At 40.7% G+C, this 288358-nt stretch overlaps 10 protein-coding genes, 4 long non-coding RNA genes, 2 other non-coding genes and 2 pseudogenes across 69 annotated transcripts in view; 7 read left to right on the forward strand and 11 right to left on the reverse strand.

Moving 5' to 3' along the window:
* Nucleotides 1-9762: 9762 nt before the first annotated feature.
* LOC147365009 (histone H2B type 1-L-like) lies at nt 9763-10216 on the reverse strand (annotated as a pseudogene).
* Nucleotides 10217-15081: 4865 nt separating this feature from the next.
* On the reverse strand, nt 15082-20347 carry LOC147365010 (uncharacterized). 3 transcript variants are annotated; one of them, XR_015135107.1, is made up of 3 exons: nt 20144-20347; nt 17353-17417; nt 15082-16580 (listed from the first exon to the last, which is right to left on the reverse strand). It is a non-coding gene; the product is annotated as an uncharacterized LOC147365010 (long non-coding RNA). The 3 variants fall into 3 exon arrangements; XR_015135108.1 differs by lacking the exon at nt 17353-17417; XR_015135106.1 differs by lacking the exon at nt 15082-16580 and having other exon boundaries at nt 17270-17417.
* A 2539-nt stretch (nt 20348-22886) lies between these two features.
* RPGRIP1 (RPGR interacting protein 1) lies at nt 22887-68452 on the forward strand. 15 transcript variants are annotated; one of them, XM_086322278.1, is made up of 22 exons: nt 22887-23173; nt 24313-24412; nt 24910-25041; nt 26309-26414; nt 29522-29545; nt 30419-30565; nt 31644-31717; nt 33292-33434; nt 34594-34754; nt 35220-35363; nt 35823-35940; nt 38064-38516; nt 38658-38809; nt 39266-39608; nt 40832-41013; nt 41546-41749; nt 42280-42415; nt 53496-53593; nt 62093-62285; nt 64473-64557; nt 67132-67262; nt 68259-68452. In XM_086322278.1, the coding sequence occupies exons 1-22, from the start codon at nt 22900-22902 to the stop codon at nt 68369-68371; spliced, it is 3513 nt and encodes a 1170-aa protein (XP_086178404.1). In that variant the 5' UTR covers nt 22887-22899; the 3' UTR covers nt 68372-68452. The 15 variants fall into 15 exon arrangements, with proteins under 15 accessions (XP_086178404.1, XP_086178408.1, XP_086178407.1 ...); XM_086322277.1 differs by having other exon boundaries at nt 22904-23173; nt 42277-42415; XM_086322282.1 differs by lacking the exon at nt 67132-67262 and having other exon boundaries at nt 42277-42415.
* On the forward strand, nt 36628-37224 carry LOC147365012 (uncharacterized). Its single transcript, XR_015135109.1, has 2 exons — nt 36628-36791; nt 36870-37224. It is a non-coding gene; the product is annotated as an uncharacterized LOC147365012 (long non-coding RNA).
* A 197-nt stretch (nt 68453-68649) lies between the features above and the next one.
* On the reverse strand, nt 68650-103975 carry SUPT16H (SPT16 homolog, facilitates chromatin remodeling subunit). The gene is made up of 26 exons (XM_086322296.1): nt 103818-103975; nt 90961-91053; nt 90471-90641; nt 89371-89523; nt 88687-88833; nt 88140-88291; nt 87356-87528; nt 86173-86263; nt 85384-85457; nt 85138-85250; nt 83352-83417; nt 83143-83238; nt 82943-83058; nt 82699-82852; nt 82059-82186; nt 81405-81540; nt 81174-81300; nt 80796-80914; nt 80163-80288; nt 79517-79629; nt 79155-79230; nt 78565-78734; nt 71444-71573; nt 70832-70961; nt 70625-70702; nt 68650-69970 (listed from the first exon to the last, which is right to left on the reverse strand). Exons 1-26 carry the CDS (start codon nt 103881-103883, stop codon nt 69825-69827), a joined length of 3144 nt encoding a protein of 1047 aa, XP_086178422.1. The 5' UTR covers nt 103884-103975; the 3' UTR covers nt 68650-69824.
* A 33-nt stretch (nt 103976-104008) lies between these two features.
* Nucleotides 104009-112107, forward strand: LOC147365014 (uncharacterized). Of its 7 annotated transcripts, none has more exons than XR_015135101.1 (4): nt 104009-104963; nt 107160-107209; nt 108878-109078; nt 110545-112107. It is a non-coding gene; the product is annotated as an uncharacterized LOC147365014 (long non-coding RNA). The 7 variants fall into 7 exon arrangements; XR_015135099.1 differs by having other exon boundaries at nt 104034-104538; XR_015135103.1 differs by lacking the exon at nt 107160-107209 and having other exon boundaries at nt 104014-104963.
* Nucleotides 105086-163822, reverse strand: CHD8 (chromodomain helicase DNA binding protein 8). 25 transcript variants are annotated; one of them, XM_086322274.1, is made up of 39 exons: nt 163396-163454; nt 149542-149776; nt 144564-144611; nt 142291-142662; nt 141165-141550; nt 139968-140082; nt 134581-134763; nt 134429-134497; nt 134005-134060; nt 133383-133500; nt 130580-130663; nt 125021-125158; nt 124505-124626; nt 124118-124361; nt 123019-123195; nt 121904-122047; nt 121505-121760; nt 120745-120955; nt 120301-120496; nt 119662-119829; nt 119291-119470; nt 119027-119137; nt 118486-118682; nt 118064-118263; nt 117803-117959; nt 117625-117714; nt 117070-117173; nt 115751-115880; nt 114759-114834; nt 114247-114301; nt 113873-114080; nt 113041-113249; nt 112229-112948; nt 111858-112009; nt 110565-110867; nt 109299-109412; nt 108932-109111; nt 108434-108550; nt 105086-106062 (listed from the first exon to the last, which is right to left on the reverse strand). In XM_086322274.1, the coding sequence occupies exons 3-39, from the start codon at nt 144567-144569 to the stop codon at nt 105496-105498; spliced, it is 6915 nt and encodes a 2304-aa protein (XP_086178400.1). In that variant the 5' UTR covers nt 144570-144611; nt 149542-149776; nt 163396-163454; the 3' UTR covers nt 105086-105495. The 25 variants fall into 25 exon arrangements, with proteins under 25 accessions (XP_086178400.1, XP_086178395.1, XP_086178383.1 ...); XM_086322269.1 differs by having other exon boundaries at nt 117803-117983; XM_086322257.1 differs by having other exon boundaries at nt 117803-117983; nt 143554-144611.
* Nucleotides 109613-109721, reverse strand: LOC147365016 (small nucleolar RNA U6-53/MBII-28). Its single transcript, XR_015135643.1, has one exon. It is a non-coding gene; the product is annotated as a small nucleolar RNA U6-53/MBII-28 (small nucleolar RNA).
* Nucleotides 115199-115308, reverse strand: LOC147365017 (small nucleolar RNA U6-53/MBII-28). The gene has a single exon (XR_015135642.1). It is a non-coding gene; the product is annotated as a small nucleolar RNA U6-53/MBII-28 (small nucleolar RNA).
* Nucleotides 163823-165724: 1902 nt separating the features above from the next.
* Nucleotides 165725-182562, reverse strand: RAB2B (RAB2B, member RAS oncogene family). The gene is made up of 8 exons (XM_086322301.1): nt 182502-182562; nt 182211-182282; nt 179718-179785; nt 172991-173073; nt 172687-172779; nt 168678-168789; nt 167996-168064; nt 165725-167354 (listed from the first exon to the last, which is right to left on the reverse strand). Exons 1-8 carry the CDS (start codon nt 182545-182547, stop codon nt 167247-167249), a joined length of 651 nt encoding a protein of 216 aa, XP_086178427.1. The 5' UTR covers nt 182548-182562; the 3' UTR covers nt 165725-167246.
* Nucleotides 182563-182897: 335 nt separating this feature from the next.
* On the forward strand, nt 182898-198421 carry TOX4 (TOX high mobility group box family member 4). Of its 2 annotated transcripts, XM_086322297.1 has the most exons (9): nt 182898-182964; nt 183160-183228; nt 191108-191350; nt 192235-192495; nt 192841-193071; nt 194480-194560; nt 194932-195675; nt 196707-196870; nt 197513-198421. In XM_086322297.1, exons 1-9 carry the CDS (start codon nt 182959-182961, stop codon nt 197571-197573), a joined length of 1860 nt encoding a protein of 619 aa, XP_086178423.1. In that variant the 5' UTR covers nt 182898-182958; the 3' UTR covers nt 197574-198421. The 2 variants fall into 2 exon arrangements, with proteins under 2 accessions (XP_086178423.1, XP_086178424.1); XM_086322298.1 differs by lacking the exon at nt 183160-183228.
* Nucleotides 198422-198741: 320 nt separating this feature from the next.
* On the reverse strand, nt 198742-213583 carry METTL3 (methyltransferase 3, N6-adenosine-methyltransferase complex catalytic subunit). 4 transcript variants are annotated; one of them, XM_086322299.1, is made up of 11 exons: nt 213375-213583; nt 203939-204156; nt 203438-203842; nt 202243-202418; nt 201459-201675; nt 201043-201230; nt 200625-200663; nt 200352-200460; nt 200149-200214; nt 199871-199983; nt 198742-198973 (listed from the first exon to the last, which is right to left on the reverse strand). In XM_086322299.1, the coding sequence occupies exons 1-11, from the start codon at nt 213472-213474 to the stop codon at nt 198862-198864; spliced, it is 1743 nt and encodes a 580-aa protein (XP_086178425.1). In that variant the 5' UTR covers nt 213475-213583; the 3' UTR covers nt 198742-198861. The 4 variants fall into 4 exon arrangements, 2 of the variants coding, with proteins under 2 accessions (XP_086178425.1, XP_086178426.1); XR_015135097.1 differs by lacking the exon at nt 201043-201230; XM_086322300.1 differs by lacking the exon at nt 199871-199983.
* Nucleotides 213584-220521: 6938 nt separating this feature from the next.
* SALL2 (spalt like transcription factor 2) lies at nt 220522-234654 on the reverse strand. Of its 3 annotated transcripts, none has more exons than XM_086322294.1 (3): nt 234281-234654; nt 222320-225129; nt 220522-220698 (listed from the first exon to the last, which is right to left on the reverse strand). In XM_086322294.1, the coding sequence occupies exons 1-3, from the start codon at nt 234351-234353 to the stop codon at nt 220675-220677; spliced, it is 2907 nt and encodes a 968-aa protein (XP_086178420.1). In that variant the 5' UTR covers nt 234354-234654; the 3' UTR covers nt 220522-220674. The 3 variants fall into 3 exon arrangements, with proteins under 3 accessions (XP_086178420.1, XP_086178418.1, XP_086178419.1); XM_086322292.1 differs by having other exon boundaries at nt 220522-221876; XM_086322293.1 differs by lacking the exon at nt 234281-234654 and adding an exon at nt 225508-225835 and having other exon boundaries at nt 220522-221876.
* An 8059-nt stretch (nt 234655-242713) lies between these two features.
* On the forward strand, nt 242714-243195 carry LOC147365022 (large ribosomal subunit protein eL39 pseudogene; annotated as a pseudogene). The gene has a single exon (XR_015135110.1). The product of XR_015135110.1 is annotated as a large ribosomal subunit protein eL39 pseudogene (transcript).
* A 13620-nt stretch (nt 243196-256815) lies between these two features.
* On the forward strand, nt 256816-259881 carry LOC147365023 (uncharacterized). The gene is made up of 2 exons (XR_015135111.1): nt 256816-256928; nt 258524-259881. It is a non-coding gene; the product is annotated as an uncharacterized LOC147365023 (long non-coding RNA).
* A 2530-nt stretch (nt 259882-262411) lies between these two features.
* Nucleotides 262412-262795, forward strand: LOC147365024 (ribonuclease homolog). Its single transcript, XM_086319057.1, has one exon. The coding sequence runs from the start codon at nt 262412-262414 to the stop codon at nt 262793-262795; it is 384 nt and encodes a 127-aa protein (XP_086175183.1).
* Nucleotides 262796-276199: 13404 nt separating this feature from the next.
* Nucleotides 276200-277286, reverse strand: OR10G3 (olfactory receptor family 10 subfamily G member 3). The gene has a single exon (XM_086322303.1). It carries the CDS (start codon nt 277284-277286, stop codon nt 276345-276347), a length of 942 nt encoding a protein of 313 aa, XP_086178429.1. The 3' UTR covers nt 276200-276344.
* Nucleotides 277287-287899: 10613 nt separating this feature from the next.
* LOC147365026 (olfactory receptor 10G2-like) overlaps nt 287900-288358 on the reverse strand; it is a 1104-nt gene continuing 645 nt past the window's right edge. Inside the window, exon 1 of the mRNA XM_086318885.1 lies at nt 287900-288358. This exon is cut by the window's right edge and continues 645 nt beyond it. Within this exon, the coding sequence (XP_086175011.1) occupies nt 287900-288358 (459 nt within the window).

The following is a 288358-nucleotide window of genomic DNA, read 5'->3' on the forward strand; positions in this document are numbered from 1 at the left end:
GCATTATTCTTGCTTGGAAATTTTCATGGACAGAGAAGCCTGGCAGACAACAGTCCATGGGGTTGCAAAGAGTTGGACAAAACTAAGCATGCATGCACACACTTGTTAACTATCACTGTATTTGGTGCAAGGGAGTACTTAAGAGAGAGCATTTATGTTTCTACTGATTTCTCCCTGTTGCTAGATGGGGTGGATATGGAGGAACCAAGAATTAACGTCCAATCCCTCCATCAAGTTGAATTTACTAAGGGTGAGAAAACAAGTGCAAAAATAGCATAATACAAGGCAGAATGCAAAGCACCCTGTTGATCATAATCATTCACAACTATCTAGTTTTAAGACTCTTACAGAGTGGCAGGCGAAATGGAGAGTAGGAAGTTTCCTTTATCTCTTCTACTTAAACACCCTTAAACTTCTTAAGTTGGCTGCTTTTATTAAGTGACTCTGTATACATTGTAGAAAGCCATTAGCCAGACTTCAGTAATGGCGGGGAAGTAGGAGAAGAGATAAGGAACTTTTTCAGTTCAGTCGCTCAGTCATGTCTGACTCTTTGCAACCCCATGGGCTGCAGCACTGCCAGGCTTCCCTGTCCATCACCAACTTTCAGAGCTTACTCAAACTCATGTCCATCATGTCAGTGATGCCATCCAACCATCTCATCCTCTGTCATCCACTTCTCCTCCCACCTTCAATCTTTCCTAGCATCATGGTCTTTTCCAATGAGTCAGTTCTTTGCATCAGGTGGCCAAAGTATTGGAATTTCAGCTTCAGCATCAGTCCTTCCAATGAATATTCAGGACTGATTTCCTGTAGGATGGACTGGTTTGATCTTGCAGTCCAAGGGATGCTCAAGAGCAAAAATAGCATAATACAAGGCAGAATGCAAAGCACCCTGTTGATCATAATCATTCACAACTATCTGGTTTCACCCAGAGTGGTGGGTGAAATGCCTTACCTTGGGCTAGAGAGAAAAATCAAAACTATACTTTTGTCTTTGATTCAAGAAGTAATTTCTGTTTTAAGAAGGCTTTATGTAGCTTAGTGGTATTACCAGAATAATGTGTCCCCTGCAACCTTTCTTCCTCCCAGTTCTAAGCCGCCTGTCAAGAGGAAGAAGAAAGGAAAAGCTGCAACGGCTTTGAAATGCCTGATTTGCTTTTTACCTGACTTATTGGCTGAATATGTTCCTCAATATTTGTCCTCCTACATACCCTCAATGTACCTAGTTATCTACCTTATTCTAGTCAACAAGTCAAATAGGACTTTCCCAATACAATTCTCATTGCCTCTCTTCCTCTATCCTTTATTATCCAAGAGTGATATCAAAAGCATCTTCCAGGGCTTCCCTGGAGGCTCAGTCAGTAAAGAATCCGCCCACAGTGCAGGAGACCTGGGTCCAATCCCTGGGTCAAGAAGATTCCCTGGAGGAGGAAATGGCAACCCAGTCCAGTATTCTTGCCTAGGGAATCCCATGGACAGTGGAGCCTGGCAGGCTACAGTCCAAGAGGCTGTAAAAGTCTGACACAACTTAACAACTGAACAACAGCATCTAGTGTCCAACAAAGAAAATTGAGGGCTAATGCTCTAAAAAGAAAGAAAGAAAAAAAAAAGCATCTTCCACTGGAGAGTGAGGAGGGGGTCTCTGATGGATCCAGACAAAGCACTTAATTAAAATTTCACAGACTTTCCAGTACCCAACACTGCTGCCGCTGCTAAGTCGCTTCAGTCGTGTCCAACTCTGTGTGACCCCATGGACGGCAGCCCACCAGGCTCCCCCGTTCCTGGGATTCTCCAGGCAAGAACACTGGAGTGGGTTGCCATTTCCTTCTCCAGTGCATGAAAGTGAAGTTGCTCAGTTGTGTCCGACTCTTCGTGACCCCATGGATTGCAGCCTGCCAGGCTCCTCTATCCATGGGATTTTCCAGGCAAGAGTACTAGAGTGGGGTGCCATTGCCTTCTCCAACAGGAAACTATATTCTACCAGAAAAACGATATGGTAAAGATATTACACAGCACTTTCAAGACCCTTAAACTTTGAATGCATCCTGTTTTACTATATTGAGTCTGTCCCCCAAGCTGATCCTGCAAACTGCTCTCATGATAATCATTTGAAAGCATTCACTTTTATTGTGACTCCCATACTAAAATCCTATAAGAGTGCTCTGTTCCAGTCCTACATTTTCATTGTTTCATTCACAGCTCTTTCCTGACTCGCCTGTCATTACTTATCAGTTATCCCTTCCACAAGGCCCTGCATCTGGCAGCCCCTGCTGTTCTCCAACAGGGTATGCTGCTGCTGCTGCTGCTGCTGCTGCTAAGTCGCTTCAGTCGTGTCCGACTCTGTGCGACCCCATAGACGGCAGCCCACCAGGCCCCGCCGTCCCTGGGATTCTCCAGGCAAGAACACTGGAGTGGGTTGCCATTTCCTCCTCCAGTGCATGAAAGTGAAAAGTGAAAGTGAAGTCTCTCAGTCGTGTCCGACTCTTAGTGACCCCATGGACGGCAGCCTACCAGGCTCTTCCGTCCATGGGATTTTCCAGGCAAGAGTACTGGAGTGGGGTGCCATTGCCAACAGGGTATAGATTCTCCAAAAAAGATGTTACACACTGCTAATAATATTATTGGTTTATTGGTCACTTTGATTGGATTATGTATCCTTCTCAAGGTTTCTAGTGTTTTAGGGTTTTTTTCTATTTTTATTTTAAAGCTTTCTAAATAGAAATATCCTATTTTTTTTTTCTAATAATTCATGATTATTATAAAAAATTAAAATACAGAAAGAGTGAAAACATCTATGTGCTCTGTCCTCCAAAAACATTCATTCTTAACTATTTGGTATAGATTTTTACAGATTTTTAAAAGATGTATATATGGATTTATTTTTACCTGAATATCTTTTAATCAGAGAACTTTTTAATCTTTTTCTTAATAACTAAACCTTGAGCTCAGAAATTTAAAAATAAGCAAAAAAATCTTTATCCATAAAGCCTGAAAAAATTAGAAATATTAAAGCAACTCAGAATCATGACATCTAGTGGTTTTGAGGTCAAGTAGTATCTGATTTTAAGTATTATTGGTCACCATTATGTTAATAATAGGGGAAAAAACCATAACTTTTCTATAACTGTGTGTGAAGCACTTTTCATGTGGCAATTTTGTTATCCCCAGTTTAAAGGTGAGGTAACTAAAGCACAAAGAAATTAAATCATTTGCCTAAAGTGGCACAGCTAGTTTTTGATGGAGCTAAGATTCTGACTCTAGGAAGTCTGATTCTAGAGTGCATATAACCATTACATAGTTATTAATAATGTAAGATTAGCCACAGTGGAAATTTTACTTATTTATTGAACAAGTATTTATGAACAAATACATGCTATGTAATAAGCAATTGTGCTAAATACTGTAACTGGAGAAGGAAATGGCAACCCACTCCAGTACAGAACAGAGTCAAGTATTAAATGAATAAATAGGCAATTGCTTATAATAAATTGCTACTAAATATAAGTACATGATGCTGTGGAATCTATATAATATAGGCCCCAGTCCTTTCAAGGAAATGTTGTGAAAATAAATGACTTAAGAAGACTTCTTATTTCCTCAGTTTCTTTTTTCCCTTTCCTACTAAATGTTTTTCTTTATTTTTTTCCTTTGTCTTCTTTGCTTCTCTTCTAATTTTCATCCCAGCAATGACCTAAATCTGGTTTCTTGCAGGTTAAGCCTTCTCTAACACTCTTGCCATCTGTTCTCCTTCTGGCTCTGCAACACAAGATTTTATCCTCTGGTAGTTTTTCATTAAGCTAATCTTTGTACAGCTTACAAAGTACTTTACAGTTGACAAATCTCACATTTAACAATTAGTGCTTATTTTACCTATGATGGCAGAAATTGACCTTTTGAGAAAACATCTAAAGGTTATAAAAATACTATGTGAACTGGCCCAAATCCTTTCAAGTCTGAAATTTTATCTCACATAGTAATTGTTTCATATGGTTGACCATTATAAAATTTACTCAGGAACTCTTTAAACATAATTTTGGAGAACTTTCTTCATGTCTGAGGAACATTACCATAGACTGATTCTTTTTTTAAATTTATTTTATTGATGTATAGTTGATTTGTAATGTGTTGATTTCTGCTGTACATCAAAGTGATTCAGTAATACATATATTTATACTCTTTTTCATATTCTTTTCCATTATGGTTTATGACAGGATATTGAATAAAGTTCCTGTGTTATACAGCAGGTCCTTGTTTATCCATTCTGTGTATGATATGTTTGCATTTGCTAGTCCCAAACTCCCAGTTCATCCCTCCCTGATCCCTTCCACTTTGGCAACCACCAGTGTGTTCTCTATATCTATGAATCTGTTTCTGTTTCATAGGTAAGTTCATATGTGTCATATTTTAGATTCCACATATAAGTGATATCATATGATATTTATCTTTCTGTTTCTGACTTACTTCACTTAGTATGATAATTTCTAGATCCATCCATGTTGCTGCAACTGACATTATTTCATTCTTTTTTGTGACCGAGTAATATTCCACTGTATATAGGTGCCACATCTTTATCCACTCTCTGTCAGTGGACATTTATGTTGTTTCCATGTCTTGGCTGTTTTAAATAGTACTGCTATGAACATAGGGGTGCATGTTTCTTTTTGAATTATGGTTTGTCCATATATATGCCCAGGAGTGGTGTTGCTGGATCATATGGCAACTCTTACTACAGAAAGATTCTTACCTTTTATCACTACCTATTCTACATCTCCACTCCCAGAACACTGCCTTCTTGTCATCCCAATTTATATTCAGATACCTAAATCCTAGGGCTTCCCTCGTAACTCAGTCGGTCAACAATCTGCCTGCAATGCAGGAGACCTGGGTTCAATTCCTGGGTTGGGAAGATCCCCTGGAGAAGGAAATGGCAACCCACTCCAGGATTCTTGCCTGGAGAATCCCATGGACAGAGGAGCCTGGCAGGATACAGTCCATGGGGTTGCAGGAGTTGGACACGACTTAGTGACTAAACCACCATCACCACCTAAATCCTAGAACATACTCCTTGCTCACTTTCTCATTGTTTAAAGAACCCTGACTACGGTTTCCTTCTGGGGAGTGATAAAAACAGAATAGTAGGGGTCAAAAAATGATATATTTGGGGAATTTGAAGAAATGCTGAAGTAGGGGTAATATATCAAAAAGAAAGGTGGCATGCATTTGAATTGGTAGATTTGAGCAATAAAGGAAAGGGTATGAATTCATACCCCTTGCTGCTGCTGCTGCTAAGTCGCTTCAGTCGTGTCCAACTCTGTGCGACCCCACAGGTGGCAGCCCACCAAGGCTCCCCCGTCCCTGGGATTCTTCAGGCAAGAGCACTGGAGTGGGTTGCCATTTGGCACAGTGGATAAGGATCTGCCTGCCATTGCAGGGAACACAGTTTCGATCCCTGATCCAGGAAGATTCCACACGCCGTGGAGCAACTAAGCCTGTGTACCATAACTACTGAGCCCGAACTCTAGAGCCTGTGCTCCACAACAAGCGGCTGCAATGAAACGCCCTCGCAGCACAACAAAGAGTAGCCCCCACTTGCCACAACTAGAGAAAGCCCATGCGACGAAGACCCAGTGCAGCCAAAAATAAAGAAATAATTTAAATGATTGTTTAAAAAAAGCATATTAAGCCTAGTGAAAAAAAATATCAAATAATATAAATTCATTCTAAAATGTAGTGAGGATGTCAGGGGAAAAGCAAGAGGTAACTTGTCTGAAAGGAGTAGGAGGAAACGTTTAAAAAATCAGAGATTCAGAAAAAAGAGAGCAAAATCACCAAACACAAACTTGGCCTACTTCAAAATTTTGCCCAGAACTAATTCTGGTTAGATAAGCCAAAAAAGGAGAGAAGATCCATGATCCCTGAGAAATTGCTTGGGCAAGAAGTAATCTTGGGTGCTGAAAAAGCCAGTTTTTATAATTCTGACATTTAGACTTGGGGAAAATATTAAATTAGATTTTCTTGTTTTCACTGGGACACTTACTGTGTTCTGAGTAATCTTTATAAATCCTAATTGTCTCTCTTAGTTTATTCATAGGACATAGGGAAGTCACACTGTGTCCATTAAACATATGCTCACCCTCCTGGGAATCTCTTTTGAATGTATATACTGAGTGTGCATAAGAAAGAGAATTTTGGGACTTTCCTGGTGGTCCAGTGGCTAAGACTCCAAGCTCCTAATGCAGGCAGTCCAGGTTCGATCCCTGGTCAGGGAACTAGATCCCACCTACCACAACAAAACAGTCTGCATGCTGCAGTGAAGATCAGAGATCTCGCATGCAGCAACTAAGACCCTGTGCAGCCAAATAAAATAAATAAATATTTTTTATAAAAGAGAATTTCATGTAACAGTTGAAACTAGATTTCACTTAATATATAGTATGAATGCAGTGACCAGCATGCAGAATTTTAAAGAACATCTGATTTTCAAATATCAAGTTCTATTGTTGCATAATTACATCCCAGTATTTGGTTTGAAAACTACGGTCACAATGATGAAATATATACATTCTTTTACTTCAGAGGGTCCTGGCACACATGGACTGAGTAGGCACATTGATCCCACCAATGTAGCAGAGTTTGTTACCTTCAAAGAGATCTCAGGGCTCCAGAAAATCTCCCACTGTTGTTGCCCTTCAGGGAGTGATTCAAAGATCCTTCTTGCAACACCAACACACTTCTGTTAATCTCAGATCAAATAAATACTTTTTCAGCTTTAGATTTAGTTGAGAAGTTGGTATGTTAAAGAATGTTTTAACTGCTCTTTCTCCAGCCACAGCAGAAACAGAAAAAATGCAGGACCTTCAAGCTCTGATCTGCAAAGAGTTAACATCTTAAGAGCTAAACAGAATTGTATTAACTCCTCTCTTAACAAGCCAGGAAGACGAGAGGATTCTGCAGAACTGGAGGACACCAAAACAGTTACAGAAAAGAATAAGAGAGAGTTCTCTAGAGGAAGCAAGAACTGTAAGTTGTATCGAATACATGTTTATAGTCTTCCATTTCTTTCCCTGGGGTTTTTGAGAGGAGTGAAAAAGGTTCATTCATTTTGTCTTGCACTGGTGTCCCACGCATCCAGACACAATGCCACTGGGCTTCCCTTGTGCTTCAGCTGATAAAGAATCTGCCTGCAGCGCGGGTCAGGAAGGTCCCCTGGAGAAGGGGATGGCTACTCACTCCAGTATTCTTACCTGGAGAATTCTGTATTGTGCCAGTCTCCTAGGCATCCAGACGCAATGTCACTGCTGCTGCTGCTAAGTCACTTCAGTCGTCCCATAGACGGCAGCCCACTAGGCTCCTCTGTCCCTGAGATTCTCCAGGCAAGAATACTGGAGTGGGTTGCCATTTCCTTCTCCAATGCATGAAAGTGAAAGTGAAAATGAAGTCGCTCAGTCGTCCCCGACTCTTAGCGACACCAAGGACTGCAGCCTACCAGGCTCCTCTGTCCATGGGATTTTCCAGGCAAGAATACTGGAGTGGGGTGCCATTGCCTTCTCTGGAAATATCACTAGGTCATCTTTAATCCTGTCAGCTTCTTCACTCCATCCCACATCCAACTAGTTGGCAAGTATTTAGATTCTCCTTCCTCAGTGTCTTTGTAATCTATCCCAGTCTTCCATTTCCCTGCCACCATCCTTCCTAGTTCAAGGTCACTTTCCTGAACCACAACAATATCCTAATGCTCCTCTCTGCCAGTCTTTTTAGCGCACTTATTCCAGATGAATCTTCCTAAAGCCTTTCCACAATCCTAACTCTATCGCTCTTGTGGTCAAAATGTGTAATTCTCACCCATTCTCTGCAGAATGAATATAACTCCTCTAGTTTATATGCAAGGTCTTCCAACATATGCTTCCTTTCACTTGAATTCTCACAACTCTGTTTCTCAAAGTTGTCTGCCTACCTGCTTCTGTCGAAGACCACCCTGCTCTATGCCCATCTCTGCCTCTATTCAAACTCTCCTCTATCTGTATAAACCATTCTATATCTCTACCTGCAAAATCCCTCCAGACCCCAACAATCTTCCCTCTGTAAAGCTTTATCTGATCCTTCAAGTAAATGTAAATTTCAGTCTTCCTCTATGCTCTTATTTTGCTTTGCTCTTCACAGATTGACTTTTTCTTTTATTTTTCAGATTGACTTTTTATATTTCACCTTACAGCTAAGGATGTGCTTTTCTCATTTCTCCTCTCCTCATTAATTATTCACTTCCTCAGAGCAAGGACTTTATTTTTCTTTCTTTTCTGTGGGAAACTACATTATTTTTTATTATTATAATTGACACTGTATAGCATAATGACTTGAATTACATATATTGTGAAATGATTACCACATTTTAGTAAACACCCATCATCTTATATAGACACAAAATTAAAGAAATATAAATTACATTTTTCCTTGTGATGAGAACCCTTAAAATTTACTCTCTTAACAACTTTAATTTATAACGTACAGCAGTGTTAATTATATTTATCAAGTATATTACATCCTTGGCACTTACTTATTTTAGACATGAAACTGGAAGTTTGTACCTTTTGACTACATCCAATTCCCGTTCTGCTCACCCCCACCTCTGGTAACCACAAATCTGAGGGCTGTATTCTTTTCTCCATGTAGCAACTGCACCAAATGGGCATTCAGTAACATTTGCCAAATTAAAGTGAAAGTGAAAGTGAAGTTGCTCAGTCGTGTCCGACTCTTTGAGACCCCAGGGACTGTATGTAGCCTATCAGGCTCCTCCGTCCATGGGATTTTCCAGGCAAGAGTGCTGGAGTGGATTGCCATTTCCTTCTACAGAGGATCTTCCCGACCCAGGAACCGAACCCGGGTCTCCTGGGTTCCTGTCATCTTTTCAGAGAATTCACACAACGGACACTGAAATTACAGAGCCTATACTTTTTTCCAAAGCTTCTCTTTGTCTCTGCTCCAGGTTTCTTTTTCAATGCTTACATCTCCTTTCTGTCCTCTTTAATAAGATCAGCTCCTCCTGAGTTCCCTCACTCACTGTTGAATTATTTTCTCTAAGATCCATTCACAATTCATCCCTTTCTTCCCCCAGGTTTTCAGTTCGAAGGAGCCCAACTTTAGTGCCCCCTTTCAGGGTCTTGTCTGTTTATCAGACCTGTTAAAGTTAACTTCTTATGCAATGGGAAGACCTGAATCCCCAATCTATATTAAATTTAAAATAGTTAAAACACTACTTCTATATTTTAACACATAGGTCCACTTAATCCATGAATTTTTAGAGGATGGAAGTATTTTTACAACATCATTCTCTATGCTCTACTGAAATGCTACTGACAATCCTTTGTGCAGATTTCTCACCTGATTTTTACAGTTTTCTTCTTTTTTCTCTCTTCTGCTCATGTAAGTGACACCATTGTGGCTCTCACTTCACTGTGTTCTTAGAGATGAGAGAGAATTAATGCGAAACTTTGTAAAATTATTAAAAGCAACTCTAAAAAGGAAAACAATTTCTATCACAACCCAATATAATAGTGATACATTAGTTGAAAAATTATGATGTATCTGCAGATACCAGGCACTCTGTTAGGAATAAAAGTGAAAGTGAAGTCACTCAGTCGTGTCTGACTCTTAGCGATCCCATGGACTACAGCCCACCAGACCCTCCGTCCATGGGATTTTCCAGGCAAGAGTACTGGAGTGGGGTGCCATTGCCTTCTCTGTTAACAGCAGCTAGGCATATTATATTTACCTGGAGCTGGTATACTTGGTGACAGCCTTAGTACCCTAGGACACGGCGTGCTTGGCCAGCTCCCCAGGTAGCAGCAAGCGCATGGCGGTCTGGATCTCCCTGGATGTGATAGTCGAGCGCTTGTTTTAATGCGCTCGAAAATGTCATTGACGAAGGAGTTCATGATTCCCATGGCCTTGGACGAGATGCCAGTGTCCGGATGGACTTGCTTCAGCACCTTGTACACGTACACGGAGTAGCTCTCCTTGCGGCTGTGCTTGCGCTTCTTGCCGTCCTTCTTCTGGGCCTTGGTCACAGCTTTTTTAGAGCCCTTTTTAGGGGCAGGAGCAGACTTAGCCAGTTCAGGCATGTCTATAATGACAACACCCAACAACATAGGAACAAAGATATCCTCAAAAGAGCTGATAGGCTAGTAAAGAGACATGTGATGTTCAAATATCATAGACAACTAACTTATACTAACCAACATATAAGAACATAACATATATATATCATAGTGAACTCCGGGAGTTGGTGATGGACAGGGAGGCCTGGCGTGCTGCGATTCACAGGGTCGAGAAGAGTCGGATATGACTGAGTGACTGACCTGATCTGATCTGATCTGATAAATCATTAACTTATACCAATAAATACAACTAGAATTATCAATTGGCCAGAAACTAGTTCAGCAAAAACAACAAAAACAGCTAGCATTTAGCTAATATGGAGCCTATACTAAGTGCCAAGCATTATGCACACTTTTTATAAGCATTATTTCATTTGACCCTAATCATAATCACATGAGATGAGTACTTTATCCCTATTTTATAGGTAAGGAGAATAAACAGAGTGGTTAAGTAATTTGTCCATGGTCACACAGCAAAAGAAAGATGCGAATTGTGTCTTTCTTATTCCTAGGCTTTAGACCACAGTCACTGTTTACAGTTCATTTTCTTCAACTTTAATCAGGGGTGAGTATAAAATCAGATTAAGCAGAGTTGGCTGTATAATTTAGATTTTTATGTCATCACACTGGTTTTATTCAGCAATCACTACTAATGAGTTATTCTTTGCCCTCACTCACCTACCCTTGCCCCAGGACACTGCAATTCTGAATATCACTGCCACAAATTTATTTTTGTCTTTCATTCCATTAAATGCAAAACAAATGATAAAGTCTTCTTCTTTATATCTACTCTCCACTTATTTTCTCCTGAGCCTTTAGATCTGGTCACTTCATTGGATTTGGATGTCCCTTCACAGTCTCTCCTGAGTTTTCTTTTCTGGCCTTCTGATAGCCTCCATTTCATTCTTAGTGCTTCTTTGACCACTTTCAGTGGTGCTTTTCAGTGGCTCCACAGTACTATACAGCTTTGGTGGTGTATTTTGGAGTGGTCATAAACCAGGACACTCTTCTCTGGGTCCAAATAGTATTAAAGAACCACAGAATCTCTTCCTGTACTGCTGCTGCTAAGTCATTTCAGTCGTGTCCGACTCTGTGTGACCCCATAGGCGGCAGCCCACCAGGCTCCCCCGTCCCTGGGATTCTCCAGGCAAGAACACTGGAGTGGGTTGCCATTGCCTTCTCCACTTCCTCTACTACAGCTTCATTTTTGTAAATGGCTTCAGGTGAGAGGACAGGTCTCTGATGTAGTCAACCCTCCTTTCCTTTTATCTTACTTTTCTACAATAGACTGGTTGAGAAAATGGGATAATATAGCAGACATAAAAACAGCTTTCAGTGTGAGGATTGACTTTAAAACAAAATGGTTTCCTTGGTTGCTTCCATTTTGTCCTTATCCTAGGACTATTGTCTAATGTGAAACTTTTGGGTGATTGTCAGCTTCCTTAATATAGAAATCTGTATAGATCCATTTAGAATTATGTCATTTGAAAGCTATTCTCCACTTATTGTGGTTTAAAAAATGAAACATCACAGAACAGAATATGAATGATTCAATTCAAGTTAAATTGTCTGGAAAATAAATCAACAAAATGTTAATGTTTTCTCCCAGTAATAGAACTTCTCCATCATGCTTTCTACCTTCTTCTTTGTATTTCTCTGCTTGTTCAAAATTAGCTTATGAACAAGCTTCTTCAGTTGACAAGTCAAGCTGCTGCTACTGCTGCTGCTAAGTTGCTTTAGTTGTGTCTGGCAGCCCACCAGGCTCCCCTGTCCCTGGGATTCTCCAGGCAAGAATGGTGGAGTGGGTTGCCATTTCCTTCTCCAATGCATGAAAAGGAAAAGTGAAAGTGAAGTCGCTCAGTCGTGTCCGACTCTTCGCAACCCCGTGGGCTGCAGCCTACCAGGCTCCTCTGTCCGTGGGATTTTCCAGGCAAGAGTACTGGAGTGGGGTGCCATCACCTTCTCCGGACAAGTCAAGCTAGTTTCAGCAAAAAGGGGAATTTGTTTTAAGGACATAATACTCTCATGCAGAACCTAAGGGCAGGAACAGAGACAGGCACTGGGGAAGACTAAAATCAGGGACAGGAAACTTTCAGTACCTTTTAACTTGACCACTCAGTGTTGGTCTCTCTCTTGACTTGTTTATTCATTCACCTATTCACTTACTCAATATATATTTATTAGGTGCCTATTACATTCTAAGAACTTCCCAGGTGCTGCTAGTGGTAAAGAACTCACTGCCAATGCAGGAGACAAAAGAGACACAGGTTCAATCCCTGGGCCAGCAAGAGGGCATGGCAACCCACTCCAGTATTCTTGCCTAGACAGAGGAGCCTAGTTTCTAGGAGTTATTTGAGTAAGAGGTTTTCTCTTAAACCAATTTTCTGCTTTCAAAGCCCTTATGTTTTAGTAAGATGAGGCAATAAATAAGTGTAAATAAATGAGGTAGTTTCTGGGTATGGTAAGTGTTACTAGTGAAATAAACAGGGCAACAGGATAGAGGAAGTAATCACTTTAGTTGCAAAGTCAGAGAAAGTCCTCTTGGCAGATGAGAAGATGCTGAGAGAGTGAAGGATAAAAAGGAACTAGCCATGTGAAGAGAAAGGGATAGATCATTCCAGCCAAGTACAAACGTTCTGAGGCAAATACTATATGTATATATAGTATTTAAAGCCAGGAGATTGGATATTACAGTTCAGAAAAAGAGGTTTGAAGTGACTCTGCAGATGGAATTTACATAGTTATTTAGGCTACAAATTAGAATACAGCCATCCCAGAAATCCCAAGTTTACCTAATAGTTCTAGTCATCCACAGAGGCTAAATTTAAGTCTTTTAGTCCCATTTCCAAATGCCTGGAGGAAAGAATTTGATTGGCCCAGTTTAGGTCAGTTGTCTACCCCTGGTCTAATGAGCCATGACTGTAGGAACTGGATCATATACGATAAACCGATTACTGATGTGTCAGTCCCTATCACCAGTACATCCCTATAATGGAGTAGCGAGGGGTTCAGAGGCTCATTTCCTAGAGAAAGGGGATGATCATTGGCTTCCAGGCTGAGCAGACACTTTCAAAATAATCCAAAATGATATGGATCAATTCTATAATTGGAAAAATTGATTTCATTCTTAATAAATAACATCATTATTACCGAATGCTTGGTTTTATCCTTTAGTGTAGAGTGATTCACTTCACTACAGAAAAGACTATGCCATGTCTTATACCATCATGAAAGTGTTGAGAAATTTCTGCTACGGCTTAAGTCTAGCCTGCAGAAGACATCCCCAAATTGCAAGTAATTGACTGAAGGTTTCCTTTATTTTGGAGAAGAAAATGGCAACCCACTTCAGTACCCTTGCCTGGAGAATCCCATGGAGGGAGGAGCCTGGTAGCCTACAGGCCATGGGGTCGCAAAGAATTGGACACGACTAAGCGACTTCACTTTTCACTTTCCTTTATTTTAGTGTCCCATGGTATCTCTCACAGCTTGGGAGATGATATGACATCTTATCTTCTGGAGGACCATACAGCAAAGGACCTGATAGAGACATAGATTCGATAGCTCTGATGATACCAACCTCGAAAGGTAAACTCTGTGTCTGAGGATGGATGCCTTTTGGAATGAAAACAACCCTCAGTCTGTTATTGTGGGGCATCTTGCTAGTCTTCACAGTGACTGCTTTGCTCTCAGCGCTTTTCTTCAGTCTTCTCAACGTTTTCTTCATATGTTCTTATGATAAAAAATTTTATTGTGTGGGTTTATGAGCACCACAAACACAAGCCAAGAACAAATGAGCGAGTCTCATTCATCTATGCATGTAATCAGCCCTTCAGTCTCACTAAGCAGAGGTAGGCAATTTAAAACAAAAGAGAGCACAGCCCCACCACCACTTCTTCCCCACTCACCTGAAGATATTTTTGTAACTTTGTTCACACACTCCCACTCCTCAGTCCTATTCATAGCTACTGTTAATTATCTTTTCACCTGATTTCACTTCTGTAAGTTTTATTTCAAAGATCGGGCATTTTATGCACTGCTCTTGGGTGTATAAATGGTGTGATCATTTTGGAAGGAAAGCTTGGCATTAGCTAGTAAAACTGAATGTGCAGTTTTACTTCTGGGTATAAAATGGCAGAGATTTTTGCATAGACAAGAGACATAGATCAGAATATTTATAGCAGAATTGTTCAAAAGAGTAAAAAATGTAACAACATAAATGTCCATTGATCAGAAAAATGAATATACATTGATATATAGTCCTACACTGAAATAATAAATTTGCTTTCTCTATAATAAATAAATAATTTTAATTTTCCTTACAAAATTGTAAAGAAATGCAAGGCAGTTATTAATACAACATTCAAGATAGTGGTCACTCCTGGAGGAAGAAGGGACTAGTATGGATGAAGACTTTACAGAGAGCACTCGTAATCTTTTGTTTCTTAACCTGGTATGTATTCTATGTGCACTTTACTATTATTATTTAAACTGTCTATATGTGTTTTATTTCACAATTTATATGTGTGAGATAGATATAACATATATAATAATATATGTATATTAATATATGCTGTATATTATACATAATAGTTTTATTGGGATATAAGTTACATATATAAAGTTCACTCTTTTAAAATGTACAGTTCCTTACTTTTTACTACATTCACAGTTTTGCATTCATCTCTACTACCTAATTTTAGAACATATAATTACCCTCTCCCCAAAGAAAACCCTTATAGCAGACATTCCCCATGTGTCCACTCCCTGCTCCTGATAATCACTAATCTGCTTTAAGTCTCTATGGATTTGCCTATTCTCGACATTTGCTATAAATGTTATCATGCAATATATGATTTTTTCTGTCTAGCTTCTTTCACTTAGCAAAATGTTTTCAAAGTTCATTCAAATTGTAACATTTATCAATGCTTCATTCCTTTTTATAACTTTTATCACATTTTGTTTATACATTCATCAGTTGATGGACATTTGAGTTTCCACTTTTTGGCTTTTATAAATAATGCTGGTATGAACATTCATGTACAGGTTTTATATAAACATATACTTTCATTTCTGTTAGGTATATACCCAAGAGTGGGATTGCTGGGTCACATGGTAACTCTTTGTTATTTCAAGGAACTGCCAGATTATCTCTGACAGCAGTTGCACATTTTTACATCCCTACTAACAATGTATGAGAGTTCCAATTTCCTCACATCATCATATATAATACGACATGGTCCAAGATCACAACAGTTTACTTCCATATTTTCTTCTAAGAATTTTGCAGTTTTAGCTCTTACACTTAGGTCTGTGATCCATTTTTAAGTTAATGTTTAATATGTGGTGTATGGTAAGGATGCAACTTCATTCTTTGTGTGTGTACGTAGATTACCTTGGGTAGTTTGGTCACTTTAATAATATTAATTCTTTCACTTCGTGAACACAGTATATGTTTCTGTTTGTGTTGTCTTCAGTTTCTTGCATCAGTGTCTTATACTTTTCCAAGTACTGTCTTTTACCTCCTTAGACATGTTTATTCCTAGATATTTCATTCTTCTGATACAATGGTAAATAGGATTGTTTTCTTAATTTCTCTTTCTGATAGTTTATGGTTATTGTTTAGAAATTTGATAAATATCTGTATATTAATTTCATATCCTACAACTTTACTGAATTCATTGATGAGCTATAGTAGTTTTCTAGTGTTTCTAGGAATTTCTATGTAGAGTGTTAAGTCATCTGCAAAGAGTAACAATTTTACTTCTTTCCCAATTTGGGTTCCCTTTATTTCTTTTTCTTCTCTGATTGCCATGGCTAGAACTTCCAAAACTATGTTGAATGAAAGTGGCAAGAGTGCACATCTTTGTTTTGTTCTTGATCTTAAAGAAAATGTTCTCAGCTTTTTACTGTTGAGTATGATGTTAGCTGTAGGTTTGTCATATTTGACCATTATATACAGGACCCTTGGGCTGGGAATCCTAATGTGGGTCTCAGACCTCTTACTCCTTTGTAAGAACCTCTACAGTGCATCTATCCTCCAATTTGTGGGTTCCCCACCTACAGGTATGAGACTTGACAATACCTTGCCCCTGCCTTGCCGTTCCTGCTTTATCTCTTTGGTTGTAGGAGATCTTCTATTGTTCTGCAGATACTTGTGATTTTGGTGTGACCGTAACAGGAGGTAAACTCAGGCCCTTTCTACTCGGCCATCTTGGCCAATCTCTGGGAGATGTCTTTAAATGTCATCATTTTGAAGAAGAATTGAGACTTCAGAACTGGAACACAAATGCAGCAAAATTTAAAAGTGTGGTAGACTTGATGTTGGCTCCCTGAGGACTGGATTAGTACATACTTCCTGCTTAGCTTTCCATTGGTCCCAAGGATGAAAATATGCAGAACTTCCAAACCATCAGGTTCAGAAGCAGGTGCCTGTAGGTTTGAAGAGAGGAGAAAGCTAGATCATAATATTTCAGTGAGAAATCTACTATGTTCCTGATGTCCTTTAATGGTGCATAGTTGGAGATTTTGTACCTCTTAAAGCTTTAATTGTTGCACGGATAAAGCACATGAAACATAAACTGGCTGAGATGGTTGTCAAAGTTGGAAAAGACATAGAACTACTGACAGAACACCCCTGTGCAGGAAATAATTACCTAGAGAATTCAGTCAGTTTGGAGACCATCCATACAACCAAAAATCTAAAAGAATTCAGTATGTCTTCAACACAGTAAAGGGAGTATGGAAGAAGGTGCCAAAGTAAAGGTTTTACACTTTTGATTTTCTTAGGAAAAGAAACTTTCCTAGGTGTCATTACAAATGGTGTCTAGTTTCCCTTCTGTTCTTTATATAGCTAAATAGCTAAAAGTAAATCAAATAAATTGTTTGCTATAAATGCAAATTTTCATAAAAGTTTCTGGTCATGCTACAGATTTTCCTCCTAGTGATCATACTTTCTTGTTAAGTGTCGCTGACAATCAGCTGCATCATTTTTAACTTCATTGGTTTGGAAGTTGTATTTTTTTTTTTCATTCCAAGCAATTTTGAATTTATCTTAGAAACTTTGCTTTGGAAGAAAAAAAAGTTTGATCACATACAAATAAAACCACATTAATGGAATATTTTTATAACATATATTTTAAAATTAATTTTTAAAAAGTTAATTTTAGGCACTTCCCTGGCAGTCCAGTGATAAAGACTTCACCTTCCAATGCAGGGGGTGCAGGTTTAATCCCTGGTCGAGGAGCTAAGTTTGCACATGACTCACAACTGAAAAACCGAAACATAAAACAGAAATAATTTCAATAAAGACTTAAAAAAATGGTCCACATAAAAAAAATGCAACCTGTTAAAAATTAATTTTAATATTTTTTCTGATATGACCAATTCCAAAAGAAAATAGTAAAAGTATCTATGGTACAGTTAGGCTGTACAACTAAAAATGTTGACATTATAATGTCAACCACTTCCCTGCTGGTACAGTGGATAAGAATCCACCTGCCAGTGCAGGGGACACAGGTTCGATCCCTAACACAGGTCGTGGAAGATTCCACATGCAACTAAGCCCATGTACTACAACCACTGAAGCCCTCGCACCCGCCTGACACTGAGACACTGCAACTACTGAAGCCTGCGTGCCTAGAGTCTGTGCTCCACAACAAGAGAAGCCATGGCAGTGAGAAGCCCATGTACCGCAGTGAAGAGTAGCTCACCGCAACTAGAGAAAGCCTGCACACAGCAATGAAGACCCAGTGCAACCAAAAACAAATACATAAATAAATTCATTATAAAATTTAAAAGAAAAAGTAAAAGAATAGGACACAGTGTAATATAAAAAAATATTATTGGCTTGTACACTACCAGGGCTGGTGGGGTCAGAAGTCTCTGCCATTGCAGACAGGTATGAATCAGTGGGTCACTCAGCTGGCAGAAACCAGTGTGATTCAACAGTGCCGTGGATAAAGACATAGCCCACGTAGTTGAGAGACTTGTTTCATTCAAGGGTACTGAGGACAGTGGGAACTGATTTGTCACTGAGAAGAAAGATGCAAATATGGGAAGATAACAAGACTAGAATAAACCATGTGATTTTGGATTTTATATGACGGTATCAGAGTGCCCTCATGGTTTCTAGCATATAGAAATAGACATAGGTGTGTATGTGTGACTGTGCACATATGTGTGTATATATGCATACACTTCCTGACTCTGTCAGCTGAGAGGACACAGCCATAAGAACACAAAATACCCAAATCTTGGTTTTTAATACCCAAATCTGGTAACAGGTACAAGAGGTTCAGGTAGGGCAAGTACAAGGTGAGTCTATAATATTTTATTGTGCCAGAAAATAAGAAAGTTCTCAAAAAATCATGGAGATATTTTTAAAGGACATCAGAATCAGCTGGAAGGGCTCACACTTGCCAAATCTGGAAAAATTTTAAAGGAATTTAAATTTTTAATCTCATTAAAAGGAATGAGATTCATGGATTATAACCCATTGAATAAAACAAATCTGTAAGATCACACAGATATAAATAAACATGAATTAATACACATACTGAAGGAACATCTTTTATAGTAGAATGCAACTAACAAATGTAGAAGGAATAATGAAATTAAAAACTCAGCATTTGGTGACCACGATAGTGGTAAGTCAGGCAGGAATCATTAAACAATGCTAAAGCTAGTCGGTGAAAACTTTATAATGTCATATAACATTATGTCCTAATATACAGTGTCAAATTATTTCCCCGGAAAATAATTATTAATTAATGGGTTTTAAGAAGACTTCTCAATTAACTTTATGGTGACTCAGTGGTAAAGAATCCCCGTGTCAGTGTAGGAAACATAGGTTTGATCCCTGGGTCAAAAGATGCAACCCACCCTGGTATTATGTGCCTACTGATACGATGCACTGAGAAGAGGATAGCTTCAGTTCTGTGGGGTTTCTGTCCTAAATGAATAATCTGAACCCACTGCGAAGAAACATCAGTCAAACCCTGACTGAGGGGGCAGTCTACAAAGGAAACGGCCTTTACTCTGTGCTCTTAAAATGTCAAAGTCATGAAAGACAAGGAAAAACTAAGGAACTGTTCTAGAGTGAAGGAGACTAAAGATACATGGCAATCAAGTGAAACACATGATCCTGAATTTTTGAAATTTGAATGGTCTATGGGTTAGATGGTAAAATAATATTAGGGCTAATTTCCTGATTTTGATGGATATACTGTATCCATCAAATATACCATGGTTCGTTAGAAGAAAATGGACATCATGTCTGTAATTTACTTTTAAGTGATTTCAAAAAGTAATATGTAGAAAATACACGTAAATATTATGTAATATATATATGTAGAAAGAGAGAGAAAGAATAGGATAAGACAAATGAAGTAAAATTAACAATTACGAGCTTAAATTTTAAGCTCTGTGTTTTTCTTCAAGATCAGAACTGATTCTAAACTAGTGAACATTAACACACTCTATATTATAGTGTACTGCAGTTTCCTCTGCTTAGATCAAGCAGAGGCTCTATTCCAAGGAAGCAGATTTGGGGACAATTTCTCCATACCGCAAAAACAAATGGTAACTCCTGGTACTCAAGAAAGGTTTCTATCCTTTTCCTTATGGGGGCTCTGAAGACAGTTACGGGTACAATCCTCATCTAAGTCTAAATTATCTAATTATTATGAGAAGGAAAAATAAAAGAGTGGATTAAAAATAAAAATTAAGTAGACTAAAAGCTCTACTTGCTACTTTTAGAAAGAGAATGTACTTTCCAGATAGGAGGTTGAATCACATGCTGGAATGAAATGTAATGATTTTCCATATACAAGAGTGACGTAGAATGATTAAGTGGTCCATTAGTGTACATTTCATATACTTGATGAATTTCCTCTTAATCACATGACTCGAAATAGATTCAAGCCCTCTGGACAAGACGCAGCCAGAGATATGATGAGTTAAAGACATTACATATAAGAATAATCTCTATTTACCCTCTTCCTGGACTTTAGGTAAGAATACAAAAACTCAACCACCCTTGAGCAGGATGACTCGGGATGAATTGGAGGACAGTTTGTTTCGTCTTCGTGAAGAGCACATGTTGGTGAAGGAGCTTTTTTGGAAGCAACAAGATGAGATCAAAAGGTACCCAGAGTTCTTCTTACGTCTTTAAAAGCTGCGTCTACATCAGACCTTCACTGCAATAAACAAAAAAGAATGCATCTTCCTGAGATGTCTACACCAGAAAACAGTTCAAATGGCAAAGATGGTTAACGCCAAAAATTATTTTCGAAGCAATATTGCTTTATTTTGTTTTCTTGCCAAATGCATCAATAGTCTGTGGCCATTAGACCATAAAGCATCATCAGAGCTATTCCAACCAGAGAGCAAGAGACTGGGCAGGCTTCTGCCCTGGTCACAAAAGAGAGAATGGAAACAGGGGAATGGACAAAATCTCAAAGGACTAAAGACTGCAGGGGCAAGTAAGAAAAGGGGTTTTTATTTATAAAGCAAAACTCAAAATTGCGTTGATCATTTCTGATATGCAGACATGTAATATGTGCTTTATATATGTTAACTCATTTAATATAATGAAAGAAGCATTATCAAGAAGGAAAGGGAGCACAAAGAGGTTATATAACTTGCCCAAGGTCATAGCTAATGAATGGCAGAGCTGAAAGCTCTTAACTCCAAAATATACCCTACTTAGTGATTTTAGGGTACTGGCTTTCAAAAGTGTATCTTTTGGGTACAGACCTGGAAAGAAATCTGAGATGGAGGGTGGGTAAATAACTAGATGGGGAGAATAAAAGAGTTCTGAAAGTCTAGGGTTAATCTCTAGGACACATTTTAAAGATATTGGTGTCAATGCTTCCCAGCCAAAGACCATTAGGAACACACCTATAGTTGGGCAAGTTTGTTTTTTTACTGTTGTAGCTAGAAAAAGTGCACACCATGGGCATCTCGCTAAGACTGTGTTAGAAAGAGTCTATCATAGGATTTGGGCTTCAGCTGGGTGATTTTGGGGAGGCTCCAAGGTAACAGAAATTTGCTCTAGACTTGGTACTGTCAGAAAGCAGGGACAATTTTGTGTTTTGATATCTCAGTAAATCTTATCTACAGGGAGGCTAGACTAGAGTGAGGCTAAAGCTGTAACTGGGAAAGCAGCAGCAGTCACTCATGTTAGCCAGGAGAGAGTATGTTTGGTATTTTGTGGATGAGACAGTGACCTTGTTTTTGTCTGAGCTGAAACAGAAGTATGCAGCAGACTTCTTTGGTATCACTCTGTCATGGTCTCAGAGTGGTCTTGTGTGATGTTGGCATTCTGTGAGATTACATCCAAAAGCACAATAACAGGGCCTAGCTGTGAATGTGGCTGTGAATGCCAGGCCACCTTCAAACAACACTGAGGACTAGCTATGTCACACCAACTTCCCAAAGTCAGCAACAGCTTTTTGCATTCTTCTTGGTAACCCCCAAGAGTGGTTCAGAGTTTCATTTAGAATTTACGAGATTGCAGGTTTCTGCTGTATGTCATCACACTTCAGAGTTGGGGATTCTTTTATATTGTGGAGAACTTGAGAATCCAGTGAAGTCAGATGGTTACATGGGCCAAAGGATCTTGTTTCTTGGTTGATAACCAAAAAGTACTTGAGGTTATAGATAGTAAGTGACTAAACTGGATACTATCCCCTCTGACTCTGGGCAAGTTACCTAGCTGTTTAATGCCTTGATTTCTTTATTTGGACATAATGATGCATAATAATAATAATTGCTGACTCCTCCAGGACTTCCCTGGTGACTCAATGGTAAAGAATCTGCTGGCCCATGCAGAAGATGTGGGTTTGATCCCTGGATCAGGAAGATCCCCTGGAGAAGGAAATGGCAACCCACTCCAGTATTCTTGCCCCATGGACAGGGGAGCCTGGTGGGCAAAAGAATGGGACACAACTTAACAACTAAACAACAACCTACTGTGCTTACAGTGCACCATCACTAAGTCCTTTATATATATTAACATATTTAATCCTCATAAAAATACAATGCATGCGTGTGTGCTAAGTTGCTTCAGTCATGTCATACTCTTTGCAACCCTATGGACTGTAGCCTGCCAGGCTCCTCTGTCCATGGGATTCTCCAGGCAAGAATACTGGGGTGGGTTGCCATGCCCTTTTCCAAACAATTTAATGAGGTAGGTACCTGTATTTATAGATGAGGAAACTGAACCCAAATGGTTAATGACATGCCCCAGGCAACGTAGTCAGTGTCAGAACTGGCAGGCGGTGGGACCACAGAATCTGATGGTAACATTTAAAAGTATGATTTCAGGTCAAGATAATAAATAGTGATTGACTATCCATTGTAGGTAATGCTCAGTGTACCCAGGGGGACTAATACAGGAATAATTTTTAGAGTGAGCATATATAGAGGAATGTGGGAACAGTTGGGACTGGAGAAGTAAATATTAAAATTTCTACTTATATTTAATTATCTCCTGTTAACTTAGTACTTTTATGGTTTATAATGACCATGATGTATTAATACAGAAGACTGTACATATAATTTAAAAATAAATATACACAATTATATATATAGTCTTCTATATTAATACATCATGGTCACTGGGGGCAGAAAATTAATTTTTATATCCGAGATCAATTCAGATTACTTGCCACCAAATACACTGTAGAGATAATCGCTGTCATAGAAGAAGAAGGCAGGATCGACCAGCTCTCCTTTTGCCCACAGGATGAGAACAGCCTTGCTCCGGTTAACCGCCTCAGGCCGGGGCCTGCGGGCCGAGGCGGCGGCGGAGCCAGAGCTCCGGGAGCCCGCTAAACGGCGGCGGAACGCAGAGTGGCGGCAGCGCCCCCTCAAGCACCAGCGTGCCCCGCTGCCCGGGCTCCAGCTGCAGTTCCAGCGCGTCGGCCCCCCTGCTCCCCGCCGCACCCAGCCTCGCGTCCACGCGGGACACAGACAGCTCCACACCGCCGGGGCACCGGAGGCAGAGAAACCCAAAAGAGGTGAGGCTCGGCGCCAAATCCCCGACAGAGTCAAAACGCTGGAAGGATTGATTTGCCAGCCACATTTTCCTCCTACTGCTGTATTCCGCCCACCACCCCCATTTTGCTCTTTTGTTCTCGTTCCTCTCTATTCTCCAAAATCTTTTTTTTTCCCCCTTGAGTAGGATGTCAGGTTCAAAATTCTCACTTCACCATGCGGTTCTATTGAGAGGAGAATGAGACAATGGAAAAGGGAAAATTGCTGGTCAAGTTTTGTAGGGATCAGAAAACAGATAACTTTGATGACCTGCTCAGGTGTGAGTGGCAGTGATCTTAAGACCTGCCCCTCTCCTGGGACTATGGGACTCTGGGCAGTGATTTATGCCTCTAAAATTGGGGTTCTTCATCTTTTGGGGGGAAAGAGACTCCTTTGAAACCATGAGCAAAAGCTAGGCCTCCTCCCAAGAAAACTGCTCATATACATAGACAAACTTTGCATACAACTGCATGGGTTCAGAGATTCCCAAAGCCCATTCCTGAAGTCCAGGCTGCTAATTGAGGAGCTGCAGTTTCTCCTCTTCCTGTATCCCAAGTGGCTAAGTATCTCTGACTGCTATGGAACCCAATGTTCAATTAAATACAGTGCTGTATGTGCCTCCTTCACCTGGCTTACTCATCCCCTTTTAGGTTAATGGAAATAAGGTGTCTGGGCCCTGGGGACTCAGTGTTAGGTTTTGTTTAGCACAGTTCTATATTTTCAAGGTCCCTTCTTGAGCCAACAAAATCTTTGTGTAAACAGCTAAAAGGAGAAAAATTAAAAAAATTTGTTTGAAGTTCAGCTCAGTTTAACTTCAGCACTATAGAATACCAATTATATACTAGGCACTAGAAACAAAGATACATAAGAGTAGACACACAGTCCCTGCTCTTTCTTCTTCCCATTTATTCTTGCTTACCCAAGAGCCTATAGTCCTGCTAACTTATTAAATCATTAGTGCAAGAGTAAAAACTGAGAACCCCTCCTCTGGATCATTGGTCATATAAGGACTTCCCCCAGGTCTCAAGTCTCCCTACCTTTAGGACTTGGGGTTCCATTTCTAGCCAGAGTTTTGGAGAAATCTTCTTGCCAGAGGCTGCATCTTCTGTCTATATACTTTCAGAGTCAAGGGACAGGCTGAGCTACACAGCCCCTCCCACATTCAAGGAACATGTGACAAATGAAAAAGCCAGAGGTGAAGTAGCCAGTGAACCCAGCGAACTGTGAGTTCTCTTCTTTTATCCTGTGCTGTTACTCTTTCACCTTTAATTGGAAAAACTTCATTTGGGGAACAAGTGAACCCTGCCACTTTTGAGTCGTTCCAGAAAGTCATCCCTAAGTCAAATTCCAACTTCATTGCTTAAAAATGGAAAATAAGCACCTCTCTATCTTCCAAGGAAAGGAAAATAAAGGCCCTTTCCTTAATTGAAGATATTCCTTCTCCCTATACTTCCCCCTTAGGTCATAATTAACTTATATTTCTGTTTGACACTGGAAACCTACACTTTGTAAGATTATCCTCCACACATGCCAAGATTACTAACTCCCCTAATTAAAAAAAATATATATATATATATATGAGAACCTAGTTCTAAACCCCTATAACAGGGGTTTCTATTTATTCTTTTTGTGTTTAATGTTCCTAATTCTAACAGGAAAATCTCTTTTAGCAAAGTCATATAATTATGACTAAGCTCATTAGTCTATGCATGCCCAACAGTGGCCACCTTATGACCAGCGATACCATGCAAGTGGAAGAACCACCCAAGTCTCCTGAGAAAATGTGGTCCAAAGATGAAAATTTTGCACAGAGAAGCTCTTTGGAGAGTACTCAGAAGGCCACAGAGCTTCGGTAAGAGTGTGGAATTCCATGTCCCAAATGAACTGAAAAAGATTCTGCTTGGTACCTTTCACCCATCTCAGGGGAATAGAGAATGTTTGGGATTAAATTCACGCTGAGAAGTAGACCTTGGAGGCACAAGTGGATTACGGAATCGATTAACTTGAAAGGAATATTTATGTATAATAAAAGTTTTGTTGCTTCACTTTATAGAAGGAAAAATATTTCATCCTTATCACCAGATGGGGGTTCTCAGCCCCCATTCTGCTTCAGCCCCTGGAAAGCTTAAAAAAACAGACTTAATTTTTTTAGAGCAGTTTAGGTTCACAACAGAGTTGAGCATAAAGTAGAGAGGTCTCCCCGTCTCATCTTCCCCGCCCTCCCCCACACACCCAAACCTCCCTCATTGTCAACATCCCACAGCAGAGGGATACATTTGTAACAATGGATCAATCTACAGGGACACATCACAAAAATCACCCAAAGTCCATAACTTACCTTACGGTTACTCTTGGTGTTGTGCATTCTCTGGGTTTGGACAATTATTTAATCCCGTGTCCAGTGTTATAGTATCGTACAGAGTAGTTTCACTGCCCTAAAAATCCTTTGTGCTCTGCCTGCTCATCCCTTCCTTCCCCCTTCCCCCTGGCACCACTGCTCTTTTTACTGTCCTCATAGCTTTGCCTTTCCCAGAACTTCATCTAGTTGGAATCATACAGTATGTTGTTTTTTTAGATTGGCTTCTTTCACTTAGCAATGTGCCGTTAAGTTTCCTCCTTTTCATGGCTTGATAGTTCATTTCTTTTTAGCACTGAATCACATTTCATTGTCTGGATGTATCACAGTTTATTTAGCCACTCACCTATTGAAGAACATCTTGGTAGCTTCCAAATTTTGACAGTTATGAGTGAAACTGTTGTAAAATCCACATCCATGTTTCTGTATGGACATAAGTTTTAAACCTGAAGGCTTAGCCACAGATGCCTGTGTCCCACCCCAGAGACTCCCTTTCAATTAATTGGGGAAGGAGTTGAGACAGTGTTAAGATTAAAGATTGCACCAGATGATTCTAATAACCAGCTAGGCCTGGAAATCGCTGACACAGAGTGTAGTGAACCCAAATCCTCCCCTAGTGCCTTTCAAATAATATAGAAAACATGGTCTCTTAGGTTCAGAAATAACGATCTTCCTTTGTGTCCCTGTCCGTACCCACAGAGGGGAAAGGTCCTTAACACTCTCCATTCACAGATGGTATTTTAGTACTGTCTTCTTTCTCCAGAGCGTCCATTAAAGAGAATATACAGCTGATTCGACTTAAGAAGCTCTTGCATGAAAGGAATACCTCTTTGGCAGTGACAAAGGCACAATTAACAGAAGTTCAGGCCGTGAGTTGCCATCTTCAGCTGTGCTTTTTTTGGGGGGGGTGAAATCAATTAGTTAAGAAAATTGTGTTATTTTCTCCATTTACACGTGGGAGACCAGAAAGGAAAGAAGCTGAGTTGCTTGTCAAAAGTCACAAATCCACAGGTGATGTTCAAATCCAAGCCTTACAACTCAAGCCCTGCCCACGAAGGTGGAATTAAGTGGGGGCAACTTGTGTCAGATTAAGTTCCAAGCCAGAGACCACAACCAGAGTTTAACTAAACTTGGGAAGCCAAGAGCAGTCATAGGGGAGAGGAAGGAAACCAGGTTACTGAGCACTTTCTATGTGATGGACTCTGTCCTAGGTACTTAGAGTCATCTAAGCCGGACAACAACCGTCAAGGTAAGTTTAACAGGTAACATTTAACAGGTGAGGGAACTGAGCCACAAAGAAGTTAAATAACTTGCTCAAGTTATGAAAATAGTAAGAAGAAGAGCAGAATTTGGGTCCAGGTTTATCTGGAATCAAGGTTCACACTCTTCTCACTACCATGCAATAGAAACTTATATCTGAATGGTAGAAATAGGGCATCAAGAGTCTAATAATAATAATAAATTGGCACCATTATTTTACTGAATAAACATTTATTGACTACCAGGAACTGTGCAAAGCACTGGATACAAAGGTTAAAAAGATAATACAGCTCCTTCCTTCAAGGAACTTGTAAAAGTGAGAAGACAAGATGTAGACAAGTACAACTATCGCCAAGCAGGGCATGAGAGGAAAACAAAAGGGTCGTTGGATCCACCGGAGGATGGGCTGCAGGATCTGAAGAGGATTCATAAGGGATTCTACTCCTGAGCTGAACACTGACAGTTTAGCACATGTTAATGAGCGTGCAAGAGAAAGAGAAGGGCTTTCCAGAGGTAGAGTGGTGTAGGCCAAGGCACAGAGGTGAGAAACATCAGGGAGCAGGTCATGGAGCTCTTAGCAGGAATTTAGACTTTATCCTATAGACAGTGGAGAGCTGCAGAAAGGTTTTAATCAAGTTGATCATCAGTTTTTTCCCCCAAAGAGATCAGTTTGCCTTTTTTTACATGTCCAAAATATTTTGAAATACATTTTAATAAAGAAATGATACTTTCAAAAAACTATTATAAAGTACTGCTGCTAAGTCACTTCAGTCGTGTCCGACTCTGTGCGACCCCATAGACGGCAGCCCACTAGGCTCCTCTGTCCCTGGGATTCTCCAGGCAAGAACACTGGAGTGGGTTGCCATTTCCTTCTCCAGTGCATGAAAGTGAAAAGTGAAAGTGAAGTCGCTCAGTTGTGTCTGACTCTTCGAGACCCCATGGACTGCAGCCTACCAGGCTCCTCCGTCCATGGGATTTTCCAGGCAAGAGTACTGGAGTGGGTTGCCATTGCCTTCTCTGATTATAAAGTACTAATAATAATTAATTCTGAGTAGTGGGATTATAGATGACTGTTATGATAGTACTTATACTTTTCTGAAATTTTGAACTTCTCAAAAATGACAAAACTACTAGGAAAGATGACCTGGCAGCTGCGTGAATGATAGGTTGGCTGGTGTAAGACTGAAGGCAAAGAAATCAGCAAAAAAGATGAGTGCAGTGATCCAGGGGATTCAGGATGTGGGTCCCAACCAAGGCAGTGAAAGAGGCTCACAGAGAAAAGACTGTGTTAGAGGTCCAGAACTAGAAGAATAGACTTTATCACCAAAGTAGAGTGGTGAGGGAAAAGGAGAAATAAGAGATAACTCCTGCATCTCTAGCTTGGGTGATTAAATGATGGTGGTGCCATTCAATGAAATTAGCTACAGTTGGTTCTGCCCTTGGTATGTCTGTTTTAATGAGGACTAAAGGCATCTTTGGGGCTTCCCTGATGGCTCAGCAGTAAAGAATCTGCCTGTAATGCAGGAGGCCCAGGTTTGATTCCTGGGTCGGAAGATTCCCTGGAGGAGGGCATGGCAACCCACTACAGTACTCTTGCCTAGAGAATCCCATAGACAGAGGAGCCTGGCAGGCTGCAGTCCTTAGGGTCTCAGAGTTGGACACAACTGAAGCAATGTAGCACAAAGGTATCTTTACAAGGTCAACCTCCAAAACTGTATTTTGTAAGAACTGTGCATATGCATGTATTCTTTTGAGTTGAATAATTTTGGTAACACTGAAAGGATGGGAAATCTTGGCAGGAAGATATTTTAAAATCATATGGGTAAATAGCTAATTTGTGGAATTATATATTTAAAAAATCCATCCATTCCTCCATTGCATTGAAGGAAAAAAGGGAGAAAGCCATTCTAAATTGAATATCCTTACTCATATTAGTGGTAAAGATGACCTAAAGTGGTGAATAATTTTTTTAAATGTAGATTTTACAGTTTGTTTTTTCTAGTCATATTTTATTACACATACACTAAGATAAGTTTTCATCCTCTTAATCTCTATCAGTGACATGAGGTCAGTAGTACAGACTCTGGAGTCAGGCTGAGGTATAGCTCTCCCTCAGTCTCTTGAAAGCTGTGTGATTCTGGGCAAGTGACTTAGCTCTCTGAACTTTGAGTTTCTGATTTTTAAAGTTTAGATAATAGTACCTCTCAGATTTGCTGTAAATATTAAATGACATAATATATGTGAAAGAATTACGATGATCATAATATAAGAGATAATGAAACAGACGGTAACATGTAACACATAGTAATTACTCAGCCAATAATAGTAGCTGTTGCTGTGAGTTTGGTTATTGTTGTTATTTCTGTTTCCAAAACTGTAAAGTGACCTTTCTGAAGCATGATGAGTAAAGAGATAGCACCTAGTTTAAAAATAAAAATACTTTTTTCTTGGAAAATCCACCAAGTGCAATGCAAATTTGCATAACTGACCCTTGTAAAGAAACGCCATAATCTATTATATTCACAGACTGCCTGGCAAGCTAGATCAGGGATAGGAGCAGCAGTTAGTAAACAGGCACACAGATTGACTTGATTTATGGGAAATGTTTATTACATCTTTTAAAATAAATATTTAAACATTTGTATTACAGAGATAAACATCAAAATAAATATCAACTTGGTATATCAATAGAATAACATCTATTTCTTTCTTTCAGGCATATGAAACTCTGCTCCATAAGGTACTTAATAAAGATTCCTTAAATCTCTATTTCTTGATAGTCAGAGGAATGAAACCCAAATGAATCTTCAAGTAATGTAACACCAGAATTTAGCCAACTAAATCAAACATGTTATTTTTATTAAGACAAATGATACTGTCACTATTATCAGAAAATACAGATTGCATTGTTTTCACAAAAATTAAAATATAAGGTCTGAGTTAAGAAATATTTGAAACAGTATTTTTGAGCCTATTGCTACAGAGAATTTTTCCCAGGAGTAGTCCTCTAGCATGCCTGAGGTGGTGAGATACAGCAAAATTGTTGCAAACCTTCTCTGGTGTTATTAAATATTTGTACCTCTGTGAGTGGGGTACAGGTGAAGCTAGGTAAATGTCCATGATTAAGGGTCACTAAAGTCGAGTTCCTTGCATGATCAGCCACAGCTGTTCCTTTCAGAAGGATCCATCAGAAAAATGTATTTAACTTCTAGAGTTAACATGTCACTTTGCTAGGTGCACAAAGGGAAACATGTCATCATAAAAAGCATTTAAGTGTCTTAGAAGATAAAGGCAATTGAGAAAGGTGGCACTTTACTTAGAATTAGGGTTGAGTTTGAACTTCAGGAAAATCAAGGCTCCAGTGATGAATTAGTTTCCCAGAGTGGAAAATCCTCACCAACAGGGAAATGATACTTTCTGAGAAATGCTAGGGTGAGAAACAAGGTTGTTTTACAGTGCAAAGGACCATGCTTTAAATCAAAGCCCTTCTTTGAGACATCCATTAGGGAATGCTGATGCTGGGGTTGTTGGTTTCTTTTTTTTTGTTGGTTTCTTGAGACCCTTCCTGCTGAGTGTTATAAACATTCCCAGAGCAACTTTCCTTTTGCCCCAGAATCAGGGAATCCTGGGTGCAGCCCACAATGCCCTCCTCAGCCAGGTGAATGAGCTCAGGGCAGAGCTCAAGGAGGAGAGCAAGAAGGCTGTGAGCTTGAAGAGCCAAATGGAAGATGTGTCCATCCTGCAGATAACCCTCAAGGAGGTAAATAACAATAATTGAAAGATACCATCAATTTTATGTTACATCCCAATTTCAAAGATGTTAAAAAGTGTATCTGAGCAAAAATATGGGTATTTTTCTTTTTTTCAAATGAGAAAAATGAGGTTCTAAGTGATTAAATAATTTGCTCAAGATTACAGTATTGTAATGGTGTAAAACTAGAAAAAAAAAACAAACAAACTGGGATTTATATTTACATCTGGCTTTCCTGGTGGCTTAGTGGTAAAGAATCCACCTGCCAAAGCAGGAGACACAGATTTGATCCCTGGGTTGGAAAGATCCTCTGGAGAAGGAAATGGCAACCCACTCCTGTTTTTCTGCCTGGGAAATCTAATGGACAGAGGAGCCTGGCAGGCTACAGTCCATGGAGTCACAAGAGACGAGCATGACTTTGCAACTAAACAACTATTCTCCAAAGTCTTTTCTCTGTTATAACGTTCTGCTGTTTCCCTAACAGTAGAAACCCAGACATCGTGAAAATTTAATTCAGTAGTACGCCTCCCTCCTCATTCCCTGCCACAAGCAAATATCTATTTATCAGGGTTCTTATCCTGCCCTTCCCCAAGAGCTCGCAGTACAGTGTTTGTTTTAGAAGCCCCATGTGCACAGGTTTCCAATGAATCAGAAGACTCTACTGCCTTTTCTCTTTAAGAAAGGATTAAAAATCACCCCTGCTGTGCCTGCTTCCTCGCTCGCAACATCTGCCTGTATTTACATGGCTCCCTAATCCCCAGAACCACTGTTGAGATGGATAATACTGTTTTGTAAATCCCTGGCTAACTGTCAAGTCATGATGCAGGCTCAGGTTCTGTATAAAATGCAAAAGAAATGTTTTTATTAACAATAAAAAATTTAATTCAGGGAATCCTCATTATTTCCAATAATTTCTATCCCACCTTAAATTGCTTCAGGTCTTTCTAGTTGAATGGATCTTCACAGACATGGAGATGAACATTGAAAATCTCCCACACAAGTCCTCACCCCACAACAGAAAAGGGAGAACTTGTGCAAGGCAATGGATTTTAAAATTTTATCTCAAGCATTCTATTATCATTCTTAGTTTCAGGAGAGAGTTGAAGATTTGGAAAAAGAACGAAAATTGCTGAATGACAATTATGACAAACTCTTAGAAAGGTAAGTACCAAGTTTAGATCTCAGAACATTGTTATAAAAAACAGTTATAGAAAAGAGCAATCTAAATTTAAACAATAAAAATAATTCCTAGTCTTGATAAGACTAGGGATAAGTCTTGATAAGGACACAGGGAAACTGGTACTCAACACAGTGAGAATATAAATTGACAGACTCTTTTAGGAAGAGAATTTGACCTTATCTATCAAAATGTTAAAGGTACATCTCTTTTGTGCCAGATAACCCATTTTTTGGAAACAAAAACTAAAGAAATCCTCTTGTGTATATGCAAAGATACCTTGGTAGTAAGAATGTTAAATATTCCTGCATTGTTATTTTAATCTGTAAAAGTAAAAAAAAAAAAAATGGAAACAGTCAAAATTTCCTCTGAGAGGGACTGACTACATAAATCATGTTGTACCCCCACACTGAAATAATATAAAGTTATTAGACCTATATGCCTAAGATATACTGTTAAAAGAAAATACAAATTGCAAAATAATGTGTTGTGACTTAAATTATGTCATGTGTGTGGATCCACAAACTTTCAATGAGATGAAAGGACTGAAATAGGGCTTTTTTTCTAAATATCTCTGTATCATTTTAATTTTTCACAACAAATATATATTCTTGTATTTTGAAATTAAAAATACTGTAAGTTTTAAAAAATTAAACATTCCTTCTGACTAACTTAAGGAGAGCAGGGTATAAATTGGAGAGGTTGCACGGGAGCATCCTGGGAAGAACTGACACTCTTCAATTCAGTGAAATAAGATAGTGTCAGCCTTACCCACTTTGAAGACTCCCTGTGACAAACATTACTGTTGGCCTCTTCCCTTCATTATTCATAACATTATCTTCTCAGATCATCATGTAATATATGGGCAGAAAGTGCCAAGAAATCTCAGGACTAGCTTAAACAAGTTGTTTTTAGACCACATTTATTAAAATGATAAATAGGAAAAAGACATAAGTAGAAATAATTGCTTGATTACCAGTGTCAACTTCACTTGTGTAAATAATCAGAAACTGTGTGTTTTACACTGAAGATGAGTCTGCCCTGTCATCTAGATAAAGTGGTGTTCAGGATGCAGTCACTGAGAGTTTAGTTCCTGCCCTACAGTAGTAATTTACAATCTAATTCAAAGGTGAGCGTTCTCTAAACTAGCCACTGGTGAAGGTAGACAGAGGAGTAAGGGAAAAAGGAAATATTCTGTTCCTTATTTCTAATCCAACAGGCCTGAGAATGTCTTGGTATACAGTTCCCTGCCTAAAGCAAGCCATCATGTTGGAGACGTTCCCTGGGAAATAGATAAGACTTGGGTTGTTTGCTCAGGGGGTTATTTGAGACTTAAACAGAAGTGATACTAAGCAACTCAGTAGGACCCAAAAGTTCCAAGGCAGTTGGTAAATGACAGTTACAGAGAAAGCAGGAGCAGAAAAAAACATGTAGGGAAATGAATGATGAACTAGGTCCAGGAGATGCTGAAACTGTGTAATAAAGACGTCCTGTCACCCAACTTTGAGTGTCCATCTGACAACTGTCCTCTCCCTCCTTACTTGCTGCCTGTTTTCAGCATGCTGGATAGCAGCAATCAGCCTCAGTGGAGCCATGAGCTTGGAGAACAGCTACAGCAGAAAGTCTCTCAGTTGCAGGATCAACTGGATGTTGAGATGAAGGAGAAGAGAGAAATCTTACTTCAGCTCTCACAAGAGAAAGGTAGGTCTCTCTCAAATGAGGCATCCTCTACATCTAATAGGGGAGAAAGGAGCTTGGCCCAGCATTTCTCCAACCCCATCTCTTGATCTTATTTGTGTGTGGGGCGGGTTACTGGATAATTAGACTAAGAACATTGGCAGTCAGATCAGATTCACAATCAAGGAAGCATGACACCTACCTCACACGTATACTTTTCCCTACATGATGACTTTCCATGTGAGAGAACACCACGTCTTAATTTGTAATGTTTTAAACTATTTATTGAAAGTATTGAAAATGAATTTTTCTGCCTTCTCATCAGTCATTTTAGGATGGTTGGAAGGTATTTTGTTTTCTTTTTTAGCATCTGATACCTGAAATTGAGAAGCAGATTATTGATCTTCATTACCGCTGGCATTTCCCCCTGTCTTAATTCTTGGGTCACAGTAGTTACTCTGAATATTTTTAAGTACTGTCAAAGAGACCTTTGTCTCCTCTCTTTTTGCTGGCCTGGACCTTGATGTTTAGTCTTATCAAATTTATATTTCATCAAATTCTAGTATATTCACATGACAGAGTGGAGGAAAAGAAATATGACATCAAGAAAAATAGAGACAAGAACCATAAAATAATAAAGCTTAGGAGTACGTGCTAAGAATCCTTGTAGTATGTATGAAGTACGAGTGAGGTCTTGTGGGTAATCTAATGTGACCTCCTCTCTAATCCCTGATAGTGAAATGATCAGTTTAAATGGTGATCACCTTCCTTCCCTGAAACACACATAGAAATGTCCAAATGCCCAGAGTGGGTGTGGAGGTGGGTGTCACAGGGAGCCAATAGCATAGAAGTCAGACCGAGTTGGGGAAGCATTGAGGAGATACTGTCAAAAATTTTGGACTACCTAGTCCGTCAAGTGGCTCTGATTTTTGCTGTGGTGGTATTGGTACTCCATTCCGAACTATAGCTCTGCTGATGTTTTTTGTTGTTTTTGGAGTCCAAGTGTCAACTCAGGGTCAATAAGCTAGAATCCCTTTGTAGAAATCAGAGAAAATTACTTCTTTAAGGGCAAGCTTATAAAATGAATTAAACATTAGTGGGAAAGTGTAATTCACACTTGGGCCAACTTTAGCGTGGTTGTTGGTAACAGAGAGTTTCAGCTTTCTGTATTTTTTTTCCTCAGCTCAAAACAAAGATCTGGAGCTTGAGGTCACCAGCTTGCTTCAGAAGCATAAACAGGAAGTAGAGGATCTCCAAAATATAAGCACATTTTCCCAATCTCCTGACAGGCAATCTGCACCAGCCACTCACCCAGCTCTATTTCAAGAGACCATTCAGATACAGGTAAGAACATCTTTAATCAAGCAAGTCTCCTCTACAGAGGGATCCCTGGCAAATATCTGCTGAAAAGATGAAGGGACTAGAAAACTCACCAAATAACATTTTGTCCTGATTGAGGACACTGTTTGGAAGGGTTTGAGAAGGTTAAGAGTAGAGACAGCCTCATGAACTGCACAGATTTTTCCCACACTGTACAGCTCATAAGCTTTAGAATCTTTTCTAGATGAGGATTTGCAATGATCTGCTGAAGAGCAAACATCCATTGGAGGTTGTATAACTTGCTCACTGCTTCTGTTGAATGTGAGTAACTAGCGTAGAGAGCCTTGTGAAGTAACACAGGTTCTCTTCTACATTTTGAAATAGATTCTGCTGCTGGTACTTTATGATTACCAGCAGCTACTTTAGACAATAGTTATTACTATACTACCATATTTATACTCTGTTTTACCAATGCTTTTTCCTCTGTAGCCCTGTGAACCAAAAAACCAGGAAGAAAAAAAACTGTCCCAGATGTTAAGTGAGTTGCAAGTATCGCATGCAGAGACCACATTGGAACTAGAAAAGACCAGAGACATGCTTATTCTGCAGCGCAAAATCAACGTGTGTTATCAGGTGCAAAGAAAGATGGTACAGGAAGGGGATAGATAAATGGGCACACAGGAACCACATATGAAGCAAGACCCAAGTTTCCAGGGCTGTTGCAAGGTGATATGCTGTATTGTGCAAACACAAATAAACACAAATGTGCTGTCTTTTGCACTTGAGGGCTCACACATGTCCATGGCACCTTGGCAATAGAATCAAAGGGGCCAGCTAATGAAAATGGCAAGTGGGAAGCTTCTGGGTTCAAATTTTGCCAGTCCCAGGAAAAATACTACCCCTTGGCACAAACAGCACAATTGGTCCTGGAGGGGTCTGTAAGGAACCCAAGCCTTTTTCTAGTGATGAATCTGCCCTGCTAAGGAGATAGTGGAGTCTCCTTTCCTTTGCCCACCAAGTACCACTTTTTTATCTGGGCCCTTCGGTTCTGGGCCACTGAGATAGCAAAGTTCAGACATTATTTCGTTTCAGGAGGAACTGGAAGCAATGATGACAAAAGCTGATAATGAAAATAAAGATCACGAAGCAAAACTGGAGAGGTTGAATCAACTCCTAGACCTCAAGAACAAGCGTATCAATCAGCTGGAAGGTATTTTAAGAAGCCATGGCCTTCCAGTATCTGGCAAGTCTTAGTAGTTTGTTCATTTCACCTTAGGATCTGTCACACGGCTAAATGCCTCTGCTGCCCCCTGCACCTGTCGAGAGGGCCCCTCTGTGTCTTGGTATATGACTTAGCCCTCCTGTTCTTTATCCTGTCATCTTTGTTATTTTAATACATGGCCAGCAGCTTCTTTTCCTGCATCATATCAGGGTATTTTCTCTGATTTCTCTGGAGATTTTCGACAGGGCCCAGACACTGCAGAATCTACTCTGAAAATCAGAGTGTATCACTGTTGGTCCTAAGGTGAGTGAGGGCCTTCTCTCGAGATTGTTTCTTGAAGCCAGGCCTAGATCACAGTGTTTGTGAGATAATAGAGCTTCACCACTCCTCTTTCATCATCTCTTTCTATGATTTCTCTCTGAAAGTTCCTGAATTCTTTGTTGCAGTTTGTGGATGTCTACAAAGCAGTGTAGGTGGCTGGATACTGATGCAAATTTTATAATGTGATACTTTCTATGTTTAGTCCAGTTTACTGGTGACCAGGATCTGGTCTCCAGCCTTACATGGTGAGAAAATTGGCTTTGTTATTACACTCAGTGGTGAGATACCCGACTCATATTAACCAAATGCACTGAAGACTGAGATTTATACCAGAATGTTAATTTGTCATTCTAGGATAGTGGCTCTTTCACTGCTGCCTTGAGAATATGCTCAGGGAATATGCAACTTTTTTCTGGGAAAGCAGAATCAGTAAGGACACTGAGTGACCATGAAACTAGCGTAAAGGGAGGTGGGTCATTCTGCATGACTTATGCATACCAGGGTAAGTCTGTTAAAAGGTCCCTGCCAAGTAACAAAGGAAATCCTTTGTATTGAAATTCTCCTGTCTTTCAGATTCAGATCCTTTCTGTTAAAAGGTCCCTGCCAAGTAACAAAGGAAATCCTTTGTATTGAAATTCTCCTGTCTTTCAGATTCAGATCCTTTCTCCCAGGATAGTGCAGTATAATACCCTTACCTACTTCTGAAGATTCATTTGCTTTAACTTATAGTTCCTTCATTACTGATAAGGCTAAAGAGTTTTTGATTTGTTTACCAGTTATTTGTATTACTTCTTTTGAGACTTGCCTGTCCCTCCCCTTAACCCTTTTCTTAATAGTGTATTATTAATTTTTAGAAGCTCTTTATATGCTAGAATTATTAACTCTGTATCATGTAATGCAAATTTTTAATGTTGTCTTTAGTTATGTTAATCTTATCAATTAAGAAACTGCTCACTAGTGCCTGTATTCCACTTCTTCTGGGCAGGAAGACATTCTGATGTACCCAAAATATCTTTCTTCTACTAGTTTACCTCTTAAAATAGAACCTTTATCATCAACACACCATGACAACTCAGATACTCCAATTTGAAGCAGACTATATACCATCTCAGGTTGGTTGGATATGGGAGGTAACGCACAGATTTAGTGGACTGTCTCACATATCTTTATTTTATATCCCATTGCCAATATTTTAAACCTCTTTCCAGTAAGTGCCCTCCCTGATTTTTACTCTATTACTCTTTGATTTAAAGTGGATTTTTTGGCCTTCTTACAATGAAATAAAATTCTTAACAGAATGAAGAGTCTTGTGATTGATCTGACTGGAAAAGAGGAATCATATCTTAATGGAGCCCAGAGTAATGTAATAGACACTGACTGTAACTTGCTTGCTATTCTCTCCAGGGCCAATATCCCAAACTTTTGGAAATATCTGCATTTTGTGTTTCTTGTGCTTCTGTAATGAAATTATCAATTAATTCATAGGATGCTGCTGTAAGCCAAAACAATGTCATCTATGGATGAAATTGTGCCTCCAGTGTTAGCAGTGTAACCTCCTGAGGTTAGCATTTACTTTCCAATTTAGTTAAAATAGGCATTGGATTATTTGGCCATCAGAATCCAAAGCACCAGGTTGTCATTCTGTTGCTTTTCTTTTAAAATCACATGGTTTCCTGAAATAGTCACAATCTGGACTTCCACCATGGGTTTTATTCTCTTTCTACCTTCCTTTACCTTAAGGAAGAAACTTCCTACCCTTTAATGGATAGGCAGTTTTCTTTCCCCTCTAGAACAGCTTAAAGACGTGGCTTATGGCACCCGACAGTTGCCATTATGTCTGAAACCACTGCCAGCCCATGAAAATGAGGATAAAGTGGACATTTCTCCATGGCATCAGAGTGAGAACCTTTTTGAACTGCACATCCATCAGGCCTTTCTGACCTCTGCTGCCCTGGCTCAGGCTGGAGACACTCAACCTACCACCTTCTGCACCTATTCCTTCTATGACTTTGAAACCCACTGTACCCCACTAGTTGTGGGGCCACAACCTCTCTATGACTTCACCTCCCAGTATGTGGTGGAGACAGACTCCCTCTTCTTGCATTACCTTCAAGGGGCTTCAGCCCAGCTTGATCTACACCAGGCAATAGCCAGTGAGCACCACACCCTTGCAGCTGGATGGATTTGCTTTGACAGGGTTCTGGAGACTGTAGAGAGAGTCCACGGCTCTGCCACACTTACTGGTAAGTGCTGTCAACCTCCCGCAGTTCCCAGGATTAATGTGGTGTTTCCCACAGTGCTGGTGGTTTCCCATTTTCTTCTCCCTTTATTCTTGATCCTTGCTGTCTGTATCCTCTATGCCTCTCATACTTTCTGCTACCCAGGAACTGGTGGAGAAGTCTTTGGGGTGCTAGAGTACTGGATGAGGCTGCGCTTCCCCATAAGATCCAGTCTACAAGCATACAATAAGCGAAAGAAAGCCCAGGCATACTTGGCAGCCAGTGTGCTTGGAGCCTGGGAGGCCCAGAAGGATGAGGTGAGAAAAAGGATGAACCCATGCATCTCAGAGGACACTCAGTCAAACAGCTGTTGAGAACAGCTCAGTCTTCCACTCTCGATAAGTACTTGTTGAATGTGAATGAAAGACAAAAACTGTCACACCACAACTAGTCTAGATCCTTTCCTTGGTCAAGCTTGAGTTTGAAATGAAATCATGCCCTTGGAGCTAGCTGCATCTCCTTTCTATAAACAACATGGCTTCTCTGTTCCACTGTCTAAGATGAGGCCTGAGAGCCACCATATCCCCAAGAGAGTTATCTGCCAGAGCCAGTTTGAAGGCAGGTGAAAGTCATTGGCTAGGCATCTCTGTTTCCCAATCAGGATTCAGCAGTTCTTTAGGTCATAGCTTTTCCTCATCAAAGGTTCTAGGTTTCACCTGCAATGAGTCTCTCAGCCTGCCCTTTTCCTCAATCCAAGACCAACATCTTTTCAGCCCAGATCGGGGACCTGGAAGAATCAGAATGAGCTGCGGGTGGAAATCATTCGATGCTGTGGCCTCCGGAGCCGATCACTGGGAGCCCAACCCAGTCCTTACGTCATGTATCGCTTCTTTACCTTTTCTGACCATGACACCACCATCATTCCGGCCAGTAGCAATCCCTACTTCAGAGACCTGGCTCGATTCCCAGTGCTTGTGACTTCTGACCTGGATCAGTATCTGAGGCGGGAGGCCCTCTCTGTGTACGTTTTTGATGATGAAGACTCAGAGCCTGGCTCGTACCTTGGCCGAGTCCAGGTGCCCTTGCTTCCTCTTGCACAAAACAAATCCATTCAAGGTAGGAGTTCAAGGTTATTACATCTTTATGCTCTCTGCCCAGTGTTGTCTCCCTGTCCTAATTCTACTTTTCTTGCTTGGAATAGTCTCTCTTAAAACTCACTGAGAAGATTTGAGAATACTGTGAAGAGCAGCAGAGTAGAAGACTTAGAGCCTTGCTAATTATATGGAAACACTGGCTTCTGCTGCTGCTCTTCAGCAACAGAAGGAAATCCCCGAGTGGGTAGACCCACCACTCTTCAGTCCATACCTCTGTGTCTGAACCAACATTTTCTATCTCTGTAGTGCTTTCTAGTATTCGTTTTTACTTAAGGTCTATTATTTCTTGGCACATGGCTAGATATCAGATTTTAAGTTGTGTCTGTAACATTTCATCATAATTCTCTTGCTTCTTTTAAACATTAAATTCAAATGAGTCTTCCATGCCACACCATGACAAATTTCTTGGATTCTCTCCCAACCCAGTATGAAGCTGAACTTCATGCTACCTTATCCTACATTCATACCCAGGGCTGTACAGGTTGTACAAGAATAGTCAACTCTCTGATTGCAGTCTGTGCTCTTATTAGGAAGTGTGGATGGTTACAGCCAGTATTGACCATATTAAAAAAGCTTTGTTCTAGAAAGTATGTGAGGCCTCCCTTCTCCCAATATCACGAGTGCTTAAAAAAAAAAAATAAGAAGCTGACTCTTCTGCTCACAATTCATCCTTTGCCAAAGAGAGGCAATGTGAGCCATCTGTTAAATTAATCAGTGTTACAAAGTAGAAGTCTGACATTCAGAAAAAAGCCATTTTGCTTAAGTCTTCTTGGTTTTTGTTATTTCAGAAATAGGGGCCACAGGTGTAGATAATGGTTTTCTTAGTATGCCTAAGGTGTAGAAACTGTTTGGTAATAGTAGAAGGTGCTCTTGTTTACTGACTGGGTGACTGACAACAAGCAAGCTGTATCTCTCCATGCATCTTTGACTATCCCTTCCTGAACCTGGAGATACCAGTCTTCCCCAATAAATATTTTGAGTAGCAGAAGTAAATATTCTGAGTGATTATGGATATTCACTGATATTTTATTTTGCTTCTGAGTGTATTGGCATCATGGTTATTTGATGTTAATTGCAAACAAAACGTGAAATTTAAACTGGGGAAGTCATAGGTAAGGTTGTGATAAACGCTCACGTGCCTACTTTCATGTGATCAGATTTTATTAATATCTGTGTGTCTCTCAGGTGATTTTAACCTCACTGACCCTGTGGGGGAACCCAATGGATCTGTTCAGGTGCAACTGGATTGGGGGTCTTGCTACCTACCCCCAGAGAACTTCCCAAAGCCAGAAGCTCAGAGTGAGGAGGACACCAGGGATGGTTTAGAGACGTCAATAGAAGAGGAAGAAGCTTCCTTTCCTCCCCAGGTAGCAAATCTCCCCCAATCCTGTGGGGAAGATTTGATTTGAGGAAGACAGTATTACAACTGGGGTAAAAGAAATTCCTTGTGAATGCCATGCATGCGTGCTAAGTCACTTCAGTTGTATCTGACTTTGCAACCCCTGGACTGTAGCCCTCCAGGCTCCTCTGACCATGGGATTCTCCAGGCAAGCATACTGAAGTGGGTTGCTGTGCCCTCCTCCAGGGAATCTTCCTGACCCAGGGATTGAATCGGCAGTTCTTTTGGCTCCTGCATTGGCAGGCGGGTTCTTTACCACAAGCACCACCTGAGAAGCCCGTGAATGTCATGTTCTGCAACTTTAATCTGAAGCATTCATGATGCCATAAGGCTATGGATAGAACAAAATGCTGGGTTTTATTGTAGGGAGGGAAGAGATGGCATATCTCTGCTCCATGGCAAGAGATAAATGAAGTCTAATGCTGGCTCACAAATCTCTTTCTTGATTATCATGGCTGTTAAACTCATCTTGTAAATCTGTCTCTGATCCTTCTATTTAGGACCAGATGGTATCTATTGATACTCCCACCGAAGCTGGCCAGTATCAAGCTAAAAGAAAACCTCCTCAGGTGGGAGAAAGAAAGGAAAGGGAACACCAGGTTGCAGGCTACTCAAGAAGAAAACATGGCAGAAAAACAGGCCTCCAAGGAAAGAACAGAATGGAGTATCTTAGTCATAACCTCTTAAATGGAAATACACTACAGGTAAGGCCTTAGAAGCCCCGAAGAATGAAAGTATGGGTCGTAGTGTCCCCAAGTATATTATTCTCAGAGGTAGAAGCAGAAGCAGGCACACAAGATAAGTGATAATCACGGCTTTTTGTGGTGAGCATGTATTTCCACAAACATAAGTAGTTTAATAAACCTCTGGAGTGTTCAGTTCTTTTCAATGTAATTTAATTTAACAGATTATACACTCTGTAATTTATGCTTAGAGATATAGTACCACAGTCCCAACTAGGTCACTTCAACTGTAATCAAAATAAATTAAAAAGCAAGTATTTATTGAACACCTATGTGTTTGATACTACCTCTTCTTCTTAGGAAACTGAATTAAAGTTACTATGTGGTCTGAAATATATACACACGTACATATATGAAATTATAAATGTATATTATATGACTAAGTATATATATTTATATTGTATTATATTATAATTATGCAATATTAAACATATTAAATTATTATAATTATACAGTATACTTATTTACAATTATAATTATATCTGAAGCAGGTGAAATACATTGAATGGAAATTCTCAGGGCTTAAGATCTCCGCAGATCATGTTTTAAAAAATCAGCAAAAGGAAGAGGAAATGACATCATCCTATTCAGCACAGATACTAAAGGAAACCCCACATCCTGTGAATGGTATTGTCTTTTTAAAATATTATTTTCCTTTGTAATCATTGGATTATTTTATAAAGCTGGTTATTTACTTTCTTCTTTCATCTTCATTGCTAAACTTTTCATGATCAATTGTATTGGAGACTCTAGGCTCAGTTTTATGTTACACGTGTGCTGGTTAGGCCAACCAAGCTGTCATTCTCTAAGAAAGTAGCTGTCTGTGTATTTAAAGCTAGCTAGCCAGCTTAACATGAGAAACGCTGGGCTGGAAGAAGCACAAGCTGGAATCAAGATTGCCGGAAGAAATATCAACAACCTCAGATATGCAGATGACACCACCCTTATGGCAGAAAGTGAAGAGGAACTCAAAAGCCTCTTGATGAAAGTGAAAGTGGAGAGTGAAAAAGTTGGCCTAAAGCTCAACATTCAGAAAACTAAGATCATGGCATCTGGTCCCATCACTTCATGGAAAATAGATGGGGAAACAGTGGAAACAGTGTCAGACTTTATTTTTTTGGGCTCCAAAATCACTGCAGATGGTGACTGCAGCCATGAAATTAAAAGATGCTTACTCCTTGGAAGGAAAGTTATGACCAACCTAGATAGCATATTCAAAAGCAGAGACATGACTTTGCCAACAAAGGTGCATCTAGTCAAGGCTATGGTTTTTCCAGTGGTCATGTATGGATGTGAGAGTTGGACTGTGAAGAAGGCTGAGCACCAAAGAATTGATGCTTCTGAACTGTGGTGTTGGAGAAGACTCTTGAGAGTCCCTTGGACTGCAAGGAGATCCAACCAGTCCATTCTGAAGGAGATCAGCCCTGGGTGTTCTTTGGAAGGACTGATGCTAAAGCTGAAACTCCAGTACTTCGGCCACCTCATGAGAAGAGTTGACTCATTGGAAAAGACCCTGATGCTGGGAGGGATTGGGGGCAGGAGGAGAAGGGGACAACAGAGGATGAGATGTCTGGATGGCATCACTGACTGGATGGACATGAGTTTGAGTGAACTCCGGGAGTTGGTGATGGACAGGGAGGCCTGGAGTGCTGTGATTCATGGGGTCTCAAAGAGTCAGACATGACTGAGCAACTGAACTGAACTGTTACTAAGTAATCCATGAGAAAGTGTTTTGAGTCCATATAAATATTCTTCATCAGATTTCACCTAATAATTTTGGCATTCATTTATGTGGATTTTTTTGCCTGAATCAAATGACAAGATGTTTGCAAAGTATATTGCAAATTTGAAAATGAATCAATAGAAATGATAGAACTGCTAAATACAGAAATTTATGAGGAAAAGAGATGGGTTGAAAGCAGATTAGACAGAACTAAAATGAGAATTGGTGAAAATATCCAGAATAAAATGAGAGACTACAAGATGGAAAATACTACAAAGGAGAAGAGAGAGAAAATGAGGTCTAAGCTGTACTAGGGTCTCCCCGGGAGCTCAGTGGTAAAGAACTCGCCTACAAAGGAGGAGACGTGGATTAAATCCCTGGTTGGGGAAGATCCCCTGGAGGAGGGCACGGCAACCCTCTCCAGTATTCTCGCCTGGCGAATCCCTGAAAGAAGAGCCTGGCAGGCTAAGTCCATAGGGTTACAAAGAGTCAGACATGACTGAAGTGACTGAGCATGCACGCATGCAAGCTGTACTTAAATGGAAAAGAGAAAGAAGGGGGAACAAAGGCAATAAAGTGGTGATGACTTGGAGTTTTCCAGAATTCATAAAAGGTATTAATATTCAATGAAATGAAACTCAAGCAGGATAAGTAAAAATCAAAATCTAGACATATCAGAGTAAGATTGTGGAAAATAAAATCAAAGAGAAAATACCAAAAGTATCCATTTAAAAGAAAAACAGCCATGGGTGCACTGTTGTTAAGAAGGACAATGACATCAAGAACGACAACCATAGTCCCACTTCTTATATTTCTCATAATATTTGCCTTTATATTTAGGTGCTCCTATTTGTATTTAGGTGCATAAAATGACAGTGAGGTCTCTCAGTTATGGCCGACTCTTTTCAACCCTATGAACTGTAGCCTACCAGGCTCCTCTGTCCATGGGATTTTCCAGGCAAGAGTACTGGAGTGAGTTGCCATTTCCTTCTCCAGGGGATCTTCCCGACCCAGGGATTGAACCCGGGTCTACCGCATAGCAGACAGACACTTCACCATCTGAGCCACATAGCATTACAATTGTTATATCTTCTTGGATTGATCACTTAATCATTATGTAGTTAATCTTTGTCTCTTGTAACACTCCTTATTTTAAAATTTATTTTGTCTGATGTGAGTATTGCTACTCCAGCTTCCTTTTCTTTGTTTGTTTTAATATTTATTTATTTGGCTGCAGTGGATCTCAGTTGTAGCATGCAGGATCTTTAGTTGCAGCATGTGAACTCTTAGTTTCAACATGTAGGATCTAGGTCCCTGACTAGATTGAACTCAGGCCTCTTCATTGGGAGCACAGAGTCTTAACCACTGGACCACCAGGGAAGTCCCAACTCCAGCTTTTGATTGATTTCCATTTCCATGGAATACCTTTTTCCATTCTGATGGAAAGATATTGGAATGGAAAGACACACTCCATTCCAATCTGTCTGTGTGTCTCTAGATCTGAAGTGGGTCTCTTGTAGGCAGCATATATATGGGTCTTATTTTTGTATACATTCAGTCTTTTGGTTGGAGCCTGTAATCTATTTACTTTTTAAGCAATTGATTTGTAGTTATTGCTGTTTTGTTCATTATTTGGGGGTTGTTCTATAGCCTTTTTTTTCTTTTTTTTGTTCTCTTCTTCTGTGATTGAATTAATGTATTTACTATTATGTTTGGACTTATTTTTCTTTCTTGTGCTTCTATCTATTATAGATTTTTGATTTGTGGTTACAATGAGGTTTTTGTATAGCAATATGTGTGTGATTGTTTTAAGTTGCTCATCTCTTAATTTCAAATATATTTGTTCTCTCCTCCTCTTACAATTACTGTTTTTGATATCATATTTTATATCTAATTGTTTTATATATCCCTTAACTGCTTTGTTGTTCAGTTGCTAAGTTGTGTCTGACTCTCTGCAACCCATGGATTGCAGCACACCAGGCTTCCCTGTCCTTCACTATCTCCTGGAGTTTGCTCAAACTCATGTCCATTGAGTTGGTGATGCCATCCAACCATCTCATCCTCTGTCACCCTCTTCTGCTCTCAATCTTTCCCAGCATCAGGGTCTTTTCCAATGACTCTTGATTTCCTTTAGGATTGGCTGGTTTGATCTCCTTGCTGTGCAAGGGGCTCTCAGGAATCTTCTCCAGCACCACAGTTCGAAAGCACCAGTTCTTTGGTGCTCAGCCTTCTTTATGGTCCAACTCTCACATCTATACATGACTACTGGAAAAATCATAGCTTTGATTAGACAGACCTTTGTTGGCAAAGTGATGTCTCTGCTTTGTAATATGCTGTCTAGGTTTGTCATAGGTTTTCTTCCAAGGAGCAAGTGTCTTTTAATTTCATGGCTGCAGTCATCATCTGCAATGATTTTGGAGCCCAAGAAAATAAAATCTGCCATTGTTTCTTTTTTTTTTTGCCATCTATTTGCCATGAAGTGATAGGGCCGGATGTCATGATCTTCATTTTTTGAATGTTGAATTTTAAGCCAGCTTTTTCATTCTCCTCTTTACCTTCATCAAGAGAGTCTTTAGTTCCTCTTTACTTTCTGCCATTAGGGTGGTATCATCTGTATATCTGAGGTTGTTGATATTTGTTGTGGCAATGTTGATTCCAGCTTGCGATTCACCCAGCCTGGCATTGCGCATGATGTACTCTGAATATAAGTTAAATAAGCAGGGTGACAATATCAGTCTTGACGTATTCCTTTCCCAATTGTGGGTATATATGATTTTACTACTTTTGTCTTTTAACCTTCCTACTAGTTTTGTGTATGGATGATTTCCTAACTTTACTATGTATGTTTTCCTTTACTGATAGATGAGTTTTTCTTTTCATAATTTTCATGTTTCTAGTTGTGGTCTTTTCTTTTTCACTTAAATAAATTTCTTTAATCTTTCCTGTAAAGCTGGTTTGGTGGCACTGAACTCTTAGCTTTTGATTATCTATAAAGCTTTTGATCTTTCCATCAAATCTGAATGAGAGCCTTGCTGGATAAAACATTCATGGGTATATGTTTTTCTCATTTGTCACTTTAAATATATCATGTCACTCTCTTCTGGCCCGTAGAGTTTCTGTTGAAAAGTCAACTGATAGCCTTATGGAACTTTCTTTGTATGTTATGTGTTGCTTTTCCCTTGCTGTTTTTATATTCTCTCTTTGTCTTAAATTTTTCTCATTTTAATTACTCTCTATCTTGGTGTGTTTCTCTTTGGGTTCATCCTATGTAGAACTCTATGTTTCCTGGTGCTGGGTGACTATTTGCTTTTCCAAACTAGGGAAATTTGCAGCTCTTGTTACTTCAGATATGTTCTCTGCCCCTTTGTCAGGCTCTTCTTCTGAAAGTGAAAGTGAAAGTCCCTCAGTGGTGTCTGACTCTTTGCAATCCCATGGACTATACAGTCCATGGAATTCTCCAGGCCAGAATACTGGAGTGGTTAGCCTTTCCCTTCTCCAGGGGATGGTCCTAACCCAGGGATCAAACCACGGTCTCCCACTCTTCTTCTGGGGCCCTTGTAAGGCAAATATTAGTGTGCTTGGTGTTGTCCCAGAGGTCTCTATAAATGTCCTTATTTCTTTTCAATGTTTTTTCTTCTTTCTGTTCAGTATCAGTGATTTCCACTACTGTAGCTCACTGATCCATTCCTAGGTATCATTTAGTCTACTGTTTATCCTTCTAGTATATTTTTCATTTCAGTCATTGTAGTCTTCATCTCTGAGGGGTGGTTCTTTACATAAATTCTCAGTCTACATTCATTCTCCTCCCAAGTTCTTTGATCATCTTTACAATCACTACCTAGAATTTCTTTTCGTGTAGATTGCTGTTGCCCACTTCACTAACTACTTCTTCTGGGGTTTTATCTTGTTCCTTTGTCTGAAACATGTTCCGCTGTTGCCTCATTTTGCCCATGTTGCTGTATCTTGTAGGTTGGCTATTCCCTATTTCCCGACCTTGGAGAAATGGCCTTTTGCAGTAGACACTGTATGCATCCCAGCAGTACACTCCCCTCTTGTCACTCAAGTTACATACTCTAGGGATTCCCCCTATGAGGGCTGCATGAGTCCTTCTGTTGTGGTGGGCTGGCTATGTGGGCAGTCTGGTGAGCTTGTTTGGCTCCTGGTCCACCTGCTTGCCCGGCCCTGCCTTTTGTGGAGGCTGCTGGCACCAGTTGGCAAGACCAAGTCACAAGGCGGCTGATTGTGGAACCCCAGAGGTCTTCAGGGCTACTGCTTGGCATAATCAGGGTCCATAAGACTCCAGGGCTATAGCTTACTCATTGGTGGGTGAAGTCAGACTCTGGGGTTAGTGCTGGCCTACGGGCAGGCAGAGCCAGATCCTGGAGTCTTGTTGCAAGGCTTGGGCGTCCCAGAGCTGGTGTTAGATCACTGGTGGAGTGGGCCAGTTTCTGACGCAGTTGTATGTGGGGTCCCGGGTGTCCCAAAGCTCGTGGGCATGGCTGGGGCCCAGTCAATCCCATGTCCCAGTTGGGCCTACTGGGTGATTGTGGTTTGCTTGTGTATGATGTCTGCCCCCTGCTGAGTAAGGCTGATCCAGAGGCTAGAGCAGGCTCTCCGGAGGGGTTGGCCATGTCCAGAGTTGACTGTGGGCTCATGGAATCTTGAGTCAGCCTGTCTGCTAATGGGTGGGGCTGTCTCCCCACCCAGTTAGTTGCTTGGCCTGAGGCACCCCAGCACTGGCACCTACAGGCCACTGGGCCAGCACAGGGCTTGGTCCTGAGGCTCCTAAGTAGAGGGAGGATTCCACAGTGGTGCTTGCCAGCAGCGGTGTCTAGGTGGTAGAAGGAGCTCCCCAAAATGGCTGCTGTCGGTGTCCATGTCCCAGGGTAAGCTGCACTTGCCTACTGTCTCTCTAGGAGATTCTTCGAGATCAGGAGGTGGGATTCCTATCAAGCTCCTCTCAATTTATTGCTTCCTCCATGAGTCCTCCAGCATATGAGATTTTGTGTGCACACTTTAAAATGAAGTCTCTATTTCCCAGTCCCCTGGGATTCCTGAAAGTAAACTTGTCTGGCCTTCAAAGTCAGATGCTCTGGGGGGTGAATCTTTCCCGTGCAGGTCCCCCAGGCTGAGGAACCCAATGTGTGGCTGAGATCTCCCTCTCCTCTGGGAGAACCTCTGCCGTTGTAATTATTCCCCAGTTTGTGGGTTGCCCACCAGAGGGTATGGGACTTGACTGTATCACAAGTCCACCCCCTACCCATCTTGTTGTGGTTCCTTCTTTATAGCTTTAATTGAATTTTCTTTCTAGAAGGTTCTGTTTTTTCCCTGATAGTTGTTCTGCCAAAAGTTGTGATTTTGGTGTGTTTGTGAGAGGAGATGAGCTCAGGGTCTTTCTGTTTCACCATCTTGGTTGATCTCCCACAGTGGTTTTTTCAAAGATTCACACAGAAACTTCAGTACGGTAATCCCTATGTAATTCAGCCCCAGATTCAAGTGTTTTAGGCTTGATTTTTATTAGAGAAGCTTTGAGAAATGATTGCAAACATCCCTGGTTATACTGCAGCTCTGTAGCCCCAGGATTTAGGGTTTACACTGGGGTAACTCAAGCCCTCACACACAGAAGGTTCATCCTGTCATCCGTGAGGACTTTCTTACCAAGAGCAATGTGTCGGCCTCTGATTGACGATCAAAGCAGAAGAGAGATCCTTGCAATAGGATTTTTTAAGGTAAAAACTTTCCAATGTCAGCCTCTGGAGGAAGCACTTTAGGTGTCTCAAAGTTACATACAGCAACTTGACACTTTCATCCAGAAGCTCATTTTCTGTGAGGTTCAAAAATGCCAGTGAGTGCTTGGTTTCAAAGGGAGAAGGAAAGATGAACTCAATGATGAATGGTGACAGAACAAGATACCAGCATGAGACAGTACAGATTACATTTTGGGTGTCTCAAGGCCTCACACAATGCGGAAAGAACATCATTTTGGTTGTTTTCCTTTGAAGGCCAGATGTGTTGCCTTCTTATGCATTGCCACTTATAGCCACCAAAAGTGAGGCAGAAGTTTCAATAAGCATCAGCTGAGGAAATAACTTTGAGAATCACTTTCTGCACATGACAGAAGAGCCTAATTTCTCATAAAGAATCCTCACCAATGAAGTACTAAGAAATCTCTGATGTCCAGAAATACTAGATTCTTGTTTGAGCCAAACATGGAACAAAGATCCATCCAGACAGGAAGCAATTATTGATCATTCTTGGACTCTCAATATCTGGTTTTGATACATTTTCATTTTCCAGAAATATCCCCTTTTGTAACTGTAGCAAACCTTTCTGAAAGGTGCTTGAGGCAGAACAATTTGAGTTCATGATACCCATTTCATTTTTCAAATATTGGGATATCTCCATATCATAGACCATTGCAGCCTTCACAAGCTGCTCTTCCTGAGATTTGTAAAGATAGTGCAAAACCACCTTTATGTTCATCATTGAGGAAAAGGGTTTATTCTTTTCAGACTATGTTTTGTATTTCAGTAAGTCCCATTTGACCTCTAATTGACATTTGGCAGTCAAAAATTCTCTCTGGCCTCCTGACTCTCTCTTCATTAGAGAGGCTGAATAAGTATGCTGCTTGGGTCAGTTGGGAGTTCTTTAGTCTTTTTTCCTTGAAAAGTAGCTTCTGCACGTTCTCAGTGTCCTACTTGAGTCTATCCCTGTCTTCCTCCTTCTCACTCTCCAAAACGTTGGATATAATGACAAGAAACTGCCAGCTACTGAGGTGGATGACGAAGTAGTAGCCCTCACAGTCTGTGCCCCACTGAAGGGTATCCCCATCCAGGAAAGGACAAAGATCAGAGTCGTCTGACCAAGACCTCCTGAGGGCTTCTCCTGCAAACACAGATGTGTGCATTCACATGACCTCAGCACTAGGAGAAACAGAGCCTTCATTAGAGCTTGGAGGGTTGCCAGGCACCTGCATGAACTGGTTGCGAATAAAACACAAGAACAGCAATGTGGTAGTTTGGCAAGCCAGGGCTGGCTCTTTCCTCTTCCTCATCTCAGTTTCAGACAAGTGCAGACAATCCAGCACTCCTGTTTAACATTGTAGTGGAGGTTTTAATTATTGCAATAAGAAAAAAAATATTGCAAAAAGGCAAGAAGAAAAGTTGTACAGATGGGAAAGGAAGAAATAGTGTTACCTTTATTTGCAATCAACATGATCCTCTATTTAGAAAATCATAAGAAACCAATAAAAAATTTTAAACAACTGAAACTAGGAGCAAGTGAATAAGGTTGCAATATGTAAATCAATATTTCAAAATTAATTGTATTTCCGTATTTTATAAATGAACGATCTTAAATGAAGAAAACAGTTACATTCACACTATCATCTAAACTTTAAAGAGGTTTAGGAATAAGTTTAATGAAAGAAAGGTAAGTCCTATATACTGAAATCTACAAAAGTTTTTAAGAGAAGTTAAGGGAAATTCAAATAAATGAAATGTACCATGTTTATGGATTGGACCACTCAAAATTATAAAAATGATGCAATTCTACCCAAATTTTATATAGAAAAGCAAAGAATCTACCTGAAACAATTTAGTAAAAGAAAAAAATTGAAATGTTTGTACTATTTGATTTTCAAAGCTTACTATGAAGCTGCAGCAATTCAGACAGTGTTACACTGTCAGTGTTAGCACAAAGATAGATTTATATACAGAGAAGGCAATGGCACCCCACTCCAGTACTCTTACCTGGCAAATCCCATGGACGGAGGAGCCTGGTAGGCTGCAGTCCATGGGGTCGCTAAGAGTCGGACATGACTGAGTGACTTCACTTTCACTTTTCACTTTCATGCATTGGAGAAGGAAATGGCAACCCACTCCAGTGTTCTTGCCTGGAGAATCCCAGGGACGGGGGAGCCTGGTGGGCTGCTGTCTCTGGGGTCGCAGAGAGTCGGACATGACTGAAGCGACTTAGCAGTAGCAGATTTATATATCAGTGGAACAGAATTGCTAATCCAGAAATAGACCCTTACATTTATTGAAAATTGATTTTCCACAAAGGTTTCAACATCATTCAGTAGGGAAATCTAATCTTTCCAATAAATGGCTCTGGGACAATCTTATCCACATACAGAAAAAAGAGAGAACTTAGACAAGACACCGTAAAACTTCTGTGGTTAATTGCTCAGTTGTGTCTGACTCTGTGACCCCATGGACTGCAGTCTGCCAGGCTTCTCTATCCATGGGAGTTCTCCAGGCGAGAATACTGGAGTGGGTTGCCATGCCCTCCTCCAGGAGATCGTCCCAACCCAGGGATCAAACCCAGGTCTCCCACACTGCAGATTACAGACAAAACATTCTCTGACCTGAATTGTACCAATGTTTTCTTAGGTCAGTCTCCCTAAGCAATAGAATCAAAACCAAAAATAAACAAATGGGGCCTAATCAAACTTTACAAGTTTGTGCACAACAAAGGAAACCATAAACAAAATGAAAAGAAAACTAGAGAATGGGAGAAAATATTTGCAAACAATGTGACTGGCAAGGTCTTAATTTCCAAAGATACAAACAGCTCCAACCACTCAACAACAAGAAAAAATAAAACACCCAATAAAAAAATGGGCAGAAGACCTAAATAGACATTGCCCCAAAGAAGACATACAGATGGCCAGTAGACACATGGAAAGATACTCAACATCTAATTATCAGGGAAATGCAAATCAAAACCACAATGAGGTACCACTTCACACAGGTCAGAATGGCTATTATTAAAAAGTGTACCAATAATAAATGTTGGAGGGTATGTGGAGATACTCTTACAGTATTGATGGGAGTGTAAATTGGTATAGCCATTATGGAAAACAGTATGGAGCTGCCTCAAAAAGCTAAAAATAGAGCTACCATTTGATCCTGCAATCCTACTCCTCGGCATATCTGGAAAAATCATACTTTGAAAAGATATGTGCACCCCAATGTTCACTGAAGCAGTATTTACAGTAGCCAAGACATGGAAGCAATCTAAATACCCAATGATAGATACACAGATTAAAAAGATGATGAGGTAATGGAATATTGCTCAGCCATAAAAAGAATGAAATAATGGCATTAGCAACAACATGGATGGATTTAGAGATTATCCTACTAAGTCAAGTAATTCAAACAGAGAAAGACATAGAATATAATATCACTTATATGTGGAATCTAAAAAATTAGACAAAGTTATTTAAGTTATTTATTTACAAAACAGAAATAGACTCACAGATCTAGAAAACAGATTTATGGTTACCAAAGGGGAAAGGTGGAGGGGAGGGATAAATTAGAAGTTTGGGATTAACATGTATACACTACTGTATATAAAATAGATAATCAACAAGGACCTATTGTACAGCATAGGAAACTCTACTCAATACTCTGTAGTAACCTATATGGGAAAAGAATCTGAAAAAGAACAAATACATGAATATGTACAACTAAATCATTTTGCTGTATACCTAAAACTAACACAGCATTGTAAGTCAACTATAATCTAATATAAAAAGAAAATTTTAAAATAAGTAAATAAAAATGCCTACCTTAAAAAAAGTTTTAGGAGTATCAAGATCACATTGTAAGAAAGAGCATGTGGGATGAGAGATACTGTTTGATGCCAGTCTTTGTAAAATACAATCTGCTGCATCCTGATTATATTGTTTTTCCTTGCTTAGTAATTTTCTCCAGTCCCTAAAAGGACAAATTTTCTCTATACCTACTATCTATCTTCCTTCATTTTCTATTTTTCAGAAGTGAACCTTGTGTGTTTGGTAATCTTCTGAAGAAGTGAAACTTTAAAAAAGAGGGTTTGATTCTTAGTAACTACAGCCAAAATCTAGGTACTCAGAATTAGTACCTAGATAGTAAATTGAAGATGTAGGTACTAAGTCTTTTCTGGGATAGACAGCATGCTCCAAAACGGCTCTGTAACTCTAAGTCTCTTCTCTGACAGATAAAGAATTCTGTGAACAAGCTTCTGAAGGCAGTGAAGCGCAAACGACAGACAGCGATGAGATAGTAACACCTGTATCTCAGAAATGCCCTAAGGCAGTAAGTACACTGGGGTGACCACTGTGCAGGAGCCAAGATCGTAAGTAATGCCAGTGTGCTTAATGGCCGTGTGTGCCAAGTTCAAGTCCCGTTGTAATGAACCAGATGGGAAACAAATTATTTAGTTAAATTTACATTGCGATTGAATGGAAGTTTGTTGATACAGGCAGATGAAAGGATCATTTTCTTGATTTGGCACTAATATAAATGAGGACTGACTTCAACACTTGTCTCTCCTCTTTGGATCCCTTACCTACTTCCTTCATTGTAAATTGTGATTTACCCAGCCTGTGACACCCCTTTCTTTAAATCTACCTTAAGAGAGCAGGTTTATTTTGGGAGGTGGAGGCTGGAAGAAAAAAAGCTTTCTGGGAGGGCTCAGAGAGATCATTCAGTTTTTGAAGGTTTTTATTCAACCTTTAAAACCTGTAATTACAATTATATATTAAGCATTTTGGCCTCAAATCTCTTTTGGAACTAATTGAGGCTGTGCACGCGCGCACACACACACACATGAATAAATATTCACAGGTATATTCACAGTCATTTTGGAATATTGTGAAGTTATAGATAAGATAGAAGACAATCACTCTAGCTGCTAGAATGCTCCCTCATACATTTGTAGGCAGCCAATAAGTATTTGTTGAATGAGTGACTGAATGAAAGATTAAAATCTAATTGAGAATTATGAACCTTATTAGAAACAATAAAGGAGAGCATAGGGCTATCTAGAATCCAGTGGGTAGATTATGTGATATAACTCTAAGGTTTATGAGAATTCCAAACAGGAAAATTACTGTTGCTTTTGTAGAGATCAGAAAACTCTTCCTTGAAAGTCAGAAATCGTACTGAGGTTTTATAAAAAAATGATGAAGGATATTGGAGTGGGGAGAAACGATTCAAGTGCAGTAGACTCAGGCCATTAATATGGCAAATAGTTAAGTTTATTTTCTGAACTTTTATCTGTCATATCTTTTTTAGACACTGTGTAACTGGTATCTTGAGAAATGTTTGTAGGACAGATCAGAGCCATAGAATTAGAACTAGACCATAACACCTTATCCATCATAAGGTGAAGAAGACCAGGTGACGTGTCCAGGATTGTAGCGGTAGTTAATGAAAGAGGTGGAACTTGAGTCGTTTTCTAAACTGTGTACCTCTCAGATCAACCCAAAAAGCAGTCAGCTGATCAGCAAATTTGGAGCCACAAGTCAGACAGATGACATTAAAAATATTACCCTAGGACTTCCCTGTTGGTCCAGTGGTTAGGAACCCCCCTGCCAGGGGAGACGGGTTTGATCCCTGGTCCGGGAAGATTCCGCATGCTGCAGAGCAACTAAGCCCGTGTACCACAGCTACTGAAGTCCATGCACCTAGAGCCTGTGCTCCTCAACAAGAGAAACCTCTGCGATGAGAAGCTGCTCACCGCAACGAAGAGTAGCCCGTGCTCTCCACAGCTAGAGAAAACCCACACACAGCAATGAAGACCCAGTGCAGTCAAAAATGAATAATTAAAATAAAAATTACCCTAAATCAAATACTCTTAAATGAGGTCTTTTAGAAAACCTTTATGTACCCAAAAATGTTACTTGGTAAACTAAACATGAAATCTGATCATATTTAGTAAGAATTAGTATTGTTATCAAGTTAAACTTAAAACACAGACACATGTATACTTGATACCAGAAAAGCTTTATCCAAAGTCCAAGTTTGGGAGTTCCCTGGTGGCCTCATGGTTAGGATTCCATGCTTTTACTGCCATGGCTTGGGTTCAATCCCTGGTGGGGAAACTGAGATTCCACAAGCTACATGGTGCAGCCAAAAGAAAAAAAAGTCCAGGCTCTTGTTCAACTCATCCATAAGAATTTGGATGGGTAACACAAACACAAAGGGGAAGAAAAAAACAAAACACACAAAACTACACCAAAGGTGAGGATTAAAGAGAAGGAGCAGGGGGAAAATTTCTTAGTGGCCCAGTGGTTAAGATTAGCATTTTCACTGCTGTGGCCCAGATTCAATCTCTGGTCAGGGAACTAAGACCTTACAAGCTACGCAGCATGGCCTGAATAAATAAATACAATTTGTTTTAAATAAAAAAGAAGCAGTTTATTGAGGCAGAAGTGAAAATTACACACTCAGAGTGCAGGCCTCCTCACAAGTGAGGGGCATGCCACAAGGATTTTTGATCCCCCTTTTATCCTATTTTTAGCCCTTTGAATGGACGGGAGTATTTATGATTAGGGGTGGAATATTCATCGAGGGGAGGGTTGAAGTATGGCCTGGATTGCCCCAGGTTGCATCACCTCTGGGTCTCATGCATTTATTTCCTGAAGACATTATACAAGTGCTCTAAGAACTGTTCTCCCTTACTAGTCAAGCACCACAGGGGAAGGTCAAACAGGGTTATCAGCAGTCTGCACATTTTTACTGTGCATGGGCCATGGTTTCTGTGGTCTGAGTTTCTTGTTCAGATGCTAGAAGTTTCTGTTTTAGATGCCATTTCTTCATGTTCATCGTCTCATTAAGTGCAAAATAAAGAGGTATATAGGCTGTCTTTGGGCCCAGCCTTGTCTTTCCTGCCTCATACTCAATCCTGTTTGTATTTCAAAATAGCTGGGCATGAAAGATGGAAGAGGTTGAAGGTCCAGAGACAGTGGCTGGGCTCTAGCCCCCTTCTGCCTGGAGTCAGCCACCGCAATGGAGGAGGCAAGAGAATGTCATGTTTAGGAACATGGAAATGTGGTTCAGACAAAAGTGGTTTAGATCCAGGCTCTGCTTTTAGTATCTATACCATTTGGGGGGAGTTATTTAACCTCTGTTAGGGTCTATTTCCTCGTCTGTAAAGTGGTAATTTTTTTTTAATTGAAGTATAGTTTATTTACAATGCTCCAGGTGTACAGCAGTGAGATTCAGTTATATATATTCTTTCTCAGATTCTTTTCCATTATAGGTTATTACAGGATATTGAATATAGTTCCCTGTCCTATACAGTAGGTCCTTGTTCTTTATTTTATATATAGTATATAGTAGCTTATATCTGCTCACCACGTACTCCTAATTTATCCCTTCCTCCTTTCCCCTTTGGTAACCCTAGATTTGTTTTCTATGTCCAAGTCTATTTCTGTTTTGTATATAAGTTCATTTGTATCATATTTTAGATTCCACATATAAGTAATATCATATGACATTTGTCTTTCACTTCACTTAGTATGATAATCTCTAGGTCCACCCACGTTGTTGTAAATGACATTATTTCCTTCTTTTTATGGCTGAGTAATATTCCATATTATATAAATGTATGTAGTATGCTGTGCTAAGTTGCTTCCGTTCATGCCCAACTCTTTGTGACCCCATGGACTGTAGCCTGCCAGGCTCCTCTATCCATAGGGTTGTCCAGGCAAGAATACTCGAGTGGGTTGCCATGCCCTCCTCCAGGAGATCTTCCCGACCCAGGGATTGAACCTGTGTCTCTTGGATCTCCTGCATTGGCAAGTGGGTTCTTTACCACTAGCTCTACCTGGGAAGCCCAGTGTGTGTGTACGCACACAGACACACACACACACACACACACAGCATCTTTATTTGTCTGTTGATGGACATTTAGATTGCTTCCATGTGTCTTGGCTATTGTAAACAGTGCTGCTATGCATATTGAGGTTGTAGAGTGGTGATAAATATGCCCATTTTATAGCCATGTGGAAAGATTTAAATAAGGTAATATGTGACAAGGGTTTAATATAGTGCTTGGGACAAATTAAGCACTAAATGATAGTGATGATGATGGTGGCCACGGTCTGTCTCCTCTCTGAAATACTTTAGTTCCCCAATGCAAGCTTCTATGGTGTGGTAGTGGCCCCTACAAGGAAGGACAAAGCCCTAAGGGGACGAGATCCAGACAGAGGGCTGTCATTTCCCTTCTAACTGCCAGGTCAGTTGTATAGGTTACAACTTTAAGAACTTTCGCAAATGTCTTTCCCTTGTACTGATTAAAAAAAAAGCAAAGCAGTCATAGTACATTTGGGTCTTTAACTCCCTCTCTTAAAGTCCAGAATTAGAAGAGTTCCTTTATCATGGGATCTGAGTAGGACTGTTCCAGAGGAGGCTCTATTAATCAACACAAGGTTCCTAAAGGCCTTCTATACTTCCAAGAATCCCCAGGAAGGGATCTCAATCCAGACCTCATGGTTTCCTCCATATGAAGTTCTGTTCCTGATCTCAGGAGTCAGTCTCCTACTAAGTGAACCATATAACTAATCCTCTTATTAACCTCTCCTAATGAGAAGGGAACAATTATTTCCATTTGCTCTGTGGCCTCAGATTACTGTCTCTTAGCCATAGTGTATATAGTGTATTTCAAGAACCAATAAAAGAGAGGTTTATTCTATTTTGTTATACTCTTAAGTTCAGGAATTGAAGATTTCTTGACCCGTTCGTTATGTGTATTAATTAGTTTTAGGAACTCTGCCCTTTTCTCTCCTCAAAATTAGCTAGCACACCTGAATAAGCCAAAGGGAGCTATCTGTCTGTCACTAATGCTGAATAACTAACTGCTCTTAGGGGTTCTGCTAGCAAGTTCAAATGAGGTAATATATATTTCAGTTATTAATATGGCTAATACTACTAGTTACATATATAATATTACTAATTATATAAATGACATCAAACTATAGATCAACTGTACATATTCTTTTATAATGCTTTTGATCTTGAAATAATTATAGATTTGTAAACAGTTACCAAAAAAAAATGTATGGAGAGGTACCATGTACTCTTCATCCAGTTTCCCTCATTTTTCAAAACAGTTTTGGTCTATATTATTCTGAAACATGCATTTTTCTTTTTTGAAAAAGTTTTTCTTTTTTAAAAAATAGCTCAGTTGGTAAAAAATCTGCCTGCAATGCAGGAGACCCGGGTTTGATTACTGGGTCAGGAAGATCCCCTGGAGGAGGACATGGCAACCCACTCCAGTATTCTTGCCTGGAGAATCCCATGGACAGGGGAGCCTAGAAGGCTACAGTTCATGGGGTCGCAAGAGTCAGATATGGCTTAGTGACTAAATCACATCACCACAAGGTATAGCTGTATAATAGTGTATAAGTTTCAGGTGTACAACAGTGATTCACAATTTTTAAAGGTTATTATTCATTCATAATTATTATAAAATATTGGCTATATTCCTTGGCTTGTACAATATATCCTTGCAGCTCATTTATTTTATACATAGTAGTTTTATGGCTTAATCCCCTACTCCTATCTTGCCCCTTCCTGCTTTTCCCTCCCCACTGGTAACCACTAGTTTGTTCTCTGTATTTGTGTGTCTCTTTCTTTTTCATATATTCACTAGTTTGTTTTAACTTTTATTTATTTTTTAATTGAAGTATAGTTGATTTACAATGTTGTGTTATTTTCTGTATAGCAAAGTTACTCAGTTATACATATACTTAGTTCCATTCAGTTCAGTCACTCAGTCGTGTCTGACTCTTTGAGATCCCGTGGACCGCAGCACGCCAGGCCTCCCTGTCCATCACCAGCTCCCAGAGCTTACTCAGGCTCATGTCTGTTGAGTCAGTGATGCCATCCAACCATCTCATCCTCTGTTGTCCCCTTCTCCTCCCACCTTCAGTCATTCTCAGCGTCAGGGTCTTTTCAAATGAATCAGTTCTTCACATCAGGTGGCCGAATATATTCTTTTATATTCTTTTCCATTATGGCTTATCATAGGATAGTAAATATAGTTCTCTGTGCTATAGCTTAGGACCTTTTTGTTTATCCTTTCTGTATGTGACAGCTTACATCTGCTAACCCCAATCTCTTACTCCATGGCTCCCCCAACCCTCTCCCGCTTGGCAACCATGAGTCTGTTCTCTATGTCTGAGTCTGTTTCCGTTTCCTAGATAGATTTCACTTGTGTCATGTTTTAGATTCCACGTATAAGTGATATCATATGGTATTTGTCTTTCTCTTTCTGACTTACTTCACTTAGTATGATAGTCTCTAGTTGCAACCATATAATCCTCACAGGACCCGTGTGAGTCCTTCAACAAGTAATCATGGAGTTACCTGTCTCATTATTTGCCAGGCTCTGTGGCTACAATATAATAAATAAGGTAGACTTAGTCCTTTCCTCTTTGAATCTTACGTTCTACTGAATGAAAACAGATATAAATCACTGAACAGATACTTGCTGATTCTAAATACTACAGAGAAGGCACATTGGGTGATATAATAATAATGGGAAGAGTTGAGTTAAATGAGGTAGTAAGGAAAGAATTCTCTGAGGAGAGGATGTTTCAGGTGAAATCTGAAGAATGAGAAGGGAATCCTTGGGGGGTAATTACTTCAGGTAGAGAAAATGGCAAATGTAAATGCCCTGAGGTAGCAAATAGTTTGATTCATCTTAGGCAGAGGTCTCCACCCTTTTTGGTAGCAGAAACTTGGTTTCGTGGAAAACAATTTTTCCACAGACTGGGGTGGGGGTGGGGGTGGTGTGGGGATGATTCAAGTCATTACATTTATTGTACACTTTAATTCTATTGTTATTACATCAGCTCCACCTCACATCACCAGGCTCTAGATCCAGGAGGTTGGGGACCCTTGATCTAAGGTACTGGAAAGCAAGGGAATGTTATGTCAGTTTTATCTCAGTAAAGGTGGGTGGGGTGGGGGGAGGTTCCACTGTAAAATCTCATAGCCAGCCTTTACAAATGAGCCTTGAAAGGAACAAATGTGTGGTGACTGCACCTAGCTTTTGCAGAGTTTGCCGTGTGCAGACCTTGTTGTTCTGTCTCTGTACAGCCAGGTATCTACAATAAAAGAAGGAAAGAGGGAGGGAATAATGGTGCAGTGACACCTTTGTTCCTGTGTACTATTCTGTTCTTGGTAAATGTCTTTGTGGAATAGATTCCTAGAAGTGGAACTGCTGATTTCAAAAGGCATCTGCTCTTGAAATGTTGATGGATTCTACCACATTATCATCACCCAAATGATACTAATTTGCACTCTCAGCCTGTAATGGCTTTTTTTTTTTCTCATAGTTTTATGAAAACTTCCCCCCCAACATCCTCAATTTAATGGAATGAGAACAACTGTGAGGGAAAGAATCAAAAGTAATTTTTTTAAATTTAGATCTAGTTGACATGGAGAGAGAACAAAACAAATTAGTGGTATGTTAGATGTTAGGTCTAAAGGGGTTAGCAAAACAGAGTTACGGTCCTAGAACCTGTGGAGCTTACCGTCTATGAAGTGCTGTCCAACAGAATTATAATGTGAGCCACCAATGTAATATGAAGTTTTCTAGTGTCCACATTAAAAGTATAAAAAGAAACAAGTGAAATTAATTTTAATAGTGTATTTTATTTAATCTAATAAGGCAATGGCACCCCACTCCAGTACTCTTGCCTGGAAAATCCCACGGATGGAGGAGCCTGGTAGGCTGCAGTTTATGGGGTTGCTAACAGTCGGACACAACTAAGTGACTTCACTTTCACTTTTCATTTTCATGCGTTGGAGAAGGAAATGGCAACCCACTCCAGTGTTCTTCCCTGGAGAATCCCAGAGGCGGGAGAGCCTAGTGGGCTGATGTCTGTGGGGTCACACAGAGTCAGACACGACTGAAGTGACTTAGCAGTAGCAGTAGCAGCTAAAGAATCATCATTTTCACATGAAATCAATATATAAAAATTATTGAGATATCTTATATTCCTTTTTAATGCAAAGTCTTCAAAACTGTGCATGAATTTTACACTTATAGCACATCTCAATTCAGATTAGCCACGTTTCAAGTGCTGAGTAGCCACATGTAGCTAATGGCTATCATGTCATTACTGTGGTGCAGTGTTTTCCAACTGAGTTGACATCCTGTAGTGGAAAATGAAATAAGGGATCCAGCCGGCACTGAAACAAATAAACCAAAAACTGAGATAGACTAGAATACAAAATAATAGTTTGTATTACATGTAGTAAGAGAGGATGTTGGCCAGGGCAGCAAGTCTGAAGCAGAGCTCAAAGGACTGGAGTGCAGGGTGGTCTGCTCTGTGTCTTGTACTTGGCAGGGTGTCGATGGGAGCCCAGGGAGCGCTGGGCATTCCTTTGCTTTAGTGGCTAAAACAGCCACTCAATTGGCAGTTCTCTTAGGATCTAACTGCAGGAAAGAGCTGGATTGGTTTTTGTCAAGAAAGTTTAAGAAAACAATCTGTGTTCTCAGAAAGTTTCTTGATTCTTTCTGTCTGTGGTGATGGCTGAGAAAAGCTGGTCTGGAGAAATGATTTTCTGGACTGGGAGATAGAGGACCTGGATTCTCTTTACCAATTTCCCATGATTAGCAGTGCCAATTCAGCCAAGTGGTCTCTTGGTGCCAGCTTTAGGGGCCTGTAAATTGATTCTCAAGGAGTAGTATGTTAGGTGGAGTGTGCCTGTGATTATAGAGAGTGATGTGTTCATTACATGGAGTATAAACACTGGCACCACTAACCTACCGGAAATGAATATTTTCCTTGTCAGGATTCAGAGAAGATGTGCATTGAAATCGTCTCCCTGGCCTTCTACCCAGAGGCTGAAGTGATGTGTGACGAGAACGTGGAACAGGTGTATGTGGAATACAGGTTCTACGATCTGCCCTTGTCAGAGACGGAGACTCCAGTATCCCTGAGGAAACCCAGAGCAGGAGAAGAGATCTACTTCCACTTCAGCAAGGGTGAGGTGTCCCTCGTGATCAGTGGGAGGGGAAGCTGACAGTTGTTTAGCCTGAGGGCTTCTGATGGGGTGGATCTAACCGTTTTATTTATCAAAGTAATATATGCATATGGTTTTAAAATATCAAATAGGCCTAAACAGATTTTTGATTAAAATAAAGCAGTCCTTTGCTCCACTCATTCTCTACAAATCACTCCCCCTCACCCCTCTCTGACCCCTTCCTCAGTCTACCTCTCCACTTTTCACTTTTTCTGCTATTTCTTCTTTCTTCTGTTATTTAACCCCGTGTTTCTGAGGAAATCATTCTTTTGCAGTTTCCTGATTCAGTAATTTTAGACCTTATCTGCTGACTTCTATCTTGGCACATAAAATTTGTCTCTCTTATATCACATCCACGTTCTCTTTCTCCCATACAGTTGGATCATAATTTTATTTAATTTTTAAGTAATTGTAATTGTTTCTATTGTGACTATGTAAATATTCTTATAGAGCCAAGTTGTACACCATGATATAATTTCTTTCTTGTATTATTGTGGTCTCAATTTTTCATTTTCTTTTTTTTTTTTGTTATACCTGTTGTGATTCTTTCTACATCCTCCAGCAGATTTTTAAATTTTCAAATAAACAACCTATCATATAATTTATCTTTTTTTTTTTTTTTTCCTGAAGATATCTCTTTATCTTCTTGTTCTTCTCCTCTATTATCCCACTGCTGCCCCATTTGGAGAGTTTAATTCTCTTATTACTGCATTTCTTATCTCCTGGGTCCTATGTCACCCTCTATCTGATTTATTATATTCTAATGGATCATGTTTTTGAGTAGCTTTAAAAGAAAGAGTACATTGGAAATAAATATTTTGAGACAGTCTTGCATGAAATCTCTATTCATGCAAATAAATCTATTCTCAAATAAATCCATATATTTATTTGATTGATGATTAGACGAAGTATAAAAATCTATGTTGAAAACATTTTTCATTCAGAATTTCAAAGCTATTGGTCCTTGATCTTCTAGGTCCAGACCTGGAGTCTAGTTCTTATATGAAAACGACCTCCTTCCTCCCCAGAAGACTTTAATATTTTCTCTTTAGTGTTCTTAAATTTCAGAATCATGTGCATATATGTTCTTTAATTGTTCTGGCCATTCGGTGGGCTCTTTAAATCTGGAAGCTCATGGCTTTTAGTTCTAGGAAACTTGTTTTCCTTTCTCTGATAACTTTGTCCCCCTACATTTTCTCATTTTCTTAGTAGAATTTTGGATCTTCCAAATTGATCCTCTAATTTTATCACTTTCCTCCTTTACCGCTGCTTTTTTCTTTATTTCTCTTTTTCTTTTTGGACAGGGGTAGAAAATACTTCCTTAATTTTATCTTCCAGTCATTGACTAGGTTTTTTTTTTTTTAATTTCTAATAGCTGCTTCTCATTCTTTATTCTTCAACCCCTTATCCCACCCCTGACCTTTAAAAAAAGTGTATCCTATCCCTGCATCATAGTTTGGCACGTGACCCGAACTCCCGTCTTGCCTTCCCAGCCCCCGTGTGTCCTTTCAGCCTTCCATTTGCCTCACGGTCCTTAATAGCAGCTGCAGAAAGGAAGAATACCTCCAAGACTTCACACAGCCCAGTGGGCAGAACTCCATCATGTGGCCAAACCTAGCTAAACTAGAGACTAGAAAACATAGGCAAATTTATCTGAGGCTGCAACAGTCCTGTGTAAAAAGGAGGAGGAAGAGGGGAATGCATGTTGAATCAGGCACCTTGAGTTGAACCTACCTCAAAACCCAAATTTCTAGGCAGCCCTAAAAAAAAAAATCAGTCTCCTAGAATTCTTCCAGTTGAGGAGTGGGTCAGAACAGCTTACAAGCTTGGATTGTAAGGCTTCCTTTGTATCAGTACTCGAAGCATATTCTTAAAGGGCCACAGAGTAAATATTTTAGGCTTTGTGCGCCAGTCTCTGTCACAACTCTTCAGCTCTATCGTTATAGTTGGAAAGCCACCACACAGTAAAGAGATGGCTGTGTCCAATAAAACTTTATTTATGAAAACAAGGAGCTGGCTCCTGGGCACCCATGCTTGCCAGGTGTCTGGTTTAAATCACTGTTTTGCACATACCATTTATGAAAATCTTAGTGCCCAAATAGCAACAGTATATGATTCTTTTCTTTTCTCCCACTTACCCTTAATACAGTGATAGATCTGGACCCAGTGGAGCAAAAAGAACGGAGGCAGTTTCTGTTCACCATGCTGATTGGAGAAGATCCTGAGCAAGGACAGTAAGCATGTGCTTCCTATTTCTAAAGACAGGAGACATCACACAAGAATTCAGGAGTTTGAGTCTAGTTTTGTGCTGATGTGGAGTATTTTAATAACTTCTTTCATATTAATATTCTCCTAATGAATTTCCCATCAACTTGGGTAATTTATGCTTGTGACTGACTACCTGATAAATTATGTAGTCTCATAGATTAGTTCATTTCTCACCCATGCCAGCCTCTGATAAGCGCTTTTTTTGAGGCAGCAATTGACGTCAACACTCCATGCCCCTACAGAAAGGACACACTGCCTTGGCGCTCTAGAATAATTTGATTCATTTCTTGCAAACACAATACCATTGTTAGCTTACCAAATATTATGCCTTTATAATAGCAATTTTATATTTTGAGTTAAAAATGATTTCTCTACAGGAATACTTTGAAGTAAAATCTGAGTCTACTCTTAAGTTTTAGGAAAGCCGACTGTCATATTCCTATAATCTGAGGAGCCCTCCTTTTAGAGGTTCCAGATGAAATGCATTGGATATACATAGACTGAAAATTTTCTCGTCTAGCAGAATTTTGAAAATCAAATTTATATGGACAGCTGTGTTTTGTTTGTTTTTGTCAGAGTCTGGCAACCTTACCTCCTTTCCTTGTGTGTGAGTAAGAACTAGTATGGGACTGGTGTTCTAATCCATTACTTTTCTAAAAGCTCAATGAAAGTGCAAGTCACTCAGTCATGTCCAACCCTTTGTGACCCCATGGGCTGTACAGTCCATGGAATCCTCCAGGCTAGAATACTGGAGTGGGTAACCTTTCTCTTCTCCAGGGGACCTTCCAAACCCAGGGATCAAACCCAGTTCTCCTGCGTTGCAGGCTGATTCTTTACCAGCTGAGCCACAAGGGAAGTCCAAGAATACTGCAGTGGGTAGCCTATCCTTCTCCGGGGAATCTTCCTGACCCAGGAATCGAACTGGGGTCTCCTGCATTGCAGGCGGATGCTTTACCAACTGAGCCACCGAGGAAGCCCTGAAAAGCCTATAGTGGGGAGCATGTTGCCTTTGTAGTCACACAGACTTGGTTTTGAATCTTGACTCTTCCAGTTACTAGCTCTATGATGTTTGAGATACTTAACTTGAAGGCTCCAGAGAGGATGCTGCAGAAATAACGTAGTTTCCCTAAGGCAGTCGGTATTGCATGCAGCAAGTGGTGATGCGAGTTATCTGTTTCCTGGGAAAGCTGAGGTGGAGTCAGCATTATCCCTTTGCATTGTTGAAGTTCTCAGTACTGATACAGAAACATAATTACAAATACATATTGCTTGGTGGCCATAAACGCATCACTTTTGGAATTTCTTTTCAGCTTCTCATATTTAACTGTGATTTAAAATGCTTGAATTTTTGGTCCTATTCTTGCTCCTGTAGAACTATGGGCCACCAATATTTGCTTTTTAAAAATGAATAGGAATATAAAATATCCATTAGAGGCAAATCCAGGGAGACAGAAAGGAGATTAGTGGTTACCAGAACTGAGGGAGAGAATGGGGAGTGACTAGTTAAGGGTGTAGGTCTCATGGTGATGAACATGATCTGGAATTAGATAGTGGTGATGTTTGTACATTATGATTATACTAAAAAAAAAAACTGAATTGTACACTTTACAATGGTTAAAATAGTGAATTTGTGTCATGTAAATTTTACCAAAAAATTTTAATAGGTCTCAGTTTCTGGAATTCAGTATCATTCTTTGCTAGACTAATACTGTCAGCCTCCTGTATCTGCAGGTTCCACATCCATGGGGTCAACTAACAATGGATCAAAAATATTTGAAAATACAATTCTAGGTTCTAGGATGTTCCAAAAAGCAAAATTTAACTTCGCCACGTACTGGCAACTATTTACTTAACACTTACGTTGTAATTATTCATAATAGCATTTACACTGTATTAGTTATTATAAGTAATCTTGAGATGATTTAAATTATATTCTATATGCAAATCCAACAGCATTTTATATAAAAGACTTGAGCATCTGTGGATTTTAGTATCTGAGGTGGATTCTATAGTTGTTAATTGCTCACTGCTTGGGAGGAACTGTGATATGTATGATCTTTATACAGTGATATACTGTGATATGTGATATGTATGATATGTATCATCTTCCAAGATTTACAACTCTTACTTTTTTATATTCATTTTGTAATTCTGTATTGTTTCCTTTACTCTGCTCAGGCTTGGTATTAGACTGTTATTTACAAATATAAAAACCTCTTCTAATTTCCATAACCTTGTTTTTTTGTGTAACACCTCCACTGCCCATTTCTAATCTTTCAGCAAAGCTGTAAACCATTTTACAAGGAAATGTATCTCTCAATAGTTTTGAGAAAATGTAATCAATTACTTTACCTCAAGTCTTAGTTCCCTCCAAGCCTGTTGTTACTTTGTAAGTCATACCAATTTCTTAGTCTTTTGCCATTGCATTCTTGTAAGATGGAGGAAGAGTGATTCAGGAAATACAGTGTATAATTTATGATTACTTTTATCCCTTTTTTAAGTCTATCAGTACTGAGTTAAATGGGTATTTTCTCCTTTAGTTTAAAGTTTACAGTAGTAAGTGATCCTATTGAGGAGGAAAAGAAAGAATGTCAAGAAGTAGGCTACGCATATCTGGAGCTGTGGCCAATGCTGGTATCAGGAAGAGACATCCTAGAGCAAGATCTAGACAGTGAGTCATACATTTTGGTGCTCTCAGTTCTACTTATATCTAAGGGAATAATCCTAATAATGAATACTTTTGACTTTTAATACATAATTACTAGTTGATGAGACAATTTGGATTGAAACCCCTACTGCTGTTTTTCTAAATCATTCCTCAGTTGTATATCTTCTCCCATATATCTCCTGGCAACTAGCACCTATTATGAATCTCCAGTATTTGAGACAGGGAGATTTTGAAAAGACAGTTTTACTTTCAAGCAAATTTAAACATCAGCCTTTCTGACCTCCCTTATCCAATCTGTTCTGAAACTGTCTATCTACTGTGCATTTCCCCTAACCCATCCAAAATGGTCCTCTTTGACTAATAATGACTTTGTCCCAACATTAAGTGTTCTGCATCTGTCCCTACCTCCACTGTAGAAACTTCAGAACCCTTTTCTCTCCTGAATTACTGCAATAACCTCATAAACTACCTTCCCTGATTTACTCATGCCCCCTTAGAATATATTCCTCAGAGTGGAGTCACTTTTTTGGAACCCAAATAAGAAACTGTCATTTCTAATACCATCAATTAAAATCACATTTTTTACAAGACAAATGGCCTGTTACGATCTAGATCCTGCTTATCAACATAGCTTCATTTCTGCCAAACTTGTTTTCCAATCTTGGCACATGCTGTACATGCTTAGAGTCTCTTTTACTTTTTGAAGACAAAGGGATTGTCTTCAGAAGGCCTTTTCTGATTCTTCCATTCTGGATGAGGTGCCAGGTCTGTGTTCCCAAAGCACCTTGAGTTTTCATCCCAGCACCAGCTATACTATATTGTAATGATTGTTTTCCATCATCTTCCATCAGAATGAGTCCCGCTAAAATGGGAGGTAGTAACCTTGTATAGTATCCCCAGCACCTAATGTAGAAAATAATTTAATATAAAATATTAAGTATTTAAGTGTTTTTCAGTTGAATGATACAGATGTCTGGTGTTTTTTTCCTTTCCCAACAGTTGTTGGCCCTGAAGATCAGGCTACCCCCATAGGAAAGCTCAAGGTGTCTCTTCAAGCTGCTGCTGCCCTCCAAGCTATTTACAAGGAGATGACTGAAGATTTGTGTTCCTGATGGAACAAGTGCTAGTCCATTCTAAACCCTGAGGGAACCATAGTCAAAAGTCTCTTATAAAGTAACTTGCTCTACTATGAATTTGGTTTACTGTGATATCTCAACCTAATCATGAAAGTTTAGAGTGATAAAAGTTCCTTTTTGTGATACTAGCTGGGTAAAGAGAATTATTCTCTATGCCTTAGCACTTTTTTAGGAGAGAAGCAGGCTTGTTTTTAGGAATTGAACTGCAAAAGAATTGTCACAGAAAGTAAATTTATAAAAACAAAACAACAACAAAAAAAAAACCACAGTTTATTTATCTTTTAGTTTTTCCAAAATTGAAAATATCAAGTCCTACTGCTAAGGAGAAAATAAACAAACAAATGAACAAAAATCCGAGACCCCTCCCCCCTCTTCTCTTAAAGTCACAGAACACAGAAGGAACTGCAGTGGGACAGGTGGGTGCAGAGAACCAGGAGGGAGAGGATGGCAAGATAAACTCCCCAAATACTTAAAAAGCCGTTCAACAGAAACTGTGATAAATACAGGACAATGCAAGACAAGTAAAAACAAGGAGCAGCAGTGACGAGAGGCTGTGTTGCAGATGTGGCCTCCCTTCCTCTTCTCTTTTCTCATCAGGGTATTCTAGGCCCAAGGCATGACTTGCCCCTTCCAGATCTAAATGTTGACTCCTTTGACCTCCTTCTAGATTTCACTAGAAGCAGTACATGAGGCACAGCCATTCTTTCCTCATACATCACAAAAGAAACAATGGTAATTTTGCTTCCACCATTGTACCATGTGTGAATTTGTAAGGAAGATGAAACTGAGCCAGGGAGTATCACTGCTTCTTACGTCTTCCAAGGCAGTAAAAATACCTCAGAATCTGCCTGAGGCAAGAAAGCAGGAAAACTTAGACGGAGATACCAGCCTGATCAGCCTATCTCAAGTTGTATTGCTTACACCATTAGCAAATTCCAAGAACCTTTTCTTGAGTTCTGCAAAGATGTGTCTTAAAGAGACGTGAGGAAGGTCATGGCAGGCGGGTAAGATGGGAGGATCGCATCTGCTGGTCAAGAGCCATGGTACAGGCAGCAAAGGTCACCTTGTACCAATGTCTTGGAAATATAGCTTTAAGACATCAAAGAATAAGATGTCAGAAGCCAACAATGTCCTGGCAGAAGGTGACAGGAAGAGAGAGGAATGAAACGGTATTTATTAACAGCGGAAGCCTCTGCCCTTCTTCAAGAACACCTCCTCCCTTGCCATCTGGATGGGGCCATTGGCACGTGTCCTGGTGGGCCTGAATTCCCCGAGTAGCTTGGTCCACACAAATGGCCCCCTAAACCCATACACAAATGGCAAAACTTCAAAAGAAAAAAAAAAAAGGAAAAAATACAGTTTCTATGTCATGTAAAATTTTCAGGGATTGGCTGTAGGAAGAATGGAGCTGAGGGCCAAAGTTCTGAAGTTACTTCCTCTTTTTCTTGGGAGGCGCAGAGCTGTGTCTGGAACCTCGGTTAGAGCCTCGGCCTGAACTGTGCACAGATGCCTTCCTCTTTCGGCTCATACTTCGACTCTGTTCTTCTTCTTCCTCATAGCGGCTTTCACGGTCGGCTGAACAGAAGAACGAGGCACTAGTTATCTAGATGTTAGCTTTAGGTATCTAACGCTATTGTACACAGCATGAAATAATGCAGAGAACGTACTTTGGAGTCAGACTTAACTTTTAATCTTTTCTCAGTTGCTTATTAGTTGTATGATCTTGGGCAAGTACTTAACCTTTCTGAAGCTTGATTTACTTATAAAATGGAAAACTGTTTTAGGCTTAAAGGTAATCTATGCAAAGGACCTATCACTATGCTTGGGCTATACAGTACAGTAGTATGTAACTTACATTTGGTATTTGGTTTCAGAGTAGTTAAAACTAGTACTACAAAAACATTCTTAACCTGGAAGAGAGCCATAAAGCTAGACTACTATCTGACTTAGATTTGGAAACCAAACAGCCTAATTTTGGAGTCTGACAAGACTATCCTGGCTAAGGACCCACTGAGGGAGCTGAGCAGATGAAAAAATCCTCCAAGTCGGCAGAGTTGTGCCCCCTGCAGAGTACAGGTGCATTCCAGACCTCATTTGCTCTTCTGGTCAATGACGCTGTAGCTGTGACTCCACATCAGCTTTACACTGTTCTTATGTTACTTTTATCAGGCAAATAATATCTCAAGATACTGAAATTTGTGCCTCAAAAAATAAAACAAAAAAATTTACCTTTTCGGGCTTCTTCCTCCAGTTCGTCCCAATCCTTTCCACTCTCTTCTTCACTGCCCAATGATTCCTTGGAATAATCTGGAATAATATTAAGCATGAATTACTAGACTGGAAACGGAATGGAATGATAAAATTATTCCCTTCAAAAGCCTGTAGAAATTGCCTAAGGTTAGGAAGTCATGAACATTTGTCCCTATGAAGACTCACCTGATTCTTCAGCTTCTGATGAATAATCTTCATCACTGTCCTCCTCCTCCTCTTCATAGTCTTCCTCTGAAGGATTAAAAGTCTCATCTTCGATTTCAGACTCGGAATCCCCTTCCTCAGCATCACTCCCCTGGTGAGTTGGAGCATAATACTAAATACTGGGTGTTTTTTTTTTTTAATTTACTTCATTAATAACTTAATTAATTCAATCCACTGAGTGCACCAGCATTATTTCTATTTTATATGAAAAATGAAATAAAAAAGACCTAACCCTCTGAGTAACCAAGAGATAAAAAAACAATTAAAATTACTAGTAAGATATAATAATTAGATAACTTTTGCAAGACGATTTGAAGTATTTTCTCTGAAAACTAAAAAATTCATTCAAACAGTAGTTTTTGTAATTTCAAAGAAACCTTGTGAGTGGCTACCAATGCCCAATTAATTTATCATTTACCTGTAAAACTAACTTGAAGAAACAATACCAAGTTATGCTCAGAACTTCTCCCATTTGATTGGTCCGTTACGTACTGTTCATATGGCATTCTCCTAACTGCCCAAATGATAATGGGCAACACTATGCGTCAGAAAAGAAACCCCACACTCACGCACCTCACCCTCAGGTTCCAGGAAAGACCAGCCACCTTGTTCAAAGAAGCCCTCAGGGTCATCAACAATGGTCTTCATAATTTTAGTCCAGTTGAGGGACTGTACTCCTTCTGTGTATTTTAGGTCACAGGAACTAAAGAAAAATAACATCATACAGTAAAAAAAAATCAATCCTCCATACTCAGCTTTTGGGTGTTTTTTTTTTTGGTTTGGCCATGCCAAAAGAGCAGAGTCTTAACCACTCGACCACCAAGGAAATCCCACCTCTATACTTTGTGAGAACATCCAGTGTCATGTTGGTCATTAGCATCGTGGAAGAGCAGTACCCTTTTCATATGTGAGAGCAGGTACTCTTGGCACTATCCCACCAGAACATACCGCCAAAGAGCTGATATCTGGTCTCCCAGAGCACTAGTGCTCACGACAGAACCCCATTAAAAAAAAAACTACTTAACGTGCCTTGTGTTAAGAAATGTTCAAATGACATTTATCCACTTCTGTTGAGGTGAACAATCAATATGGGTGGGGGAAAAAAAGAAAAGCAGAACACAGTAATGGTAAGGGCCATAAGAAGAAACCATTAGCACAAAACCTGAGCATGTGCTTAGTCACTCAGTCATGTTAGACTCTTTGCAACCCCATGGACTGTAGCCCGCCAGGCTCCCCAGTCTAAGAGGATTCTCCAGGCAGGAATACTGGAGTGGGTTGCCATGCCCTCCTCCAGGGGATTTTCCCAACCCAGGGATCAAACCCAGGTCTCCCATGTAGCAGGCAAATTCTTTACCATCTGCGCCACCAGGGAAGCCATAAAACCAGAGATTCCAGCATAAATCCATTATGGGCACAATCATATACACTGAAGCTTTTGCTTCTAGCTATGATGGAAGTGACAAGGATTAGATTTACCTTTTCACCCAAACAACCAGAAAACTGAACAAAGTATGGAACAACAGTTTTCAAACACTAGATACTAAGCAGCACTAGACTAAAATCCCAATGGAATGAACAGCAACGGGAATGGTTAAATAAGTAAGACTTTCTCCTCCTCATTTTGTAAATTCAGGAATAGCTGTTTTGAAGCCACAATAATGACAACTGTGGAATTCATAGCATATTAAAAGCAAAATGTATGGTGGTAATAACAGAAAGGATAGAAGGAGAGAAATGGAAGCATAAGAACCTTCTAACAGACATGGTCTATTATCTGAATGCAGACTCTGACAAGTTAGAGGTGTAGCTCATCAGCAAACTAGGAAGATGATTGTAAAGAATCATAAAATTAAAAGCAGGCATAAAAAGAAGAAAAGCTTATCTTTGACAAAGGAGGCAGAAACATACAATGGAGAAAGGACAATCTCTAACAAGTGGGGCTAGGAAAACTGGTCAACCACCTGTAAAAGAATGAAACTAGAACACTTTCTAACACCATGCACAAAAGTAAACTCAAAATGGATTAAAGATCTAAATGTAAGACCAGAAACTATAAAACTCCTAGAGGAAAACATAGGCAGAACACTCTCTGACATAAATCACAGTAAGATCCTCTATGAACTTCCTCCCAGAGTAATGGAAATAAAAGCAAAAATAAACAAATGGGACCTAATTAAATGCTTTTGCACATGAAAGAAACTATAAGCAAGGTGAAAAGACAGCCTTCAGAATGGGAGAAAATAACAGCAAATGAAACAACCAACAAAGAATTAATCTCCAAAATATACAAGCAGCTCATGCAGCTTAATACCAGAAAAATAAGTGACCCAATCAAAAAATGGATCAAAGAACTAAACAGACATTTCTCCAAAGAAGACATACAGACGGCTAACAAACACATGAAAAGACACCCAACATGACTCATTATCAGAGAAATGCAAATCAAAACCACAATGAGGTACCATCTCATGCTGGTCAGAATAGCTGCCATCAAAAAGTATACAAACGGTAAAGGCTGGAGAGGGTGTGGAGGAAAGGGAACGCTCTTAGACTGTTGGTAGGAATGCAAACTAGTACAGCCACTATGGAGAACAGTGTGGAGATTCCTTAAAAAACGAAATAGAACTGCCATATGACCCAGCAATCCCACTGCTGGGCATATACACTGAGGAAACCAGAATTGAAAGAGACACGTGTACCCCAATAACTGTTTATCAGCTATTAAAAAGAACGCATCTGAGTCAGTTCTAATGAGGTGAATGAAACTGGAGCCTATTGTACAGAGTGAAGTAAGTCAGAAAGAAAAACACCAATACAGTATATTAACACATATATATGGAATTTAGAAAGATAGTAATGACAACCCTATATGCAAGACAGCAAGAGAGACACAGATTAAAAGGTAGACATTCTCAATGGATTAAAAAAAAGCCAAGGCATGAATGCAACCTCAATGTCCACCGACAGAGGAATAGACAAAGAAAATGTGGTACATATATACAATGGAATATCTCAGCCATTAAAAAGAATGAAATAATGCCATTTGCAGCAACATGGATGCAACCAGATTGTCATACTGAGTGAAGCAAGTCAGAGAAAGAAATATCATATGACATCCCTTTATATGTGGAATCTAAAAAGACATGATACAGATGAACTTACAAAACAGACTCACAGACTTAAGAGAACAAACTTATTATGGCTGCCATAATAAGTTATGGATAGTTAGGGAGTTTGGGATAGACATGTACACATTGCTGTATTTAAAATGGATAACCAACAAGGACCTACCATATAGCACATGGAACTCTGCCCAGTATTATATGGCTGCCTATATGGGAGGGGAGTTCTGCGGTTGAATGGATACATGTGTATATATATATGGCTGAATCCCTTTGCTGTTCACCTGAAACTACTACAACATTGTAAGTTGGCTATACCCTAATACAAAGTAAAAAATTAATAAAGCTACAAGTCTATAGTAATAGCATACTATGTAGATTTCAAAACAAGGACTATTACTAGAAAAAGAAAGGACATTTCATAACGATGGAGAATAAAATTCAATAAAAGTTGATAAACCTCTAGACTGACCAACAAAAAGAGAAACTATTAATGTTAGGAACGAAAGGGGTAAAAGTATTGCACAAATACTAGAGTTGACAGCTTCGACAAAATAAACCAGTTTGTTGAAAGATACAAGTTGAATTTATGTAGAATAGTCAAAATAATAATAGCCAACTTTGAAAAAGAACAAAATGGGAGGACTTACACTACCTGATTTCAAGATTCATTATAAAGCTACAGTATTCACTACAGGATCAGTGTAAGAACACACACAAACCAATGGAGCAGAAAACACCATCCAGAAACAGCCTCTCCTACACATTCTTTTTTTAAACAAACATGCCAAGTAATTCAATGGGTAAGGAATAATCTTTTCAAAAAATGATAACTAGAATAACTAGCTACATATACACAAAGTACAAACCTTCATCCTAACACCACAGTAAAAAAAAAAAATTAACTCAAAATGGATCACAGACATAAATGTAAGACCTAAACCTATGGACCTCTAGAAAAGTTTTATGACTTTGGGTTAGGCAAAATTTACCACGTAAAGCCATAAAAAGCAGAAATTACAAAAGAAAAAGTTGATTAAACATCTTTCATGGAAAATTTACACTTTTGATCTTCAAATGATATTTTAAGAAAATGAAAAGACATAGAAACTACTGGAAGAAAATGTATGCAAAATGTGTTTTAGGAGGGACTTTATTTAGCCTAAAAAATTTTTTAAATTCAGTAGTAAAGCAATCTGATTCTTAACATGGGCAAAAAACATGAATATACTTCATCAAAGTATAGAATGACACACAGCCTATGAAAAAATGCTCAAAATCAACGGTAATCTTGGAAATGCAAACTGAAACCACAGTGAGAAAGCTGTCCACCACAATGGCCAATAATGAAAAGACTGATAACACCAGTGTTGGTGAGGATGTGGAGCAACTACAATTCTCACATACTACACATTTTCCAGCCACTCTGGCAAAGGATTTGGTAGTTTCTTATAAAGCTAAACATATACTTAACCATAAACCATATGACACAGCAATCCCACTCTTAGGTCTTTATCCAAGAGAAATGAAAACGTATGTCCATACAAAGACCTGTACATAGTGTTTATAACAGCTATTCCTAAGAGTCCCCAAAGGGAAACAATCTTAATGTCTATTAACTGGTAGATGGATAAATAAAGCAGGGACTCTCCAGACAATGGGGAACTCCTCTGTAATAAAAGAGTATGCTAATGATGTGCACAACAACTTGAGTAAATTTCAAAAGCAGTATGCCAAGTGAAAGATAAAAAAAGATATAAAACACTACACACTTATATAATTCCATTTATGTGAAATTCTAGATGAAGCAAACTATACAGTGAAAGAAACCAGTGACAAGGTTGAAGGGAGAGGACTGACTCTGAAAGGGTAGGAGGACTTTGGGGAGTAAAGGAAACGTTCCATATTCCCATTATGATGGTAGATACAAGACTATATACATTTGTTACAATTCATCAAATCATATACTTAAATTGATGAATTTTATTACACGTAAATTGTACCTCAATAAAGAGGATTTTAAAAAATCATACAGGGGCTTCCCTGGTGGCTCAGTGGTAAAGAATCTGCCGGCCAATGCAGGAGACACAAGTTCAGTCCCTCATGCAGGAAGAAAGATCCCACATGCTGTGGAGCAAGTAAGCCCACGCACTACGACTACTGGGCCTGCACTCTAGAGCACAGGAGCCCAATTACTGAAGCCTGGGCGGGCTCCGGAGTGAGAGAAGCCACCACGAGAAGGCCGCACACCTCAACTAGAGTAGTCTCCACTCTGTGAAACTAGAGAAAAACCTGTGCAGTAACGAAGACCTAGCACAGCCAAAAAGAGTCACATAAATCTATAAATATTTTTGATACCATGTTACTTACCTGCAAATGTTTTCAAGGAAAACCCTCATGGAAACTATAAAGTTGGATCTTTCTCACAGGCTGTTTTTAAGCTCTCTCAACCGTTTAAGAGAAGTTTTGTATTTGCAGTGCCTTCCCCTACAGATAATTGGAAGGAGGAAGCAGGGCAGAGCAAACTATACTCATGGCCACACATACCTCACACTTTTCCCACGAAGTGACATCTCCCTTTTTATTGGGGTTCTGGCATATCTATGAGGAATTCTTTTAGCTGAAGTGTAAGTGTGTGAAAGGTAAAAGCTAAAATAAATATATATTGTATCTCATATTTTAGTAAAAACAGAGAACTAGTAAGAAATTTGATACATCCATTAAGTAGTCAAAAAAGATCTCAGACTCTGATTTTCAGTGGCGCTAGCGGTAAAGAATCCACCCGCCAATGCAGGAGACCTAAGAGACACGGGTTCAATTCCTGGGTTGGGATGATCCCCTGGAGGAGGGCATGGCAACCCACTCCAGTATTCTTGCCTGGACAATCCCATGAACAGAGGGGCCTGGTGGGCTATAGTCCATAGGGTTGCAGAGTCAGACATGACTGAAGCAACTTAGCATGAACACACAGCCAGTGAAGATAATGCAGGGGCTAAAGCCACCCTTTGGCAGCCAATGACTTAAGCAGAGAGTGGTTGTTCGGTTAATACTAGTTCATTTGAAACTTAGTTGATCAACAACAGAGTTAAGCATATGCAAGGTCACATGCAGCCTCTTCTGTATCATATGAACTTTGAGTACTCTCCATTTAAAGAAGGCAGTCTTAGGCAGAGACTTAGACTCTTGAGCTAGGAGGAGAGCCCAGAGATCTTGCCCTTAATTCAGTTATTCTAACCCAGTGCAGAAACTGAGGAAGAACTAAAGAGCCTCTTGATGAAAGTGAAAGAAGAGAGTGAAAAAGTTGGCTTAAAGAGAGGGTGGGAAGATTCAGGAGAATGGCATTGAAACATGTAGAATATCATGTATGGAACGAGTCACCAGTCCAGGTTTGATGCACAATACTGGATGCTTGAGGCTGGTGCATTGGGACGACCCAGAGGGATGGTATGGGGAGGGAGGAGGGAGGAGGGTTCAGGATGGGGAACACATGTATACCTGTGGTGGATTCATTTCGATATTTGGCAAAACCAATACAATATTGTAAAGTTTAAAAATAAAATAAAATAAATAAATAAAACCCTCAACATTCAGAAAACTAAGATCATGGCCATCTGGTCCCATCACTTCATGGCAAATAGATGGGGAAACAGTGGAAACAGTGACAGACTTTGTTTTCTTGGATGCCAAAATCACTGCAGGTGGTGACTGCACCCATGAAATTAAAAGATCCTTCCTTGCTCCTTGGAAGACAAGCTATGACCAACCTAGACAGCATATTAAAAAGCAGAGATATTACTTTGTCAACAAAGGTCCATCTAGTCAAAGCTATGGTTTTTCCAGTAGTCACATATGGATGTTGAGAGTTCGACTATAAAGCAAGCTGAGTGCCAAAGAATTGATACTTTTGAATTGTGGTGCTGGAAAAGACTGTTCAGAGTCCCTTGGACTGCAAGGAGATCCAACCAGTCCATCCTAAAGGAAATCAACCCTGAATATTCATTGGAACGACTGATCCAGAAGCTGAAACTCCAATACTTTGGCCACCTGATGCAAAGAACTGACTCACTGGAAAAGACTCTGATGCTGGGAAAGATTGAAGGCAGAAAGGGACAACAGGGGATGAGATGGTTGGATGGCATCACCGACTTAATGGACATGAATTTGAGCAAGCTCCGGGAGTTGGTGATGGACAAGGAAGCCTGGTGTGCTGCAGTCCATGGGGTCGCAAAGAGTCGGACACGACTGAGCGACTAAACTGAACTGACTGAACCCTGTGCATTTGCTCTCCTCCCCCTGCCTCTGCTCCAAAGCTTGATATGTGCTGAATACATGGGTTGCAAGGAGTTGGACAGGACTGAAGTGACTTCACTCACATTCATGTATGAACTACTGTTGGGTATTCAGGAAAAAGTGGCTCTATGTCTAACAGATCCCAAATTTTCAAGTCCTGGTTGGTAACAACCCAAAGGCAGTTTCATTAAGTATACCAACAGATTTTACATATAACATACCACATTCATATTCTAGAAAACTGTGTTCGTAGGACAGGAGATTGCTGGCAGGTTTACTTACTTTAACCATTCCTTGATGGGGTCAAGAGAGGCAACAGGAATCGCATTGATCATTGTCACTTTCTTGCTGTAGTCCTTGTAGACGATCACCATGTCAAAGTTCTTTAGGTGAAACTGGACTCGCTCAAAGTGAATCAGCTCCACTTCATCCAACGTTACCACAAAAGGTGGCTGTTAGGGAAGAAAGGAACTATTTTCATAAAAATACTTCCCACAAAACACTAGCATTTTCAAATGCTTTCAGGATCTAAAAACTACCACACAAAGGATAACTAAACTGTTTTTTGTTTTTGTTTTTTGGGGGCAAAGACTAAAAGTGATAAAACATACCAAGAAGCCCGTGTTAAAGGATCTGCAAGATTGAAAGCCTCCCTCAGGGAGAATTCATTTAAGGAAACTATGCAAAGCAACTGTCTCTAAAAACTAAAGAGACTTTTAAAGAATCATTTGTTCAATTTTTATACCCAAGGTAAGTAAATATAAAAAATTAAAATACTAGGATATAATAAGGATTTAGTTTTCAAAACATCTACCCTCTTGCTTTCTTTTCTCTAACAATTTTCTTCCTAAAAAGAGGTCACAAACACTCACCCATTCTGTAGCGTTTACCAGCGCACTGCTAGTAGGCTGAAGGAGGCAGGTGCTCCTATAGGGAGCACCATTAAACCTGAAAGACAATAAGAGACTCACATAAGGTGGGGTTCACTGCAAGAGAAACTGCTGCCGTCCCAACAGGCTTCTCTCCTTTCCCATTCCAAACAAAACTCCAGCACACTTGCTGGAGACGCACTTCCAGAGGGAGGCTCTCAGTCTTAGCTATTCACCCAGCCCTTGAACATTTCCAAGAGATAATGGATGTCCATAGAAAAAAGAACATGATATGTTATGCTAAGTTATTATTAAAGGAAGAATAACTAATTTTTCTGAAGGCCAAAAAGAAGATGACACATTACCCCAAGTCCCTAAAAGGCACTTCAAATTCCAGTTCCTCCTTGGTTAGAGCCTCTACTTTTTCAATGAAATTTTTAAAGGCTGTTTTCAGTTTGTGCCTCATTTCTCTTTCCATCTGTAGAAGAAATACAAATTAACTATAGTTATCACTTTATTTATTAACAGTAATCCCTTCAAAAACCATGAAGTGCTTCTGTAGTCCTGAATTCTGTTAACTATGATACTAACATGGATATTTTATCACAGGCTGCTAAAATTAATTGTAGAGTTATGCCTATGAATTAAGTCTAATTCATAGTCAACATACTACACCATCCCAGCAGATACTTGAGAAGTTCTACATAGTTTCTGGAGTGGTTTATAAAATATATAACAATTATTGAGCTCAGATCTGGGCTGAGTCCTAGCTCATGCTCAGTCGCTTTAGTCGTGTCCAACTCTTTGCTTCTAAGCTCCTCTGTCCATGGGATTCTCCAGGCAGGAATACTGAGTGGGTTGCCATGCCCTTCTCCAGGGGATCTTCCTGACCCAGGGATCGAACTCACATCTCCTGTGTCTCCTGCACTGCAGGAGATTCCTTTACTGCTGAGACACCATGGAAGCCTGAATCCTACCTCCCTACCCTATAAATAAAATACCAGATTTCACCTGCTCAGCATAGAGGTCATCTCGGTCATGCATATGCTGATGTTTCCCCAAGTCTGTGGTGATCTCCCCGACTTCTGTGTAGAACTGCACATCTGTATGCCGCTTCTTCCCAAACATGATGGCATTCTAAAGACCGAAAGTAGAAAGAACAAGAAATTTTAAGACTTATTTCGCAAAGAAGTCTACACAGGCAAAATAACAACAAAACATGAAAATATTAAAATATCTATGCTAGAAATCATAGCATTTATGTAAGAATAGTTAAACCACTCCAGGTGGCATCATAATGACATTTGGGAATATAAAAGAATATAAATTTTTTAAAGTTTTCCTACTTATTAGAATGGACTTTGGAGATTATGTTGATAATTGTCTAAAGCAAAAACTTTCTATTTCAGAAACAGGAATGTGGAACAGACCTATATGTATTGGAGATCATTATGTATCACACCAAGGAACAAACATGATTAGCATCTTTGAGATGTCAGGCACTGGGGGCTTTATAAGCATTATTTTATTCAGTGCCCTTAATGATCTTATGTGACAGGTGATAATTTTCATCACTATTTTAAAAGAAACACTGTGATAGTAAGATCTTGCCCAAGAGCTCACAGCTAGCTGATAAAGATATACCTTGAGGTGAAAGTGCAAGACAATAATCATTTCCCCATCACATGGCTGGAATAAAGCATGCTTGATGTTATTGTACAAAATATCCACTTTGTCTCCTCGGACAGATGTGAAGCGAAAACCTAGGTGGGGGAATGGAGGAAGCAGCTAAGTATGAAGGTACATCATCAGGTTAGCCCAAAAGGTACTGCATCTTTTCTGGCTGATCTGAATAGGGTCAGAGGGAATGCCAGCAAGGTACGGAGCTTTCCTTTCCTTCTTTCCTTTCCTTGCATGTCAAAGTAGACTCCTCCCAGCACTTCCTACTATGTTATCTGGTCTGTCATTACTACAGATGGGCCTCCAAAGACAAAGCCCAGGCACATGAGAGATCATTCATACCATTGACATGGGCCTCCAGTGAGCCTTGCATCCTCTTTTGGGCAATGTTTGGGCGAATGTACAGATCTTTCAGTTTGGGATTACTCCGGTTTAGATTGATCACCAGTGAATCTTGTTTCACAATGCCCTAAGCAGAATGAAAATCAACGTGAATTCTCACAGATCTTTCTATGTCCCCAAACCTTCATGTGTCCTTTGGCACAAAGGCACTTTGCCGTTGTTCCGGCTCACCTCCTTCTCTTTCTCTTCCGCTTCCCGAGTCTTGTAACGCTTCTGCACTTCTTTTATAATTCGGAAAGCGTTCTGAAGGTTCAAGGCTGGAACTGTCTGTTCTCCAGGTGCCTTCATATTTGAAGCTCGGTATGTACTACAGAAAAGGGGGAGCACCTATGTAATTTCTTTTTCATGCAAGGTAACCCACACCCATTACTATGTTTTACAACTGGCTTAATACCTTTTAGGAGAAAAAGGTACCACTGAGTGCTGAAATAATGTCTGGAAAGATGAAAAAATCCTTCCTCTCTCTTAAACAGATGTTATAGCTAATCCACTGAGTGTGGGAGTCATACCTATATTTCAAATTCTGCATAAACTTCCCCAAATGATCCTATTTCACTTCAAGAATAAACAGACTCCAGTGCAGCACACATCTGATATTTTATCAACAAATATATCAAGTGAGAATAAAATATCTTTATGAGGATTTAAATTAGGTTCCAACCTCAAAACAGTACAAGGTTAGTAAGGTGATCCTCCTAATCAAGTACCACTGAGGAAGGTGCCGCCATTCACTAGGATGCGGGAGAACACAGCACTCTCTGGGTCTCTGAGGGTACTGCTCCGACCAGCAGGGATTTGGGGGTGGTTGTTTCCCTGGGAACTCACATTTCCTTGACAAAAGTAGCTTCTGGGTTGGGAAAGATGTTGCCCTCATTTCTGCCCAGAGCACTGCCTGGGCAATAGAAGTTGATTCGCAAGTAAGTATAATCTCCTTCCACAGACATACTTATATTCTGTTCAAAGAAATGAAAAGCATTAGCAAAGAAACCAGACAGATTTCTTTCCTAGATGAAGGTAAGTAGCTATAGACATGCTAAAATTAAGTTAGTAGTTACAAACTGACAGCTAAACCTAACCTGTAATCCTTACTCTAAAACTAATAAGCTACATATTTAGCTTACTTTTTTATATGACCAATGTGTGTTTCTAAAAGAATCACTGAGTTCCTAAAGTTCTTTTCCGGTGCCATGTTTATGACAACAGGTTACAAAGTTCTTCAAGTTCAAAGAGAAACAAGCAAAGTATGATTATACACTAGGTCATTTAATTTTCTCCAAAGCGCAAACGGGAAAGGAAGGAAAATGACAGCAGGAGATTAGGGAGTGGGGCAGGGAGTCAGGAACATGGGAAAGGCAGAGTCAGGAGGAGCACAGAATAGCAGAGACATGCAGTCAGGACAGCCATCTATGGTAAACACAATTATTTTAAGGAATTATTCGAATGAAGCCTGATTCAACGTCAGTACCTTGATTGTGGCAATGTGAAAAGGTGTCGCAATGCCAAACACAGGCATTATTACAGTCTCGTATTTTTTATCAATATAGATCTTCATTTCCCGTATGTGTGGTTCCTTAGGCATCAAAGATGGGTTTTTATAGGACACATTAGATTTACGAGCTCTGGAGTGGGAATAAAAAAATGTTCTTGAGAAATTTCTGCAAATCACATATAACCCTAAGACAATCTCACTACTCCATGCAAACTCTTACTTCTGAATCTGCTGTTCCCCTTTCTGTTCAGTTAATCGCCTCTTTGCTTCCTCGTTGAGTTGAGCTGCCAGTTCTTTTTGATGGGCTCTTCGCTTCTCTTCTGCAGTCATCTCATTCTAAAGAAGGGAAAACTGAAGTTATCAGGACCTGTGAACCGTGACAAATAGGAAATCGAAGTAGTTTTCAAACAGTAAACTTACTCGTGTTCTTTCTGTAAGTAAAGCTGCTCTGGAACCTCTTCCCAACAGGTCCTCAGCTTCATCTTTCTCCTCTTCCTCTTCTTCCTCATCCTCATTCTATGGGGGGGAAAAATCATCATCAGGAATTCAAGTCTTAATTATTTTAGCCACTATTGTTTACTTTTTCATTGTAGCAAACTTTTCACCACTCATTTTTATCTTCTTCTTACCTTTAGAAAAATCCCTACATTCTTCACTTTCTTCTTCACAGAAGTGAGAACGGTAGCTGGGCCATCCTGGAATACAAAGAGCAAGTGAGACATCTCTAAGAGCATTTAAATGATATACTTTCACTTTCGAACCCAGTACCTAGCTGGGCCATGCTTTGAATCTTATGGCACTAAACAAGTCTTTGACAACACATAAAACCAGTTATCTTCCCAAATGCACATCAGGAACTGCAATTTGGGAGGCAACAATGGGATAATGAGTAAGAATACTGGCTTGATTTGAAACCTGGCTCACTCACTCTTAGCTCTGTGACATCTGGCAAGGTACATATACTTTTTTGTGCCTCAGTTGCTTTATCTACATATTTGGACAAGAGTATCTACTTCATAGAATTATTATAAGGATTCAGTGAATTAATGTATAAATGTGTTCATGTAAGAACACTGAAATATTTACTACCATTAAGAATCAACAGGGGCTCTGTGACGATATAGAAGGGTGGGACAGGGAAGCAGATGGGAGGGAGGGGACCGGATGTACCTATGGCTGATTCTTGTTGATGTTTGACAGAAAACAACAAAGTTCTGTAAAGCAATTATCCTTCTATTTAAAAATAAAGTGGCAAAAAAAAAAAAAAAAATCAGTTCCTGCTAAGTTAAAGAAACCAGTCACAAAAAACCCCTAAATACTCAGAAAAGGCAAATCCTTAGAAAAAGAAAAGTCACTGCCTAGGCCTGGGAGGGAAATGAGGAGTGACTGCTAATGGGCACAGGGTTTCTTTCTGAGGTGATAAAAATGTTCTAAAACTAGACTATGGTGACAGTTGCATTAACTGTAAAGATACTAAAAGTCACAATTGTACACTTTAATTGCATGGTATGTAAACTGTTAAAACCATTACAAAAGAAAAAAAATCAGCTCTGTTATAGAATCAGTTCCTGACAGTATCATAATCAAGGTTCAAGCCACAATGTGATAGAGTTTATTTAAACAATCTGTATTCCTGGCTGTACTAGGTCAGACTTTCATAGGCATCTTTAATTCCTCTTAGCTAGCATTTAACAAATGATAAAAAGAAAAAACACCACATAACATAGTTAAGCAATAAACAGTAAATAAGGATTTACTATGTAGCACACAGAACTATACTCAGTATCTTCTAATAACTTAAAATGGAAAATAATATGAAAAAATTTATAAATATAAAAAACTGAATCATTCTGCTATACGCCTGAAACTAACATGATATTGTAAATCAACTATTTGTTGTTGCTCAGTCCCTCAGTCATGTCTGACTCTTTGTGACCCCATGGGCTGCAGCACGCCAGGTTTCCCTGTCCTTCACCATCTCCCGGAGCTTGCTCAAACTCATATTCATTGAGTTGGTGATGCCATCCAACCATCTTGTCCTCTATTGTCTCCTCCTCCTCCTGCCTTCAATCTTTCCCAGCATCAGGGTCTTTTCCAGTAAGTTAGATCTTTGCATCAGGTGGCCAAAGTATTGGAGCTTCAGCATCAGTCCTTCTAATGAATATTCAGGATTGATCTCCTTTAGAATTGACTGGTTTGACCTACTTGCAGTCCAAGGGATTCTCAAGAATCTTGAATATCACAGTTTGAAAGCATCAATTCTTCAGCGCTCAGCCTTTGTTATGGCCCAACTCTCACATCCATACATGACTACTGGAAAAATCAACTACACTTTCATTTAAAAAAAAAGGGAGGGGGAACCATAGGGTTAAAAATGCACTTCAATATTCAATTCATGAAAGAAGCAATATATACCTCATCCACAAGCACTGTGTCTCCAATGAACAGGGCATAGGTTTTCTCTTCTGGTTTCTTCCCTTCCTTGTTAGTCAAATCTGAGAATCCCAAATTGATGCTGAAAACCATCCCTAAACCAGCAAAACAGGAATCAGTGAATGACTGTGAAAGTTTGAAGTGTGATTTTATACAGAACAGAGGGAGATGAAACTAAGGGAAAGTATTTTAAAAGGTATTTTTCTAATGTATGCGTGTAAAACTCACCTTTCTTTAGTTTGTACTGATTTTTACTATTAATTACTAAAGAACCTTCACGGAATTCAATGCCCATTCCAAACCTAAAAAAGAAATGAAGGAAACTTCAACAACAGGCTAAAAGGCCTCTAACCTGAGTCAGGTACACGATATCCTATTTTGATTTTCAAGGTAAGGCAGGCAAACAAGCTGAGTAATTTGCCACTACTCATGAGTTATTAAAGGGCACACTACCAAGAACGTTTAACAACTGGAATAAGAGATAATTTCTAATAGATTGTTGATAACTGGATTTACTAAGTCTCTTAAGGCCAAAACTCGGTATAGGTCAATGTATTTCCTCTTGTCCATCACAGAAGTCCAGAAATAAACAATAAATCCCAACTAGCTTCATCTAAGGAGCCTGCCTAGAGCTTTTGTTTCTCAAATGTCTTCGGTTCTATAATATGTTAGTAATATATCTAGGTGGTTCAATGATCAAATACACTTGAGAAACACTGGAGGAAAAAAAAAAGAATTTAAATAGCTGGATATCTCAGAGTACTTATTTTGCAAATATGAATTGAGTTGTTCTAAGAGAGGAAATATTGTATATAATGTCTCTTCACATTTGTAATTTAAGCCTAAAACATCTACAACATTGGTCTGAAAACATCTCCATGAACTTACATACATTCTCTGATAACATAATGTGTCTGGCACACAGTTATGTTGAATAGTCCACAAACACTGGTTGAATCACCATGACTGCCAGTCATGAAAACTGACACAGTGACAATGTATATCACAGCATCTTACCCTAGGTTTTTGGTAATTTTGTTCAGCAGCTCTGGCTTCTGCTTTTTAACCACATCCATGACAGCATTATATACATCACATATCTTCACGCCTAATGACAAGACAGATGGGACATTAAAGTATCTTTCAGGAAAAAACCACAAATCACATTTTTAAAATCAACACTATTTTTACTTGTTAAGTCACCTAAAGCAGGGTTTCTCAAAACACACAATAAGGAATACAGTTGCAGGGCTGGCAGGGCTTAGAAATGTGCATTTTAAAAAACAATCCACCCAGTCATTCTTTAATTACACTGAGAATCACTCCACGGGGACTGTGGAACCCTAGCTGGTCCCAGTGAAATAATTTAAGAGTTGATAAATGGCATTACATTAAATTTACTATACATTTTGAAGAACAAGACTACTGAACGGGTGAATTACTGTTGGAAGAATGCTGGACTTAATTTTTTAAGGTTTAGGATATGAACATGTATTTCTAAGCCAGAGTAGTTCAAATACTGTAGCCTCACAGAAGTTTTCATTCTCAATGAACAACCTAGGACTATGGATTGCCAGTTGGATTTCTCAAGACTGACCTGAGGTATCAGGAGGGAATGGTGTCTGGAAGCTCTGGGAAACTTTAAGTGGGCTTACAAAGTTGTTTAAAGGCGGCAAACATAAAAGTCCCATTTAAATGAGAGTGAGGAGTCTCAAGGCAAAAGAGGTGCCAAATGCTCTCCTTTTAAGTAGACAGTAGTTTGCTTGTCTATGGGGTCGCACAGAGTTGGACACGACTGAAGCGACTTAGCAGCAGCAGCTTGCTTAGCAGGGTTGCCATTAGCTCTGCTCTCAAACTAAGATTCCTGGTATTCATTCAATATAGGATTAACATTACATAATCTGTTGGGAGAGATACTACTTCTCAGAACTTTCTAAAGAAAAGTAGTAAGAGCATGGTATTTTATGAAGATCTGAACACAGAGTCCTAACCAGTCAGAGAGGTTTCTGTAAACATCAATATAAAACCACAGTAACCATTCCTGCATAAACGAAAAGTACATTGAAGAACTAAATGCTAGGATGATTGGAGGTTAGTAAAATCTAATTCTATTTACAGTACAAGAGCCTCAGGGATAAAGTCCCACGAATGCTACATTTTTGTTACATAATTTCTAAACCTTATCTAAGGCACACATTACCATGTCTTAGTTCCTTTAGCAGCTCCTCTTGCAGCTGAAGCAAAAAGTTGTAATTTTCTTGAACCTCCTGAGAAGGATCAACCATCAAAGTGCGAACAAGGTTGGAGCAGTAAGATTTGAAGCGAATACCCATGGCACAGGTAATGGCCCCAAAATGCATATGATTCTTGTCACTAGAGACCAAAGGGAGAAAGCATCTCATTACACAAACTTGTGAAGTCCTTAGCATACCTACCATACACATCTGTAATCACAATTTTGATCTGCTATATCCCAAAGCTGAAGCAGAAAAAATGACCTAAACTTTTTTTTTTTTTTTTTTTAAACCAAGTCAGTCTATAAAGGCTCTGGAAAGTTGTATCCCAAATATGCAAAAGTTAAACTGAATTTTATGCATTATAATCTAACAGTATGATAGTAAGCCATCACCTTTCCACCAGCCCCGATGAATAGCATTCTTTACGGTATTTTTAAAAATTAGAAGGGGAATAATTATGATATATCTAGCAAGATTTTTATTTTTTAAACATGTTTTTCATTTTTTTCTTGTTATTTTTAATCATCTGGAAAATGCTTACAATCAAATACTCAAGTAAGAAATGAATAACTATGTGAAATAAAATTAAATTATACATAGAATAAGACAAAAAGATAATGCAGGAGGCAGGCGAATGGTTATTTTTTTTCTTCCTATTTTTTTGAATCCCAGAGTTGAGTCTAAGAAAAAACAGGCCAAAGGCTGAAGTGCTCTGGTTGTTTTATGTTTTGAAATTCTCATACTCACCTCACCACACTGAACTTGAGATTATAGTTGCCACCACTCTGAATGATAGGAGGGTAACACATTTCCACAGTAGAAGGGTCTGCCCCAGCTAGGTATTTTTTCTCTTCTATGGCCTTTTCCACAGACTCAGCCAGTTTGCTGTGTCGAACTTTCTATAAAAATACCCAGAAATAAAACAATATTTACTATAGGGTGGCAGAAGGGTGTTGGGTTTTTGGACATGACCATTTGAAGACAACATACGTCCTGATATCATATAGGATGCCAAAGGAGTCTTATGAAGTGGTTTATGCACCAGATAACACACTGGTGTACACACAAAAGCAAATTTAGAGAAATATGTGCAATTTGCAGCTATTCAAAGAATTCTCAAGTGACATACTGGGTAAGCTCCAGAAACTACAGTGGACGTTTATAGTTATTCTCAAAGACAGTTGGCACCACCAACTTAACTACCAAAGGAAGCTGAACACAACCTAAAAAAACACTGCATGGGATAGACTGACTTCATTAAAACAGTAAAAAGACACTCCCACCCCCAATTTACCTCATCTGCATCTACTATTTCCATGACTCTTTCCTTGAAGAATTTGTTGAAGACCTCAGAGGTGATGCTAGCTGCTTTCTTCATTAGATTGAGCTCTCCATCCTCCTTTACAGCAATGGTATAGGCCACAACTGCACTGATGTCTATCTGCAGTCAAAGGGATAAACAGTTCCTAACATGCAGACACAGAACTGCTAAAGAAATCTCTCTCCCCCAGTTCAAATATTATCAGTGACTATGTCTGGTTATTTAGCAAACTATTCATCAGCAGTTTGCAGAATATCTAAATATTCTCTTCTTGGATTGAATAAACATCTGAAAGAACTCTTTACCAGGTCATTGGTGTATTCTAAGAGGCAATGAACTAACACATCGTTTAAAGTGTAAATGTAAATGCCTCTCTTGAGATTTCCATAAAGGCTGAAGGAGGTAGACAGAAAAGAAAACTTTTCTGGACAAGAGATTTTCCTCAATTTCCCTCTGGAGTAGCTGAACTGTCTCCTGAATGCCTCACTCCTAACTGAAAAGTGAACTGGTTTACTACTCAGCCACAGGAACTGAAAATGGAAATGTGAATGAATATACAGCTTTCTCAAAACAAAGTCTCTGCACTATCAGTTGTGAAAGCCCCTCACAATTTTGTCTTCTCAACTCTCAATGTGCTTGTTTCCAGAATATTCTTACTTTGTCAAAGCCCTCTTTGTTGAGGCAGTCATTCCAGCTCTTCATGAACTCTCCTGGAAATTTGTCTTTGCTGAACACTCCAATCTTCTTGCCATTCTTGCTTTCTTTAATGGCTTCAATCATTTTGTCAAAGCTGCTCTTGTTACTTTCATTCTGTCAGTGCCACAGGGAGTAAAAGGGGGTTTAGTTTAAGAATTAGACATCTATGTTCTACTAGTACTAGGCAGAGAATATTCTAAACTATGGAAAGAAACAAATTCTATCTCCCCTTTTCCTACCTATTTCTTTAGGGAAGACTGTAGTATACCAAAAGGTTACACAAAATTTCTTTTGATATATTTATATGCTTAAGTGAAGTGCCACATAAGCTGAGAAGACTATTCTTTACTTCAGGAAAAGCTAAGACACTGAAATACAAAGGTGAACAACATTCTGAAAAGAAATCTTTGTCAGGTGGGCAATATAATAAAAAAAGATTACATTTGATAAAAATCAGAAATGAGGTATACCTTTCCTTAAGGATATTTAAAGATTTTTATTCTAATTAAGATACTAAGAGAAAGCAAAAGAGATACAGATGTATAGAACAGTCTTTTAGACTCTGTGGGAGGGAAGGGGGGATGATTTGGGAGAATGGCACTGAAACATGTATAATATCATATAAGAAACGAATTGCCAGTCCAGGTTAGATGCAGGATACAGGAAGCTTGGGGCTGGTGCACTGGGATGACCCAGAGGGATGGTATGGGGAGGGAGGTGGGAGGGGGGTTCAGGATGGGGAACACGTGTATACCCGTGGCAGATGCATGTTGATGTATGGCAAAACCAATACAATATTGTAAAGTAAAAAAATAATAATAATAAAAAAAAAGATACTAAAAGAAGTATCCTCAAGAATGGATAAAGTTAGTATTCACAGTTATTTCATTACCCATTTGTGTTACTGCAAACTGATAGGATTATTGAACTCTTTTCTTTCTTTCTAACAAATGACAGTTAGCTAAAATCTTCCCCTTGTATTTTTGAATTCCTAGAAGGCTTTTCTGTTTACTGCTTTTAAACACTCTTTCCTATTAATGACGCATTCTGCTCATTCTGACCTTTTCTCGTACGAGCAGTGTGATGGCAGGCGCCCCGTTAGCGTTCTCGTTGCCCTTCGTGTTGGCAATCTGTTTCAGGAACTCCACTTTTTTCTTGCTGGCCATAAAGATGATTTTGTCATCACAGAATACCATGATAGTATCAGTTAGTTCATAACCAAAGAGCCACGTCTATGGGAAAAGACAACAGTGTGAACAGACACAAAAAAATCAATGTATTTATACATATGAAATAAAGTATCTGGAATTAACTTCAAAATAATCTTGTAGTGTGAGAACCTGGATATAGATTCCAATGAAATGAGATTAGTCAGTACTGTTCAATGAACTTTTTGTGAAAGAACTATTCTACACATCCTCTGATAGCCACTACAGAGTACTTGAGACTGAGGACTGAGGAGCTGAAATTTTAATGTGGCTAGTGGCTACTATACTGATTAGCAGCTGATTCAATGACTCTCAGAGCTAAACACTGCTGTAAACTTCTCACCTGTAAGGCAGTTGATTTGGCATAAACAATTTCTTCATCAACACCCACTGATACAACAATGGCATCAACGTTGGCATACTCATCTTCTCCTTTCTGAAAGGCAGAGTAGATAATTTGGTCATTTTCTTTTCATGCAAGTACAACAGGAATATATCCAAGATACATATAATTTTTTCCTAATGGAAATTCAAAGTTTAAAGTATATGTATACTTGGCAACCTTACAGTCATTACTTATTCTATTTTTTAAACAGCTTTCTGAGACAAAATTCATATACAGTTCACCAACTTTAAGTGTAAAATTCAGTGGTTTTCAGTGTATTCAGTTATACAACCATCACAATCTAATTTTAGGACATTTTTATCTCTCCCTGCCAAAACCCATTAGCAATAATTATCCACCTCCACTCAGTCCTAGCAACCACTAATCTCATTTGTCCCTAAGGATTTGTCTATTATGGACACATAACATAAATGGACTCATAATACATGGCATTTGTGTCTGGCTTCTTTCACGGTTCATATGTTTTATCATGTATCAATACCACATTCCATTTTATTGCTAAGTAATATTCCATTATGTGGATATACTACATTGTATCCATTCAACTGTTGGACATTTGAGTTGTTTCCATTTTTTGGCTATTATGAATAATGCTGCTATAAACATTAGTAAGTTTTTGTGTGCGCATATTTCTCTTGAGTATATACCTAGGTAAGGAATTGCTAGTTATACAATAACTCTATATTTAACTTTCTGAGGAAACACAAGACTGTTTTCTAAAGTGCCTGCACTATTTCACAAATTTCTTTCCCAAAAGTAACATGTGAGGGTTCCAGTTTCTCCACATGCTGATCAACACTTAGCTTCATTATAGCCATCCAATGGGTACAAAGTATCTCACTGCAGTTTTGATTTGTATTTCCACAAAGGTCAATGATCTTGACTGAGCTCCCAGTCACGTGATTCTGATGATTTGTATACCTATTTGGGGAAGTGTGTGTTCAGATCCTTTTCCCACTCTGGGTTACTGCTTTATTACTAAGGCATAAGAGTTCTTTTTTACATGTAAAAGTCTCTTTATCAGATATGGTTTGCATTTTTTTCTCCTGTTCAATGGATTTTCCTTTCACTTTTGTATGGATGTCCTTTGAAGCACAAAAGTTTTTTATTCTGAAGAAGTCCAAATCCTTTTCTTGTGCTTTTGATGTCACATGTAAGGTGGCTTTGCCTAACCCAAGGACACGAAGATATAACTATACTTTCTTCTATATAAGTTTTATAGTTTTAGCTCTTATATTTACATTTATGCTTCATTTTGAGTAAAGTTTGTGTATGGTGTAAAGAAGGGCCCTAAACTCATTTCCTACCCCCACACTGTCTTGGCACCACGTCAAAAAAGAAATGATGTAAATGTGAAGGTTCATTTCTGGATTCTCAATTTTATTCCACTGAGTTACATGTCTGCCCTTAAACACTAGTACATTGCTTTGATTACTGCAGCTTTGTATTAAGTCCTGAAATTGAGATCTGTGAGTCCTCCAACGATTAGCTACTCCTGAACTGTTCTGTAAGACCAAAGCACTGATAACTGTGACCTATAAGGTCAAATCTCTGATTTCTCTATAAAGTCAAGAAAAATATCTACAGGGAATGCCCTGGTGGTACAGTGGTTAGGACTCTGAGCTTCCACTGTAGGGGCCTTGGTTCGATCCCTGGTTGGGAAACCAAGATCCTACAAGACATGTGGCATGGTCAAAACAAAACAAAACAAAAAATAAAACCTACATACATAATGCTATAAATCAATAATATCTCAATTTTTAAAAAATGTATTTAAGATTCTTCCACATTTTAAGACTTCTGGATGCCAATTTGGATCCAAATAAAATAGCAATTGAGGGTTCTGCTGCATTTCTCTAGCAAAACAAAATATATAACCCAAAGGAGTTACTATATAGTAACCTTATGCATTCCCTCACTGATTTTCACTGAGAAAATGTTGACCTTCAGGGTGGTAAGATTTTATCATTAGTTCCCACTGATGCTGCAAAAGCAATGGTAATTAAAACTGCTAGTGCCTTAGCATAAGTCAAGGTAGTGGTACCAAGCTACGTTCATCACTACTACACACTCAACAGAAAGAAAAAAAAGCCAGTTTCACTTAGAAAATGTCCTTAATACAGTAAAAATGACGAATATTATAAAATCCTAACCTTTGAGTATATGTCTTTTTAATAGTCTGTGTAAAGAAATGGAAAGCACATCCAAAGCACTTCTGTGTGTACACTAAAGTATGACAGCTGTCTCAAGGAAAAGCATTTGTATCAATTCAATTATTCCAGTAATAAATTAAACTAGTCACAGACTTGGATACCTAGCATACATTTTCTTGAAAATGAATGAAGTGAGTCTATCACTTCAAGGAAAATGAAAGAAATGTGTTGTTAATGATGAAATTTGAGCCTTCAAACAGAAATCAAAATTGGAAAACCTTGTACTCACCATTGTGAACTTGACAACTTCTCTACTTATTCAAGAACTTTGCTGATGATATCAGCAGAATATTAACATACACAATTCTCCAACATCATATAATGAAGCGTGTACATTTACCAGATGTATACAACTGAGGGAACAATATTTTCCAAATAACCAGCAGATGATGTTACAAAATCGTAACTTGAGTATGAAAAGTTCACTGTTGTGGCTTTAAATTCCACATTACAACTAACTTTCAAGAGATAACCACTTCCAGGGAATTCCCTGGCAGTCCAGTGGTTAGGACTCAGTGCTTTTACTGCCAAGGGCCCAGGTTCAAACCCTGGTTGGAGAATTAAGATCCCACAAGCTGAGAGGCCAAAACAAAAAGAGAGAGAGAGAACAATTAACTACTTCCAGAGTTTTAGTGTAGTAACAAAGAATATCCACAGTTATCTGAAGAGTTTATTAAAATTTCTCTTTTCCAACTTTATGTATGTACGAAGCCAAATTTCTTTATATACTTGATTAAACCTATATAAAGAAAGGTGGGGAGCTGAATAATTTAAGACTGTAAAAGGGTCCTGTTATCAGAGCTGGGAACCACTGTCCTGTGATCCCTGACATGGATTAACACTAACTCTGGCATCAGGTTGTCTCTCCTCCCCGCTTTGCCACGTACATTCCAATTCTTCAGTGAACATGGATTCTGTGGCAACAGTATTACTAGTACCTTGATTACCCCCCAAAATTAGCAATAGGTACTCCCCTATGTGTTTTGGCTACCAATACGTAAATTTTTTCCCTAAACACATCTTCAAAAATACCACTGAAACTAACCAAAAAGTCCCTTTTAGTATTTTTTGATACTTAAAATCTTAGTCAAAATTTTTCCACAAAGAAAAGGATATCAACATGCACAAAAATTCAAAATACACTGTAATAAATTTTTTAAAAGTTGTTCAGTCACCAAGTTGTGTCTGATTCTTTACAATCCCATGGACTGCAGCACACCAGGCTCCTCTGTCTTCCACTATCTCCCAGACCTTGCTCAAATTCATGTCCATTGAGTTAGTGATATACAAAGAATATAATTACATATTAATCATTAATAACATAGGAAAACCATACAAAGTTATCTCAGTAAAACTGAAAATAGGAAGAGAGAAAAAAAGACCTACGTACTCAGCTTTTTTATGAGAATACAGGAAACCAATCCATCAAATTTCAAGGATTTCCATTAATATAAAATGTCTGGTTTTCTATTGTCCATCAAAAATGTAAGAGGATTAATCCTAATCTCTCTTGGAACCCAGCTGCTTTGACCATTTCATAGAATATTTTTGACTGATTCTTTATAAACACCAGGAGAAATACAGAATATCTAAAGATAATAAACTTATAGTTTTTTCTTAAAATGTGATTCAATACAAAGGATTACAATAGTCAACAATTTTGACAGCAAAGCCTTGGACACTATTTTGTACTTTCAAATCTTATAAGGCGTATAAATACAGATTAAATCTGAAAATAGTCTTCTGAAACTGTGGGAGATTAATAATCTGCTTGTAAAACTTCCATGATGGGAGTGGGGTAGGAGTGAAGCTCAAGAAGGAGGGGTTATATGTATACCTGTAGTTGATTCATTCGTTGTACAGCTAAAACCAATGCAACATTACAAAGCGATTATCCTCCAATTAAACACAAGTTAAACAAAAATAACATGTTACCAACAGTAACATTTTAATAAATTATGTACAATACTAAAATATTTTCAGATTAACTTATGCCTGGAATTTGTTTTAAAATACTGGAGTGGGGGACTTTCCTGGTGGTCCAGTGGGTAAGACTCCATGCTGCCACTGCAAGGAGCATGGGTTTGATTCCTGGTCAGGGTACTAAGATTCTACATGCTGCACAGTGTGGCCAAAAAAATAAATGAATAAATAAATAAACAAATGAATAACAAAAAAATACTGGGAGGGGGTGGCAAAAAAAAAAAAAAAAAAAAGCCACGAGGCTAAGCTGCTGCTGCCCCAGGACCAGTTGTACAGTCAGTTCCAAGCACTGACTATTTGAGACAGCTGGGGCTCAACTCTATTGCTTAAACAGTCCGAGATTCCCACCTAACCTCTTCTGCTTGGGAGATCTTTAGGACTCAGACTTGGCCCCTTGTCAAATCTAGACAAACTCCTGTGCTCCGTTTTTGAGATGAACCATTTTACAGCAGTGACTCCTGGTGTGCAGACTCTCAACATTCACCCAATCCGCTCTGTCACCAAATTCTCCCACTTTCCAGTCTGTCTGGTCCACTTAACAGTCAAGTGTTGCTGAAACAGGTGTTTCAGATGGGAACAGTATCTACTGAGCAGGCACTTTCTGTATGTAATCTGTAAGCCTCATGATAAAACTTTAGCTGCAGTAGGCATCATCATATTCAAAAGCCCCAATCAAGACCTAGCACACTCAAAACTCCCACACAAACACATAGGCAGTTCTCACACTAATGATGATTTAGCTTTTAAAAAAAGAGGTGCTGAAATTCTAATTAAAATATACATATTAAGATGGATATTTTTCATTAGGATACAATTATTATAACAGTATAAAGATATACTTTTCTACTACCTCTGTCTCTTTCAGTTCAAAGAACAGAGGCAAGGATACTTTCATTAGGGTCCTAAAGATAAAAATGAATTTCTTTGGGAAGTTCCTGATTTTTATCTACAAGGAGACCTAGGATCATTTGACTAACTTTTCTGCCTTTTACATTTAGAGAGACAGTAAGCCTACTGGGTGAGGGCTTACTCTGAAGACAGACTGCCTGGGCTCAAACCCATGACCTCACCCTTTATTGTGATCCAACCTTTCTGTGTTCCAGTCTCCTACATCTTCACATCTGTAAGTGTTGCTGTGAGAGTTAAACTAGCAGATGCACATGAAATACTTAGAGCAGTGCCTAGCTCACAGTAACTACTGTGTGTTTGCCGTCATCATTATTAAAGACCGAAATGTAGGAGAAACACAGGCAAAACACTCTCACATAAATTATAGCAATATATTTTTTTGGATCTCTCTCCTAAAGCAAAGGAAACACAAGGAAAAATAAACAAATGAGACCTAATTAAACTAAAAGCTTTTGCACAGCAAACCACTGACAAAATGAAAAGAAAACCTTTTAAATGGGAGAAAACATTTACAAATGATATGAACTAATATATATATATTCAAAATAGATAAACAGTTCACACAACTCAATATCAAAAAAAACACAAACGACCCAATTAGAAAATGGGCAGAAGACCATTTTTCCAAAATAGACACACACATGGCCGACATGAAGAAGTTTTAACATCATTAATCATTAGAGAATTGCAAATCAAAACCACAATGAGATATTCTCACACCAGCCAGAATGGCTATCACCAAAAAGAACACAAATAACAAATGCTGGCAAGGATGTGGAAAAAAAGGAACCCTTGTATAATCCATTGGTGGGAATGTAAATTTGTGCAGCCACTGTACGGTATGGAGGTTCCCCAAAAAACAAAAATTGGAACTATCATATGATCAACAATTCTATTCCTGGGTATGTATCTGAAGAAAATGAAAGTATTACTTTGAAAAGATATATGTACCCCCATGTTCACTGCAGAATTATTTACAACAGCCAAGATATGGAAGCAACCTAAGTGTCTGTCAATAGATGAACAGATAAAGATGTGGGGTGTACATACACACCCCATATACAATGAAATACTATACTCAGTCATTAAAAATGAATGAAATTTTTCCATCTCCAACAACACAGACAGACTTGGAAAGCATTATGTACTAAGGTTAGAGTTTTTTGGAAGATGAGAGAGTGGTAAATGACTAAGTGCCTCTTAAGCATTCTTAACCAGAAGATACTGATGTTAAGTGTGTGTATCTCGTAAAGCCCTTATGGGCTCAGGATTCAGGAGGCACCAAGTATTAGAGAAGGGAAAAGGGACATATCATACATGGTAAGTTCAGGGCTAAGAACAGAAGTCTGGTCAGCAAGCTTAAGTCCCTAGTTCATGGAAGCCCCGAGAAAACTAATCCTCCCACAAAAACATTTAATGCATTCTCTGAAGAAAGGGGCTCAAAAAGCTCTAGATACTAGGTCCAGCAGAAGGCAATTAATAAATGCTGAGGAATTCAATGAAAGTCTTTTTTTTTTTAAGTCAATGATTTAATTGATTTTAACATATATTCTGTATTATCAAAACATAAATGGAGGTGGCTTCTGGTATTAAAACAGAGATAATAGCGAAATTCAAAATTATTAGGCTAGAATCTAATAATTATGTAGATATTGAGAATCATAGCAGAAATTAAACATTATTTTAGTTCTGAGACTCCTAGGAGACAAGACCAAAATGGAAATAGTAGGTTAAATTGTTCTCTTAGTTTAATAGAAAGAATGCAATTTTATTAGCAGAAATTTTTCTTGCATTGAATCCTAAGTGGACTTTTTAAATGTAGTTACTTTTAGAAATAAGAAGACAGAGCTTAGTTCAAACACTGTTTGGTAGAAAATAGTCAATTGTCTTTCAATTGACCATGTCTTTCCCTCACCTTAATAAATGCCAAGAGCACATTTCCTGTGTATGCATGCACAGTTGCTAAGTCCTGTCTGCTTCTTTGAGATCCCTCCAGGCTCCTCTGTTCATGGGATTTTCCAGGCAAGAAAACTGGAGTGGGTTGCCATTTCCTCCTCCAGAAAGTCTGTTTTTTTGAATGACAACTGCCCCAAAGACAAGAATTAGAGAGATTTTCTTTGGTCACCACCAAATTCACAGAAAATACTTGAGGATACTGCCAGTATCTGAGGGGTTCTCCAGGGAATAAGCTAACCTATTTACTCTACCATAACCTCTCTACTAGTTGAGAGACCCTATTCATGCAGAGCTTCCCACCAGTTTCTTATTACTATGTTTTTAATACAAATGAGTAGCCAAGGCTCAATTTGATTTTTGTGAAGTGTTCAACACGTAAGAGAGAAAGCAAAGAAATCCAGGGGAAACAGACATGGCAGAGGACGGAAGATAAAAATAAAACACCCCCCATATAAGAAATAAATATAGTATATCCATGAAACAAGAAAAAATAGGGGATAAGGAAGAACTTAGGAAAAAAAATGTGATGAAGTTAAGAAACAGCATCTGGAAGTAGACAATAAAGAGAAAATGAAATGAAAAAGACAACAAATTTAAGCAAAAAGTTCTAAACCCCACTAAATAGGAATTTCTGGGGGGGCAGGGGAGGAACAGATCACTGAGGAAATGGAGGGGAGAAAATGATCAAAGAATGCAAAATTCCAGCACTGACAGATATGAGTCTTCAGACTAAAATGGCCCCCCACTTTCCAACTCAATGCAAAGGGTTAAAAAAAAAAAGGATTCATACCAAGGCAGTGAAATATCAAAACATGAGGAATAAAGAGATGTTTTACAGAGAACAATAGGCCATATATATTGGAACAGGAAATAGAATCACATCACCCTTCTCAAAAGAAACACTGAATGCTTGAAGGCTGACAAATAGTTGACAAATTCTGAACAGAATTCTCAGTGATTTTCAACCTTGAATTTTATACTAACTGAACTATTATTATTAACGAAAAGTAGAGACAGAATAAAACTTTTTAAGACACATAATGGCTCAAGAAACATCTATTCTCCGTATCCTTTCCTAAGAACCTCTTAGAGAAATGCTCAAACAAAACAAAAGAAAAAAAAAAATCACAACATGGACTGCTGCATATAGGGGACACTGGAAGTTCCAAGGTTCAACAGACTGGAGGGCAACCTGCACAGACAGAGCAGAATAAGATAAGGTGGAGTGGGTGGTGGTGGTTAAAAACAAAAACATAAGTATCTGTCGAGCATGAAAATTTTAGAATAAAAGACTGATGAGATTATGACAGATCTACAGGAAAAAATTAAGGCTAAGGACATTTAAAAGAGGAGAAAAACTGAAGTAATCATTAATGCCAGGAAAAATTAAAAAACTTAATAGTAACTTAATTATACTTTATTACTTCACCCAGCAGTGAAAATAGTTACATGAGTATAACAATGTAAACTGATTTTACTAAAAACTGTGAAAAAAAAATCACAGAGGGATGGATATGTGATAAAGTAAGTATGATAAAAATATTAATTATATAAACTAGATGAGGAGGCACATGAGTTCTCACTGGAAATTTCTTTTACCTTTCTGTAGGCTGAAATATTTCCTAACTATGTCAAGAAATTTACAGGAAGTATCAGGAGGAAGGGAAATTGAAATGTTATGGTGTAAGTTAAATTTAAATCCTCATTCTACCTAAATAAAAGTTAATATCTAAAACTGATAAACCAAGAAATATTGATAGCAGTATATAGATATTACTTTAAAATATGAAAGGAAGTAAAGAACTGGAAAGTGTGTGCTTCTGTGGCAGGTGACAGTTTCTTATGCTAGGGCTTTTAGAACAATTTGGTATTTTAAAACGTATGTATTACTTGACTAAAATGGATTTTTTTTTAATGCAAGGTAAATATCAATAATACAAGCGGTAAGGAATCAGCAAAAACTGTGACAGTGGTACCTGAATGATAGAAGCTGGGAGAATACCGCAGCAGAGGAACAACTATCTTCCTCTGAAACCAAAAGGGTATTGCATTAAAAGAGAAAACATTTTTTAAGTCTCTAGTTATACCAAGGATACCAATCTAACTCATCACCCAGACTGATACAACTCTGAGAATAAAAAGGTATGCCATTAATTACACTGGGCCAACAGGTAGACAGTTTCAGAAAAGGCAAGACTTACGATCACACTAAGTACAGCCTCCATAAAAACCTCTTCAAACCAAGATGGGGACGAATGAAAGCTCAAAAATCAAATTATCAGCATTTAATGAGTGCCTACTACATGCCAGGCACTGCACTTGTAATAGTGGCAAAAAAAATAAACAAAAATCAGTAAGAAAGAATAAACGAATCTCAACCTGCCCAGGCATTTACTTCTATCTAGCCTTCCTTTTTACTCAAGAAACCAAAGCACCTTTCTCTAGTTCACTCCAGAGATAAGTGAGCAACCGAGATGGGTAGAAGCAAACTGTCATCTTGTTAAAAGTAGTATGAAAATTGCCCATATTTCAAAGAACCTTCCCAAGCCACAGAAGTCACTGCCTAGTCTTAGAGGGCAATCCAGAACAAGAAATTGTCCACAACAAAAATCAGCAAAGAGCCAGAAATCACCACTCAAGAGAAATACCGACACTATAGGTTCTTAGTTTTCTCCATAGGCACAAACTTCCTTTTTGAGGCTGGGGCCACTCACCTCCCCAGTCCTGATGGGTAGTGTAGTGCCACATGAATGAATGCAATGGATCAGCATTCCATTGGAAAACAGCTACCATTCTGATTTTTTAAATGGAATTCTTTTGGGTTAAAAGGCAGATGACTGAAGTCAAGGTTCACACACAGCAGCATGTCCCAACAGTTAGGTCTCAAATGAGTTACAGGTGTGCATGGATACAATCTCCCCTCAGTTCTCAAAGTAGCTGGGATCCCAGGATGGTGGGTAACCCCCCACATGTACCCCCATGAAGCACTAATCCTATCACTTGGTTAAAAACAATCACAGTCATGAAAAGACTGGGAAGCTCTGAATAAGGACCCGGTAAGTATAAGAAGACAGGGGAGAAGCTCATGCTCACCACCCAGGGTCACTACCTAGGGGTCTCTACTGCAGAGACAGAAAGGTGCTGCAAACTCTTCCTGCTGTAGCAGTTCTCATTTAAAAAAAAAAAAAAAAAAAGCCCATTATCTTATCCCTAAAATGACACTACTCACTCAGGTATAAGGTTTAATGTTTGAGAAATTTCTACTCAAAAAAGGAAGTGTGTGATAATCCAACTCTTTTGGGGACATAGTTATGAAAATTGTAATTAAGATATATCTTATTTAGAATAGCCTCACAAAGAGTACCTTAAAGTCAACTTGCAGATAAATGAGGTAAGGAAACACATTAGTTCCTACTCTTATTTAAAAAAAAAAATAGCCTTTTCGTGCTCTACAACTCTATAGATAGTTGTGTGAACAGCACTGGAGTTACAAGAAGCAACCACACCATTCGGTAAGGCTAATGCTTTAAGGGTATTTAAAACCCTTAAAGTGGGTGTGGAGCCTAAACTAGTTTTTTAGTTAATTTTTGTCTTCTTTGAGGATGGGAGTGGACAACACAAGGTTTGGGATTTCTATAGTTAACTACAAGTTATTCTTATTTCAAGGCCAATTTTCTTACTCAAAAAAGGAATAAGTATAGAAAAGCAAATATAGCTTGCACCTGCATATTTCACTATTTTCCTGCTGCACCTAAGAGGATAAGCAACCAGAACTTATTCCGGAAACTACAATCGTTAGTTAAGCAGGTCGGAATGAAAGTTGCTGTAACCTGGAAAAGATAATGCATAAAGCAATTCAACAGGTGGGGTCTAAGCACAGTTATTAAAACTCACAGTTATAACAAAGCAGGAAGTCTATTCAAATAAGATTTTTCATAATGACATGACATAAATTTTGCTAAGTACATTTTTATATTGGCTTGTAACTTTGTAAGATCAGGATCTTATCATTTAACATGCTCCTTTCAAATGATAGAGGGGCCAAGATAAATTTTAGTATTTGAGAAACAAACAAAAAATGGGGCCAATAACTTAACTTTCATGGATTTAAAGACTGTCATTGACATTAAGTTTACCAATGGGTCTTTAGGCCTCAAGTATTTCCCTAGTCTAAGGCTTTGCATTTATCTACCATGTATGGGAACTCCGGGAGTTGGTGATGGACAGGGAGGCCTGGCGTGCTGCGATTCATGGGGTTGCAAAGAGTCGGACACGACTGAGCGACTGATCTGATCTGATGGGAACTTTGAGCTCTAAATTAATTTTAGCTTCAAGGAATGGTCTAGATAGGCTTATTTGATCAACTTTTGAATCACCAGGACTAGAAACAACCACTACAGCAAAGGTGTGTGACTTGGGGGGTCTATGAGCAGAAGAGCAGGCATTTGATTATTACTCATATCATAGTACTTATTAATCTTCAGGAAATATCTGGGCATTTACAAAAGTATTTCTAATATGGATCACGTTCAAACTTTAAAACATGACAGTGAGAGAACTTATAAAAACATCTGGTAGAAATTAACCAATAAATTTTAAAAAAATAAATTATGTTCAGATTTTGTCTAGCATAGTCCTTAGTTGTGCTTATAAAATGCCTAAAACCCATTTTATTTTCAATCATCTAATGCACTTATGCTCAAAAGATAAAACTTGCACAGGAACCTTTAGTATGAATGGTAGGCAAATGATCAATTTTAATAGCTTAGTTTTTAGTAGATCAGTTTCAAAGGCAATTTACAATGCTGAAGTCAGAACTGATCATTTTTGTCAGGACGCTCTTCAGGTTTTAAAAAGCCCTCTTTAGCTTTATCTTTCCTGAATGACAACAGTTCAGAGGTCATACTTCAGCTGGATAGCTCAGAAGACACCACAGGATGCAATCAAATGTTTGAACTGATAAATTACCATCACAAAAATAAAATTTTAATTGTGGACTTTTTCAAGCAATCAAAAATGCCCAATCCTTAGACTAGAAACGGTAACAGCTCTTTTTCTAAACACGTGCCCTGGATCCTCAACCACGGAGAAAATTAGTAAGGTTTTAAGCATCACATCGTTTTTCTGCATTACCAAAACCTGCAGGTTTTCAGCGTTAGATTTCTGTGTTACCCACGGCAGGCCTAGAACAGGAGGCGGTTGCGCGTGAGCAGTATGTCTTTTTTTAACTCCAGCAAGAGCAACGCAAATGGTAAACGCCAAGAGCCCGATTCTCATCCTTCTGGCCCCTCCATCCATCCTTGACGAAATAGTTGTAATTCTGGCGGGACCTGGGGCACAACACTCTGGTTCTGGAAGGACAGAGCGAGTGCGTGGGTGTGTATGAACACTGCAGGAGGGGGCAGCAAGACGTGATCACGGAGTGGGAGGGAAGAATGATGATGCCTCTTCTAGGGCGGGAAGAAACTACGAGAGGTGGCTGTTATGCATGACGGGGGCAGGCACGCGGGGAAGATGGTGGGGGCCGCGGGGTAAGGGGATTACGGGGGGGGGGATTCCCTACTACAGGGTGGCGCTTGGGGTCGCCTACGGTGAATGATCCTGGAGCAACTAAATGGGCACGACCCTGAACCCGGGAATTCCTGACGGAAAGGGGAAAAAAGGCGCCGAGAAACGGGGTTATTATGGGATGGCAAAGGGGGGTCCCTGGGGAAATTACGGGATCTATCTCACCCTCCAATTGCTGTACAGTCTCTTCACTCGTCGATAATAAGCGTCTTTGTCGAGAGTTACAGCCATAGCCACAGACGCCGCTTCTCCTCGGGTTCCGAGAATCACGCGAGGTCCCGGCTCCGCCACCCTCTCTCGGCCCCGGAATCCCGCACTCTCCCAGTGACCCGGAAGTATCGACCTCAAAGATGCCCTTTCCGCTTCCGGGTCCCGGCAGCGATCGGAATTCTTTTTTAAAAAAATCCTTCCTCCGGAGGTTACGGGGAGGAGAGGAAGGAAGAGGGGGGAAAGCAACAAAACGTGCAACGCAAAAAGAGTCCAGAGTTTCGCGGGGTTTTCTTGTCAACTTAGCAACAGCCGCACGCGAGTCGACGTCATCACGTGATGCTCTGCCCCCGCCCTTACTCTCCCCGGGGCCGAGGTCTCCAGGAGCTCCGATTCCTTGTCGAGGCGGCGGCGACTGGACACTGAGGCGGGAGTCCTGACGTGCCGGCCCCGCCCCACACAAACTGCCGCGCGCGGGTGCAATGGCCCCGCCCATAGGCAAAGGAAGGGGAAACGGAGACAGGGATCTGGGGTGGGAGCAGGAAGCCTACAGCATAACTGGATTTCTCTCTCCTAGAAAATATGGGGAAGCAAAAGCCTCTGCCGCTCCAGGCCTGGAAGGATCCTCCGTGCTAGGACGCTGGCCTAGGGGCTCCAGGCAGACAGGGAGCTCAAGCCGGTAAGAGGGAGCCCACCCTGCGGATAAACTGAACTTAGACCGGTGCTACGGGGAAAGGACTTCGCCTTTGAAAGAGAAATTAAATGCCCAGGCTTCATTTGAGCGCTAGGACGGTAGGGGAGGGGTCATAGGAAACAAATGCGAGCTCAAATCATGACAGCATCCTTTCCAGTCAGCCAGTCCTCTTGCCACAGTTCATGAAGTGACACCATTTTTACACCTTCCCCGAAACAATTTCAGTTAATTCAAGACAAAACATACGTGGGTCTTGATGGAAATTCTTCTCATCTCTTCGAGAACTTGGGATTTTGAATCTGGGAACATTTTGCCTACTATTTTAGCTTAGATCATTTGGCAAGGTGGAAAGCCTACGCTTATGTACAAGCTTTTCACGGAGTACGGATGACTTGTCTGCCCTATCCAAGGTAACTTCACACATTAACAGTAAGGAACTTTAAGAAAGTGGTGTTGAAATTACCCATCATGAACATCAACTGGTAATATTTATATTGGGTTTGAGCAAATATAGAACGAGGGAAGAGTGGGAAAGGATTAACTTAAATTTATTAATGCCAAGGGGAAGGAAGGTAACAGTTCCTGACCCTCCAGCTGTATCCACAGTTCGGTCAGGAACAGGCTCTGCCAGAGGCTAGTGCCAGCGCTACATAGTCTGTGGTTAATGGAGGTGTCTAGGGAGGGGTGAGCACATTGGCTGCTCTAGTCTCCTTTCCTTCCCCAGAACCGAGGAAGTAATCGTGTATTATTTTAGGAGTTCCCCTACCCACCCAATCCTCTCAAATTTGGAAGCAATCAGGTACAAGTGTTCTTTTTCCTTTTCACCTCCTGGAGTCCTGGGTCTCCCCACATCTCCCCTGCCCCTCCCACTTTTCCATAGTCCAAGGGCCAGAGTAAATGAAATACAGCAGCCACCCAAGCAATGGGGACCATGCTGGGTCTTCAGTCATCAGCATCTTCGCTGGAGTCTGAGTTGGCTGGCATCATAGGATCATCAATGAGTGAGAAGTCCCTTTCTGAGCTATCATAGCCCTGAGATAAATCATCATCATCATCTTCATCCTCATCGTCCTCATCCTCCTCAGGTTGCAGTGGTGGCAACCTCAAGGCAGTAGCAGAGGTGGTAGTGGCTGGTGAAGAAGGGTAGCCAGTGGCTCTCAGGCCTGGATGGTGATGGTGGTGATGGTGGGGGTGGGGGTGGTGGTGGTGGTGATGAAGCATGGTGCTGGAGTCTACATGAGGGGATGATGCTGCACCACCCATCACAAACGGCATAAAAGGCAAAGATGCAGAAGTGGCACTGCTGTGACCCAGAGATGATACAGATTGCAGGCCACTACTGCTGTGTTGGAAGGTATTATGCAGAGACAGGGAGCCAGTGCCTCCACCCTGCATCAGGGCCATCATCTTAGAAAGGTCTGGTCGCGTCCTACGGGCCCGCTTCTTGCTGCTGTCAGGTGCAATAGGCCCTGGCAAAACCCGGTTCAACACAGTTTCAGCATGATGACCCTGGGAAGAAGGAACAGAAGATAGTAAAAGGAAGAAAAAACAAAATAGAAGTCAACAGAGTCCTAGCTTGCAAATGCTTTTTCACTGAACTATCTTTAGGAGGGGCAAAGTAAGTATAGTCCAACCAGACTTGATGGTAATGGGGACGAGGTAAAGCTGTATGTAGCAGGTTGAAACATTATGAGCTGAAGCTAAAAGCAAAGATTTGACACTGACACTCATCTGAACCAGAGCTTTTTTTCCCACGACTACACTATACCTTTACTCTAGCCAACCATTTCAAAATTGCTTACTTTTGTTAATAAGAAGCCTGAGTAAGACAATGAATGAATCAGTACTTATACAGTATGCTCTCCTGATGGCGGACTGTTCACATGATCTTACCATGTGAAGGACAGTACAACCATACTGACATATACAATATTATCCTTCATTATTGCATCAGAATGGGGTAAACTCAAGACAGACTAGATTAAGAGTCTGGATGTCTAGAACGCCAAAAAGACTAAGGGTTAGCTCTTTAGCAAATTTACTAAAATAATTTTTTTCTGCACTATAATAAACTTACATATCTGCTGAATTTTGAATTGCTTCATGTAAATGGGCTCACTATAAATTCTGGTTAAGTTCACTGAAGCTGGAAATTACTAGACCTAAGTACAATACTGAGTAAACTGGCATTAAACTCAGACAGTTACAAACATCTCAATACTTAATTTTTTAGGCTTTTAAAATGTAACTATAATAACGACCAGAGCTTCTTTGGTAGCTCAGATGGTGAATAATCTGCCTGCAATGCAGGAGACCCAGGTTCGATCCCCTGGGTCAGGAAGAACCCCCAGAGAAGAGAATGGCAACCCACTCCAGTATTTTTGCCTGGAAAAACCCCATGGACAGAGGAGCCTGGTGGGCTAGTCCATGGGGTCAAAGAGAGTTGGACACGAATGAGCAACTAACATACTTTCACATAACAGCACCAAATCACATTAGGATGCAATATAATACAATGCTAGATACATGATCAATTCTGCAGTAAGAATATTATACTAATCATAGTATAATTTTCTGTGATTTGCTATTATCTTTTTCTTTCTTAGAGTTGACAACTGATTATAAAGAAGAGCAGAAGTACTTGAGGCAAAAATAGGTAATCCTGGAGAAAAAGCCTTCTTTACCATCAGCCTCCCATATCAACCACTCTGCTTATCATACCCTTGGGGCCATGGAGGATAAGAGAGAAAAAACATTCTTCCATGGCAACAATATTTGTATGAAACAACTTTCACCCAGTATAAAAACAATAAGCCTTATAAATTCACCTCACAAATATATATATCTTATGGGCAAAATAATGTTCTCAGAATTTGTTAAATGCAAATGATAGATATTTTTCATTTGGAAATTTTGTTAAAAGATAAACCATGTGGTTTTATATATATATATATATATACACACACACACACACCTCATATATATAAAGATGTATATAGAAGATCAAAAGGGGAATGATTAAAGTGAGTATACAAAGTATTAATCCATTTAAATGTTTACCAAACCCTGATTTATATGTTTATATTTACACAACTATTGTCCAAAGTAAGGGAAACACAGCCAAGGGAAACTTTTGCAGTTATATTTTGATGGAAAGGATTATGGGTTCTTAATCCACCAAATCTATAACCATATAAACATATAAGTACACTTGCAAACCATGGAATAACATAATGACCAAAATTGTTGTTGTAAACTATAGAACATGATTTCCTGTCTTTTTCCACTACTGGCATATTATTAATGATTCTCAACATCTTCTATGTTGAGAAGCCTATTAAAACATGGCTATTTTAATAGGTTCCAAATCACTTCTTGAGGGGGGCTGTGCTGTGCAGCTTTGCAGGTTCCCCCATCAGGGATTGAACCCCAGGCCCTCAGCAGTGAAAGCGCAGAGTCCTAACCACTGGACTGCTAGAGAATTTCCCAAATCACTTCTAAAATACAAAACTTTTAAGAGATTATCTGCTCCCAAACCTTCAATTTTTTAGGATATACAAATTGAAAAAGTTAAAAGGATTTGCCAAAAATCCCTTAGTCAGTAGAAAAGCAGGATAAAGCACTGAATTGTCTAACATGTCTTACTAATTCTTACATTTTAATATGCTTGAAGTGCTAAAGTTAGCTTTTAGAATTTCAGGCTCTTCTACAGATGATACTACAGGACTATAAAAATATCAATAAAAATATTATGGTTTCTTTGTGAACTGAGGATAAATTTTCTCAAACATACAGGGTAAAAAAAGATAAACAACATTAAATAATTTCTCTAGTCATATCTAGCCTGGGAACAGAGTGGTAATATCTCAGTTTCACTCACCTTTTTTCCATTCCTAGAGTTAGCCATCTGTACTGGTTCTATTCCCAAACAGTTCAATTCTGCCTTATTATTTTTTTTATATCTCTGCCATTTCTGTTTTCTGCGATCCTCCATATACTATAAGAGAAAAGTTGCAATTATCCTAAAAGAATAAAACTTCTCTGGAGTAATTATTAAGGTACTAGTGTCTATTCTGGCCATAAATGCTTATTGTGTGAATAAAGGATTAATCCTAGTGGAAAACTGCCATTAAGCAGACGTCTCCAAAAAAAATTAGGTGATTATATACTAGTTCAGTGCCTAGCATTTAGTTTAACAAGTACTGGAACATTATTTTGATCCTCACAACAACTCTGTGAAATAGGAAGACTGAGTATAATTACTCTTACTTTGCCGATGCAGAAACAATGACATAATATTGCATGCTTCTTCCCTCTCACACAGCTTAAATTATCAAGGGAATGACTTTAAATCTTGCTGGATGGAACTGCCACTCACCGCTAGAAATCGGGGATCGACAGCGAACTCTGGATGACCCTGTAACCACATCTCCAGTTCAGCCCGGCGAGGGGCATCCTCACCCACGAGCAAAGTACCATCCACCTTATTGATGACAGGGATCCGGGTCTCCAGGTCCACATCAAGGTGATTAGGCTCTTCCATGCACTCCACCTCCAGCTGCAAACCCAGAATCCACCCCCATGAGCACATACTCTTCTTATGAGTAGGGAGGGAGGGGGAGCAGAGCCAATGGTAGCCAGAAAATAGTATCTTCTACTCCCTCAATCCCAACTGCCTTCATCAGTTACTGGGAACAGAAAGATTTTATCTAATCATCATGTTAAAGACTTTCTCTACCACTTACCTCAACTAGCTTCTTTCTGTTCCCTTTCTTCTTATGAAAAAGAGGATGTCCATCTCCCATTACTCCATTAGCCATCAACTTGTGCTTTTGGAATGTTAACTTCAATCCTTCCTCCTAGAAAGACACCCCACCCATCCAAGACGTCACATAGCATGTTTTTAAAATAAAGATTAACTTCAGAGGGAATTAAATAAGGGTCATCCCCTGGTTCAATGATGGGTGAGAAGGAAGGCCATCTGACTAATGGGTACAAACTAGAAATACAATAAGACTTATATATTTTTCCTTAGAAAGACTTCATTTCTTGACTCAGTGCCCCTCAGTCTGATTTAAGAGAAGTAGAATTTATCTCAGTAACACCCAATGCAGGGAAAAATCCCCTACCTGGTGTCTCAGAATTAGCATGGCAACTCATCACAGGGGCAAAATCCTGATATTCCTGTCATGTAACTAAAACAATTTTCTCGTTGAATACTTAATGACCACCTGCTAGGGTTCATTAGGGAAGAGCATCGGGAAAAATAAAAATTTCCATCCATTTTTCACACAATACTGATTTAATTTCAGTAGGAATAATTTCTTTTTAACTTAATAAGGCCCATAACACTTTAGTATCATTTTAATAGCTTTTCCACAATTTGATTTCAATTTTTAAAAACTAGGTTTCTAGGATCTACAAGCAAGCCACTCAAAAGAACCCTTTTAATCTAGCCACTAGGAGATACAAGGGCTTCCCTGGTAGCTCAGCTGGTAAAAAATCTGCCTACAATGCAGGAGACCCTGGTTCGATTCCTGGGTTGGGAACATCCCTTGGAGGAGGGATAGGTTACCCACTCCAGTACTCTTGGGATTTCCCTGGTAGCTCAGATGGTAAAGAATCCACCTGCAATGTGGGAGACCGGGGTTTGATCCCTGGGTTGGGAAGATCCCCTGGAGAAGGGCATGGCAACCCACTACAGTATTCTTGTCTGGAGAATCCCCATGGACAGAGGAGCCTGGCAGGCTACAGTCTATGGGGTCACAAAGAGTCGGAGACAACTGAGTGACTAAAGCACACACACGAGATACAAGTCAACACAAGATCCCTTCCTTTACTTTAGTGACTTTTCCTCAACGGATCTTTGTGAGCTCTAATTTCTTTTTTCTGTTCTCATTTTTAAGGTTAGCTGACCAAATGAGCTTAATATTAATGTTATGTTCATAAAACTAGTTAACAAGAATTACAGCCTCCTTCCTCACTTCCCAGTGCCTAAATGCTCAGCTTACATCTTTGATCTGAACCGTGAACTCCTTCTCATCCATGCCTCGGCGAAGTTTGGTGAACTGAGCTGCTGCTGTTGTGACTGCAGACACTTCCTCCTCTGCCATGGAAGCTGCGCTGCTACTTCGTGGTGTGGGGACTGGAGAGTCACCATATTCTCCTGGCGTCAATGAGGGACTGTCCAGCAAGTGGTTGCCTGGCCCCAAAATTCCTCCTGTTACCATTTCCTGGCTCCGGCGACTAGAAGGCCACTTCCCTGAGAGTACAGCCTGGCAGACGAGGTCAATACGGTTTATCAGGACACGATCCTGAGTGGGGGAAAAAGAAATCAATTAGTCATGTGATCCTGTGACAAGTAATAGTGCCATCATTAATATAAGTAAAAATTATATGTCAAAAATGAGGGAGGTTAAGAGTATCAGATCCCAAAGTCGACTGGTAAGAGCTTCATGAAAAAACATGTACCACTTAACATAATCAAAGAAACCTAGAACCATCTACTTGTTCTCTGTATATGTCACTCTTATAATTTTATTTTTCATTGGAGGATAATTACTTTATAGTATTGTGATGGTTTCTGCCATACATCAATAAGAATCAGCCACAGGCATATGTCCCCTCCGGCTTAAATTGCCCTCCCACCTCCCTCCCTACTCTACCCCTCTAGGTTGTCACAGAGCCCTGGCTTTGGGTTTCCTGAATCATACAGCAAATTCCCACTGGTTTTCTATTTTATAGTAATGTACATTAACTAGTGTTTCAACACTAGTCTCTCAAGTCATCCCACTCTCTCCCTTCCTGACTGTGATCAAAAGTCTGTTCTCTATGTCTTTGTCTCCATTGCTGCACTGCAAATAATTTCATTAGTTCCATCTTTCTAGATTCCATATATATGTGTTAATATATGGTATTTGTCTTTCTGTCTGTGATTTAGTTCACTTTATGAACAGGCTCTAGGTTCAGCCACCTCATTAGAAATGTCTCAACTCTGTTCCTTTTTATGGATGAGTAATACTCCATTGTTTATATGTAGCACAATGTCTTTATCCATTCATCTGTTGGTGGACATCTAGGTTGCTTCCATGTCCTAGCTATTGTAAATAGTGCTGCAATGAACATTGGGATACATGTGTCTTTTTTCAATTATGGTTTCCTCAGGGAATATGCACAGTAGTGGGATTGCTGGGTCATATGGTAGTTTTAATCCTAGTTTTTTAAAGAATCTCCATACTATTCTCCATAGTGGCTGTATCACGCTATATTTTCAGACTCAACATGTCCAGTAATGAGACTGTTACCTTGGGCCACTCAGAAGCTCTCTGTCTTTCTTGTAGCAGCAGAAGCTCAGGGGTCATTTGTTCTCCATCTTCATTTGGGAATCCATCTTGGGACATAGGGAGGGACAGGAGACTCTCCTCATCATAGAGCTTTGAGCGGGACTGGTCAGCAGCTAGGGATCGATCACACAGAACATGTGAGCAAAGGTGGAAGAACAAAGTTACATAGGAATGGTATTATACGGACTTTAAATAAAGGCCCTAACAATAACAGATCTCTTCTGATATTCTATCAAATTAAAATCTGAATCTTAGAAAATGCATTTAGAAAAGAAGGGAAACGCAGAGGGGGGGATGGGGAAGACGGCCAATAGCCTGTCACATGCACTCACTTAGCTTCTCTTCCTTCTCGTCCTCACTCTCATCAGTGCTGGAGCTGGAGCTGGATGAGGATGAGGAAGAAGAGGATGATGGTGACAGCTTGCTCAAGTCCAGCTCAGAGTCTGAATCATCCTCATCCTCCAGTTTGACTGGTGGAACACTTCGGGAGACCAGAGGGGTAGTATCAGAGGGGGCTACTCGCATCTCATAGTCTTGTGGGGTTGGTCGGCTCCTGGCCACCACCTCATGCTCTAGCTTTAAAGTCAGACTCTCCAGACTGGGGACCTGGGCAGCTGTCTCCTCAGGTGGCTTTTCAACAGGAGCATCTGGGCGCAGGGGCAGTGGTGAGGCAGTGCGCGAGGTGTACTGCTGGTGGAGCAGTGGAGTAGAGCAGCGTGACAGGGATGGAGCTGGTGCTCCTGCCTGATGGTTCTGCATATAATTCATACGGGCAGCCAGGAAAGAAAAGTCTGGGTCCTGCATGATGTTGCAGTCTGTTTGGCTCACCCCGTGGCGGGCTGCCCCTCGTAGAAGCTCCCCGTCATGCCGAATGGGCTCCCACCACTTGGGCAATTCAGGACCCGGAGGCTGACATAATGCCAGCCGATCTTCCAAAAGAGGGTGGCATAAAACTTGTTCCCGTAAGCGCCGAAGCAATTCAATACGGTAGAGAGTCCGTGAGGCCCTTTCCTCAGTGATGGGCTCAATAAACAGATTAGGGTCCGGGGGTTCTGCAAGAGATAAGGGTAGAAGAAGAAATGAACCAAGAGCTGGTTCTGTCACAATCCATGCCCACTCACTCAAGATCTTCAGTCTTGCTTACCATCTCCAGCTGCTGGGGGAAGGCGGCACACTTGGCGGCACATGGCCACAAAGCCATGGAAATACTTGGTAAGGCTTTCATTTGTTTTTTTGTCCAGTCGGGCAAAAGTACGGAAGCGATCCCAATGGAACTGCATGGTATCAGGGTCATACTCCACACCAAAGGTAGAAACCACTCGATAGAAATCAGTTTGCTCACGCCTTGTCCATCTACAAAGGGAAGACGAATAAGACAATAGTGATCAGAACCCAAGGACTGGTTACTTCTTAGTATGGCTTAGAATATTTGAACATACAAAAAATGAAAGTTGGCCGGGGTGGGGGGCCAGGGAGCCCCCGAAGAGCAGAAGAGGTAGTTTATAACAAGGAATAATTAAAGAATTAGCAAGCTAAGGGGGAAAATGATGCAAAAAACTCAATGAGGATGACTACATACAAGACCTTCCCAGGAGTTATGGTTAAGTATGGTTTTACAGGGGTTAAGTATGGGTTGCAGGGGTATAACAAAGGCAAAAGAAGTGGTCCCTCTGTGAAAAGTCAAAGTGTTAGTTGCTCAGTCATGTCCAATTCTTTGCGACTCCACAGACTGTAGCCCTCCATGCTCCTCTGTCCATGGCATTCTCCAGACAAGAATACTGGAATGGGTAGCCATTCCCTTCTCCAGGGGATCTTCCCAACCCAGGGATCAAACCCAGGTCTCCTGCATTGTAAGCAGATTCTTTACCGTCTGAGCCACCAGGGATGCCATAATCCTTCCTAAGATGCTTTTCAATATAGGGCCCATAGTTGAAGAGAGGTTTACAGCTTAGTCCAAATTCCCAGCCACATTTTACCGTTGCTGTTTCTCCCGCCGTGCAATTTCTTTTAGCTTGAAGGCTGCCTCACAACGTCGCCTTCTCCGATCCCCACGTTCTGCAGCCTCTATCTTCATCTGTTCTCTCTTGTAGCTGCGCTGATAGGCTGTCACTAGGCGCCGAAGCCTAGCTGTCAAAGCAGAACCTGGAGGCCAGAATAGATGGCCTGGCTGCTGGGTCACCTGGGCTGTGGGAAGCAAAGTAGAATAAACAACAAGTACAGGAAAGACAGTAGAGATAATACTGGTATTTCAACCCACCCAAAGGCAGAGCTCTCAGAAATCCCAGTAACGGAGAGAATTTGGTCAATTTCCCAATTCCACCAACCCATACAAGTTGACTTAGAAGTTTACCTTCATCTCCATCTATCACTGAGATCTCCTCATCCATCATCATCAAGGGATCACCCTAGAGAAGGAGATCCACCCCGCAGGATGGAGAGGGGAGGAAAAGGGGTAAAATTGGCACTCTCAAATCACTCATGTGTGTGTCCTTTTATGGCATCAAGGTATCAAGATATTTTTTAATGAAAGGAACCCTCACAGAAAACTGAAAGCAATCAATTAAAAGAATAAGAAAGTATAACCTGCAAAGTCAGTTCTTATCAATGTCTTGAAGACAGTGAGACTCAGGAATTAAATAGTCCAATAATGTAGTTCATTGTCCAGCTCAGGTCCCACCTCCTCCACAAAATCATCCCTGACCTCCCCTAGCTGCTGTTACAATCTTTCCATTAATACTTTATATTCTCGAATGGTACTTTTCATTTTGTATTATAAATTAATCAGTATACTTCATGATTCAGGGAATTGGAAAATACTGTTTAGTAATACAGAAAAACTAGACTCAAATGAAAATTCCTCACCTCATCATCTTGGTCCTTTGGGGGACCCTGGAGTGGTTTGTATTCAGGATCTTCACAATCTTTATCAAAGTCAACCCTAAAATTATCCAGAGGTATGAGAAAATGACAAAATTGAGTTCTAAACTGCTTGACTTTAAAATGAAACACTCTGACCAGCACATTTCCTTTTTCTTAATAGCTTTTTATTATTTAACCCATTTTCCCTCTCCATCCCAACTAGTATCTACTTTTATTATTTCATTGGAATGAATGATCTATGCCTGCTTATTTTTACTACTTTGCTCTACTGAGCAAAAGGATATTACATGATTTGCAATAAATAAATCTAATTTCTTCTGTGGATCCTACACTAGGCAATTGAGGTTGTGATCATTGAAGAAAAATCTTTCAATCATAAGGGACTGGGAGGGTATTCATGAACTAAGTCAAATATTTCACATGCCCCTCAGGTCTCCACATGAGAAGTTTTGTTAAACTCACTGGCACCCAAACCAGGGCAACACTGCCCTAGCTGGTGGCTCAGTATTAGCATGGCAACTCATCACTGAGGCATGGACTCAGGCAGAGTAAACACCTTTATGGTCAGCTGACACTGGAAGATGACAGACCAAGGCTAAGTTTCCTGAGGCTCTATCACGTAGGTGGCATGGGACTGTTGCACGGCTACTATCTTTCAAGAGAAGCAGTTATCTTCTCCGCTACTGTAGCTGAAAGCACTGCACAGAAAACTGAAGAGAACATCAAATAAGCCATTTGGGAGTAACTTTCCCCCTTAGTTGCACTGTATGACAATGTATGGTTTCAGGCCAATTTATGGAGACCTTTCTGCTGGTTGCACTGTTTGTTAAGAATTTATCATTTGTGAGTATAACCACCATTAGCAATCCCAATGGATTCAGTCAAGGCTAGAGTTATGTCATCTCTTAGCACAAGCAACAAATATCCTTTGTAATGTAGATACAGCTTTACGAGAACTAAACATCAATGCTTACCCTTCCACTATGTCAGAAAAATTATCCAACACACGATGTTCTGCTGCAATGGCTTTGTCATCTGGTCGGCCAGCCTTCTCCAGGAAGCATAAGGCTGGGTCTGCCCTCATAGTATTATATTTTTCATAGCCTTGAAGAAAAAGAACCATAATTTAAAGAAAATCAGAGACTCATTTTGCTTTTACGCTTACTTCATATGCTGCTGGAATAAAAATGTGGGCTACTTTGCTCATAGTGTAAAGTACTCTGAAAATGTTAATTTGGACAGCTGTTGGGTTATATTAAGATATTTAATATTTCCACTCCAATTCAAAGTCATAAAGAGTTTTATCACTAGTTACCAAAAATAGGGATTTAATCAGTGTGTATACAGAATGGTGACAGATTTACATAGCCATTTAACAGGTAATTTTTTATCATCATTCTTACTACACAGGTGAGGAAATTTTAAAAGTCCAATAATTTAGAGCTAGGAAATGCACTTTCAAATAAAGGATAAGAAATTTGTACCTGCAAACAGGTACTGTGAATGGTGGATGAATGATGAATGTACTTCAGGATGTTTGGACTCTTCTAAAGCCTCTGCACCTCACAAGTAAATCTAAGACTACAAATGCTCACAGTTTTTCTCATCCAATTAAACACGTCAAAAATGTGAATTAAGTGCCATTACTTTTATTTTATAGAAGTAAACAGAAAAGTACATCAAAAAAGAAATAATCTTCCAATTCACTAAGTCACTAGGCTAGAAGTTAGCACTTACTGCTTTTTATGTGTGGAATTTGTGATTAGGCAAGACTGAAAAGGGAGTCTTCTCCCTTTTTTTACTCTACTTCAAGCCAGTTTTTTCCACTGGCCTAAAAAAAAAAATTTTTTTTTTTTTAATTTTTCTTTCACTCAAGCATGGCTATTCACACCTACATAAGAGTGAGTGCTGAATATTTAGACAAACAAGACGCTATACAAGCAGAACATTTTCAGCAAGCCACAGGAAAGCTATGCAAAGTAAACATGTTTATTATTAACAAGAGTAGACATGCATCATCTCCCCTGATTGCAAACCTTAACTTAGATACCACTGCATACAGACTCGTAGTAACTGATTAATCACAGAACAGATGGGAGACACCCTATCTTGCGATTTAACTATCCATCTGGTCTTTCCTGACCATCTATTCATAGGAACAGCTCTGCTCTGTATTTCTGAGAACCAGTTTACCATTCAAACATAATTATTGGTCTTAAGTACTTTGAAAAATATTTCATCTGTGGACAAAACTCTATAACAGGAAAAGAACAGACTAAGAGCAGACACCTACCATGCTTAAAGACTCCAATGAGCAGGGACTTATCAGCCTCACTGTCCCACCATGTTGTTGGAACCTCCAGCTGATCCACTACTGGAAACCATATGTCAATCTCACTGAAGGTATAAGAGGCAAAGTCAGCACAGCGATGAAGGAAATAAAAGCAAACAATCTTTGGAAAGATTATTACAGGTATCTTCTTTTCTCTATTAATTTACATAGTCCTACATCTGCCTATTTCCTTCCAATGGTATCAAGAACAGCTGTCCCCTGGTATCCGTAAGGGATTTGTTCCACCCCAGACACCAAAATCCACTGATGTTCAAGCCCCTAATATAAAATGGAATCATACAGTGAATACAGCTGGCCCTCGATATCCATGGATTTGATCAACTGTGGATCAAAAGAATGTAAAACCCAAGGATACAAAAGGCCAACTGCATAGGATTGAAGACCTGATACACAGATTTTAATTATCAGGTATCCCAAAGACAGTTAAGAGTGAAATAAGTAAACCAATATTCTGGAATAAGGCATAGCATAAAGAAAAATAAAGCATAATTTTACCTGGCAATTGCACCCCCTAACACCTTCTCTGCCTGGTCTCCAATAACCTCCTGTCTCAGATAATATAGCATTCGTACCCGCAACAGCACCCTAGAAGGGAGAGAGGAAGAACTGGCTCAGTAATAGTGCAGAAAGCGTGAGGTGGAAAATGCTTTAGTCTGCTAAATTCCATCCTTACTTGTTACACTGATGTTTCAAGTGCTTCTTATAACTCTCATCTTGAAACAGAGTATCAGGATTATATTTCCGGATCCAATCTGCCTTATGGATATCAAAAGTGCTTTGTGACTTTACTTTTTTCCCCTTGCGTCCACGAGGCACAGGGATAGACAGACCTGGGGAAGTGGATACATTGAAGACTTGGATTGAGAAAAACCCTTGGACCTGAAAAGGATTAGGTAACCTAGAGCAAGACAAAAAGCAAAGACTTGATAATCACCTGAATGATTCTGCAATTCTTTTGTCTTGCCATTTTCAGCAGGGCTAATCAAGTCCCAAATGAAGCCTTTGATGTTTTCGTCCCCACGATAGTGTAAGAGACAGTACACGAGGATGGCCCGGCAAATTGTTTCCACATCTCTTTCAGTCATCCGTCGCTTGAAGCGTCCATGAGACAGAATATCTCGCCATCGTCCCCAACTACAAAAAAAAAGCAATCATGTAGATATTTTCCTAGGGACCCCAGTCCCTCAAATTCACACTTTCCAAATCATGGGAGACAAAACCATCTTGGGAAAACATGGTAACAGAATAAATTTTTCCCCATTATCCCCTCTTTGATCATAGCTTTCAATTTAAAAAGCGAACGAGATGTCTATCAGGATGGAGATGCACTACCTCTGAGGCAAGGTGGGGTCTTACCCATATACCAGGAGATGCTTTTCCACCCGAAAACAGTCAGTGCGCCCATAGGTATGATGACGGTCATGTCGGCGAGAGCGTGGTCGCTCATCATCTTCACTTTCCAAATCAGAGAATTCCACTAGGTCATCATCTTTCAGAGTGCTGAAGTGGCGGGTCTGTTTTCGTACTCTAGGTGTGTCAATCACCAAGTTATTCTATGCAGAGAACAGAAGGAGAAGTAACTCTTTTCACAATATAATCATGGGAAAGGAATTAAAGATAATCAAACTGAAACAGCTTTGCATGTAATATCTGTAGATACTCAAAGACAGATTCTTTTTTGGACATGCAAGATAATCTACAGGGACTTAGGAAGCAGACTTAAGTGATAGTTACCTAAGTACTTTTTAGTGACCCTCTATGTAGAAAGCTTTTACAATGGCCTTTGATATACCATCATAAGCCAAGGTCAGCACTCAAGAATCAGAGCAGTTGTAAAGACTCCAGAAAGTAATGTGTTTCCTGCCATATTTCCTCCTTGAAGGAAAAGGAAGCTCACCTTGCTATTGAGTAGATCCATGTCTAGATCAGCTTTTTTGGCCCACTTTTGCCAAAAGTTTGGGTCATCCAGAGAAATATCAGTCCTATTTTCAGAAGCCACAAAGCTTGCCTAATGAGGAACAAAGAAATAGTAAAGTTGACTACACCACTTTTTTGAGTAAAGGGAAATCAGTATATTTTAAAACTATATTTTTAAGAAATAGTAAATTCTAGAGATTCCTGTCTCTCTGTGCTAAAAGCCTCTAGCACCAACAGAACATACCTTGGCAAAGGTAGAACCCTTTCCTTCAGATTCAATGGTGATGGTAGTGGTTCGTCTTAACAAGATCTGGTCAATGTCCTCTTCACAAAACTTGGAGCCCTCATCATCTTCCTCCATTATGGCTGCATACGCTCCTTTCCGTAAGAGATCTTCAATCTCCTTCTTAGAGAACTGTTGGATCTACAAAATCCAATAGAAAGGTGAAAAAAAATCAGAGAATATTATCTAACCATATCATGATATTTTATTATATTTTAAAGATAATCATTGAGAATCCAAACAAGGGGTCAGGTTCCTGTACAAAAAATAGCTTTTGCCTCCCTTTATCACCATGACCTACTACAATACAGCTAAAAATTAAGAAGACTCACTCCAGTAATGTTGCCATCCCGACCACTCATGGACTGAAGCACAGCTTTATCCAATCCCAACTTGAGGCTAGCCTTATCAAACATCTCCCTCTCGTAAGAATTACGAGTGATGAGACGGTACACCTTCACAGCTTTGCTCTGCCCAATTCGATGACAACGCGCTTGGGCCTGGTTTTAACAAATAGAAGGAAGGGCAAAGATAACAACATTAGAGGGGCTGGGGAGGAAAAACATTCAAATTACCGATTTACATTTATAAAGCTGCCATGAGATCAACTCAAATTCAGAAAGTCAATTTCAAGATGAAATTACTGCCCCATCCTCCAGACCAGGTGTCAGCAAATCTTGGTCACCTATTTCTAGAAATAAAGTTTTTGCTGAAACACAGCTCTACCCATTCATTTATATTTCCTTATAGATGTTTTTTGTAGTACAAGAGCAGAGGAGAACCGTTACAACAGAGACTGATTTGCACAGCCTAAAATATTAACTATCTGCCCTGTACAGAAAAAGTTTGATGACCTAACTAACTAAACAATTCCAGACTCTTGAAAAGATAAGACTTTCTAAGAGATCCTGATCCTGTTGCAAAACCTCTCAGGTTAGGTGATTAGTCCCTAAGACAATGATTTCCTCTACCTGCAGGTCATTTTGCGGATTCCAGTCTGAATCAAAGATGATGCAAGTATCAGCAGCTGTGAGATTAATGCCAAGTCCACCAGCCCGGGTGCAGAGCAGAAAGACAAATCGGTCCGAGTCAGGCTTGCTAAAACGGTCAATAGCAGCTTGCCGAAGGTTGCCTCTAACTCGCCCATCAATACGCTCATATAAGTACCTGCACGGGAATCACAGGAAAAAAGTTTAATCAGCTGAGCAGAAAAGGAGAACAAAAAAGCAGGCTGGGATCAATACCAGTACCCCCGTATCGCTAGTTCACCAAAAATTTTATCAGAAAGTTGAAAGTGAGAGTCTTGAATACTTCTCTTAGCCCAGTACTGGTCAACTTTAGTTAAACCTAGGCCTCCCACTCTTTGCAGCTTTATACGTACAAAGTAAACAGGCAAGGAATGACTTTTTTCTCACCTTCTCTGGATTAGATAATCCTCTAGGATATCTAGGCAGCGTACCATTTGGGAGAAGATCAGAACCTTATGGCCACCAGCTTTAAGTTTCGGAAGTAACTTGTCAATAAGAACCAATTTGCCAGCTGAACGAACCATGGCCTGTAAGTGGAAGTCATGAGGTATGATATGGCAAGCTTCTCGAAACTCTGTTAGGATTTTTTCTTCTGCACCTGCCAAAAGAAAAATCAGACCTGATGGTGAGATCCAGAGAAACATACTAAGGCTGCAGTTTATTTAACTGAGATAAGGAAGCAAAGAAAAGAAAATAACCTGACTTGATATCAATATTACTTGAAAATAGAATTTCAGCAACCCCCAAACCCTAAAATATCTTCAATTTTGTTAATACAAAATATTCCACATAAGTCAGGCTTAAGAATTGGGTAAAATATGTAAATATGTGGACCAGGACTAGAGTAGTACACAAAAACCACTATTACCACCATACTGCCATCCAAAACAGAAACAGCAACACAGAATATCAGTGAAGACAGAACAGAATTCGTAACAGCAAATCCTTTTTAACTTTAGAGATCATGCAGAGTCAAAGGGTCAGAAAGAACTAGAGGAAGACGTTCCCCTTGAGAATGGTTTTAAAAAGAGAAATCCCCTCTATTTCCAAACTAGGATGGATCAGCCAACGCATCTACTGTTTCTGAGGAACACCACTTAGCAATCAAGGTAACACAGAAATGCAGGTGTTTCAGGAGTTCTCTCACCATTGATGAGATATGGGTGGTTGCAGCATTTCCGCAGCTCCATCATTGTGTTGAGTAGATTCGGCATGTTAGTATGACCTGCCCCTTTGGAAAGAAAGGAGAAATTCTTCTCCAAAATAGCCCGGTAGTATTTCTTCTGAATGTTGGTTAGCTCTACTTCAATAATGGTCTCCTGTTTGGGTGCCAGGTTCTTTTCAACATCTTCTTTGAGTCTTCTCAGCATCATTGGTTTGAGAATGGCCTGTAGCTTTTGAACCTGTAACCAACAGAGGAAAAAATAATAACATGAAGACAAACATTCTCACATTAGATGGAAACATGGATATCAATGACAGTAGATATCTGCCCTAGTACAAATTTTTTCATTCTGCATTAGTGTCACATCAGACAACTTCCTACCTGTTCTTCTGTTTTGAGATCCCCAAAGTCTTTGAGGAATTCTGATTCTGATGGAAACTGTGATGGTTCCAAGAAATGAAGCAAGCTAAAAAGTTCTTCCACAGTATTTTGCAATGGTGTTCCTGTGAGCAGTACTTTGTGCTCCTAGAAATGGAGAACACAGAAGAAAGATAAAACTCAAAAAGACTTCTGGAGTTTTCCATAAAATATATAACTTTAGTTTCCATTTCTTTAACTGTAAAATTATGGAAATGGACCAGATTACTCTTACTTGCTGCCTCTTTTGATAAACACAGAATACTCAAGAATATTCTTGATATTATTTAACATATTAATTTCATATGGCATAATATCATAAGGCAATAAAGAAATATTTAGAACATGTTTTTTCCAATTAAATATGCCTCTCCACACGGATATGCCTCTCCCACGGTCCATTAATATGTCTCCCTCTAAGAAATGTACCTGTGCGGGATTAAATATGGCCACTGATTTTTGGTAGTTCTTCCTATCAAGATTCACCACTTGAACATGGTCGTGCTTTATAACTTGCTCTGACAATAAGAATGTAGCAGAAGTGGGTACCATGTGAGTTTCAGAGCCTCAAAGGCCTTGCCTTCCACCTTTACCCTCTTGGAACACTGCTCTGGCTCTACCAGGTACAGAAGCAAAGTCTGGCCCACAGAGGGGTGACAGACCACATGGAAGATGGCCTAGCCAACAACCAGTACCAACTGTCAGCTGCAGCTGTATCACTGACTCCAGGCAAGGCCACTGAAGGAATGAGATCACTTAGGCCAGCCCAAGTTGCTGGGCTAGAGAGTCATGAAAAATATAGTTGTTTTAAGTCACTAGGTTTTTGGGTATTTTGTTATGCAGAAATAAGTAACTAATTTAACATCCCACCTCTTCACCCAATTGAGACCACTAACCCACAATAATCTTCTAACTCTAAAATTTATATAAATATTATGACTTACAGGCTACCATTCCCATAGGCCACACCCACCACCCAATACCAAGATTCGGATTCTTCTCTGTGAAATTAATTCACATGGAATTAGGATTACTTAATTCTAGGTGTTTCTGGCCACAAGTCAGTGAGAGGAACTCACCAGGTCCATGTGCTTGAGACTATCAAGCAGTTTGCAATTACGGTTCTTTAGTCGATGGGCCTCATCAATGATGACACACCGCCATTCAATCTCACGAAGCTCAGGACAGTCTGACAAAATCATCTCAAAAGTGGTGATCAAGGCATCAAACTTGTATGCACCTGGGATGAGGCGCCCCTAAGCATGAAGGCAATAAAGTCAGAAAAGGCCTAAACTGTACCTAAATGAGAAGCTCTTCTGGACTACATATTCTGCATTTTATATTTAGGCAGGCCTAATAGAAAACACAAATTGCACCACCATCCACCTCTGCCACTGTTCATATTCCTGATAAACAGTGTCAAATCACTGAATCACTGCCTCCTCAACACACTCAGCTTCTTGGGAAAATCACAGACCTTATTGAAAGAAGCTGGACATTCTTGACTTTGCTGCATGCCTACCTCATGTATTTCAGCCCTACATCTTCTGTTGGTAAACACTAAAATCCACAAATGTTGAGCACTGCTGAAACACACAACATAAAACTAAAAGTGAAACAGCCAATGTAGTATGTGGTAATATTGGTTACTGTCTAAAAATGGACAAAAGAATCCAATTATCTTAACAAAATTAAGAGCAAAATGACTTTAATAAACATGGGTTTCGGGAAATAAAAACGGGAAACTAATGGTAGGAAAAAAACTCAAAATTAAATGTTAAGAAACTTTTTCCAAACTTATATAGAAAAAAGAACTAATCTTGATGAAAACTTCAGCAGACTTAAAAAAAAAAAGGAAGAAATGTCTTATGTTCACCATTTTATGGATCAAGGAATTAAAAGTGGCTAAATGAATTTCATTCTGGAAAATTATTTCTTGATGAAAACTAATCAATGCTGGTAAAACTCTATTTAAAATGTATATATTCATAAATAAAGTCAGAATTTCCACTGGATCAAGACAGCAAAGTCGAAAAAGTGTCCTGCATAAAGTAGACAACACCACCTTACATCACAGAGAGTCTCACTAAAAGTCTTTGACTCATATAAAAGCTTCTAAAATACCAGGTACTTTGGCCTACTTTCCATGCCATAAGATTTGCATTATATACAACTCACCCGTGAATCTTTGCAGTACATTTCATATTGCTGTATCATCTGCCGGCTGGCCAGACTGCCATGGTACACAATAGTGTTCATCTCTGTCCATGTGTTGAATTCCCGCTCCCAGTTAGTAATTGTGGACAGTGGGGCAATGACCAGGAAAGGGCCGTGGATGCCCACATTATATACTTCCTGCAAGAAGGCAATGGACTGAATGGTTTTGCCCAATCCCATCTCATCAGCCAGGATGCAGTTCTGCCTGCCAATTCATCACAAAAAAAGAAAAGCATGTCAAAAGAGACCATCTTATAAAAAGTACATAAAATGAACCTGTTTCTACAAAAAATAAATAAAAACAATCCCAGACTAAGCCTATATCTTGTGGTCCCACTCTTTTCCTACCTGTTATACCAATTAAAGAGCAGCCAGTTGACCCCTTCCAACTGATATTCCCGTAACTGGTTTCTGTTTTTATACTCATGTGACAACTCCAACTTCTTCCAGGCACTTGCCTGTGGACGATTCTAAAAAGTAACAAATTTGAATAAATGGGGTGGAGGCACTAACGAAATTAGGTAATACTAGGTAGTTCTAATAGGTGAAGTTAATTCAAAGACATTATTGCTTAAATTAAACATGTTAAATATATTCAGATTCACAACTTCACAATGACACTGTAATAACAAAAAAAGAGAGAGAGAGAGAAAACCCATTGAGCCACCAAGGAAGTCCAAGAATACTGGAGTGGGTAGCCCATCCCTTCTCCAGCAGATCTTCCCAACCCAGGAATCAAACTGGGGTCTCCTGAATTGCAGGCGGATTCTTTACCAACTGAGCTATCAGGAAAGCCCAAACTCTATGAGGAAAATAAAATCATTTCCTATATGGACTTTACACTCTAAATGCAGATGTACTTACCACCCTTTTGAGTTCTGGGTGCCTTGACTGGATGCGTTTAAATTCTCGAATCTTGCCCTCGTCAACATCCTCTTTGAGCTCCCACGTACTATCCTCATAGGGTAGAGAGCACCATTTCACCAGGTAGTAAATTACAGGCTAGGGGAGAAGAAGTCAGAGCTTTAGTGAAATGATGCCGTGTTCTCTGCTGTGATTTGAAGATTAAGCATTTGACTAAGTGTCAATACCTAAAAAGGTGCCCAAAATGTCAGGCTGAAAACATCAGCCATAGGCTCACCTGCAGATGCACTGTACTATTTATGCCTTTGATCACGCTTCCAGACAACTTATCAGAATCTAGAAGAGAAATTTCTACCCAACACTATCTAGAACACTAATCACTGAAACATTACGCTCACCAACTAAGCAGATTAAAAAAAAAATTCTATATTGTGTTGAGAAGATATGGTACCCCCATTCCATACTATCCTCCTGGCACCCAATATAATAACAGTGGAAGCAAGGCTGCTTTTAGAAGAGAGAAACAGCTTAAATCCATAGGAACAAAGCAGGCCTGAAACTACTGGGCTTCTGAGTTCCTGGAGCTGTGAATGCAGGTGCTACTTCACATGAAAAAAAGAGCAGTCATGTGGTGGTAAAGAGATTTCCTTGTGAGTCCCAGGAAGCTAGGAGATAACTACAAGAGGTATCACTGAAGACAGGTAAGAGTGAAAAGGGGATGCTGAAGCTCCAATCACACTGCTATGCTCTATGCAGGTATTCCAGTGGTAATATTGCTCCTATTCTCAGTACTTAAGATGACTTCTGACTTGACTGCATTTTCATTTGGGGCTTATATGAAGTAAGAAGAATTAGACTACGCCTAGACTGGAAAAGGTCAGTTTTCATTCCAATCCCAAAGAAAGGCAATGCCAAAGAATGCTCAAACTACCACACAATTGCACTCATCTCACACGCTAGTAAAGTAATGCTCAAAATTCTCCAAGCCAGGCTTCAGCAATATGTGAACCGTGAACTTCCAGATGTTCAAGCTGGTTTTAGAAAAGGGAGAGGAACCAGAGATCAAATTGCCAACATCTGCTGGATCATCAAAAAAGCAAGTGAGTTCCAGAAAAACATCTATTTCTGCTTTATTGACTATGCCAAAGCCTTGGACTGTGTGGATCACAATAAACTGTGGAAAATTCTGAAAGAGATGGGAATATCAGACCACCTGACCTGCCTCTTGAGAAATCTGTATGCAGGTCAGGACACAACAGTTAGAACTGGACATGGAACAACACACTGGTTCCAAATAGGAAAAGGAGTACATCAAGGCTGTATACTGTCACCCTGCTTACTTAACTTATATGTAGTGTTTCATGAGAAATGTTGGGCTGGAAGAAGCACAAGCTGGAATCAAGATTGCCAGGAGAAATATCAATAACCTCAGATATGCAGATGACACCACCCTTACGGCAGAAAATGAAGAGGAACTACAAAGCCTCTTGATGAAAGTGAAAGAGGAGAGTGAAAAAGTTGGCTGAAAGCTCAACGCTCAGAAAACGAAGATCATGGCATCTGGTCCCATCACTTCATGGGAAATAGATGGGGAAACAGTGGAAAAGGTGTCAGACTTTATTTTTTTGGGCTCCAAAATCACGGTAGATGGTGACTGCAGCCATGAAATTAAAAGACGCTTACTCCTTGGAAGGAAAGTTATGACCAACCTAGATAGCATATTCAAAAGCAGAGACATTACTTTGCAAACGAAGGTCCATCTAGTCAAGGCTATGGTTTTCCAGTGGTCATGTATGGATGTGAGAGTTGGACTACAAAAAAAGCTGAGCACCAAAGAATTGATGCTTTTGAACTGTGGTGCTGGAGAAGACTCTTGAGAGTCCCTTGGACTGCAAGGAGATCCAACCAGTCCATCCTAAAGGAGACCAGTCCTGGGTGTTCATTGGAAGGACTGATGCTGAGGCTGAAACTCCAATACTTCAGCCACCTCATGTGAAGAGTTGACTCATTGGAAAAGACCCTGATGCTGGGAGGGATTGGGGGCAGGAGGAGAAGGGGATGACAGAGGATGAGATGTCTGGATGGCATCACAGACTTGATGCACATGAGTTTGGGTGAACTCTGGGAGTTGGTGATGGACAGGGAGGCCTGGCGTGCTATGATTCATGGGGTCGCAAAGAGTCGGACACGACTGAGCGACTGAACTGAACTGAATGTAATCATCAAGAAATCTCTAATCATCTACTGACAGAATACTCCTTAAAATAGCCAGCAAGAAGTGTGAAGATGCCAAGTGTTTAAGACAGACAGATCATGGAAAAACTAGAATCTATGTAATTTCTCTTTTACTTTTTTCTTTATTGTAGTGACTCGGGTCACTTTCTACATAAAGACATTTGTCCAGGTCACACATTTCCAGCATCATAACTTATTTTCCAAGAACTTTAATTAATATTTATTATAATACTTATTTCCACTACTGTGTAATGTAATAAGGATGACTAAGCTCATTTTGGGTCAGGGGAAATGGGCAAAGTTTTTATCCAATATTAGAAGTGTAAATTAGGGTACTAAAACACTTTCATCTGTCATGCCAGGTCTAATAACATTCCAGAGGGGCCTAATCAAAATCTAATTACTTTTGGAAGATGAAAGTACAAGTATAGTGATAGAAAGCATAACATTTTGAAGGCTAGGAAGGCTGAGAAGCTGAAAGTAATGAGAATAATGTAACAATGGCTAACCTGTCCTGACTAATAACTGGTCCATTCCACTCTCACCTCCCACAAATGAACAATAAGCAGTAATTCCCACCCCTAATCACAAAAGCAGAAATATGTGGTTTCTGAGGTATTCTTGTTAGGATTTAAAGACACTGCATTATAATGACTTTGAATAGCTAAGGTTCTATCTGAGTAACCTTGAAAGCTTATAAAACAAACTTGGGCTTTAACAGATGGAAGACTTTGATTCTTAGGTTCTACAAGCTTCTACAAGGATGACATATGGGAGCAAGTCACTTAGTTTGTGAGTGAACCCAGTCTGCCATCTAGCACTGATGTCTCAAGGCTCTGCTGTTCCCTACTAGTCACTCTGTAAGCAGGAACTATTTGAGTGATAAAATTTTGATGAAATGTGACCCTGTGATGTTAAACTAACAACTTACACTAGAAGTGAGAAGAGTTCTAACAAAGTGCTGGTTCATGGTCCAAGTAAATCTGAATAAAAGAGAGCAATGTTGAATTCACTGGTGGCTTAGATCTATATAACTGTTGGTTGGAAAATGAAAAAAAGTGATTAATGAAAGAAAACATGTCAGTTCAGTTCAGTCGCTCAGTCATGTCTGACTCTTTGTGACCCCAGGAATCACAGCACGCCAGGCCTCCCTGTCCATCACCAACTCCCGGAGTTCACCCAGACTCACGTCATCGAGTCAGTGATGCCATCCAGCCATCTCATCCTCTGTCGTACCCTTCTCCTCCTGCCCCCAATCCCTCCCAGCATCAGAGTCTTTTCCAGTGAGTCAACTCTTCGCATGAGGTGGTCAAAGTACTGGAGTTTCAGCTTTAGCATGATTCCTTCCAAAGAAATCCCAGGGCTGATCTCTTTTAGAATGGACTGGTTGGACCTCCTTGCAGTCCAAGGGACTCTCAAGAGTCTTCTCCAACACCACAGTTCAAAAGCAGCAATTCTTTGGTGCTCAGCCTTCTTCACAGTCCAACTCTCACATCCATACATGACCACTGGAAAAACTATAGCCTTGACTAGACGGACCTCTGTTGGCAAAGTAATGTCTCTGCTTTTGAATATGCTATCTAGGTTGGTCATAACTTTCCTTCCAAGGAGTAAGCGTCTTTTAATTTCATGGCTGCAGTCACCATCTGTAGTGATTCTGGAGCCCAAAAAAATAAAGTCTGACACTGTTTCCACTGTTTCCCCATCTATTTCCCATGAAGTGATGGGACCAGATGCCATGATCTTCGTTTTCTGAGCGTTGAGCTTTCAGCCAACTTTTTCACTCTCCTCTTTCACTTTCATCAAGAGGCTTTGTAGTTCCTCTTCACTTTCTGCCATAAGGGTGGTGTCATCTGCATATCTGAGGTTATTGATATTTCTCCTGGCAATCTTGATTCCAGCTTATGCTTCTTCTAGTCCAGTGTTTCTCATGATGTACTCTGCATAGAAGTTAAGTAAGCAGGGTGACAATATACAGCCTTGACGAACTCCTTTTCCTATTTGGAACCAGTCTGTTGTTCCATGTCCAGTTCTGTTGCTTCCTGACCTGCATACATATTTCTCAGGAGGCAGATCAGGTGGTCTGGTATTCCCATCTCTTTCAGAATTTTCCACAGTTTATTGTGATCCACACAGTCCAAGGCTTTGGCATAGTCAATAAAGCAGAAATAGATGTTTTTCTGGAACTCTCTTGCTTTTTCCATGATCCAGCGGATGTTGGCAATTTGATCTCTGGTTCCTCTGCCTTTTCTAAAACCAGCTTGAACATCTGGAAGTTCACAGTTCACATATTGCTGAATCCTGGCTTGGAGAATTTTGAGCATTACTTTACTAGCCTGTGAGATGAGTGCAATTGTGCAGTAGTTTGAGCATTCTTTGGCATTGCCTTTCTTTGGGATTGGAATGAGAACTGACCTTTTCCAGTCCTGTGGCCACTGCTGAGTTTTCCAAATTTGCTGGGATATTGAGTGCAGCACTTTCACAGCATCATCCTTCAGGATTTAGGAAGCTTTAGTTCTGGGGTTCCTAAATCAAGCTATGCATGAGAACCCCTTGAAGAACCAACTCTTGGTCCTACCCTAGATGTACTATATCTGCACTTGTGGGAACAACCTGTTTAAAAGCACTGATTCAAATGTAGTATATGTTTTAGAGACAAATGAAAATGCATTTACCTGATGCTGCACATGTGTGCTCAGTCACTTCAGTCGTGTTTGACTCTTTGCAACCTTATGGACTGTAGCCCGCCCGGCTCCTCTGTCCATTGGATTTCCGAGGCAAGAATACTGGAGTGGATTGCCATTTCCTCCTCCAGGGGATCTTCCAGACCCAGGGACAGAACCCGTGTCTCCTGCGGCTTCTGCACCGCAGGCAGATTCTTTACCACTAAGCCACTGGGGAAGCCCCAGTTCAGGAAATAAATAATTCTCAACAACATAGAGAAAGCTATGAGTCTATGCAAGTATTTTTATATTCATATATTTGGAAATTGATAAAGTATTCCTTTCTCTATCCCCACCTCTCACCCTCAACTGAATGTCAAGGGTCTCTCATATAAAATCTGAGAGAAAATGAGACCAAGGTGAACGAGTCCTTGAAAATAACAGCTTCCAGATATCTGACTTCAAGAGAATCTTTCTCTTTAGTCTCTCTCTGTACTCCTCTACCTTCCCAATATTATTCTGAGGATCTCTCAGAAAAAATTCAAAAGTACCTTTTCAATCCAAGAATTTTTCAGCCAAATCTGAAATATAAAGGATGGGCAAGCAGACAGGCAGAAATCTTTAAGGCCTTTCTTTCATGTTCCTCCACGTCCCAACTCACCTCCCCATTGTCCTTGTCAATACTGTGAGACTCATCCAATATCCTATCCACCTCTACATAGTCTGGGTTGAAGGGCTCTTCATCCTAGAGGAATTATGAAACCAAACAATAAAACCAAAAAGATCACTGTCTAGGAAATTCACCCTTCCACCCAACCTTTAGTGGATATCCTTACTTCAAAATTTATTAAGAAAAAAGAAGTGAGTTCCCCATTTTCACCCTATCAAATCCTACACACTTACCTGTGTTTGCACCTATCTTCTCATGTTACCAGATCAAGTGTCACTACTCCGAACAGTGGCTACTCTCTCCATATATGCTTTGGATTTCATTCCTTCCTGCCTTCTTAGGAATCCCTCTCTAGGGCAACATTCCCATATTCTACTAGTTCACATCCTTAAAAAGACCTCTCTGACTCTCCATCCCCCTGCAACTATTCTTCTGTTCTGCTTCATACGTAAACTTTCCCAAGAGTTTCAAACACATAGCACCTCCATGTCATCACCTGAATACTTGTCCATTCATTCCACTCTTCTTTATACTTCCATCACATAATGAAACCACTCATCAAGGTCATTCATGATCTCCAAATTGCCAAATACAATGGAAACATTTCTGTACTCACCTTAATTTATAGCTACAAAGTATTCAACAATTCATCTTTCTCCCAAAAGCACTCTCTAGGCTTTTCTGAGACACTATATTCACTTTTGTAGCCTTATTTTGGTTTCACTTTTTGTTTTGGTCAATTCTCAGTCACCTTTACTGGCTCTTTTTTTCCTAAGTCACTGGTATCTAACTTTGGGTGATATCCCAAGATAAATAACCCAAGGCTCCAAAGAGAAATCTCAAAGAAACCTTAGGGGAAAAAAATTCTTCCTTCTTACGGCACTTTCCCACTGATTTTTGTGGCCTATCTTTTCCCTAATATTTCTCCTATCACTCTGGCATAGTTATTAAGGCTTTAATAACAATGTATATGCTGATACATTTCAAATTTTAATTGTAGCCTAAAAAATCCAGTTTTGTATATCTATCTCCTTGCTAGACATGTTACAGAATTTTAAACTTAACATGGTCTAAACTAAAATCTTGATTTTCCCTAAACCAGTTGCTTCTAAGATCTTCCATTCTTTAATACCTGTCTATGTAAGCCATCATACCAATTGCCATCAATCCTACTTTAAAGTAAACTCAAATCTATCCCTTCTCTCCAACAACTGAAAGCACTCTGCTATAAAGCCATGATAATTTCTCATCTAGAAAATGTCAATGGCCTCCTTACGGCTCATCCTACTTTCACGCTTACTCTTCTCCCATCCATTCTCCAAAGTCTAGATGATCTTTTAAAGGTGAGAACTGGTTTATGTCTTTGGCTGTTTTAAATAGTCCAATGGTTTCCCCTTTTGCACTTAGAATAAAAACAAAACTAAAATGTCTGTAGGCACCTGCTTCTATCATATATAAATACCACTGTGCTTTCAGTTCCTCATCCTGTCTCGGGGCCTTCATATATTGCTACTTCCCATGCCAGCGGTACTACTTACAGGTGCTTACAGCCTTGCTAACTTCTGTTCATAATTCAGTTCTCAGTGAAGCCTTCCCTGATTATCCAAAGCAGGCATTTTTTAATGTCTTCCTATGCTCCTTCTTTGCTGGTACTTATCACAATTTGAATTATTTTAAAATCTCTCTCTCCCTCCCCATTAGACAGTGAGCTATATGAGAACACAGACCATGTGTGATCTGTTAACTGCAGTGACTAGCACATAAAATAATGAATAAATGAGTGATTGATTTGGCTAAATGACCTACCTATAAAGGCAAATCTGACTGGTACACAAGTCAGATTAGCAGAGCTTGGCTCAGTGGCCACAAATTATATATCTAGTATCAGCTGAAATGGGATTACAGTTTCACTGTACATTTCACAAATTAGGCTTTAAAAGAACATAGGCCAAAAAAAAACCCTCCACAACCCAATCATTATTTTATTTTCATATAAAAAGAAATTATAAAACCTACATGGTCCTACTTGCTCTCTCGAAGTGATGTGGAATATAACTCACTTATTGACAAATCTGGTTATATAAAGTTAGCTTCATCAGATGTATTTGGCCACAACTGGCCTTTTTTTTGCTGAAGCTATACATTATTCTTTCTTTCATTCTTCTTATTAGACCTCTTCTTCTTTAGGTCTTAAGAAACTTTGAAAAAGAATTCTTTTTCTCAAGGCACTTAGTATATTAAATACAGATTTAAAAAAACCCATTTTGGAAAAGATATATGTACAAAAAGTTTTCAAAGAAAAATGGAGTGTTAAAATACAGCTCAAGAGATTCTCACAGATGCTCCAGTACTTAACTAGTAGTAATACTGGGTGTAAGATATTAAAGTTCCTGTATCACTATTGCTAGTTATACTGGATTAGAAATTTGAGAAAATAAATGTTCCCTCTTAATGATATGGTTGCTTATGTCTATAGATAGCATCAGTTGTTAAAGACTGACAATAGAGGGAGAAGAATGCCTGAAGTGGGCCAGATAGTTTATCATCTGTTTTGAAAATACTTCATGAATATCAAACAACTCAATTTCAAAACATTCTATAACTTACAAAAAGACTATATTTAACCTGGTAAAACAAAGCATAGGGCAATTAAATAAGGAGAGTCCAATGACTGAAATGAAACTTATATAACCATACATATAAAGCAACTATAAGTCTTTTGAACGGTCAGGGGTAACCCCAAAAATGTACGCTTCTATGAAATAAATGGTAAACAACACCTATCCCTAATTACCTCATGGAAGAAGTGTCTCATCTGAGCCATTTTGGTTTTGAAGCGCTTTAGTTTTTGATGGATCCTCTTATCCTTCTCCAGTTGCGAGATGGTAGCCCATTCACAGTGCAGATAGGAGCTAAAGAAGATGGAAATAGTCAGCCATGGTATGAGAAAGTGGAACTGGTAAGCTAGCGTCTGAGATGAGGAGATTAACCAAAAGCAGACCTAAGAGTATGTTGCTTCAATGGGGAGTTAGTCTCTTAGATCAGTGCCTCTTCAACTTGATTTTTTACACCAACCACTTAGTCTAGGGCTGGCTTGAAAGTTCACATTTCTAATGGGCTCCCAAATGATGCTAGTTCTGCTGGTCGATGGATCACACTGAGTAGCAAGGTCTTAATGTCAGGATTACATGGGATTTTATCAGCAACCACCCTTACCCCACTTTTCTGTAGGCAAATATTAATCAGTCAATTTCTGAGCTTCTCTCTGAACATTTTCCTCACTGGAAACAATTTGGGTGAGGAAAACTATTTAAAAAAAAAAAGGGACACATTCCCAATCAGGATAGACTATACAGGAGAACTTTTTACAACCCTGTGGAATTTGGGGTGAAAAGCTTTTTGCATAGATCACGTACTAGTTCTTATACTTGACAAAGAACTCTTCTGCTTCAGTATACTGTCCAGAAGGAAGCTGGAAGAAAAAAATTACAGTTATTAATAACTCATTTCTCAAAGAGAATCCTTAATTTTAGCACACGTGGTAGACTTTCATACCAAGAATAAAATACATCATCTAGGATATATCACTGACTAAAGGATTAAAGAACTTAATCTGGCATTTTAATGCTAGAAGCCTGATAGCTGGAGAAAATAAGCCCTTTCTGGATTTAAACAGGTAAGTGAAAGAAGGGGCAATAAGACAGTTCTTACTTTACACCTAACTTTTCTCCACTATCTCTTGTAACTACATTGTAGCGATATAAACTGACATCCAAAAGTGCTCACTACATAAAGCCTGTAACTGTAGCATTATGGGCTAACATTGAAAACAGGCCTCACCTCCTTCTTCACAATACGCATAGAAAGCACTTTGTCTACAATGGCAGCATCTTCTTCACTGGGATTCTCCTGCAGAAAAGATGCAGTCAGTCAAACAAAGAGATTGTGAGCAGCAAGATATACATCTCAAATTGCTTAAGTTCTCAGCTTACCACAAAGAACTGCATGGAAGGCAAAGTCTCGCCATCTGGTTCCTGCACTGGCTCAGGAAGGATAGGCTCAGTTTTGATTGGACCAGTTACATCCACTTCTTCTTCTTCTTCATCGTCTGTGATCTTTATATCCAGATCCTCTGTATATTTTTTTCGCTTAACTTGGCGGTTTGAGCGCCTCTTCTACAGGGGCAAAAACAGTCAAAATAACTGCTTAGGTCTCTCAAAGAGAAAACCTTTAAAACTATTTGCCTATAGTCATGTACTTAGATTTGACTCCAAATTCCCTAGGAAAAATCAAACCAAAAGATGATAAAGAGCTTGTTTATCAAATTGTGTGATGTTAAACCATGTAACTTATTCTAGTACTGAGTAAATATTAATTTCCTGAATTCTTTCATTATAGTATCAGAATCCATCTGAAAGTAACCTGGGTACTATTGGCAAGAGGCACTGAAAAACTGAAATAAAACTCTTTAAACTCTCTACCTGCAGGGTACAATGAACTTCACACCAGGAGCAGCCCTGGAGTCCACTGGTACAAAAACATTGTTTCTAATTGTTTGTCTGTCTTAGTTCTAAAGTTTTGTTTGTTTAATAAATAGGATCATATTGCACATACTGTTCTGCTGCTTACTTTTTGTTAACATTTTTCTTGGAGATGTTTTCCATATCAATGAATTTCAGATCTACCTCATTCTTTCAAATGGTTGAGCAAAATTTAATTAAATAATCTCAGTAATAGGTGCAGCTCATGATAAAAATTAGGAAGGATGGAGAGAAAAAATTATTTTTCAGTAATGATTATAACCCCTGGAAAATCCAAAATCAAATGAGTCATTAAAAGCAGAACTACTAAAACTGATTTGTAAATTCAATTTTAGTACTTAGTAGTACAATTTAGTACAATCAATTGTACTAAAATTGATTTGATAAATTTGCTTGGCATAAAGTTAATTTTTAAAAATCAATGGCATTCTTACATAGACTAAGCCAGAAAATACAATAAAAGAAAAGTCTTTTTATGAAAAAAGATCATCTTAAGTATTAAATTTAGTACGAAATAATGAAATACACATATAAACTCCTCAATCACAAAATTTGAAAAACAAATTTAACAAAACTTTTAAATTCGATAAGCTGATTCTAAAATTCAACAGAGAACTAAACATCAAAGAATAACCATAAAAATATGAAAAGGTATACTTGGCCTTATCAGATGTTAAAGCCAATATAAAGCTATACTGATTAACACAGCTTGGTACCTCTCCAAGAGGAGATAAACAGATCAATGAAATAGTGTCCAAATATAGATTAAAATACTTAGGTGGATTTAGAACATGATAAAAATAGTACTTTTAATCAGTGAGGAAACAGTGGATTATTCTATACATGGGATTGAAAACAAACCACTAGCCAAACAAATTTGTTTCTTGTATCTAGAGAAACAAATTTATAAAAAGATTGAATGATTTCAAAGTTTAAAAAAAGACAAAATTTCTAAAAGATGTGGAAGAATTTTTTTCTTTAAATAATCCTGGAGTAGGAAAGGTGTTTCTGATAAAGTGACTGATCAATTTGATCGTATAACTAAGAAAAAAAATCAATACAATAGAAATATGAGCAAATAACATGAACAGATAACTTTTGTAGGAAAAAAACACGAATGGCTTTCAATGTAAAATGATGCTCACACTCACAATAAAATTGTTACAACTGAAAACTAAACTACCTTTTTTTTTTTGCATCTAACTGAGAGGCAAAAATCTGAGAGTTTGATCAAATATTTGAAATAGGAACTCATACATTGCTGGTGAGAGTACACAGTGGCATGCAGAAAATTTCTATAGAACAAAATTTGACACTACCCATTGACCCAACAATTCCACTTCAAAGATATTATCCTACAGATAAATTTGTACATGTATACAAATCTCTGTGGGATTCTCTGGTGGCTCAGTGGTTAAAGAACCTGCCTGCCAATGCAGGAGACTCAATCTCTGAGTTAGGAAGGTTCCCTGGAGAAAGAAAGGGCAACCCACTCCAGTATTCTTGCCTGGGAAATTCCATGGACAGAGGAGCCTGGCAGTCCATGGGGCTGCAAAAGAGTTATATACAACTTAGCAACTAAACAACAACAACAAAGAACAACAAATCTCTGCCAGCATTATCTGTGGTAGTAAAAGACCAGAGAAAACCTAAATGCCCACCAACAGGGTTGCATTGAACAAATTATGCTATAGTCAAAAAATGGAATACTATAGAACTATATAAAAAGAATGGGGTAGACAAACAAGAATGAACAGTGAAGATGTGGAGCTGGAACTCTCACTGCTGGTCGATGTATAAAATGACAATCACTTCAGAAGGCAGCAGATTCTTATAAAGTTAAAAGGTCAAATGTTTACCCCACAGTCTATCAACTCTTGGCTATTTTGTTATGAGAAACGAAAACCTATGTCCACAAAGCATGTGTACATGTGTACCAAGACTATCCACTGCATCCTTACTCAAAACAGCGCCAAACTGAACAAACCAAATGTCTAATAGAATGAATAAACACTGTGGTATATTCCTAAAGTAAAATGTTTCTCAAGAAAAAAAAAAGGAATGAACTTCTGATACATCAACGTGAATAATTCTGAACACCACTATGCTGAAAAAAGTGAGACCCAAGAGTATATACTATGTGATTCCATTTACATGAAGTTTAAGAACAGGCTAAGTTCAATCTATGGTTAACAGAAATGAGCACAATTGTTGCTTATGGGGAGATGGGAGGGAGAGGATGGTGAACTGACTGAAAAGAGGGTACCAGGGAACCTTCTGGGATGATGGAACGTGGGGCTTCATTAAATAATTTCTCTACTTTGGTGTCTATTTCAAATTTTTCATAATAAAAAAGAGTGTGAGGAAGAATGGGCTAGATCTATCTTTTCCAATAAAGAACTATATTCAAGATACACTGTTAGAGAAGAAAGTACAGCGCAGAAGAATAGGTATGGAATACTAACATTGAGTGGAAGTGGAATTAGAGTGCTTGTGAAAGCAAAGAATATTTCTGGAAGGATACACAAGAGTAATAACAGAAGTTACATCTGGGGAGGACAACTAGGGGACTGTGAGGCCTCCGCTGCCAAGACTGGTATTTGAGGAAACACAATTAGGTCAATTAATTGTGTTTCCTCAAAGTCTGACATTAAAATCCTAACCCCCTAGTACCTCAGAATGTGACTGTCTGGAGACAGGGCCTTAAAGAGGTGATTAAGTTAGGGTGGGCACTACTGGATCAGTGCCCTTAAAAGAGAAGGGAATCTGGCCACATGCAGAGACAAGAGGGACACACGCACTGAGGAAGACCACGCGGGGACACAGTGAGGAGGCAGCCTCTGTAAGCCACGGAGAGAGGACTCGGAGGCAACCAGACCTCCGGATCCTGGACTGCTAGCCCTCAGACCTGTCAGAAAATAAATTTCTGTTGTTTAAACTATCTAGCCCGTGGTATTTTGTTATAGTAACCCTAGTAAATTAATATACCACTTTTTTAATTTTATTAATTCTTGTATTTCTTGTATTACAAAGATTTGCCTTCAGTTTGTGTTTTAATTTTATTTTTAATTGGAGGATAATTACTTTACAATGCTGTGATAGTTTCTGCCATACTCACTTGGTGTTTTGATTATATAACACTTTATTTAACTCTGTTTATTTAACAAACATATATAACTCTTACTATGCTCTCTTACCTAAACACTGTTCTATGTGCTTTGTAAACATTTACATTTAATCCTAACAACTCTACTTAGTAGATATTACTATCTGTACTTTAGAGATGAAGAAATTGAGACACCACAAGGTTAAGTAAACTTGCCTTAAGTGACAATATTAGTAAATACTAGAGTTAACATGAGAACCCAAGAAATGGTCTTGGTCTTAAACACTATATTATTTAGAGCATTTTTTGTTGTTGCTACATATGCATAGTTTTTATATAGTAAATATATCTATCTCTCCCTTTATGACTTGGAAATTTTAATACCCTCCTTAGAAAGATCTACCTAATTTTTTAATTACTTTAAAAAACTCATTCACATTTTATAAACTCATTCACATTTTATAAAGGTCCATGATTTCAATTTTTACATTTTGACCTTTGATTAAACTAGAATTCGTTTTTCTTAAAGAGTAATTCAAGAAATCCAGTTTTATTTCTTCATAAATGAGTTGTCATCCTAACATAATGTGTTAAATAATCTTTCTTTCCATTGATTTTTATTGATTTTATTATCTTTTTTCTTTTTTTGGCAGCATCATGTGGCTTGTAGTATCCTAGTTCCCTGACCAGGAATTGAGCCTCGGGCCCTCAGCAATGAAAGTGTGGACTTCTAACCACTGGACCACCATGCAATTCTCTCCACTGGTTTTAAATTGCCTTTTAACTTACATACTAATGTCTCAAAACTATCTGGATCTGTTTCTAGACTCTGTTATTTTTCACTCTGCTATTTCTTCTTTAAACTCTTGGTAATTATAATTTCGTAATATACTTTAATGTATGTTAAATCTAGCTTTTGCTTCACTCTCCGTTTCAAAAATGTCTTGGCTATCCTCACATGTTAATATCCCCCAGAAAAATCCAAGTCTCAGTTTGTCAATGCAATGAATATATATTAAGGAAGAGGAGAGACATTTATAAAGTACTGATAGCTAGCGAGGCACCTGAGGTTTGTTTAGTCCAAACCTCCACTTTCAGATAAGGAATTTAGATATAGCTAAGTAAACTAGCCAGACCCATTAGAGCTACTCAGAAGTACTATAGGTATCCTGAATCATTAATAGCTTCTTCTTTCCGTGGTTGGAAACTAGAGTCAAAGATGGTACCATAAGGCAACAGAGACAGAGGACTAAAGTTCTTTTGATCCAGCTTTTTCTATTCTCTTTCCAACGTTTCTCATCTTTAAAAGGTAGCAAAAACACTGTGCCTTAAGCGCCCCAGTTCACAGAGTCAAAACCCTCAGTGCAGAAGAAGTAATGCACACAGGACAGCTGGGCTGTTCTAAGGAAGACCAAAGTACTAACATACCCAAAACAGCAACTGCAGCATAACTGCATATCTGCTTAGTCTCTGAAACACTGGAATTTGAAAAAATGACTACTGAAGAGTAATATGCATTTTTAGAGTAATACATGTTTTGCCTAAAAATAAAAAAATAAAATTTAAGACATGACCATGACCAGGTTTTGCCTCTTTTACTTTTTAGGCCTACCTCTGGTTTAGAAAAGCTGTTGAAATATGCATAGGCTTATGGTCTCTCACTATCTATTCCTGGTCTGCCTGTCAGAAGTAAACAGGATCTTTTCATGAAGTTTTTTAGGGATTCTTTTACCTGAATGCTGCTTTCTTCATCTTCCCGGGGTGACTGTGCAGGCATGACTTCTACATCTGAATTATCAGATGAGGTATTACGTTTTCTCTTCTTACCCACCACAGGAGTGATGGTGCTAAAAAGGAAAAACCAAATTCAGTTACAGTGAAGGCCAAGGAAAATTTAGGAGTAGAAAATACAATTAATCTAACCTATCACATATGAAACCTCCAGGCATACTGCTGCTGCTAAGTCGCTTCAGTCGTGTCCAACTCTGTGCGACCCCATAGATGGCAGCCCACCAGGTTCCGCCATCCCTGGGATTCTCCAGGCAAGAACACTGGAGTGGGTTGCCATTGCCTTCTCCAATGCTCTAGATATTCAGTCTGGGTAGGGTGTTTGAAAAAAAAGAAGATATTGGGGTTTCTAAACAACCAGCTGGCTTTTATACCAAATTTGACAAATTTTTGCTACCACTGTATTCACAAATACCTGAATGAAGGTAGCATAACACAGCAGAACCAGTTCCTTACTAAGAATTACAAGGCCTCGTTTTAGTCCCAGTTCTGTCACTAGCTCGGCATTGATTTTCTAACTAGCAAACACTGATAATAAAACCTAGTGTGATAGCTGTTGAAGATCAAGTAAAATAACAGATATGAAACTTGCTTTCTTAAGCTATAAAACCTTGAACAAATATAAAGCATTATTATAATTACACCACAAAGCCTGAAGCATCTCAGGGAGTAGAAGCTAGAGACAAGGAGTGAAGCTACAAGACATGGAAGGAAGAGAGCACACTCAACTGTGGCAAGTTATGTGGCAAGCCATGGTTCTGTCAAGACTGCTTATGGCTGACAGTGGCTGCTGAAATCTTCTCCAGTTCACATGAAATGCAAGAACAGGGCAGCTATGTCTGCAGCAGCTCTCTTTTACCGGCATGGGTCGTAGGGGGCTAGGGAGAAGTCTTTCACACTACAGTGATACAAAATTAGGAAGAATACAGCTTTTACACATGACCCCTAACTCAAGACTGGCTGTCTTTCCCAGGCCTTGATGTTCACTTGGGACAGAGAAGAGAAAGGACTTATTATTTTCTATGACAGATCCCCTTGAACTCTGTAGCTGCTATATACAGAATGAATTTAAAAACAGGAATTTAAACATATATGCACTCTCCCCAAACATCCCATCAAAACAGCAAAGGGTAGCACTCACTTTAGCTTACTCTTGCCCTTGGTTTTGGAGGTACCAGATGTTTTGCTCTTCTTTGGCTTTTCTTCCTTGAGCCTCTCCCCACTGCTCTTCTTCCTGCGTTTCTTTTCGCCTTCCTCCTCAGGCCTGACGCTAGGCAGCTCATCCTCATTCAGGACGCGAGGTATGTTCTGTTCCCCCCGAGCACGGGCCCTCGCGATGGCCTCTGCTACAATCCGATTTGCTTTCTCTTGCTTCTTTTGGTGTTCCAGCCTACGGTTTTCCTCGATTCCTGTCTTGCCCCCAGTATGGGGAGCAGAACTTGCTGGTGAGGACAGAGCTGCCACTTCACTGGCACTGAGAACTTTAACTACAGAGAGCCCAGAAGAGGCCCCTTGGGAAGAGCCGGCCTATAGAAATAAAGACACTATAGTTCAACATGCTTAGAGCTAAACGACCTGAATCAAACAGCCCTGAAGCACAGACTAGAAACGTTAGTTCTCTAATTCCTTAAGAATAAGACTCATATCAAGTCTTACTGAACCTAGAAGCACGCTTTTTTTTAAAAAAGTATTTTTTGGTGGGATGCGGATGAGAAAAGGCAATTGTGCCAAATTAACCTTCAATATTCTTTAGCCATGCTTCTAATGTCAATGTCAGTACTCATCTCCACAATTCCATAAAATTTCCAAACAACACAGACAACCCTAGTGTCTAGGCTAGTAAGAAAATTCAAATTCCATTCTTATCCTACCTTTATCTTCCTGGGAGCAGTGGGGGGTGGGGTGGGGGTAGGGGGAGGAAAGATAGATAAGCACTTGACCTCTTCAAGACTATTTATCTTTCAGATGAGGGGTTATTTTCAGTCATTTTCATTTCACAAGGATATCAGGAAAAGATTGTAAATAAAACAATTTAAAGACAAATATTAGACAAATCATCTCTTATCCTAAACCCAACAATTACCCTCAAATCTTTTCATGATATAATTAAAATAAGGTTCCCATGGGTGAAAGAAAGAAAAGCCTGCATCTCACTTTAGAGATATGAATCTAGACTGGTCCCACATTCAACAGTGAGTGGTTGCTGAGGATAACGTCAGGGGACTAAGAGCGTGTTTGCCTTCTTATCCCAACATGTTAAGTCTCACCTGTGGCTGAAGTACCACCTTGAGGGGTACTGAAAGTCTCTGTCCCGGGGCCTGTCCTGGTCCCATTATCTGAGCCTGCTGCACAGAGGAGAGAGTCACTGGCTGGGTGGAGGGTGGCTGTTGGGGTTGTGGCTGCGATGATGGAGGCTGTGGTACAATCTGGATTTTCTGCTGTGGTTGCTGCACCTGCAGCTGTATGGTTACTACTTTGGCAGGCTGCCCCTGGGCATTCTTGGCTTGAGTCAGGGCTGCTAGCTGGTTGCCCTGTAACACTATCTTGCCTGGTAGACTCCCTAGCACGACATGCCGGTGTCCTTGGGGACCTCCAGACTGTGGCTGCTGGAGGACCAGTGTGATGCGTTTCGATTCACCCTAGAGTAAAGAGAGGAAATTGCAAGAGAGGTAGGACATTAAAGAAGGGTAGACCCCTTCATATTTACACCAGTTTTCCTTATCCTAGAATTGTAAAAACTGAGGGTCAGAAAAGACAGTACAATCCCCTTTGTTCATCTTCCTATCTGTCCTGATAAATCTTTTCTATAACCTCTGCCCAGTGGGTACCAAGTCTATTCTTGAAAAACTGCTGGAAGGCTTGCTATTTCCTAAGGCAGTCATTCCATTCTTTGGAAACCTATTAGAATAAAAGTCTTTACATTAAACTAAAATCCACCTCCTCAGAGCTTCTCTTCACCAGCCCTACTTATCTGAACACTGTCTTCCCCTCCTCCAAATTCTTCTGGCCCTTGATTCAGAGGCTAGAGTCTTTATTTTCTTATAAAAGAAACAAGTCTTTTCACTGGGCAAAGCTGGAGGAGGACAATCTTAATAATAAGAACAGGAAAGATACACATAGTTTCTTTAAGTCTTGCAAATATAAATACACATATTTTTCAAAAATGATTCTTTGTTCCCATTGCATCCTACAGTACTCGTGTAAGTTTGTATCCTCCACCACTGTGAGTTCTTGCTTAAGGTCTGTATTTCCTGGCAGATGGTGAGCTCTGTGAGGACAGGGACTGTGTCTATCTTGTTCAGCACCAGCTAGGCACAGTGTAAATATGTAGTAAGAGCTCAAAAAATGCATTAACACTAACTGCTTTCACCTTGTAAGTAACAAATAACGTGGCTATCAACACTAACTGATAAAAAGTACAGGTGGAATTTAAGCAGATTTCCTAGAGACAGCTCTTATGTGCTTGCTCTCACACAGTTGCTGGGCCCGCTACTAAACCAAAATTCACCTCCCCCTTTCACTCAAGTCACCTGGGTGGGTGTAGAGGTCAGTGTAACTGCAGGCTTCAGTGGGGGCCCTGTGGCCCCAGGGTTTCCAGCAGGAGCTGAACCCTTAACTGGCTGTAGGACCAGCTGCTTTACTGGTCGGCTGGGCTGGACAATGCGCTGAACTGTAGCCTGGTTCCCAGGGACCTTGGCGGCCAACACTGTATTACCAGAGACAATGGAAACACCAGGTCGAAGGGGAGTGCCGGTTAGCACTTTGGTAAAAGTGACTTTTCCACCATTGGCTGTGCCAGCCACGAGGGGCTGAGCTGTGCTGGTGATACCTTGGGCCTGAATTTGTGCCACATGGGCACCAGTGACTGAGGAGCTTGGTGGGGCTTTAAGGATAACAATCTTAGGGGCGGACTGAGGTGGTTGTCCTCCAGCACTACTGGAGGAGACAGCTGTGGCAGAGACACCCATGAAAGGATTCCCTTGGCTCAGGATCTCCTGGCTTTTGGAGACCTGCAAAAGTCCTGATGTTGGCGTTGGTGTCTGTAAGACAGGTTGGGCTGGCTGCTCTTGGCTGACGGGCTGAGTGGTATAATCATGCAAGGTTAAAGATTCTGGAGCTGGAGCTGTTGATTCTTTGGGAAGTTCTGTGGGGGCTGTTTCCTCTGGTGGGGGGACCAAGTCATTTGCTGATGAATTCGCCACATCACCACCTCCACCATCCTGGTTCATCTGATCCAAGGAGTCCAGAGAGCTTGGCAGTCCAAGGGCTTCTTCAATAGGGTCTTGTGTGACCTGATTGAAGCTGTCATCAGTCAGAGAGTCCAGACCAAATAAATTTGGGTCATCAAACAGATCCATGATGGGGTCTGCCATCTTGGGAAAGCAATGGGGGTTACTTCCCCAAGGTTTAAGGAGGGAAGGGGAGGGGGGGTACTGGCTCTCCCCTCCCCTCCCCTATTAAGAAAAAAATGTACACAATGGAAGAGGACTACTCTTCAGGTAAAGAGGCAAGAAACAAGTGCATGTCAGACTGTCCTGACCTTCATGGAGCAAGATGGCTAGGTCTTCAGAGGAAGATGATGGAACTCCTGTTGTAGAAAGACAAATGACAAGTAAGCAAAGGAGGTGACCTCAGAGAAAACTTCTACCCATAGCATCAAATAGCATCAAAATAGTAAGATAAGAGGGAAATGTGAGGTAAGCTGAGGACAGAGACACAGCAGAAAGAACATCCACATTTCTGCTTTGAAACCAAAAGAGAAAAAAAGAAATAAGCCAACCCCTTTTGGGGGCTCTTACACCTACATGCTTTGAAGCTTCTGTCTGTCAAGATCATTCCGCTGTCTCTGTCCATTTCTTTTCACAATTATCATTCTTAGGTACAGAACAGGAAATGTAACATTCATTCACTTTCTATTTCAGATTCTTAAGTTGACAGAAATGAACAATATATCAGCAATACTTCAGTGAATACAGCCAGAGGCTTCTGGATATACTGGATTTTGTAACTTTTCCTTGTAATTCCAATACTTCTACTTACTACTAGCAAAATAAACACCTTTAACCAAGCTTACTGGATAATCTCGCTAAGTTGATAGTATAATTGTACTCAGGAAGATTCCCAGACTTTAGTTCACCTATCAGTGAATCTATACATTGTGCTTCTGTTCTCAAGTCCCCTCCTCGCTCTCTCATATTTAAGATCAAAACCTTCTCTGGCAAAAGAGTCAAAGAATTCTCCAATTTTGTCCCAGTTTATGTTTCCAACTTTCACTCTCATCATTTCCTGTATGCTCATCACTTCCTATATATACCCTAGATTTCAGTCCAAACAGAATCCAGTTCCCTTAATGACATTCCTATCTCCATGACTGCCTATTTTGCTGTATTTTCTGCCTGGAACGTCTTTATCACCCTCACCACAAACATCTCTTCCAGGTAAAATCTTTAACATCCTCAAAGGTCTTCTACTCAGTAAGGCGAGCCCTGCACCTCCATAAGGTGAGCTATTTGTGACGACTCAGTCCCTTCATCTTCTTTGTTGTTGTCGTCTCTGACCCTTTTGCGACCCCATGGACTACAGCCCACCAGGCTTCTCCGTCCATGGGATTTCCCAGGCAAGAATACTGGAGGGGGTTCTCTACCCAGGAATTGAACCCACATCTCCTGCGTTGATGGGCAGATTCTTTACTGATGAGCCACCAAGGAAACTCTCATCTTCTTTAAATACCCACAACACTGCCTGCACCTTATTTAAAGCACTTATATTTAACATTTTATTAAAATGATAAGTCTCTTGTCCATTTCCTCTGAAGGCCCAAGAGGTTCCTTTGTGCAAATTATAAAAAGCTGCCTGCTCAAGATGCTTGTCTGCCATCTGCTGGAAAATTATCATACTAAACATATTATCTGTGATGATGATGAACATGTGCAATGCACACCCTGCACAACCCTGCATGGTGGCCCAGCTCCTCTTTCTCCACGACAGAAGAGCTCCTGAATGGTGGGGACCACATCTTATTCATCTGTGGATCTTTAAAGTGCCAGATGAATATCACACAGTAGCTACTCAAAAAAATTTAAATGAATTAAAATAAGTGCCTGTGGTGTCTGAAATTAACCATTCTGTTCTTAGAGAAATTAACTGGTATTCCCTGATTCTAAGATAAGACAGTAGAAAACTTCCTATCTTGAAAAACTGTCCTACAAATAACTGAAACTATGTTGACAAAATCCACATGTGGGGCTTTTAAGTACATAAAATGTTGAAAAAAGGAAAAACTAAGACAAGGAATTTTAAGTATGTCACCATGTAACTATATGAAAATGTAGTATTTGCTTTCTGTATAATGATATCAATATTTGTCAATCCAGGAAAACTTCGGTAACACCATTTCTCCTCTTTTAGAAGAAACCAGAAAAGAAATTTGTCAGTGACACAGAAAAGACTAGACTGAAGACTTTTCCACACAAACCCCAAGCTTTTTTCCCTCTTCCTCAACTCATTCCAGTTATCCCTGTAAAATTAATATAATGTGGGTAAGTAGCCCAGAAACTGAGACATAGATAAGAGGACAGACTCATCAGTAGTTGGCACAACAGTTTTTCAAAATTATAAACCATACAGAGCATCTCCACCAATGTTAAACAAGATCTTTCCAGATTCAGTAATTGTATCCCTTCACATTGCAACCAAGGTCCACATCACTTCCCATTCCCGGCTAAAGTACTCCACAAGCTCATTCCAGCCTCTCCTACTAATGCCTGCCCCAAAACTACTCAAAATGGTGATCAGAAGACTTATAAATATTTCTTAATTTAATAAAAATCTACTCAATAATCTTACAATTTTTTCAACACTTCCATCATCTTTTTCTAGTTATGCCCTACTTTGCTACCTATTATCTTTTCACCTCCTATTCACTGTCAGAGAAGCTACAGTAAATATCTAACAGTTAGGTGTCACACAAAAAATACAGTGAAAGTTCCCACCAGCTGTAAGTTTACACTGATAATAGTGTATAACCTGCCTTTCTTCCATGGAGTATTCTGTCCTTTCCAGGACTCCTTGCTATTTATTCACCCAAATGCTCTTTCTTCCCTCTGCAACAGCCCAGTCTCAAAGAACGAGAGAGAGAGAGATCTCATTTTTTAATGGGAAAAACCAGGTTAACAGCTTCTGAAATATTTCCTTACTTCCATATGACTCAAGCATTAAATTCTTAAAGGTGAATGTACTTATTTGTCTCCCTTTCCAATTTTGGGGCCAAATTCCTGCTTCTCCTGGTTCAGTCAAGGCCCCAATATTTAAAAAAATCTCACCACTGACAATGCCACACCAAGTCTCACTACTTCTCAGTTCCATTCTATCAACTCACCCCTACCTAACCTAATTCATAGTATATTGAATTTTTTAATCCTAGTCTACAGCTTCTTTTTTTAACTCACATCTTTAAATCTGTCCTTGACTCTCAAAAGAATAAACCTTCTCCAAATGTACCGCCAACTTTCTTACTCCCTCCTCCTATTCTTACTTATGGGTCTTCCTAGCTATACCCGTATCTGGCCTATTCTACCAAGTTTATCTACCTCATGAATTCTCTTTCCATAATTCAAATCCTGGTAACAAAAATAAATAAATGTTAAGCAGTCAAATATACGAAACCCTTAAGATAACCTTAGGTAAAGCAACTCCTTAGATAAAGAAATCATAGCAGACTTTTATCATATTGAGAATGAAAAGCCAGCCCTCACCTTCCATGGACCCAAAGAGAAACATATGCATATGCTCAAAAGTCAGTTTGATGGCTGTACTTAAACATTTTCCATAATTCCAAACTAACAAGTAGACTAAGGACAGAAAACTTGTGGGGTGGGGGGGCGGGTGTAGGATATGAGGAAAGTAGAACTAACTAGTCAGTTAAGATTAAAATTCAAAGCTATCCATCTACAACTTTCAGATAACAAGCCAGAGAGATTCTTTATATAATAGCCCTTCATCTCACCTTCTTTTTTAAGGAGAAACTGTTCCTTCTCCTCGAAATAAATAAATACTGATGTTTTTCTGCAGCTTTACCACCTTTAATATAGTTCTTCTGGGTTTTCTTAGAAATCTAGAGTCCCAGCTCTCCTTTTATTTTATGTGCCTCCTGGTACCCTTGCCCATTTCAAAAACAACTTCTCTGTCCAATCAAAAAGGACTTAGTTTTAATTCTACTCTATACTTTTCAATCTCCACAAATCTTTCAACAAAGCAGTGATTCTCAACTGGGAGATGGAAGGTATGTGAAGTTTGAAAATGTACCTTTAATGTTGTAATTTTACATTTGTCAAATGGAAACAGTCTCACTGTTTACATTATTTATATTCAATAAAACTGGACCACATCTCTTGGCCTGTGAGGATGTGTGAAAGACAACACAGCGGGGCAGGGGAGCGCAGGCAGGTGTGGACAGAGAAGGACACATGCCTGGTTTGGAAAGATTATCGACATTTATATGATGGGATAGGATTTCTTATGGCCTCTCAAAAGGAAGTTCATCATTTTGTTTATGATAGATGAGAAACACTGCAAGAAAAATTAGCCCAATTGTCTAATACATAAACTTACATAAACTGACCTTCAGATATCCATTTTCCATTTACAGATTTCTCCATACTGCCCATCCTCTTAGAAGATAACAGATGAATGGCATAATGACAACAAATGACCTTTTGGGGGAGGGGAAGGCTGCATCTTTACAAAGTACCAGCCATGACCACTTAACCTCTAACTGCTCAAAGAACAAACTATTTTACTTCAAAGTATTAATCTTGTTATTGGAAACTGTATCCTTTCAAGAGGATCAGTGGCAGGCAGGCAGACATAAACACGTTATGGAAACAAAATATAGAAGCAATCTGAAGAGATCTCTTGAAAATAAAATAAACCAGAAGGCTTAAAATGAAGATAGTCAATATAATTTTAAAAGAGAAGGATTTAAAAACTGCACCATGGAGACATCTGTGAGACCCAAAGGGTCTTAAGTCTTATAAAGAAACGGGAAATAAACATCCTATGTGAATGGAATCACAACTTAGGGTCAGCAAAGGATCAAGATAGAAGGACACAGACCATAAGAAATGGAGCTATTAACTTGAAGCCACTCAGGAGACTTCCTCAAGAATATCGAGATCCTAGGCCATTTTCTCTATCTTCACCATTCTCACTGCCAAATGTGTGACTGCTCTTTTTTGTTTGTTTTCCCAGTTACTGAAGGAAAAAGCACTCACACCTCAATCAGGAGTATGGACCTTTGGGGCAAACATGGCTGGTAAAGTGAGTCCTTCTGAATAAACAGGGAAAGCAAAATAGGCAAGTATGAACGCTAAAACCATGTACGTACTTTCAAGGGTAAAGGAGAAAGTACAGAAATTTTGTACTCCTGTGGAAGGGAAGGAGCAAGGTAAGGAAGTACGGGGTTGATGGAGAGGGAAACGCGACTGGAGGCGGGGGTGGCGGGGACCCGGGTACATTACCTGCTCATACTGCCAGTGTTGGTGCCAGTAAGGCCCACACAGCAGAGGCGGGAGGTTTCTGGCAACTGGAGCCCCCAAAATGGAGATGAAGTACATGCACTTGAGGGAGTGAGCTAGTGGGGTGCCCTCCAGGGTGGGGATGGCCAAGACGGGAAGATGCGGGGTGGGGGGGTGTGGATGCCCGGGTGGGAGCAATGTTAGGGCGGAAGCTACAGGCGGGAAGGTCCGACAAGCCCTGAAAGAGAAAAGAAGCTGTGTCTCACCCCAGCAGGGTAACAGAGATGCCTTTACCTGCAGCGGCCGTGGGGGACCGGTTCGCCCCTCTCGCTGTCTCTCCAGCACCAGTTCCCCCTCCTCCTGAGCAACCTAACTTGATGCTCCTGCCCGCCCCACGTCCTTATTCGCTGCACTCCGCTGCCACTCACCACAGGCGCAAAGACGCAAAACAGCGCAAAGGGTGGGACTAAACAGAGCTTCCCCCTCCCCCGCCACCACAGGGTTAGGTTGAGAGCGCACGGAGAGGCCTATCCGGTTTCCAGGGCCGAGGCGAAGCCTGCAGCTTGCTTGAAAAAAAAAAGGAGCCTGGCCAGAGGAATGGTCTCAAGCTGCGGCAAACTAGTCCTGGAGATTCAACTCCCCCACCTCCAACACTGTTTTCTGCACACCAAAGAGCGTAAACTCGGGAGAGAGGGTTCCACACTAGGCCAACTCCGCCTCCCTCTGAATCCCCTGCCTCTTAGTCCTGTCAGCTCTTCTGCTGTAGTGACTATCCCTTATCCCACGACCCATTAAAAGGGGCCACATCTTCCATCCATCAGAGGAGTGAGTCAGCCCAAGTGCTGGAACACGGGGCCCTTTACTCTTAAAAGATGAAGCACTCTCTCTGCCGCAACCCAAATTGCATTCTTGATAGTCTAACCCTTAAGCAGCAGTAAGTACTTGCTAGAAAGTAATCGCAGGTACTCACGAACAATTCCCAAACCCTCCCCCTCCAAAATACACACCTACTCCTAACCCCCAAACCTGGGCTCTGGCCCTCACCTCGCTGCTCTTGAAACTCAGCCCATCTGATATATGGGCCAGGGTCCAGTTTGCAGTGCCACTTCAGACCACTCTAATTCCGAGGGTTGGCAACCCCAGAATGATGGTACAAGCTTAAATCCCTCAAAGTAAACTGTTAATAAAGACAGCTGCTTACCTCCTGACCACTAATTTCACCTGAAATGTAAACACTCTCAACACTGAAATCCTACTTTCTGTGCTCTATGATACAAATTAGGAAGATCAACTTGGCCTTAGATCTCTTAAAGATCTTCACCTTACCACTAATGCTAGGGACACCCCATCCCCACTCCAGTAAACAGCAATACTGTTCTCCCATTCACTCAGGCTCCAAACTTCAAAGTTGCATCTGAAACCTCCTCTTGTATCCATTTTTCAACCATTTGCCCAGTCCCATTGGCTCTCCTGAAAATGTATCACAGCTAGTGGAGCTGGCTGGCTTCCCAATCACATCTAGTCAGTCCTCTTGTTACACAGATGAGAAAACGGAGGCTTAGAGCTGAATGACACAACCATGAAACTAAGTGGCAAAGTTAGGATTCATCTTTCTCACTTTATTTCTGCTGCCACTTCATTTATGCAGCTCCTATAACAGAAAGAAGCCTCATAACTGATCTCTCCCCCTACTAATTCTTTCTGCTATCAGATTAGTTTCCTAAAACACAGGATAGCCAAATCAGTCACCTGCTTAAAAACTTTGAAAGATTCCCTGTTACTTAAGACATAATCCTTAAGACCACACTTTGCCTTTCCAGTCTTTTTTTTTTTTTTTAGCCATACCCCATGGACTGCAGGCTCTTAGTTCCCCAATCATGGATTGAATCCAGAGCCAAGGCAGTGGCAGAGCTGAATCCTAACCACTGGACCACCAGAAAACTCCCTGCCTTTCTAGTCTTATTTCCCACTATTCTACATATACATTTATATGCCGGCCAAAGTAGACAATATTGTCATGTATTTTTTTCTCATCTGGGCCTAGCTAGTACACTTGCCTTCAAATTATGTTACTCTTATTCCATTTCTTTGTTTTCTCAAAATCTTACTTATCCTTTAGGATCCACATCAAATACCTCTTCATCATCTCAACATTTATTGAGTGTACAATATACAGAGTAATATGGTAGCATTAGAGAACCAAAGATGAATCAGACAATCTCTGCCCTCAAAGAGGCTTCCGTGATAGCTCAGTTGGTAAAGAATCCGTCTGCAATGTAGGAGACACTGGTTTGATTCCTAGGTCGGGAATATCGGCTGGAGAAGGGACAGGCTACCCACTCCAGTATTCTTGGGCTTCCCTTGTGGCTCAGCTGGTAAAGAATCTGCCCGCAATGTGGGAGACCTGGGTTCAATCCCTGGGTTGGGAAGATCCCCTGGAGAGGGGAAATGCTATCCACTCCAGTAGCTGAATGCGACTTTCACTCGGCCTCAAAGAACCTAAAACAGGAAGGAGTACATTTGTGTATACATGTGGGGAGACAGAAAGAGTAGGGACTATGACAGTAGTGACAAACGTCCAATGAAATACATGCTGGGCTTTATTTCAGGTAAAAGGGACTTAATAAATTAGGAGAAAAGGTATTAAGGAAGTAGTTTCTTAAAGGATGAGGAGGAGTTAACTTGGGAGGGGAAGGTGAGCTACAAGAAAGGGGTCTTCAGGCAACAGGGACAGTAAAAGGAAAAGCAAAAGGAAGCAGGGCAGTGAAAAACAGTATGAGATATATAGAGGAAGGTCTAAGCAGTTCAGAAGTTCAGTCTCGCCTAAGTGTAAATCACAAAGAAGAAATCAGACGGAGGTAAGAATTGAAGGGGCAGACCTTTCAAGGAAAAAGCCTTGAATGCCACATTGAAGCATTTTCTTACAGGTGTCCAAGGAGCCACTGAAAAATGGAATCACACGATCAAATATGCATTTTAGTTAGCTAGCTCTGGCTGTTGGATAGAGAACAGATTTGGGGGATAAGGGGACAGAGGACACAGAAGTAGCTAGGAGGCTGCTATGGTAGTCCAGAAAAGAGTTGTAATGTGGATGCTGTTGATTTTTTCTTCCTGCACCCCTGCCTTCCTATATTGGAGACTAACTCAAGGTAAAAGTCTTCAATGGAAGACTGGATCTTAAGTCCCATTACAGAGCTGGAGTGGGTGGGTGGGGGGTATTGAAACAAGGGGTGAGGTTCTTCCCCTTCCAGTTGGGGAAGAAGTACACACACACATAGCTTTGCCCAGTTTAAGTGGACACTCCTGTGGAAAACCTTGATTTTGCAGTGGCAATACAAAGACCCAGAACCAGCCAGTTAGACAATATTCAGCAATGGGAGACACTGGAATTCTGCAGCATCATAAACAGACTGTCAGTGCTTTGATCCTGCCCACATTCTCCATGTCTCCAACTTCCCTTGGTTCCAGATCAATTTCTAAATCAGATTCTCTAGCATTCCCATATGAGCCACACAACATCCTTTGAATATGTTCCCTTTCAGCATAAGTTAGTCAAAAGATGATTTCTGTGGTTTGCAACCAGGAATTCTAACAAGATGATGAGAACCCAAATCATAGCATTGTGGTTCCAAAGGTAATGGAGGGAAGGAAGGGAGAGAGTTTAGTAAAACTTAGGGGATAAAAACTGGTAGAACCTAGAGTTTATAGGGAAAGAGGAGATCAGCCACTGTAGTGTGAGTTGCCTGTAACATGTCAAGTACTGATACTCAATGGGAGGTCGGATGTATAAATCTCAAAGTTGCCTTGGTGACAGATTTGGAATTATCAGTATCAAAACAGTAGTTTTACGATTGGGGAGTACTCAGAATATGAAGAGCAGAGCAAGTATATACAACACTGCACCAATGCTGTTGGAAGACGACAGAGAACGCTGGGGGTCTGGGAAGAACTGAATGTCCACTCCAAAGAGAGCAGCTGCTGTTCAGCAATTAGTTAAAGTGTTGCCATATGGAAACACAAATCCAAGGCTGAGAGAGAACTTTAGGTTTTCCAAAAGCCAGAAATACAGAGCTTTATGTAAGTCTTCCAGGTTTTAAACAAAGATAACTAATTTTTTAAAATGTTTTAAACACTTTGCAGGCTAAACAAAACACTTAGCTGGAAACCCCCAAATTTGAGATTTTGGGTGTGGAGTGAGAAAAGCTACAGAGGAACCCAAGAGAACATCAGGATTTAAGAATCAGAATAAGCTACACCTATTAAGCAGGTAGACAAGGCAAAGCTAGAGAAGCAGAAGTGCAATGCAACCGAAGCAAAGAGAGTAGAGAGTTGCAGGGGGAAAGAGTGCTCAATTGCATCCAACAAAGCACAAATGTCCAATAATATAAGAACTTTAAAACGTGTCCACTGGATTTAATACATCTCTGCTTTTCACTAGCAAGCTAAGTAAGACTAGTCAGTTCCATATGAGTTTTCATAGCATTTTTGTTAAGTACTTTTTGGGGATAATTATCTTCTAATTCCTATTTTGGTTATATTTGTATGCGGAAGCCTCAGGGGCTTAAAGTCACAGGGATGTGGGTTCAAATTCCTGTTCACAAAGTAAATAAACCTTTCTGAGTCTAGTCCATTCCTTTGTACAAAGGGAGATCAAAGCGGTGGTGGTGTTCAATGGCTAAGTTGTGTCCGACTCTTTGCGACCCTGTGGACTGGAGCACACCAGGCTTTCCTGTCTCACTATCTCCTGGGGTTCCTCTATCTCCTTTATCTTCACTATCTCCTGGAGTACAAAGGGGGATCAGATTACAGGGCCATTAATGAGGATTAATGAAACATCTCACACACTTCTAATGAATATTGATATATAACCACTATTTCTAGGAGGTACTCAACCAATGTTCCTGGATAATAGTTGGGAAAAAAATTGTTTTTACCAGTCTCTACCTAATTTGGGAGATGCCAGTCAGCCTTAGAGGGTGTGGAGTGATTAATGGCCTTCAAAATAATTCATTAATTTCAGCAGGTTAATATCTATGAGCATGCATATGGACTGCAGCCATTGCTTCCTCTATATTAGATCTAATTTACAGCAAACAGGAGTAACTACAGTTTAGATTCTAGAGTCTGAAGATCATGTTTAACTAACTGGCTTCAGTCAGCCTAAACCTGCTATAGATGTTCTAAGTCAGTAGCATCTGACTTTTGGGTATTTAGAGACCTAAATTAAAACTCTCAGGGATCCAAGGAAGGATGATAAAGATTTCAGAAACACCCCCTCATCCCATCCCTCCAAGCACTTTTTTCCAGAACATCACACTTCTCTGATTTTCCTTCTACTTCTCTGGCCAATTCTCTTTTGCTACTCATCTCCTCTACCAGCATTTAGTTCACCAAGCTTTGGTCCTGGGCCTTCCTTTTTTCTTATTCTGTACCTGCAAGGATGTCTAGTTCATATACAGGGTTTCAATTCATTCTTTTCCTCAACAAACTACTTATATACTTGTCTCTCATTTATATCTCTGGGCAAGACGTCTGAACTCCAGGCGTGTTTATTGACTTGCTTACTCAACAGCTCTTCCTGGTCGTCTCTACAGTCTCCCTGGCTGACCTTCTTTCCAGCTCTCCCTAGAAGAGGCTTCTTACCTTCTTGGTGGTCTCCTCCATACCCACTACCACATGTGCACTCACAGAAGGTAATCACCCTCTAGCATCTCCTATTCAGCCGTGGCTGAAGACACCAGAAACTCTTTTCCTTATCACTCCTATCCCATATTTCAGAATCCTACCTTCACCCCCTAAACATCCCTCAAATCCACCCACTTCTGCCTCTACTACCCTCCTGGGTCAACTGACCATCCCCACTCCCCTCGACTACTGCAACTGCCTTCCAGCTTGTTCCCCATCCGTTTAACCCATTTAATTGTTGTTTGCTTTTGTTTAGTCCCTATGGATAGCTGCTCTGTCCATGGGATTTCCCAGGCAAGAATACTAGACTGAGTTGCCATTTCCTTCTCCAGGGGGATCTTTCCAACCCAGGGATCAAACTGTGTCTCCTGCATTGGCAGGCAGATTCTTTACCACTGAACAAGGGAAGCCCATTTAATTCTTACTTATCCTTCAAATCTCATTTCAACACCATCATTTCAAAGAAAAGCTTTCCCTGACCTCCTAGACAAAAAAAATCACCAAACTTTTGAATGTACATTACACACCTGGCCCTGTTTTAAACAATGAAAATGTATTAGCAGACTGAATGTGAAATAACTGCATTTTTACAGATGAGGAAACTGAGGCACAAATCATAAGCAATTAACTCAACATTCCACAGTTAATGGAAAGTGGGGCCGGATTCAAACTTAGGTAGTGTAGCTTCCAAAGTCACATTTTTAACAACCCAACTATATTATGGTGTAGGTTATATGCCTTTATTGTAAACTCTCTGTAACATCCATAATCTCTCTTTTGTAGTAGACTGATTAACTGACTATATAATTGTTTGCTATCCAGCCTTCCTCACCCCCATATTAGAATGAAAGTTACACAAGGGCAAGGTCTGTGTACAGCTTATTACAATATTTCCTTTGCTTATCAGGTAGTAATGGGCACCCTGTGTACTTTTGTTGAAGGAATGCATTTTCAACTTCTAGTCAAAGGTGTGCGGGAGTGGGGATTGGGGAGGGGGGTGGTGCTGCGTAATACAAAGGTGTCTCACCAAAACCACACACTTCTCAGGCTGCTGAGACAGCACACAGGTAGCAGCACAGCTCCAGAGACATTCAAAAGAGGCACCAAAAGACCCTAAGCATCTTTACTCTTCAGGACCTGTAGCAGACACAGCTTTCTCATGGAGCAAGAGAGGCTGTATTTAACACACATAATAGACTACTTTCTGTAGTGTGGCAATCACTATTGAAAGCCATGAAATTTTAGTTATCTCCTTTAGGCTTGGGACCCTAAAAGCCTCAGTGGTGGGTAATTTAAAGCTGTGGCAAAAAGTGAATGGATGAAACCATACTCACATGCCTCAAAAATGGGGCACGGATTTAGCCTCATTGTAGATTTTATTCCAGTGAAACCCTAGAGTTTTGGTCTAAGTCTGAAGAGAGAAAATAAGAGCCTAACCTTTAAGGATCAGTGCCCTGAGGTCAAGTTAGACTGGACCTGGAGAAGTTCCTCTTCACTGGTGTGTGTTCACCACGATGAAAGTAATATTCTAGGTTCTAAATTAAGGAATTTATAACTGGATCAATATATTACCTTGAATGACACCACTTTTGGACATCCAGCTTAAGTAATAATATCTGCAATTTCTTTTTACTGAGGCGATACCGATTTATAACATTTATAAGTTTCAGGTGTACAGTTTTTTTCCTCCCTCTGTATACACTACAGCATGTTCACCACCAAAAAGTTACTTTGCATTTATTACCATACAGCTGATCCCCTTTGCTCACTTCACCTTCCCCTCCATAACAGAGTAATGGTAACAGAGTCATGGTCCTCTTTATGCCCTCCCACACCACCCCTGCATGCCCTACTTTAACTGGCCCAGGTATATATATATATATACTGTTTCAGCCTAACAGAGAAATATAAATATTTACTTATTTATTTATCTTTTGGTTGTACTGCACAGCTTGTGTGATGTTCCCCAACCAGGGATTGAACCCAGGCTGTGGCAGTGAAAGCCCGGAATCCTAACCAGTAGGCCAACAGGGAACTCCTACTCAACTATTTATGAGGGACTGTTTTCATTGCAACATTTATGCTAAAAAAGTGTGTGGCAGAGGAGGAGAAACACTGTTATTATCTCACTTATGCCTCTAGGCACAAAAAATGACCCAGTGACATGGGATGATGAAGTCAGTGAGTTAGTTTCACTTGCACTGGCTAAAAAATGAAGTTGTCTGTGACCGACCAAGTGATTTTCCTCTGTAGAGCTTAAAGTATTTCACATAATCTTATCTTCAAAATAACTAAGTCAAATAAAATAAACTATTATTCTTTTTTTTTTCATTTTGACAGAAATACAAAAAGAAAATTTACATTCTCAAGGCCCTACAGCTGCTAAAGGTATAGCTTTAATAAGCTATGGAATGCCTACTTGTCTAATACTGTTGTCAAAGACAGTTCTCCAGAGGCCTACAATGAATTTCTAACTGGGGGGAGATGATAATGAATGAGGCTTTGAAGTCCCACAGACCAGAGTTCTACTCCTGGTTAAGTTATCAAACCTCACTAAGTCTTATTTTTTTCTCTTCTGTAAAATGAAAGTAACATCACACACATTTTCAGGGTTATTCTGAAAATTAAAAGATTATGTACAATGTTTGGCACACAGTAGGCAAAAAAAAGGAGTTTATTATTCCCTGTCCAATAATTTAAAAGAGTACCACTAAAGGTTTCTCTCAAAGCAAAATTACTCCTTAAAGACTTGGCTGAGCTGACCTGCTAAGCAGAATGGTGGGATACTAAAGTAGATGCAAAAGTTTCATAATCAGAATAGCCGGACTGCTGGGCAGGATAAAAAGACCCGCAACCACTGTGCTGAGAAAGCAGGATAACACTTTAACCTCAAAACCTCAGAACAGACTTCAACCAGCATGGGTGGCTAGGGCAACATGCAGGTAATTCAGTTAATCATTTTGTGTGTTTATAGGAATGATGCTGGTATCTATCTGAGTACTTTGCTTACTTCACAGTGCTGCCTGTGGGAACTTACCAGTTCTGCAACTGACTAGGCTGTTCCTCAGGAGCTCACAGGCCCCTAGTCCCAGGCGCCTCAAATTTTAACTCCCATGACTTTCAGGAGAGCAGTGAATGGAAGTGACCATTACCCACATATATATTTAAGACCTCATGGAAAAGGTGCCCCCACCAAGAGGTACACCCGAGAAACAGGCAAAAGCATGTTGCCCTAGCCACCCATGGGGCTGAACGGAAGCAATGAAGAATAAAACACCGGAAGTTCAGTGTTTATGCAACTTGGCAGCCCCTATTCAAAAATTCAAAAAATCGCGCTTGTCATAAAGTTTACTTTGATGGATGAGTATCTGATACACATCTGATATCTGTAATAGGACATGAAAAATCACAGAATAAGTGAAATATGATTTCATGTTCCATTACAAAACACTATTATGACTTGGTTCTAAGTAGGCTGCCAAATTACCGAAATCACTGTTTTTTTCCTAGAACCAATCAAAAATAAATTCCTGTATCACTAATGGGACCATGTACCTCTGAATACCCACGTCACTTAAGAATAATTCCCAAAGATATGTTGTATCCCCAAATTATGTAGTGGAAGAGAAAATGGAGGTGGGATATTCCAAAGGTTTTTATAAAGACCATGAGAGACAATTTGAGAAATCTGAAAGACTTTACAGCTCTTGAATACCCTTCCTCTCAGATGAAATTAAGAATTCAACTAATATATATTCTTTTACAAAAAGTTACTGACATAGTTTAAGGAGAATTACAAAACAAAACAAAAAGGTGTTAGTACTGGAATACTGGGCTATTACCAAACAAATCAGAACTATCAGATTTAGGGTGCTGACATACATGGGGAGAAAAAAGCACAGTTCTATTAGTATCTAGTAATTTGGTTATTATTTAGTAATTTTAAAAGTCTGTCATTTAATTACCTTTTTAAAATTTTAAAAAACAAAAAAAGCCTGGAAATACTGAATAAAAACAAACCATACACAATGACTTTCTCTGGAAATGTACTGAGGGAATAAAATCAGGAATGCTTCATTCTTTCAATGACAAAGCCAATCTTTTAAAAATTATGCATAAAGGTGGTCTTCCCTAGTGGCTCAATGAATACTCTGCCTGCAATGCAGGAGACCCGGGTTCAATCTCTGGGTTGGGAAGATTCCACTAGAGACAGAAATGGCAACCCACTCCAGTATTCTTGCCTGTAAAATCGCATGGGCAGAGGAGCTGGGCAGGCTACAGTCCACAGGATTGCAGTCAGACAGGACTGAAGCGACTTAGCACATGTACGCGTGCGCACACACACAAAGGTATGTAATATTTAAAATCCTCGGTTTAGTTTTGCAATTTTTTGTACTTTTATTTGACTATGTTCTGAAAATTCTTTTCAAACAAACTAATGAGAATATACTTGAAATATACCTCGAATGTCATCTAGGCTCTGGAGCCTACACTGTCCCATTGCTTGGAGTTCATTCCTGGATTCATCCCTGCTAAAGGTGCATGAAAAGTAACTAACTATCTGTGCCAGTCTTTCTGCTAGATTTTTCATTATCATGTAACATATAGAGGAATAAATAATATATGTTACATTATCATGTAACATATACAGAAATTAAGTGCTTTATTTAAAAAAAAAAACTTCTCCTGCAGGATCTGAAGGCAACAATTACATACTTTAAAGTTAACTTACAGGGCCTCCCAGGCGGTGCAGTGGTAAAGAATCCATCTGCAGCGCAGGAGATGTGGGTTGGATCCGTGGGTTGGGAAGATCCCCTGGAGGAGGAAATGGCAACCCACCCCAGTATTCTTGCCTGGAGAATCCCATGGACAGAGGAGCCTAGCGGGGGACAGTCCATGGGGTCACAAAGAGTTGGACACGACTGGGCACACATGCAAAGTACAGCAGAGTAGACTATTTTGCTTCATGTAACATTCAATAACCAAGAGTTTAGTGAAGGGTAGAAAGTGATGGGTAATAAAACGGCAAAAGAAATTGTTACCGCCTGAACAGCTTAATGAGAAATCTCAGAGAGTAACATACTCTGTAGTTTAAATTTAAAATATCCAATAACTACAAAGAGGTGGACTTATTTTGCAACACAGAGAAACAATGAAACATTTAAAGACAATATGAATTAGTCAGAAAAAGCAAAACAAACAAAGAAAAAAAGCTAAACTACAACTTCATTTAAGAACCAACACAAAACAAAACAGAAGTTAAGGTTGGGAGAAGGGGATCCAGGATAATTCAAAATTTAATAAATGGTTAAACAAAGCTTTAGGCAATAGTAAACAGTTTACACAACAGCGATGCTACATAGAAATACAACTGTTACTTGGGTGCCATGCTGTGCTTAGTTGCTCAGTCCTGTCCAACTCTTTGCAACCTTATGGACTGTCGCCCACCAGGCTCCTCTGTCTATGGGGATTCTCCAGGCAAGCATACTGGAGTGGGTTGCCATGCCCTCCTCCAGGGGATCTTCCCAACCCAGGGACTGAACCCAGGTCTCCCCAACTGCAGGTGGATTCTTTACCATCTGAGCCAGGGAAGTCCATGAATACTGGAGTGGGTAGTCTATTCCTTCCCCAGGGGATCTTCCCAACCCAGGGATCGAACCAGTGTCTCCTGCGTTGCAGGTGGATTCTTTACCAGCTGAGCTACCAGGGAAGCCAAGTTATTTGGGTACCAGAAACCAAAGGAACCCCTCTTGAAAGTCAGGGTCTCTTTGCATTCTTAAATGGTCTCAAGACAGATGCGAAAAGGGACAATGTCAGTGAGTCAAAATAAAAGGCAAAGTGAACAAAATTATAACAGAAGGATAAAAGGAAGACCACCTGCTCTGTGAGAAAAAGAACAATTAATTAAAGAGGAGATGAGTAGGTTCTGAAATGATAGTTTACCAATGAATTGAATGCTAAAAGTAAAAGAGTAAATACTAAGTTGGTTATAGTAGGTGCAAGGGTAGGTCAAGCAAAGACCTGCGGATCAGGGACCAGTTCAAATATAACTCCAGAAGTGGAGTCACTTCTAAGGCTGAGGGTGGAGGGTCCAGAACAATATTATCTTGTTTATCCTTCAGTTATTAGGCTAAACGTAAGCTCAGAGATAGCTTAACCTTTGCAGGACTGTAGACAAACAGTATCTTCAAAGCATTTAGCATTCATCTGAATGAATATCAAATCTCATTCTTTCAGAAAGCAAGTACAGAGCTTGAAACCCACAAATTAATAAAGTGTTAGCTTTGCCCAGAAAAACCTCACCCTTTTCAAAGACGACATGTACAATGGTTTCTTTTAAAGATCAATTCCCTTCACCACCCTACCTTACCTACCAGAAACTTGACCCTTCTAATAGTAAGTGGCAAATTTTTCCTGTTACAACTAAAACTCTGCAGCGGTGGTTACCACAATGCCAAGATTCTTTCACCCCATCACCCAGCAGGTGCTGCAGAGAAGACTGTCCCGGGAAATACAAGATCTGTGTTTCCTGGTGATTCACAACCAGCTCAGCAGATTTCTATTTCTATCATTTCTATCCATGTCTAAACGGATTTTGTCAATTTGGGAACTGACATACTCAAAAGGCCAGAGGCACACGATAGATCAAACATGAGGAAAGCAAGAACTCTATGTCACTAACCATGCACTGTTTCATCAAATCTCTTATCCTAATCCATTACTCCTTTGCTACTGCAGTTTTAAACCTTCCCCGAAGCCTGTCTTTACACACATGTACCTTCTCTTTGGCCAACGTCCTTCATTTTGCCTTGCAGACCCACTGGCACACCACTCTTACCACCTGTCTCTTTAAATGAAAAACGTCGTTTTCCTTATCATAACTCTTCTTTTCCTTTAAGGGGTGAGATAATCCAAAATATTTGGAATGAGAAACTTCCCATGTTCTCGCCCTAAGAGGTGGACCACAGTTTGTTCTGAAACCTATTTGTTGATCAATACAAAAGAAATTCCTAAGCAGAAGACATATCTAATGGACTAACAAGAGAATACTATTCAAATCACAAACTCACCTTCTAGTAACTAACGTGCCCCACAGTGGATAGGACCTCACCTGATGCTAAGGATAACAGGCAGAGAATCTCCGGCTGACCTGATAGGTTCAGAACAACATGAAGAGTAAACAAGCTGTGGATGCTAGGCGATGGTAGGATGCAGTAGACAGAAAACGCAGCTCCTCTGGTGTTTGGGGCATTCCACTATGTCTATTCTTTAAAAGAAAAAGACATCAAGTTCTCAGTCTTCCACTTCTGGCTCACTGTTCTCAGTCATTGAAAAGAGATTGGTCCACCAAACATCTATATACCACTATTCACCTCTTCCTTGAAGATCTTAATCATTTAGGACTGCCCCTTAAAAGGTAGGAGCTGCTGCATTTGCACAGCTGCCGCAAAGGCAGGGAAATTTCCTGCGACACTGGAGACAGGTAAATAAAGAAACTGCTTTCGCTCCGAGGAAGGGGGAGGGGTCTTCTACCACTGAAGAGTTTACATAATGCAACAGAAAACCAGTGAGCTCTGCGGACCTGTCAATGGAGATGCAAAGCTAGAGCTCCTCTCTTCCAACCACCTCTAAACACTGTCCAAAAGCCTGCTCCGCTCTCCCAAAGTTCCACAGAAATTACACCTAATAATGTAAAACAATCGCACATGCTCACCTCATGCTCTCCTAACCACCTTTATTGCTAAAATACACACACACAAAACCCAAACCCCAAACTCCCACTTCTGAGTCCAAAGTATGGAGTAACCAAACGGAGCCGCGGAGTTTTCCCTCTGAAGGAGCAAGGAGAAAACGGATTTGCCTCAAATCTACACGATGCCCAGTAATGCAATGACAAGGCCTAGAAACTTCACAGGGGCCGGGGCAGCCGCGTTCGCGGCTCAGCCCGGCTTGGGCCCTGCGGGCCGGCAGCCGCCCTCTCCCCCGGCCTCTCACAAAGGAGAATGGTTCAGTCCGGAGCATCACCCAGCACCTGATCCCGCACAACTGGGGGAAGGACAGAGGGCGGGGAAGCGAGGAGGAGGATGAGTTATGAAAACCAATCTAAGAGCCGCAGCTTTTGCAAAGACTCTTGGACCAGCACTGAGCAGCGGGCGTGTGCTGAGAGCCTACCTGAACAAGTCCCGGCGCTTCCTTTCCAGCCAGCGTTTCAACTCACCCTTTCGGAGAACAAGGCGCCTTCCGGCGGAGCATGGCCAGCCCTCGCCTCAATCTAGCTTGCTAGTAGTCCATGCTCCCTTGCTCCGCCCACCTACGCTCCCACCCGCCAATGGCAGGGCCAACGCCCCGCCTCTTCCAGCAGGGTAATGTGAGCTCCATCCAGGAAGTCTCTTGAGGATGGGAGGTCCTAAAAGGCTGAGGCAACCACACATATGCCTGATTGAAAATAAAATCTGGCGGTACCTTGTCTCTGACCGCTCTCTGTTCACGGGCTTTCGGATCTCTCCGCATCCTTCTTTTCTTGACCCCCGCCGTTGGGGGCGCTCTAAACTAGAACATTTAGTTACCTGTTTCTGGGAAGCCATCTTGGATCGGGCTGGTGCCTTTCGGGCCGGGAGGAGGGAGTGCTTAAGGAATCTAAAGCCCTTTTCGGCGTCCTGTCCGACTGCTTAGGTACAGCCCCAACGTACTCTCCTTTACGTAATCAGAGTACCCCTCAGTCACGATGGGGAATAAACCTGGAATAATGCTGAGTGTGCCTGGAGGCAGCCCCCACCCTCTCTCATACAAGTGAAGCGATCTTAACCAAATCAAAGAAGCAAAAATTAATTCTTGAAGTGAGTGTATTTTCTGAGTTCCTGGGATAATCCTTTAGAAATGTCTCAATCCTCAGGATATCAGCATAACATCAGCATAGGTTATGCATCTATTCTAGATGCTTCTAAACCTTATGTTTCGCTCGCAAGTTTTCCAGTGTTCTGACTTTGACAGTACAGAGTACTGCTAGTCAGTTGGAAATGAACAAAATTCAGTAAAGAATTTCAACTTAAAAAAAAAGAAAAGGCCTCAATTCATCAATAGACCCAAACTATTTGTGAATATGGATAGAGCAAATGATGTCTTAGAGGTGAAATTATATGCAAGGAGGGCATTACGAGACTGCCTTAGAAATATTGGCTGCAGAGTAATTTCCCAATGATAGTGTTTAAATTGTTATGGAAATAATTTTACAGTAGATGAAATCCTCTTGCCCTCAATGAGAAAGATTTACCCATGTTTTCTAGTTTAACTCTACTGCTATTAAAATTTGCTACAGTAAGTTTTTAATTTTTTGGAAATCCTGAGTGAAGGGTGTCTTTCCCTATCATTAAAGGAATTTCTCAAGAAGTAACATTTGCATGGTCACACATAGTAGGAGCTCAGAGACCTAAAGGAGTCATGTGAGTCAACATTTTATCACAGAAGACTTGGCCAAGTACATTTCTCTGTATATTGAACAAAATCTGTTGGCCAAATTCTTCCTTGGCTACCACTGTTATATCAAATTTGATGTTAGTATTAGGGCTTACCAGAACAATGTGTAAATGCATATACAGATATGATCTTAATTATAGTTTCTAGAATGAGAACCTATTATCCTTCTGCTTTTTTGGTACAAAATAAACCTACTATCAAAGGAACCAGTTATTAGGCATAGACAGAAAGGGGAATGGGTATCCCTGCCATATGCAATGACCTATAAATAGTAATGACTTAGACTGCTATAAGTAGTATATTTCCAAGGGTCCTGGGCTTCAAAAATCAACCAACACTCATATTATCTTATAACCAGTATTCTTCACATGGGGGTGGGAGATGCATTTTCTGTAACTTCTCATGACCATTTCATTCAGAACATCAGCAGTGATCAACAAAGGTCATAAATTTGCCCAGATACTCTCATTTCTTATGCTTAAAACTGATGAAATACCTGAGTATAGAAGGTTATGAGTGGTTTTTGGATAATATGGGATTATCAATTCAAGAGATACTCCATTTGAATTGTTTACCATGTTAAAAAAAAAAAGATGCACTCCAAAAGCAGCAGCTCTAGACAGAATGATGTTCTGATCAATGTTCTGATTCATCCTGATCGCTAAAGGTTTCTTTGACTGATAGAGGAAAACTCCTGTACAGAAACCATAAAGTTTTATTTACTTTACTTCTGTCTCTGGTGTGAGTGGACTAGCCAAATTCAACAGCTTTAATCCTTTTTGAAATGAGGTAGGAGTTTTCAAAAACCAAACCAAACCAAACCTTAATCAAAGTAATACTCCATATGCCTTCCAACTTCCTGTGGTACAGTGTGAACTAATACTACTGCTACTGGGGGCAGAATCCAGTATAAAATGAATGTATCTCAAGAAGGCTTCTTCCAATTCCTTTGATACAATTCCCTAGAAGAAGAGTATCTACTTATGTTTGGGATACAATCAGAAATGACACATGAAATGTGAGCAGCTTGGATACATGCATATATTTAATAATGAAACAATTTATCGACAACCAAAAAAAAAGAGGAAAAAAATTCACAAGACCGCAGTGCTGTGGAAGAAAATGAGACATCAGTACAGCAACTGACCCAGAAGGCTGCACGGTAAGTACAGCAAAGACAGACTTGACTAGGATAGTATTGTATGCTCTTCAAATGGAGATGTATCCACTTATTTGACTGCTTGGAAGCAGGCAGCTTTATTGTATGCTGCATGGAATGGAGGCAAAGAGCCAGGGAAAGCAGAGAGAGGAGAAGGAGAAGAGCAATAAAGAATTCAGGGTAAGCAGATGGAATAGACTGAGATAGAATTACAAAGAGATGACTGTAAGGCTTTTTGTTTCCTCTGCAGCCTAAAATAAACCTGTTCCAAGTCTTTGTCAGTCAAATTCAGTGATCACATGAGTAGCACTAGGCACTGCGAAGGAATGGTGGAGGAAGTGGTTTACAAAAGTGAAAGCATACCAGGGGTTCCTGCTCTCAGGGAGCTTACAACCTCAGGGAGACAGGTTCCACACACAAAGCTACTATAAAACATATTTACAAAGTAACATAAATACAAATAAATATACATATGAATAAACAATATATGAAAGCTAAAAGGTACTGTGTCAATAATTGTTCAGAAGTCCCTAGGTCAAAGAAGGCTTTCTGAAGGAAAAAAATGTGGACTTTGAGTATAACAGTAGTGTATAGTAGGGCATGTGCAAAGGCATAGGAGTGGAAGCAAAATGTCATGTACAGTAGGCAGATTAGCTTGATAGAAAGTCTAAATAGGTCTCCTTAAGAAGTGAGTGGGATAAAACAGTAAGAGTCTATTTGGTGAAAGACACTGACTTACCAATGTTAGGTCTGGTCCCTAAAACAAAACAAACAGGGAAAGATGTTTTCTTTAGGTAATGATAATAAGTGGCTACAAGGCTAGGACCAACTCTACTACTCTCAAAAGTTGTGTAGTTACTCTGAAACAGAGAAACTAGAAATGGGATGGAGGAGAAGTGTTCATCATCCTTGAGCAGTTCAACTAGAAGGAACTGCCTTCTGCAACAATTCTTATGTAGTGGCAAGTGAAAAACCTCAATGAAATCCCTAAACTGAGGACATAAAACCCAAAGGGCAGCCAGATCCCAGTCACCTCAAGGGCTCAAGCAGAACATCCTAGACCTTGTTACTAATTCTTGGTGGGGAGTAGATTGTGTCTGCTTATAAAAGAATTTATTTTTGAACTACCATGACAATCAGCTTTGATCCTAACATTTTACAAATTAAAACAGGAGAATGAAAAGAGCCCTAATCTATAGGGAACGCTCACGTCCCTGAAGAAGGACAGGTCAATAAGGGCCCAAATTCTCCCCTGGTCTTTAAGTGGAGAGGCAAAACATCACACCTTGAAAAGAGGCTTTTCTCAGCCAAAGCATGTAAGACCTCTTTCTTTAAGCCTATTGATCTGAAGCTGTTCCAGGAAGGAAAAAAAAGAGTCCAGGCCAGTTGTTCAGCAGCAGCCAGAGTCAGCCCCCATGTCATGAGAGCCCCGCTGGGAGGCACTGGGTCCCACTGGGGTTGAAATACACTGCTGGGGTCCAATCTTGATGCCATTTGCCTGTAAGAGAAAAGAGGCAATAGTTCCCACCTCAGTGTAAAAGTAAGTGGGAGAAAGGAGAGGGATAAAAGGAGAAATCATTAATTACAATTTCTAGAAGCAGGTATGGCCTTGGCAGGTAACCATGTGCCTTAGCCAGACTGCTGTGGAACAGTACTCTGTGATTGTGAAGATAAGGTGACCAGCTGTGGTATTATAGATCACTGGAAGTGGCTTCTGTGCCCAAGTGACTGTTATACTTAAGTTTCATAGCTATGTGCAGAATCAGGATGTGATTGGTAAGAGTAGGTAAAACAGAAGTGGCAGCATATTAGCATATAATTCATTTATTCCCCCCCAAATGTGCTTTATAGAAATGAGAAGCTAAGCAATTAAGAATCACACCTCCCTCATGCTTTGGAATAGTAAAAACCTGAGGTTGAGAAGAAAACCTCCCATAATGTATAAACCTTTTAGATCAGCAATTAATAATCTCTTTAAGCAGTCTGGGTCTCAGACTTGAGAAAAAAACAGACAAGCTATGCCAGTTCATATAGCTTCATATAGTATCATGTTAGACAGGAAGTGCTTATATTCTAGGAAGCATCCTGTCCTGTTTAAAACAAAGCAAAAGTAATTGTCAGCCCCTTACCCTATCTTACCTCATTGTGGACATCAAATAAACCCTGCTGGATCTTCCTATATATTTCTTTGGCTGTGTTAATGAAGGCCTGAAGGAGACATAAATCATAGCATTAGGCTCAAGTTTAGGTAGAGAAATTAGGAAAAGAGAATACAAATATTATGCCTATTTGGATTTCAAAAGTGAATTGGGAACCATTACGAGAATTGAGTAAAAATACACAAGGTCCTCCAAAGGCCCTGTAAAAGCCATTCCAAACAATTTCAAATAGAAAAAAAAGATTCTATGGTATTTTGGTATTGACGCAAGATGTACCTAGGGTTCCCAGATTGGCACACTCTGCAAATAAAGCAAACATGCTCTCTTCTGAGTCAGTTACTTAAGACAGATTCAACACCAGACTTAGGAATGACTAAGATGGAATTCATTAGTTCCTCAACTAAGATGATTTACAAATAACAGTAGTGTCAATCCACACTTACCAATTAATGTTACTTAATATAAAAGTAAAGCCTTAGGAATCAAGGAAAAACAAATGGAACAATTCCCTTAAAGGGAGATACGTGGTCACTATGACCACAAGACATCCTTTTCTTACCCATGTTTTAACAGAGGAGGAGAATTCTGAAGGAAAAAAAAGGGGGGACAAAGATAACGGTGTAATCTCTGAAAAGCTTTCCCTACTTTTTCCCAAATAGTACCTCCTCAACATTGCAGGCTGTTTTGGCTGAAGTTTCCATGAATATAAGTCCATGTTCCCGAGCAAAGGCTTCTCCTTCTTCTCTCTTCACATCCCTACGAGACTCTAAGTCACTGCAAGAGATTAATCATTAATTGGGGAGAAAACTAAAAAAAGATCCAAGTGCAAGAAGAAATTTATTCTAAAAGAATCCCACAGCTGTTTCAACTGCCAGTTAATCCATAAAGAATGCAGATCCTGAATGGTGTCCTCTTGTACAGGGTTACTGATTTCTGTAGCCTCTGGGAAAATATTCTTCAGATCAGATTCTTGACAGCTGCTGCACAGTTGAGGATAATGCCTTATCTCTTATTACAGAGAAAAGGGTTTATAAAAGGTTAGGCAAGCCCCATAGTTTCTCAAGGTCTATGCTGTAGTCTTCTCTTTTGAAGGAGATCCAGTTAAACCAAAGGAAAGAAGAGGAAAGGGAAATTCCAGTTACTGGGAAGTAGAAAAGTCATGGATGTCACATCACATAGTGATAAGTATCTTCCTCATTACTGGAATCAAGCCACAAGAAGAGACAGCAAGGAATAAGGAAAACCCAGCTGCCTTAACTCACTATTATCATTATTAACATGTATAATAAACAGCAGCCTGCCACCAGGGAAATGAAGGATTCAGAGAAAATGATATGGGTAAAATTAGGTGATCCTGAGAACAGAGCCGAGGACTGAGGAAGAATAAAGTGGCATGGAAAAGACTTTATGAAACACAGGATTAAAGGATGCAGAATAAGATTATGGTGTACTGTCCAATTTTCATTTTTCAAACTGGAAATTTTCATTTGGGAGGATTCCAGTTTTTCACCATGAAAAGAAAAAATCCAGGAGTAAGTCCACTAGAGAACAAAACATCTGCAAAACGTATACTTATTTTTCATGAGCTGTGTGAAGACCAAGGAAGAACTAACCCGAAATGGCAACAGTCCTAAATCTGAACATCTAGCCCAGACATACCTCTGAGTTCCAGATCTGTTTGTCCATTTTCCTGTTCATTTCTACTCATGTGTAAAAGGCACCTCAGATATACATCAAAATGAAATATCATCTTTTCCCCCCAACCCAACTCTGTCCCACACCTCCACATGGCACAAGCCAAAAACCAAGGTTATTATTACCATTTTTTCCTTCTTCACACCAAATACCCAATTCACCCCAAAGCGAAGTACTTCCAAAATGTACCTTACAATCATCCTTTCTCTCTCTCTCCAGTGTCAATAACCTAGTCCAATCCACCACTTTCTCATTTGGACTGCTGCAGCTGAGATCCACATCAACCCTTGCTCCCCTCCAGATCTTTTAAAATCTGATCAAGCTACTTCCCTGCTTAAAACTCTTAAATGCTTCCTACTTGTTTAGAATAAAATCCAGACTCCTCACTCAGGTCTGTAAGTGCCACAAGATCTGGCTCCTGCCTTCTTTTCCAACCTCATCTTGTACCATTCCCCTTTGATTTAGTCTAACCACACCAGGTTCTTTCAACATTATAAACTTATCATCAAGCTTCTTCCCAGTTTAGAGCTTTCACAGAGTTTCTTAACCCCGTTTGACACCTTTTCAAAAACTTTGCCCAGTGAACTCTTGCCCATCCTTCAGATTCCAGTTTAAATTACAACTCTAAATCAACAGTAAGTACCCTGGGGCTTCCCTGGTAGTCCAGTGGTCCAATGCAGGGGACACTCGTTTGATCCTTGGTCTGGGAGGATCGCACATGCCTCAGAGCAGAGCAGCTAAGCCGGTGTGCCACAACTCCCGAATCCATTTGCCACAACTACTGAAGCCTGCATGCCTTAGAGCCCATGCTCCACAACAAGAGAAGCCACAAAATCGAGAAGCCTGCACACTGCAACTAGTGAGTAGCTCCCGCTCTCCAAAACTAGAGAAAGCCCACAAGCAGCAATAAGACCCCAGACTCCTTTGTTCATGGGATTCTCTAAGCAAGAACACTGGAGTGGGTAGCCATTCCCTTCAGGAGATCTTCCTGACCCCGGGATCAAACCCTGGCCTCCTGCATCCCAGGCGGATTCTTTACCATCTGAGTCACCAGAGAAGCCTAAATAAAATTATAAAAAATAAATAAGTATCCTGGTACTCTTTTTTATAGTGCCCTTTTTTTTCCCCTTCACTGCATTTATCATAATTTGTAAACAGATACAAATCATTTTATATTTAATATCTATGTCTCCACTAGACTGTGAACTCCATGGGAATGAGGGCAGGATTTTGTTTTCACCTTGCCCACTCAGGGTCTAGCACAATACCTAGGATGTAGTTAAGGTTTTTCACAAATTGGCTGAACCAATGAGTATAATCAGTCTGTGGCCACAGTTCTAGGTGCCACAGATTATTTTAAATACTCAAGGGAAACACAGCAACACTCAACATCAGAACACGACATAAATTGTTGTTGTTCAGTCGCTAAGTCAGAGCCGACTCTTTTGTGACCCCATGGACTGTAGCCTGCCAGGCTCCTCTGTTCATAGGATTTCCCAGGCAAAAACAATGGAAGGGGTTGCCATTTCCTTCTCCAGGGGATCTTCCCAACCCAGGGATAGAACCCGTGTCTCCTGCACTGGAAGGCGGATTCTTTACCATTGAGCCACCAGAGAAGCCCCCACATAAATACAAGCTTAATATAACTGGCAGTGTCAAAATCAGATCATGATAGATTCAACATTTGCACTTCTTTTTGAGGCTGCATTCTTGGCAGCTGCTGTGACAAAAAGCAAACACTGCACAAAAATCAATTTGCAACAGAAAAAAGAGTGGTAGTGTGCAGTGTTAACTCCAAGGTTTGACAAGCTGTGCTGTGCCTGACAGGCATACACAGGTCATTAGCAAGTAGTTACAGTTACTTAAGAATGAAATAATAAATTCTTTTTCTTTTAATTCATGTTTTCCGTTTTTCAAACAGTTACTCAGTTGCTATGACAAAAATACCTGCTACTTTGTTTAGACCTAACTATTTAATAACAAATCCATCAAGTATGTCTTTTGGCTTATGGGTGCCTTAGAAAATTCACTGAGAATAACAAATGTTGCTAAGGATGGGGAGAAACTGGAACACTTGTGCACTGAGAGTAGCAATGTTAAGTAGTGCAGCCACTAAGGAAAACCGTACAGCAGTACCTCCAAAAATTAAACAGAATTTCCATAAGATCCAGCAGTTCCACTTCTGGGCATATATCCTAAAGAACTGAAAGCAGGGACCTAAGCAGATCTTTGTACACCCATGCTGACCAGCAGCATTATTCACAACAGCCAAAAGTTAGAAGCAACCAAAGTGTACATCAATGGATAATAAAGAAAATGTGGTAAATACATCCAATGGATTACTATCTAACCTTAAAACAGAAGAAAATTCTGACACACGCTACAATATAGATAAACCTTGAGGATGTTATGCTAAACAAAAGCCAGGAACAAGAGGACAAATATTGTAAGATTCCTAAAGTAGTCAGAAGAGACAGAAAGTAGAATGGTTATTGCGAGGGGCTAGTGGGATGGGGATCTTCCCTGATGGCTCAGCAGTAAAGAATCCATCTGCAATGCAGGAGACGTGGTTTCAATCCCTGGGTTAGGAAGATCCTCTGGAGAGGGAAACGGCAACCCACTCCAGTATTCTTGTCTGGGAAATCCCACAGACAGAGGAGTCTGGCGGGCCACAGTCCATAGGGTCGCAAAAGAGTTAGATACAACTTAGTGACTAAACAACAATAGTGGGATGGGGAAGGTAAAATTAGTGTTCATGGGAACAGAGTTTCAGTTGGGGAAGATAAAAAAGTTCTGGAGATAAATGGTGGTGATAGTTGTATAACAATGTGAATGTACTCAATGCCACAGAACTGTACACTTAAAAATGGTTAAAATGGTAATGGACCTAAAAAAGTTTAGGTCCCAAATAATTCAATATCCAAAGAGTACCTAGATGACATCTAGTACTTATTATTTATACAAATAAAATTTTACCTCTTGTTCCCAATCAGCATGATAACCATGTTGGAACTAGAGTGCTGCCGGGCATCCTCTAACCATGAGGTCAAGTGATTGAAGGTTTCACGCCTACAGCAGAAAAATTTCAAAAGTGGGTCAGAGGCCCATTTCAAAACGCCAAAGCAATTCCAAATGCATAAGAAAAGGGGGAAACTTATATGTATAAAGAAAAATATAAAACAGGCAATTCCTCTTTAGCATTCTTACTAGATTCGGTGGATTAAAAAGATTTTGAGAACAGAGGAAAGAGTCTCCCTCTCACGCAGCAGACGTGCCTCACCTTGTAATGTCATACACCAGCAGTGCGCCGGCTGCTCCTCTGTAGTAGGAACGGGTGATAGAACGGAAGGATTCTTGTCCAGCCTTTTCCATCAACATGGCAACAGCAAAAAAAATCCCAACAAAACCAGGTTATTTGCAGAGAAGTTACTTGATCAGATGCCACTTTAACACAAAGGAGTTAATTTTACAAAAGAACTTCTATTAAGAAAAGAGAATTGGCCAAAAGAAAACCTGAATGCCCAGGAAGAAGTCCAGGTGGGAAATCAATATCTTTCAGTGGGAGTACAATTGATATTTTGGGTGGGTCAATTCTTCCTGTGAGACTGTCCATTTAATTGCTGAATGTTTAGCATCCCTGGCTCCCTGTCACTGAATATATTTACCCTACAGTCAGTGTGACAAAGACATTTCCACACAATATCCCCTAGGAGAGAACTGGAAATAGAACTAGAAACTCAAAGAGTATTTTTCAGTCCCATATGATGTTGAACGTATCACCTTTGTTTTTTGTTTCTATTTTTGTTTCCACTCCTTTGTCTTAGAAAATTATCTTAGAATGCCAATGCTCTATATAATACAAGTTTCATTCCAATGGATCAACGAAGAAAATTAGATACAAAGCACTTAAATTAGGCATATACTAACTGACCTTTAGTGACTGATAAAGGCAGGACAGGGCTTCCCGGATGGTGCTAATGGTAAAGAACCCTTCTGCCACTGAAGGAGACTTAAGAGACGTGGGTTTGATCCCTGAATTGGGAAGATCCCCTGGAGGAGGGCATGAAAATCCACTCCAGTATTCTTGCCTGGAGAATCCGATGGACAGAGGAGCCTGGTGGGCTACAGTCCACAGGGTCACAAAGCGTTGGACATGATGAGTGACTTAGCACACACATCCGCAAAAGCAGGACTGCCAAGATGTCCCTTACTGGGATCCTGTCATAGCAAATAGGAATAACGACTAGGGAAAGCAGTCCAGGGCCCAGAACAGAGCTGTCCTAAAACAAATTCAAGTTTATTCTCTACTTTCATTTCCAATGGGGGCCAAGATTTAAGATTTATTTATAATTGAGCAATTTACTATGCCCCCATATACAGGATACTTTTGCTTTCTTGATGGAATAGGTTTTGGGGGAGGATAGGTTTCATCAAAGGAAACAAAATTATCTAAATATGAATTCCCTGGGCATTGACTCTATTCTATCAGAAAAGTTTTCACATTCTTGAAATTGCTTATCCTTCTGTCCCTACATAAAGATTTGGATGGGAGACTATTGTTCTTAAAGATAGGGAAACTAAGATCTGGACATGGGAAAATAAATAGATTTTACACAATATACCAATACCCAGGTGTGGATGTGACTGGTGATAGAAACAAGGTCCGATGCTATAAAGAGCAATATTGCACAGGAACCTGGAATGTCAGGTCCATGAATCAAGGCAAATTGGAAGTGGTCACACAGGAGATGGCAAGAGTGAACGTCGACATTCTAGGAATCAGCGAACTAAAATGGACCGGAATGGGTGAATTTAAATCAGATGACCATTATATCTACTACTGTGGGCAGGAATCCCTTAGAAGAAATGGAGTAGCCATCATGGTCAAGAAAAGAGTCCAAAATGCAGTACTTGGATACAATCTCAAAAACGACAGAATGATCTCTGTTCATTTCCAAGGCAAACCATTCAATATCACAGTAATCCAAGTCTATGCCCCAACCAGTAACGCTGAAGAAGCTGAAGTTGAACGGAAGTATTCTATGAAGACCTACAAGACCTTTTAGAACTAACACCCAAAAAAGATGTCCTTTTCACTATAGGGGACTGGAATGCAAAAGTAGGAAGTCAAGAAACACCTGGAGTAACAGGCAAATTTGGCCTTGGAATACGGAATGAAGCAGGGCAAAGGCTAATAGGGTATTGCCAAGAGAACGCACTGGTCATACCAAACACCCTCTTCCAACAACACAAAAGAAGACTCTACAAATGGACATCACCAGATGGTCAACACCGAAATCAGACTGATTATATTCTTTGCAGCCGAAGATGGAGAAGCTCTATACAGTCAGCAAAAACAAGACCAGGAGCTGACTGTGGCTCAGATCGTGAGCTCCTTATTGCCAAATTCAGACTTAAGTTGAAGAAAGTAGGGAAAACCACTAGACCATTCAGGTATGACCTAAATCAAATCCCTTATGATTATACAGTGGAAGTGAGAAATAGATTTAAGGGACTAGATCTGATAGAGTGCCTGATGAACTATGGACCGAGGTTTGTGACACTGTACAGGAGACAGGGATCAAGACCATCCCCATGAAAAAGAAATGCAAAAAAGCAAAATGGCTGTCTGGGGAGGCCTTACAAGAAGCTGTGGAAAGAAGAGAAGCGAAAAGCAAAGGAGAAAAGGAAGGATATAAGCATCTGAATGCAGAGTTCCAAAGAATGGCAAGAAGAGATAAGAAAGCCTTCCTCAGTGATCAATGCAAAGAAATTGCATTGATCTAGAGATCTCTTCAAGAAAATCAGAGATACCAAGGGAACATTTCATGCAAAGATGGGCTTGATAAAGGACAGAAACATTATGGACCTAAACAGAAGCAGAAGATATTAAGAAGAGGTGGCAAGAATACACAGAAGAACTGTACAAAAAAGATCTTCACAATCAAGATAATCACAATGGTATGATCACTCACCTAGAGCCAGACATCTGGAATGTGAAGTCAAGTGGGCCTTAGAAAGCATCATTATGAACAAAGCTAGTGGAGGTGACGGAATTCCAGTTGAGCTGTTTCAAATCCTGGAAGATGATACTGTGTAAGTGCTGCACTCAATATGCCAGCAAATTTGGAAAACTCAGCAGTGGCCACAGGACTGGAAAAGGTCAGTTTTCATTCCAATCCCAAAGAAAGGCAATGCCAAAAAATACTCAAACTACTGCACAACTGCACTCATCTCACATGCTAGTAAAGTAATGCTCAAAATTCTCCAAGCCAGGCTTCAGCAATACGTGAACAGTGAACTTCCTGACGTTCAAGCTGCTTTTAGAAAAGGCAGAGGAACCAGAGATCAAATTGCCAACATCCGCTGGATCATGGAAAAAGCAAGAGAGCTCCAGAAAAACATCTATTTCTGCTTTATTGACTATGCCAAAGCCTTTGACTGTGTGGATCCCAATAAACTGTGGAAAATTCTGAAAGAGATAGGAATACCAGACCACCTGACCTGCCTCTTGAGAAACCTATATGCAGGTCAGGAAGCAACAGTTAGAACTGGACATGGAACAACAGATTGGTTCCAAATAGGAAAAGGAGTACGTCAAGGCTGTATACTGTCACTCTGCTTATTTAACTTCTATGCAGAGTACATCATGAGAAACGCTGGGCTGGAAGAAGCACAAGCTGGAATCAAGATCGCCGGGAGAAATATCAATAACCTCAGATATGCAGATGACACTGCCCTTATGGCAGAAAGTGAAGAGGAACTAAAAAGCCTCTTGATGAAAGTCAAAGAGGAGAGTGAAAAAGTTGGCTTAAAGCTCAACATTCAGAAAACAAAGATCTTGGCATCTGGTCCCATCACTTCATGGGAAATAGATGGGGAAACAGTGGAAACAGTGTCAGACTTTATTTTTGGAGGATCCAAAATCACTGCAGATGGTGACTGCAGCCATGAAATTAAAAGACGCTTACTCCTTGGAAGGAAAGTTATGACCAACCTAGATAGCATATTCAAAAGCAGAGACATTACTTTGCCAACAAAGTCCGTCTAGTCAAGGCTATGATTTTTCCAGTGGTCATGTATGGATGTGAGAGTTGGTCTGTGAAGAAAGCTAAGCGCCGAAGAATTGATGCTTTTGAACTGTGGTGTTGGAGAAGACTCTTGAGAGTCCCTTGGACTGCAAGGAGATCCAACCAGTCCATTCTGAAGGAGATCAGCCCTGGGATTTCTTTGGAAGGAATGATGCTAAAGCTGAAACTCCCGTACTTTGGCCACCTCATGCGAAGAGTTGACTCATTGGAAAAGACTCTGATGCTGGGAGGGATTGGGGGCAGGAGGAGAAGGGGACGACAGAGGATGAGATGGCTGGATGGCATCACCGACTCGATGGACATGAGTTTGAGTGAACTCCGGGAGTTGGTGATGGACAGGGAGGCCTGGTGTGCTGCGATTCATGGGGTTGCAAAGAGTCGGACACGACTGAGTGACTGAATGAACTGAACACAATATACCAAAGATAACATTCATGATACTAATAATTAACACAAATGTGAAAAATTAGGCTCAAAGGTCAGTTCAGTAACTGGCCAGAAGTTAAAAATTCTATAAACACCAAATCCATAATTTAAATGTAGGAGCTTAGTGTAATACTCCATAGCAAAAAAAGTCTGTTTTCTTAAACATTATGTCACATAATCTAAAGCCAGGTTTAAGGTAAGAAGACTGTTCTAGTACACTAGTTCTAGGTTACATTTCCAACAGTACAAGAATCTCTTACTACAACAATCATATAAGTGTCTTATTGCATACCTGTTAGAACATCAAAATCCAAAAGTAATTCTAAAGAACTCTGTTGGTAATATTAACCACACTTTAAGATCTAAAACATATTTTTTCCCTCTAAGAGATCACTTAAATTTTATTTTTTTCCCTAATAGTTTTATGTCTTAAATCATTTGATTCCTGGTTGGCTTCTAACTTACTTTTTTTCCTCCTCTGCTATGGTTGAAAGCCCTCTCCTTCCTCAAGTCCTTTCAAGAGCTAAAAGGGAAGTCTGAGGGAGGCCTGTGTGATGGTTGAATCAATAGAAGCATTTAACTTTTGCAAATGAAAACACTTCCAGTGCGCTATCACAAATGATTTTTGAAATCAAATCACTTTACTTCTTAATCTCAATCAATTTCCTGAACCAAAGTTTGTGAGGCAATAAGTTAGAAAGAGACTTCCCTGGTGGTCCAGTGGCTAAGACTCTGAGCTCCCAATGCAGGGGGCAAAGTTTGATCCCTGGCCAGGGAACTAGGTCCCACATATTGCAACTAAAGATCCTGCTGCTGCAACTAAGAGCCGGTGCAGTCAAATAAATGAATAAAAATAAATATTTTTTAAAAAAAGCTAGAAAGAGTGAGCCATTCAATTTGGGTTGATCTGCATTAGTCTGAGGTATCTTTGTCCATCTCCTGTTTTTAAAAAAAATCCGAAGCAGCAAAGAATTAAGATGGAGATAAAGAGAATTAAGTTTTCTCATTTCCCCCAAAGGGAAGCATCACATTATATATAATTTCAAGATGTATAAAGTATCCATTCTTACAAAAGCAGACAGGCTCATTTCTTAAGAATCAAAATGCATTCCAAAGTAAGATGCAAATGAATCTGGGATATTTTTTTTTGGCCATGCTGCATGACTTATGGAATAGTAGTTCCTTGACCAGGGATCAAACCCTTATACTGCCCTTGCACTGAAAGCGCCAAGTCCTAACCACTGGACTGCTAGGAAATTCCTGAATTTTGGATTATTTAATCAATATATTTACCAAAGCAAACTCATATATATTTGGGTTATTTGAAACAAAAAGATGTGGCATTCAGAATTTGTAACTGTAACAGATGGAAGTGAAAGCTTCCCTGTCTCCTTGATTTCACTAGACCTCCTCTGACTTCTGTATGCAGGTCAAAAAGGAATAGTTAAAACCAGACATGGAACAACAGACTGGTTCCAAACTGGGCAAGAAGTATGTCAAGGCTATATATCGTCACCCATTTTATTTAACTTATATGCAGAGTACATCATGTGAAATGCCAGGCTGGATGAAGCACAAGCTGGAATCAAGATTTCCAGGAGAAATATCAATAACCTCAGATATGCAGACAACACCACTCTTACGGCAGAAAAGCAAAGAACTGACGAGTCTCTTGATGAAAGTCAAAGAGGACAGTGAAAAAGCTGGCTTAAAACTCAACATTCAAAAAACTAAGATCATGGCATCTGGTCCCATCACTTCATGGCAAGTAGATGGGGAGACAATGGAAACAGTGACAGACTTTATTTTCTTGGGCTTCAAAATCACTGCTTATGGTGATGGCAGCCATGAAATTAAAAGACGCTTGCTCCTTGCAAGAAAAGCTATGACCAACCTAGAAAGCATGTTAAAAAGCAGAGATATTACTTTGCCAATAAAGGTCCATCTAGTTAAAGCTATGGTTTTTCTAATAGTCATGTATGGATCTGAGAGTTGGACTATAAAAAGCTAAGTGCTGAAGAATTGATGCTTTTGAACTGTGGTGTTGGAGAAGACTGTTGAGAGTCCCTTGGATTGCAAGGAGATCCAACCAGTCCATCCTAAAGGAAATCAGTCCTGAATACTCACTGGGAGGACTGATGCTGAAGCTGAAGCTCCAATACTTTTGTCACCTGATGCGAAGAACTGACTCATTGGAAAAGATCCTGATGGTGGGAAAGATTAAGGCAGGAGGAGAAGGGGATGACAGAGGATGAGATGGTTGGACGGCATCACTGACTCGATGGACATGAGTTTGAGTAGGTTCCAGCTATTGGTGATGGACAGGGAAGCCTGACGTGCTGCAGTCCATGGGGTCGCAAAGAGTTGGACATGACTGAGCGACTGAACTGAACTCTGACCTCCATCCTTAGCTCCTCCGTCATAGCCCTTTATCCCTGCATCAGCCTTTACTGTTATATTTGGGACTAGAGTATTTTTGTTTTCTCTTACCGTATCCCAGATTTGCAGTTTGATTTGTTTTCCATCAATGTTGACCATACGGGCCCCAAACTCCACGCCTGTCAGTGAAAACCGAGAGAAAGAATGTAATTCTCATGAACAACAACCATGGTGACAAGAGGTTCATGCTTGTCCTCATTGTGCTAATGACTCATCCTCCGTACTTAGTGCCACTAAGCCCATTACAGTTCCCTATTTGCTCCAATTAATTTTGTGCTCCTTAAAGTTTTATCTTTTAGAATTAAAAACTGTGTTCCAGGTGACAACCACCTCAGGAATATAACTGAAAAGCATATATGGGCATAAAAATTAATTAAGAAATCAACTAGAAAAAGTGAATTAATTTTTAGAATTATTGTTTAATGCATAAATTTGAATAAGAAATGTTTAATTTGTAACTTTTTAAAAAACTTCTAAATTTTTGAAAATATTTCTTAATATTTTCCCAAAGTCACTCTCTAATCCTCTATATGAAACAATAAATACTTGCTTTTTGCAATTTTAGAATTTTTTTTAGAAAAGCACCTATCTAAGAATAGATTCTCAAGAATGAAACATTTCAGATCTCCAATAATTCCAAGAGTTCACCAGAAAACGGCATTCCTCACAGGGGTTTGGAAACAGATAGTCCGAATAAAGGGTTTAGTTTACCTGGCATTCAACTTCTATCAAGGTAATGTCAGGACAAAACTTAAAAATCAAAGATCACTTACATTAAAAATACTTGATTGTAAGTCAAACAATTCATCCTATTTTCTATCTTTACACAGTACTTTACTCCAGGAATTCTGATCTGCAGGTAAGAAACAGTACTAATCTAGCTTCTGCTATTCAGGGGCCCCAGGCACAATATATCCAGAATCTCTCTCAATTCTATAAAGTTTTACAGTCAATAAGCAGATTTAAAAAATTGTTTCTTACTACTATAGACTGCATCATCAAGAATAATGACAGTTACTAAAAAAAAAAAGTCACTAATTTTTATGTTTTCTTTCTGGACAAGAGGAATGGAGTTTCAATGGTGAAGAATTAAAAAATACAACTTCTGTCCCCTTTTATGCAACTTCCTCTAATTATGAAGAAACGTTCATATTTTGTGCACATTTTATAGCCAACTGCCTTGTTTATCTTGGTATAGAAGACTGAATTCAGAAAGAAACAGGGCATATATTGGACTCTGGGGAAACTTGATTGATCACTTCATTCCACTACTTTGAAACCTGTCACTTGCTCCCTTTACCTTTAGGTGTGTCAAAACTTCATCTCTCCCCTTCCCCACCCCAGATGTTCTCTACTCTTACTTCTTGTCACTCTTCACTTTAGATTCCATGGTCAAGCCATATTAAATTACTTTCAGTTTTCCAGATTAGTCTGATCTCTGTTATTCCTGAGCCTTTGCACCTGTTTTTCCCTCTTGCCCTGATCACTTTTCTCTCATTTCCACAACCCCTTCACCTGGCTAGTTCCTGCTCATGCTTCCATTTTCAGCTTTTTCTGATAGATGTGGCAGCCTCTTATCCCCTTCTGCAACAGTGATTTATTCTTCAGTATCTGCCCCCAGCCTCACCTCACCTCCTCCACTGGAGCTTTCAATGTAGGCACGTTTGCCTTGTTAAGCACTGTATCACTTAGCACCTAGCACACTGTGGTTGTACACAATAGTCATTTACAAAAATATTTTCCTGTTGATACTAAATCCTTTTCTAACCACTTTAGTTATTTGGCTCTGAATAAGTACTGTGGGATCAGTAGTAGCTTCAGATTTCCATAATGTGGGACTTGGAAGTGGTGATATAGTAAGAATGGGAGCTAGGGATTTTATTCTGAAATGGCAATTGAATGCCAAGAAAGCTAGTGTTATGTATATAATCTTTATTTGGGTTGGAGTTACGGAGATTATGGGGAAAGGGTTGTTCAAACTCAGCAGGTCGTCCCACATCACAAATTTGTGGAAGATGTTCACATTTCCCACAATTACCAAAGTGTTTTTGAAACTCATGATTATCATATCTTTTCTTTAAAACAAAAGTTACCAGTTTCATGTACCTTTTATTCTAGGTCTGAGATGGCTCTTCCATTTGCTTCCTCCTCTCCAACACACACACAAAATCTATATGGTAGTGATTACTTTGAAAAAGTAATGAGGTTCACACTAATTTACCGCAGAGTAAGGCGAGTTTTTGAATTAACAGTACGTTTTCGTAGGATTTTACATAAACATACAAATCACATTTGTTAAAAAAAAAATCCTAAGGCAACTAATCCATACCTCATGGTCATCTCTAAATCTAGTCACCTTTCAATTACTTACTCCCCATTACACTACTGCCCATTTCTCAGCATTTAGTCATTCTTCACTTAACATAACTTTGGACTAACCCAAAAATAGGAAGACGTAACTTTTCTACTTAGAACACTAAAGCTGCTAACTTTCTATTTTAGTCAGATTTCATAATCTATTCTAGGAGAGGTATATGCGCTTACCTATTGTGAGGTCGTGGACAGGTTGGAACCGCTTGTCTGTAAACTGCAAGAGGAGACATGACTTCCCCACACCTGAAAGAAGACGCGTGCGTTAGGAGTTAGGCAGCGAGAACAGATCAGTGTCGGGGCGTCCAGGACTGGGGAAGGGGAGCCCCGAGCCCCGCCCCCGGCGGCCCGCCCCGCCCCCGCTTCACTTAATCGCCCAGCCCACTAAATGAGCCCCGCCCCCAAGCCCCGACTTGGATGTTTCGGATCCCCGCCCCAGCTTGAGGATTGTCGCCCGCGGGTTACCTGTGTCTCCGATGATGATGTACTTGAAGAGATAAGCATAAGTCATGGTCCCTTTTCCTCTGGATTCCGGGTCCGCCCGACTTCTACAGCCACTTACCTCCGGCCTCTCTAGCCGCTCAATCTATCGACCTCCGGCCCCTCTAGCCCAGTTAACGTCTCTATTGCTCTCCCTCGAAATCCCGTTTCGGTCGGAGCGACTGTAATACCCAGATACCACCTCCGGGGACGCCTCTAACACTCCTACATGCCATTATCCCACCAAGCTCCAGGAGGCGATAGCTAGCCTGTCAGTCCGCTCGGCCTTCCCGGGCCTGACTCGCAACAGCCCCAAGGCGCTCCTTCCAATCAGCGGAGAGCGACGCACGACGTTGGGAAGTGACGGCAGTTCCGTGTCCTGTGTGAGGGGGGGCGGTGGGAGTGATGAGTTCACTGAGACCGTGATAGCCGTTGTGTGAAGATGGAGGTAGGCTCCTGAGCGTTGAGAGCGCGGCTGACGGGGTTGAAGCAGAAGCGGGAAGCCGGGCGGAGCGGCGGCAGACGGAAGGGGAGAGAGCGGGGTTTGGGGGGTGTTGTCATAATGTATGGGTCAGAATCCGTCGCTCCGATCTAACTCCCTGCTTCCCCTAACTTAACCCCGCGGCTTTCTTTTGGTTTCCAGTTTCCCGGAGGAAATGACAATTACCTGACGATCACAGGGCCCTCGCACCCCTTCCTGTCAGGGGCCGAGGTGAGCATGAGTTGCCGACGCTGCGTGGAGAGGGTGGGAGGCAGCGGTGGGATAGGGTGATGGGGAGGAGAGCGCGGATGCCAGGGCCGGGGGGTTGGGAACCGGAGGCTGCTATTGATGTTTGGAGAAAAGTGGCAGCTGCCTTCAGAGCCTATGAGGACTACGCGGAAGGCCAGGAAAACTGCTGTCATCAGAAAAGCAGGACTCTGGAAAAAGCGAACCTATTTTAGAGCGATTCTGTATTGGAGTACAGAGTGAAATTGTCTCCTTTCGTGGAGGAGAAACAAGTACAATAATGGGAGATCGCAGTAAGGAGAGAATGTTTCAGCCAAAGAAATTTGGGAAAGGGCAGGAGTTTACCTAACATGTCAACTGTGGAATGTGTTCATTCTTAAACCGTACTCTATTGAAGGGGTCTGTGTTTCATTAAATCCTCCTACCTAGCGATTTTTAGAAAGTTAATGGTTATGTTTACTTACAGAGTGTTAGCTTGTTGTGCTAGTGAGAGAATGAAAGGAAATACTTGCGAGAAAACATGGAATTGAGTAGAGCACGCGTTTCTGTTTGCCAGTGCCTCAGAGTTTGGGTAGGTTACTTCACCCTTATGTGTCAGTTTCCCTAGCTGTCAAATGATTGTAACAATAGTTTCTTACGATGTTGTGAAGTAGAAGTAATGATCGTGGTAAGGTCCTTTAGTGTTCGTGGAAAAGATTTAATTGAAATGTTGTCGTAAATATGTATGATTTGTTTAGACAAGGCAGAAGAAAAGGAACAAAAATAAATTCAGTCTTTGAGAAACTGAAACTGAAATTTTGAACTTTCGACTGTCTTTTGAGAATTTTAAATTGTTTTCAAACTTGGCGTAAACCATTTGATCACTTTTTTTATATCAAGAATTCTCAATTGCTGTTAAATGAATTTATCCATAGGGTCGCAAAGAGTTGGACTCGACTGAAGCGACTTGGCACGCATTCATGAACTTATCCAGTAACAAACCTTAATGCTTTCATGTATGAGAATTAGATGGGCAAGGCCGGGGTGGGGGAGGGGTATGTTATTAGTTTTTTTTTAACTTTATTGTGATTACTGTTTATTTTTACACTCCTAAGTACAGTGTGAATCAAATGAGCAGTAAATTTAGGAATAATATAAAACCAAAATCTGTTTGATGCTTTGCAATCTCATTGTTAGTTTCTTCTGAGTGATATCTTCATGGTTTCATTTCATTATTTGGAGTGTTGTCGATTTCACATTGGTCTCATCCACATGAAAGCACATCATTACCAATTTCTTCTGAATCAAGTCTCCACAATTTAAATTTCTTTATTTAGAGTGTCATAAATTTCACATTGGCCTCATCAAGAACTTTCCAGGTTTGAGTCTATCCTTTGTGTTTGCTTTTATTACTTTAAGAAAAAAAAATTTTATAAACTCTTTTGCCAAGAAGTTCATATCTGAATTTCAGTGAATTCCTTTAGCCTAGGGCCCTGTCATCGTTACCATTTCTCCTTATCCATTACAACTTCTTCACCTTTGTTTCCCCTCTTGTGTGTTTGTTTTCCTTTATTTCAATTGGTTTGTGGTTTTTGTTGTTTCTGGTCTTACTGTGTGCCACCCCAAGTATATCTTAAAACAAGATGAAGGTGATTAAATTTTTTTTCTTTAGAAGAAGGATAATTTTTAGAGTTTCTTGCAAGGAAAATAAATGTCCACAAAAATACTTATCATAAAAAAGTTGAAAAAATTGGACTTCTTTGAAATAAAGTGTTTTGTTTTGTTTTGTTTTGTTTTTTGCCATGCTGTGCAGCTCTCCAGGTTGTAGTTCCCCAACCAGGGACTGAACCCAGGCCCAAACAGTTGAGAGTGCCAAGTCCTGACCACTAGACCAACAGGGAATTTCCAAAATTTAAGAACTTTTCATCAGTAGACATCATTAAGAAATTAAATAGGCACTTCACAGACTGGGAGAAGATATTTTATTACATATATCTGGCTCAGATTCAGAGTATATTCAGGTACTTCTGCAGAGTGAAATAAAGAATCCAGTTTTTAAATGGACAAAAGATTTAAACTTGCACATCAGAAGAGAAGGTATCCAAATTGTCACTAGGCATATGAAAAAGTATCATCATCACTTATCAGGGAAATGCCAATTAACAATGAGGTACCATTTTATACCCATCATAATGGTGAAATTTAAAAGACTGAACATTCCAGGAGTTGGCAAGCATGTAGATAACTCTTAATCATTGCTGGTGAGAGTATAAATTGATTCAGCCTCTTTGGAAAACTAGCAGTATCTACTACACATGAAATATAGTTGTCCTGTGACCTGGTAATTCCACTCCTTGGTATATACATAAGAGAAATGAGTGCATATACTAATCAAAAACATGTATGTCCACAGAAACTTGATTTATATAGCTAAACAGTGGAAACAAATGTCTATAAACTGATAGGTTTGTTAAAAGGAATACTACACAGCAATAAAAAAATAATGAACTACTAATAAATGCAACCTGCTGCTGCTAAGTTGCTTCAGTCGTGTCCAACTCTGTGCGACCCCATAGATGGCAGCCCACGAGGCTCCCCTGTCCCTGGGATTCTCCAGGCAAGAACACTGGAGTGGGTTTCCATTTCCTTCTCCAATGCATGAAAGTGAAGTCATTCAGTCCTGTTCGACTCTTAGCGACCCCATGGACTGTGGCCCACCAGGCTCCTCCATCCATAGGATTTTCCAGGCAAGAGTGCTGGAGTGGGGTGCCATTGCTTTCTCCAATGCAACCTGAGTGATCTCAAAAATATATTACTGAATAAAAGAAGCCAAATAAAAAAGAGTAGACACTATATGAGTTCATTTTTTAAATTAAGATCAAGAATAGACAGCACTAAACTATGCTGATAGAAATCAGAATAGTGGTACCCATTGTACTGATGGGAGGGAGTATTGACTAGAAAGGAGCATGAGAAAATCTTTTAGAGTGATGGAAATGTTCTGTATCTTTATCTGGGTAGTAGATAATTGGGTGTTAATGTATGTAAAAATTCATTGAGCCATATACTTAAAATTTGTGTGCTCTACATAACATATACCTCAATAAAATAAGAAATAATAATTTTTAAAGATTAAGTGTCCAGAGAGGCAGGCTTAGCATTTTTAATAGCATTGCTTGAGCTAGGAGAGCTCTATAGTCTGAAAGGAGTTTAATCTTTCTGTTTATCTTGTTTAGGTTGGCACTTAAATAATGATATTGTAGTTTGAGCACTCTGGGGAAATTAGTCATAAAGATGCATGCTTGCATGTTAAGTCGCTTCAGTCCTTTGCGATTCTTTGTGACCCTATGGACTGTAGCCCACCAGGCTCCTCTGTCCATGGGAGTCTCCAGGCAAGAATACTGGAGTAAGTTGCCATTCCCTTCTCCAGGAGATCTTCCTGATCCAGGGATCAAACTAGTGTTTGATCTTGCATCTCCTGCATTGGCAGGCAGGTTCTCTACTACTAGCGCCATCTGAGAAGCCCCAGTCATAAAGATACCTGTCCTTAATTTTCCTAATTTTCTAAGTAATCATTAGAACCAGTTAATGATTTCAGACTAAATAGTTAAATTTTCATTACTATGTCAATTTTTAAGAACAATTAAACTATTTTAATAATCCATAGGACCAATGTATTGTTGAATAAATCGGTGTTTGATTAAAAGAACTTTTCCTTAAAATGAATGATCTACACAAGAAATTACTTAAATACTGGATTGTGTGTTTTGGTATGGAGGAATGTGAAAAGGTAGGAAAATGGTATTTTAAATTTTTTTAGTTCCCTAGATAGCTAAACCTTTATAATCCTTGCTTATAAACTATAATTCCCAAACTGCTTTCTTCTTCATAAAGCCCCAGGAATTTAACAGAAGGAAATGAAAGTTGAGTTGAGAAGGGAGGGAAATCATGTTTCTGTTTCCTCTTTCTGTGTCCACGTCACTTAGTTTGACTTTAATATTTGCTACAGTTTTATGTTTTATATTTGACAAGCTAGAGTTTATGATTTAGTTATATAGTGAGTCCACTGAAATAAAAGAACTTTAGATGTTCATTATCTAATAATCTTACCAATAGTTTGTGGTAGTAAAAGCTTTAGAGTAGATCTCTATTCTAACACATGGTTTCCCCTTCTGTATTCTTGATCATTGCAGTTATTTTACTCTTCCTTTTTAAAGGAAGAAACAAAGTAACAAAAAACAAAACACGATTAAAGCCATGGATGCAGAATAACAAAGCTGTTTCCATATTCCAGTGGGTGGTACATAGAAAGAAAGCCTTGTTAATTTGATACAGTGAAATCTCTGCTTCCTTGGTGTTTCCTGTAGTTCATGAGAATACTCCAGATGGTTTATGAGGGCTAGTCCTTTGTAGAACACTGGTCTTTTGTATGAATTTTTATTCTTTTTTCAGTTCTCATTAACAAATAGTATCATTTTCATATCAGCAGAGTTACTTTACTTATTTGTTGTGGTAAGCAGAAAAGGATGGTCATCTTTTGCTTTACCAAAGCAACCTGTATCTTCTTAAAAAATTGTAAACCACTATTTTACAACTGTTGATCTAATACAATAAATGTTTCTCTGGATCCTTCCTGTCACTGTAACTTTTGTTTGTTTATATCAGAATTTGGTAAAAGTCTTTATACTCTTTTTCCTGAAAAATGCTCACATGAACTTGAACTGAAATCTCAGAGTCATGGACTGAAGTTAAGAACTTCCACACAATAAGAAAAAGTATGATTTGTGTACTGAAGAAAGTTCAGTTCTTAGGGAGAGTTTTAGTTTTTCCTCAATTGTCTGCTCCCGTGCTCTTTATGCTTCCCTCGTGTTATTGCAAATGTTTACCATGCTAAATAGTAAGGCTCTTGGAGGAGGAAAATATAGAAATGAAGCGATATACTTATCTTTTTGTCTTCTAGGAAACTTTTTTCTGTTTCCCAGTGTGATTTCAGAGAAATTTCACAGACATACTCTCTCCCTAGTTTTAATAGCTGGAAATATTCTATCAAAATTAAAAATGGTGATATTGGTGAGATCCTTTCTAGGTCTGGAAAAACCTTGAGGAATTCTTAAAGAATGTTGTTGTTATTGTTCACTTGCTCAGTTGTGTCCACTTTTTGTGACCCCGTGGACTGCAGCATGCCAGGCTTCCCTTTCCTTCACCGTCTCCTGGAGCTTGCTCTAACTCATGTCCATTGAGTCAGTGATGCCATTCAACCGTCTCATCCTCTGTCATCCCCTTCTCCTCCTGTCTTCAATCTTTCACACCATCAGGGTCTTTCCCAGTGAGTCAGCTTTTCGCATCAGGTGGTCAAAGTATTGAAGCTTTAGCTTCAGCATCAGTCCTTCCAATGAATATTCAGGACTGATTTCCTTTAGAATTGACTGGTTTGATCTCCTAGGAGTCCAAGGGACTCTCAAGAGTCTTCTCCAACACCATAGTTCAAAAGCATCAACTCATCGGTGCTTAGCCTTCTTTATGGTCCAACTCTCACATCCATACATGACTACGGGAAAAACCATAGCTTTGACTAGATGGACCTTTGTCGGCAAAGTAACGTCTCTACTTTTTAACATGCTTTCTAGGTTGGTCATAGCTTTTCTTGCAAGGAGCAAGTGTCTTTTAATTTCATGGCTGCAGTCACCATCTGCAGTGATTCAGGAGCCCAAGAAAATAAAGTCTGTCACTGTTCCATTGTTTCCCCATCCATTTGCCATGAAGTGATGGGACTAGATGCCATGATTTTTGTTATTTGAATGTTGAGTTTTAAGCCAGCTTTTTCACTCTCCTCTTTCATGTTCATTGAGAGGTTCTTTAGTTCCTCTTCGCTTTCTGCCATAAGGGTGGTGTCTTCTGCATATCTGAGGTTATTGATATTTCTCTTGGCAATCTTGTTTCCAGCTTATGCTTCATCCAGCCCGGCATTTTGCATGATATACTCTGCATATAAGTGAAATAAGCAGAATGACAATATACAGCCTTGACATACTCCTTTCCCAATTTGGAACCAGTTCTTTGTTCCATGTCTGGTTTTAACTGTTGCTTCTTGACCTGCGTACAGGTTTCTCAGGAGGCAGGTCAGGTGGTCTGGTGGTGTCTTTTTCAGAATTTCCCACAGTTTGTTGTTATCCACACAGTCAAAGGCTTTATCGTAGTCAGTGAAGCAGAAATAGATGTTTTTCTGAAATTCTGTTGCTTTTTCTGTGATCCAGTGGATGTTAGCAATTTGATCTCTGGTTCGTCTGCCTTTTTAAAATCCTGCTTGAGATACCTTACTTAATTATGGAAAAGAAAAAAAATACCTGTGGGTATCTACTGAATTTCATATGAATCAGTTAATATTTATTGTGTCATATGACAGGTTGATAAAATGTAAAGTTTCTGAAATTCCAACAATCTGTGATAATTGGCTGGGGTAGGTGACAAGCTAACAATTAGGATATTAATGTTATCACTAAGTAATTATATATATCAGGGCCATGTGACTAACGTTTGTGTAGTAAATCTCATTAGTCCTCCTAATAACCATATAAGGAGATTACAACTCTGATTTTATAAATTAGGAAAACCCATTTGAGGTCATATAGTAAGTGGCAGAGAAGGGACTTGAACCCAGATCTCTGTGACACAAAAGTCTCTTGCTTTTATTTTAATGCTCTATTTGCTGTTGTTATTAATACTCTGTTGCTGCAGATGTTGCCATTTTTAGTTTTTTAGTATCAAAAGAAACCATAGCATTTAATGTATTTTAAGTCAGACATTGATCTGTTACCTCTGTGAATGGTGGCCTCATTCAGAGTGCATGCCTGCACTCTCAGTCACTCAGTTCTGTTTGACTACTTGTGAGCCATGGACTGTAGCCCGCCAGGCTCCTCTGCCTGTGGGACTTCCCAGGCAAGAACACTGGAGTGAGTTGCCATTTTCTTCTCTGGGGGATCCTCCCAACCCAGAAATCGAACCTGAGTCTCCTGTGTCTCCAGCATTAGCAGGCAGGTTCTTTACCACTGAGTAGAAAGAGTATATTATTATTGTAGTTGGATTAGGAGGAAGCGATTGGGTCTTCCAGCTGGAGTAATCTTTTTCTTCCTCTTTTGCAGAAAGGCTTGTTCAGAGCAAGACAGGAATATGTTCAGGAACTGTTAGAGAACCAGTTTGCCCTCTGGCTATATCTCTTATGAAGGTTTTTCTCCTCACTGTTATCCTTATTTTGGCTGGCATTGTTGGGTTTTCTGAAAGTCCTGTACATATGGGAATTTTGTACAAATTATGATTTCTGAAATGGAAAAGAGGTAGGAAACTCTCAAGTGCATATATTTTAGAAGTCCATGAGGTCCCCCTGACAGTTCCTTTTAGGATCTGCTTCACAGGATCCTAAAACAACAAAGTCTAATTGTGTGGTTGACAGTGAATTTCTGTGGTCTAATAGTTCTGGTGTAGTAATTATGAAATAATTGCTGTATCCTAGAATCTTCAGACAGATTTTAAGCATCATAACAAAACAGGTTTTAAAGGTTGGGTCCTTACTAATGGTGCTGAAAGAATCATTCATTAGACCAACAGGCAAAATAATTTAGGACAACCAAGATGGTAAAGGTAGAAAAGAGATAAATGAATTGAAAACTGTGATTGATATTAGCAGCTTTGTACATGACATATGGCCAAAGATATGAGGAAGAAGATTCTTATTTTTAAAATTAAGTCCTAAGATATTGATAACAAAAATGGGATCCAGGCTGAAAAGAAGTACACTAAGAATGTCTAGTACTTAGGCACGTTCTTCGCTTAGCAGTATGCAATTCTTCCTCTTTCCACTAAATCTTTTTCCTTTTTTCCCTCCCTACAGACTTTCCACACACCAAGCCTGGGTGATGAGGAATTTGAAATCCCACCTATCTCCTTGGATTCTGATCCTTCATTGGCTGTCTCGGATGTGGTTGGCCACTTTGATGACCTGGCAGACCCTTCCTCCTCTCAGGATGGCAGCTTTTCAGCCCAGTATGGGGTCCAGACGTTGGACATGCCTGTGGGCATGACCCATGGCTTGATGGAGCAGGGCGGGGGGCTCCTGAGTGGGGGCTTGACCATGGTAAGGGGCAAGACATTATCAGGCTTCCCCAACTTCATGGGCATGGTGTTAGGGAAGATACAAGTGACTCTGTATGCCCTACTTAATTCCCTTGGGTATTACTTATTTTTCATTCTTCTGACTAAAGGCTCACTAATAAAGACCCCACTTCCCTTGAATAAGTGAGATTTATCATCTGAATCAATTTTATTTGAAACATGTTTTAAAATTGTAAAATGTCCAATGTTAACCCTGAAATGAAAATTATTTATTGTATTTTTGAAAGAAAAGTTTTTTCCCTATTACATTATGGCTTTCACATTCTACGATTCAAATGAGTGTGATTGCTGGTATGTTGAGGGGTGTATTCAAAACCTGTCTGAACCATGAGTGGATTAAGTGGATTAATATGTGTTATAAATCAGTGTATTGGGCTTCTAGCACATCTCATCAGCACATCGACACACATTACACTTGATGCCAGACATCTCTTCTCACATTGGCTTTACTCTGATTTGCCTGTGCATTGAACTTTAACAGCCATTATTTAGGAGGGTACAGGGAGAAAGGTTTTCTTTCCCCAGTGTGTCATCACTATCTCCAGATTACTGAATGATTTACTTGATCTGAACTTGTCCAAGATTAAGACTTCTTTGGCTGTTTTTAGTTGTTTTGGAATAGGCCTTTGAGTACAAATAAGTGACTTAGTATTCAACCTGTAATTTCTCTACTTATTAAAAAGCTTAGTATGTTTTATATGTAGATAAATTATTTGATGTTTGTTTAAATGATGATGCATTCTGGGTAAGCAGAGGGTTTATAAACTGTCCTGAATTCAGGTGCAGGGAAGGGAAAGGTGGTGTTTTTTGTATTTACTGTTTAATTTGTCCTTCTGCTTCTCTCAGGACTTGGATCATTCTATAGGAACTCAGTATAGTGCCAACCCACCTGTTACAATTGATGTACCAATGACAGACATGACATCTGGCTTGATGGGGCATAGCCAGTTGACCACCATTGATCAGTCAGAACTGAGTTCTCAACTTGGTCTGAGCTTAGGGGGTGGCACCATCCTGCCACCTGCCCAGTCACCTGAGGATCGTCTTTCAACCACCCCTTCACCTACAAGTTCACTTCATGAGGATGGTGTTGAGGAATTCCGGAGGGTAAGGCATTCTCTGCCAAAATCAAATCTGCCATGTTACACTGGGATAGAACCTTTGACATACAGATCCTACTAAGTTTTCTCTCCTACTGCCCTGCCATTTCTCTGCTCTTTCCTGGTTATGGGGTCCTGCCTCTTAATTTACAGTTTATAATGCTTTTTCCAATCCCCATACTTATCTGTTCTCACATACTTTACTAAAGCCTTAATCCTCTTGCCTCTATTTTTATTTAGCATTTCTGAAAATTCCATTCCTATGACTAGTTTACCCCATCTAAAAGTCCTTTTCTGTGAGTTCTCCAGATGTGATACTTCCATCATAATTCTGTCTCTTTTCTCCTCACAGCAACCTCCCAGCCAGAAAACAGTTGTGGTGGAAGCAGGGAAAAAGCAGAAGGCTCCAAAGAAGAGAAAAAAGAAAGATCCTAATGAACCTCAAAAACCAGTTTCAGCATATGCTTTATTCTTTCGTGACACACAGGCTGCCATCAAGGGACAGAATCCCAATGCCACTTTTGGGGAGGTTTCAAAAATTGTGGCTTCTATGTGGGACAGTCTTGGAGAAGAGCAAAAACAGGTGAGCGAATAATGAGGAACAATGTTATAGAAGTTCTTAAGAAGAAGGGGGATAGGGACCTCCATGCTGGTCCAGTGGCTGAGACGCCACGCTTCAGATGCAGTGGAGCCAGGTTCAATCCCTGGTCAGGGAACTAGACCCCACATGCCGCAACTAAAACCTGGTGCAGCGAAATAACTGTAAAAATTGGTTTAAAAAAAAGGCAAGGGGATTAAACCTAAGCTTTAACTTTCTCAGATGTTGTTTAATATCAGCTCTTTATTAATGGGATTCAAGATCATATGTCTTAAAAATTGCAGCCATACACTGAATCCAAAATACCTACATAAAAATTATTATAAAAAACACTGAATCCACAGCCAAGTTTGGAGTTTTTCATTGGCCTCATATAAACTTGAGAACTATAGTTAACCTCCCTAAATTTAAGCTGAATTAAACAAATGAAAATTGTGGTACTACATAAATATACAATTGAAATTACAGATGAGTGTAATTATCATTACCCTAGACTCAACAGGTGTTATTTGCTACTTAATCTTAAAACAAAAACTGAATTTATTAGATAATTTATATCAGTTATGTGTTGCTCACTAAACCACCAGAAATTTAGTAGCTTAAGACAGAAGTAATTTATTACTTATTATGATTCTGTAAATTGGTTAGGTGGTTTTCTTGGTGTTCTTACCTGGGTTTATTCCTGGAGTTGTACTCACAAACAACAGCCTGATATGGCTGTTCAAGATGACCTTGCTGCCATGTCTGGCAGTTGGTGCTACCTGTTGGCTTAAACGCCTTGGTCTCTTTCGCATGGTCTCTCATCCTCCAAATAGGCTAGACTGACTTCTTTACACTGGCAGGCTTAGAGCAGTGTTCCAAGAGAACAAAAACAGGTGCCCCCAAATTCTCTGTGTCAATTCAGCCACATTCTAATGGTTAAAGCAACTCAGAGAGCTAGCCCAAATTCAAAGGAAGGGGAAATAGGTTTCATTTGTTAATGGAAGACTAGGTACACAGAACAGGAAGAATTGTGGCCATCATTACAGTTTACCACATTCCTTAAGAGGGAGAGTATATACTGACTGGGTAGACATGATCCCAGACTAAGCAGACTACTGATTTTATCATGTAGTTAGGGGGTCAGGATTTGTGTTGGTTACAGAAGTGTGGGCAGTAGTTGCTATTAGCTTTAGAAGTGTAGTTATTCTGCAAGCCTACTGTTGATTGGCTGACTTTCATATACAAGTCTGCCATGGAGGCTGTCTTGAGTACTAGTTTTCAGAAGTGTATTCACCTAAGAAGGGTTGTCAATATTTACACTAAGATGAATTGTCTTTCATTGATGAATAATACAGGATTATTAGTCTTTTCTATGAGTATATGGACTTTTAAAGGAGCTTCTTTCATGCAGGTATATAAGAGGAAAACTGAAGCTGCCAAGAAAGAGTATCTGAAGGCTTTGGCTGCTTATAAAGATAATCAAGAGTGTCAGGTAAGAGGACTGGGATAGATGTATATTTAAACCAATAAACAGGTTTTTGAGCTGCTTATTAGCATTTATAAGAAGTAAATACCACCAAAAAAATCTGTGGAATCTATTAATACTATGTAGTATTAAAGCTTAATAGTATATAACAGGTTTCCCATTTGTTTCCATCATAAAACTCTCCGAACAGTCTGTCTTTCTGAGTTTGATATTGTCATTGTTTACTTTAGCCAAGTAGCACACATGGCTGCCCATTTTTCTTTTCTTTCTTTCTTTACCTACCACCTGTAATGTATTCTTTTCTTGGAAGGTGATTAGGGTGAACATACCCTGGGAAAGAGGATAAATGTCCTGATTTTTTTTTCATCTTCTTTTAGGCCACTGTGGAAACTGTGGACATGGACCCAGCGCCACCATCACAGACTCCTTCTCCACCTCCTGTGGCTGCTGCTGACCCAGCATCTCCAGCACCAGCCTCAACAGAGCCCCCTGCCCTGTCTCCTTCCATTGTTGTCAATTCCACTCTTTCATCCTATGTGGCAAACCAGGCATCTTCTGGGGCTGGGGGTCAGCCCAATATTACCAAGTTGATTATTACCAAACAGATGTTGCCCTCTTCTATTACTATGTCTCAAGGCGGGATGGTTACTGTTATCCCAGCCACAGTGGTGACCTCTCGGGGTCTCCAACTTGGCCAAACCAGTACAGCTACTATCCAGCCCAGTCAACAAGCCCAGATTGTCACTCGATCGGTGTTGCAGGCAGCAGCAGCAGCAGCAGCTTCTATGCAACTACCTCCACCCCGACTACAGCCCCCTCCATTACAGCAGATGCCTCAACCCCCCACTCAGCAGCAAGTAACCATTCTCCAACAGCCTCCCCCACTCCAGGCCATGCAACAGCCTCCACCTCAGAAATTTCGAATCAACCTACAGCAACAGCCACCTCCACTACAGGTCAAGATTGTGCCTCCACCCACTCTGAAAATGCAGACTACCTTAGTTCCACCACCTGTAGAAAGTAGTCCAGAGCAGCCTGTGAACAACAGCCCTGAGACCCATACAGTGGAGGAGACCACTCCTGAGACAATCTGTGAAATGATCACAGATGTAGTTCCTGAGGTGAGACTCTGTTTTCAGGTATTTGCTCTAGATCAGTGAAAGCACTTTGGTTGATACAATAAAAGCAGGAGTTGCTAGTAGCATTTAATGCCTGAGGAGGAATACAAAATATCCTATAGAGGACATTTGCTTACAACTGAATTGTCCCAGCGAAGATACTCTGTAGTGTTCTTGAGAAGCAACATTAAGAGGCCCTTCTGCCCTAGATTACTCCTTAACTCAGCAGAAGTAATACTGTAATTCAAGTAAAGATACAGCCTAAGCATAGTTACTTTTCAAGTGTCTACACCAGGATCCAAAGCTATAGAGACAAATTCTTCCACTTCTGCCAAACGTTGACTGCTTGGCTTATGTTTTAAGTAAAGGGATGGGTAGGGGATATAGGTAGAAAAATTCAGCTAGTACATATCAATGAGTCTTTCCAAAGAGATAGATGCCAATTTACCCTACTTTAACTTGAAATCTGGGTCTATTTGTGATCCTAGCTTTGTAACTAATGAAACAATGTTTTTTTGATGTGGGCCATTTTTTTTTTTAATTGGAGGATAACTGCTTTACAATACTGTGTTGGTTTCTGCCATACAGCAACATGAGAAACAATTAAAAAAAACAACAACAACAAAACCACCCCATCCTGCAAAATCAGGAACTATGGATCTCGAAAGTTTATCTTCTCTTAGTCCCTCTGATCTTAGTTGAGGTGACCCCAACCTCTACTCCTACTTTTGAATTGATATTTTCAGAGGAATATTATTCCTCTGTGTAGAATAAAGTTAGTGATAGGTTAAGATTAAACACTAGCATTATGACCAGCATTCCCCTGATGGGAAGCATCATGTCAGTCTGGATGACAAAATTCTAAAGCTGGATTTGGAGTGAGACCAAGAATTCACCTTCCTTTGGAACTTTACCCCTACCTGTGAGGGACTGTAACATGTGTTGCTGCACTGGATCACAGAGTTAATTTGACTAGCTGCCTGGCTGGCTAGGTAGCAATCTAGTCCGTCTTTGATGCTCTCTTCCTCTCATAGGTTGAGTCTCCTTCTCAAATGGATGTTGAATTGGTGAGTGGGTCTCCCATGACACTTTCACCCCAGCCTCGATGTGTGAGGTCCGGCTGTGAAAACCCTCCCGTTGTGAGTAAGGACTGGGACAATGAGTACTGCAGCAATGAATGCGTGGTGAAGCACTGCAGGTGAGCTTATAGTTCCCTTCTTATAATTAATGTATGGCTAAATCAACTGTTGGAATAACATGGGATCTGAGCATATAATCAGTATCACCTTACCTTAGGTAGAGTAGGTTGCTATGTATGTCTGATCACAGAAGCTACTAGAAAAGTGTCCCTCCTTAAAAAGAGCTTACATTTGCTGTACAGACAAAGATGACATGATTAGCAGGTCACACTTTTCAATTACCACGTTAACTCTACGTGTTCATTTTGAAACTATGACACATCAAGTTGTTGGTGACTGAATATTAGTATAGTTTATCTCGTCAGTGCAAACCAGACCACTTAGGTAATGAATTAGAGTTTGAGGATGGATAGGTGGTAAGTAGCACAATAAAATGCTAAGTATGGGGCAAAGGGAAGAAGTTCCGAATCTGCCCATTTCCCCAGTTTTCCTGAGACTGATCTACATCCACGAAACAAGGCATTGGTATTTCCTATCTCAAATCCTTTAAATTAGGATTGGCTATACTTCTGACTTCTAGGCCTATTGCCCTTATATTCTTATTTAGGTGATATCTATCAACCTATTTGTTTAAGACAGAGTTTTAAAAAAACATACCTAGGCTATAATTCTAAGTTTGTGTGTATCTTTTTCTTTTTTAGGGATGTCTTCTTGGCCTGGGTAGCCTCTAGAAACTCAAACACAGTGGTGTTTGTGAAATAGTACATCTGTTTTCCAAGCCAGTGAAGACTTACTGCTGGGAACATGTCCACCGAGCCTATTTTAAAAAGACAAGCGAGGCTTCTGGTAGTGCCTGATCTCAACCCATGATGATCCTTTACATCTTTCACCTTTCTCCCCTTCTGTCGCTCTTCTACAGGAGCTATGGAGCAGGGCCACTGAGTTTGCTGCAATCTGGAATTGCTTTTTACTTTCAAGTACAAGCAGAGATATCAGTGATAATAAGAGAGGAAAGGGTGAAGGGAATATAAACAAGTAGAACATAGGGGTGATGGCTAGGTGGGGGATTGTTTGAGGAAACTTGTTGGTAGAATTGTCATAGGATTACCTAAAAGATTATTAAAATGATAGAGTACTCAGCTTTGAGCCTAGGAAAAAAACATCACTGTGTGCATCCCTTCTAAAGGGGCTAAAAGGTTGCATTAAAGGTTATCTCTGAGAGAACTGTTACTATCATATCTGTACATTCATTATTAGTTTGAGAACAAAGGTTTTCAACACAGTAATAATAAGCACACTAGACTGTAGAGAAAATAACATCACCTAGGAGCTTCTTATTTCTCTGCAATTATATTTCTGTACTCAACTTTCTGATTGTATCACAGTTTGAGTGTAAAAAGGAGAACTCGACATCCTTAATATAAGAGGTTTCACCAAAGTTTAAAGAAATTGTGTTCACTTGTGTTTGATGAAATATCTTTTAAAAAATAGGCCCGAAGTGTTTTTACTTATATAGGCTAATTCTCTGCATACCCTAGGCACTTATTTAATGTAAGATGTGCTTATTTCATTTTTCTTGGAATTAAATGAATAAAAAACTAGCAAAGCCACAGTTGTAACAGAATAAGCAACTATTTAAAACATGACAGCTCTAGTGATGATAATCTTAAGTGAAACTCAGATCTTACCTTGAGAAATGTCCCAGAGAACCCTTTCTTATCATGTTTATAACACTTAACTGCTGATCAAATCAACATTTTAATGCTTCCCACACATTCGTTTAGTTTGAAGCCTTATAGCAACCCAATAAGGCAGGTAACATTTCCCAGTTACCTAACATTCCCAGTTTACATTTATAAGCAATCATACTAAGTTGAGTTACACAAGATCACACACTCTTAAGTGGCAGAGCCAGAACTTGACCTCGAAATCCCAACTACAATACAAACTTTTATTTAAATAAGGGGGAAAAAAAGCTATTGTACAAATATTACTCTTCAGGTGCAGCCTGTAGAGCCATGGCTATGGATGCTTAGGTTCAGAAGTACTTCTATAGATTCTTAGGTTTAGAGATGATACCATCTGGATATCTTTGCTTGAACCGGGCAACCACATCTGGGTCTAGTAGATGGATCCCATCCAGTTGGTTTCCAAGGGTGATCCTGAAGCAAGGGGAAAGACAGGGCAAGCCAAAAATCCTGGAATTTAAAGGCTTAATACTGTTAAAAGATGTGTTCTTTTCATTAAGTCTGCCTATCATCTCAATAGGCTTCTGAATATCTGTGCCAATTCTTTTATAAAGATAGTATATGGTACTAAGGCTGGTAAGAAATTGGGCAAATTCTGATGTTAAAAGAGGCTGGATCTGTACTAATTAAGGGTTAATAACTTACAGCTAACTAGGTCTACATCACAAAGTTATGCTGCCAGTGACTACTCTGGATGAGTAACATGCTAGCAGCATGTCTTTTAAAGCTCTACCTATAGGATGAAAGACTAAAATTGTTGACAGATTAAATAGGTTCTCAGTAACCACCAGGGGGCAGATTCAGTACATGCAGTAGAATAATGAAGAGCTTTAGGGGTGGAGACCTTAAGAGCAGTGTTTAAATCTTAAAAACCTTTTGGTTTTCCAGTGAATGCTGGTCGCTTAAGAATCCTCTGAAGCCCATTTACAGACTAGTGGAAGTGAGGTGACGCTCTGCTGCTGCTGCTACTAAGTCGCTTCAGTTGTGTCCGACTCTGTGTGACCCCAGAGACAGCAGCCCACTAGGCTTCCCCGTCCCTGGGATTCTCCAGGCAAGAACACTGGAGTGGGTTGCCATTTCTTTCTCCAATGCATGAAAGTGAAAAGTGAAAGTGAAGTCGCTCAGTCGTTCCCGACTCTTAGCGACCCCATGGACTGCAGCCTACCAGGCTCCTCGGTCCATGGATTTTCCAGGCAAGAGTACTGGAGTGGGGTGCCATTGCCTTCTCCGAAGGTGATGCTCTACTAACTTATATATTTGACCATAAACAGTTGTGCCCTTGGGGGCTAGCATGTTCTCTGGTCTCCTTACCAGTTGGGTTGCACATTGTGTGGTCGTCCAAATAACTCAATCTTGCGAGTGCCAGGGGACAGTCTTTCAATCATGCCATAGATTTCATCTGGTTTATGACTAGTGGAACGAACCTAAGAAATAAAAGCTCGAGCTACTTTTAAGTTACCCAAGATAGCAATTCTAGGCCTTTCCACTTATGTTTATGATCCCAATGAGAAAACCTGGAATAAGAATATACCTGACTAGAACAGCTGATTTAAAATGTGGCTCTTTGGATGCCTGGGGAAAGCACGTACCTCAGCTACGATCACATCACAATCCAGACCCTGGTTGAAGCCTTGGGGATTTCCTTTGACACCAACCTGCTCACCAGAGAACAGAATGATGAAAAATTTATGAAAGTTTTATGAAACCCCAGTATTTGAACTGTTTCTCAATAAGAAATCAAACAACTCCTATTTTTCGCTCCATCTAATGTATTGGGCCCCCTGCTGCTCACCAAGCAGTGTTCCTTCCCATGGTTCAACCAGTGACCTGTACGGCCTGTTCGAATGATGCGCTGCAGTTGATTTGTCTTCACCCAGATAATTTCATCTACCCGTTCATAACTGTGGGATATAAGAAAAGAATCAGAACTTTAATCAGGCTTTCACAGTTTAAGGATGATACCATCTACTCTACAGAGGCAAGAAATCACAGTATACTCTGAAAGAAGGAAACCCTATCAACTACATATTTCCCTCAGAAGAAAAGAACAGTGATGGCTACTTACCCCCAGAGGTTCAGACATTCTCTGCCCAACTCCATGGCCCTGGAAAGAAATAAGGGTTAAACAGCTACTTCCATGGCAGTATTTTTTCTCCCTTCAAGATATATGTGTTGTTTTCAATAGACATTCGGTGAACATTTACATGCAAGACACCATTGGGGCAAGAGAATGGATCTAAGAATGAAAAGGCAAAACATAGTATCTATTCTCAATGGTCTTACCTTTCACAAGAAACAAATGTAGAGCTAAACAGAATTCATGGTATCATTTGTATTATAAACAGGCATCAGATCTCAGTAGGTAAGAAAGGCTGACTGAGTCATAAGTTTAATAGAGCTAGAAAAACCCAAGATTTTATCCCCACCCAGTACTCACTCTGTACTATATCTGCCCATACCTACATATCTTTGAACTGCATTACCTGCCTGTGACCCAGAGGAAGAGAAAGCCATCATCCTGCAGTACTGGTATGTTGAGCCTGCGCATCTCATCATCTGTCAGGGTCCCATAGGGCAGCTCCATGTGAATATCCCAGGGTGGGTCAGCCATCACAACTGCAAACTTGCCCAAGATACTGACGTCCAGGTAGCGGATATCACAACAGATCCACTGCATGAGGTGGTATTTGGTCATCTTCCCTTCCTTCACTCTCCGATTCATGGCCCCAGTCCCTCTTTTTCCATTGGATTTTCCTGTTCCCTCATATGCTATATATCCCGCTCCATTCCCAATCAGCAAGGGAGATTGCTGATTATGCCTTGCTTTCCTACATGTATGGCTGCTCTACTGAGATAAAGGTCCTTAAGTTGAGGTTAAGTTTTCTGAGCAGACAGGTACCTGAGGTGGGAAGAGTCTATCTGCACTGGAGTCACCTCCAACGCTCTGTGTAAGGGCAAGCTCTTGGCTTGGTGTATGGTCTTTGCTTCCAGGAGCCTCAGAATCCATGCAAGCATCAATTTCATAGTGAACATATTTGCAGGTATCCATGTGGAAACATGTGTTAAGGAAAGAGCAGTCTCCTAATGACTCATCAGTGTGTTTATTGATGATCCGTCTGGGGAAATAGTAAGGGACAGTTGGAATCAATATGGTGTTCCAGTTAGATCCCCCAGTTCAAGTTCTAAACTGTTGCAAAATTTGCAATCTTTCACTATCATCAGAGCTTCCTCTCAGAGTTTTCAGATAAGGAAAGCAGGTGATATTAAAATCTGTAATTTACAATAAAGAAATGTTTTTCAATTCCTCTCTGAGCAAAAACTTAACTTCCTTATGACAGGAATAAAGCTCTGACCTAAGAGGCCAGGTTCTTGTTTCTCCTAAGACTGTCCTTCTAGAGAACTTTAACTTTCCCTGGGGATCAAAGACAGAGATATCCTGCTATTGCAAGAAAAGAGCAATTTTTTTTTTTTTTTAATCTCATATCTTTTGGAGAATGCAGCCTGTATTCCCTCCCATAGAACACTACTTCTGAAAGTGTACCTTCAGAATCTCGAAGTCTTAGACAAACCATATTAAAAGCACTTAATAACAGTATTAAAGACAAACCCAATGAGTGGAAGAACCATGCTTAAAAAATGACTGCTTCTAGAAGACCCAGCCAACCCTCTTCCCCTCAAAAGACCTGAAGTGCAGCTTTCGACAGGGCCGGTCAGCATCACTGGCTTTCATACACTCCTCCTTGGTTCCATAGTCACAGAACTCTTGAACTTGAGCCCGACCTCGTGAGCGAAACTTTTCAACAATGGATTGTTCCTTGGCTGTTGTAGTATTTAGTAACTCTAGGATCTCCTGACTAACCTGGGTGATAGAAGAAACCTTCGTCTGGAAAGGGTTCGTAGATAAAATTAGCCCTTAAACCACCTCTGCAAATTCTACTTGACATCAATGTCCTATGCTGCTGCTGCTGCTAAGTCACTTCAGTCGTGTCCGACTCTGTGCGACCCCAGAGACGGCAGCCCACCAGGCTCCCCCGTCCCTGGGATTCTCCAGGCAAGAACACTGGAGTGGGTTGCCATTTCCTTCTCCAATGCATGAAAAGGGTCAATAAACTACATTAATATGAGAAAACCCAGGAGAAGAGATTTTTCATGGATTTAGTCCTTTCTCACAAATCTGCACTTGGGATGAAATTAAAATATATGCAGAGCAGTTCCTGCTGCTAAGCATTAAGCTAAGCTCCCCTCCCCAGGAAAGCATTCTTTTCAACCAAAACCACTTATATTTAATACGTACTGAAGCAAGACACAGTGCTGATAAGCACTTTACTGTTTGGTTCAGAGCCTAGGCAACAATTCTACACGGTGGGTGGGTGGAGGGGACAGGTGGGAGGTGGTATTCTAGTTAGTCTCACAAATGAAAAGACTAAGCATCGAGAGAATTGTTCAAATTTATACAGCTAGAAATAGGAAATGGCTAATTCATGTGGGTCCGAAATATTCTTCCAAACCAGTGAAAAAGACCCAGTGAAAAAGATTCTCTAAATCCGAGTTCTCAGCATTTGGTGCACTGATGATGTTTTTGGCCAGATAATTCTTTGTGGGTTAACCTACTAAGATTATAGGATGCTGTGCAGCATCCCTTGCCTCTCTACCCAATAGGTATCTGTAGCACTCCTGTGTTGTGACAACCAAAAACGTCTCCAGACTTTGCAAAACGTCCCCTGGGCGTTAGGAGGGAGGGTAATATCATCCTCAGTTGAGAACCACTGCTCTAAACCCTCAATTCTAAGAACTGCTCTTTGCCCCTAGGAGTAAATTCTTCTCAACCAATGCTAAAATTCAAAGTATAAGTGTGAAAACACTTCTATCTACCCCTACCTTCTTGCTCTGTTGTTCCTTAGTAGATTGTTGGTTAAGAAGGCTCTCTATCTCCAGATCAACATCTGAGGCAGCATGTTTTCTTGATTTCTTGGTTGGCTCCTTGGCTACTTCTGATGCTGAAGAGGCCAGACCAGAGGCCAAAGAGCTAGTAAAGGCAGCTGCTGTGGTGGAGTCCTGCTCTGCACGCCGCTTCTGCCCTGCAATAGTCCCTGCTACCTCCCCAGGGCCCTTCTTTTCTGCCACAGCACCCATCATGGCGGAGAGTTTGGAATGATCAGCATAGGTCACAAGAGTGGGATGTGCATCATCTTGTAGGAGACTTCGCTTTACTTCGATCAACTCCTGAGCCGCAAACTTCTGTAGGAGGCTTTCTACCCCATCCTGAGTGGCAGGGGCATCTGGCTAAGGAAGGAAGGCAGGAGGGAAAGTGTTAAAACCCTGACCATGAACTGATGAAAAACAGTGGCAATTCCCAACCTTGCCTTATGATGTCAGTACCGTGGAGATGGCAAGACGGATGGACACAGCATCAGTGGGCAATGTTAGTGACAGATCAGAGAGGTGGTGTAGCAACTTCTTCTCTAATTCAGGGTCTGTAGCTAGTTCAGGAACTGCTGAAGCTGTACTGGGCTTAGGGCCACCAGAAGTGGGTGCAGCAGGTACTGGGCTGTCGCTACGGAAGGTTGGAGACAGTGCTGCCTCTGGATTCCGAAGATCTAGGAGTGAAGAGACGTGAAAATGAAAAAAGGCAACCACTGTCAATCTACACATTCCTCAGGAATTCAGATTTCCAGCATTTACAACACAGTCCTTTCATTTTGTGCAGAAAATTCTCTGACCAGATTTAGCACTAGATACGAACAAAGCTAGTGGAGGTGATAGAATTCCAGTTGAGCTGTTCCAAATCCTGAAAGATGATGCTGTGAAAGTGCTGCACTCAATATGCCAGCAAATTTGGAAAACTCAGCAGTGGCCACAGGACTGGAAAAGGTCAGTTTTCATTCCAATCCCAAAGAAAGGCAATGCCAAAGAATGCTCAAACTACCGCACAATTGCACTCATCTCACATGCTAGTAAAGTAATGCTCCAAATTCTCCAAGCCAGGCTTCAGCAATATGTGAACCGTGAACTTTCTGATGTTCAAGCTGGTTTTAGAAAAGGCAGAGGAACCAGAGATCAAATTGCCAAATCCCCTGGATCATGGAAAAAGCAAGAGAGTTCCAGAAAAACATCTATTTCTGCTTTATTGACTATGCCAAAGCCTTTGACTGTGTGGATCCCAATAAACTGTGGAAAATTCTGAAAGAGATGGGAATATCAGACCACCTGATCTGCCTCTTGAGAAATTTGTATGCAGGTCAGGAAGCAACAGTTAGAACTGGACATGGAACAACAGATTGGTTCCAAATAGGAAAAGGAGTACGTCAAGGCTGTATATTGTCACCCTGTGTATTTAACTTATATGCAGAGTACATCATGAGAAACACTGGACTGGAAGAAGCACAAGATGGAATCAAGATTGCTGGGAGAAATATCAATCACCTCAGATATGCAGATGACACCACCCTTATGGCAGAAAGTAAAGAGGAACTAAGAAGCCTCTTGATGAAGGTGAAAGTGGAGAGTGAAAAAGTTGGCTTAAAGCTCAACATTCAGAAAACAAAGATCATGGCATCCGGTCCCATCACTTCATGGGAAATAGATGGGGAAACAGTGGAAACAGTGTCAGACTTTATTTTTCTGGGCTCCCGAATCACTGCAGATGCTGACTGCAGCCATGAAATTAAAAGACGCTTACTCCTTGGAAGGAAAGTTATGACCAACCTAGATAGCATATTCAAAAGCAGAGCCGTTACATTGCCAACAAAGGTCCATCTAGTCAAGGCTATGGTTTTTCCTGTGGTCATGTATGGATGTGAGAGTTGGACTGTGAAGAAGGCTGAGCACCGAAGAATTGATGCTTTTGAACTGTGGTGTTGGAGAAGACTCTTGAGAGTCCCTTGGACTGCAAGGAGATCCAACCAGTCCATTCTGAAGGAGATCAGCCGTGGAATTTCTTTGGAAGGAACGATGCTAAAGCTGAAACTCCAGTACTTTGGCCACCTCATGCGGAGAGTTGACTCATTGGAAAAGACTCTGATGCTGGGAGGGATTGGGGGCAAGAGGAGAAGAGGACGACAGAGGATGAGATGGCTGGATGGCATCACTGACTCGATGGACAGGAGTCTGAGTGAACTCCGAGTGTTGGTGATGGACAGGGAGGCCGGGCGTGCTGCAATTCATGGGGTCACAAAGAGTCCGACACGACTGAGCGACTGATCTGATCTGACCCTTTATTAAATCACACCCAAGCATTCACTGCTTTGCCAAGATAAATTTTCTGGGATCTGCTTACTCTTTCTATGTTGGGTGAGAAGTATTTCCTAATTTCATTCCTTGCTCTGCTTCAAAGGAAATAAATTAGCAGCTTGGTAGATTTAAATGTCCATACCACCTCCCTTCAGTCACGCTAAATGACAACTGATATAATCAACCTGAATTTATCAAGAATATTTTCACCAACCTAAACTGTGATGAGATCTTTTTGAAGAACTGAGTTCGAGTTTTAATAAATAAAGCCCGCTGGACATCAGAGAGTATAAAAAATGACAGTGTTGGGGGTTATAACTCAAACACAAAAATTTTATAGAACTACTGAAGCCCTGGTCACCAATAATAGTTCCTGAGTATATTCCTATAACCTACTCTAGTACTTCAAAAGCTGGGTAGCCATCACAACCTTAATAAGATTTAAGAAACTCAAATTAGGACAACATATTACCTTTGGGAAAGCCTAATATCTGTGATTATTTATTTAAAATACAAGCGAAATATTAAACATTCAGGATCTATACTGGAATTCTGTTAAATACTATCTAAGTGGCCACGGGGTCACTAGGAGTCGGACACGACTGAGCGACTTTACTTTCACTTTTCACTTTCATGCATTGGAGAAGGAAATGGCAACCCACTCCAGTGTTCTTGCCAGGAGAATCCCAGGGATGGGGAAGCCTGGTGGGCTGCTGTCTATGGGGTCGCACAGAGTCGGACACGACTAAAGCAACTTAGCAGCAGCAGCAGCAGCAAGTGGCCACTAGTTTACATTTAGAGGTATTTTAGTTACTTAGAAATTTCCACTCTAATAGAACTGACTTCAAAAAATTTAGCTCAGAATTCCAAGGAAAATGGAGCTGAACTATACCAAACACCTTACCGGAACAGTTACATTTTAGGAAAATAAGTTATACCCTATGTGGAAAAGAGACTCCACAATTTCATACTAGCTGAAAACATTAAATAATTGACAGAGTTTTTTTCACCTTGCTCACTGATGATTCTTTTATGTTGTGCTGAACCTCAGACTAGAACAAGTTCCTTGTTTTGTTTTGGCAAGGAGGTGTTGTACACATAGAAATCATGGAAGCACTTTGAAGGTCTGGATGGGAAAGTCTGAGAGCAAGCAATCTAAGCTAAAGATAACATATGAAATTTAAGTGACAATTACTATTTAGCTTACTTGGAAGATTACAGGCACAATTCTTACACTGAATAGGATTGAACTGGTAACTACTCAAGTCCCTTGCAACTGAGAGATTCTAATAAATCTGAGCTAAAAATACCCCAATTATAATTTACACTAGTTTCAAACTCTGAGCTTTTAAAAAAATCAGTCAAATTTAAAATTTCTTCAGAAGAAACCAAAAATTTCTTTCATTAAGTAACCTAACCTAGCAAAATTAATGATGAAACCTTATTATTATAGCAGAAAAAATACAAAGTGTTTTAAAATTAGCATTTCAGGCATTACACGCACAGTTTTATACATTATGTACTGACCATTTTAACTCATGATGTATGCTAAAGGGAGCAAATTATATAAGGTATTAAAGAGTTTGAGGGACTTCCATGGTGCTCCAGCGGCTAAGACTCCATGCTAACAATGCAGGGGGCCTGTGTTCGATCCTTGGTTAGGGAACTATATCCTATATGCTTGCAACTAAGAGTTTGCATGCCACAACTGAAGATCCCACATATTGCAACATGCCGCATGGAAGACAGAAAATACCGAGTGCCATAACTAAGACCCAGCAGCACAGCCAAATAAATAATTTGACAATAGAAAGAGCTGTGCAGTTTTGAAACTTTTTAATATTTTAGATAAACTATATAAATTATCCATATCCCCCCCTTTATATTTAAACATTACTTGCCAGGTACCTTTAATATTCTTTTGCCATTAGTATGAGTTTTATTTCTTTAATAAAGACCTAAGCACCCTATGCTGCTGCCAAGTCGCTTCAGTCATGTCTGACTCTGTGCGACCCCATAGACGGCAGCCCACCAGGCTCCCCTGTCCCTGGGATTCTCCAGGCAAGAACACTGGAGTGGGTCTCTATTATGTCTTTTTTTAACCACTTAATTATGATTAGCATGTAAAAAGTTGTATATCTTAACATATACAACTCAGTGAGTTTGGAGACAGTCTACACTCATTAAATCATTACCACCACCAAGGCCATAACCGTATCTGTCATTTCCCAAAAGTTTCTTTCTGCTGCCTTTATTATTATTTTTGTGTATCTGGTAAGACCACTTAACACAGGATCTACCCCCTTAGAAAATGTTAAGTATACAACACAGTCCTGTTAACCACAGGCACTACACACTGTGTAAGAGATCTCCAGAACTTATTTATCTTGCATAACTGAGATTCTGTACCCTTTTACTATCACCTCTCCATTTTTCCCCTTCCCTAGGCCTTAGCAATCACCACTCTACTTCTATGACTTTGACAATTTTAGATTCCACATGTCAAATACAATCTAAGTGAGACCATACAGTATTTGCATCTGACTTAGTTCACTTATCATAATGTCCTCCAGATCCACCCATGCTGTCACAGATGGCTGGATTTCCTCCTACTTTTAGCTGTGAAACATCCCATTGCATGTATATTTCATGTTTTCTTTATCCACTTATCCATCAATGGATGTTTAGGTTGCTTCCATATCTTGGCTGTATGTGAACATAAATAATGTTACAATGAGCGTGGATGTGCAGGTATCTCCTTGAAATCCTTATTTCAAATCCTTTGAATTCCTAAAAGTGAAACTGCTAGATCATATGGTAATTCTGTTTTTTTACTTACTGAGGAACTTCCATACTGTTTTCCATAGTGGCTACGCCAGTTTACATTCCCATTATCGGTGAATCAGGATTCCCTTTTCTTGCTAACACTTTTCTTTTTTTTAATAACAAGTTTGAGATGATATCTTATTATGGTTATGATTTGCATTCCCCTGATGATTAGTGATGTTGAACAAGTTTTCAAACACCTGTTGGTCATTTGCATGTCTTCTTTGGAGACCTATTACCTTTTAAATTAGCATATTTTGCTTGTTTCTTGCCCTTCTGACTTAAAAGAAAATAAGTGTTGTCACTGATTAAAGTAAATAGTAAGCATTTTCCATAATTTCAACATTTCAATCAGTGTTTCATTCTTGTTAATGTAATCTAACCCAAATTCTGTTCAGGAACACACTTATTCACTGTCACATTACTTTCCTTTTTGCCACAATGGTTCTTGAGATGCTTGGCTTAAATATGCAATAATACCACATTATTTCCATGATAAACATTTTGTTGATTGAATTTATTTTAAATGAAGTCCAGAATCTAACAGTTCAAAGAATAAAGCAATCTACTTGACATTATTACATCTATTATCATATTTAAAATAACAATGTATAAATTTGGTTGGATCTTAATGCTGGTTAGATGTTTGGTTAGATGTTCATTTTCTACCAACTAGTTTATCAGATTTTTCATGCAAATGTTACATGCTATTTCTAAAATATACTACACGTTTTTTCATGTAAACTTTCAACACCTAGCAGACATTATCTCAGTGAGGAAAAGCACTGACTTTGTTCCGATGTTAATATCATTAAGTTGAAAATGTACTTTTTATAATTCACCTACTGATACTATGAAGACTGTAATATAAACATTTCTTACAATTTTTGCTTTCTCTACTAACAAAATTTATATGTTCTTTGAGTTATGTTTAATGACTTTTTCTTACAGCAAGAACTCTATGATAAAGAACCACTTTAACATATATTTTCAATCCCTAGAATTGGATACAAATCTTTTTTTCTTTTTGGTAATTTGACCAATACTTAAGTTTTAATACAGTTCTGTGATTCTGGTTATGAATCCTTATGTTAGTAACACCTCCTGGGAGTATTCTTTTCATTGCATTCAGGACATGGAGCTGAAAATAGCTCTTTTAAGGTTACTAGGAGGAGGAGGCTCACATTTAATATTTGGAACAAAATTTAACAGCTGATTAATGTAACTGTTATTTATAGATGGGCTTGAGCCACTCTGAATTCCCTGAAGTCAAACACAAATTTGTGCACAGATACACAAATTTGGGCGAAAGATTCCAACCCTTTATCATTCTTAAAATGGGTTATGGGCGGAAAATAATTAGGAATCCCTGAGTTCCAACTCCTTCAGAAAGTATCCGTTCAGTTATTAATTCAGTACATTTATTGAGCACTTCCATTATTGAGCACTTCCATTATGCTGGTAACTATGTTGATTCTCCACTTCTAATCTAATGAAAAATATAATGTGTTGGGCTCAGCAAAGGAATACTTAATACTTGAGTTTTAAGAGCTCTGTTGAAGATAGATAAAATACTAGCTTGAAGACATAAAAATATGGCCAGATTGTGAACTTGCTGACCTCTAAAACATGTCAATATCCATATTCACATCTTCAATTCCATTGATGAAATACATTGAGCAGTTCACATATTCACTATGTGCTAAGCTGCGCCATGTATGGATGTGAGAGTTGGACTGTGAAGAAAGCTGAGTGCTGAAGAATTGATGCTTTTGAACTGTGGTGTTGGAGAAGACTCTTGAGAGTCCCTTGGACTGCAAGGAGATCCAACTAGTCCATTCTAAAGGAGATCAGTCCTGGGTGTTCTTTGGAAGGACTGAGCTAAAGCTTAAACTCCAGTACTTTGGCCACCTCATGTGAAGAATTGACTCATTGGAAAAGACTCTGATGCTGGGAGAGATTCGGGGCAGGAGGAGAAGGGGACGACAGCGGATGAGATGGCTGGATGGCATCACCGACTCGATGGACAGCATGAGTTTGAGTGAACTCGAGGAGATGGTGATGGACAGGGAGGCCTGGAGTGCTGTGGTTCATGGGGTCGCAAAGAATCGGACACGACTGAGCGACTGAACTGAACTGAACTGAAGCTGCGCCAAGTTTATTTTGTTTCAATTAATGAAATAAACATTTATTGAAAGTAATAATCCTCATTTCAGAAATCTACTTTATTCTATGGAAAACAGTGTGGCAGCTCCTAAGCAAATTAAAAATAGAATTACCATATGCTCCAGCAATTCCACTTCTGTTATATGTCCAAAAAAGTTGAAAACAGAATCTTGAAGCGATAACCTGTTACACCCGTATTCACAGCAGCATTATTCACAATAGCCAAAATGTGGAAGCAACCCTCAAGTATCCGCCAATGGATAAATGGATAAAGAAAATGTGGTATATACATACAATGGAATATTATTCAGCTTTAAAAAGGAAGGAAATTATGACACGTGCTACAACATAGATGAACCTTGAGGATGTGCTAAAGGAAATCAGTCAAACACTTCATGATTCCATTTTCACAAGGTATCTAGAGTAGTCAAACTCACAGAAACAAGGTAGAATGGTGGTTGCCAGGGACTGGGATGAAGGGAAAATAGTGAATTCCAGTTTTGCAAGACAAAAGAATTTTGGAGACTGGTTGCACAACAATGTGAATATATATCACACTGTCAACTATACATTTTAAAATGGTTAGATGGTATTTTATGGTATGTGTACTTTTGCCATAATTTTTTTTTAAGTTATACCTTAAAAATGCCAAGCTAACAAAGGTCTCCCAGTGATTCTTTGTTCATAATATTTTGCATTTATTAATGACATGGATACATTTCAGTTTATTTAAATATCCTTGTCTTTTAATATTGAGCTCAGCAGTAAATAATTAAGTATCAGATTTCAGTAACCCTATAAAAATATAGATGTGGTAAGAACATTTTTATTTCCTGTGAGAAAAGAACTAAATGATCTGAATTTTCATGTAGCCTTTGGTTATATCTTACATGACAAACTGGTTAAGAGAGTGTTTCACAATGTTTTCCTGAGAATCCTAACCCTTAAAGAAACAGATTCTTTGGAATAACCAAAATAACTCAATGGAAGAACAATGATAGGCTGGCTGACTTAATTTGTGTGTTTCATCTCTACCTATCCCCTAAAGACCAAATAGGCCCATCAAAGCTCTGGGCTAGAAGGTAATATATGTTTAATCACAAACTCAAAAACAATTTTACAGGAATCTAAATTATATCAAGTGGCTATACTAAAAGTCTTAACCATATTTTATTAAGTGGATGTACAAATCAAGAGATATTTATATTCCAAAAGAATACTTATGTTCAAGGGAGAATAGATCTTGCTTTCAAAATTATTAAACATGCTCAGCAAGGACCCTGATGAAGTTTTCAGACTCTAGTGGTTGGATTTGCATACAGCACAAAGTTTGGTTAATACCAAAGTGTGGTTAATACCATGTAAAAGTGAAGTGGAATTTCTATTAATTAATCCTTGGTAATATGACTTGCACTTCTTCCTCTACTTGCTCTGCCCTCTTACCATCTCTTTAGTTATTTAAGTCCTATATAGCCACTGAGACCAAATTCCAAGTGTCAACTCTTCCATGATGCCTTCACTGACTAGACTGACTCTTGTTAGTTCTACCTTCACTATGCTCATTGTGGAATTAATTCATTTGGCATTTTACATATACCATCGTGTATTTCTGACTTCTCCTTTATTCCCAACTAAATTTTAAACTCCTTGAGGGCAGGGACACGGTCTAATTTTTGTCTAACTAGACTCATGTAGATACTCGATAGATGTCCACTTATTTTGGTGTAAGAGTCCTGCCAAGGCATCTTTTAGTTTCAAGGGCCAGAATACAAGTGCATAGACCTAATATACTTCAACACAAGATTAAGAAATGGACTCGGGTATACTGATAAACAATGCAAGTTGCCACAAGAGTGGTACGTACTCATTATCCTTGCAGATCTTTAATTGATTTGCTTTAGATAATTAAGTGTTTGTGTAGGGGATGTGGTATGAGTAGACAATCTTTTGAGGTTCCTTCAAGTTTTAAGACTGTGACACGGGTCAATAGGAGGGGAGAAAAAGTTTCAAAACAAATGTTTTCAGATTCCTGCTCGGTGTGTAAATGGCTAAACCAATGCCACTTCCTTTTACTCATTCAGCAACATCGAGTGCCAACTCTGTGAGGACCACTGAACTGGGCACTGTAGATATAAAGGCTCAGTACTTGTTCTCACGGTGCCCAGAATCGCAAAGAAACGACCAATACAAAGCAATTGCTATAACCAAGGGAAGAACAAAGCGCTATGGGAGTTAACCATAAAAAGGGACTTGCTGCTTCAAGGAATAGGGGCTGAAAGCCCTAGCAAACGGGACGCTCTCGTAGACTTAAGAAACGTCAGTCAACGAGACGGGGGGACGCGAAGATGCGAAGGGAGCTTCCGACCTGGGAAAGAGAACTGGAGGAACCAGAGCCCAGGGTGAGAAGAAGCCGCTACTACCTGCAGGAAAATGAAGCATCTGTGCTGCTGAGGGGGAAGAGAACCGGAACCAATGTATGAAGCGTTAAAGAAACAGACGTTTGAGGAAAGGCACCAACTCGGGAGCTTTTTTCTCCAGGGTTCCCTCAAGCCCTCTCTAGCAAGGCATCGGCCCCAACAACCCCGCGCCTCACCCAAGTGCCCCGAGTCCTGCTTCCGCCTCCGCTGCAGCCTCTCCCGCAGTGAGTCCAGCTGCTTTTTGTGGGCCTGGATAGAGCTCCACGTGTCCGACATTTCAGTCTCGTGGCCCGGCCACGTCTCCAACTAGGCACGGCGGACTAGCGCTTCCCAGTTCTGGCTTCAAGAAATTGCCTAACTCTCTCACGCGGACACCCTCAAGGCTAGCCGGAAAGAGATCCCAGCAGATGCTATGGAGGGAAAGTCACTTCCGGTTTCCCTCTCCCTTTGAAGCTGAAATGAGAGCCACCATAAGTGTTGGCAGAATGGCAGATATGTTTTTTACAGGCGCTCTTTCGCGCTTCCGGGTGCGTTGAGGCTGTGGTTGCCGTGTTGGTGTCTGGCAAAGCTGCCATGTTGCTTATAGCCGCGCATGCGGCCATGTGGAGTATTAGGAAATGCGTCCGAGTGCGTTAAGGCGGCGCTCCAGGGCAGCGTGTGTAATCCCGATTTTTGAAATGAAGGATCACTAATTACTTTGGACAGTTTGACACTAGCATACCTTTGCCACTAAAGATGTAAGTTCATGTTTCCGTGCTGCTGCTGTTTCCGTGCACTTGTTTACAAAAATATACCACTACGTATGCTTCTTTGAGGGAAGAGGACTGATGGGACAGAGATACTGTAAAGAGATTCAGTTCAGTTAGTTCAGTCGCTCAGTCGTGTCCGACTCTTTGCGATCCCATGAATTGCAGCACGCCAGGCCTCCCTGTCTGTCCATCACCAACTCCCAGAGTCCACCCAAACCCATGTCCATCGAGTCGGTGATGCCATCCAACTATCTCATCCTCTGTTTGTCCCCTTCTCCTGGTGGCTCAGAGGTTAAAGCGTCTGCCTCCCATGCAGGAGACCTGGGCTCGATCCCTGGGTCGGGAAGATTCCCTGGAGAAGGAAATGGTAACCCACTCCAGTATCCTTGCCTGGAGAATCCCATGGACAGAGGAAGGCTGGTAGCCTACAGCCCAAGGGGTCGCAAAGAGTCGGACATGACTGAGTGACTTCACTTTCACTTTCCTCCTGCCCTCAGTCTTTCCCAGCATCAGGGTCTTTTCCAATGAGTCAGCTCTTCACATGAGGTGGCCAAAGTATTGGAGTTTCAGCCTCAACATCAGACCTTCCAATGAACACCCAGGACTGATCTCTTTTAGGATGGGCTGGTTGGATAAAGAGATTACATATACGTATTCTCACTATTATACCAAATCTACAAGTATCATATGTAATACGTTAAAGTAGATTCTTCAGGGAACTCTCAGGCGGTCCAGTGGTTAGGAGTTCACACTTTCACTGCCCAGTACCCTGTTTGATCTCTGGTAGGGGAACTTAAGATCCTCACAAGTTGGGGAAGGTGGGGGCTAGGTGGGGGGAGGCTAAATTAATAAGTAAAAGTAAGATCGACTCCTCAGAGCGGGTACTAGGGGACTTCTGAGGTTCTGGTTGTGCTGCATTTCTTATTGTGGGCATGAACACGTTGTTTAAGAAAATCATCGGAGCCAAACAGTTTGGTATGTGAAATTCTCTGTATAGTAAACTTAAAAACTTTTTTTTTTTTAATGGGATCCTCTGAATGGAAGTATTTGGGAACCATTGATTTATCAACTCTGTGGAATGCCAAACACTACCAGAAAGAACAGCTTCAGAAGGCATGGCCCCTGTTTTCAGAGTCTCTGGTCTGGTAAAGGAGCCAAAACCGACCCCCTTTACTGATACTGAACCATCTTTGCAACGTAAGGCAGCATGAACATAGGCTTAAAAAACAAACGTGACTGCAAAGAAGGGAGGACATTCCAAGCCCAGATGATCCAAGATGGCATTGGAAAGAAGGTGACATCAAGATTCAGGCTTGAAATGACAGCTAGGACTTAAGTAGGTGAAGTATAAGAAAGAATTCCAGACTAAGAACATGATAAAAGCGAAGGTCTAGACTCGATGTAGGAAAGCATGGTGTATGCCATGTTGAACCAGATTAATTTGGCTAGAACACAGAAAATTATATTTGGGAATTTGGGAGAATATTTGTTTCTATATTTGAAGCTAGATTGCAAAAGGTACCTGTTACCTTGCAATTTATTCAGAATACAACAGGGGACATTTTAAGATTTGCGTATAGGGAATATTTTAGGGGAGCTGATATTTTGGTTGAATTGAGATGGGGAAAAAAGTTTAGAGATAGGGGAAATGATTAGCAGCCTATGGTAACAGTTTCATCATAGAATCTTTAAGTCAGAAGCCATCTATGGATAGTAATGGAAAGGAAGGGATGAAAATGAAGAGGGATTACTAAGAAGAAAGATGTACGTATATTGGAATGTGGCGGTTTCATTCATTTATTCAGCAAATATTTACTGAGTGACCAATTATGTGCTAGGTACTGTGCAGATTTAGTAGTGATCAAAATATTCATCTCCATTTCATTTTCTGAATTTAATTTGCCTTGTGTTCCTTTAAGCATTGAAATGCAGGACACGGAAATGAATATGGGCTCATATGAGCATCTCTGGACATTTAATTTTTAGGATTATACTAATTAGAAGGAGAAATGGAATTTCCATGACAGCCATGGTTAAGAATTGGCCTTCCAATGCATGGGACACAGGTTTGATCGCTGGTTAGTGAACCAAGATCCCACATACTGTGGGCAACCAAACCCACGTGCGGCAACTAGAGCGCCTGCATGCTGCAACGAAGACTCAGTGCAGCCTTGAAAAAAAAGAAGCAAAAATGCTATCTTACCTAGCAGAAATACTCTTGGTGAAGTTGGCTGATCACAAGAGACTACTTCTAAGGGACTGCTCTACCTAAGGGGTTTTGCTTTCTTTAATAAACCTGGTTCTAACAACGACCCTCAAGAAAGTTGACAAAGGATGCTTTTGCACTTTCATTTAGGATATATTCTGTGTGACCCTATGTTTAGATGCATGCATTATTACTAAAGGAAGATAATCCCATTATTGCTCTATTAGAGAGCTGTTAGAGTTAATTGTTCACAAATCTGAATCCCTCACTTACTGTAAGATCACTCTTTCTTTCAAGGTCCTTAACACATAGAAATGAAATATGTAGTAACTATATAGCAGTAAAATGAAGTAGTCCTGGGGGAGAAAGACAGTATTGGATATAGCTTTGCAGAAGCTGAAGAGGGTTGATTCATCTCAAAGACAGATTTCCACAGGTCATCCCTTTAACTTATAAGCATTTTTGTCTAAGGAAGAATTTGTCTAGTGGAAGAGATTCAAGCTCTGGTAGAATTCAGGATACGCATGACCTGAATTGCCTCCTCTCACCTACAGAGGAAGCCAAAGTGGCAGTACAGGTACTCCTGAAAGTCAGCCAAATTAAGGGGAGCTCCCAGAAGTTTTTACTTTAACATTCACTTTTTAAACTATTACAGTAATAAACCGGGCAAATTTTAGGAGCACAAGAGGACCACTTAGCATGATCTGCTTATAGAGGGATTTTCTTCTAGAGGCCTCAGGACCAGTTTTCAGCTCAAAAGAAAGCCACTGCTTTCTTATCTGGGCCCCCTCTTCGCCAGTCTGCATACAACTATGAGCAGTGCAGAGAGGAGGACTGACTCTCACCCAGACCTCTTCTAGTCCAAAGACTGAAAGCCTAGTTGTGAGCAGATAATTGCTGCAGGCACTACATCTCCTAACTTTCTGGTAATCTCCTTATCTGCTCTGGTAGTGTTCAGAGTTAGCCACAACAGTAATGGCTCCCATCCCACATACCCTTATGCAGTGTGACTGTCACTCTTCCCAATGAGGGTAAAAACAAGGTAAAGCTTGTTTTTCTCCTTTTAAATCTGAACTGGCCTTCTGACTAGCTTTGGCCAAGAGAAAGTGGCAAAGATGATATTCTTTGAGTTTCAGATTCTAGGCCTTAAGAAGCCTTGCAGCTTCTGCTTTTGTCATCCTAGAGAACTAGGCCTTTATGGAAGTCCATTTATCCTAATAGCTAAACCACTTGAAGAGAGAGTGAGGGAGAGGGAGAAAAAGAGAGAGAGAAATTCTAGAGATTGAAAGATGTCAAAAAGAGATCCTGGAGAATGAAAGACTCTAAGGAGAGAGGTTCCAGCATTCCAGTCATTCAGCTGAGGGGCCAGAAGTGAGTGAGGCCATCTTGGATCCTCCAGCCCAAATTGAAGCTGCTGAGTGAGCTCAGCCCTCACCACCTGGAACACAAACAAGCCATCCTAGCTGAAGGCTGTTCAGACCCATGGACTCACAAGCTAATACATAATTATTTGTAAGACCCTGTTTTGGATGGTTTGTTACATAGCAACGGGTTACTGTATCATCCACAGTATTGACCAAATAGTACACTTCCTAAGTGGTTCTTTGGTCACATGTTTTCTTTCTTCACTTTTGTCCTTACTCAGATTTTAAAATTATATAATCAAAAGCATAATGTCCATTGGGGCTAGTAAATCTGTTGTTAAACATTAAGAAAAACAAGGAAATGTAAAGGGAAGTCAAAGCTGGGTCTGAGGGAAAGTCATGTGAGATCTCTTCTGGGAATCAGGAGATAGATGTTTACTAAGAAGTTCCAGGGACAGTAAACCAGAATCCTAGGAGTAGAAATTGTGAGAGACGAAAATGTGCCAATAGAATTGAGACCTTTTTGAGGGGTGACACAGGTTGAAATCTGGGAGAAGCTGATGCTGAGACAAAGGAGTGTAAAAGTTTTATTGGGAAGTAACACTTGTTAAAAAAAAAAAAGTGAGGAGGAGGGGTGAAGAAAGTGGGATTGGGTTGGGAGAGCTGTCCAAAGCTATCAATGCTGCAGCTGTGATAGTGGCTGCCAGACCACTGGGGAGTTCCATGGTAAGAACTGTACATTAGTCCCATGTTCCCTGGCAATGGCTAAGCCCTATACCACCCACCACCTTGCTTAGTCTTTGACCAGGGGCTGGAGAGGACAACTGGAGGCTGTCCAGGCTCCTTTTGTTGGTCACTCCGTGAAGCTTGTGGGATTTTAGTTCCTTCAACCAGATATCAAACCTGGCCTTTGGCAGTGAGAGCAGAATCCTCACCAGTGGACTGCCATGGAATTCTCTAACCAGGTTTCTTGAAGCTAGGTAGCCAGTTCTTTCTTGAAGGGACATCTTGGAAGTAGCACGTATCTGTTTCTGCCAAAGGGGACTTGATGTACCTTATATAGGTTTTTACATGGTAACTCCATTTGTCCTTAGGTCATCATATGGATTCTGTTAATTTATTTCAGCATGGTTATTATGAAAGCTGAATGTAAGAGAACTGTATGTCCCCTCGCCTTTCTCTATCTTTGTATCATCAGTTAGTCATTTCCCTTTCTGGAATCCCACAGGCCACTGTGTCTTAGCACAGTATTTGCTACCACCATATAAAAATATGTTTACATTTTCCCTCTTCTTTTACTGAGCTCCCTTTGGGGCATAAGTATGTCTTCTTTACCTTTTACCTACCCAGCACTTGGTCTCTGAAACAAATCCTCAAAATTGAACTGAATGAATGAGCTAAGAAACTGTCTCTTGCTTCTTATAGTTAAGTCATCTGTTTATCCATCTAGTTCGAACTGAATCCACGATGCCTATTTCAGGTAAAGTGTTTTGCAGGCTGCATTTATTTACATATTTACTGCAGCAGGTTAGAGTTAATTCACTTTCCAAAGAAATGATCAAATGAGAAGTCATTGAGAGTAAGAAAGGATGGGGTTGAGGATGGGGATTGGAGTGGGCTTTGAAGAGGCTCTTTGAAGAGAATAAGATAGAAAAGAAATAAAAGCTGTCAGAGGTCAATGAAAGAAGAAAAAGCAGGGGAGGAAAAGAATGAAAAGTAGAAAGAAGGAAAAATAAAGTAGAGCTATGAAGGAGGGTGGGGAGTCAGGCTCAGGGCTGACCTGACCAAGGAAGTATCCATTAGTAGGAGCCTCACTGACAGCTGTTATCATAATGGGAACTGGCATCAAAGAGAGGACAAGTCAAGTTTAATTAGTTAAATGGCATTATCTATGTCCAGTGGGGGTGGGGAGGTAAGGGAATAGAAGGATTGGTGACCCACCTCCTTCCATAGGCTGAAAGGAAAAACAGATTTATAAAGCTTTGGTAGGGAATTAAAGAGACAGGAGCTGTTTCTTCCCCAGCCTACTTCACAAGATTGTCATGTCCTATTCACTAGTACCTTTAAAGGGGAATGGGTACGGCTCCAGGAGGCCACTGGAATTAAACCTCTGTTCAGGAACAGGTTTACTCACCTTTTCCCTTCAGTCTTCCAGCCAGCCTCACTTTAGGAGTCCAGTGATGGAACCGGAAGCAAGTACCACCCCTGAAGGTAGTAGCAGTGAAACTGAGTTTCTGCTGACCTGGGTTCTTAATCCACTTCTGCAACTGATTGGCTACATGTCTTCAGGCAAATCATTTTACCAGTCCTATCCCTTTAGCACATGGTTTCAGTGATATCTTACAAAAGCAAAAATTAGAAAAAATTCCAGAGAATGTTTTCTTTAGGAAAGCAAGGTCTAAGAGTCTGAACCTTACCATATTGTGGAGACAAAACAAAAAAGAAAAAAAAAAAAAAATATATATATATATATACACACACACAGACACACCCACCCCCAATGTATTTCCTCTGCTAAAAATTCTCCTTTATATTACCTTGTTGGTAGAAATTATTAGGGTTGAATTTTTTTTTTAATGTTTATAATATTAGACCAAGGATCATAAAGATGAATTCACCTTCGTTCTGCAGATTAACTGATGTCAGCTAGGCTGGCTTAGGTTTCAGGAAAGACTGATAGCGTTCAAACTACAAACAAAACAAAAAACAAAATAAAATACAAAAGCTTGGTGGTGGAAGCATCTAGGCAAAGAGAAAACCTGGACAACGGCTGTAAAGTGTGAGCAAATCCTCTACCTTTTGAGAACACAAACACCATTTCAACAAGGAAATTACATTCAGTGAAGGTTGTTTTAGGACAAGGCTGAGCAAATTAAATACTTCACCACCATATGTTCAGCTTTGGCAGGAGATGTAGGTGGTAAGGGAATCTCAATGTTAGGGAATAACCATATCACACCCCAGCTGGCTATTTAGTCATGAAATAAGGAGAAACACACAAATATTTGGTTAAAACACCTTTAATGAAAAGGGAAAGACACTAATATCTCCCTTGTCTGGTCTTCACATTTTACTATGTTAGGAAACTCTGGAGCCTACACCTTTGGAGGAGCCATCACTCACATCAGTCAATAGCAGAATCTTCACTCCTTCCTCCTCAGAACTCCTGTTCCAGATGATCCTATGTTAAGAGTAAATACTACATCTCATTACAAGACAGAGAGGCAGGGAGGACAGCACCTGGGCTCCTCTCCCAAAGTCTGGGACTCTATTAACCAGACAGTGGCAAAGACACAAACCCAGGTCCATGGGCAGGCACAATGGGGAGGAAGTGGACCTTGAGAGAGGAAGATAAGGAAAATACAGGGGCTAGGGAATAAAGGAGGGAGTTATCTAAAACTAGAAGCACACTAGTGCTAGGAAACCCCTCTGATCCACAGTGCACTGTGGCACACTAAAGTCACCATGAGTCCAAAAGAACATTCATGAGACCCATCGACCCATCCAATCAAGAATTTGAGGTCTCCTCCTTTACATCTCGCCCCTTTATTAATCATACAGGTTTGCAGCAAGCCTTATGCTTTACAACACTCAACTTTCCATTAGTCCTTCAACTACCCTCATGAACAATGCTTGCTAAAGATATGAACTTCACATTTCCTTCCCCCAAATAGCCATCCCATGGGAGACCTCTCAGCAAGAAATCCACTTGTTTGCTAACTGTGAGAGGCAAAGATGAAGGATATGAGAAGCTCAGAATATCTTGGCATATTAAGCAGCCAACGCCTTTGCCTTAATGTGACTAAGACACGAGTGCCTTACTAGCAGGAAGAGTGTCCTGTGCCTTTCATTTCTCCCTACCCCCTGGGGCTGGGCCACGAGAGACAGATATTGTTCCATTTTCACTGTTGGCACGCGGAAGGAGAAGGAATGTACAATGTGCTACTTCTCTTCTAAGATGGGCTTCCCAGGCACTGTCTTGGATGCAAGAGGCCTAAAGAAGAAAAGGGGAGCTCTCTTCTCCTTGGCTTCTCTGGATCCCACCACTGCTGGAGGCAACTTCCCAGCCTCAGTTCCTGGGCCAAACAGCACTGGTGGTGCAGGGCCTGAAGTGGCAGTGGAGATGGAGATGGAACTGGAAGTCTGGGGCTTGGTGGGCAGGTCACTTGACAGGAAGGTTGTGTCCTGGTTCCAAAGAGACAGCGGGCCCACCCTCACCAGCTGGGAAGGAATGCCCTGGGACAAGAAGTCATGCAGGCTGACCTGGTCACCAGAGAGGAGTGGCCCTAGGCCCTCCAGGGACAGGTGCTGCCCCCTTCGGGGTGGGCTGTAATTCCATATGTGGGTGCTCAGGTGCACCTGCCAAAGGGGAGAGGAGAGGGAAGAAGGGTCATTCTCAGGGAAGCTGGAAAGGGTTCTTCTTGGGAATGTAAAAGCTGTAGCGAATCTATTTTCCTCAGGTACAATGAATGAAGAGGGAAGAAAAGTTTCTCAGGGGGCAGTTGCCGTGAGCTCAGCAATTTCGAAGCTCGGGGATTAGAGAAAAGTCATTAAGGACATCTAAGAACTCAGAGAAACAGACAAATAAACGCTCATACATCTGGGAGGTCCTTCTACAGAGCTCTCACTTCCTGCTCCTTGGGTCAAGGGGCAGCAGGTACAGAAAAACTGGTTCATGGGATGGTGGGGTCATCTTTTCGGGGAAAGGGAGAGAGCCCTGGGGAAGTGATAGAGGGTGAGCAGCCTGGGACCAAGGAAAGAGCAGCAATATTCTGAGGGCCATGGGGGGCAAAGGGCTGTACCTGGTGGTGGGCCAGCAGCATGTGCTTCTTGAGGGTAGCCCGCTCGAGAAAGCCCTGCCTGCAGAAAACACAAGTGAAGAGCAGCCCCTCCTTGGGGTGGGTTTTCTGATGCTCCTCCAGAGCTGCCTGGGTGGGAAAGGTCTGGCCACACACTTCACAGGCCTTTCGGCCACTGCTTTCCCCGGGCTCCTTTCTCATCACTTCCTGCAGGCTCAGCTCCTCCACCAACGGGGTGCTGCTGCCTTCCCCTTCAAGGGCCCGCGCTGACCCTGGGCTGGAGCTCCTCTCAGGTTTTCCCCCTTCTTCCGTGCCTCCGGCAGCATCACTGCCTCCCTGCTCCATTGGCTGCGTCTGATCCAGGGTGTCAGGTGGTGGTGGTGGCAGCAGACACGGCTGTTGAATGGCCTTCTCATTAGTGTCCATCTCCTTCCCAGCTGTGGTCACTGCCGCCACAGTCCCCACTTCCTCCTCAGTGCCAGAGGCCTCTTCTGAATCACCTCGCACGGATATCGCCTTCTCACCTCCACTTTCAGAGCCTCTTCCGGCCAGAGAATCTTCATCGGTCACATCTTCTTCCTCTTCTTCATCCTCTTCCTCTTCTTCAGACAACTCCTCCTCTGGGGATGGCTGCTGGGATGGCTGCTGGGGGAAGCCCCCGGCTCCGGAGACTGTCGATTGCTCAGAGCCGTTCTCCTGGGCAGTTCCCCCCGCTTCAGGGAGTGCAGTGCCACCATTGGGGATCTGGCCCCCCAGGTGCATCCGAACATGCTGCTGCAGAGTAACAGCGTTGGTGAACTTCTTCTGGCAAATGGGGCAGGAGTTCTGGGCCCGGGCAGCTGGACTAGCCTTATGGCCCACGAAATGTGCACGCAGATTGCCCCGGGTAGAGAAAGCTCTGCCACACACTTTGCATTTGAAGGGCCGCTCACCTCCATGCTGGCCATAATGCAGGCGCAGTGCCCGAGGACAGCTCAGCACCCGGAGACAAATGACACACTGGTTGGGTCCAGATGAGGCTGATGATGAAGCTGCAGGGGCAGAGGTGGTGGGGGCACCCGAGGCAGTAGAGGCCACTGCCACAGCTCCTTGACGGTCAATCTTTTCTACCAGCTGCTGAAGCTTGGAGGTCTCGGAGGGTGAAGCGCCCAAGGGCTCCAGCACATAAGGGAAAGGGAAGCTACCAGTGGACTTCAAGTGGTTGGTAAGCAGGGCCCAGCTGGGTAGCGATGTCACTAGCTTACTTAGCTGCATGCGGGTTGCTGCGCCACTTTCTGCCACTCCGGTGATGGCTGAGCCCTCACTCCCCGGCGGGGTGTTTTCATCCGCTTTATTCTTTGGCTCTACCGCTTTCATGAGCACAAACTTATTGAAAGCAGGAAGCGCAGGGGCCGTAGTGGTGCCTGCACCAGTGGAGAGCAGTGTGAGGCTCTCTGTGGCACTGAGGGCAGCAGTGGAGGCCACCAGAGGCTTGCGTTCCACACCTCCACCCGGCACAGCGGCCTCCTCCTCGGCCTTTTCTGGTGGCACCGACATACCATAGGGCAGGCCGCTGCTGGTGATAACGTAGTCTAGATGCTCTGGCACCGGGTGAGGGTTCATCTGCACATGTGGGTACTTCTCCCGATGCCGATGGAAATGCACTTTGAGGTTGCCTCTCGTGGTAAAGCGGTTGCCACACACATTACACTTATAGGGTCTCTCGCCTGTGTGGGAACGCAGGTGGATCTGCAGGGCACTGTCACTACCAAATACTTTGGCGCAGAAGCGGCACTTGTGCCTCCCACCGGGCTTCTCCAAGGGGCCCATCACTTCCCCATAACCCAACTCTCCACCTCCATTCTTTGGCTTCAGGAGCCCTGGGGAAGCAGCAGCCTCGAGGCCCCGGGCTGCCCCAAGACACTGCGCTGCCAGGAGTCCTGTGGTGCCTGGGAAAGCCAGGTGAGGCGAGGCGATCAGCTGATCCGTGCTGCCTGACAGGGCCGGGGAGGGTGCAGGGGTGGGTTTGTGGCTTCGCCCGACCACACCAGCAGAAAAAGGGTGCTGTGACCCCAAGGGGTGGTAAAGGTGGAAGAAAGCCTGCTTGGGTGCTTCTGCCCCTGAGGAGGAGGTGGAGGAAGGTGCCAGTGTTTTGCCAGTTTGGACAGGTTTGATGGGGCTGAAGAGAGGAAGCAGGGGTTTGGTGGAGGAGGCAGTCCCTGTCCCAGGCAGCTCCGAGGGACTGGAAGGGGTGCCCACTGTCTGGCCTAAGGAGCCTAGCAGCAGCACCTGCCGGCAGATTTGCTCAGTCATCTGCATCTGATGAATCTGGCGCTGCTGCAGCACCCGGAGTTCTTCCAAGATCAGAGGGATGTTCAAGTGGCCACTGCCTACCCCTGGGGGGGGAGGAGGAGGCGGAGGAGGAGGGGGTGCAGGGGTGGACTCCGGCGGTAATGGAGTTGCTCCCAGCTTGGGGCTGGCCAAGATCAGGCCCCCACCTCCCCCAGCTGCTGTACCTGTGGCAGCAATGAGGAAGTGCCCGGACGACTCCTCTCCCCTCCGCTCTGGGCCCCAGGTGGGATCTGTGGGTACAGAGGACGCGCAGTCCGAGGGGTTGCTTTGCTCAGCTTCCATGGCCTGCGGACTACTGTGGCCCTCAGGCCGGGGTTCGCAAGAGGTCGAAGAGTTGTTGGGGTTCTCCTGGCCCCCAATTATCACCATTACAGGGGGATCAGTAGAACATGCATTCTGGTGGGCGAGGAATTCGGTTGGGTCAGTGAATTGTGCGCAGCACTTGGCACAGACTTGGGGGTGGTCGTCCTCGCTCACATCACCTGGGGAGAACACAAGGAGAGAGCGTGGGTGGTGCGGTTGGGATGGGTATACACAGGCTGTAATTAACAACGAGCCCAGTAACCGCTAGTGGGGGTGGGGAGATGAGCTCACCATCAGGCCGTGCAGAAGGCTAGAGCTCAGGGCTGACCCGCCTGGACACGACACGCCAGCACTGAGGGCCAGGGAGGAGTGGGCATGCACAAGCTACTGTCCCCCTTCCATCCCCTCGCACCCCGGGTCACCGGCGGGCGGAAGGACTAGCTGGGAGGACCGGGTCCTGGGCAGAGAATCGTGCGTTTTATCTCGTCCACCGAAAGTCCTTCCCCCCTCGCCCCGCGCGCCCCCTCCACCCCTACCCCTGCCGGGCCCTACCGCACCTCCAAGCTCCGCCGGCTCCCCGCAGGGCCCCCCGAGACGAGAGCTCCTCCCGGCTTCGTGCGCCATGGTTGTGCGGGAGGTACAGGGCCGGGTGGAGTGGGAGACAATGGGTATCCGGATTGGGGGAGGCGGCACTGGCCGCCCGGGCTGCAGCAGCCTCTGCACCCAGCGGCCCAGACTGCAGAGATGGAGATCGGCGGCGGGGGCAGGGCGCAGTGGAGGAGGGGGAGGGGAGCAAGGAGACGCGGAGGAGGGGAGGAGCTGGAGCCAGAAAGCTGGGAGAGGGGAGATGGGGGAGGAGCTGCTGGGAAGGGGAGTCTGTGGGGAGGAGCTGCTGGGGAGGGAGGCGGGAGCTGGGGAAGGAGGGGGGGGGCGGGGGATGGGTGTACGGGGGCGGGAGCCCAGAGCACAGGAGGGTTTCCGGTAGGCTCAGTGACAGGTGCTGTGGGGCCTGGTGGGGGTCCACCTATCCTTGCCCTCTGCTAGCTCCCCCCATCTCCAGATGTCTTTGCCCAGACCGGCCCGCCCACCTCCCCAGCAAGCTCAAGGGGGCACAGTAGGAAACACAGCCTTGCTCAATAGAGCAGAGCGATAGGCTTCTCTTATTTTTCTTCGGATAAAGGATCCGCTGAGCCTGGAAAACGTGGACTCCAGAGAGGGTGGTCTGAGGGCCAGAGCAGGAGGGGGGTCCCAGAAAATCCACTCCTTATCTACACACATTCACACCGCCCCTTCAAATGCCCCAAGTTTTGTCCTGTTTTCTTCACCTCCATTCCCACCCTACCCCCACAACCCCTCTACAATAGAAGCTTCTTAGGGTGGGAGGCTGCGAGGTAGAATTTCCAAGGAAGTCGATTCAGGACTCTTCTCTGCGGAACACTAAGCCCCTTTACTCCCCGCCCCTCCTCCCCCAGAATAATAGCTGAATGCAAGTTATTCCACGGATCACCCGGCCCACACCTCATTTATAGAGTTCATGCTTATTTAAGGAGCCATCTCCTATTTAGTTTCCTCTTCTCTACCCTTCTTCCTCCGTTGTCCTTCTCTAGCAACGCAGACACTATTAAGGACGTGCGGTTTGGGGGAGATGCTAGCCTGCAGAGGCCCACCTAGCTTTAACCCCGGGGGAACGGGAACTCCTCCTGAAACAATGGGGAAAATGCAGTAGGAGGGAGCTACCAGGCAGCCTCTCGGGGCCTAAAGCCCCTTTTAGCCCCAGGCTGGGTTGAATGCCTAGAAATGACTTAACACCTGCTCACTGCACAGAGGTGGCCTCCAGTTCGGAGAGAGGATTAAGCGGGTAAAATGCCTCCTGGACCAGGTACTCTGCATTCCCTTCCTATCTTGAAATGAGCCTTAAAGGCTTTCCCACTTCCTTAAAAGAGCTTACAGGAGGTGACAACAAGTCCTTAGTTCTGTGGTTTGCCTGGGCATCAGTAAATCCACCTTGTTCTAATCCCAGTTCCGTTCTTGCCTGGCTGGTAAATTGAGGTGTGGTGGGCAGTCACACCATGACTACACTGCCATTTCCTTTTTTGTAAAGTGGTAATATTGTAGCTATGTTGGCTTCATCAGAGAAATATAGTGGGGATAAAATAATATGTATATATAGGACTTCAAATTTTGGGAGGAGTCCTAAATATTATGAATTAAAGAACTTACCGTTCAGTGGCAAAAAAAAAACCAAAATAAGCTAAAATACATATATATTCAAATTAGGTCTGTTTTCATGTTGCCTATTAATTTCTTTCTTTCTTTATTTATTTTTGGCCAAGCTGTACGGCTTACTCAGGATCTTAGTTCCCTGAACCCAGGTCCTTGGTAGCATAAGTGTGGCATCCTAACCACTGGACTGCCAGGGAATTAGCCATCTTATTCATTTCTGAGGCTAATATTATTGGCTTATATTAAGAGTAGGAAGTCTTTTGGGGTGGGAGCTGTAATAGCCATCTCCTTCCCCAAATATTAATGTTAGTGTAGTGTAATATTAATATTAGGCTTTTCAGGTGGCGCTAGTGGTAAAGAATCCATCTGCCAATGCAGGAGAGGCAAGAGACACGGGTTTGATTCTTGGGTTGGGACGATTCCCTGGAGTAGGAAAAGGCAATCCACTCCATTATTCTTGCCTGGAAAATTCTATGGACAGAGGAGCCTGGCAGGCTACAGTCCATGGGGTTGCAAAGAGTCAGACATGACTGAACACACACACTGAGTTGTATATATAATATAGACATAGTTGAATATTAATATTAGTACAATATATTAATAATGTCCACTTTCATTGAAAACTTTGTACTGAATTGTTTTGAAACTTCAGATAAACACAAGTGTCTTGACACTGTGGACAATGGCTCTGAAACAGAGGAGCTCCAGGCTTCCAGACCTGACCAGGGAGGGAGAGGGGATTCTGTGTCAATTATGGTAAGTCACAGGTTAACTGCAATGTTGTTTATTTTTACAGATAAGGAAGTTGAAGCTTGGAGAGGTTAAGTGACTTTTCCAAATTCACACAGTAATTCAGTGCAGCAAGCATTCAGAGTTTTGACTCCTGTCCAATACTTTCCCAAGCACATCAACACTGTGTAGCTTCCCTAAACTAGAGAAAGGGCCTTGTGTGGTTCCTACCTGCCATTTGCTCTGTGGCCTCAGTGAGAAAGAAGGAATCAGATGGACGCTTTCTACTGAGCATTTGTTAATTAGCATTGAACGTTTGATATCAAGTTGCTGTTTTGTCAAGTCTTCCAACAAGAAAAGAAATCCTTTTCTTTTCATCTTCTCCTGGGAAACACTGTCCCCTTTCTTGCTCTTTAATGAAACTTGCTTTCTGATGCGTAATTTGATCTGCACTCTTCTTAAAGGTAAATTCAGTCCCTGTTGAAAGGTGATGGATCAACAGCCACCTGTAAGAGGAGCCCTCTATTTCTCAGCACTTTTCACTCACTGCCTATCCTGAAAAGGGGGGTGGGATTCTTAGGCAGACACGAATGAAATCATAAACACAGGACTAAACAAACCCGGTAATGGTGTCCCTAGATAGCAGATAAGGTGAAGTAAGCTATCCTGGGTCACATGCAAAGTCTGGGATGGACACAGGACTGAGATCTGGATATGCTGGTTTAAATTTATAAAGAGCTGAAATAACAAAGAAAAATGAAATCAGGTGACTGTCTAAATCTGGTGGCTCATCAAACTTGGGAAAGGATGGCTCAGAAAACAGAAAAATCAGTGGGTAGCAGTGACTTGAACAGAGGTTCTCAAACTTTGCTGCCCACTAGAATTACTGGAAGAGCTTTTAAAAATCCCAGTGGCCAGGCTGTGTGTGCATGCATGCTAAGTCTGACGCTTTGTGAAGATATGAACGTGTAGCCTGCCAGGCTCCTCTGTCCATGTGATTCTCCAAGCAAGAATACAGGGTAGCCATTTCCTCCTCCAGGGAATCTTCCGGACCCAGGGATCGAACCTGCATCTCTTAGGTCTCCTACACTGGCTGGTGGGATCTTTACCACTAGCGGCACCTGGGAAGCCTGGCCAGGGTGGGTCTAGGCATCAATGTTTGTCATGCTCCTCAAGTGATTCCAATGTACAGCCAAGGAGGAGATCCATAGTGTATATCAGAGGAGTGCCTTTCCCAGCAAAACTTCCACCCTGCTTCTCACAAATCTTCAAAGTGGAAAAGTAGAAAGTGCTGTAATGTCTGACTCTTTTGTGACCCCACAGACTGTAGCCTGCCAGGCTCCTCTGTTCATGAGATTTCACAGGCAAGAATACTGGAGTGGGTTGCCATTTCCTTCTTCAGGGGATCTTCCCGACCCAGGGATCAAATCCGTTTCTCCTGTATTGCTGGTGAACTCTTTACTGCTGAGCCACCGGGGAAGGTCACAAATCTTACCTGTGTTCAACTTTACCAAAATTAGGACATAAGTAAAATGAGTTGCTCCATGCAAAATAAAATCTGCCTGTCGGGTTCTCTCTCTACTCTGACCACAGGTACATTTTAACTCTCTTGTACCCTGCTTCCATGAACAGAAATTGACATGATATTCACTCGACTATGAGTTTAAGTGACTGTATGTGCATCTTGAGCCATACTTCTAATTGTAAAATGAAAGGCTTTGTTCTACACAGAGTTTAGGCACCATCCAACCATTAAAGAAATGAGCATACTATGTCAGTTCAGTTCAGTCACTCAGTCGTGTCCGACCTCTTTGCGACCCCATGAATCGCAGCATGCCAGGCCTCCCTGTCCATCACCAACTCCCGGAGTTCATTCAGACTCACGTCCATCGAGTCAGTGATGCCATCCAGCCATCTCATCCTCTGTCGTCCCCTTCTCCTCCTGCCCCCAATCCCTCCCAGCATCAGAGTCTTTTCCAATGAGTCAACTCTTCACGTGATGTGGCCAAAGTACTGGAGTTTCAGCTTTAGTATCATTCCTTCCAAAGAAATCCCAGGGCTGATCTCCTTCAGAATGGACTGGTTGCTCTGCCTAAACTTACTGTTAATGTTGGACCAACACCAATTGATAGTGTCCCCAGTTATGAGTTGATTCTGTAACTGCTGCTATAGAGGACTTCTAAGGGAGAATAAATGATCTTCTCTTCCTCACTCCTCTCTCCTAAATGCATCCACATACCCCTCTGTCGCTCACACCTAGTAAGTGTACCCTTGACCTGTGCAACGCAGTGGACAAACAGGCACAGGTACATCTGGTGCTAAGTGAGAAAAATATATGTTTCCAGAATACGAATATCTTCGATCAAACACACACAAAAAAGGTGTTTTTTTTAAAACAGGCATTTTTCTGATATCAAAGGACTCGGCACTTAACATGGAATTCATACTGTTTTGAAACTGGAAGTGACTTTAGAGATCTGACCTCTCACTGAGCACAGTGACTCAGTCACTCTGAATCAGACCTCAGTTAAAGTGCCAGCGCTTTCTAATCTTTGTGACCTTGGGAAAAGTTTCTTAATTTCCCTAAGGCTTGGATTTCTTTTTAAAATGGGGGTATAGCAATAAAAAGGTATGAAATTCTTATAAGTGCTACAACATAGATGAGACTTGAAAACATTGTGCTGAGTGAAATAAGCCAGATGGAAATAAGCCACTCAAACGGACACATATTGTATGGTTTCATTATGTGAGATCCCTAGAATTGGTAAATTCACAGAGACGGAAAGTCGAATGGTGATTTCCTGGGGCTGGTGGGGTTGGGTGAAGCAAATGCGGAGTTATTATTTAATGGGTATACAGTTTCAGTTTTGCAAGATGAAAGAGCTCTGAAATGGATGGTAGTGATGGTTGCACAGAATTGTGAATATACTTAATGCCACTGAATTGTATGCTTAAAAATGAAAAATTTTGTTTTGTATCACCATAAATTAAAGTCACTTTAATGGAGGTAATAATAGCAGAGAAATAAACAAAAAAAATATATATAAAGGGCGTAGCATAGTACCTGACAAATAGTAAATGCTCAGCAAATATTAGCAATGAGTATTATTCTGTAAAGACTAAAACCTGAAGCCTGGGAGAAGGCTGGATTTGTCCAAGGTCACAAAACTTCTAAGTCCAAGCCGGACTGAAAACCAGGTTTTGTGTTTCCTTATCCAGTGCTCTATTGTACCCTGCCTGAGTACTTTCTATCTACTCAGAAATGTTTTCTTTTTGACCCAGGAGTGCCTAGGGCTTAAAGGCTCAGGCATCAATACTCCAAGAGAGGATGCTGTAAAGAGAACAGGACCCTCACAACTCTATTTTTGCCTTCTTTCCCCTTTTGCTGCTCTTGATATCTGCCAACTGCCATTTCTCCCCCTAGATCTGTTTGGCTGTTGTCCTGGTTTCTCCTTCTCACTAAATATCTGGGTTTCCGATGGTTTCCTTTATTTCCCAGATGCACTGGTTTACATTTTCCCTATTCACATCCCTTATGTTCTCTATTCCCGACTTCTAGACTCTGTAGGGAAGAGAGGAATTTTTTTTTCTCTCCAGAGTTTTTAAGTAAATAGACTATTTCCTTCTCATCACTTATGTGCGATTACTATTCTGTTAGGTTTTTGGTGTTCTGGTCAGGGAAGCTGAACAAAAAGAGGGCTGGAAAACAGGTTTTTCAGACTGTGTCTTGGTGATATCTTAGGTCACTGCAGAGATGAGGCTTTTAAAATGTGCAACAAAGGCTCAGCATTTGCTTGTCACATATGGTAAACATTGCTTAAAGGAAGGCAAAGACTCCTGAAAGCCTTAGTGGCACCCTAGCCTACTAAATAAATATCTGCTGATGGTCATGATGATGCCCATAGCTCCACAGGTACACCTGTAAAAGGGCACACATAAGAGCCCCCAAATAAAAGCCCTCCCTACCTAATTTGGGGGTGTGCAGAACAAAAAAATGTCCCTGGGGTAGAAGGAAAACTCAGGAGCCTGAAGATCACGTGAGTGAATAGAAACCCTATCTGTATATCTTATGAAAGCATGAAGGAATTTTAGATTTGATCAAATATTAGCCACCTCATCTTACATGAGACCCCATTACACCCCAGGTCATGCTAGTAGCGCAAGGATCTTTCTCTCTCAGGAGAATTCTGAACAGAAAACCATAGGCTTTCTTAAGGTTAACTACTGCTTTCTTGCTCCTGACATTTATGTTTTTAACTTTTATGGCTCAAAGGGAAAATTTCAACTGAAATTCTTTGCTGCCACTGAGTTCAAGCCTGTACTGTTTCCATGGGGACGGCTTTGCTGCAGCATTCCGCGCCCCCAGGTGTTCACAGCCACAAGTGGGAGCTACAGCTCAAGGGGGCTGGAGAATCCTCTCAGGGCAGTAGTGAAAGAATTTGTAGCCTCCTCCCAGACTCTTCCTCAGCAGTGGTGTAGGGAATGGGTGAGCTGAGGAAGTGGGGAGAGAGGGGAGAGAGGAGAGGAGGACGCCTCTGGGGGAATTCAGTATTGTTCCGCAATCCAACCAGCAGGGGAGCAGGACTGTAAGGCAACTCCGAGGCTCTGGGGGAAGTCTCCTGTAGAGCAGCGGGAGGAAACATCCGGCCTGCAGCCCCATTAAGCGGGGGCTAATGTGTCCCAGGAGGGAAGGATGCCACCAGCATGAACCTCTTAATACTGGCACAGTGGGATCCCAGTAAAGCACTGACTTGAAGGGGATGTGTTCTACACAAAAGCCAATATGTCTGTAGCATGTGGCACACTGACTTGATCTCAAGTCTTTTTTTTTTTTTTTTTTACAGCAGGTGAGAAGGTAAATTTAATCCATGTTTTAGTTTAGCCACTACAAATACATTATCCTAGAGGTTTCCATGACACATATCTCATAAAGAAATGCTGAAGTTCACCAAGAGTTCCCAGAGCTTTTGTCTTATTTCAGTATTTGCAGGAAGTGCCACTGTATTCACATATAATAATAATACTCACATATTAAGTACTTATTTATGCTAGGGACTGTACCACTTGTATTAAGCACTTATTTATGCTAGTTATTTCTATAAGTGTACTAAAACATGTATTAACTCAATAACCCAATGAGATAGTAGTCAGTATATTCATCTCCATTTTACAGATGAGGAAACTGAGACATAGAAAAGCAAAGTAAATCAACAAAGGCTGCACAGCTAACCAAGAGGTAGAGCCAGGATTTGAATCCTGAAATTCTGCCTTCAGAATCCTTGTGTTTAATCCTATACTACATTGTTGGGTGAATCAGCTGTTTGCTAAATAAATAGTTTATCCCTCAGCCAGTGTGAAATACATAGCCATACCAGATTATCCAAAACTTGCTCAATCCTAAGAAGTACCTGGATATTTGCAAAGATACAGATTCCCAGACGCTAGCCCACATCTACCCACAACCAAGCAAGCTTGGAAAACCCTAATTTAGGTGGAGTGTGTACTGCTAGTTCTGATTATCATGAAATCAAGGTTTCTTTCCTGATTATGCCTGTTTTTGAGACTGAGCAATGTCACTGCTCAGTATCTTAGTTGCTCTCTTGGCTGCCTCTTACTTACTGGAATGCTATAAGAATACATGAAAAGTTCCCCCCTCATAAAGAGAATCTGTTACATAAATGATAATATTCTCATAAAATTATATGCATGTATTAACATGCATGTATGTTAACACATACAGGTTTTTTTTAGCTTGGCTTTCCTTGAAGCACCCGCCTAAGCCCCTCATCCAGACCTTTCCTCCAACCTCTACCCCAGGTGACACAGATAGACACTCCAAACCAGGCTGCATCTGACCGACATTAGCTCTCTCCCTCTGGGAGCTCTGATCTGTTCTCTGCTCAGCCCAACAATAAGAAACTTTTTTCTCCTCTCCCTCAGGGGAAACTTCACGTTCATCCAATTCATTCTCTTGCAACCCAACTCTCCAGAAAGAAAAGGGGGGAAAATCCCACCCCTAAGAGACGGGTCTTCAGGTCTGAGAAGGTTACTTAGCAACGGGCACAAAGACCAGTGAGCAAAGGGGGACCTGGGGAGAAAACTCTTGGGTGGGGAGACAGAGCCAGTTTGAAAACTCCATTTCATCCAAAGAAAAGCAACACGGAAAACAAACAGAATCAACCCTGAGAAAAGCCAAGCGGGGCTTCTCTCCAGTGCAGGTCATCATCTCCTTACTGCCTGCAACTCAACTCTTTCAACCCCCTAGTGACCAAGTCCTCCCCCTGGTTTCGCCCATGGCCCGGGTGCCCTCCCCTTGCCCTGGCCTGACCCACACAGGCTTGGACTCAGCCCCCACCCCCACCCCTCCCCGGCACCCACCGTTCTCAGACGCGCTGGGACCTTCGCAGTCCGAGATTAACTGTTGGGGTTTCCGCTGCTTTCGCCGAGACATTCCCGGGTAGAGAGAGGTGGGACAGGGAGGGACAACGCTCACTTAGTCTGAATCGGGGTGACCTGGTCTGGTCTCCCCCCTGGGTCTGAAGCCAACTGATGCCTCTCCCCCAATGCCAATCACTGTGAAGCAGAGATGTTCTCGCTTCCCAGGGACGGACAGACAGACACGAGCGCGCTCTGATTCTCAGTCTCTGACTCTCTCTCAATCTCTGCAAGTCTTTAAAGGGGAGACGCCCCCTTTTTTTTCTTCAGCTTCTTCCCTACGCTTCTGCAGCTCCCATTGTAAAAGCAAAAATCCTAATCTTTCCGCACACTCTTTTCTTTTGTACTGCAGAGGAAAGGATTTAACCCTCTCCTCCCTGCCCGGGTTCCGGGCCTCTCGCTCTGCTGTCTGTTCAGAAAATGTCCCTCGGTTGTTTTTCTAACTCTTCCTCTAAGCTCTTCACAGTGCTTTCTGGTTATTTCATGATTCTGTGCCACCTTGTTGGAAGATGTGACTGCTTCTGGGGTATAAGCTGAAATGAGAACTTTCTGGTATATCCTGATTGTAAGGCCAAGAACTTAGTTACTTGCCAGTCAAAAATGAGAAAGGCTGACCAAAAAAAATGATCATTATATATATGTAGATCTCTTTAAAATTTATAAGATATTTTCGTGTATGGGGCATATTTTGAGAAATACATCTTTGAGGTTAGCACAGCCAGTTTTACTACTCCTATTTATAGATGATCCTCTTTACAGCTGAACCAAAAGGCTCAGGGAGGTTAAGTAACTTGTCCAACATTGCACAGCTGTGATGTAACAGAAACAGCCCTGGCAGCCAGGTGGATCTGACAGTAGTCTAGCATTTTTTTTTCTCTCAATATGCCACCAAACTCCTAGCATGTAAAATGAAAATGATTGATCTTAAGGACTCTCATTTAAAATACCTACAGGGTCAGGGGCTCTTCTGTGTCTCCTACTTCTTTCCAGCTCCCAGAGTTGAAGGGATGCCACCTTTGAGAATATCACACAGAAGAGTTCTGTGGTACTCCAGAGGAGACATTGGCTTCCCTGGTGGCTCAAGTGGTAAAGAACCCGCCTGCCAATGCAGGAGACACAGGTAGGATCTCTGTGTCAGGAAGATCCCCTGGAAAAGGAAATGGCAACATGCTCCAATATTCTTACCAGGATAATTCTGTGGACAGAGGAGCCTGGTGGGCTACAGTCCATGGGGTCACAAAGAGTCTGGCACGACTGAAATGACTGAGCATTCACGCACTACCAGAACAGAAGTTACAAGGAGGCACCTTCACCTCAGTATAAAGGAACTTTATAAAGTGTGATGGATTCTCCTGTAAATTTGTGAGCTCTTTGTGACATGTTCTCATAGAGACTGAAACAGTTGTCAAGGATTCTGTGGAAAGAATTTCTTTGTGGATATTAAATTTGATCTTTAAGAACATATCATTTGATGTACTTGCCCAGTGGTCCAGTGGTTTAAGACTCTGCACATTCAATGCAGGGGATGTGGGTTTGATCCCTGGTCAAGAAACTAAGATGTGATATGGCCAAACAACGATAACAAAAAACCATCATTGCCAATGAGCCAACCGAGGCTCTCCTGTTCAGATTGCACATTTAAGGGTGATTGATTTATTGTTCTTTAACTTCTGACGTTGCTGCTCCTCCCTGAATTTTCGGTGCTAATGTTACCACTTTACATAGACTATCCAGATATGCCCTATCTTCTAGCTATAATGCCTAGGTCCTCTCGTTTAAACTTATTTATCTTTTACTCTACTGGCTAAGAGAAGAAAGCGTCAGAAACACCATCTGTTAGCAAAGTGGGAATTATTTTGCCCTTTGGAGTTGAGTGATGTAAATCTGATGGCTGTGTCTTCAGAGAAAAGCAAAGCTCACAAAGTGTTGGGTGCACACTTGGAGTTTCCTTCATTTCTTCCCTTACACAAGTGCAACTTAGTTTGGCAGTAGTAAGAAAGGGAGAGAGAAAGACAGATGGTAGGGGGGTTGCTGGTGATAAAAGAGGCAGTTACCCCCATCTAAAGAGATTTGGGGAGTACTCTGATCTTTGCTTTGGAGTTCATGGAGTCTCCATTATTTTCCCAGATTTTTGGGGTCAGGACCTTGAGTGGCTCCCTCATGGGCAGTCCTCAGAACTCTTGCTAACATTGTCTTATTCATCCTGTTAACCTCCTTGTGGTAGACAGGTGCACTCATCACTAGGTTATTGTGGAGGAAATGGGAACACAGAAGCCAGAAAAGTTCTAATTTCTCAGTGGAATAGACTGGGTTTTGTCACGCTATAATTCCATTGTTTCCATCAGGTACTTCCTCTTTGAGGAAAAGAAATGAGAGAAGGAACATAGCATTCTGCTTTCCTTAGGAGTCTGGAGATCTCCAAGGGCACATCTGGGGGCCCAGTATTCATGTCTTTCCTGAGTCTTGTCTGTCTGGTCTTTCCCTACTTTGGTCCACCCTCTTTCTTGCTGTCCTTATTGTGAAAGGAAGGGCTCTTTCCCCTCCTCTCCTTTCTTCCGCCCTCCCCCATTTACCATTTTTTCCTTTTACCTCTCCACTGTGGCCTCTTGACCTCCCCACAGAGTTACAAAAGTAAAATCCTTGAAGAGATGCTGCTGTGGGAATGTTAATGAGCCTTCCCCACAAAGGGGCAAAGACTTTACTTCACTGAGTTGGAAAAAAGCCCCTTTGAAAAGGGGTTTCTGTGTGTGGTGAAGTGGAGAAGGGAGGGGGAGGAGAGAGAGGGAGGGAGAGGGAGAAAAGAAGGGAGGGAGAGAAAGAGCAAGAGAATGAAAGGAGAGAGAAATGAGAGAGAGATTGAGAGAAATTTAGTAGAAGAAGAGAATATGAAAACAGCACGTTTCCTTCTGTAATTGGTGATTTAATTTTTGGAAAATGTTCCATAGTCATTTGACCTTGTAAACTAAGCATTTAAGTTCCCAAAAAGCTCAAGAGGCACACTCGGCATTGAAGATAATGAAGGATGGGAAAAAAGGACTTACCCTAGCACCCTACCCCCAGTTCCTTCCCCTGTGTGGAAACCTGAGAGGCTCTGGGGGTGGGGGGCGGAGTGGGAGGATATTTTGGGCAGGAAGTAGTTGGTGGTGAAGATGGACTCTTTATTCTGGCTTTGTGGTTCCTTTTTATGATATTTGCTAATTTTACCAATATTTTCTATTTTGGCTTCCCTATTGACTTAAAATTTTTCCTCTCTTAAGGGATAAAATACTGTTGGGTGTTTACATCATGGGGCCAAAGCAGGACTTTGCTCAGGACTCCTACTTTTCAAGCAGGACACTGCATCCTTCCTTTGTGAGCACAGGTTGCCTCTGAATTAGTTTAAATGGATGTTAGGGTACTCTTATTATCAAAAAATATGTCCTTAAAAAGCAAAGATATGTTGTTGCTTTTGGAAAAAATTGAAGTATACTTGAATGTTACTGCTCAAGCCAGTAATTATGTTTGACTCTCAGAGATTTTCCTGCACGTTGTTTTGTGATATCAGCACAATAGTGCAGTCAAAGAAGCCCAAAACTGTGAGAAACAAAGAGAAGGTGATTGGAATGAGATCCTCTGAGGAAGAGAAAGAAGAGGGCCCAGTCAGGGATGCTAATTCCCAGAGCTCTGTAACTCCTCTGGGTTCACTGTAATCACAGGTAATCACATGGGGAATTTATGGAGAATTCACATTCCTAGCCTCTATCCCTGATCTCCTTAATCAGTCTCTGAGTCTGAAGCCTAAGATTTAAAAATAACTCTTAAATGATTCTTTTGCAGTTTGAGACAGTTGAGCTTGACTGTTGCTTTTGAAACCAGGTTGTAGATACCTAGGGGATTACAAGGCAATCCATGTACACATGAAGTGAGTCCAGTCTGTGGTCCCAGTAAACAAGATGCCTCCCAAATGTGTGTACTACTGTTGGCCAAATGTTTGTTGATGTGGTTGAGAGTAATACACTTTGAAGTCTCTGAAAAGCGTTTCTAAACTCAGAGTGGCTTTTGCTCTAAAAATACAACCTCAGTCGAATGGGGGTCCAGGAAATTCTTTGGCATTTCATTCAAGGCCTCTTCTCTCAGGACAATACTCTGCTGTTAGCATTCCTCTTTTTCTAGTTTGTAGAAGAGGAGGCATTGTGGAAGCACTTCCTGTACCTTCCTAGGAGTTGGAATCCCATGAGGAATTTGATTTTAATTGCAAGAGAACAAAACTAGGAATCTAGAAACCGTTCTATGATATGACACGTATCCTTTCTATGATAGCCGTAACAATAGCTAATCATAGCTAAGGTGCAGTCTGCAGTATCACACCCTTTGATTGTATCACACTCCTTTAATCCTTTAAATAACTTTGCGAGGGAGTATTATATAATCCCCATTTTAGGCAAGCAGAACACCCTATTTTGCAGTAAAGAAACTGAGGCACAAGAGACAAAGTAACTTTCTTGTTCAAGGTCTGATAGCTGATAAGTGACAGAGTGAAATTTGCCCAAGCAATACCTGACTTGACAGCCCGTGTTTTTCACCACAGTGTGACCATTTATTGCCATCCCCCTGATTTCTGTCTGTTATAGGCCTCACTTTCTGGGTGCAGACCTGTAGTATGACTTGAACTTTCAACTTGCAAGGAAAATTTGAAGACCCACCAGTAAATATCTACAAATTATGATTCTTTTAATTACATATATTACCACATGTTCCAGTGGTCTTTCATTAGGGAGTAAGGCAATGAAAAGTAAGGGAAGAGTGCCCTTTGCAGAACTTTATAAAATAAGAAAGCACTGGCAAGCGATCCCTGGTCTTATCAGATGATTTCTGCGCGGCCTCTTTCAGGTGACAGTTGCCATGGTGTTTTAGGGGCAGAGGGAGGGAGTGAGGATCAAGGAGGTCATTCAGTTTGAGTCCTGTCTGGGGTTTCTTTTCGGAGTTCATTTGGCAAAAGATGGCAGGGATTTAAACATTCATAAGAGAAAGGAGAGAAGTTATTCTTTTTGCTTTCCTTGGTTTCTCAATATTACTCTTGTTAAATAAAGGGGAAATGGAGTTTGTGAAGAGGTCAAGGTTGTGGTACAGGAGCAGGAGGTTGTGGGGGAAAGGCATGAGCCTAGCAGGCAGGGGGAGAAGCCTAGGGTCGGGGTTGGTGGGTAGGATATGTGCCTGTGTTTTGAAGGAAAAAATTATAGGAACAATTTGCTAAAGTTCCAGAGAGCCTAAGGTTAGTTGTTTTAAAGAAAATCAACAAATCAACAAATGAGATACAAACAGTGAGGGGCAAAGGTGGGGTGGGGAGAATGATGACAAAGGCAAACAAACCAAGCCATGGGAAGGAACAATTCAGAGTGCTGGGAAAGAAAGAGTCACAGATGAAAATCTTTGGAGGGATAGGAAAAAAGGGATTGAAATTATGTCCGAAAATGTGAATAACTGACAGCTATCATGGAAACATGGTCAGAGCCTTCAGAAGGCAACTTTAAGAACAAGTGGGTTCTCAAGGACTTTGGAGCTAGATGGGGCCATAGGGATCATTTCCAAATCTCTTGCTTTTCAGATAAAGAAACTAAGACCAAGAGAAAGACTTTTCAAAAGATTCTCCAAAACCAGATCTTATCTCAAGGAATTGCCCTTTGCACTACGTAAAGAATAAATGGCTAGAGGCAAGAATGAGAACCCAAGCAGAAGTAAAACTTGAAAAGATAGCTCTTAATTTCTCCATCTTCTCTAGAATTTATGAACTTTTTTCCTTGTGGGTACCAACGTATTTTAGAAGCCAATTTCATTCTGATAACTTCATACCCTAAGCTATTCAATTAAATAATAATCTATTTCCCACACTGGAGATTATTCCCAGGAATGGGATCCCCCAGTGACTAATTCTAGTATTAAAAAAAGTGTTGATTATGTCGAATTGATTCCTAATCATATTTTAATTGCAAATCCTTTATATCGTCCCTTATTCATTCACATTCATTCAACAGATTTTTTTTTAAAATATCTGTTTGCACTAAGTACCTATTGCACAACAGAAAATACAACAAATGTTTTCCAGTTTATTATTATGCAGCTATTTTGTAATGGCTTGGACTTTAATCTTTTGGTGACAGGTCTTTATTTGTTTTAGACATTATTTCCAGTTCCAAACTATGCCACTGCTTTATCCCTCATCCATAATTCCGTAAGTCCATAAGTCACCCAAGATTCATAGGGACTTCTGATGTGGTTCCTCATTTATCCTGGAACTGCTTTTATGGCCTTGAAATGAGCCAGGACACATGGTTCTCATGGAGTTGATTCGAGCCAGTTTATACAGAAGATAGTCCAAAGTGAGGAGAGCTGAGGGGGCAAATCAAAGCCAGAATACTCGAGGAGAACCAGGAAGAGCTGAAGATCCTGAAGGCAACCAGTTAGTCCAAAGGCGCTGCAATGGGAAATGAGTTAACAGAGAGCAAAGTGAAGAACTGGAAGAGTTGCTGTAAATATTGACTTTACTGGACTTGTAGGTTTGAGGTGAATAGCAACTGGCTTAAACATGGAAGTTAAGGATACATAGTGTACCTAGAAGAGAACATAGGTGAAACATTCTGGTACGTAAATCTTAGCAATGTGTTCTTAAGTCAGTCTTCCAAGGCAATAGAAATAAAAGCGAAAATAAAGAAATGGGACCTAATCCGATTTATAGGCTATTGCACAGCAAAGGAAACCATAAGGAAAAATAAACAGACAACCTCTGGAATGGGAGACAATATTTGCAAATGATAAGACTGACAAGCGCATAATTTCCAAAATACACAAACAGCTCATATAGTGAAGTGAAGTCCCTCAGTCGTGTCTGACTCTTTGCTATCCCGTGGAGTATAGCCCACCAGGCTCCTTTGTCCATGGGATTTTCCAGGCAAGAATACTGGAGTGGGTTGCCATTTCCTTCTCCAGGGGATCTTCCCAACCCAGGGATTGAACCCAGCTCTCCCGCATTGCAGGCAGATGCTTTAACCTCTGAGCTACCAGGGAAGCCTACAGCTCATAAAGCTCAGTAATAAAAACCAAACAACCCAGCTGATAAATCGGATAAGACCTAGACATTTCTCCAAAGAAGTCATACAGATGGCCAACAGGCACATGAAAAGATACCCAACATTGCTAATTATTAGATGAAAGCAAGTCAAAACTACAATGAGGAATCTCTGGTCAAAATGGCCATCACTAAAAAGTTTACAAATAATAATGCTGGAAAAGGTATGGAGAAAAGGGAACACTCCTATCCTGTTGGTGGTAATGTGAATTGGTACAGCTACTATGGAAAATGGGCTTCCCTCGTGGCTCAGTCAGTAAAGAATCCATCTGCAGTGCAGGAAACCTGGGTTTGATCCCTGGGTCAGGAAGATCTCCTGGAGAAGGAAATGGCAATCCACTCCAGTATTCTTGCCTGGACAGTCCCATGGACAAAGGAGCCTGGTGGGCTATACTCCACGGGGTAGCAAAGAGTCAGACACGCCGGAGGGACTTCACTTCACTATATGAGCTGCTTGTGTATTTTGGAAAAAGATGAAAACTCTAATTTGAAAAGACACATGCACCCCAATGTTTATAGAAACACTATTTACAATAGCCAAGACATGTAAGTAACCTAAGTTTCCATCAACACATGAATGGATAAAGAAGATGTGGTATATATACACAATGGAATATTATTCAGCCAAAAAAAGAATGAAATAATGCCATTTGTAGCAAAATGGGTGGGCCTAGAGATTATCATATTAAGATTATCATATCAGAAAGAGAATGACAAATATATGATACCGTTTATATGTGGAATCTAAAATATGATGCAAATGAACTTACAAAACTGCAGTAGACTTACAGACAAGGGAACACATTTAAGATTATCAAAGGGGGAAGGGGGTGGAGGAAGGATGAATTAGGAGTCTAGGATTAGCAGATACATACTACTATATATAAAATAAACAAATATGTTGTACTGTACAGTACAGGATACTGTATTTAATATCTTTTCATAAACCATAATAGAAAAGAATACAAAGGCACATATTATGTATATATATATCTGAATCATTTTGCTGTACAACAGAAACTAACACAACATTGTAAATCAACTAGACTTTAAAAAAATATTCATGGTGTACATTTTGGAGAATTCTGTGCCTCCTTGCAGTCAAGCATTTTTATGAGACTGGATTACTTATATTATAAGATAGTACTTATATTATTTAATAATAGTATACTGTTTGATTCTCTGTTCTTTCTCCATCTTAAAGTGCATTGTACATTTCTTGACCGTTGTACATTTCTTGTACAGCTGGACTTAGAAAAGGCAGAAGAGCTCTTTTCTCTTCTCCGCCATCCTATGTGCGGTTGAGTTCTCTCCTCACCATGTCTTCTCACAAGACTTTCAGGATCAAGCGATTCCTGGCCAAGAAACAAAAGCAGAATCGTCCCATTCTTCAATGGATTCGAATGAAAACTGGCAATAAAATCAGGTACAACTCCAAGAGAGGACATTGGAGAAGAACCAAGCTGGGTCTATAAGAAGCAAGCTGGGTCTATAAGAAGTGGTCTTAACATATGTGGCACACATGTTAAGACCACTTTTTTAAGCAGCCAAATCACAATGAGAACATCACTACTGTAATGCTTGACTCATGATGTTATTTCCTCACTATCAGTCTGAGACCCAGTAATAAATATGAAACGTTGGGAAAAAAGAAAAGGCAGAAGAACCAGAGATCAAATTGCCAACATCCACTGGATCACAAAAAAAGCAAGAGAACTCCATTAAAATATCTACTTCTGTTTCATTGACTGTGCTAAAGCCTTTGACTGTGTGGATCACAACAAACTGTGGAAAATTCTTAAAGAGATGGGAATAACAAACCACTTTACCCGCCTCCTGAGAAATCTGTATGCAGGTCAAGAAGCAACAGTTAGAACCAGACATGGAACAATGGACTGGTTCCAAATTGTGAAAGGAGTACGTCAAGGATATTTATGGTCACCCTGCTTATTTAATGTATATGCAGAGTACATCATGCAAAAATGCCTGGCTGAATGAAGCACAAGCTAGAATCAAGATTGCCGGGAGAAATATCAATACCGGTAGATATGCAGATAACACCACCCTTATGGCAGAAAGCAAAGAGGAACTGAAGAGCCTCTTGATGAGAGTGAAAGAGGAGAGTGAAGAAGTTGACTTAAGACCCAACATTCAGAAAACGAAGATCATGGCATCTGGTCCCATCACTTCATGGGAAATAGATGGGGAAACAATGGAAACAGTGACAGACTTTATTTTTTGGGGCTCCAAAATTACTGTAGATGGTAACTGCAGCCATGAATTTAAAAGACACTTGCTCCTTGGAAGAAAAGCCATGACCAACCTAGACAGCATGTTAAAAAGCAGTACATACTCCTTTGCCAACAAAGGTCCATCTAGTCAAAGCTATGGTATATATAGTAGTCATAGAAAAGGCAGAGGAACCAGAGATCAAATTGCCAACATCTGCTGGATCATGGAAAAAGCAAGAGAGTTCCAGAAAAACATCTATTTCTGCTTTATTGACTATGCCAAAGCCTTTGACTGTGTGGATCACAATAAACTGGAAAATTCTGAAAGAGATGGGAATACCAGACCACCTGATCTGCCTCATGAGAAATTCGTATGCAGGTCAGGAAGCAACAGTTAGAACTGGACATGGAACAACAGACTGGTTCCAAATAGGAAAAGGAGTACGTCAAGGCTGTATATTGTCACCCTGCTTATTTAACTTCTATGCAGAGTACATCATGAGAAACACTGGACTGGAAGAAACACAAGCTGGAATCAAGACTGCCGGGAGAAATATCAATAACCTCAGATATGCAGATGACACCACCCGTATGGCAGAAAGTGAAGAGGAACTAAAAAGCCTCTTGATGAAAGTGAAAGAGGAGAGTGAAAAAGTTGGCTTAAAGCTCAACATTCAGAAAACGAAGATCTTGGCATCTGGTCCCATCACTTCATGGGAAATAGATGGGGAAACAGTGGAAACAGTGTCAGACTTTATTTTTCTGGGCTCCCAAATCACTGCAGATGGTGACTGCAGCCATGAAATTAAAAGACGCTTACTCCTTGGAAGGAAAGTTATGACCAACCTAGATAGCATATTCAAAAGCAGAGACGTTACTTTGCCAACAAAGGTTCGTCTAGTCAAGGCTATGGTTTTTCTTGTGGTCGTGTATGGATGTGAGAGTTGGACTGTGAAGAAGGCTGAGTGCCGAAGAATTGATGCTTTTGAACTGTGGTGTTGGAGAAGACTCTTGAGAGTCCCTTGGACTGCAAGGAGATCCAACCAGTCCATTCTGAAGGAGATCAGCCCTGGGATTTCTTTGGAAGGAATGATGCTAAAGCTGAAACTCCAGTACTTTGGCCACCTCATGCGAAGAGTTGACTCATTGGAAAAGACTCTGATGCTGGGAGGGATTGGGGGCAAGAGGAGAAGAGGACGACAGAGGATGAGATGGCTGGATGGCATCACTGGCTCGATGGACGTGAGTCTGAGTGAACTCCAGGAGTTGGTGATGGACAGGGAGGTCTGGCATGCTGCGATTCATGAGGTCGCAAAGAGTCGGACACGACTGAGCGACTGATCTGATCTGATCTGATCTGCTGGATGTGAGAGTTGGACTATAAAGAAAGCTGAGCACAGAAGAATTGATGCTTTTGACCTGTGGTGTTGGAGAAGACTCTTGAGAGTCCTTTGGACTGCAAGGAGATCCAACCAGTCCATTTTAAAGGAAATCAGCCCTGAATATTCATTGGAAGGACTGATGCTAAAGCTGAAGCTCGTTGGCCACCTTGGCTCCTTGGCCACCTGATGCCAAGAACTGACTCATTGGAAAAGACCCTGATGATGGGAAACATTAAAGGCAGGAGGAGAACCGGATGACAGAAGATGAGATGGTTGGATGGCATTATCAACTCAGTGGACATGAGTCTGAGTAAACTCCGGGAGTTGGTGATGTCAGGGAAGCCTGGGGTTGCAAAGAGTCGGACACGACTGAGTGACTAAACTAAACTGATATATACACAGAGACAGGTATAAAGGTATATGTCTTTTAAAATGCATATACAAAGACGAGGAGAGGGGATCAATGGATTTGGAGCAGGAATTGGAGATGAGGGAGGATAAACTTAATGACCCAATTCCACTCCATGAGGTTTAGATCTTTCTTTGCACCATCTGGTTCAGTGACCTCTGGTTCCATCCTTTGGTCAAAGGATAAATGTCACCAGGATATGTGTATATTTCCAAAAGAAGAAAGTCTGAGAGAAAAGAGAGAGTAGAAAAGGAGGATTGGGAGAAACAAGCTTGTTATTCAAGGGGAGTTGTACTTTCCATCACCTACTCCCATCCTTATACTACAAATCTCCTCATCCTTCCATGCACACTATTTCTAAGCTGTCCATCTTTATTCACGCAGCTTGAAATCCCAACTATTAACTTTTTTCTTGAAATCGAAGAAGGAATATTCCCTCCCCCAACAAGATACTGGAAAATAACCTTAGAAAATAAACTCAATAAAATCACATTCAGTTCAGTTCAGTTCAGTTCAGTCACTCAGTCGTGTCCGACTCTTTGCGACCCCACGAATTGCGGCACTCCAGGCCTCCCTGTCCATCACCAACCCCTGGACTTCACTCAAACTCACGTCCATCGAGTCAGTGATGCCATCCAGCCATCTCATCCTCTGTCGTCCCCTTCTCCTGCCCCCAATCCCTCCCAGCATCAGGGTCTTTTCCAATGAGTCAACTCTTTGCATGAGGTGGCCAAAGTACTGGAGTTTCAGCCCCAGCATTATTCCTTCCAAAGAACACCCAGGACTGATCTCCTTTAGGATGGACTGGTTGGATCTCCTTGCAGTCCAAGGGACTCTCAAGAGTCTTCTCCAACACCACAGTTCAAAAGCATCAATTCTTCAGTGCTCAGCTTTCTTCACAGTCCAACTCTCATATCCATACACGACCACTGGAAAAACCATTGCCTTGACTAGATGGACCTTTGTTAGCAAAGTAATGTCTCTGCTTTTGAATATGCTATCTAGGTTGGTCATAACTTTCCTTCCAAGGAGTAAGCGTCTTTTAATTTCATGGCTGCAATCACCATCTGCAATGATTTTGGAGCCCAAAAAAATAAAGTCTGACACTGTTTCCACTGTTTCCCCATCTAACTGCCATGAAGTGATGGGACCAGATGCCATGATCTTCGTTTTCTGAATGTTGAGCTTTAAGCCAACTTTTTCACTCTCCTCTTTCACTTTCATCTAGAGGCTTTTTAGTTCCTCTTCACTTTCTGCCATAAGGGTGGTGTCATCTGCATATCTGAGGTTATTGATATTTCTCCTGGCAATCTTGATTGCAGCTTGTGCTTCTTCCAGCCCAGTGTTTCTCATGATGTACTCTGCATAGAAGTTAAATAAGCAGGGTGACAATATACAGCCTTGACGTCCTCCTTTTCCAGTTTGGAACCAGTCTGTTGTTCCATGTCCAGTTCTAACTGTTGCTTCCTGACCTGCATATAGGTTTCTCAAGAGGTGGGTCAGGTGGTCTGGTATTCCCATCTCTTTCAGAATTTTCCAGTTTATTGTGATCCACACAGTCAAAGGCTTTGGCATAGTCAATAAAGCAGAAATAGATGTTTTTCTGGAACTCTCTTGCTTTTTCCATGATCCAGTGGATATTGGCAATTTGATCTCTGGTTCCTCTGCCTTTTCTAAAACCAGCTTGAACATCAGGAAGTTCACGGTTCACATATTGCTGAAGCCTGGCTTGGAGAATTTGAAGCATTACTTTACTAGCATGTGAGATGAGTGCAATTATGCGGTAGTTTGAGCATTCTTTGGCATTGCCTTTCTTTGGGATTGGAATGAAAACTGACCTTTTCCAGTCCTGTGGCCACTGCTGAGGTTTCCAAATTTGCTGGCATATTGAGTGCAGCACTTTCATAGCATCATCTTCCAGGATTTGAAATAGCTCAACTGGAATTCCGTCACCTCCACTAGCTTTGTTCATAGTGATGCTTTCTAAGGCCCACTTGACTTCACATTCCAGGATATCTGGCTCTAGGTGAGTGATCACACCATCGTGATTATCTGGGTCATGAAGATCTTTTTTGTACAGTTCTTCTGTGTATTCTTGCCATCTCTTCTTAATATCTTCTGCTTCTGTTAGGTCCATACCATTTCTGTCCTTTATCGAGCCCATCTTTGCATGAAATGTCCCCTTGGTATCTCTAATTTTCTTGAAGAGATCTCTAGTCTTTCCCATTCTGTTGTTTTCCTCTATTTCTTTGCATTGATCACTGAGGAAGGCTTTCTTCTCTCTCCTTGCTATTCTTTGGAACTCTGCATTCAGATGTTTATATCTTACCTTTTCTCCTTTGCTTTTAGCTTCTCTTCTTTTCACAGCTATTTGTAAGGCCTCCCCAGACAGCCATTTTGCTGTTTTGCATTTCTTTTCCATGGGGATGGTCTTGATCCCTGTCTCTTGTACAATGTCAGGAACCTCATTCCATAGTTCATCAGGCACTCTATCTATCAGATCTAGGCCCTTAAATCTATTTCTCACTTCCACTGTATAATCATAAGGGATTTGATTTAGGCCATACCTGAATGGTCTAGTGGTTTTCCCTACTTTCTTCAATTTCAGTGTGAATTTGGCAATAAGGAGTTCATGATCTGAGCCACAGTCAGCTCCTGGTCTTGTTTTTGTTCACTGTATAGAGCTTCTCTACCTTTGGCTGCAGAGAATATAATCAATCTGATTTCGGTGTTGACCATCTGGTGATGTCCATGTGTAGAGTCTTCTCTTGTGTTGTTGGAAGAGGGTGTTTGCTATGACCAGTGCATTTTCTTGGCAAAACTCTATTAGTCTTTTTCCTGCTTCATTCTGTATTCCGAGACCAAATTTGCCTGCTACTCCAGGTGTTTCTTGACTTCCTACTTTTGCATTCCAGTCCCCTATAATGAAAAGGACATCTTTTTTGGGTGTTAGTTCTAAAAGGTCTTGTAGGTCTTCATAGAACCATTCAACTTCAGCTTCTTCAGCGTTACTGGTTGGGGCATAGACTTGGATTACTGTGATATTGAATGGTTTGCCTTGGAAACGAACAGAGATTATTCTGTCATTTTTGAGATTGCATCCAAGTACTGCATTTCGGACTCTTTTGTTGACCACCCAAGCCACAGAAATCCTTTCTTTCTTTTGGGACATAAGGACCAAGTGAGTCCTCCTAACTAGTTATACTCTCAGCAAACATTTATCAAGTTCATTTAATATTTCACTCACCAGACCTGCATTTAGGGAGCAAGTAGAGTTAAAAAAATATATACTTCTCAACATAGAAGAGGGGAGATGTTAAACAAGAAAATTAAAAACAGACAATTCCCTGGTGGTCCGGTGGGTAGGACTTGGCACTTTCACTGCTGTGGCCTGGGTTCAATCCCTGATCAGTAAACTATCATCTATAAGTGTGGTATTAAAAAAAAAAAAAAAATATATATATATATATATAAATACAGTATACATGTACATATATATAATACAATGTGAGGAAATTTCATAGAGGATGTGTAAAGTTCTAGGGGAAGAAGAAAGGAGATTTGACTTAGATTGTCACCAGCAATAAATTATCCATTAATTCATCCATTCCTTCATCTCTCCCTCGCTCTCCCATCCCAATATTAAACAGATATTCATGGTGTTTAGTTAATGTATATAAAACACTGTGCTAGATGTCACAAAATGCAAAGAGAATAAAAGCATCTTTCTGAAAGAATTGTTAACTTGGTATGGGAGACGAAACAGGTGAACAGGTAATGCTTACTTTATGAGCATTATGAGCAGCTATTCTTTATGGGCCACTTTTTTGTGACAAGGTCATGTGATGCTTTGTCCTGCAGTGATCTTGTGAGGTAGATATTATTATCCCCATTTTACCAACCAGAAAATTGAGGTTTAGAGAGGTTAGTAAATTGCTAGGGTCATGCAGCTGTGAATTATGGAGCTGAAACTCTTACACATTTACTTATAACACAGTCTGTATTCCAAAGACTATATGGATTCCAGAGTGATTTTTTGGGTTTAAATTGCCTTTACCATTTATCAGCTGCATGATTTGGGGCATTTTACTTAACTTCTTAGCCTCAGTTTCCTCACACAAAAATGAGGTTAAGGGAATTCCTTGGTAGTCCAGTGGTTAATCTGCCTGGAATGTACAGACCTGGGTTTGATCTCTGGGTTGCGAAGACCCCCTGGAGGAGAGTATGGCAAGACTCCAGTATTCTTGCCTGGAGAATCCCCGTGGACAGAGGAGCCTGGTGGGCTGCAGTCCATGGGGTCACAAAGAGTCGGACACGACTGAGCGACTAGGTGACTAATCACCAATGGTTAGGACTCAGAGCTTTCACTGCCCAGAGACCAGGTTCAATCCCTGCTGGGGAAACTAAGATTCTGCAAGCCATATAACAGCACCAAAATAAAATAAAAATGAGGTTAATAGTATCTGTTTCAAAGGATTGTGGTAGAAGTTTAACAAAACAAGGAATTTGGCCCAGTGCCTGGCCAATCTTTCAAGATCACTACATTTGATTACAATTATTATTATGCTGGCCTGCATAGACAGTAAGTGGTGAGTGTGCTAGGAAATGCAGATCAAATGTGTGCTCATTTAGAGGAAGGAAAGGTCACTTCCAATTGAAGGGTAGGAGGGTGAATAGATTAAAGAATTGTGAAGAATTCACCTAAAATGGAATTTTTTTTAAAAAGTTACGACTTGAGCACTTAGACTCTAAAGTTTAGACTCGGAGGCTCTGTGAGGAAAGCAGCAAGGAGCTTGTCACCTGTGGGAGGTGACAAGCAATAAAAATGCGTAAATAAATTAGATAATTATAGAGAGTGGTAATTAAACAGGGTAGTGAGAGAGAAAGCGAGATGGAAAGGTGGGGCTGGAAGGTAAGCCATTAGGAAAGAAAACTTGATTAGCAGAGAAAACCAAGTAGAGAGCTGTTCATATGTAGATCAACTGCTATCTGTGAATGGATTCTGAATAATAGCCCAAACTGACGGAAATGCAAATACTCCTAGAAGCAGGGGCTATTAGTAAGACACTTTCCTTTTTTCTGATTAAGCAGAAAATAGCACCCCCCACCCCACAACTGATCTTTGAATAAACACATTCACATCCTCATAATTTTGACAAAAAGACATTTTTTCTTCGTCTTTAGTTTGCCCTGAAGCTAGAGGTAAGTAAAATTAATTAAAACTAAAACTATCACATTAAAAAAATTTTTTTTTTTTTTTTTTTGGCTGTCCTGTGGCTTGGATTTTAGTTCTCCGACCAGAGATGGAACCCAGGCCCTTGATAATGAGAGCATGGAGTCCTAACCACTGGGACCACCAGGGAATTCCCAAAGCTGCCCTATTCTTATTACTCACTTATTTATTTATCCATTCAGCAAATATTTTACTGAAAGCTTTCCATGTGCCAGGCACTACAACATACCTGGGGAATACAGTGGATGGTCTTTCCTTGAAGTGCTCTTCTCTTGCTCCAGAGTCCTTTTGGAACAAGACACATAAGCACCTCAGGCAGGTTCTGACACAGGTCTGCTGATATTTTTGGATAGGGGTAGGAGAGGACTTGGTATTATAAGGGGCTGAAATAGTCTATGGTAAGAAGACAATTGAAGAGTTTTGGAAAAGATTTTAATGTCCCCAAATTTTATTTGAACTGAAACATTATTTGCCTTTTACATTCCTCTGTGCACCCCATTCCAAGGTTCACCCCATCACTCCTTCTTCTATACCTGTCTTCATCTTTTGCTGTCCAAATTAGCAAATAAATCTCCTCCTTTCCACCCATTCCAGCGCCTGCTATTCTTCACAGCCAGTCTCTGGGCTCAGCCCCAAGCCTTGAGGGGCAGTAAATGGATTCAGAGTTGCTGCTTAAACACAGATCCCCATGGAAACCGAACGACTAAGAAAACAAAAAGAGAGGAAGAGGCAGCCACTGCCTGACCTTTTACGCGCACTCTCCAAATTCTTTTCGCTCTTGGGCGTGAAGGCAAGTGCTTATTTGTATAACTAATGGAACCAAAGAACCTGACCCCTGTCCCCACCCCCAAATGTCTTGTCTTTGATAGTAAGTGAAGAGCAGTGGGACACCTCCACCTGGTGGTAGCAGTATGAAATTACCGCCAAGAAGAGCGAGAAATGAGTGAGAGCCTGCCAAGCGGGCTTAGTTGCAAAAGAGGATGAAAAGCTGTAACATGCAGAGGCCACTCCTAGAAGTGTTTAGCATTTTGTATTTGCTCAGAGGTTAAAGCGTCTGCCTGCAATGTGGGAGACTTTGGTTTGATCCCTGTGTTGGGAAGATCCCCTGGAGAAGGAAATGGCAACCCACTCCAGTATTCTTGCCTGGAAAATCCCATGGACAGAGGAGCCTGGTGGGCTACAGTCCATGGGGTCGCAAAGAGTCGGACACGACTGAGCGACTTCACTTACTTCACTCACATATATTTAAAAAATATTGATATCATCTTTATGTTGATGAGTCAGGTTTTTTTTTTTTTTTGTATTTGATCCAAATATGGGTACACGAGGTCTAGTCTCACATCTCACAACTCCACAGTAGATATTTCCTACCTGAATGTTTTGTCACCACAAATTCAGCATCTTCCCAAAGCTGGATGGTGCTTTCCTCTTCTTTTCCTTTCCCTTCTAGGGGGCAGCCTTTGCTAATTTACAAAAGGAAGCCAAAAGGTGCTTCTTCCACTGTCTTTGATATATCCTCTAAGGCTGCTCCTGGGGTGTGATTCTTTCTGCTGCCACTAGAGATAGTCTGTGCCTCCTGTCCCCTTGCACCCACCCAAGGTTGTCTCTCTCTCTTTCCAGGAGTTAGGAGGGAATAGGGATGGGCAGATCCATCTCCTTCCTCTTGTTTCTTGATTCCCTAAGACTTCCCAGGACAAATACAGCAGAGGACCTGTGATGTTCTTAACTGGAAAGTTAGGGCAATTTCAGAAGGGCATTACAACGTAAGAGAGATAAAAACTGAAGTTCTAGCTAGCCTGGATTTTCCTTTTCACTATGCAAGGGAAGGTATCTCAAGACTAGAATCCTTACAGGAGTGTCCCCAAGGGTTCTCCCTTTACTCTTGACCTGCCAGTGAAGTCTTTAGTTTCTGGATTCTTCAAGTCCAATCCTGAGTTCTTTAAATTCAATCTTCCTACCAGTGAGAGCTGTGAGCTTGCTGATTCCTATACGGCTTGACTTGTTAAGTCAGCCCATCTCTCTGGGTCTTTCATTATTACCATTATTAATTAGTTAAGTCAGCACAGTCTGAATCTATACTAAAGATACTCTACTTTCTTTTTAGCAAAGCTCTGGTCTTTGACTTGCATTGAGGATTATATGAGTCTTTCTTACTCTTTTGGGAGGGCCTGGTGATATTGTAGAAACACTTTATTCTTTTTTTTTTTTTTTTGGTTTGGCTTGCATTCCCTGATGCTGGGAAAGACTGAGGGCAAGAGGAGAAGGAGGAAACAGAGGATGAGACGGTTGGATGGCATCACCGACTCAGTGGACATAAATTTGAGCAAACTCCAGGAGATGGTGAAGGACAGGGAAGCCTGGCTTGCTGCAATCCATGGGGTTTCAAAGAGTCAGACATGACTTAGCGAATGAACAACAAACAACAAAACCAGGGATCAAACTTGGGCCCCCTGCAGCAGAAGTAAGGAGTTCTAACCACTGGACTACCAGGGAATTCCTGGGTTTCAGTTTTATTTAGGGACTTACTGAGGACTGCAGCCTAGGAGACAGCCTCTCAGGCAGCTCTGAGGAACTGCTGCAAAGAGGTAAGGAAGGTCAGTGTGTCTGTGATCTTGGAGAACAGGGTAGGTATGTGCAATCAGGCACACGTCTTGGTAGAGGGCACAGATATCTTAGTTCATGATTTCAGTGCTTTCCAAGTATGGAAAGATATAAGCACTTGGGTTCATAAAATTTTCTCTTGAAAATATCTAATAATCTGAAGGATATTTTGCCAGTTTTCCCAGAGGATAGAGTGCCTCCTTCCTGAGCTCCATCCTGAATTCCTTTTGGGCTCTGTTGAAGGTCAGCTACTGCAGTGGCTGACTCAGTCCTTGTAGAACTGGGTGGCCAGCAACCATTTTTATTTGGCACTTAAAAAAAAAAAAAAGGTCTTTCTTGAGTTTGTTACAATGTTGCTTCTTTTTTATGTTTTGGTGTTTTGGCTATGAGCATGTGGGATCCCAGCTCCCTGACCAGGGTTTGAACCTGCACACCCTGCATTGGAAGGCGAAATCTTAACCACTGGACTGCCAAGAAAGGTCCTTTTTGGCCCTTTTAGTATCTGATTCTCAGTCATAATAGGTGCTAGGCTTGACAAAAGTCTTTTGACAACGAGTCCCTAGGATTGGAAGGGGTGAGAGATTGGAGGAGGAGAGTGACCCGATATTCCCTCCCACTATAACAGCATATCTTTTTGGTTTTGTTTTGTTTAGTTGCTAAGTTGTGTTGGACCTCTTTGAGACCCCATGAACTGTAGCCCACTAGGCTCCTCTGTCCATGGCATTCTCCACTGGAATGGGTTATCATTTCCTCCTCCAGGGGACTTTCCTGACCAAGGGATGAAACCTGTGTCTCCTTCACTGCAGGTGGATTATTTACCACTGAGTCACCTGGGAAGGCACATCAGCGTATCTAACCACAAGTAAACCATATCTAAACCACTGCTTCTCCCTTAAAGCAGTTTTGCCTCCCAACTTAACCTTTGTTGAAGGCACTTGGTTCAATTAATTAATCAGAATTTTCTTCCACTTTCCTTCTTCCTTAAAAACACAAACAAAATTAGAAACCTGGAAAAAACCAAAACAACAACAACAGCAGATCTATCCTTTTATTAATACTTCTCATAGTCGTGTCTCATAAAATACTGATGAAATAGTCTCTGTGTCCACAGGCGCTTCCTAGTTCAGATCATCAACACTTCCCTGTCAAGAATCACCTCTAATCTTCTCACCCCTATTTTCTTACTTCGCAGCTACCCCATCTCCACCACCTTCCTGTTTTACTCCACCCTACAAATTGTTAAATATCACACACATCAGGTCCCTTGTCTGTCCCAAATCTTTCATTGTCTCTGAGATTTGCTACTACGTGCAGTATAGTTCCCCTAGTGCCTGAGGACTCATCCTTACTGTCCTGCCTCTTCCTCCCGCTTTTTGGTTTGGTCAGGCGAACTTCTGGCCCCAAAGTCACTTCCACCACTGTACTTCCTCTTGTCCCAGAGGCCTCCTGCCCTCCCTGACTCCTCCAGCTTCTATGGGTCTTTATCTCTTCTGGAAGGCTGCAATACTTTTAGTATCCCACAGTCTAACATGGAACATTGTTTGCTGCTTTTTATAATGTATATTAGCTTTGTCACTCCAACCTAACAGTCAATCGACATCAGAGAGGAAGCTGGGGCTTTGATGCACCTTCTATAACGCCACAGCTCTGGGAATAGCCTGAGAATACTGTAGGTTCTCATTAAAGTTCCTGCTTGTATGTGAGTCACCTGTGACCTTTCCTTTCTCCATAATAGCACAGCACATTGTTTATACCTTGATTATATCACTTACCAGAGTTTACCTTTTATCAAAGGTGGAGCCGGTACTTGTTTCTTTGGCTGCTCTGGGAGTTCCTTAGGGATAGAGACCATATTGTATTCATTCTGCCTGGTTCACAACATTTCGTAGAGTGCTAGAGTAAGAAGAGGCTCAACAATGTTTTTTTCCAGCATAAATACTTCTATATAACTGAGGGAAAAGAAGTCACATATTTGGAAGACAGATCCATTGAGAGGATAATAGTAAATTAAAAAAAAAGATTTCTATAATCAATTAAGTATTCCATTTATATTTAAACACTTATAATTGTAGTTTAAAATTTTATTTTTAAATTTTATGTACAAGGAACTAATGTTTATTCCAGTGGGTTGATGTTTTGGATAATCTATTTAAGGAAAATCATTTAGTCTAACTTGATGAATCCTCTTTCCTTCTTCTATTGTTATAAACCCTGGCTGCATGTATTGAGGCCATATTTTTGGGTCAGGCTATCCCAGTCTGAGTACACTTGGCAAAAGTGAGAACCATGAGTGAATTTCTAAGGGTGGTTTCCATAGAGTTGCTGGTGATCCATCTCACTTTCAGGGGTGCAGTGAGGCAAAAGGTCAATTGCTTTTTTTGAAATTTTTATTTTATCCTGGACTTTAGTTGATTCATATATATGGTTGTGTTAATTTCAGGAATAAAGCAAAGTGATTCAGTTATACATAGTGGTGGTTTAGTCACTAAGTCGTGTCTGACTCTCTCCAACCCTATGGACTGTAGCCCGCCAGGCTCCTCTGTCCATGCGATTTCCCAGGCAAGAATACTGGAGTGGACTGCCATGCCCTCCTCCAGGGGATCTTCCCGACCCAAGGATCAAACATGTGTCTCTTCTGTCTCCCGCATTGGCACGTGGGTTTTTTACCACTAGCGCCACCTGGGAGACTTAGCAGCAGCATTCTTTTTAAAATTATTTTCTCATTTAGGTTATTACAGAATATTGAGCAGAGCTCCCTGTGCTGTATAGTAGGTCCTTGTTGTTATCTGTTTTAAATATAGTAGTGTGTGTATGTCAATACCAAACTCCCAATTTATCCCTCCCTGACACCTTTCCCCTTTGAAAACCATAAGTTTGATTTCTAAGTCTGTGAATTTGTTTCTTTTTCTGTAAGTTGATTTGTATCCTTTAAAAAAGATTCCACATATAAGCAATATCATATGATATTTGTCTCTATCTGACATTTCATTTAGTATAATTTCCAGGTCCATTCATGGTGCTGGAAATGGTATTATTTCATTCTTTTTTATGGCCGAGTAGTATTCCATTGTGTGTATATACCATATCTTCTTTATCTATTCATCTGTTGATGGATATTTAGGTTGCTTCCATGTCTTGGTTATTGTAAACAGTGCTGCTATAAACAATTGAGGTGCATGGATCTTTTAGAATTAGAGTTTTTTCAGCTTTATGCCCAAGAATAGGATTGTTAGATCATATGACAACTCTATTTTTTAGTTTTTTAGGGAAACTCCATACTGTTTTCTGTAGTAAGTGTACCAATTTACATTCCCACCAACATTATAGGAAGGTTCCCTTTTCTCCACACCCTCTCCAGCATTTATTATTTATAGACTTTTTAATGATGGCCATTCTGACTGGTGTGAGGTGACACCTCATTGTAGCTTTGATTTGCATTCCCCTAATAATTAGCAATGTTGAGCATCTTTTCATGTGCCTATTGGTCATCTGTATGTCTTTTTCCCCCCTTGCTGCACAGCTTGCTGGATCTTAGTTCCTTGATGAAGTATTGAACCTGTGCCCTTGGCAGTGAAAGTGTGGAGTCCTAACCACTGAACCACCAGAGAATTTACTGTACGTCTTCTTATTAAGGTCTGTTTTTAAAAGAGAAAGAACTTGGCACCTTTAATCTAAAAGGGATTAATTTCTGCTATGACTGTTGTATGTATTCTTTTTTTAATGAATATTTTGTTGTTTTTTAAAATACTTTTGTTTATTCATTTTTGGCTGTGCTAGGTCTTCGTTGCTGAATGAACTTTTCTCTACTTGCAGTTAGCTGGGGCTACTCTCTAATTGCGGTGTGCAGGCTTCTCACTGGGGTGACTTCTCTTGTTGCAGAGCATAGGCTCAATAGTTGTGGTGCCTGGGCTTCACTGCTCCACAGCATGTAGGATCTTCCCGGACCGGGGACTGAACCCATGTCTCCTCTTACTGGCAGGCAGATCCTTTACTACTGAGCCACCACCAAAGCCCATATGTGTTCTTATTAGATAAGCATTGTTGTTGTTTTGTTAATAAGTTGTGTCCTATCCTTTTGTAACTGGATGGACTGTAGCCTGTCAGGCTCTTCTGACCATGGGATTTCCGAGGCAAGAGCACGGAGTAGTCATTGTTGAAAGTAAGTGTACTCTTTAGGGTGTAGATATTAGTGTTTCAATAAGCACGCGATTATATTAAAGTGGTGGTAGCAGGGAGATAATCTTGATTCCATTGGGAATCTTAGGTTTTTGTAAATTTACTGGGAAAATAGTTTTTCCTGTACTACTGACATTTCTTTTTGGTAAACAGTATCCTTCTAAAAGAAAATCATGAAGGAGAAACTGAGGTGTGTACATTTCCTCAAATGACCAGCATTGTATTCGTGAATATTGTGTGTCTTCCAATGAACAATGTGGAAGCTGTTCATTTTCAACCTGAAGTAAAATACTTTCAAGAATTAAAAAAAAAAATACTGGAGTGGGCTGCCATTTCCTTCTCCAGGGGAATCTTCCTAATGAGAGGGAGATAAGATGCATTAAATCAAAATGAATTAAATATGAATGTCCTTCCTGGTAGAGATCGTTTGTGAGCTAACTGATAACAAAGAACTTGCATGGACTTCCCTGGAAGTACAGTGTATAAAGAATCTGCCTGCCAATGCAGGGGACATGGGTTCAGTCCCTGGTCCAGGAAGATTCAACATGCTGCGGAGCAACTAAGTCCATGAGCCACAACTACTGAAGCCCATGCACCTAAAGCCTATGCTCTGCAACAAGAGAGGCCATGCATTGAGAAGCCTGTGCCCTGCAACTAGAGAGGAGCCCCCACTCGCCATGAGTAGAGAAAAACCAGGCATAGCTACAAAGATCCAGTGCAGCTAAAACTAAATAAGTAAAATAAAATCTCTCCTCCACTAAGAAGGAAAAAAAAGAACTTGCATGAAAGTTTAACTGTATTCCAAATTGATGAATAGGTAAGAAGATGGCAGTTCCACAAAACTGCAGGTTGTAAGCACAACTTTAACACTGAAAATGCTTGAAGAAAACATTGTTTAGTGAAACTCATCCCAAAGTTGTTCAAGTCAGTAAGGTTATTAAATTCATTGTTGTTTCTTTTTCTTCAAAACTTAAACCTAGTGAAGGAGACAAATACATCTTCAAAATTCACTGCTTTGAACTTAATCCAGGTTATTATTACCCCTTATGCAGGTCAAGAAGCAACAGTTAGAACTGGACATGGAACAACAGACTGGTTCCAAATCGGGAAAGGAGTACGTCAAGGCTGTATATTGTCACCCTGCTTATTTAACTTACATGCAGAGTACATCATGAGAAATGCCAGACTGGATGAAGCACAAGCTAGAATCAAGATTGCCAGGTGAAATATCAAGAACCTCAGATATGCAGATGATACCACACTTATGGCTGAAAGCAAAGAACGAAGGAGCCTCTTGATGAAAGTGAAAGAGGATAGTGAAAAAAGTTGGCTTAAAACTCAACATTCAGAAAACTGAGATCATGGCATTCGGTCCTATCACTTCATGGCAAATAGATGAGGAAACAAAGGAAACATTGACAGACTATTTTTTTTTGGGCTCCAAAATCACTGCAGATGGTGACTGCAGCCATGAAATTAAAAGATGCTTGCTCCTTGGAAGAAAAGTTATGACCAACCTAGACAGCATATTAAAAAGCAGAGACATTACTTTGCCAACAAAGGTCTGTCTAGTCAAAGCTATGATTTTTCCAGTAATATGTATGGATGTGAGAGTTGGAGTATGAAGAAAGCTGAGCGTCGAAGACTTGATGTTTTTGAACAGTGGTGTTGGAGAAGACTCTTGAGAGTCCCTTGGACTGCAAGGAGATCCAACCAGTCCATCCTAAAGAAAATCAGTCCTGAATATTCACTGGAAGTACTGATGTTGAAGCTGAAACTCCAATACTTTGGTCACCTGATGCCAAGAACTGACTAATTAGAAAAGACCCTGATGCTGGGAGAGATTGAAGGCAGGAGGAGAAGTGGACGACAGAGGATGAGATGATTGGATGGCATCACCGACTCAATGGACATGAGTTTGAATAAGTTCCAGGAGTTGGTGGTGGACAGGGAGGCCTGGTGTGCTCCAGTCCATGGGGTTGCAAAGAATCGGACGTGACTGAGCAACTGAACCGACTGATCACCCCTTAACTGGTTACTGTGTTTTGCCCTCTACAATCCATTCACTATATAGCAGCAGCAATGACAGTATTAAAACACGAGTTGGATCATGTCGGTGTAAAGCTCTGATTCAGGCTTTGGCATTATGATTAGAATGAAATCCATAGTCCTTACAAAGATCTAAATGATCTGGCCTCTCGCTATTTGTCCTATCTTTTCTTATATTCCTGACAGTCACTCTCATTAACCGTGCTCTTCTTGCCTAATTCTTTCACTTTCTTCAAGTCTCAGATTAAAAGCCATGTTTTCACAAAAACTTGTACATGAATGTTCACAGCTGCATTATTCATGATAGCCAAAATTTACAAACAACCCAAATAATTATCAAATGATAAATGGATAAAGAAAATTCGGTATAGCGATACAATGGAATATTATTCAGTCTTAAAAAAGGCATGATATTCTGATACAAGATAGAACACAGATGGACCTAAAGACATCCTTTAAAATGGAAAGCACTTAGAACAAATACTGTAGGATTCCACTTTTATGACATACCTAGAATAGGCATACTAATTACATGATACAATTCTACATATTTCAAATCTTCATTCTACTCTACTACTCACATACTTTTTCATTGCTAGGTAAATATCTCTTTACTTCAGTGTTCTATATCCTGTGGTCTGGGAATAATGGTTCCTGTGCATTAGCATGTGGAAGGTCAGGTGAGGCCTGAATCACACGAAAAGTTCTGGAGCACAGAGGGAGGCTTAGAAGGACTGAGTGGTCAGGCTGAAAGAATCAACAGGCAGAGAAACAAATACAGTGAGCTACCCAGGAGGGTGACAAAGGCTGCAGAGGTCAGGCAAAGATCAGGCTGCCAAGGCATTGGAGAGCTGTTTTAGTGTGGTTCCGGGGCAAATATTTGGCAAACAGAGCCCTAGCTGTGGGTGGAGAGAAGAGAGATCTTTGGATGTCTGGATCTTAAGTCACAGTAGCTAAGAGGGCGCTAAAGAGAGTAGTTGCCAGCTTCCTGTTTCTTCTGTCAGACCTTAGGCCCTGCCATTCTCTTCAACAGTTTGTCAGCTCCTCCTTACTTCTTTTCTTACTGCCTTTTCCTCTCTGGAAAACTGTAAATATTATTATCCCTAGAACCTTTGATTGCTAGATTCTTTAGTCTGAGAGCCTCAAGGCTACTTAGGGGGTTTAGGGTTTGGGGAGAGAGGTTATGGAGGTTGGCTTGTTGCCTGTGCTAGGCCCAAATTGGCTGAGGAGCTTCTGCTGTTGTTGTAGTTTCTTGCCTTTAAGAGCTGCCTAGCTTCTCCACAGAGGGAAAAGGGACCCATTCACTATATAACTTGTGGCAAAGATAGGACCAGAGAGTGGAGACGAAGGCCAAGAGGCCAGGCTCCTTGCCCTTTGCTTCTCTTCACACTTCAGGCTGTGTGAGGTCATCTAATCCCAGAGAAACCCTGCTCCCAGTGTTTGGACTCATTAAATGGAGCGTAGAATGAGGTATGATTTGGGTATCAGGCCAGAAAGTTTCAGCATCTTGCAGCGTCAGAAAGCGATGGGTCAGTACCTGGGTTACTCAACCTCACCCCCTGCAGCCTCCAGCCCCTACAGCTGTGTGCTCTAATAACAGAAGCCAAGAGGAGAGAGGCTCAGAAACCTTTCCAGCCAAGGAACCTCCAGTACCTAACTCTCTAGGAGCATCAACCGGGACCAAGTAAAGGAGCGCACACAGGCTTGAGACTGGGTATGTGAGGCGTCTCACTGAAGAGGTTGAGGTAGTTGTGGTGACCCTTCTTTGGTCCTAGAGAGAGGAGTGGGAAAATAGGAATTTGTAAGGGGCCAAGTGAAGTTCTTATAAGTAGACAGAATGAGCATGAGAGCAAGGTTGTTGAAGCAACCAAAGTTCAATGTTGGTGTTCAAGGTTGTTCAGCAAGCAAAGTTGTTGAAGCTTTTCTATTATGTAGGTATGAAGTAGGTTTTCAATGGAAGTGCTTTGTATTTGTAGGTAATGCAGTGGTCTACTGGATTAATCTAAATTAGAACAGAACAGAGAATTTTCCTTGGCCCTAGAGGTTCTAAGATTCGTGTTCAGCTTCATGATGTTGTATGACTTTGGGCAATTCACTCAACTGTTCTGAAAGTCATTTACTAAAAATGGGTCACTATAATACCTATCTTACCTTGCAGAGAGGGTGATGACCAATATATATGAGAGTTCTTTGTAAACTCTAAATTCTAAAGCTTTGTTATTTAAAGGATGACCCACGGATAAAAATCATCTGGCAGCTAGTTAGAAATGAAAATCTCAGGTTCCATCCCAAATCTACTGAGTCAGAACCTATATAACAAGGTCCCCAGATAATTGCACATAAAAAATTTACACTTGATCTTAGCCAAAAGGCCGAGAATCGACGCACATAAAAAGTTGAAGAGCATCATTGTAAAGAACTTCATAAGTTAGTGTTACTGCTTGTGTCAAGATCAAGGATCATCTGAGCTTCAGTTTTGCTCTCTTATGTAAGACCATTAAGGGGTGTAAGGTGCCCACCTCTCTGAGTGATGGATCCCTCTAGCCCAATTTCTTTAATGAGTATAGTCTTAAGGAAGATGATTGAGACTATACTGGGCTGTGGCTGTGGGATGAGAGGAAATGAAGGAAGGAGGACTTGGAAAGAAGAAAGGGAAGATGGATGTTGGAAGGAAGAAAGACTACAGAGGTTTTCTGGAAGGAGTTCAAGAAAGCAGTGTTATTGGAGACAAGTAGAGAGCACTTGTAATCCTGGGAGGTGGGGGGTGGACTTCAAGCATGTAAAGATCTGGTGTTCTGAGCTAAGAGAGAGAACTCTCCTTTTTGCTTCCTTTCTCCATTTTTCTAACAGAAAGCATGCTTCTGACATGGACTCTCCTCTTGTTCCTCCTAATGGACCAGCCTTCCTTCTCTGAGGCCCAGGACCTCCTCCATCACCAAACTGACAGGCCCAGAACAAAGATCTCTGCCAACCACAAATATTACTGTGACTTGATGATGAAGGCTCGAGGGCTGGCCACTGATCAGAGCTGTAAGAAGAACAAGACCTTTGTCCACAGTGTGTCACCCGGCACTCGTGGCCTTTGCGAGGGTCCAGCTGTGACATGTAGGAAGATGTCTGAGGTTTACAACTGCCACCTCATCATCTTCAAAGTCACTCAGTGTAATCTCTACCCAGAGGCTGTGCCCCCACACTGTTACTATGAAGGTGTCACCTTCCAGATGGATGTGAGAATAGTCTGTGTGGGCAAACGTCCAATTCATTTGGATGAATAGCCTCTGTAGTCTCTCATCAAGGCTGTCTGCTGCTCTGCTTCACCCCATCTCATCCCCTCTGTGATGTCCTGCTCAACCCCAGCTGGTGTGGATTCCTGCAGAGTCTGGGCCCCCACTGTTCTCTGAGTCCTAGCCCCAACACCTGCTCTCTCACTGTCAGTCTGGTGGATTTGTGTTAGAGTGATGATGGAGACAGAGGGCAGGTGGACTTGTCATCAGCACCCTTTGGGACTTTTGGTTCTTGTCCTGTTTAATTGCTTTGTCCTGGCTGCAGAGGGAGAGAAAGCTGATGCTAAATTCTTTCCTGGGGCTTGGTCCCTCAATCCCTAGGGTGGAAGAGAAAGTCAGAGTGAGTTGTGGGCAGTTATGCCCCAGGAATCTGCTGAGCCCATTTGTCCCTAAACCTGCTGCTTTAATAAAACTCTCAAGGGCACCGACTATGAATGGTTCTGTGTGTTTGAATTTCCAGTCCCCTCTCATCCAAGGGGGTGGGTGATAGAGAGGGGTTTGGAGGGAAACCCTCCTGTGCAGAAACAAATCCCAGAAGTGTTAAACACCAGCAGTGGGTAGATGAAAGTGTGAAAATGGGCATGCATTTACACATTTACACATTATATTATGTATAACTGGCTTATATATTATAATATATGATTATATTCAACACAATGAATTAGGAACATGACTTGGTACAAATTTTTGGGAAAGTAACATAGTAGTATCTATTAGTATTAAAACTATGTAACAATATTTTATAATTATCAAACTTGCTAAGAGACTATATCTTAATTATTTCAACCACTAAAAAGAAAGGATAATTATGTTACATGAAAGAGGTGCAGATTATCAATACAATGACAATCATAATATATAAATGTATCAAATCAACATATTGTATACCTTAAATTTACAAATGTTATATGTCAAATGACACTTTAACAAAAAACTCACAAAACCTCATACGTGTCAAGGATGCTTATATGAGTGTTCTGTGCACTTATTTTAATAATAATGTCCCTTCAGGGACTGGACATATTAATTATAGCTCTTCTCTAATGGATTTAAAGGCCATTTAATAAAGATATTTATAAATAAATAAAAATTATATATGCCTTTTGATATTAAAAAAACAAACTTTAAAATCTATCCTTGAATTTTCCTGGTGGCACAGTGGCTAATAATCCACCTGCCAATGCAGGAGACATGGGTTGGATCCCTGGTATGGGAAGATCCCACATACTACAGAGCAACTAAGCCTGTGTACCACAAATTATTGAGCCCTCACTCTAGAGCCTGGGAACCGCAACTACTGAGCCCATGTGCCACAGCTACTGAAGCCTGAGCATCCTAGAACCCATGCTCTGCACCAAGAGGAGCCACTGCAATGAGGATCCATGCACTACAACTAGAGAGTCAGTTCAGTTCAGTCGCTCAGTTGTGTCCCACTCCCTGCAACCCCATGGACTGCAACATGCCAGGCTTCCCTGTCCATCACCAACTCCTGGAGCTTACTCAAACTCATGTCCATTGAATCGGTGATGCCATCCAATCATCTCATCCTCTGTCGTCCCCTTCTCCACCTGCCCCCAATCCCTCCCAGCATCGGGGTCTTTTCCAATGAGTTGGTTCTTTGCATCAGGTGGCCAAATTATTGGAGTTTCACCTGCATCATCAGTCCTTCCAGTGATTATTCAGGACTGATTTCCTTTAGGATGGACTGGTTGGATCTCCTTGCAGTCCAAGGGACTCTTAAGAATCTTCTCCAACACCACATTTCAAAAGCATCAATTTTTCAGTGTTCAACTTTCTTTATAATCCAACTTTCACATCCATACATGACTACTGGAAAAACCATAGCTTTGACTGGACGGACCTTTGTTGGCAAAGTAACATCTCTGCTTTTTAATATGCTGTCTAGGTTGGTCATAACTTTTCTTCCAAGGAGCAAGCATCTTTTAATTTCATGGCTGCAGTCACCATCTGCAGTGATTTTGGAGCTTCCCAAAAAAATAGTCTTTCACTGTTTGCATTGTTTTCCCATCTATTTGCCATGCAGTGATGGGACTGGATGCCATGATCTTAGTTTTCTGAATGTTGAGTTTTAAGTCAACTTTTTCACTCTCCTCTTTTACTTTCATCAAGAGACTCTAGTTCTTCTTCACTTTCTGCCAGTGGTGTCATCTGCCTATCTGAGGTTGTCGATATATCCTGGCAGTCTTGACTTCAGCTTGTGCTTCATCCAGCCCAGCATTTTGCATGATGTACTTTGCATATAACTTAAAAAAGCAGGGTGACTATATATACCCTTGATGGACTCCTTTCCTGATTTTGAACCAGTCTGTTATTCCATGTCCAGTTCTAACCATTGCTTCTTGAACTGCATACAGATTTCTCAGGAGGCAGGTAAGGTGGTCTGGTATTCCCATCTGTTTAAGAATTTTTCACAGTTTGTTATGATCCACACAGTTAAAGGCTTTGGCGTAGTCAATAAAGCAAATGTAGATGTTTTTCTGGAACTCTCTTGCTTTTTCGATGATCCAGCGGATATTGGTAATTTGGTCTCTGATTCCTCTGTCTTTTCTAAATCCAGCTTGAACATCTAGAATTTCATGGTTCATGTATTGTTGAAGGCTGGCTTGGGGAATTTTGAGCATTACTTTGCTAGAGTGAATTTAACTCAGATGACCATTATATCTACTACTGTGGGCAAGAATACTGTAGAAGAAATGGAGTAGACATCAGAGTCAACAAAAGAGTCCAAAATGCAGTACTTGGATGTAATCTCAAAAATGACAGAATGATCTTTGTTTGTGTCCAAGGCAAACCATTCAATATCACAGTAATCCAAGTCTATGTCCCAACCAGTAATCTGAAGAAGCTGAACATGAAAAGTTCTATGAAGACCCACAAGACCTTATAGAACTAACACCCAAAAAAGAAGTCGTCTTCATTATAGGGGACTGGAATGCAAAAGTAGGAAGTCAAGAGCTACCTGGAGCAACAGGCAAATTTGGCCTCGGAGTACAAAACGAAGCTAGTCAAAGGCTAACAGTTTTGCCAAGAGAATGCACTGGTCATAGCAAACACCATCTTCCAACCACACAAGAGAAGATTCTACACATGAACATCACTAGATGGTCAATACCGAAATCAGATTGATTATATTCTTTGCAGCCAAAGATAGAGAAGTTCTATACAGTCAGCAAAAACAAGACTGAGAGCTGACTGTGGCTCAGATGATGAACTCCTTATTGCCAAATTCAAACTTAAATTGAAGAAAGTAGGGAAAACCACTAGATCATTCAAGTGAAAGTGAAGTCACTCAGTCATGTCCGACTCTTTGTGACCCCATGGACTGTAGCCTACCAGGCTCCTCTGTTCATAGGATTTTCCAGGCAAGAGTACTGGAGTGGGTTGCATTATACAGTGAAGTGAAGAAGTGAAGTCACTCAGTTGTGTCCAACTCTTTGCGACCCCATGGACTGTAGCCCACCAGGCTCCTCCGTCCATGGGATTCTCCAGGCAAGAGTACTGGAGTGGGTTGCCATTTCCTTCTCCAGGGGTCTTCCTGACCCAGGGATTGAAATAGATTGAAGGGATTAGATCTGATAGACAGAGTGCCTGAAGAACTATGGACGGACATTGTGACATGGTACAGGAGGCAGGGATCAAGACCTTCCCTAAGGAAAAGAAATGCAAAAAGGCAAAATGGTTGTATGATGAGGCCTTACAAATAGCTGAGAAAAGAAGAAAAGCAAAAGGCAAAGGAGAAAAGGAAAGATGTACCCATTTGAATGCAGAGTTCCAAAGAATAGCAAGGAGAGATAAGAAAGCCTTCCTCAGTGACCAGTGCAAAGAAATAGAGGAAAATGGGAAAGACTAGAGATCTCTTCAACAAAATCAGAGATACCAAGGGAACATTTCATGCAAAGATGGGCTCAATAAAGGACAGAAATGGTATGGACTTAACAGAAGCAGAAGATCTTAATAAGAGGTGGCAAGAACTACGGAGAACAGTGTGGAGATTCCTTAAAAAACTGGAAATAGAACTGCCTTATGATCCAGCAATCCCACTGCTGGGCATACACACTGAGGAAACCAGAAGGGAAAGAGAAACGTGTACCCCAATGTTCATCGCAGCACTGTTTATAATAGCCAGGACATGGAAGCAACCTAGATGCCCATCAGCAGATGAATGGATAAGAAAGCTGTGGTACATATACACAATGGAGTATTACTTAGCCATTAAAAAGAATACATTTGAATCAGTTCTAATGAGATGGATGAAACTGGAACCTATTATACAGAGTGAAGTAAGCCAGAAAGAAAAACACCAATACAGTATACTAACGCATATATATGGAATTTAGAAAGATGGTAACAATAACCCTGTGTACGAGACAGCAAAAGAGACACTGATGTATAGAACAGTCTTTTGGACTCTGTGGGAGAGGGAGAGGGTGGGGAGATTTGGGAGAATAGCATTGAAACATGTATAATATCATGTATGAAATGAGTCGCCAGTCCAGGTTCGATGCACGATACTGGATGCTTGGGGCTGGTGCACTGGGACGACCCAGAGGGAGGGTATGGGGAGGGACGAGGGAGGAGGGTTCAGGACGGGGAACACAGGTATACCTGTGGTGGATTCATTTAGATATTTGGCAAAACTAATACAATATTGTAAAGTTTAAAAATAAAATAAAATTAAAAAACAAAACAAAACAAAAAAAAAGAGGTGGCAAGAATACACAGAAGAATTATACAAAAAAGATCTTCACGACCCAGATAACCATGATGGTATGATCACTCACCTAGAGCCAGACATCCTGGAATGCAAAGTCAAGTGGGCCTTAAGAAGCATCACTATGAACAAAGCTAGTGGAGGTGACGAAATTCCAGTTGAGCTATTTCAAATCCTAAAAGATGATGCTGTGAAAGTGCTGCACTTAATATGCCAGCAAATCTGGAAAATTCAGCAGTGGCCACAGGACTGGAAAAGGTCAGTTTTCATTCAAATCCCAAAGAAAGGCAATGCCAAAGAATGTTCAAACTACTGCACAATTGCACTTGTCTCACAACTAGAGAGTTACCTCTGCTATTAAAGGAAAACCTGAGCAGTGAGGAAGACCCAGTCTAGCCAAAAATAAATAAGACATGTCCGTACTAAAAGTAATAATATGTAAGGGTATTTTTAGATGCGTTTAGATATTTATTTCAGCTTTGTTCATAGTGACAAAAACTCAAAACACTCTATAATATTCACAAAGATGAATGATTAAATTAGTTATGAAAATCATCCTGAGTAATATTGTACAGCTATTCAGAAAGAATGAGTTAGAACCATATGTACTGACCTGAGGGAATGAACATTATATTTTATAATGTGGACCAAAGGAAAGAGAGCTGTCATTCAACAGTTGGTTGCTCAAAGAAGTGAAGTGTTCGTTGTTCGGTCGTGTCTGACTCTTCAAGACCTCATGGACTGTAGCCCGCCAGGCTCCTCTGTCCATGGAATTCTCTGGCAAGAATACTGGAATGGGTTGCCATTTCCTTCTCCAGGAGACTTCCCAACCCAGGGATTGAACTTGGATATCCTATATTACAGACAGATTTTTTACCATCTGAGCCACCAGGGAAGCCTATAATGTGGAGGGAAGATAGCAAATTGTAGAAAAATGTATATAATAATGTATATAAAATATAAAAGTCACTAGAGGGAATTGCCTGGTTTCCCAGTGGTTAGAACTCTCCATTTTAGGGGGCATGGGTTCAATTCCCGGTTGGGATACTAAGATCCTTTAAACTGTGAGGCCAAAATGGAGGGCAGAGGTCCTCTGGGGACAAAAAGAGAATCCTTTAGACGATATAATGACTGAAAATTTGTAAAAACTCAAGGAGAGAGGCATGAGCAAGAGAATAAGAAAGATAACCAATTACGATGTGTAGTCCCAGCATTCTTAACTGGCCATATGAGCAATATTTACACAGTCATAATGTAATATCCTTTTCATACTGTTCATGGGATCCTCAAGGCAAGAATACTGAAGTGGTTTGCCATTCCCTTCTCAGTGGACTGCATTTTGTCAGAACTCTCCACCATGACCCGTACGGTTTGGGTGGCCCTACACGGCATGGCTCATAGTTGCATTGAGTTAGACAAGGCTGTGGTCCATGTGATCAGATTGGTTAGTTTTCTGGGACTGTGGTTTTCAGTCTGTCTGCCCTCTGATGGAGAAGGATTCCTGATGGGAGAGATTGACTGAGTGGGGAATTGGGTCTTATTCTGATGGGTGAGGCCATGCTCAGTAAATCTTCAGTCCAACTTTCTGTTGATGGGTGGGGCTGTGTTCCCTCCCTGTTATTAACCTGGGGCCAAACTATGGTGGAGGTAATGAAGATAATGATGACCTCCTTCAAAAGGTCCCAGCACACACTGCTACACTCAGTGCCCCCAACCCTGCAGCAGGCCATCTGGTCCCATTACTTCATGGCAAATAGATGGGGAAACAATGGAAACAGTGACAGACTTTATTTTTGGGGCTCCAAAATCACTGCAGATGGTGACTGCAGCCATGAAATTAAAAGACGTTTGCTGTTTGGAAGAAAAGCTATGACCAACCTAGACAGCATATTGAAAAGCAGAGACATTACATTGCCAACAACGGTCTGTCTAGTCAAAGCTATGGTTTTTCCAGTAGTCATGTGTGGATGTGAGATTTGGACTATAAATAAAGCTGAGCACCGAAGACTTGATGTTTTTGAACAGTGGTGTTGGAGAACTCTTGAGAGTCCCTTGGTCAGCAAGGAGATAGAACCAGTCCATCCTAAAGGAAATCAGTCCTGAATATTCATTTCAAGGACTGATGCTGAAGCTGAAACTCCAATACTTTGGCCATCTGATGTGAAGAACTGACTCATTTGAAAAGACCCTGATGCTGGGAAAGATTGAAGGCGGGAGGAGAAGAGGATGACAGAGGGTGAGATGGTTGGATGGCATCACCGACTCGATGGATGTGAGTTTGAGTAAATTCTGGGAGTTGATGATGGACAGGGAGGCCTGGCATGCTGAAGTCCATGGGGTTGCAAAGAGTCAGACACAACTGAGCGACTGGACAGAGCTGAATGTAATACTCTTTAGGTAAATTATTTTTAGTGGTTTTATATATTTGGAATTATCATAAAGAGAGTAATGAAGATATACTGGTGGTTATGGAATGGAATAAAAATATTATCAACTTTGACAATTAAAAAACACAGATGCCAGAAGTTTGGAGGTGAAGATAGAGAGATGGAGGGAAGGATGGGAGAGGTAATAAGTATTCTTTTATAAAATGAAGGGGCAAGATTTAATTATTTTTATTCACTAATTAGACAAACTTATTGAGCATTTGCTATGTTCTAAGCATTCTTCTTCCCATTAAAAATTCAGTGGTGAACAAAACAGATACAGATCTCTGCCTACTTACCAAGGTGGACAATAGAAGAGTTATAGTTGCAGCCATAGTTTATGTCAACAATGGATGGTAAATTGCTCCACAACACATTCCAAAATTGCAAAATTGGGCACATCCTGGGTGTGGCAGTCATGGAGATGTCACTGGGATCTCCTTTCAAGAAAGAAATAAGCTAGTATATACATCCCAGTGAGAAAATATACCTTTACCATTCAAGAGAGGGAAGATGACATTGAGGTTTCCACTTGGTATTATTTATTTCCAACTTTCCATATTGTCAGGTATTTTAATTCAGGTTCTCTAGGAAGCTGACTGTTATGAGTCAGAATAGCAGACCTAGAGGGATAAGGAAGCAAGGCTGGGTAGGAAGAGCGTCAGACTGCCATGCAGTTCTGAGAAAGTCTTAGGCAGCCCAATGAGAGCTGTGGGGCAGAGGCTGCTTAAAGTAGAGTTGGGCAGAAGCAGCTTGACCCTAGGTGGCCTCACTGCACTTTCACTGGCTGGGGACAGTGCCCTTCCAGTGCTGCAGTATCCCCAGAGATGCCACAGCTGGAGGCGGGTAACTATGCCTCTTGCAGATGATTTCTAGCAAATCACCCATTTTATCCAGTATGAAAATTGAGAAAGTTGAGAAGCTTTTAAGTACCTGGATAAGATGACCTCCAGGATTTTTACCCTCTGGTATGTATACTCTCTCCCAGTTATTCAATCAAACAATCAAAATTTCTTCTAGATGTTGATGTGAAGGGAGTTTGCAGATGTAATTAAGGCTCCAAATGAGTTGATTTTAAAATAGGAAGATTATACCCTTCGGACCTGACTTAATCAGGTAAGCCTTCAGGCAATCAGGACTGCATTCTTCATGGAGAGAGAGAGAGAGACTCAAAGCATGAGAGGGATTCCAAGTGAGGGTGAGTCTCCATTGCTGGCCTTGAAGATGGAGAGGGCCATGTGGCAAGGAATTCAGGCTGGGGGCTGAGAATGCCCTAGAGGCTGAAAATGTCCTTTAGCTGACAGACAACAAGGAGACAGGGACCCAAGTCTTATAATTGCCATGAACTGAGTTCTGCTATAACCATGTGAGCTAGGATGACAACCAGGAACTCCACTCAGGAACTCCTTGATTTTAGCCCTGTGACATCCTAAGTAGAGAACCAAGTCCTTCTATGCTTGGATCTGTGACCTATAAAACCATGAGCTAATAAATGGGCTTTGTTTTAAGCTGCTAAAATTGAATTAAATCCAGACTTCCTACATAGTTTCCAAGGCTTTACATGAGCTGACCCTTGTGTAATCATGTACTCTGTCCCCCCAGGAACTACAGTTCAACAACATTTGCTTTCCTTTCAAACATGCCAAACTCTTTTCTATCCTGGAGGCTTGTACTAGCTTTCCCCTCAGTTTGGAAACCTTCTTCCTGAGATTTTCAGGGCTATGGCTTAAAAAACTTTTATTATGAGGATTTCCAAACACACATGACCAACCTAGATGGCATATTAAAAAGCAGAGACATTATTTTGCCAACAAAGGTCTGTCTAGTCAAAGTTATGATTTTTTCAGTAGTCATGTATGGATGTGAGAGTTGGACTGTAAATAAAGCTGAGCGCTGAAGAACTGATGTTTTTGAACAGTGGTGTTGGAGAAGTCTTTTGAGAGTCCCTTGGAATGCAAGGAGATCAAACAGTCAATCCTGAAGGAAATCAGTCCTGAATATTCACTGGAAGGACTGATGCTGAAGCTGACACTCCAATACTTTGGCCACCTGATGCAAAGAACTGACTCATTGGAGAAGACCCTGATGCTGGGAAAGATTGAAGGCAGGAGGAGAAGGGGATGACAGAGGAAGAGATTGTTGGATGGCATCACTGACTTGATGGACTTGAGTTTGAGCAGGCTCCAGGAGTTGGTGATGGACAGGGAAGCCTGGTGTGCTGCAGTCCATGGAGTCGCAGAGTCGGACATGACTGAGTGACTGAACTGAAACACACATGAGTAAATAGAATGAATTCCTATCTTCAGCTAGCTTCAATGGACACATGGCCTTTCTCATCCGTATTCCTCCTCCCCTCTCCTCCTGCCCTTTCCTTAAGAGATTTTACATTTTATTTTTAATTGTAAAACACATATAAAATTTACCAGCTTCCATTTTTAAGTGTTTAGTTCAGTAGTGTTAAGTATATTTACCTTGTACAACCAGTCTCTAGAATTCCTTGCATCTTGCAAAACTGAAATTCTGTTAGCTCTCCATTCCCTCTACTTTCAGGCCCTGGCAACCACCATTCTACTTCTGTCTACATGAATTTGACTACTTTAGGGATCTCATATAAGAGGAATTTATATAGACTCATATAAGAGTCTTGTCACAGGCTTATTTTACTTAGCATAATGCCTTAAAGATTCATCCATGTTGTAACAGGTTTCATAATTTCCTTTCTTTTTAAAGGCTGAATATATTCCACTGTGTGTATGTATCACATTTTGCTTATCCAAACAAAATCTGTTCAGGGACACAAGGGTTGTTTTCAGGTTTTGGTGATTGTGAATAATATGGTTATGAACATGGGTGTGCAAATATCTTTGAGGTCCTACTTTCAACTCGTCTAGGTATATACCCAGAAATGGGACCACTGGCTCGTATGGTAATTCTAGTTTTAATGTTTTTAGTAACTGCCAAACTGTTTTACAAAGTGACTGCCCCATTGTACAGTCCAATGTACAATGGCCTAGTAGCCTACAGTAACCTTAAACTGACTCTTGGCCCCTCCCATGACTACATACTCTACATAGGAGCCCTCAGAGTCACAAGCAAATTGAAGTTCCTGGTATGACTCCCCCAACACCCTAATGATCGGTCTTGCCTCTAGCACTTTCTGCTTACATGCCCTTTAAATGAAAGAGAACCATATGTGCCTTCCCAAAACTCTGCCCTGTTTGTTTGAATTTATTAACCTGGCCTTAGCCTGGAACCTCAAACACTCTACACACCAACCTGAATAAAGGCATATGCCCTAGGTCGTATCGTTCCCTATCTGCATTCTGCCTTGCCCTCCCCATATGGCCCCTTGAGTCTTGCTGGGTACTGTCTCCAGGACCTGTGAGTAATAATAAACTTCTTTATTTCAAGCCCTGTGTGTTCTGTTGTTGAACCATGGTTTTTTATCTGGCACCTTGTGGTCCACTTAATAAGTGTTATTTTAACAAATTCATAACAGTGTCCAATCTACTTTTTAAACAAATGTTTGCTTCAGTATTAGTTCATGTTGATCAGTATTTTTGTTATACATTTACAGATCACTTTAATGTTATTTTGTTAATTGTTAAGACAACAGCTATGATAGCAATTGTGGTAAGCACCTGGGAAAACAGGAACAAGAGGTATAATAGCCTTGGGAAATTTCTTTAGTTCCTGAGCTATAGATTTAAGCTTATTTTTGTGATGCACAATTCAACCACTTTATTTGTTAATTATTTTGAAGGATTAAGATATTTCACAAATAATATTCTAATTTGAGGGAATTGACCTCAAAGGTATTTGTTTTCTGAACAGAATATTAGGAAATTGTGTGGATCAGCTTCATCTAATAGATAACAGTTAGTGTTCTGTCTCCTATATGATGTAGATGAATTTGTGAGTCCTCCGGAGATAAACATTAACATAGCCAAACTGTTGACTCTGTGCTATGACCAAGAGAGTTTGCTTTATATTGATAGATAGCATGATTTCATCACATGGATAAAAAGCTGCACAATAAGGCAGAAGCATAATAAGTTAAGGAGATGCTAAGTGATCGAAACCAGAGATACTGCGCACAGTTTGCCCACATTGCTTAGGCTCTAGCCAACTCCATGAACTCTTGTCAACCGCATGAATCTAATTTTGATATGGAATACTGATTTGGATAAATTATCCTGCTGCCCTAATTAATTGTCCTATTTTCTTTTAAAAGGAAATTTCATATTGAGCTTTATTTTTTGGTGTGGGGTAATAAGCAAATTTAGAAAACTCAGCAGTGGCCACAGGACTGGAAAAGGTCAGTTTTCATTCCAATCCCAAAGAAAGGCAATGCCAAAGAATGCTCAAACTACCGCACAATTGCACTCATCTCACACGCTAGTAAAGTAATGCTCAAAATTCTCCAAGCCAGGCTTCAGCAATACGTGAACCGTGAACTTCCTGATGTTCAAGCTGGTATTAGAAAAGGCAGAGGAACCAGAGATGAAATTGCCAACATCCGCTGGATCATTGAAAAAGCAAGAGAGTTCCAGAAAAACATCTATTTCTGCTTTATTGACTATGCCAAAGCCTTTGACTGTGTGGATCACAATAAACTGTGGAAAATTCTGAAAGAGATGGCAATATGAGACCACTTGACCTGCCTCTTGAGAAACCTATATGCAGGTCAGGAAGCAACAGTTAGAACTGGACATGGAACAACAGACTGGTTCCAAATAGGAAAAGGAGTACATCAAGGCTGTATATTGTCACCCTGTTTATTTAACTTCTATGCAGAGTACATCATGAGAAACGTTGGGCTGGAAGAAGCACAACTGGAATCAAGATTGCCAGGAGAAATATCAATAACCTCAGATATGCAGATGACACCACCCTTATGGCAGAAAGTGAAGAGGAACTAAAAAACCTCTTGATGAAAGTGAAAGAGGAGAGTGAAAAAGTTGACTTAAAGCTCAACATTCAGAAAACGAAGATCATGGCATCTGGTCCCATGACTTCATGGGAAATAGATGGGGAAACAGTGGAAACAGTGTCAGACTATTTTTCTGGGCTCCCAAATCACTGCAGATGGTGACTGCAGCCATGAAATTAAAAGACGCTTACTTCTTGGAAGAAAAGTTATGACCAACCTAGATAGCATATTCAAAAGCAGAGACATTACTTTGCCAACAAAGTCCATCTAGTCAAGGCTATGGTTTTTCTTGTGGTCATGCATGGATGTGAGAGTTGGACTGTGAAGAAAGCTGAGCGCCGAATTGATGCTTTTGAACTGTGGTGTTGGAGAAGACTCTTGAGAATCCCTTGGACTGCAAGGAGATCCAACCAGTCCATTCTGAAGGAGATCAGCCCTGGGATTTCTTTGGAAGGAACGATGCTGAAGCTGAAACTCCAATACTTTCTCCACCTCATGCGAATAGTTAACTCATTGGAAAAGACTCTGATGCTGGGAGGGATTAGGAGCAGGAGGAGAAGGGGATGACAGAGGATGAGATGGCTGGATGGCATCACCAACTCGATGCACATGACTTTGGGTGAACTCTGGGAGTTGGTGATAGGCAGGGAGGCCTGGCGTGCTGCGATTCATGGGGTCGCAAAGAGTTGGACACGACTGAGCGACTGAACTGAACTGAATTATTGAGTCATTTAGACAGACTTAATTGTATTCTCTTTTTTGGATTTTTACTTTGATTTGGATTATGAAAGTACCAGTTTAAGAGAAGGTTTATTTCTTCAGCAGGCAAGGAGGGCTAAATAGTTTAGTTCCTCTTCACATCCCATAGGGGCGTCAGGATGTCCTCAAAGTCAGGCCTGTAAAGATGCACAAGGCTCGAAATCTATAGCTTCTTTTTATTTTTTGGCGTCCATGTGTGGGATCTTAGTTCCCTGACCAGGGATCGAACCCACAGCCCCTGTTTAACTACCAGACCACCACGAAATCCCTATAGTTTTTTCCCTAGCACTAGCTCCTAAGATATATATACAGGTGGAACAGAACTGAAGAACATTCTCGTAACAAAAGAACTATGATTCATCTTGTGAGGGGGTAAGCAGTGTGCTTATGAGTCAAAAGGCCCATTGGATGCTTTCGGTATGCCAATCCTCTGGATGTCTGAATGTGCCAGGCTACCTTCTAATAGCCTTAGCCTCACTCCCCACTCTTGGAGCAGCTGAAGGTTGTTTATCTGAAAGAAAGACACTGAGGAACTGCTACAAAGTATTTTACTTTTAACTGTATTTAATCCTGTTGTACTGGTGTTATATGGCTACATACAAGAGAAAAAGGAAAAAAAAAACTCACTGAAATCTAAACATTAGAATAAATTGTAAATGTGAAGGGTCCTCCAGTGGGGGACCGATCCTTTCAAACCTCACTCTTAGTCCCTGGGTCACCTATCATTCTCTTCAGGGCCAGCTTCACCTCTTGGTTCCGCAGAGTGTAGATGAGGGGGTTGAGGAAAGGAGTGATGGCTGTGGGGAAGAGGGCAGCTGCCCCATCCAGGGGGCTGTTGGTTTCAGGCCTCAGGTAGATGAAGGCACACGGCACATAGTACACAGTTACCATGGTTACATGGGCTCCACAGGTTGAAAAGGCGCGGCGCCGCCCATCAGCTGTGCGGATTCTCAGGATGGCCTGAATAATCTGTATGTAGGAGAGGAGGATCAGCGAGAAGCAACTGGCAACTACCACCCCAATGTCCACAAAGGTCACAAGCTCATTGACTGATGTATCAGCACAGGCCAGTCTCAGAACTGCAGGGATGTCACAGAAGAAGTAATCTACCTGGTTGGGCCCACAGTAGGGCAGATGGAAGGTTAGGATGGCCTGGAGAGCCCCATGCATGGATCCTGCTGCCCAAGCTCCAGCCACAAGCAAGGTACTCAGCTTAGCATTCATGAGCATGGGGTAGTGCAGGGGCCGGCATATTGCCAGATACCGATCGTAGGCCATCAAGGTGTAGAGGAAGCACTGGGTGGAGCCCAGAAAGTGATAGAAATAGAGTTGAGCGACACAGCCACCATATGGGATAGGTTTGAAGCCTAAAGTGAAGTTCATCATGAGGCGAGGGACAATGATAGAGGAGATGCCCATGTCAATGATGGAGAGAATACCAAGGAAGATGTACATGGGACGGGCATGGAGCTGTGGGTCTACACAGACAGTGATTAGAATGAGAAGGTTTCCCAGCTGAGTCAGGATGTAGATCAGCAGGAAGAACCCAAAGAGAAACGTCCTTAGCTGAGGTGGGTAGGGAATTCCTGTCAGAATGAACTCAGTCAACAATGTGCTATTGATCCTTTCCATCCTCTGCAGAGATGTTACCTAGAGAATGGACAAAACAGGAGTTATCATGGAACTAAGAGAGAAGTGAGGAGGAATAAGAGAAAGAAATGATAGAAATGCAGCACAGTGGCAGAGAAGTTTCTCTCATGTGGAGAGATGACAAATAGGGAGAAGTTCTACGGCACTGGTTGGCCTGTTTTGTAAATAGTGTCTTTGGAGCACAGCCATGCTCATTTACTTACGTATTGTCTGTAGCTGCTTTGGTGCTATGATGACAGAGTTGAGTAGATGTGTTTGGACTGCAAAGCCTAAAGTATTTACTCTCTGGATCTTTACAGAAAGAGTTTGCTTGTAGGTGCTTGCATCTGGAACACTTAGGTCAAAGATTAAGGGTTAACTGAAAACAACACATGTGGGAAAGGATATTTGTTTTGTTAGATGGTCTGCCAGTTGAGAAACTTCCAGAAGCCGCGGGTTCATTCTTATCTCTTCCAGGACATAAACTTACATAGACTGGGGAGTATGCAAACAGGAAATGTCTCTTCCCTTTGTAGGAGAGACAATAGAATAGATTGATTAAATGGCTAGTTGAGTGTGACAGTGCTGGGTATTACACAAGTCTACTCTCTAAGTTGTTTTCAATTAAAGGAAAAGAACGCTTATGAGGCTGTAAGCATATGAGAAAAGGTGTGGTTGGTTCTTGGCCCTATGTATTTCAGTCTCCTTGTATATTATAATTTTGCTTTGGCATGTGGTAAAGGAAGAGAAGAGAGCAGGAAACAAGAGGCATGGCTGTAGTGAGACATCAGATTAAAGAAGAAGTGAGGATGACAAGCAAGAATGAGAGGAGCAGGCTGAGAGCACAATGGCTAGAACAGAGAAAATGATCCTCATTGTGGAAGAGTTATTTCAAGTTTTCAGTCCAACCCCTTGATTGGCATTTCCCCACTTGAAGAAAAGGGTTGGATTAATAAGTTTTAGTTTGCAGGGCAGGAATAGAAACACAGAATTTGAGGACAGATTTGTGGACACAGCAGGGGAAGGAAAGGGTGGGACGAATTGAGAGAGGAGCACTGAAACTTACACATTACCATATGTGAAATAGACAGCCAGTGGGAAGTTGCTGTATAACACAGGGACCTCAACCTAGAGGGGTGGGATGGGGTAGGGGGTGGGAAGGAGTTTCAAGAGGGAAGGGACATATGTATATTTAAGACTGATTCCTGCTGTTGTATGGCAGAAACCAACACAACATTGTAAAGCAATTATCCTCTCGGTTCAGTTCAGTTCGGTTACTCAGTCTTGTCCGACTCTTTGAGACCCTATGAACCACAGCACACCAGGCCTCCCTGTCCATCATCAACTCCCAGAGTCCACCCAAACCCATGTCCATTGAGTCGGTGATGCCCTCTAATTAAAAAATTTTTTTAAATTAAAGGAAAACCTCTCCATAGTTGTATGATTCTCTTGTAATCTAAACTCATGGGTTGAGGTTAGGTGTCAAACAAATTGAAGTGAGGGACTTTTCTGACAGTCCAGTGGTTAATATTGCATTCCCAATGCAGGGGGCATGGGTTCAATCCCTGGTCGAGGAATTAGGATCCTGCGTGCCTCATGGGGTAACCAAAAAAAAAAAAAGAAAGAAAGAAATGGAAATGAGTTGGTTGATTTTTATCTGGAGCAATAGAAAGGGAGTTTGATTAACAGGGATTGTCAGGAGCTCTCTGATTAACAGTCCCCTGACCTTCACACCTGTGCTCCAGTTCCTGTGAATACAAAGAGCTCAGAAGTGGCAACCCTTGAATAAGACATCATGGACAGAGAGTCCTGCTGCTGAAAGAAAACCCTGAAAGTGAATAGAGTATTATAATGCATCTGGGTCATCAGTTTGCCTCTTGGTTTTGAGCATGTTTGATTGCTCCTCTGTGTTTTCATTTCCCTACTGAAGCTACTAAGATAGGGAGTGAAACTCAAGATCCAATTCTGACAATGACAAATAATGGGTAGTTATACTCAAAAATCTTTTCAATGAATGTTTGACCTAAACCTGTCATATCTATGCTCTGTCAAAGGTTAACCTTCATTATTTAACCTTCCTTTATAGAATTTAAGAAAAGAAGCAGGAAATCCTTCTACCCCATTTTTTCCAAGTGACTGAAATAGCAGTTGTGACTTTTTAAATATTTTAGTTGCAGGAAAGCAGTGAGGTTGAACTTCAAAAAGTCAACCACAGAACTCTTCTAGATGCAAAGGTTACAAGTATGCCCCCTCTTCCTAATTCCCAACTTCAGAAAGTGCAGAAAGTTTAAGTTACTAGTGACATCCTTGAAAAATTCACGACTGTGCCCAACGGTAGTCTTGGTTTGAATAAGCTTGGGCAGCTGCTCTGGTCTGGTTGTCATGGGATATTATAGTTTCCTGGCATATGACATCAACATTTTGATGTTAAACTCTCCAGATTTAGAAACCTGATTTGGTCAGGTCTTCTGAGAGGAATCAGGCATTGGGAAATCAGTTGATGCTATTCAAATGCTTGAGAGAATGACTTGTAAATAAAATAATAAGTTTGTTAGTTTATAACAGGAGATCTCACTCCCATGACTGAAATGGTTTACTTACCAATCAGAGTAACTACTTACTAATACCAAGGCCTCTGGAAACCAAGTTAGGAATCAAATGTACAGTATATTTCTAAGTTTTGAATCAGAGCAAGAAGAATTTGATGGAGCACACTTATCCTGCAATAGGTGTCCCTGAATTACACTTAGTAAATTACATAGTCCCTTTACTTAAGGGAATGCTTTAATCTTTTCTTCAGACACAACAGTTTTTTTTTTTTTTTTTCTGGGCAGTAGTGAAGATATATCAAGAAAGTTTTACTCTAATTATTCTCTTCCTGAGTCTGTATCTCTTTTAGATTGCCTTTATTATTTCCAATGGCTCCCTTCTTTTCAACACATTTTCCTAACTTAGAGTTCCCTAGTCATTTTTTCATTTGTTTTCTATATCATTTTCCTGTTTGCATTAGGGACCATTATCTGTTCTCTGAATTATTCTCTAGGAACTGTTATTTCTTCGGGGATTTCCTGTAATAGGGAATTCCAGTCCACACATACTGTGATGATTCTTGTTTAACTGAACTAGAAAGAATCATATTTCCTAATCTTACTCTTAGATTTTAGGGCCATTTCAATGGGAGGGATGAGGGGAAGGGATGTAGCCTTGTTTGTAATAAATGTGATTTCATTCCAGTTGCAACTAAGCTTTGCTCTTTGATTCTTTAACACTTTTTCTTTTGCATTTAGTCACAAAGATTAATAGGAAAGCTTCCTTTTGCCTCTGGTATGTCATTACCTTCTTCCTTGTGCCACTGCCAGCTATCATAGGTCTCCAAGCATGAACTTGGTGTCCATTGGGTGAATACCCCTCTACTTATTCTGATTCATTAATATCCCAGATGGGGGTCCAAGATGCCTTAAAGTCTTTCAATAATATAATTGGAGAGAAAGAGAGAGATGAAGGATGGGAGAGAGAAAAAGGTGGGGAAGGGTAGGAGAAAGAGAGATTGAGAAAGAGAGGGAAAGGGGAGAGAGAGAGAAAGGGGAGAGAGCCAGAGAGACAGAGATAGAGAAAGAGACAGAGAGATGAATACAGTGCAAACAGAAAAAACATGGCACTGATGAAACCTCAGAGGATTAGGGTGGTATGAACTCAGAATAGTGATGGTATTTGATATCTCTGTGGTGTCCTCATGATGCTTTGAGGCGTTAAATGACAAAGGATCCCCATAGTTGGATAGTGCTAAGTACTCCAAGCAAATTTTATACTTTTCAGTCTAGTACTCATTTCTACATTTTACTTTACATTCCTTCCCACAAATAAGCCAAAATATTTTAGTAAATCATGTTATTTAAGATTGCTAAATCATCAAGAGTTTAAAAATTCATTTGTAACATCAACCCTCAGTGTCCTGAAGCCAGAGACTTGTCTGTGATCTAAATAACAGTTTTAAGAGTTTGAAGGTTCATTCTATCAAAGATTCTAACCTGGTGTTACTGCTCTGTTTCTAAAACTAGATGTAGTAGAATTAAGTGCAAGTTCTAAAACTAAACAAGTCAAATTTTGTTAACCCGAATCTGTGAATCCATCTTCTTGTCCATCTTCTTTCATTGTCTGGCATTCTATTACACTGAGCAATTCTTTAAAAAGTAGACCATTCCCTGTGGGGGTTGGCAATATTTTCATTTCATAGAGATCTAAGCCGTGAAGATATTGATGCAATGTATTTTTGAATTGTGGCCTGGTTAAAATGCAGAGGGTCATCTAGTACAAACATGTTTGAAAAAAGTATAGGAATCATTAGGGACCACAAACTGATTATAAATCTATAATATCGATCATTTAAAAAATTGTTAGTGGCTGATTTGCCCAGAGGGTAGACTTCTTTTTAAATTAGGCAAAGGCACAAGCTTGACCCCATTTCAATAAATGAATTTTTCTTAATTCTGGTCCCAAATCACATATTTAAGTCCAGTCACCATGTCTCAAATGGCCACAAAGAAATGACCATTCAAAAATCCATCATTTTTTGAAAATCAACTCAAGGAAATTTTTTAGTCTATAAAAATCATTCCAAATACTTGGAAAACATATAATCTATTGTCATTTTCTGAATTTTACAATAAGACATATAAAACTGAAAATAATATAAAGAGGAATAACATTGGAATGAATATATACATATATTCAATGAGATGAGAAAATTTGAGTTATTGTCTGAGAAATGAAACTAAAATATAACACTTGTATGAGCAATGAATTTAAAATGTCTGTTTAAAATAGTCACTATCACAGAAATCAGATTATAGTTTTATTTAACATCCATCTTTCAGTCTTCAAATTTTAGGTAAAGTATCTATCTTACAGGTGGGAGAAGGGACTTGACAAGGACTAAAGAGCAAGGGGCAAAGATGGAACCACCAGAGAACTCCAAGATGCTCTTACCTTCTCTGGTTGGCACTGAGTGTAGGCAGTGAATGAGCTTCTGAAGGGTAGCTTTGGAGAAAGACATAGCTAATAGAGGCTTGGGGAGACTTATCCTGATATAAAAAGGCTTATGTGGTAACTGTATAGTTAGACTTATGTGTGTGTGTGTGTGTGTGCACACATGTTTAGTCACTAAGTCATGTTTGACTCTTTGGACACCATGGGTTGAGGTTGAAGCCTGCCAGGTTCCTCTGTCCATGGGATTTTCCAGGCAAGAATACTGGAATAGGTTGCCATTCCCTTCTCCAGGGGAGCTTCCTGACTCAGGAATCAAATCTGTGTCTTCTGCATTGGCAGGCGGATTCTGTACCACTGAGCCACCTGGGAATCCCACAGTTAAGACATAACAGGCAGTAAAGAAAATTTCTAAAAGAGAAAAGAGAGATGAAAGAGAAGAATACTGACTAATGAAGCAAGGAAAGACAATAAGAAGTAAAGTGACATAGATGGAGAAACCCCTTACACAGTGTTTGGACCAAGGATTTATCTATATCTGAAACTTACTTCGCAGTCATTTATATTTGGAAATAGCTTCTTCTTTTTTTTAGCACTTCAGTGATCAAGTCTTGTAGGTGACATTTAACTCTGGGAAATTGGATAGGACTAGGGCAGGTGCTATTTGGCGGAGAGAGAATCACCTTTACCTGGAGGTGTCAGCATCTACAGAAAATTCTTTTTCAACCCAGAAGAAGAGATATAAATCTGTTCCGAGAGAGATTTCAATAGCTTTGGATCCAAGGTTCAGCAGAAGTTATTGTGAAGAACTTATGGTGGAAGACCCAATTAGTTAGTTCTGGCTGGATCAAAATGAAGGACCAAACTATCGAACTTGATTTATTATTTGCCTGGTAATATGTAGACATCCTCTTCCAGTCTCCATATAAACTTGGGGAAGAGTTGTTGCTCCTGCTGAAGGTAACTGCTGAAGTTGGTCTCTTGTGTCTGTTACTTCTTTTATTTTCCCCGGGGTTAATTAATCTGTGTGAGACCTCTGGCTTAGGGAATATTGTAATAGCACCCCTGTGATAAGACAAAACCAGTATCTATGGTTTGTTTCCTGGGGAACTCCCTTAGTTTCTAGCTTTTTCCTGTTTTTGTTTTTAAAAGCTTTTTCCAGCTTTGTAACATCAGGTGGAACAAAGGCAATGGGGCTTAACAGGGCTTGTTGATAACCTCACATCTGTGATTTCTTTTCTCTTCCAAAAACATATTTGAAAAAAGGAAGGAAAAACTAATGTAGTTGTTACAGGTCAAAAATGTTTTCATAGTGGTACATTCACATTTTATGAACTCATACTTCATAAACACTAAGGTGCTCAGATAAAACCACATAGAAGAAGCACAGAATCTCAGGGTTAGAGGAACATGAGAAGTCATCCAATCTAGTTGTTATCTCTAATACTTTGTCATACTCTCTGGGCAGTGATTTTTTAGAAAATTTATGTATAATTGACATATAATGTTACATTAGTTTCAAAGTTATTCAATATTTATATAAATTAGGAGGCAATTACCATGTTGTCTATTTTCTATCTGTCATCTTTTAAAATTATTACAATATTTATTGTTTATATTCCCTATTTTGTGCTTTTCATCCCCATGACTTATTTATTTTATTAACTGGCTGTTCTATCCATTATCATAAGTGGGGTCTTGGAGACTCCACCTATCATTGTAGAACAGTGTATCTCTCCCTTCAGCTTTGTTAGGTTTGCTTCATATATTTTGATGATCTGTTATTAGGCATGTAAATGTTTATAACTGTTATATGTTCTTGCTGTACTGAAACTTTTATTACTATGTGATGTCTTCCTTGTCTCTGGCATCTTTTGCCACCCTTTCATCTTCAACTTGTTTGTGTCTTTGTCTCTCAACTGAGTCTCTTGCCCATAGCATATCGTTTCATAATGTGTTTAATCTATTCTGTCAATTTCTGACTTTGACTTGACAGTTTAATCCACTTGTATAGAACAGCCAGAGAGAAGATAAGGAAATGGAGGACTCAGCACACTAAACCAACTAAATCTAACAGAGATACACAGAATATTCTCTAAAGAGGATATACGAATGGCCAAAAAGCACATGAAAATATGCTAAGCATCACTATTAGAGAAATGAAAACCCAAACTACAGTGAGATATCACTTCACATTCATGAGGATGGCTACTATCAGAAAAACAGAAAACAGCAGGTGCTGGTCTGGATGTGGAGAAATAGGACCTCTTGTGTAGTGTTAGGTGGAAACCCTTGTGGAAAAAAGCATGGTGGTTCCTCAAGAAATTAAAAATACAATAACCATACGATCCATCAATTTCACTCCTGGCATATACCCCAAAGAACTGAGAGCAGAGTCTCAAAGAGTTATTTGAGGACCCATATTCAGAGTAGCATTATACACAATAGCTACAGTGTGGAAACAATTTCAGAGTCCATCAATGGAAATACAAATATGGCCTATACACACAACAGAATATTATTTTGCCTTAAAATTGAAGAAAGTTCCACAATATGCCACAGCATGGATGAACCTGGAAGACATTATACTAAATGAAATAAGCCAATCACAAAAAGACAAACACTGTATGAGGTACTTAGGAAAGTCAAAATCATAGAGACAGAATGTGTAAAGATGATCGCCAGGGACTTGTGGAAGGGGAGAATAGGAGTTATTGTTTGATGGGTGTTGAGTTTCCATTTTATAGAGTGAAAGGAGTTATGGACACGGGTGGTCATGATGGTTGCACAATGATGTGAATGTATTTCATACCACTGAACCATACACTTAAAAATTATTAAGATGGTAATGTTTATACAATATGTACCTCACTGAAGTAAAATAAAAAATCTCCCCTCAAATTGGCTTACTATGACCTCACACATCTAAATGGGTGAAAAAACTGTCAGCAAATGAAAGAACATATTTACTTGGTCCTTCATTTTCTGGAAGGAGTTATTGACACCTGCTCATATACTGCCCTGTATTTCTTGTTTCTCCAGATAAGAGCAGGACAGATCATAAAGGATAAATCAAGGTCATTTATATCACCCTGACCTGGTCAGAAGGACATTGCTTGATTAACTGACTGGCCCACTGAATGATGGAACAGGTGGACTCCAGATCTATGGCTATTGGGCATTATAGTAATTGGCCAAAAAGTTTTCTGGGTGCTTTGGATAATTTGAATGAAGTTCAAAAGACTTTCCCAGTGCTGTTTTAATTTTCAGTTAAAAATTATTGATTGAATAAAGTATTAATTAGGATGAGATGAAACTGCTAACAAAGTAACTCAGTAAGAAATCAGTGGATTAAAGAAGTTAGAGGTCTATTTTCCTTTCACTTAAAATTCTTAAGTGAACGCTCCAAGCTGGCAGGTGATTCATTTCCACTTGGTTACAAGGTTCTGCTGATGAAGCTGGGTCCCTGTTGTATGCCAGTTTCAGCTCAGAGTAGGAAAAATCATGGAAAAGTTCCTGTGCCACGTTTGAGGGCCAGACCTGGAAGGATTATACATACACATAAACTCTTCTCTTACTCAGTTTGGGAGAACTCTGAAATATGACCATACTTGGAAGCCCTGCTCCATCTACAGTTATCTGGCTAGGGAAGAAGGAGAGACTGGATTCTGGTGGGCAGGTAGCTATCTCTACCACAGTGCCAGTTAGTAGATATTAGGGAAAAGGGGGCTGTGGCACAAACACTAGTGAAATGCCCTTTATCTTCTCCAAGGACTCCAACTTGAATACAACACACACCAGCCTGTGATTATTGTTTCAGGCTTCCCTGCTGGCTCAAAGAATCTGCCTGCAGTGCAGGAGACCCGGATTCGATCCCTGGGTTGGGAAGATTTCCTGGAGAAGGGAATGGCTACGCACTCCAGTATTCTTGCCTGGAAAATGCCATGGACAGAGGAACCTGATAAGTGCTATTATAAAATACAAAGGACTATGGGAATACAAGTCCTTGTATACAAGGAGGATATAAGTTTTCACTGGGAAAATCAGAGAAAGCTTCCTGTAGAAATAAAGGTCCTCCCCATCCTCCTATGCCTTGTAGGAAGCATAAGACATCAGTTTATCAATGTGGAGAGGGAAGAAAGGTATTTCTCACACAGGAATAAGTAAAAGCTCAGAAACAGGAAAGTACAGTCATCCCCAGTACCCGCAGGGGGTTGGTTCCAGGAGTCCCCCTATACCAAATCCCCTGATGCTCAAGTCCCTATATAAGATGGTGTAGTACTCTGAATATGATGGCATCCATAGCCACAGGTTTCACATTTTCAGATTCAATCAACTTTGGATGTGGAGGGCTAACTGGATAGGGAATGTTTAAGGAGTAGCAGGGAAATTAAGGAGAAGGCAATGGCACCCCACTCCAGTACTCCTGCCTGGAGAATCCCATGGACGGAGGAACCTGGAAGGCTGTAGTCCATAGGGTCGCTGAGGGTCGGACACGACTGAGCGACTTCACTTTTACTTTTCACTTTCATGCATTGGAGAAGGGAATGGCAACCCACTCCAGTGTTCTTGCCTGGAGAATCCCAGGGACGGGGGAGCCTGGTGGGCTGCCGTCTATGGGGTCGCACAGAATCGGACACGACTGAAGCGACTTAGCAGCAGCAGCAGCAGCAGCAGGGAAATTAATGGGAGTAGGAGAGAAAGGGGAGGTGGAGGGACCTTGGGAGATGAGGTATATTGGGATCAGACTGCAGGGGACTAAATTCCAAGCTGAGGTCTGGCTTTATTTATATATGTTAGAGAGCTAGTGAATGTTTACAAGGAAAGAAATGATGTATTTAGTTCTACGTTTCAGAAAGTAGAACTTATTCTAGTGGTGTGGATGAAGATGAGGATGATAAGGAGAGAGACCACTTAGGAAGGCAGAGAGATATTCCTGAAGCAGAGCAAACAGAATTAAGTGAATTGCCGTATGGTGAAGAGGGGCTGGAAGGAAGGAGACAGTCTGTGCAGAGATTGCACCAAGTGCTTGGATAGATGGATTTGCCTTGAGATGAGCAAAACAATCCTCAATGCCCAGAGGCTTGGGAAACCAGGAGTGAAGAAAGGGGATGAAGAGTAGATGGGCAGCATTATGCTGGGTTTTCTCAAATTTGGCTTGTGTAATCCCCCTTTCTACATAGAGCATTTATTCCTCGTATTCAACCTTTGTTTGTAGACTGTGCTTTTCCCCAGAAAAGTGCAAAAAAGTGACGGATAATTTAATGAGATTAAATACAGCACTAGCAGGACTTCCCAGGTGCCTCAGTGGTAAAGAATCCACCTGCCAATGCAGGAGATGTGGGTTCCATGCCTGGACTGAGAAGATCCCCTGAAGGAGGAAATGGCAACTCACTCCAGTATTCTTGCGAGGAGAATCCCATGGATGGAGGAGCCTGATAGGCTACGGTACATTGAGTCACAAAGAGTCAGACACAACTGAGCATGTATGCAGCATAGCATTAGAAGCTTCTTCCTAATAGAATTACACTCTATTCAGCTTAAACCAAAACTACTTTTGAACATCTGCCACATGCAGCAGTTGCTGAAAAGAGCTGTAGCAATGATGATGTAGGTAGTCCCTGAGCCTCTTGTTACTTATTTTCACTCCCAGCCCCTCTACCTGAGGCTAGTCTCTTCAGAGCGGACTTCACTTCCTGGTTCCTCAGTGTGTAGATGAGGGGGTTCAGTAATGGAGTGACAACAGTGTAAAACACAGCCACTGCCCCATCCAAGGGACTCTTGGAGCCAGCCCGAAGGTAGATGAAAATACAGGGGACATAGTAGACTGTGACCACGGTTAGATGGGAGCCACAGGTGGAGAAGGCTCGGCACCGCCCATCAGCAGTGTGAATCTGCAGGATGGCATGGACTATGTTGGCATAGGAGAGCAGAATTAACATGAAGCAACTGGCGGCCACTACCCCAATGTCCACAAAAGTCACAAGCTCATTGACAGTTGTGTCTGCACAGGCCAGTCTCAATACTGCAGGGATGTCACAGAAAAAATAATCCACCTGGTTGGGCCCACAGTAGGGCAGGCGGAATGTCAG

The sequence above is a fragment of the Bos grunniens genome, chromosome 10 (assembly GCF_055505025.1).
Source record: "Bos grunniens cultivar Pamir isolate PY7600 chromosome 10, Bosgru_T2T1.0, whole genome shotgun sequence".
NCBI classification, from domain to species: domain Eukaryota; kingdom Metazoa; phylum Chordata; class Mammalia; order Artiodactyla; family Bovidae; genus Bos; species Bos grunniens.

Excerpts from the sequence above, each read along its gene's own strand:
- LOC147365024 (XM_086319057.1), top strand. The coding sequence starts at position 262,412 with ATGGACCAGCCTTCCTTCTCTGAGGCCCAGGACCTCCTCCATCACCAA.
- SUPT16H (XM_086322296.1), bottom strand. The coding sequence starts at position 103,883 with ATGGCTGTAACTCTCGACAAAGACGCTTATTATCGACGAGTGAAGAGA. Across the intron at positions 80,289-80,795 it reads TCTTGCACTTTCACCTCAAG|AATGCCATCATGTTTGGGAA; the intron begins GTATATCTTTAT and ends TTCGGTCTTTAG. Across the intron at positions 78,735-79,154 it reads TGGTAAACGCTACAGAATGG|CCACCTTTTGTGGTAACGTT; the intron begins GTGAGTGTTTGT and ends CTTCCCTAACAG.
- TOX4 (XM_086322297.1), top strand. Across the intron at positions 195,676-196,706 it reads TCACAGATGTAGTTCCTGAG|GTTGAGTCTCCTTCTCAAAT; the intron begins GTGAGACTCTGT and ends TTCCTCTCATAG. Across the intron at positions 196,871-197,512 it reads TGCGTGGTGAAGCACTGCAG|GGATGTCTTCTTGGCCTGGG; the intron begins GTGAGCTTATAG and ends TTTCTTTTTTAG.
- SALL2 (XM_086322292.1), bottom strand. The coding sequence starts at position 234,353 with ATGTCTCGGCGAAAGCAGCGGAAACCCCAACAGTTAATCTCGGACTGC. Across the intron at positions 225,130-234,280 it reads TCCCAGCGCGTCTGAGAACG|GTGATGTGAGCGAGGACGAC; the intron begins GTGGGTGCCGGG and ends TGTTCTCCCCAG. Across the intron at positions 221,877-222,319 it reads TGCTGCTGGCCCACCACCAG|GTGCACCTGAGCACCCACAT; the intron begins GTACAGCCCTTT and ends CCCCTTTGGCAG.
- RAB2B (XM_086322301.1), bottom strand. The coding sequence starts at position 182,547 with ATGACTTATGCTTATCTCTTCAAGTACATCATCATCGGAGACACAG. Across the intron at positions 173,074-179,717 it reads AACTGCAAATCTGGGATACG|GCTGGACAAGAATCCTTCCG; the intron begins GTAAGAGAAAAC and ends TTGATGGAAAAG. Across the intron at positions 168,065-168,677 it reads CAGCCTGCAATGTTGAGGAG|GCCTTCATTAACACAGCCAA; the intron begins GTACTATTTGGG and ends TGTCTCCTTCAG.
- METTL3 (XM_086322299.1), bottom strand. The coding sequence starts at position 213,474 with ATGTCGGACACGTGGAGCTCTATCCAGGCCCACAAAAAGCAGCTGGAC. Across the intron at positions 201,231-201,458 it reads ATAGACTCTTCCCACCTCAG|TGGATCTGTTGTGATATCCG; the intron begins GTACCTGTCTGC and ends CACCTCATGCAG. Across the intron at positions 199,984-200,148 it reads GTGATGTGATCGTAGCTGAG|GTTCGTTCCACTAGTCATAA; the intron begins GTACGTGCTTTC and ends TTTATTTCTTAG.
- RPGRIP1 (XM_086322278.1), top strand. The coding sequence starts at position 22,900 with ATGAGAACAGCCTTGCTCCGGTTAACCGCCTCAGGCCGGGGCCTGCGG. Across the intron at positions 24,413-24,909 it reads GCCAGTGAACCCAGCGAACT|TGGCCACCTTATGACCAGCG; the intron begins GTGAGTTCTCTT and ends CATGCCCAACAG. Across the intron at positions 34,755-35,219 it reads AAGAGACCATTCAGATACAG|CCCTGTGAACCAAAAAACCA; the intron begins GTAAGAACATCT and ends TTTCCTCTGTAG.
- OR10G3 (XM_086322303.1), bottom strand. The coding sequence starts at position 277,286 with ATGGAAAGGATCAATAGCACATTGTTGACTGAGTTCATTCTGACAGGA.
- CHD8 (XM_086322258.1), bottom strand. The coding sequence starts at position 144,396 with ATGGCAGACCCCATCATGGATCTGTTTGATGACCCAAATTTATTTGGT. Across the intron at positions 119,830-120,300 it reads ATCCGCAAAATGACCTGCAG|GCCCAAGCGCGTTGTCATCG; the intron begins GTAGAGGAAATC and ends TGTTAAAACCAG. Across the intron at positions 119,471-119,661 it reads GGGATGGCAACATTACTGGA|ATCCAACAGTTCTCTAAGAA; the intron begins GTGAGTCTTCTT and ends TGGATTTTGTAG.